Source organism: Armigeres subalbatus, chromosome 3, assembly GCF_024139115.2.
Source record: "Armigeres subalbatus isolate Guangzhou_Male chromosome 3, GZ_Asu_2, whole genome shotgun sequence".
NCBI classification, from domain to species: Eukaryota; Metazoa; Arthropoda; class Insecta; order Diptera; family Culicidae; genus Armigeres; species Armigeres subalbatus.
Window position 1 is genome coordinate 51,626,226 of NC_085141.1, and position 276,855 is coordinate 51,903,080.

At 41.4% G+C, this 276,855-nt stretch overlaps 4 protein-coding genes across 6 annotated transcripts in view; 3 read left to right on the forward strand and 1 right to left on the reverse strand.

Moving 5' to 3' along the window:
• The window catches only part of LOC134227705 (uncharacterized), a 96,180-nt gene extending 52,391 nt beyond the window's left edge, over window positions 1-43,789 (forward strand). Inside the window, exons 5-6 of the mRNA XM_062709357.1 lie at window positions 39,748-40,879; window positions 43,078-43,789. Coding sequence (XP_062565341.1) covers window positions 39,748-40,879; window positions 43,078-43,507 — 1,562 coding nt within the window. The 3' untranslated portion in view covers window positions 43,508-43,789. The remainder of the gene's footprint in view (window positions 1-39,747; window positions 40,880-43,077) is intronic.
• Window positions 43,790-68,503: 24,714 nt separating this feature from the next.
• On the reverse strand, window positions 68,504-109,230 carry LOC134225217 (E3 ubiquitin-protein ligase RNF13). 3 transcript variants are annotated; one of them, XM_062705097.1, is made up of 9 exons: window positions 108,754-109,230; window positions 108,556-108,652; window positions 83,818-84,385; window positions 83,436-83,620; window positions 83,285-83,376; window positions 71,590-71,789; window positions 71,318-71,504; window positions 70,767-71,250; window positions 68,504-70,295 (listed from the first exon to the last, which is right to left on the reverse strand). In XM_062705097.1, exons 3-9 carry the CDS (start codon window positions 83,947-83,949, stop codon window positions 69,854-69,856), a joined length of 1,722 nt encoding a protein of 573 aa, XP_062561081.1. In that variant the 5' UTR covers window positions 83,950-84,385; window positions 108,556-108,652; window positions 108,754-109,230; the 3' UTR covers window positions 68,504-69,853. The 3 variants fall into 3 exon arrangements, with proteins under 3 accessions (XP_062561081.1, XP_062561080.1, XP_062561079.1); XM_062705096.1 differs by having other exon boundaries at window positions 108,556-108,655; XM_062705095.1 differs by having other exon boundaries at window positions 108,556-108,904; window positions 109,070-109,219.
• A 7,974-nt stretch (window positions 109,231-117,204) lies between these two features.
• Window positions 117,205-188,192, forward strand: LOC134225916 (uncharacterized). Its single transcript, XM_062706356.1, has 3 exons — window positions 117,205-118,578; window positions 143,873-144,652; window positions 186,610-188,192. The coding sequence occupies exons 2-3, from the start codon at window positions 143,884-143,886 to the stop codon at window positions 187,767-187,769; spliced, it is 1,929 nt and encodes a 642-aa protein (XP_062562340.1). The 5' UTR covers window positions 117,205-118,578; window positions 143,873-143,883; the 3' UTR covers window positions 187,770-188,192.
• Window positions 188,193-210,834: 22,642 nt separating this feature from the next.
• LOC134224718 (uncharacterized) overlaps window positions 210,835-276,855 on the forward strand; it is a 156,975-nt gene continuing 90,954 nt past the window's right edge. The window contains exon 1 of the mRNA XM_062704245.1: window positions 210,835-211,637. Coding sequence (XP_062560229.1) covers window positions 211,604-211,637 — 34 coding nt within the window. The 5' untranslated portion in view covers window positions 210,835-211,603. The remainder of the gene's footprint in view (window positions 211,638-276,855) is intronic.

A 276,855-nucleotide genomic window follows, 5' to 3' on the forward strand; every position in this document is an offset into this window, starting at 1 on the left:
CAAATATTTCGAAATCTGTAAGATTTAGAAAGCTGCCGTCTTCTACAATCTTGTTCAGAAGTGTAAAACCATACTGTCGCTGATTATATTATTTCGGAACTCGTCCGCTTGGCGGCGCTAGTGTATATGGGAATGCCCGTTGGGTCAAATATTTCGGAGTCTGTAGGATTTGGGAAGCTGCCGTGTTCTACAATCTTGTTCAGGAGTGTAAAACCATACTGTCACAGATCATATTATTTCGGAACTCGTCCGCTTGGCGGCGCTAGTGTATATGAGAAAGATCGCTGGGTCAAATATTTCGAAATCTGTAAGATTTAGAAAGCTGCCGTCTTCTACAATCTTGTTCAGAAGTGTAAAACCATACTGTCGCAGATCATATTATTTCGGAACTCATCCGCTTGGCGGCGCTAGTGTATATGGGAATACTCGATGGGTCAAATATTTCGGAAACTGTAGGATGTGGAAAGCTACCGTCGTCTACAATCTTGTGCAGAAGTGTAGAACCATTCTGTCGCAGATCATATTATTTCGAACTCGTCCGCTTGGCGGCGCTAGTGTATATGAGAAAGATCGCTGGGTCAAATATTTCGGAATACGAAAGATTTAGAAAGCTGACGTCTTCTACAATTTTGTTCAGGAGTGTAAAACCATACTGTCGCAGATCATATTATTTCGGAACTCGTCCGCTTGGCGGCGCTAGTGTATATGACAAAGATCGCTGGGTCAAATATTTCGGAGTCTGTAGGATTTGGGAAGCTGCCATCTTCTACAATCTTGTTCAGGAGTGTAAAACCATACTGTCGCATATCATATTATTTCGGAACTCGTCCGCTTGGCGGCGCTAGTGTATATGAGAATGCCCGTTGGGTCAAATATTTCGGAGTCTGTAGGATTTGGGAAGCTGCCGTCTTCTACAATCTTTTTCAGGAGTGTAAAACCATACTGTCGCAGATCATATTATTTAGGAACTCGTCCGCTTGGCGGCGCTAGTGTATATGACAAAGATCGCTGGGTCAAATATTTCGGAGTCTGTAGGATTTGGGAAGCTGCCGTCTTCTACAATCTTGTTCAGGAGTGTAAAACCATACTGTCGCATATCATATTATTTCGGAACTCGTCCGCTTGGCGGCGCTAGTGTATATGAGAATGCCCGTTGGGTCAAATATTTCGGAGTCTGTAGGATTTGGGAAGCTGCCGTCTTCTACAATCTTGTTCAGGAGTGTAAAACCATACTGTCGCAGATCATATTATTTAGGAACTCGTCCGCTTGGCGGCGCTAGTGTATATGGGGATGCCCGTTGGGTCAAATATTTCGGAATCTGTAAGATTCAGAAAGCTGCCGTCTTTAACAATTAAGTACAGGAGGCCAAAACCATACAGTAGCAGATCATATTATTTCGGACTCATCCGTTTGGCGGCGCTAGTGTATATGGGAATACTCGTTGGGTTAAATATTTCGGAATCCGAAAGATTTAGAAAGCTGACGTCTTCTACAAATTTGTTCAGGAGGTGGAACTCGTCCGCCTGGCGGCAATAGTGTATATGAGAAAGCTCGTTGGGTCAAATTTTTCGGAATCCGAAAGATTTAGAAAGCTGACGTCTTCTACAATTTTGTTCAGGAGTGTAAAACCATACTGTCAAAGATAATATAATTTCGAAACTCTTCCGCTTAGCGGCGCTAGTGTATACGGGAATGCCCGTTGGGTCAAATATTTCGGAATCTGTAGGATTTGGAAAGCTGCCGTGTTCTACAATCTTGTTCAGGAGTGCAGAACCATACTGTCGCAGATCATATTATTTCGAACTCGTCCGCTTGGCGGCGCTAGTGTATATGACAAAGATCGCTGGGTCAAAATTTCGGAGTCTGTAGGATTTGGGAAGCTGCCGTCTTTACAATTTTGTTCAGGAGGCCAATACCATACTGTTGCAGATCATATTATTTTGGAACTCGTCCGCTTGGCGACGCTAGTGTATATGGGAATACTCGTTGGGTTGAATATTTCGGAATTCGTAAGATTTAAAAAGCTGCCTTCTTCTACAATTTTGTTCATGAGCCAAAATCATACTGCCGCAGATCATATTATTTCGTATCTCGTTCGCTTGGCGGCGCTACTGAATATGAGAAAGATCGCTGGGTCAAATATTTCGGAATCCGTAAGATTTAGAAAGCTGTCGTCTTCTACAAATTTGTTCAGGAGACCAAAACCATACTGTTGAAGATCATATTATTTCGGAACTCGTCCGCTTGGTGGCGCTAGTGTATATGAGAATACTCGTTGGGTCAAATATTTCGGAACCCGTAAGATCTAGAAAGCTGACGTCTTCTACAATTAAGTTCAGGTGGCCAAAATCATACTGTTGCAGATCATATTATTTCGGAACTCGTCCGCTTGGCGACGCTAGTGTATATGAGAATACTCGTTGGGTCAAATATTTTGGAATTTGCAAGATTCAAAAAGCTGTCGTCTTTTACAATTTTGTTCAGGAGGCCAAAACCATACTGTCGCACAGGTTATCCTACGCTCAGAAAAAAATTCTGCTCTTTGGTTTTACTCCATCTGAACGATTTTATAGCCATAACTGAGTAAGTTTAACTGATAGAGAGATATTTGAATTTTTAAATGTTATAGCAAACTGTCATTCAACTGGAATTCCTCCAAAAGTTCCTTTAGGAATTCCTCCGGAAGCTCCTCCAGGAATTCATCCGGAAGCTCCTCCAGGAATTCATCCGGAAGTTCCTCCAGGAATTCCTCCGGAAGTTCCTCCAGGAATTCCTCCGGAAGTTCCTCCAGGAATTCCTCCGGAAGTTCCTCCAGGAATTCCTCCGGAAGTTCCTCCAGGAATTCCTCCGGAAGTTCCTCCAGGAATTCCTCCGGAAGTTCCTCCAGGAATTCCTCCGGAAGTTCCTCCAGGAATTCCTCCGGAAGTTCCTCCAGGAATTCCTCCGAAGTTCCTCCAGGAATTCCTCCGAAGTTCCTCCAGGAATTCCTCCGGAAGTTCCTCCAGGAATTCCTCCGGAAGTTCCTCCAGGAATTCCTCCGGAAGTTCCTCCAGGAATTCCTCCGGAAGTTCCTCCAGGAATTCCTCCGGAAGTTCCTCCAGGAATTCCTCCGGAAGTTCCTCCAGGAATTCCTCCGGAAGTTCCTCCAGGAATTCCTCCGAAGTTCCTCCAGGAATTCCTCCGGAAGTTCCTCCAGGAATTCCTCCGAAGTTCCTCCAGGAATTCCTCCAGAAGTTCCTCCAGGAATTTCGCCGGAAGTTCCTCCAGGAATTCCTCCGAAGTTCCTCCAGGAATTTCTCCGGAAGTTCCTTCGTCCTTCATCCAGTAATTCCTCCAAAAGCTCACCCAGGAATTCCTCCAGAAGTTCATCCAGAAATTCCTCTGGAAGTGGCGCGGCAGCTATAGGTCTAGTCCAGTTTTGACCTACTGAACAAATTGAGCAAATTTCAACTTTCTAAGTTTCACGGATCCCAAAATATCAAACCCAATGAGTATTCCCATATACACTAGCTCCGTGTAGCGATGCTGGAGCTTGGACCGATGCAGCTGCCACTGCCAGTCGCTTGTACGGCTGTAGCGGTGGGAGTATTGGAATCGCACGACGGCGAGTCGGGATGGCTAGAAAGTTCACCTCGTTGATTACAGGAACACGGTTCTTCTTCGGAATGGTCCTGGTGGAAGCCTTCTTCCGGATTTCCAGGAACTTGGCTCGCTTTGGGCAGCCCTTTGTGGTGGTCCGATGTTTATCGCCACAGTTGGCGCACTTGAGATCGGCCACCTCCATTTTGTCGCACTCGTCAGCCGGATGGGGTTCGCCACACTTGTTGCAGCGCGGCTTCATGCGGCAGTTCCTGGTGCCGTGCCCGAAATTGAAGCAGTTGGTGCATTGCGTAACATCGCGGTGCACTGGCCGATATCGCTCCCAGTCAACGACGGTGTAATTTATAACGCCAACCAGCTTCAGGTCCTGGATCAGGTAAAGCTGGTAGCGATATCTCCTCGCTTTGTCGTGACGAGCGATCTTGTGCACGGCTACTGGCTTCAGTCCGCAACTTTCAAGCTCTGTTCGGAGCTCTTTCTCCTTCATGTCGTGGAGTCGTCGCAGCAAAGCCTTGAGCGGCTTCGTGCCGGGGTGGTCATGAGTGTAGTACTTATACTTGTGGACCTCGAGGAACTCCACGACGGATTGATGGTCCTTGTTTGCCGGCATCATTTTCACGCCCTCGCTGCAGAGCCGAGTACATTTCAGCCCCTTAGCGATCAGCTGGCGAATTTTTGGGCATAAATCCTGCGGATCACCCTTCACAAATACGGGCGGGCACTTTCCCTTCCGCTCCGGTTGCACCTGCGGCAGCTGCGATTGGTGCTTCTTCTTTTTTTTTTGGCGGATTGTCGGCGTCATCAAGCGGCAACGGCGAGAACACGTTGCTCTGCAAAAGCTGCTTGGAGGGCTTACCCGCGCCTCCAAGAGCAGTGCGCTTAGGCACTTTTCCAGCGACCGAATCGGCCACCGAGTCTCCCATGACGGGTCCGGGAGAAAATAACGCCAACGCGACGAAGCGAAAACGTAAACAGCGAACGAACGAGAAAAAAACACTTGGAAAAATGCGCGAGCAAAAAACACGTTCGTACGTGCTGCTGTCACAAACTGGAATCGATCGGATCCCTTTGTTCTTTGTATCCCAGCGCCTTCTGGTGAAAATGTCGTCTGTGGTTTTAGCCTCCTGAACAAAATTGTAGAAGACGCCAGCTTTCTACATCTTTCGGATTTCAATATATTTGAACGAGTATTCCCATATACACTAGCGCCGCCAAGCGGACGAGTTCCGAAATAATATGATCTGCGACAGTATGGTTCTGCACTCCTGAACAAGATTGTAGAAGATGGCAGCTTTCCAAATCCTACAGATTCCGAAATATTTGACCCAACGGGCATTCCCGTATACACTAGCGCCGCTAAGCGGAAGAGTTTCGAAATTATATTATCATTGACAGTATGGTTTTACACTCCTAAACAAAATTGTAGAAGACGTCAGCTTTCTAAATCTTTCGGATTCCGAAAAATTTGACCCATCGAGCTTTCTCATATACACTAGCGCCGCCAGGCGGACGAGTTCCGCCTCCTGAAAAAAAATGTAGAAGACGGTAGCTTTCCAAATCCTACAGTTTCCGAAATATTTGACCCAACGGGCATTCCCATATACACTAGCGCCGCCAAGCGGACGAGTTCCGAAATAATATGATCTGCGACAGTATGGTTTTACACTCCTGAACAAGTTTGTAGAACACGGCAGTTTCCCAAATCCTACAGACTCCGAAATATTTGACCCAACGGGCATTCCCATATACACTAGCGCCGCCAAGCGGACGAGTTCCAAAATAATATGATATGCGACAGTATGATTTTACACTCCTGAACAAGATTGTAGAAGACGGCAGCTTCCCAAATCCTACAGACTTCGAAATATTTGACCCAGCGATCTTTGTCATATACACTAGCGCCGCCAAGCGGACGAGTTCCGAAATAATATGATCTGCGACAGTATGGTTTTACACTTCTGAACAAGATTGTAGAAGACGGCAGCTTTCTAAATCTTACAGATTCCGAAATATTTGACCCAGCGATCTTTCTCATATACACTAGCGCCGCCAAGCGGACGAGTTCCGAAATAATATAACCAGCGTCAGTATGGCTTTGGCCTCCTGAACAAAATTGTAAAAGACGGCAACTTTCTAAATCTCACGGATTTCGAAATATCTTACTAATATTAGCATGAACATCAAGCTGGTGAGCACCAACCACGCAATTTGTATGAAAATCACGACTTGCTCCGACGTTTTGAGGTCCACAAAGTATTTTTGGTCCGATCGGAGGTCTCAACATCTCAAACAAATCTTGATGGACGGGAAAATTTGTGAGTCCCTAAATTGTTCAAATCGGTTCACTAACGGCTGAGATATAGCGATTTGAAAATAGTGTCTTTCGAGGCATGGTCGTTCGTGTAAGTAAAACCTATCACGGTCGGAGGAGTGTTAAGAAATCTACGAGGGAATCTTGGAGGCTTTTCGAAGAAACTTTTAAAGAAATCTATGGAGAAATATCAAAAGGAATTCTTGGCGGATTTTTTTTTAGATTATTTAAGGAAAAATATCGTGAGGAGTTCTCAAATGATTTTTTGGAGAAGTTTTTGAAGAAATTCCTGGAGGGTGCAGGATAAGGTGGCTCAAATTAGTATGGGAAAAACTTTCTTCATTTTTTATGGCCCGCCCTCTTATTCGGTTCTATTTGTTGCCTTAATGCTCTGGACAAAATTTCAGTCAAATCGGTCAACGTTTGGGCGGTGCTAAACTCGTTGGAAATTTATATGGAAAAATGTATCCTGAAACATCCAAAAACAGTGATTTTCAGTTAAACGGCACAATTTACGAAGAAGAATTGTGATACTCATTCAGTGTATTTAATACAGAATGTTATGCTGAAAACCGCGAAAAGATTAGAGTTTGTCCGGCGAAGTTATTAGCATTTCTCTGAAGAGGGGTTTGAGCAAATTTCGTTTCTTTTACCTTTGAAAAGAAATAAATTCACCCCTACAACACTCCAGTATATTCTAATATCTTTGCCTAAGAAACTCTAATCTTCTCGCCAGTGGCGTAGCCAGAAAATTGGTCTGAGGGGGGGGGGGTTTCTTAAAAAAAATTTTGTTTTTCGAAAAAAAAACTTTCTTCCAAAAATTTTGTCTTTGGGGGGGGTTTTATACCCAAAACCACCCCCGTGGCTACGCCACTGCTTCTCGCGGTTTTCAGCATGACAATCTGTATTCAATTCTACAAGAACTGAATGAGTATCATAGTTCTTGATCGTAAATTGTGTAAACATTTTACCATATAAACTTCCAAGGATTTTAGCTCCGCCCAAACGTTGACCGATTTCGCTGAAATTTTGTCCAGAGCATCAGGGCATCAAATAGAACCGAATAAGAGGGCGGCCCATCAAAAAATTGGAAAAAGTGTTTTTTGAGCCACCCTAGTGTAGGAGTTTCCAAATGAATTTTTGAAGGCATTTTTAAAAGAGAGCCTGAATTAAATTGAAATTCAAAAATAATTTCAGTTGGATCTGCTAAAAAGTTTTTGGAAGTATTTATAAAAGACTTCCCCAAAGAATTCCTAAAGGAATTTTCAGAGAAATCTACGAAAAATGTTTGAGGAGTTCCTTAGGAAATTGTTTCAGAATTCCTCCAAAAACTCTCCTAAAACTCCTACAGAAATTCAATTACGAATTACTTTGGAAATTTCATCAAGTTTTGAAAATTTACTTAGGAATTTCTTCGAAAATTAATTGAGAAATTCCAGCGGAAGTTACTTTTTGGATTTTTTTTTAATTTCCTCTAGGGGTTCCTTAGCATCAAGACATTTTTCCTGAAATTACCTTAGGGATTCTTTCAAATATACCTTAGGCAATTTCTGAAGATTTTTTTCCGGATAATCCTTTCAAAATTCCTCCAGTAAACTCTTTGGTTACTTTAGGAAGCTACCTACAGACACTGACAAAACTACCTCTGTAAAGGGGAAGGGTCGTTTGGCCGAAACCAATTCAGCCGAAAGACATTTGGCCGAATTCCACTTGGCCGAACAAATCATTAGGCCGAAACCAATCTGGCCGAAAGGGTCATTTGGTCGAACGGGTCATTTGGCCGTACTTTTTACAGTGAGAAGTAAGAAATAAGGAATGAGATTTGAGATGATTCTCTTCTCATTCCTAATTTCTCACTTTTCAAATAACCTATTCGGCCAAATGACCTATTAGGCTAAATGTCTTATTCGGCCAAATGTCCTATTCAGCCAAATTACTCCTACGGCTAAACGACGTTTTCGGCCAAATGACCCTTTCGGCCAAATGACCTCATCAGCCAAATGACCCTTTCGGCCTAAAGACCCGTTTGGCCAAATTACCCTTTGACCAAATGACCCTTTCGGCCAAACAACATTTTTGACCAAATTACCTTTTCGGCCGAACGACCCTTTCGGCCAAATTACCATTTCTGCCAAACGACCCTTTCAGCCAATCGATCCTTTCGGTCAAATGACTTTCGGTCTAATGATCTGTTCGGCAAAATGGTATATTCGGCCAAACAACTTTCAGCAAAATGACATTGGCAAAAAGATGCAGTGTTTGAGCAGAAAATACTGGGCGGTGGAGAATAGTAAATGGCGCAGACGAACGAATGAATCACGATTGTACAAAGTTTATAAAAATGCAGACAAAGGCAGGCTGATAAAATATGGCAGATTACAGTGGGCTGAACATGTACTGTGTATGCTGGAAGAGAGACCAGCAAAAAACCTTCCGGGAGTGTGGAAGAGGACGTTGGCTCCGGGGTAGACTCCGGACTCGGTGACTGTGTGCAATCGAAGAAGATGCTCGTGCAGCCGGTGTGCAGGGAAACTAGCGACAGGCGACCCAAGAATGAGCAATCTGGAATAGGAAATTAAATTCGGTTTTCCTCCGGACAACACGGAGTGTACGACCATCATAGGTATAGGTAAATTTAGAATGAAATTTTTGGACATTTTCCTCAGGAATTTCACGACATTCTCCATTTCCTTTGGATTTTTTTAGGATTCCTTCAGATATTCATTCAACGCTCCTTTAAAAATTTATTGGGAAATTTTTTTGAAATTCTGTTAGGACTTTAAAAATATCTGTGACATTACTTCAGGAAATCGTTTGGAAATTCCTTTAGAAAACTCTTTTAGGAATTCCATCGGAAATTAGTTCATTGTTGAATAAATTTCCGAATGACTTCCTGCAGGATTAGCTCTACTAAAGGAATTTCCCAAAGAGAACGTGAATGGATATTAGAAAGAATACCCATACAAATTTCTGTAGGAATTTTCATAGAATTTTACGAAGGAATTCCTTATGAACTTTACTAAGAAATGTATGTAGAAATTTCCTAAAAAAAATCTAGTTTCCTCCGGAAATTCCTTCAGGGACTACACTAAGAACTTTTTTGGCATATTTAACCAAATTTCAGGAAAAAATTTAAATTTGGTTGGTCATCCCCAGTCTTACTCAGCTAGTATTTATTTTTATTTATGTTGATCATAACATTTTAACATAAATAACATTTTGAAATCAGGTATTGATTAGTGTCGCCGACAATTGACTATTTTGAATGTGCTGCTTGATGATCGGCCATAAGGGAAGATCCATTAATTACGTAACGCAAAAATGGACATTTTCGACCCCCCTCTCCCCTATGTCACACTTTTTGTATGAAACATCTAAAAATTTTGTATGGATCGTCACACTTTGCTCAACCCCCCTCCCCCCTCTAAGCGTTACGTAATTTGTGGACGCTCCCCTAAGTAAGAGTAAGCACGGAAATGTCCTCTCCTATGAGCTCCACGACGGTACTTCATAGGTTCCAAAATGGAAAATGTGGTCACTTATTTATTTCGGTATAAAAACGGAAATGTCACCATCTACGGGTTCTCCGTGGGCATCTCATTGGTTCCAAGAGTGGCTAATGTGGTCACTTATCGATTTCAAGCGCATAATAATCTATTCTGTGGAAAATTATGACGAAAGAGCCGCCGCACGGCATATTTTGGTGCTAAAACGGAAATGTCCCCTCCGGCGGGTTCCCTGGGGGCCCCTGTAAGGTTCCAAGAGTGGCCAATGTGGTCACTTATCGATTTCACTTGCATAATCATCTATTTTGTGGAAAATCATGACGAAAGAGCTGCCGCACGACATATGTTGGTGTTAAAACGGAAATGTCCTCTTTTACGGATGCCCCGAGGGCACCTCATAGGCTCCAAGAGTACACCCAACCAGAGAATGCATGATTTTATGACAATCGTGCATGAATTCCATGCACAGATTGCATGAGGCTGAGGCCCATGCACAGATTGCATTAAGTCGATATAGCAAGCCATTGCATTAGGTATCTGGTCACGAGAAAAAGGAACTAGGTTTGTGTTTGTGTCTACATAGAATCTATTTTTAAACTTCCGTCGAGGAACGAATTCTTTACACATACTTCGCCAACCTTATTTGCTTACAAAAAAATTTGACCGAAATCGAGAATTGAACCTATGCCGTCCACCAAGCCTAGCGCTATCCGGCTGACGCGCTTGCCATCTGGGCTATACACTAGCTGAGAGAAGCAGTGATAGAAGACTATTATAATCCTCGTTCTATACTATGTGAATGAAGTAGAAGGGTAATAGAGATAGCAAAGGGCGATGAAAATGGAATTGGCTCTGCGTCCTTGTCCACCATCAAGTTGAACGGTGTCGGGAAGAATGTGTGAGTCGAAGCTATGCTAATGTACACGATGCATATATTTGTTGCTGGAGGAGCTAAAGAGAGTCGTTTAGATGTGTTGGTCGAAACCAAATAAACCGATTTAATGCAATGAGTTGACGTAACAAGTATAACATTCTGTGAGTGGTTTGCATGCGAGATTTGGTACAAAATGACTAATGCAAAGAATGTCACAACTTTTTGTTTTGCGTGTAGGCAATCGTTTTTGAGCTGAATAACCATCTCTTTGATGAGAAAACACACCGCAAGAGTCGCCGCACGGCATATTTCAGTGTCAAACGGAAATATTCCTTTCTACGCGTTCCCCAAGGGCACCTCATAGGTTCAAGAGTGGCCAATGTGGTCACTTATTTATTTCGAGCAAATAAACATCTCTTTGGTGGGAAAATACACCGAAAGAGTCGCCGCTCGGCATGTTTCGGTGCTAAAACGGAAATATCCCGTTCTACGGGTTCCCTGGGGGCCCCTGGTAGACTCCAAGAGCTGCCAATGTGGTCATTTATCGATTTCAAGCGCATAATTATCTATTTTGTGGAAAATCATGACGAAAGAGCTGCCGCACGACATATTTCGGTATTAAAACGGAAATGTCCCATTCTACGGGTTCCCTGGGGGCCCCTCGTAGGTCCCAGGCGTTGCCAATGTGGTCACTTATCGATTTTAAGCGCATATTCATCTATTTTGTGGAAAATCATGACGAAAGAGCCGCCGCACGACATATTTCGGTGTCAAACGGAAATGTCCCTTTCTACGGGTTCCCCAAGGGCACCTCATAGGCTCCAAGAGTGGCCAATGTGGTCACTTTGCGATTTCGAGCGCATTATCATCTATTTTGTGGAAAATCATGACGAATGAGCCACCGCACGGCATATTTTGGAGTTTAAACGGAAATATTCCTTTCTACGGGTTACCCAAGGGCACCTCATAGGTTCCAAGAGTGGCCAATGTGGTCAATTATCGATTTCGAGCACATAATCATCTATTTTGTGGAAAATCATGACGAAAGAGCTGTCGCACGACATATTTTGGTGTTAAAACGGAAATGTCCCCTTTTACGGGTTCCCCGGGGCACCTCATAGGCTCCAAGAGTGGCCAATGTGGTCACTTATCGATTTCGAGCGCATTATCATCTATTTTGTGGAAACTCATGACGACAGGGCCGCCGCACGGCATATTTTGGTGCTCAAACGGAAATGTCCCTTCCTGCGGGTTCCCCGGGGGCACCTTGCATGTACCAGGAGTGGCCAATGTGGTCACTTATCGATTTCAAGCGCATAACCATCTGTTTGGTGGAAAATCATGACGAAAGAGCCGCCGCACGGCATATTTTGATGCTAAAACGGAAATGTCCCCTCCTGCGGGTTCCCCGGGGGCACCTTGCATGTACCAGGAGTGGCCACTTTCGTCGGAAGCCCTCTCATGGACCATACATTACCGTTTTAAGAGAATATATGAAGAATTAGCGATCGAATGGCATATATGGAGCGATTTTTATGGCCATTGTCTCCAGAACCAGCATATCACCACATAGCCACAAAATTGATGAGTTTATCTTTCGAACGGTATATAAACTTTGTAATTCAGTTATAATTTGACTGTTTTATAAGCATTTACATTTCTGGGTCAATATGACCCCAACATCTTATTCGTAAGTTTTTTCTAATATCCGAAGAAGGTTAACAAATGTTTTCAATTGGCATACTTCCCAGATAAATGGAAAAACGCCAAAGTTGTTCCAATTTTGAAGCCGGACAAAAATCCAGCTGAGGCTTCTAGTTATCGCCCAATCAGTTTGCTTTCTTCAATAAGCAAACTGTTTAAAAAAAAAAAAATTAAATAAAATGATGGTTCATATTAATGACAATTCTATTTTTGCTGATGAGCAATTTGGTTTTCGCCATGGGCATTCAACCACTCATCAGTTATTAAGAGTTACGAACTTAATTCGGCTCAACAAATCTGAAGGATATTCGACTGGAGTTGCTCTTCTTGATATAGAGAAAGCATTTGACAGTGTTTGGCATGAAGGTTTGATTGTAAAATTGATAAATTTTAATTTTCCTCTGTACATTATTAAACTGATCCAAAATTATTTATCAGATCGCTCACTGCAGGTAAACTATCAGAATTCTAAATTTGATAGATTTCCTGTAAGAGCTGGTGTCCCCCAAGGCAGCATACTGGGGCCCATATTGTATAACATTTTTACTTCTGACTTACCTGATTTACCACCAGGGTGTCAAAAATCTTTGTTTGCAGATGACACAGGTCTCTCAGCCAAAGGGCGTAGCCTTCGTGTCATTTGTAGTAGATTGCAAACAAGTTTGGATATTTTCTCCACTTACTTGCAAAAATGGAAAATTTCCCCGAATGCTTCCAAAACTCAGCTTATAATTTTCCCACATAAGCCGAGAGCTTCTTATTTGAAACCTTCTAGCAGACATATTGTCACTATGAATGGGGTTCCAATTAATTGGTCTAGCGAAGCTAAATATTTAGGACTTCTGCTAGATCAAAAATTAACTTTTAAAAATCACATTGAAGGCCTTCAAGCCAAATGTAACAAACATATTAAGTGCCTATATCCACTTACAGTATGGTCCATAAAAAAATGCGAAAATATTTTTTAACTTATGTTTTTGTACATTAAAGGGTTATTTCTACTATTCATATATATGTGTGTAAGCAAACGTATCATGAAAAAAAACATTTGTATCTAGTGAATGTATTAATGAAAAAAATTGTTACTATGTAACATAGTCTCTCAATTATAAAACTACGTAACTATAATTTTCATGTTTTCGCATTTTTTTTATGGACCATACTGTATAAACAGAAAATCAAAACTTTGTCTTAAGAACAAACTTTTGATTTACAAACAAATTTTTAGACCTGCCATGTTGTATGCTGTGCCAATATGGACTAGTTGCTGCAATACCAGAAAGAAGGCACTTCAGAGGATTCAAAATAAAATTTTGAAAAGGATTCTGAAGCTGCCTCCGTGGTATAGTACCAATGAACTTCATAGAATTTCTAATATTGAGACATTGCAACAAATGTCCAACAAAATAATTTCCAATTTTAGACAAAAATCGTTGCAATCTTCTATTGCAACGATTAACTCCTTGTACCCTTAGTATAAAATAGGTTAAGATTAGTTTAAGTTGAAAACATTGTAATTCCTACATGGTTCAATTCAACCAGAGGAAAAATTCTAACTGCCAGAGGCAATTGAAATGTATGATTAATAACTTAAACTGTAACATAGCAAATAAGGATGATAGTGTTAAGAAAACACGGAACACCTAGTTTAAGAGATGAATGCATGTAATAGATAATTAGCAAATAAAATTAGTTAAAAAAAAAAGGTTAAAGCTTGCTCAAGGGTTCTGGAAGAATATGCGCCATTGCATTGGCATAAGAATCCAATCAACCATTAAGTAAGACAGACGTCTAACCAAAATCAAATCCGTCTTGTGATACAGTGGATGTTTTGCGTAGAAGGAGCCCAGGTAAAACCCTTGACTAGAATCCTAACTGAAAATTAAACGCTACCCACTTTCCTTAATGTGCTCGCAGGACTCATCTTTTTATTGTGGGTTTACCTTCGGTGTTGGCCGTGATTGTTCCGGTAGTGCCAAGCAAGTGAACGACCAGTAATCATATATTGTTCCGGCCACAAGTTCCAGAATACGCGAGCTATATGGATTGCTGTTCAAGAACACCATAGAGGTTGTTTATATCGTCATGGTTAAAATTCCTCGAAAGCGCCGCAATTTTGCTTCGGCGTGAAGGACAAGGTGACAAGGGACAAGGACATCGTCAAAGAACCAATAGACTGAACCAGATCGGAAAACAAGCGAGAAGAAGTAAAGAAGTTGCTGTAGCGGAACGGTGAAGAAGCCAACAATCGAGCCTACAAGAAGTGTGTAGGAGGTAGGAGGTAGTTGACTTATAAAGAGAGAGAGAAGGTACCTGTTCGCAAAATTAACCCTTAAAGGCGAAAGGCGATTTTTTTAGAAATCGTCGGAAATATTTTTAACACAAATAACCATTGAAATCATCATCATTAAACGTATTTTTGGTTTGTTGTTTTAAAACAACATTGCGCATTTAAGGGTTAAATAAAGTGAGTAAATTTGCTGTACGATGTTCAAGTGAATTCTTGGTCGCGAGAAAGATAACGACCAGGAGAGTCTCATGTGCACCGGAGTGAGGGCTGTCCAAGTCAAAACGAGAGCTAAAGTAGCTGAAAAGGCATTGAAGAGCTCCCAAATACTCACACGGAGAAGCTCGTAGAGCAGAAAACAGCGGCACGAGCAGGAATGTGCCAGCATGCTACAGGAAGGTGTCAAGGACGGTGGTTGGCATACCGTGGAAAGCCAGTGGGAGAAGATGGTGAAGCAGAAGAAGAAGTAGGGTTTTTTTTTATTAAAGTGTTTTTTTTAAAGAAGTTGGAAATGAAAAACTCAAAGGTGCAGCCCAATCGAGTTGTACGCAAAAGTGACGTAGGACTACGTAGCTATACGAAATGGATGGTATTTGTCATCATATTTTGTGTCTCTCTATTAACATTGATATTTCACTCTTCCTAAAATCTCAGTATAAGCTCTTTTTTCTTCATCAAAGATTGGTGCCCCTGATAAGAGCCGTTTGTTTTAGTGGGTGCCACCAATTAACTCTTTCTTTCCATAAAATGATGGTCCTGAGAAGAACCAATTTTCTTTTCCCAATGCCCCTTTCCAAAAACTAACTGCATCCAAACACTTGTCGGCACCTTGCGCTTAAACTGTCCGACCACCACTTGATAATTTTTCGCTAATCCTCCACCATTTCTAATGAATTTTCAGCATTGCCACTGCTGCGCACGCCTTCGTGCTGCTGTGTCCGGTCCCCTGCGTCAAATTTTGTCGAACCGCTTTTTCGAAATCCGATCAAAATGGCTTGCGCGCGCCTGAAAGCAGCTTTCTTATATCTAATGAAGTGGAGAGCACATTCGGAGAATAACAAATTCTAAGAATCTCATGAAATTTTCTCGCAAGAATCTGAATTTGGTTATGAGCTGTTGGTTATCTAAAATGCGTATTGCTGTGAAGAATAACAACAGAAATTTGACTCAAGACGAAGTTTCTCAATTATTTCAAAACATTATCTCTTGGCATCTGCCTGTCCGAGCGACGTTCGCCGATGGATGGTTGCTGTAGATAGTTTCCACTGAGATGGCGTCTTCTCCAAGTTTTTTACAAAAGAAGGTTAATCAGACTATCCGAAATAAACTTTCTTTAAAGTGCAAAACTCTATCGTAACTAGCGAATTTGATAGCGCGTCGGAGGGAGATGATGCAATATATTTGAATGGATGGAATCACGAACAGCAACCAGGCTACCACGCCAAACCCGATGCCACCGAAACAGTCCATTTTCACAATTCTAGATTGCTTTGAGAATAGGTCGTATGTGCAAAAGAGAGGCTCTCTTCGTTCACGCTCTCTTTCGCTTGTACATAAGCTAGTTTTGCATATTTTGCCACATTTTCACTTCAGAACGCTAGACAAAGCTATAATCTTTAGATATCTGCCAAGAAATCTGAAGTAAACTTTATTATAGAACTGTAATAATCGAAAGAGAATATAGGCAAAGAGAGACTCTCTTTTGCACATACGACCTATTCTCAAAGCACTCTAGAATTAACTCTTTCTATCCATAAAATGTTGGTTTCAGCATTGCCTGCCATCGCTACCCACGCCTTCGTGCTGCTGTGTCCGCTCCGCTGCGTCGAATGTCAAACCACGCTTTGTGGAATCCCGATCAAAATGGCTCGCGCGCGCCGGACAGCAGCTTTCTTGTATTCAATAAATTTAGCCCGTTAGCCTCGCCCCTTTGTGATCTGATATGAGTCTAAATATATTGTGCACTCATAACGATTAATGAAGGGGTGGGGCCATGGAATTACTTCATTAGATATAAGAAAGCTGCTTTCCGGCGCGCGCGAGCCATTTTGATCGGGATTCCGCAGACAACGGACCGTTCGGAAAATGTTATTTGCCACTGCCTTGCAAACGGGAGAAAATGCAACAAAAATAAACAAAATATTTTAAAACATTAGGTTTTACGTAAAACAAATTGTAATACGTAAGATGGAAAACGCATCATAAGTGAACAAAATTTTGTTTTGCACTTTTTTTCCCAAGCAATTTCGTCAAAAATCCAAAAACCAAATATACAAGAAAGGCAAAGCATTTTTCACGCTAATCACGCCATAATCTAACACATGAGATTCAAAATAATTATTACCAATGGGAAAAATATCTCTTTGTCGTCATTTTTCAACGAATTATAACTGAAAATCCATCTTCCACTCGAAACTTACGATCTGTTCGTAAAAAAACCGTTCTCAAATTGACATTTCTATTTTTATGGCTCAAATTCATCTGGGGGATTACTAGGTAGTATTCAATAAATTAAGCCCGTAAATTTGAATGGATGGAATCACTAACAGAAACCAAGCTTCCACGCCAAACGCCGATGCCACCGAAACAGTCTATTTTCGCAATTAAACCTTTCTGTTCAGAAAATGCTAGTCCTGAGAAGAACCAATTTTCTTTCCCCAATGCGCCTTTCCAACAACTAACTGACACCACAATTTGTAATAAATGTAATGTAATAAAAGCATCGCCACTGGCGGCACGGGATCGCAACAGTGCTATTTTTGTAGTCAACCCTTTCTTCATATAAAATGCTGGTTCGTTGAGGTTGAAAGATCTGCAGCAACACACCAAGGACCACCACCAATGCGATGGATTTTCGTTGTAAATGTTACCATTGCTGTGTCCGCTCCGCTGCGATCGCTTTGATGCGTCTGATCTGCGTGAAATCTTGTTCAAACTGAGGATTAAATCCAAACAAGCAAGTGATTGATTTTTGATGTCTGTGCTAGTGATGCATGTACGTGATTGGTTGGTTTACCTATTTCTAAACTTTTTATCAATTTTCGATAATAAATTGTCAAAAAATCAGAATTTCCATATAAATACAAAAAAGCGTCGACTCATCCTTGATCGAATGGTCCAAAAAAATTGAAAATCCATCGAAAAACGGTTGAGATATTAAAGTTTAAAGTCTATCATATTTTCGTGACGGTCCCCAATTTTCGCAATCGTAAAGTGTACCCCAATGTAGAAAAGACAGACGTAGTCCTACGTCAAAAGGAACAAAAGAAGAAAGAAAAACGTCAGTCTCTCCGGGGGAGGGTGGGAGAGGACCCGGAGCTAAAGGACTTGGGTGAAAAAGTGGTGAAGACTAGGCGTACCCAGAGGGGGAGTTGCTGTTCGAACTGTAGAAGGATCCCACGATCAAGAGCTCGTAGAGACCTGGACGATAGCACGACGAACTGAGGGATGCACTGGGGTTGCATTGCGCATCTCGATTCGAACGAAACTCTATCGGATCGAGCAAAAAATTATCGTTCGAGGAGGTACAAGAATAGCGAGATGTTTTGGCATTATGGATACTCGATAGCACACTCGAGAACGATTTAAGTCGAATGGAAATCGCTCGTCACCTATATTGCTTTCGAATGTTGTTCGAAAGTTAATTCTTGTTGAGAGTTTAAAACTATATTCGCTATTTTTTTGTACGTGATGAGATGAAGAGAATGAATATTTCATTATTGTATCTCGAATAAAAGATTGCCATTAGTATGCCTTCTTTTAAAGCTTCAATGCAATATGCTGTTTCCAAATTAGTTTTTTTTAAATGGAATTCAAATGTGATGTAATACGAGTAAATCTTCAGTTACCGCCATCGGGAGTTACAATGGGTCTGGGGGGTGAGAATGGGTCATCGCTCTCACTGGCAGTCTGGAGGTCGTAGAGCAAAATCGTTCAAAAAGGTCTCTTATATTTTAGTCTTCTTGCCCTCAGATACATTCAATCTATTCTACAAGCATTCTAAGTGGTTGAAACAGTGACCCATTCTCACCCCATTTGATCCATTGTCACTCTCGACGACTATTGACGTATTCGTTTTATTTGGTTGATTTTAATAAAAAAAAATAAAAATACTGAAGTCGCTGTTTATGTAAGGGATACGGACTGCGTACATTCCAAAATCCACATAAAAATCACGTTAATCCAGAATTTCATTTTAACGTAAATCGTTTTTCGTGATTTTTACATATTTCCGGGCGATTTCGAAAAATCACGTAAGGGTGTAAAACGACCCCAGTGCATTTAAGTAAAACACATTATAGAAACATCAAGGTAATTTATGATTGAACCTAGCTTCAGTTTTAATTTTTTATTTTTTGAATTACTTGATTTAAAATTTATTTTATATTATTTGTCGTAGCAGTAGGGGAGGAGGTTCGGTTGTGGGCACCCTTTTGTGTTTGGTCCATAACTTTGGCCCTGGTTGATCTTATGTCGACATTTGCATAGCAATCGAAAGCTAAACTTTTAACCTTACTACTAGCAAAGAAATTAATATGATTTCATCGATTTAGAAAAAAATATTGACAATTTAGAAAATTTGACATTTTTGGACATTTTCATTTCGTGGTTCGGTTGTGGGCACCCTTGAAAACTTAGCTAAAAATAAAGAAGCATGAATAAAAATCACCCAGATTTAAAGACAAGGAATAGTTTATTCATTCTAAAAGCCAGGAGACGCTAAAAAAACTCAAATCAATTCACCTAGCAGTGATGATGCCTCCCTCGGTGCATTAAGGAGGATGTTGAAAAAAATCAAATAGGAAAGGTCTAAATAGCACTTTAGGTAAATAGGTTATAATTTTTCATTGATTTACGTTTTATTGGTATGCATCACAGTAAAAAAATCCTGATTAATCACCCTAGCGGCAATAGTGCCTTTCTCGTTCAAATGATATATGTTGGCCATAAATTTTGATCCCATAATCCGATCTGACCAATTTTCAATAGGAAACAATGGAAAGCATTCCCCGTCGAATGCAACTTGTTGCAAGCAAATCGGTCAACTTTCCAAAAAGTGTGTGTATAATGACTAGACATGCCCAAAGAACAAAAATATTAAATAAACTCTTTATTTCGAACAATTATGTCAAACTAATTAAAAAACTGCCTTGAAACGTTATTAAAAATAAGTTAAGGGACAAGTAAAACGATATTGAATGATTTATCAATAAAATGAGGGTGCCCATAACCGAACCAATAAAGGTGCCCACAACCGAATTTCGCAGCCTTTTTAGAACGAGAAGAAAAAAAAATTCGCGCTAAAATTTTGATGGCAATCGACATTGGGCCTCGAAATAGATTTACTGTGTAAATACGCATTAGAACTCACTTTTTGAATTAAATCTTTTTATTTATGACACTTTGAAAAAGGCCAAAAAAACTTTCGTGTTGTTTTTCTTGTATGAAAAATTTATTTGTTTCTAGTTCAAAGTAGAGATGCCCATCCGGTTTGATATTGAGCACAAAACATCATGCTATTATAGCAAACAAATGACGGTTGTCAGAATGACAGCATCTCTTATCTGTCAAAAGATACATAGGGGTGCCCACAACCGAACCTCCTCCCCTATTAATTAACAGGCAGCATTCTTCACGCAGATAAAATTATCACGTATTCACGCATTCTCTTTGTTTGCTTACATCGAGATGGTCTCGCGAGCTGACATCATATTAAACACGCAGACAGCTATCTCTTACTCTCTCTGTTTACCTCCCGTTGGACAGAACATACTCGTTGAGCTAGTACGGTACCATTCGAAATCTTGTACTGCAAATGGATGAAGACGAACGACGAACGACAACGTACGAATCGAGATGCGCAATGCCACCCCTGGCCTCATAATGCAAGATGGGTCATGTGCAGATGACGTGCAGTACAAATGGTTGCTCTGCAAACAGGAGGACGGAAACGACCATACGACTGGTGGCTTCCAATGGTCTGCATACAAGAAGATGATGGCGGGTCGGGATTGATGGAGATCATCCAGTAAAATAGCAATCATTGCGACACCGCACAACAACTGTTGTTGTAATCAACAGCAGAAACAATGTGCGACGTGGCAATTACGGATGCTACGGCGATTGCGGCTATCCAATGGGTATTCCCTATCTAAGTTATATATATATATATATATATATATATATATATATATATATATATATATATATATATATATATATATATATATATATATATATATATATATATAAGTTTTCGTAGGGATTACGAAGAAAAGGTTTTTAAAAAAACTAAACTACCAGTTACAAGGCTAACAACAGAATGAATGAATTCTCTTTATTGTTCCGTATTTATTAACTCTAGCACTTCGTTATCACTACTATTCTCCTAACATCATTATCTATGCAGCAAGTCGTTGTCGTCTTGTGCCGGGTAGGCATCCGGTTAGTTGAACTCAGAAGCGTGGGCGTGCACTTCTTATACTTATCTCTTATGCTGTGCACTGGTCCTTTGCCTTCTTGGAAAACATGTTGTCTCGTGTTCTCAACGTTCTTCCGTTGATCGGCTTATCTGCTTATGCTCTGTGAATTGAGGGTGTTGTGATGTTGCGCCTCCTATGCTACCCGTGCTGTAACTCGTTATCTGGATACATCTGGTTATTGGTGCCAAGTGGTGAAAAGGGCAATCTTATTTGTAACTGCTCCTACCCCGAGTTCGAATCGTCCCGATTCGAATGTTCTGGATTCGTAACACTCTTCTTGGTTGGTCTTGACTTGATTTCGTTGCTGTGTATATACCTTACTTGAACCATCCGGTGCTGCTTTGCTTTAACTACGATGTACGTCAACAGCACGCATCCTAGAATGATACTAATAGAGAAAATTCCTGCCAGGGCATATGTCTGGGAAACGTTATCAACTCCAAGCACTGTAAGTTGCTTCCTATTCTCTAGATTGAGTTTGTGAAGTCTCTCCAGGGAGATGACTGGTTCAAAATGTGTTTCGTCTATTTTCAAACCATTGAGGGGTACAATTAATGCGGGTGATGCGTGGTGAAATTCCAGGCTGCTAAATGTTTGATTATCGATTGTGACTGAACAGTTGCTGAAGTGGATTAAGTTTGTTCCGATGAGAGTTCTGCTGGATAGCTGGCAGTTTGTTGAAAAATTCGCTGATGTGGCATTCTTGATAATAACGAGGTTGTCGGTTAACCTCTTGATGCGGTTTTGGTTTACTGTTTCCGTAAAAACGCATTTAGCAGAAAGTCCGTTCAGTAATTTGGAAAAACATTCGTCGTTTGAAACATTGATGAGATCCTTTATGTCGCATATTGTATTTTGTTCTACGACTTGGCATGGCCCTTTGGTGAAGTACGTTGCATCTGAGTTGGTAATCGCTGTTGTCGATGGAAGCTTAATTTCCCTATCTCCTACTGGAAGTGGTTCTAGTAGCAAATTGTCAAATGGTTTAGATTCTATTTGGGGAACGAGTATAATGAAATATATTTTTGCTTGGTTGTATAATGCTCTTATTCCAAGAAATTCATAAGCCTGATCTGCGCTAAGTAAGGTTATGTTCTGTTCTTCTAACCTGTCAATAACGAATTTCAATTCTTGAGGCTCTAAAAAGTTCTTAGATATTACATTTAATCTTGCAAGTTGAATGGTTTCAAAAATATTGTCGAAGTGTGTTTTCATAATTTCCAAATGATGAGAGACTTTGAAGGCTTGTCTGAGAGCAGTAAAATTTTGATTCAATCCTTTTTTATTTAGTACTTCCTGTCGTGCGTAAATGATTTGTTTTTTTATGAGCTCCTGTTGTTCATTAACTACTGTTATAATTTTATTGATTCTATCTTGAAGCTGTCTATTTATTTCTACTTGAACATTATTTTCTCTGATAATTTTGTTGTGCGAATGCCTGAGTTCGTTAATATCTTTATTTATCTGGATTAGATCGTTTTCATCTAAGTTACCTGTAATAAGTTTGATACCTGTGCCTATGAAATTCAACAAGCCTCGTTTTCTCTCTTCTTGGGATACAAATTGTGAAATTGGTTAACAACTGTTAGGTATCTATCTTGGAGTAGGTCTGTCATGTCTTTGAAGTTAGGGAATATTTTAAGTCCGTTGATGATGTTGTGAATTTTGTCTAGTAATGGTGCGTATTTGTCTAGGTCTATTTCGTGATAAACTTTGTGATGTCCTGTTTTTATCAAGCTGTTACCGTTTTGTAACATGAGTAGTCCTGGGTTATGAGTGAGGTCGTGTATTTGTATGTCTGCGTGCGCAATGCATGAAGTGATGATTAGAATTGATAGTGAGGTGAACATTCTGAAAGAAGAGATACAAATTTTTGCTTCGATTACAATTGAGAAATAAACATCCAAAAATTACGTTGACCTTGATTGACCAGAGGGGCAAAGGAAGCTAGTTAAGTTTCCTTTTTCTTTTGATTTTTGATTTATGTATTTTAATGTTTCTATGATCAATAAAGGTTTTACGTCTATCCGATCTAACAGAAACTTTTTTAAATTTAGGTTTTCTTTTATTTTTGATACCTTGGATCCTATTGTAGACTTCTTCATTCTCGGCCATATGTGGTTCCATCTCTCTAAATTTATTTTTAGGTTCTAATGTTTTCTTTTGATGGAGTTCAAGGCGAGTTATGATTTCGTCGAAAATAGTGTTCCGATTATCTAATATTCTATCGAGATTCAAAGGCCTCTCTTCACCTTCTTTTACTCCATAGAATATTTCGATTGGTTTCAGGTTAGTTGCGGAATGTACTGTTGCATTATACATCATAGTGGAAATTTTATAAAGTTCTTTGTTTGACAAATCTTCATATTTATGTTTAATGCAACGGTAGATTTCGCTAAGGGTTGAATGGAATCTTTCGACAATTCCATTCACTTCGCTATGATCGCTTGGTGTGAAATACGTTTCTACGTCTAATCTTTGTAGAATACCACGTATTTCGACGGATTTAAACGCTACTTCGTTGTCGCAAACGATCATTTTCGGCGTTCCATAAGTAGATATAAGTTTTATTAAACCACGTTTGACGTCGGGAATTGAACGAGATTTAATAGGTACTAATATTGCATATCGCGATAACTTGTCGACAGCGGACAGAAAAAGGTTTGGTTGGGAGATAAAAATGTCTATGTGAAGAATATCTAATGGTTTCTTAGGAATTGGGGTGAAATCTAGTTTGATTTTGTAGGGTTTTCTTTCATATTTATTCTCTAGGCAAGGGTTACAAGGATTTATATAGGATGAAACTTTAGACCTCATTTTCGGGAAATAATACTTTTGACCTATAACGTTGTGATTTTCTTCGATTCCTCAGTGTGCTCGGTTATGGGTTTCTTCGATGATGTTGTTTTGTTCCTCCAACGTTTTTAGATCCTGTAATAATTTCTGAGTAATTTTTACCTTGAACTGAGGATTCCTTCCAAAGTAATTCCTGTAAGCAATCTGAAGCGTATTAATAACATTTTCTGGACACATAATGCAATTAATCCGGGTAGGGTGCATGAAATTTTTGAAAATATGTATGGCATGTGGAATACTAAAATGGATTTTGCTTATTGTTCGTCTAAAAACTTTAGGGAAAATTTCTTCGTAAACTTCTTTATCTTCGTTATCAATTTTCAAAATAATTTGATTCCTGAAATAGTTTAAGGGTATCTCAGTCATCGGAATATATTGTCCGTCATCAGTATCGGCTGAATGCATAGTATCATTATCGGAAGAGCTTTCATTGTCGGCATCGTCAATGACATTGATGTCATGGACTATTCGTGACAAACCATCTGCTACTACATTCTGCTTTCCTGGTCTGTATTTCATTTCATAGTCAAACTCTTCAAGTCTTAGTTTGTATCTTATTAGTTTACTATGAGGGTCTTTCAGATTCAGAGCATATGTAAGTGGCTTATGATCTGTGTAGAGAATGAATTTGCGACCAAAGAGATATGGACGAAAATATTTGCAAGCCCAATCAATTGCAAGTAGCTCTTTTTCGATTGTAGAGTAATTTTCTTCACTTACAGTCAATGTACGAGATGCAAAGGCTATTGGTCTATCTGAGCCAATTGGGCCTTGTGATAAGACAGCTCCTACTGCATATTTTGATGCATCTGTAGTCAGGATAAACTGTTTCTCGTAATCAGGGTAAATGAGAATGTTACTGCTGAGTAGAATATTTTGCATTTTTCGAATGCAGCAATAAACTCTTTTGTATGTTGTAGTTTCTCATTTTTCCTTAACTGTTGTGTAAGTGGTTTCGCTATTTTTGCAAAATCACGAATAAATTTTCTGTAGTACCCTAGAACTCCTAAGAATGCTCTAAGTTCTTTTCATTTTAGGTAGGGACCAATTTTTATGGCATCAATTTTGTCAGGATTTGGCTTTATTCCTTCTGGAGTAACTACATGACCTAAAAGGATACTTCTTTTTAAGAAATTCGCTTTTATCCAGCTGAATCTTCATGTTGTAATTCCGAAGTGTTTTGAAAATTTTTGCTAAGTTTTCCGTATGTTCTTGAAGGCTAGTGGAGAATACGATGATATCGTCCATGTATACTAAGCATCTAACTCCAATGTGCTCTCTTAAAATGTTATCCATGACACGCTGAAATGTCGATGGAGCATTCTTCAGACCAAATGGCATTCGAACAAATTCGTAATGTCCATTTTCTACGCTAAAAGCAGTTTTTTCAATGTCTTTTTCGTCAACTTCAATCTGGTGAAATCTAGATGCTAAATCTAACGCTGTAAAATACATGCTGCGACCAAGTTTGTCTAGTATGTCTGTTATGTTTGGGATTGGGTAACGGTCATCTACAGTTTTCTCATTGAGTTTTCTGTAATCGATAACAAGTCTCCATTTCCGCTTGCCAGACGCATCTAGTTTCTTTGGTACAATCCAGATGGGAGAAGACCAAGGGCTAATTGAATGGCGAATTATACCTTGATCTAACATCTTATTAATCTGTTTTTGTACTTCTTCTTTATGGCAATGAGGATATCTATAAGATTTGGTGTAAACCGGAAGATCATCCTTTGTTTTAATTTTATGTTTCACGGCATTTGTGAAACTTAAGTTTTCTCCTTCGATGTAGAAAACGTCTTGATAATTGGAAATCAATTGTAGAAGCTTAGATTTTTCTTCTTTATTCAAATGATCCAATCGTAGTTGATCGAAGAGTAGTCTCTCTGATTTAAATTGAGGAGGTGTACATGCTTCGAAGTTCATCAAGTCAGCGTTCAGTAATTCTGAAACGTTTGTATCAATCGTTTCATCTGAAAGGTTACTAACTACGACTTGAGTAGTGTAGTTTGAAACAGAGTACAATCCGGAGTGTATCAATACATTTGGATGTACTTCAAAATCATTTTCTAAAAAAAAAATCTCCGTCTTCCAAATGAGTTGAGAGGTTGATAGCTTTCGTTTCATTTGCATTTAGTTGAAGTTTAGTGGCTTGTGGGTATTTCCTAAACATTTGCATTGTGGTGGTAGGAAACCTAAGCACGTTTTTTGAAGTAATTATGTCTGCATTTAATTTTTGTAATGATTGATAACCAATCAAACCATCGAAGTATGGGTGAAAATCAAAAACATAGAAAGTTAACTTTTCAGTGTTTGGAATTTTCAAAAACGGATTGAATTCAACAAATTGGTTGATTATGTGAGATCCATGAACGTTGCGTACTGCAGTAGGGGAAGTGAATCTGCATTTATCCAAATTAACATGTTTAGGACTAATGTAATTTTTATTTGATCCTGTATCAATTAAAATTTCAGTTGTCCTTTACTAGTGTTGATCCTAATGAAGGGAATGCAATTGCTTACGTCCCGATAGATTCCTCCGTGCGCTGATGAAAATTTAAATCGTCAGCGACCGCTTGTTCACTATTGCTGCTATCATTGTTTTCTGATATTTCTGTTGTCGGTTGCTTGGAAGAAGATGCTTCCAGGTAATCGGCTTTTGCATCTTGGTAGGAGAACTGTGGATAGTCCTCTGAATAATAATAGTATGGATCATAATGGTATAAACCGTAAGGGTCAATGAAGTTTTGTATGGCGTTCTCATTCATATGGTAATTGATATTGGGGCGAGAATTTCTATTCATATAATTTATGTGTCTGCTTTTTAGAGAATGATCAACTTCCATTGGTACTGGTTTCGGAAAAGGGGGTCTTTGGAAATTGTTAACTTGTTGGAATGAATGAGGTGGTCTTTGTGCAAAAGGATTTGGTTGGAATTGATTCATTTGAAATGGATTAGGCAACGGGGGTCTTTGTAGAGGTTGATTTTGTTGAAATACATTTCTATTTGTTATTTGATTTGAATGTGGAAGGGGTTGGAAAGCAAATCTTTGTGGAAGGGCTTGGAAAGTTGAAATCTGATTATTTCAAGGATTAAATTGTTTTGGTGGAATATTCGGTGGAGTGTTTTGCACTGGTTTAGAAGAAAATTTTGAGTAATTGAAGTTTTGTTCCTCAGTACATAATCTGAGAGCTTCTTTGAGACTATTGGGAGTACGCGCTCTGATCAAAGATCCTAAAGCAGAGATGCATCCTGAACAGAACATGAGCCAAGAGCGCGCCTTTGTGTTCTAAATTTTGAACTCTGAACACAGTTCAGTGAGCACTTGGTTGGTACGCAAGCAAAACGATCATGATAACTAAGTTTCCTTAGATTTAGATCTATGCAAAAACATACGAGCATGCTTGATTTCTATCCGTTAGATGCCCACGTGTTCCATTACTAACCGAAAAATGAGTAGCATGCCGTCGCTTGAGTTTGTTTTCCTAGGATACAAGTTGCTAAGTTAGGTCAGTGCTCTTGAACAGTGTGCAGTGTTCAGAACTTTTTGAACACGAACACGCGTTCTCGTGTTCAGATGCATCTCTGTCCTAACTAAAGGCTCTTTTAAACCTGCTAAAAATACCTTAAGTCCCATTTGCTGATAAAAATCAATTTTAGCTGTTCTCACGGCGGGATTTGCCTCTGTTATATTTAAATTGTTGACTAACAAAGACAAAATGTGAGAAACTCTAGTGTAAAAATCATCTATGTTTCCTAATTGGGTCAATTTAAAGAGATCTCTTGTCAAAGAGACTTCATCTCGTCTATCACTGTAGTGCGTGATGAGGTTATTCTTAATTTCGTCCCAACTAAGATCAGTGCCGTATAATTCTAATACATTATCAGCATCGCCTATGACTTTAGAGCGGATTGCTTGAATCCAAACTCTATAAATACTAGTGCCTTGTGCTTCTTGAAGGACAGGCATCAAATTTTCAATGGCTCTGATAAATTAATTTAATTTTATGGGATTTCCATCAAAGCAAGGGAGATCCCTAATCGATTGCGGTGTTTGCAACGATTTTAAAATACATTCGGTTCTGCTAGGAGCAATACCTTGATTGGAATTATGTTGGGCTGCTAGTTGAGCTGCTTGAGCTACCTGCTCTGCTTGAGCAGCTTGAATTTGGAGTTGAGCGAGCTCTGCATCGCGGTTTGAAAGGTGTTGCGCGAGCTCGTTAATTTGTCTTTGAAGATCATCAATGGGTTGATCTTGAATGTTTCGAGCTGCGTCAAAACGATCCATTTTGTTTAAAGTAGTGTAAAATATATTGGTAAGAAAAGAGAGAAAATAATATAAATTGGATAGAAAGGTTCTCTTTTAGGCAGATATATCTTTACAGAAAAAAAAAATCACTTTTTTCTTTCACTTGAGCACTAGGTCATCAAAAAAAAATTCTTAAGTTTTCACTGTTCTACAAGCACTTGTAAACTATTTCTTACATTTTACTTCTAGTGTGAGGGGTAAGAGCAAATAATAGAAAAAAACTTACATATAGATCAAGCCGTTCTCGATGATCCGTCGATTCCGTCTAGATATGTAGTTCGACTCGGGATCCTGGTCTCGATTTTCCTTCGTTTTCCGTGGATTCCAGGATGCTATTCGGTCCTTGCGTGACTGCTACTGCGGATGCGCCTGCGACTCCTCCGATATACCTTCGTGGATTTGAAGCACAACACTTTCACTGTCACTGCACTACTTTCACATCCGATCCGACTGCGCCAGTTTTCGTAGGGATTACGAAGAAAAGGTTTTTAAAAAAACTAAACTACCAGTTACAAGGCTAACAACAGAATGAATGAATTCTCTTTATTGTTCCGTATTTATTAACTCTAGCACTTCGTTATCACTACTATTCTCCTAACATCATTATCTATGCAGCAAGTCGTTGTCGTCTTGTGCCGGGTAGGCATCCGGTTAGTTGAACTCAGAAGCGTGGGCGTGCACTTCTTATACTTATCTCTTATGCTGTGCACTGGTCCTTTGCCTTCTTGGAAAACATGTTGTCTCGTGTTCTCAACGTTCTTCCGTTGATCGGCTTATCTGCTTATGCTCTGTGAATTGAGGGTGTTGTGATGTTGCGCCTCCTATGCTACCCGTGCTGTAACTCGTTATCTGGATACATCTGGTTATTGGTGCCAAGTGGTGAAAAGGGCAATCTTATTTGTAACTTATATATATATATATATATATATATATATATATATATCATCCCCATAGTTGACTCTGGAGCAGTCAACCGGATGCTGGCCGCACTAACGGAGAAGCTGATCGACCGAAAATCGGTAACCATCGGAGTGAATTTCAATCCTTGGGAATGGGGAAGCAAACTGACTGACGGCAGTTTGTACAGTTTGCTGGAGGCGCTTAGACAGTTAGTACAGTTTGCTGGAGGCGCTTAGAAAACTAGAAATAAGACTGGGCAACGAAGATACCGTAGCACAGTGGTTATCAACCTTTGTCTTGAAAGGTACCATTTCGTTTTTTGTATTCATTGTGGTCCCCTCTATTATAATAAGCGTAACACATAAGATTGTCTTAAACGGATGCTTTCGAACCTATTGAAAAAAGACTTTTGAGCAATTTGAAATGACATTTCTGAACCTTTTCAAAGTTGGGAGGTTCGAAGTCACGTGAAAGGGGTCTTTCGAGCCTCTTAACAGAAGGCATTGATCATCTAGAAATGAAGTGGGTCCCGTAGCGTAGTTGGCTACATGTTCGCCTTACAAGCGAATGGTCATGGGTTCGATTCCCAGCCCCTCCAAAAAATTCTCGCCAATCGCCGGATGCTCAGCCCATGCGGTAGCATATTGGGAGATGCGCTTTATCGTCACGGCTGCCTGATGACGACTGACAACTTGTTATTCTCGGAGGCATTCCTCCAACGTACCCGGACGAATGGCAACCGAACAATGCAACGATCATATTGGATACACGACATGGATAAACGGACATAACGGACTAACGATGAGATGGACTGGCAACGACAACAATGAGCAGCAGAATTCCACAGTAGATCTCAGCACAGTAGCGGTTAAGTAACACAGAGTGCCTAACAAATGAAGAATGAGAAAAAAAAACCTAAAAATGACGTTGCTGAGCCGTTTGAAAGTAGGCTTCAAAGCTTCTTGAAAGAATTTCGAGCCACTCGGAAGAAAATTTACTAGCCATTTGAAAGGGGGCTTACGAGCCTCTTTATGGTGGGCTTCCGAGTCTCTTGAAATGGAGCTTCCAACCCTCTTGAAAAGGGAACTTCCGAGACTCCTGGAACTGGGCTTCCAATTATCTTGAAAATAGGCTTTCCAGCCACTTGGGGGGTCTGGCTGAAACAATTCCGAGCCCCTCGAAAGGGGGCTTCCGAGTCTTTTGAAAAGGGACTAATTGAAAAAAGAATTCCGAGCCCCTTGAAAGAAGGTTTTCAAGCCTCTTGGAAGGAGGCTTTCGAACGGCGTAGAAGAAGGCTTCCAAGAGTTTTTTTTAATTGAAAAGCCTTTATGCCTAAAGGCTTCTGAACCTTCAAATTTAAAATTTTAGTTAAGTATATTCTTAACATATTTCATAATTTTGTTTCGATCAAGTAGATTGCGTTTGAAGATTTTTTTGATCTTTTGTCCCACAGTCCCACTGTGTTGGTCCACCACATGATTCGATATGTTTTGATTTACTGATTTCTATGCCAATGAAAATCGACTTTTCGAATTTCAAAAACGGGTAGTGCTTAAAAGTTTCATCTCCTCGAAAAAAGTCCCTTTGCAAAATTTTAGCTCAATCGGACTTCGTTAAGGGTTTGACGGTCAAACTTTGACTGTTTTGAAACACAAAAATTTCTCATTTTCTAAGTTCCAAAAATATTTGAAGTCTCTAAAAGCCATTTTTTCAAAAAAAATAATTTCGAGGTAACACCAGTTCTCGACGTTTCATGCATTTTTAAGACATTTGGCATAAAAAAACGATTTCGATTTTTTCCGTAGCCACCTCCCCCCCCTTGGGAAATTTTCGTGTTTCAAAACCGACCCGATGACAATAGACATAGACCGCTGTCGTCATTGAAACGCAGTATGAAAAAAAATATAGCCCAGGACATCCTGGCTACGATTTGGCGATGGGCTAAACAATAGGATGTCAGTAGCCTGTTCAAAACAGTCAAACTTTGACCGCTTTGGTCAAACCCTGAACGAAGTCCGATTGAGTTAAAATTTGGCATACGAACTTTTTTTTCGAGGAGATCAAACTTTTGAGCACTACCCGTTTTTGAAATTCGATGGTCAAATTTTTCCCATACATTCCATTGGCACCCTACATGCAAATTATGTTCAATACAAAGTCTTGGAATATAAATTTATACATTTATTAAAAGTTTACCAATAAGTTTTTATTGGAATTGTAATACGTCCACCATTACGCATTTTCGTGGGGTCAGCGAAGGTACCCCAGGTTGAGAACCGCTGCCGTAGTACATTTCGCAGGAAATCCATCATCGACGTTACGTTCTGTAGTTCGTCACTGGTGAGAAAACATGAACTGGAGAGTTTGAGAGGATTACACCCATTATAGCGAAGATGGGAGACGAAGGACTTTGATAAGGATCTTTTTATCGAAGCACTTCAAGCAGTCGGCGGCTCTTCAAAACTTGACGCAGATGAGCTGACGGAAACGCTAGCGAGGGCTTGCGATGTGACGATGCTGAGGAAATTGGAGCCAATGAATAGCCGACGCACGTCCAAATTACGGGTGGAACGAAGGCAACCTTCGTGCTGCGTGTCTCAGAACCAAAAGAGGCTTTCCGGGGGCGAGGTCTGAAGCAATCAGAGAGGAGTGTAAGATAGTTCTGCGTGCTAGAGCGGCTTTCAAACGGGAGATTAAAATCAGCAAGTCCAACTGCTTCAAGGAGTTTTACCGATAAGCTGACACTGATTCCTGGGACAACGCTTATCGGATCGTAACATCGGAGATTAGGGGTCCAACGACGCCGGCGGAAATATGTCCGACCAAGCTAAAGATTATCGTGGACGATCTTCTCCCTTTTCTAAAGTCTCCAAAGACGAACTGTCGAACAGTGGCGAAAGATTTAAAGATTCCGGATTTGTTCAGGATTGTACTGCAAAAGTGTAAAGTAGATGGTTACTTTCCGGAAGATCCAGACCTGGTACTACTGTCGAAACCAGGGAAACTGCAGGAGAAACCAGCATCGTATAGGCCCATATGCCTGCTGGATACACTGGGGACGCTTCTGGATTAAGGATTATCCTCAACAGGCTGAAGCAGTTCGCGGAGGAAAAAAAACAGCTTGTCGGAAAAGCAGTTCGGATTTCGAAAAAGGCAGATCGACTGTGGATGCAATCAGTCAAGTCATTAAAGTTGAAGAGAGGTTGTCCAAGCGAAGAGGTGCGACAATCGGTTATGTTTTTTTTTATCTATTGCGTTTGTTTAACAGGCTCAGGCGTGTATAACACTTAACGGAGCCGAGACTTCATGATATTTACAATCGATATCATCTTATTATCAACAGTTAGTAAAGGGAAAGGGTATAGACCAAGATACTCGTGGCGACTCAAGGTTAGATTGCGTAATTTCAGGACGGACTAGGTTGGGATTTAGGTTTGAGGTATTACAGCTGCTCATCCGGGTATTTGACGTCATTAACGGTATGGCGTAGCGTCGGGCTCGAGTTGTGGTTCGTCAGGGAGCATCTTCCGGATGGCCATAGCTTCGTATTACACAGAACAATGAGACAAAAACAAAACAAAAACGAGAAAGAAAAAAAAGGGGGGAATTAGACTTTTATGTCAGACGAGCAAAGAAAGGCATAGATGGCCTGCATATAAACCACATCGCGATCCCCCAAAACACCTCTTACTTCCCTGTAGGGTTGTTTACCTCGGGCCACAAGGGTATCCATTAGTTGCTCTCTGGAGGCGTCGTTTTCCGAGCAATACCAAACTACGTGATCGATGTCATCGTAACCGGCTCCACACCTACATAGGTTGCTATCGACCAGGTTTATTCTATAGAGGTGTGCGTTTAGTGAATAGTGATTGGACATAAGTCTCGACATCGTGCGAATGAAGCCTCGGCTTAAGTCCTCACCTCTGAACCACGCTCGCGCAGAAACTTTGGGAACTATGGAAAACAGCCACCGTCCAAGTTCATTGTGTGACCAAATCATTTGCCAATTTTGAAGAGTACTCTGACGGACTAATGGAAAAAACTCGTTGTTCGAGATTTGTCTATCATAAACTTCACCTTCCTGTGCGCCCACCTTTGCTAGCGAGTCCGCCTTCTCATTGCCATAGATTAGGCAATGGGATGGGACCCATACAAAGGTAATCTTGAATGATCTTTCGACCAAATCACGCATCTGCTCTCTTACAGTTGTAAGAAAGTAAGATGCGTGCTTAACAGGTTTCATCGACCGGAGTGCCTCGATAGAACTAAGACTATCCGAGAAGATGAAATAATGGTCTACGGGCTGATCGGAAATTATCCCCAAAGCGAAATTAATTGCTGCCAGCTCAGCAACATAAACCGAACACGGTTCTTGAAGTTTTCGGAAGGTGGTTGAATTTACATTGAAAACACCGAAGCCAGTGGATCCGTTGATGCGAGAACCATCAGTGAAGTATCTGTTATTGCAATTGACATGTTCATATTTTTCAGAAAAAATGGAAGGGATAGATATTTGTCGAAGATGATCTGGTATTCCTTGAATAGCATGTTTCATGGACAGATCGTATACAATTGAGGAACTGTCGTTGGTGAAGTGAACTCGAGGTGGATTATAACACGGAAGACAAAGATCTGAAGAAATGTAGTTGAGATAGACTCTAAGGAATCTTGAACGACAAGTCAGTTCAAGCATTTTATCGAAGTTATCTAAGACAAGTGTGATACTTGTTCCACATTTGATCAGTATTCTAAGTGAGAGCTCCCAGTAACGGTGCTTTATAGGAGTGACTCCAGCAAGCACCTCCAGGCTCATATTATGCGTTGAATGCATACAGCCAAGAGCAATACGCAAACAACGATATTGAATTCGTTCCAATTTGATTAGGTGGCACTCAGCTGCTGAGAGGAAGCAGAAAGAGCCATACTCTAAAACAGAGAGAATAGTCGTTTTATATAGTTTGATGAGGTCTTCCGGGTGAGCGCCCCACCAAGTTCCGGAGATAGAACGGAGAAAATGGCATTTATCTAACAAATAATCAATATGTGTTTTCCAGGTACACTTGGAATCAAACCAGACCCCAAGGTATTTAGAAAATAAAGATTGGTTTATGTCATCTTTCAACAGCTTTAGTTTCAGTTGAGCTGGGTACCGCTTCTTAGTAAACACTACCAATTGAGTTTTTTGCGGAGAGAACTCGATCCCTAAATGTCTGGCCCAAACAGTCAGGTTATTTAGGGAATTTTGCAATGGTCTTTGCAGGACTTTTACACATGAACCTCTTAGGGAGATCACGGCATCATCTGCAAGTTGTCTAAGCGTGCATTGTCCTTCCAAACAATTGTCAATATCTTTAATATAGAAATTGTAAAGCAAGGGACTTAAACATGAACCTTGGGGAAGTCCCATGTAGCTATTTCTGGAAGTTGTCAGAGTGCCGAGAGTAAAGTTCATGTGTTTTACTGACAACAAATTGTACAAGAAATTATTTAAAATAACGGGTAATCCACTACTGTGCAGATTTTCTGACAGTACTTCTATGGAAACAGAATCAAAAGCGCCCTTAATATCCAAAAAAACTGAAGCCAGTTGCTCCTTGTGCGCATAGGCCAGCTGTATATCTGAAGAGAGCAACGCTAGACAATCATTTGTTCCTTTACCTTTTCGAAAACCGAATTGAGTATTTGACAGTAATGCATTTTGCTCGACCCAATGGTCAATTCTTGAAAGGATCATTTTCTCCAATAATTTCCTCATGCACGATAGCATGGCAATCGGTCGGTATGAATTGTGATCAGACACTGGTTTCTCAGGCTTTTGAATAGCTATTACTTTGACCTGTCGCCATTCTGGTGATACGATGTTGTACTCCATGAAACAGTTGTACAGGTCAAGTAATCGTCTTTTCGCGATATCTGGGAGGTTTTTTAGAAGATTGAATTTGATATTATCGCATCCCGGAGAAGAATTGTTTGATGAAAGAAGAGACATAGATAGTTCCAGCATTGAGAATGGTCCACCCAAAGAACCGGGATCAATCGTAGATTCTCGAAATAGCGGTTCTGCTGGTACGGAATCTGGACAGACCTTTTTTGCGAAGTTGAATATCCATCGATTGAAGTATTCTTCACTCTCGTTGGTGGAAATGCGGTTCCGCATGTTGCGGGCCGTTTTCCAAAGTGTTGTCATTGAGGTTTCTCGTGATAGTCCCTCGACAAAACGTCGCCAGTAGCTACGTTTTTTAGCCTTGAGAAGATTTTTGAGCTTTCTTTCAAGCCTCAAATACTCTTCGAAAAGCTCAGACCTTCCGTGTTTACGAAAAGCCTTAAAGGCATCAGATTTCTCAGAATACAACTTAGTACATTCATCATCCCATCCAGGAGTGGCTGGTCGTCTTATGACAGATGTACTTGGAACGCGTCGTTTCTGAGCTTCTAGTGCGCTTTTATGAATCAATTCGGTAAGGAATCGATACTCATCCAGTGGAGGAAGAATATCAGTTGATTCAATACCAATGTTTACCGCCGATGCAAATTTTTGCCAGTCAATGTTTTTCGTGAGGTCGAAAGGAACATTAACTGGCACTGATCGTTGATAGCCGCTTTTGATTGTGGTGACTATCGGCATGTGGTCACTACCATGGGGATCTTGGATTACCTTCCACGTGCAATCTAATGATAGTGAATTAGAGCATAAAGACAGATCTATTCGACTTTCCTGACCTTGAGGTCCTATCCGAGTTACTTCGCCTGTGTTCAAAATATTCAAGTTGAAATCGTCGCACAAATCATAGAAAATAGGCGCTCTGCTATCGTCTCTAGTTTCGCCCCATGCAATACCATGTGCATTCATATCACCCAGTATTAAAACTGGGGATGATAAAAGAGAGACTGCGCTCCAAAGATGCCGACGATTAAGTGAGGCATTTGGGGAATATACACTGAAGCTATGCAAAGGTCTTTATTCTTTACATTTACTTGGCAAGCGACGATTTCTAAACCATTAACAGTCGGAATAGAATTCTGTAGAAAGTGTGACATTTTTGATTCCCAAAAGAACGCCACCATAATGATCATTCCGATCTTGGCGAATAATGTTAAAATCGTGGAGGTTTATTTCATCTTCAGAAGAAAGCCATGTTTCACAGAGTGCAAATATATCGCAATCGGAGTTGCGAATTAAAAACTTAAACACGTCCAATTTATGTTTCAGACTATGACAGTTCCACTGCAGCACAGTGATTGTATCTTGTATGGCCGTATTATCCATCGAAAGATACAAGTCCTGCAAGAATAGGCCATGAAACAGTCAATTGCTTCAGATAACTTTCAACTGTTGGAATAAAGAGGTCAATGATTGGCCTCAATGAATTCGGAATATTGAATAAGTTCCTTAAAGGATATCAATCCTCGCTTGGACGAGATTCTTTTCTTAGAAGTGCGAGTAGCAGTTTTCTGCTCAGAGATATTCCTTGACAGATGTTTCTTTGTAACATAAGTTTTAGGCAATGGCGGGAATGTCTTACTGCAACATGGGTCAAAAGGAGCAGTATAGACAGGTTGCTTCGGAATTTTAAATAATCCCCCATTACCATCAGATTTCGGCAAGCTTCTAGGGATAATTTTTGTTTTCTTACGGCGCAATCCCGGGGAAGAGAGTTTCTTCCTCTTTTCGGGTACGTGTACCTCCGCAGAATCATCTATATCGGCTACGTCAGAGTCCGATTCGTCTATGGAAATGACATCATAAAAATCACTTACTTGAACGGCAGCTGAAATAGCAGCTGTTGCGTTGGCAGTTGCGGATGTGTCTTGCGACTTCACCATTTCTGCATACGACTGCTTAGAGCGCTGTACTAATGAACGCTTAACTTTTTGGGTGCGCTTTTTGTACACCGGACATTCTTGCAAACCATGGGGAGGGTCCATGCCACAATAAGCGCACTTTGTAACTTGTTGTTGGCAGGACTCCTCCCTATGCTTTTCAAAACATTTGCCACTCGGCAGTGTGCCCCAACTGTTTGCAGTTGGTACAATTGAAAACTCTGGGTACAAAAAGACGCACCGGAAACAACATATTTTCGATATCTACATATTTTGGGAGTATCGAACCGGCAAACGTTACCCGGAGCGAACCTGACTTCGAATATACTTTTTTTCCATCTACCATGGCTGCTGAATGCAATTCCTTGCAGTCCAGAATGTCCACGGTAGATTGCAGGGCATTCTTTAAACGGCCTTTTCCTGCAAGTACATCCTTGCAAGTCAGGCTCGCTGCGTTAATTACGCCTTCAACCTCGACCTGCCGCGAGGGCACATAAACCAAATATTCCACATTATAGTTCTGGTCTTTTGCGATAGCATTTGCATCCTGGTATGTAGGTGCGGTTACACGTAGTTTGTTCCGATTGATCTGATGAAAATCAGTTTTCGGAAAACGACGCGTCAAATCATGTTTGATTCCTAGGAAATCAATACTTTTCGCTTTCTGCCGACAGTAAACAATCCACGGCCCAGGAGAAGATGCTTGGTAGAAACGCGTGCGGACAACGCTATCTTTTGGAGGCGTTTCGCCTCCGTTTTCTACGTCCATCAAACTCTGATTGAATCAATAATAAATGTAAAAAAAAAAAAATGTGAAAGATAGAGTGAAAAAACTTAAAACTAAACTAATTCAATACTTTAGTGTAAGACAAAACCAAGAAAAAAATATAAGAGAAAAAAAAATTCAGCGCAAAAAAAAAATTGAAAAAAAAACGATCACCCTGTTTTTGTCGCACTCTAAGTCAGCCGACAGTAACTGGCGGGAGACAAACAACAGTTCAACCACTGCTGTGTGGTGAGCACAAAAGGGATGATGAAATAATAGCAAACTGATTTGGGTATACTTATACACGGCCCCGTTCAGTAGGTAGCCGTCGTTGTCGATGTTGTCGATCCTCTTCTCGATGGATAGATGGATGATTTCGGATGGTGGTTAATCACTGATTTACCACTATATTTAATGCACGCACAACCAGGGTAGAAATATTTCACAGTCAATGCACTGAAAAACATGGATCTCAGTATAATCTGCAGTCGCCTTCTTCGCCGCCGTGGTGAGTGCGACTGGGTGCAGCCGAAAAATCATTTCCAACACCGACCTTTTAATTTCGCATTCAGCCACTCACAAGTCACTCTGACATGCTGCTCAGTTCGCTCCTTACCATATGACTGTGAGTGGCCCATTTAAACACGTGGTGAATTTTTTCAATTTGCTGGGTGAATGTGTACATTTTGCTGTGGTAGATTTCATCTTCGCGGCGCAGTGGGTGATGTGAGTTCTGTTGTTTACTTTTCTGCCTCTCCGGGAATGTGAGGTTGATTTCAAAGCAGGAAGAAAATAAAAACATGATATAAAAAAACATCACCTTCATCCAGTGCTGCCGAAAATTTTCAACCCTGCGCACAACCCTTGTCGCACGTGCAGCTTCTTCGCGATCGCGAATCGCCTACGGCAACCACTATATATCCGCAGTGGGATAGCGCGGGATATAAAAAAACTCACTGATTTGAGAAAAAAACTCACTGGGAATAAAGTAATTGCCTGCGATGAGACACGGTCCTTCACAACCGGCTGCTTCGAGCGATCGGCAAAGAATGACAATCGGTTATGTGCGGTAGTAAAGATTGACGTGAAAAACGCGTTTAACAGTGCCAGCTGGGAGCCGTAGACCATTGCCGCAACGCCGCACGAAATGCGGGTCCCTGCCTTCCTGTTAAGGATCGTTAGGAGCTTCTTTCAGAACTGGATTATGGTTTACGATACGAATTCGGGGCCAAGTCTATCAGGGTTACGACGGGTGTTCCACACTCGGCCCAACGCTGTGGAATGTGATGCACAACGGGGTGCTAACGTAAATATTTACGGTTTTGCGAGTGATGTCGTCCTAACGATAGCCGGTGAGTCACTGGAAGAGGCGGAGACAACCGACGCAGTTGAAACCTGAATGAAAGGAGACAAGCTGCAGCTAGCTCAACACAAAACAAAAGTTATGCTGTTGACTATTCCTGCAAAAAGGCGACTAAAATTATCCGTGCGCTAGCAAGGGTCATGTTATACTTCGGTGGTCCGAAAGGCGTATTTTGGAGGCCGTATCTTCCGCGATACTGAGCTACGGGGTTCCAGCCTGAAGAGCTGCGCTCAATACGAAACGTAACCGCAAGAAGTTGAACAGCGTGTTTCGTCGAATGACCATCCGAGTCTCTAGTGCGTATAGAACCATTTTGTCGAAGGCAGTTTGCATTATCGCCGGGATGATTCCAATCTGCATAACCGTAGCAGAGGATATCGAAGGCTACCAAAGGAGAGGAACCAGTAATGCGAGGAAGACGGTACGACTGGTCTCACGTTTTTAGCAGGTCGTCGAGCTGATTTTAATCCTATATAGCACTATGGGTCTCCAAGACTTCTGTAAAAAGTTTGTTTTTGGAGTGTGATGATAGCCTTTCTGTACAACTTTGTTTTAAAAGAAAGGCAAATCATAGCGCTACTAAATAGTGATCTAAAACGTTAATTATTCGTTATTATTAGGGCATGTCTATGATAGAGAACGTCAATGGAAAAATTGTGACATTTTTTGGCTTTTTCAACACTGAAATCTAAAAATTGCGAGCAAGTTGCAGAAAGCGGCAATTTAATATTTTGCCTAATTTTGGAAATATGACGCGCTAAGTGCATTATACCAATTCCTTCGAACAGCATGATGATAAATACTGGGTAGCACTAAAACTGCAAAATGAAGTATACAATATTTTTCCAGACTGCAGACAGTGCTGCGGAATGTTGTTTTATTAAATAAAATTAAAATTATTATAATTAAAAAAAAAAAAAAAATTACACTTCAGCTTTGAAATACATCCATTTTTCCAAATTCCAGGACTTCTGATGCTGATTGGACTGATAATGTTCATCTCCATTCTCAAAGCGGAAATCGGATACAAATTACGTCCCCGGTCATCTCTGCAAGCACCGCTCTTCACATTTCGCTACGGCCAAAGTTTTCTTCTATACGTGTTTGGTTTTATCATCACGGAGCTGTCCGGAATATTTAACGTTCTAATCTATTCAAACCTGCACCAAGCACAGCTCAATCGATCGCAAATCTATCCCACCTACCAAAACCTGAGCGCCAACTACTACAGTATGACTCCTACGATGGATTCGGCAAAGCCTTTATCAAATTCGGTCGATTACGGAATGTCCAACGGGGCACGACCGCGATTCTACATCGAGAATATCGATGACTGCGCCGTACATCGATACCATCGCGATCGTAAAAATTTGGTGAAAAGCTTGAACGAACTCTACACGGAACCGGCGCCCGAAATGAGGAGTACTGCCACCGCAACTTCACCACCTGCGGCGGTGGACATCTCTGCAACTTCCCAAATTGAAATAGCCGTCGATTCGGGTAAGCTCACAAGAAGTATTTCTACCACGACCGACATTTTGTTGATGGATGATCCGAAGAGTGAGAACGATAAGAGTGAGGAGAACTTGAAGAACATATGTGGCATATCCAAGCAGTATCTGACAAGAGAACTTTCCAAGGAGAAATTGTTCAACGAGTTCTGCAAAAAGGTGGGACCGAGACCGAAGCCAAAGAACATCTACTACATAGAAGACAATGCAAAGGATCGTGATGATTCTCAGAACGTATTCGTCATTGAGGGGAACAACAGCGATGATGACAAATTCAAGCGTAGAAGGAGCAATTCGATGATGGTTGGAGCAGGGAGCGTAGATGCATTGGAGAGACGCCAGAGGATAAGGTCGGATAATTCGTTGGACCAGATGTACGTTGGGGAAGGATTGCACGATGGGTACCCAAGGTTAAACTACGACATGAGACAGACATTACCGAGGAATTTTATGAAGAAACATCATTCAACGGCACAGCATACAATTGTTGATGACCGAGGCGGTTTCAATAGTTTGGATGATTTGGTAGATCACAACGGCTCGTGGAATCGCAGAATCTCCGCCAGTGGCATTCTGGAACCTGTGAAGTATAACATATTTAATAACAGGTGGACAGGTTTGCGGTCATTCGGTGCTACTAATTCTACATCATTGCATTAGTTTTTAAAAAGTACCTAATTTAACTACCACTTAGTAGTCATCTGATAACACTGGACGACAAAATCAGAAAAAATATATTCGCGATGCTCATGTGTTGCAATTGTAATTCTCGACCTCTAAAATCGACTGGAGATTGTTTGGTCACAAATTAGGAAGGGGATTTGCTTTAACGGCGTTGAAGTCACTTACATGTTTACATGATTGTAAGCTCAGATAACTTAAAATACTAAATTATTACGATAATCTAAACTATTACGATATCTGAATGTCCCCATGAGTGTTTTTCAGACAAAAATTGGGCTCCCAGGGGAAACGATAGGTAGGGATATTGAAAACTGTTCAGCAGCATATAAGCATAAAAATATATGGAGACGCATGGTACATTTGTGCGATGATTTATCTTGTGACTAAACTTTTCATGCAAATTTGATCTCATCCGTTTTATTAAATAAATGAACAAGTGTGCAAGCATTTGTATGAAACTTGTATTATGGGAAACCTGAATCAGTTATAAGGTTATTATACAGAATTTTAAATCTTGCTTATAAACAGATATCCTATATACTCTGTACGTTTGTACAATTATTTTAGTATTTATTATAAATCATGTCCAGATCACTACAAATTGCATATTGGGAACTAACATGTTTTTGGTTAACATGTCGCCTACTGCGATCAAGAAATCATTAGAATCATGATTTCAAACAGCAGGTTCCCAGGCGTCTTATTCCGGAATTTTCTCAATCAAACAGAAACGCCAGTAACCAGTCGATTTTAGAGGTCGGGAACTAGAAATGCTACACATGAGCACCGCGAATACAAATTTGCTGTCGACCAGCGTAATCGAGATGATTCTTATATCAAAAGCATTAGATGCGACCATCTGCCGCTAATAATAAAGTAGGGGCAGTAGGGGCAATATGAACATACGGGGCAATATGAGCCACCCTCATTTTGAGCTTATTGACATGTTTTATCATAAAAAAGTTATATGATTTTCAAGAGGATGCTCCACATATGCATCAACGTGAAAACCGCATTAAAATTCAATTCAAACATGAAAATATACTTGAAAATGTAAATTTTCACTGCATAGGCAAAATTATTATAAGATTTCAAGTTTATAAATAAGGTTTTGACACAAAACTGATTAAAATACAGGTCAAAAATACACCACAATCAAAAGATATATTAAAATTGAATATTGTGCACACATGTTTATATTGATACAAATCTGAATTTATCATAAAACTTTTTTTTCCCAAAACCAGTCTCTATGGGGCAATATGGGCATATCTGCATAGAACAAGATATCTGGCCTTAAAATGCGAATAAGTTCAAATTTCAGTATTCAAATACAAGAATATTATCATATATGTAAGATTCATTACGGAAAAATTACAATAGCGCATTACTGCGTTAGAAACAGAAAAAATGACCATTGACCAATTGAAATGTGGCTGTTCAAACGGTGAAAAGTGGCAAATCAGTTCAGTCCGCTGTTGTGCAGTTTTTTTCATTTTATTTGGTGTGGAATACTCACAACTGTTGTAGGAATATCATATTCTTCTATATTACGATACTTTTTTCGCCTAAATTAAGGTTTTGGAAGGGTGGCCCATACTGCCCCAAATGGTGGCTCATATTGCCCCGTATAGTCGGGAACACACATTGAAATCAATACATTTTCAAAAGTGCATTTCAACAATTTCCAAGCGCATTTTTCGTCATCCATCGACGTCATATGAAAGGTTACATTCTCTAGTATAAGCCAACTACATTTGAACGATGCTTTTATGAGCTTTTCAGCGCTTTTCGGAACGATTTCCTCAGGTGGCCCATATTGCCCCGATCACCCCTACTTGCTATTCGCTGATTGTCGGATACCTGACTAGTGCTAAAAAATCATACTTTCCCGAGCATTATGATGAAACCAAGTTTTGGCCCGTGCAATTTTTTTTTCTTTTGTTTTTTTTTTGTCGAAAATTTTAAGTTTTATGAAGCAATAATAATATTTCATAAAAATATTATGATTTGTAGGGCCACATGGCCATATGGACACGAATGGTCGCAAGCCTGATTTTTTTTTTAAATTTCAATTGCAGACGTTTGTCTTAATTTGTAGGTGGAATTCATCGCAGAATAACCTGGACACTTCCTCGCCATACCATCATGGATCGAAATGGCCGAAGATTATCCCCAAATCAACTAACGATTTCACGACATTGCAGCAACAATATCTACATCATCCACAATCGCCATCTTACGTGGAGTACAGCGTCAAATCTCCCGCTACCCAAGGTCATCACAGTATAGGAGATTTGAGTTCGTACCAACCACAACAGCCGCCGGCTCAATATGCAACAATTCAACATTCTATCGTTCCACCCCCATTCAATTATATGACACCAGCAACGGCTCCTCCGGCGGTATTTTCGGGAAAATTTTCTCCCATTTTTGATTTGGATAAAATTGAACGAGAACGACGAAAATCGCATTCGCAGTTGTTTCTTAATCAGGCACAATACGATTATGTGAATGGAACAGCTGTTTAAACTTTTTTGATATCTATTTCATGCATATCTTTGTACTGCCACTGCTGTTCCGACTCCCGTGATGCGTCGTATTAAAGTTTTTATACATCCAAAGGAAAGTTAACAAACAAGTGTTATTTAACCTTAAGGCGCAAGTCCTAGTTTGCATATCAATTATTAACAAGGTATGTGAGATATTTAACGTTGAACAGTGCCATAACAATAACATAACAGTCGTCGAAAGCGTCAATACGTGTGTTGTGATTTCCGTAAGTAATGTTGTGTTTAGGTGGAATTAAATAAAAAAACGGAAGCTAAAAAACGCATCTTATTAATTTATTTATCGAGAATTTCACTACCTTCGGATTTTGTAACTTCTATACTAGAGCTACGAGTTAATAATCTTCTTCGTGGCTTTGTGTTTTTGATGAAATTAGCATTCCAATTTTGTGACCGAGAAGAGGATAGGTCACTTAAAGCATGTCGCACGCACAAAAATGTATGAGTAAGAACCCTAAAATTCTATTCAAACCAACTCAACAGGAAACCAAAAGAAAAACAATGAAGTTTCGTCTAACTTTAAAAAAAGTGAATTGTTAAAACTGTGTATATGTAATGGGATTCGCCTTTACAGTCTCAGTTGCTGTTCAAACAATGATGCCCGAGTTTCCCCAGAAGAAGGCTGCCAAACACAACCGAAACGTCGGGCCTTTAAAACATTATTGTTTGCTTGTCATAAGACGAGTTTGTACAGTCCCATTTAATTCCACCACTTAATTGTACCTTGGCAGATACGTATTTCGACCTCAACAGTAAGGTCGTCTTCAGTGTCTCGTACTTGACTCGACTACTGAAGATGACCTTACTGTTGAGGTCGAAATACGTATCTGTCAAGGTACAATTAAGTGGTGGAATTAAATGGGACTGTACAAACTCGTCTTATGACAAGTGAAGACATTCCACTAAAAAGTTCAAAATAATTTTCTTAACATTATTGTTTGACCAGCTGAGACTGTACAGCGGAGTCCCATTACCTAAAAAGAATGCTTCCTAAGCCTTCAAGTAGGGGAAGTGCACCGGTTTTGGCCAACTTAGTGCCGAATTTGGCCAACCCTTAAAAATAAATATTTTTCCCAAATAATCGATCAGTTGAAAGCAGCGTTGAAGCGTGAGGGATATATCTCTTGTTGGAACTAATAAAACCCTTGCGAATTGCTTTATTTGTTGAGTTATTCGCAAAATTGGCCAAATTAGGAACATGGCCAAAACCGGTACAGTTCCCCTATTTCCCATTGAACGATTTATCTTCAGGTTTTTCATATTCAATGAAAACAAGGTGTTGTAAATTCCTTCTGAAGATTTTTTCATACAAATTCATTACAATTATCTTTTCTGCTTATTCAGTAGGCATTAAGCTTTAACCAATTTCATCAATGGTAGATAACTTGGTAGGCTGGTACCGTGCTGTGCCTTTATTTCAATCAGCGCCTAATTCCGTTCACGCAAGACAAAATAATAAATAATGAAAAATGTTTGTAAAAAACTAACAGAAACATATTTTTGTACTTTTATGTAATTATGTATGCATAAAATGAAACAAAAATCAGCGTCATTTTTAGCGACTAAGAGTGAAAATTTCAACAGCATTTGTTGGTCGTCGCTACACTGCCCCTATTCGCATAAGCGTCCCATGTCAGTTTTCTTCAACTTGAGCAAAATGCCGTTAAATTTTTCAAACTCGTTTTACATGGAGAAATACAGAAAAATCTAATAAATTGGTAAAACCTTCAATTTTTCTGAAAATTTGGCATAATATTCTCTATCTGTATACATTGATATGAAACTATTAAATTGACCATAATTATATTTATTTTTTGTGCAAAAGTGTATCAAAATTTGGAATGTGACTGTTATGCGAATAAATAGCAACAAAGCGAATAAATAGCGACAAAACAAGTGGGTTTTGATTTTCAAATTTCTAGAACAAAGCCTATTATTTTATCAGTTTTTCTTAAATACCGTCGTTCGGGGTGACATTGGGCCTAGGGGGTAGGATTGGGCCAAAAACGAAAAAATTTTCAACTCCTAATATCTCAGAAACTGTTACGAATTTTGATGAAAACTTCAAACGGTTCGAAATTATATTCAAATTCACGTCTAGGAAATCACAAAACAAATTCCAAGAAATAATTGTGCTCGTACGATAATGCTTGGAATTTGATTGTAAAACTATTGAGCAAATGAACCCTTATTAAAATAGTGTCAGTAATGTCCCACAAATCTATTACATAACTAGTTTTCAGATCAATGGATACCTGGTTATTATGTTACGATAATCTGTTGTTGTTTTATAGAATTTTATTAATATTTATATAACGGTTCTGGTTTTTCGTAGCAACGAGCAATTGCACGCAAAAAAAGGGATGAGATTGGGCCAAGCTTTCAGTTGATTTGCCATACATAGTTGGTAAGAGCAGTAATGTAGGCAATTATTTTGAATGAACGATTAAATCGTTCCATCGTCACCGCTGAACTATTTCATTTGGCCCAATGTCACCCCCTGTGCGGGGTGAGAATGGGCCAATTTTGAACAACATATAACTTTGAAGAACTTCCATAATTCATTATTTTTTCCCCACACAGCGGTAAATTTATTATTCAAGCTTGTACCAAACTAATAAAAACTAGATTCTAATGTTAACTACTAGAGCTTTGTAACATTTACTTGGAGCATACGACATTTTGGCCCAATGACACCCCCGTTGGCGGTATAAGGTCATTTTAAGCTTATAGCTGGAAGAAAATCAAAATCATCAAAAATCGACATGGGACTCTTATGCGAATCGCGCCAGTACAGGCGTCATTTTGCAGCATAACAAGATATAACAGGTAACATTGCAGTGTATTACCCACTCGTTACCTGTATTTTATCGATATAAAATGCAGAAAAGTGAAACATATCTTGACCGGAATAAGGGTACATCTAAATTAACTCGTTCCTTATTCCGTTCTACGGGTTTAGAGTATAGATTTCGAAAATTCCATTCGTGAGAACATAATTTATGAGTAAGAAAAGGTACATCACACATGAATGAATGATGTACAAAGCCATATGAATGATGAACTTTAGAAATTCTATCCTGCAAGTAGTCAAACCGAAAGGAACTCCGTTTACGACTCTACGCAAAACGGTTATGGGAACGTTTTTCAACTCATGCCGAGAAACGCATTTTTTTCGGTTGATGGTGAATGTGGTTGCTGGACAATGTTAAGAAAGGGTTTTCGAAAAACACGGACAGTTCAAACAGCACAACCGTTCTTTTTCCGGATATTTCTTGGCAAGTTTCGAGTCCACTATCAAAATACTGCCGTCTCTGAGCTACAAAAAAGATGTTTTACCGAAATCCGTGAATACTTTGTAGAAGTAGGGTTTTCCGGTGTTTTAAGGAATACTGAACAAATATTCAATTTGGACGAAACAGCGACACGAACAATTCCAAACAAACAGCGACTTTTTTTTTTTGGGAGATTCAGGTTAAAATTAAAGGCCTAGTATTCAGGCTCAAGTGAAAATTAGGTTGAGGATAAAATGGAAAACGATAGTGAATCGTATCTGTCCTTATTTGTGATACCTAATGGTATTGTGCAGCTAGCATTAATGCTCATGTTGAACTCGAATGGTAAGTGAAACAAACGAAAAAACAGTCAACTTGGCTAAAATAAGGAATCATTCGTTTTATTTTAAATTTGGGAGAAAATAACATTTTAGGTTTTTTATTTGCAATAATAATAAATGAAAAGATGAATTTATGGGAAAAATTATGTCTGATAATAATATCTCCAAAATATCTTTTTTTCGGGTAATTGGAATTAGGAACACGAATGAACGGAATTGAGAACAATGCCATTTCAGTTGATTGGTATTAGGACCACAAAACTGCTCAAGTTTGTTTCCACTATTGGAACCTAAGTTTATGAATGCATCCCAACATATTTTATTTTCAATTGTATGTAGAAAATGACACTATGTGGCGAATTTGCAGCTTCAAAATATTTCACGACTATTTTTTAGAGTTTTTAGACATAGCTCATTGTCTTAGGTGAACGGAATAAGGGCACAGCACGGTATTTCCTGAAAATCAAGACATTAAGACGTGTTCAATAATAAAGGAGAGACTTTCAAAAATTTGGCTCATTTTCGATTATTCAATTTTTTAATCTTTCGAAGTAGGTAAATCTATTTTTTTCAAAATAAGCTCAGAGCGTTAATGAATAAAGCTTCCAATGAATGATTAATTCATTTTTGACAATGATTAACGAGCATGATTATAATGAAACGTTTGAAGTATGATTAACGATTACCGATCGTGATTAAATGTTGACACAATATATGTATGATTAATAATTCAAGACAAAATTTTCAAAACGACTTATCTGCATTTGTAAACAAAGATTCAAACGACGATTTGACGAATCTGATAGCTCTCCCACGCAAACCAACACCACCAATTGATAGGTAAAGGTTTCCGCTACCTGTTGATGGTGTTGGTTTGCGTGAGAGAGCTATCAGATTCGTCAAATCGTCGTTTGAATCTTTGTTTACAAAAGCAGATAAGTCGTTTTGAAAATTTTGTCTTGAATTAATGATTATGAATAATCAAAATGAATGATTTGCATAATGATCAATAACACAGCTCAACAAGATTTTGTCCCTAACACCAAATAATGTGTCCCACGTCGAGATTTTGAGATATACCTCAATAAATGTCGTAAAATCAATGATTTTGAGCATTTTAGAAAAGCCATCGTTAACCCTATAGAAAGAATTACTAGTCAATCAAGGTCCAAAATGGATCCCAAACATCTAATCTTTCGAAATGTGGTGCATTTTGAACAAGTTAAACATAATAAGTGTGATTTATCTACAATTTTAGTAAGTGAAAGTTATTTAAAAATATGTTTTATGCAAGCCTTTTTCGAAAACTTGTGTACAAGCCTGGTAATTATCTGTTAACGGTTTAGAGAGGAAAGTAAAAAGAATTCAATAAGGTACACTGGGGGAAGTGGAAAAGGAAAAATCGATAGTGCATGTTTGAATTAGTGTAAAACCAGTTTAAATGATTTAAATGCGTTCAATCAAAATGGGCTATCAAAAACAGTCAATTTTGCACCAACTGTGTGGTAATTCATACCATTTTGGTCGCTTGAAATTTATGGAAATAGATTTTTAAAATTAGGAGTTGTTTTCCCACTTTCCCTAGTGGGATGGGGTAAGTGGAAAACCCATATTGCCTTGACCTTCAATAGTGATGAGTAGTTGCATATTGTAGGTATTCGTAGTAGGCATTGAATAGGATTAGACAGCAGCAATCAATAAATGTAATGTCAGACAATCTCGAGACACGCAATAAAGAGGACGTCATCAATCCAGCTCTCTGTGTATTGTCTTCAATTCAGAAGTGGGATGATGATCTTACGCGACTTTCCAAGACGAAGAGTTGAAAATGAAAATTCTTCGAGCATTGGAGGGAAACTGAACCAACCTGAAATCGAAGTTACGAACCAAGAGGAAATGAATGATAGCGAAATAGAAATCGAAACGCGTCCCGAAACTGGTACTTGTACGGTTGTTGGTGAACGTGGAGTTAATGCAGTTGAGATGAGCGGTGAAGAGAAGCAGAATGGAAACACAAATAGCTTAAGATCGAATATGTGTGACAGAATGTGTCCACGAAACGTACAGATGTTTTTACACTATGAAGAAATTCAAGGACTTATTCCCGAATTCAATCTGCAGAAGATTACAGTTGAAAAATGGATAAGAAAACTCGACCGTTTGAAAGATGTTTATGGCTGGGACGATCGAGCTGTCCTTCATTATGCGACGATGCGATTAGGAGCAGTTCCAAAAATCTGGTTTGAAGGTGTGGAAGAAACGATAAATGGTTGGAATGAGTTCAAACAAAGAATCACAAGAGCATTTCCAACGCGAATTGATGAAGTAGATGTTCACAGCGCTTTGATGAAACGAGTGAAGGCTTCAAATGAAACTTATGAACACTTTGTGTACGACATTGTAGCAAAAGCAAGGTCAATCAATTTGGGTGATGCAGCTGTAATGAAATATATTATAAATGGAATACCGGATCCCTATTTGAGGCTGACGCTGAGTACCGCAGGGCATACTACAGTAGAGACGTTGTTGGATGCAATTCTACGCCATGAAAATCAATCACAAATGCGGGCGATGGTGGTGAATCGAGGAAATTATTCAAACAGCTATCAAGATCGTATGCGCTGGAATGTTGGTTGCTGCTACAATTGTGGAGAAAGTGGACATTTGGCAAGAATGTGTTATCAAAAAGATGCTCGTTTTCCAAAGAATCCATATCCAAGAGGCGGCGGTGGAAATCCAAGATCAGATACTCGTTACACTGGAGGACGAACCGATGATATTTCAGCTGTGGAGACGAGGTATAGCCGGCTAGGAGCTGAAGCAGTCGATCAACAGCGGTCTCGAGGTAGCGTAGTATTTAGAGAAAAGGTTTATTTAAAAAAATCATTTTTCAATGCATTAGTTAGATTTTCATATTTTTATACAGACTGCACCACACTTTTCGATACAGGTAGTCCAATTTGTTTGATACGCAATAGCATTGTTCCTGATTCAGTTAAAATTGTCAAATATTCAAATCAATCATTTTCTGGCCTAAATCATTCAAAAATTGATATTTTAGGAACATTTGAGACTGAAATTGTTATTAATAATTTTATTTACACTTCACAGTTTAAAATTGTACCAGATTCAACCATGGAACCGATGTGCATTCTTGGGTCAGATTTCATGGTAAGGAATAATTTGTTCGCTGAATGTGATGGTAATTCAATAGTTTTTGGAAAGAAGAATGATATAAATGAAAATCTCTTGAATGTGGCTAAAAACAGAAATGATTTTCGACCAGACATTTATGATGTGGAAATAAGTGCGGAAACTTTCTTGAATAATGATGAAGATAAATTAGATATAGGCGATAGTACTATTCCTTTTGCATATGTTAATAAAATCAAATCTCTTTTCATTGAAGTATATAAAAATGGAGTTCGTCCACTGAAACCGAAACAATTTTATAGTATGAATATTGAATTGTTGGAAAATAAACCATTCAGTTTTTCACCTCGTCGATTATCTAACATTCAAAAATTAGAAATAGAATCACAAATAAAAAAACTTCTAAATGAGGGTGTAATACAAGAAAGTAATTCACCATATGCTAGTAGAATAGTTTTAGTAAAGAAGAAAGATAATTCTTGGAGGATGTGTGTAGACTATAGGGAATTGAACAAAATAACAGTAAAAGATAGGTATCCACTTCCTCATATTGAAGACCACCTAGATAGTTTGAGAAATAAGAACTATTTCAGTACTCTAGATCTCAAAAGTGGATATCATCATCTATTGATCGATAAAAATTGTCAAAAATATACAGCTTTTGTAAGTCATTTGGGACAGTATGAATATACTCGGGTTCCATTTGGTTTGTGCAATGCACCTTCAGCTTTTATGCGATTTATTAATACTATTTTCAAGAATTTAATTGCTGAAGGGGTTATAAGAATATACATAGATGATATTCTAATAGCAACTGAAACAGCTGAGGAACATTTAGTCGTACTAAGAAAAGTTTTCGAAATTTTAATTGAGAATCATTTACAATTACAGCTAACAAAATATACATTTTTAAAAACTAATGTTGAGTATTTAGGATACAATATTGGTTCAGAAGGAATAAAGCCAAGCGGAAAACATGTAGAAAGTATAACAAACTTTCCGATTCCTAAAAATATACATGATGTGCATAAATTTATAGGATTGGCCAGTTACTTCAGGAAATTCATACCAAATTTTTCAATAATTTCTAAACCACTGTATGATGTAGTTAAAAAAGATAAAAAAGATTTTACATTTGGAAAAGATGAAATGAAGGCATTTGAAATTCTTCGAGAAAAACTTGTTGCAGAACCGGTATTGAAAATTTATTCGCCTTCTGCCAGAACAGAACTACATACAGATGCTAGTGCATTAGGGTTTGGAGGAGTTTTATTGCAAGAGCAGTCAGATGGAGTTTTACATCCAGTAATGTATTTTAGTAAGAGAACGGAGTCTCACGAAGCAAAATTGCACTCTTTTGAACTTGAGACATTAGCAGTTGTACATAGCATTAAGAGGTTTCATATATATATTTGCAAGGTATCAAATTCACTATAGTAACTGATTGTATAGCGTTGAAAGAAACTTTGAAGAAAAAAGACATAAATGTGAAAATCGCTAGATGGGAAATATTTCTTTCTGAATACGATTACGAAATTATTCATCGAAATTCTTCTAACATGAAACATGTAGATGCTTTATCTCGTATGCCTATTATATGTGCTTTAGGAAATGAAAATGATAATTTTGAAAGAGCATTATTGGCTAGTCAAATGTTAGATTCAAAAGTTGAAGAAATACGGATTCAGTTGGAGAATAGGGAAAACAAATATTTTGAGTTGCGAGATGGAGTAGTTTATAGAAAAAATAAAGAAAACAAGTTATTATTTTATGTTCCATCAAATATGGTGGACCATATTTTGAAAATGTATCACGATGATTTCGGTCACTTTGGGGTGGAAAAAGTTTACGAACTAATAAACAAATCATATTGGTTTCCAAATATAAAAGAACGAATAAAAAAATACAATGGTAATTGTTTAAGATGCATTGTTTATTCAAAAAAAAAATAATAAAAAGGATGGGTATTTAAACATTATAGATAAAGGAAATATACCTTTTCACACATTACATATTGATCATTATGGACCATTGACACTAAGAAACTGTAATTATAAATATATTTTTGTAATAATAGATGCATTTTCAAAATTTTTAAAGCTTTTTCCCTGCAAAACTACAAATACAAGTGAGGTCATCAAACACTTGAAACATTACTTTAACGCATATTCAATACCTGATCAAATCATTTCTGATGGCCGAGCTGTAGGTATTCGTAGTAGGCATTGAATAGGATTAGACAGCAGCAATCAATAAATGTAATGTCAGACAATCTCGAGACACGCAATAAAGAGGACGTCATCAATCCAGCTCTCTGTGTATTGTCTTCAATATAACTAAAATCAATACGATAATTACTCTGAGTATCTTTTGTGGAATAATTTCATTACCTTAACGGAATAGATCCTCAAGGAATTCTCGTAGTAGCTAGGGGAGGGCTGGTTTTGCCTTCTCGGACACTAAGTGTACGTAAAGTCTATATGTTCGCCCCAAAGATGAACATTTTAAAGGAAAAATGGGACTTACAGGGTTATAAACTAATCATCTTAGTTTAACGAATTGAGATGATGTCTGTATGTGCGTATTTGTATGTATGTGTGTTCGCAAAGCACGTACAAAATTATCAGCTATTCTTAAGCACTTTTCCTTAACCGCTTTGTTCGCAAAAAATTGCATTCAACGGCGAAACTTGTTAGGAATAAAAATTAATGTGAATTATACAATATATTTACCTATCAGTGCTATTTTTATCTTTTTTTATATATTTCTTTCATATGGAAAACATGTGAAAGGCATCAGTACCGATAGGTGGATTAATCAGGCATTATCTCATTTATATGAGTCCAATCCCCACTGGAATCACCATGATGACAAAGAAGGAACATATTAAGATTCACAGCTATCGAAATAAACCCTGGAAGGAAGAAAAAAATTGCGTAATTAGAGCATTATCCACTTCCCCCGCAGTGTTTGATACCTGGGGTAAGTGTAAAATCTTTAAATTATTTGCTTTCTTGGTACAAACCACTACCAATTGAATGGGATTAGTTTAATTGTATTGTAATGGTCACCTGTGACATTAATTTACTTGAAAAAAGAACAATTGGTGCAAATAAGAAATAATTTTATGAATGCAAATATCAATTTTTCGCGAAATCTAAAATTACAGTTCAAGCGTTAACCGTGTTAGTGTATGTGTTGTACAAATTTCAACATAGTATTAGTGTGAGCATCAAAGTATAACATTGCATGATGCTATGATGTGGTAAAAACTGTAAAGTATGTACAATTCCAATTTTTCCAGTCGATTTTTACACTTACCCCCTTTTTCCACTTCCCCCAGTGTACCTTATAATAGTTTGTCCAAGCAAAAAAAAAAAATATGTTTTCATTGAAGTAAGTTCTATTGAATGTAAATATGATGTTATATTTCCTCTGGCGCGATAAATTTTCAATAATTGCTCAAGTGATATGGTGTATTTACTGTCAATTGAAGCTCCTTTATTATGTTCATTCGAATAAAGCAAGTACGAGAACTGTACGCAGTTCTATGTATTTTGATTATTCCTGCTATTTATGATCATTCCAATATTCCTGTGATAGAAATTTTGGCGGAAAATTATCAATTAGCAAAATCAATCAACGAATCGATAAGTTGCATTCGATTGTTCTTGTGTATGATTGCATACAAGCTGAAGCGACGTTGACGGCTACGCAACAGAAACCGGAAAACGCCAACAACCTACTCGTGCGTGGCGGACTTTTTATTTGATTCGCGTTGAAAATGCTGCATGGATGTTGCAATAATCCCAATGCAATTTCTTTTATCTATGGTCAGTTTATAACAGCGAAACGGGAAAAAGTTCACTAGTTTTATCAAGCTTTGTTATGCTTGTTATGTGCTAAGAAAGACGCAAAGTAATGCGCCAGAAAAACAAAAAACACTTGGGCTCCGCTCCACTTGTGTGCTGTTCAACATGTTACAGTTACCCGAGCATATGGTTAAATGATCCGCCAATTCTGCACTCTGATATTTCTTTAGTTTAACAAAACAACGGTATGAATGAGGAAATTTACGATGTAGTTACAAAATGTTTAAGTTTCAACTTTTTTTCCCAGTGCTGGAATGTATTTTATTAGTCAATGTGGGATGTGGCTTGAATGCTCTGGTAGGGGATCTAGTAGAGGATTTGAATTTGTTCAAATTGCAATCCGATCTGTTTCCTTGTTGATTAAAAGAAAGGAACTTTCTGGATCATCATGTTCGCACTATATTCTAGCACAACACAATTGCAACATGATAACGGATTACGTGTGGTTATTGGATGTTGATCGATTGAAAAAAAAAAACAACCAGAAATCGAGCATAATAATATTTTAGGAGGAGGAGAAATGTTGAGCATAAAATGAAAAAAAAAGTATATTTTATTAAAAGTCGAATGAAACATATATTTACAAACTGACTAGTATCTCTATACTTCATTCAACATTTTCATATCCCAGTTCCTCTGGCCGCATGTTGTTGAATTTTTGGTGGCTTCGAACTGGTGCTGATGGCGTTTGCATGCAAGTTTTTGAAACGGACTTGCATGGAATGTTTTTAAATTAAATTCACTGAACCTAAATTCAAGGAAAACCGAATAGAAAACAATTGTAACGTGCAAAGCTGATGGAAATTCATTAGATCAGATGTGCTTTTACCGTTTTGGGAATTGATTGACCTTAAATTATGTTTATATGCTTCATGAAAGTCCTTCGAAAAATGCCAATTTCTTCAAATTAGCGGTATTAATTTAGCTATATCTCAAAATTTGGACGTGTTAGAGCATATTTGAGGACAGATTCGGATTCAGCGAGCCAAAATCTACTGAAGACTCATCAATTGGTTCTGAGGACCAGCAAAAAGTTAAATTTTGTTCCCCTGTGTAATCAACTAACCTTTTTACCAAATTGGGTCATTAAAGGTATAAAAATTAGATGATTATGATTAAAGATTGATGAATAAAAGCGATGTATGCAATGATTAAAACTGATGATTTGTGAAAAAACTCAAAACAATTAAGAATATGATTAGTGATTAACGATTAAATGTAAAATTCGATGATTAACGATTAATGATTAAATAATCTTTTTTGTTGATTTATTAGACTAGTTTACAGATCGGGAAGCTTATCAGCGAATTTCACTCTCATGCGGATTGGCGGGATCTCGCCATGTCAAACCAACCCGACCAAGGGAACCAGCGATCAGGAGTCCCTGGCAAACGATAGGCTGATGACATACTGGGAGCGAAGAGAAGCGAAGCGAAGAGCTTAGAGATAAGCAAAGCGAAGTGAAGCCTGGAAAGCGCAGAAGGAGAAAGCGACACAAGAGAGGGTGAGATGATCTTTGTCCTAAGGAAGAGCCCGTAGCCGGTGGCATCTTATATATGGAGCGCTAGCCCAGGAGCTTCAGGCTAGGGTATAGAAGTGAGGGTTTTACACGATGCAAGCAGCTGAATAAGGTTACGATAGCGGAAGTGATCGCCTCGGCCGATCAGATTAGAGTGGTAACCTACATCTGCTGGAGCAGTTCCGAATTCTTTGTTGGCTTCCAAACCATACAGAGGTCGAGTCCAGTTCCATGGCTTTTCCGAAGCCTCGGAAGTAGCGTATGCAGAAGTAGTTTATAAGAAATCGGTCGACGATGATGGCAACGTGCCGTCCAACTGTTTGCAGTCAAAACTAAGCTAGTACAAGTGAAGCAGACATCCCTACTGAGGCTTGAACTAAACGTAGCCAATACTGCTGTTCGACCTGATGCAAAGATCTTATGTGCTGACACTTTCGCTCGAGCACCTTCAGGTCGATTACCACGCGTGGACAGATTCAACAATCGTGTTGCAGTGGTTGTCTTCGCTTCCACGGCGATGGAAAACATTTGTGGCTAACAGAACATCAGCAATTCAAGAATTCCTGCCAAGAAATCGATGGGGCTACGTATCAACCACAAGTTATGGTGTAAAGGGCCATCATGACTAAGCATAGATAAAACAGTTTGGAAACAATCAAGCGGTACTTTTTCAACTTTCGCTGAACCATTCTGAGTCAACTATGAAGGTTGAAACGTTCATCCTCGTTTTGCCAGGAGCCGGAACGTTATGATGGAGCGGATCTTAACCGCAACGGATTTGTCACTCAACGCAAAGTTTTCGACAACTCGAGTTTCAATAATTTGAAGTAAGGTTTGGAGGTTTCTCAAAAAAGCAGACTGGAGCATTTGTATCCATTCATCAGTGGCAACGGTATTTTGCGAGTTGATGGCAGCCTTTAAAGTCGGAGCTACCCTACGATATGAAGCATCCGATCATCTCGGTACACTATACTTTTATTCGAGAAGGTTCATTTAGGAAATCTTCACTGTGGCACTAGCTTACAGATTGCTGCCTTGAATCAACGCTTTTGGATTTTCGGTTGTCGCTCGGTGATTCAAAACTGTGTCTAAGTAATCCTGCTAATGGGAAATCTTCCATCGGTTCGCACAACACCAGTTCACGCACGTTGGTGTCGACTAAGCAGGACCAAACTTGGTCAAATCAAACAACCTACGTGGACCCAAAACTACTAAGGGGTACATAGCCGTTTTCATATGCCAAACGTCGAAAGTCGTCTACCTTGAAGCCGCAGGAGATCACGTTTCTCAACGCTAGAAAAAGGTGTGTATCACAGCGGGGTTTGTGCTACGAGATGTGATCAGACAATGGCTCGAACTTTGCTCATTCCAGTTCGAGACAGCAGCACGTACGGACGTGTTTTTTTTTGCTCGCGCATTTTTTTCCAAGTGTTTTTTTTTCTCGTTCGTTTGCTGTTTACGTTTTCGCTTCGTCGCGTTGGCGTTATTTTCTCCCGGACCCGTCATGGGAGACTCGGTGGCCGATTCGGTCGCTGGAAAAGTGCCTAAGCGCACTGCTCTTGGAGGCGCGGGTAGCCCCTCCAAGCAGCTTTTGCAGAGCATCGTGTTCTCGCCGTTGCCGCTTGATGACGCCGGCAATCCGCCGAAAAAGAGGAAGAAGCAGCAATCGCAACTGCCGCAGGTGCAACCGGAGCGGAAGGAGAAGTGCCCGCCCGTGTTTGTGAAGGGCGATCCGCCTGATTTACGCCCAAAAATTCGCCAGCTGATCGCTAAGGGGCTGAAATGTACTTTTCGGCTCTGCAGCGAGGGCGTAAAAGTGATGCCGGCAAACAAGGACCATCATCAATCCGTCCACAAGTATGAGTACTACACTCATGACCACCGCGGCTCGAAGCCGCTCAAGGCTTTGCTGTGAGGACTCCACGACATGAAGGAGGAAGAGCTCCAAGCAGAACTTTAAAGTTGCGGACTGAAGCCAGTAGCCGTGCACAAGATCGCTCGCCACGACAAGGCGAGGAGATATCGTGACCAGCTTTACCTGATCCATCTGGAGCACGGCTCCACTACCTGGAAGGACCTGAAGCTGGTTGGCGTTATAAATTACACCGTCGTTGACTGGGAGCGATATCGGCCAGTGCACCGCGATGTCACGCAATGCACCAAATGCTTCAATTTCGGGCACGGCACCAGGAACTGCCGCATGAAGCCGCGCTGCAACAAGTGTGGCGATCCCCATCTGACTGATGAGTGCGACAAAATGGAGGTGGCCGATCCCAAGTGCGCCAACTGTGGCGACAAACATCGGGCCACCACAAAGGGCTGCCCAAAGCGAGCCGAGTTCCTGGAAATCCGGAAGAAGGCTTCCACCAGGACCATTCCGAAGAAGAACCGTGTTCCTGTAATCAACGAGGTGAACTTTCCAGCTATCCCGGCTCCCCGTCGTGTGATTCCAATACTCCCACCGCTACAGCCGCACAAGCGACTGGCAGCGGCAGCTGCATCGGTCCAAGCTCCAACATCGTCGGCACCATCCACCAGCGAATGGCCCCCGCTCCCTCCTTCCATCGGCAGTCGGAGAACGAAGCCGTCCCATCGGAAGAATCTGCTTCGCAACTGATGCCGATCTTCGCGCAGCTCGCCACTCGGCTGCGCGGCTGCAATCGACCAGGTCTCCACTCTTGGCATGTTCATCATTGAAAATGGCTGCTAGGGTGGGCCTGGTCAACTGGAACGCTTGCTCGCTTAACATGTAAAAATTGAACACAAAACAATTATCTTTTCAAAACAAACAAGAAAAAACAAATGAAGATGAAGGGCCAGGTGGCCAAACACTTAAACTGATACAGTGATACACTATTGTATGAACACAAAAAGAAAATGAAAATAAATTGAATTTAAGTCAAGTCAAAGGCTCGAACTTTGTCGGTGCTGATAATCAGCTGAATGCTAATTCTGTTATCGAATACAGCAAGGAATTAAAAAAGGTCCACTAGGTCGCGCATGCCATCAAAAACGTATTGCATAATCTTTTTCTCACTCTCTACTAGACCAGCAAAGAAAAAACAACGAAAATTATAGGCTCATTGTAGAGAAAAGTTTTCTTTAAAACATAACATCTATTCATCGACTGTGATTCCGCATACTACACTATCATCGATCGAAATCAGTTCTGGCAGGTAATGCACGAACGCGGTTAGTCTAGTCTAGTCTAGGCTACTCATACACAGCCAGATCATGAAAGAATCCTGGAAAGTGATAGATTCGACCACATCTATTGTCGGCGTAGCACTAACTTAGAATTCGAAAGTCGGGACTTCCAAAGTTTTATCTGTCAAACTAATTGATGCGTTGTTCAGCGCATCTTTAGGCGAATCCAGCGCACTACTTCCGAAGTTGGGAAATTTGCCTGTATCTGGAGAAAAATCCAACTTCGGTATAAAAAGCGTTCTAACTTTGTTCCGGATAGAATATATCACTTCTCTTGTCAATATTTATGTTTGAAGCACATCATAAATTCAGTTCAAACATAAAAGCGGCCAGGCCTATTTTTTTCCTCTTTATTCAAGTGATTTTAAAATTTTAAAATTAAGTTCACGGTGGCCACCACACTGCCAACTACCGTGGTTGTCCCAGGCGCAAGAACTACATCATGGATCTAGCGAAAATCAGAGAAGCACGTGGGCTACAGCCAGCTCCTGTCCCCCGCCACCCTTCCAAGGTCGGCGCTCCCATTCATCCACAACACCGATGACAAAATCATACGCCCAGGTGATGAACGATGAGGTGAGCAACACACAAGATCTGTTTCCAATGTCAGAATTCCTCACTCTCGCGACAGAAATGTTTGGTCGCCTTGCAAACAGCCGATCAAAACAGGAACAACTTCTAGCTCTTTTTGAGCTTTCGATGAAATACGTTTATAATGTTTAATTAAGATTCGCTTAGTTTTGCCAACTGGAACGGACGTTCTGTTCATGGAAAGAAGTTTTTTGTTATATAACCGAAACATAGCTACAACAAAAACACACATTTTCGCACCCAGATTTCTCTTGCTTTCGCCTCGATCGTATGTCTTGTGAAACTGAAAGAGGAGGTGGTGTTCTGATTGCAGTCCGTAAAAGCATCGATTATTCACAAATCAATATTTCTACAAAATCCATTGAAAGTGTTGGCATCTCAATCAACACTGTCGATACGAAAGTAAATATAATAGCTGCCTATTTTCCTGGAGCAAGGAGGCGATCGATCTGGACTCAGTTTCGTCGAGACATCGAAACCCTAACAAGAAGTGATGAACCTTTTTTCATAGTGGGTGATCTGAGCTCATGCCACGTAACTGGAACTGTTCTAAAGCTAATAAGGCCGGAAAGCTGCTATACCAGCCTGGAGGCAGCTAATCGTAAGTTTTTCATTCACTTCCCTGACTCTCACACGCATCACCCAACCCATATTGAACTTAGTACTTTCAAATAACTTGATTGAAATGACTAAACCGATGACATTAAACGACCTTTAATCAAATCATCTTCCAGTGATCTTTAACATCAGTCTATCAGCTCCTACCATAGAGCCACACCTAAAATACTACGCGCTACGCGCGACTACTCTGCAGGGATTCCAGTCAATACTCGACGACTGATTACTTTACGCAATAAAAGACGCCGCCAGTGGTACAGAAGAAGGGATCCCATTTACCATGACATCGTACTATCGCTGAATCGTCGTATTCGGGAAGAATGTGACCAAGCTAACTTCAGCAGATTCCAACAAACGTTACAGACCTTGAGTGCAGACCGTAACACACTCTGGAGAATCTCTAAAGCATTGCGGAAGTCAACGAAATACAGCCCCTCCTTGCTTCAAGGCAATAATTTCGTCGCTTCCTCTTCCGAGAAGGCTCAACTACTGGCAATAGCAAGGCTCAACTACTGGGGTTTGCGCAGGCACACACTAATCGAAAGCCAGCCGATCTTGAAATTGTTACGGCGATGGATGGATCGGTTGATCTCATTGATCGCACGGATCTGGGAGATGTGCACTCTTGGCTGATCCGCCCGAAGGAAGTTTCTCAATTAATCCGAAATCTGAAAACAAAGAAATCTTTTCCGCTTGTATTCGACTTGGGTACTTCCCAACATGCTGGAAACACGCAGTGGTAATTGCTATCCCAAAGCCGAATAAGGATTCCAGGAATCCATAAAATTATAGGCCGTTAAGTTTATTGGCTACATTCAGCAAACTCCTGGAACGCATAATACCGTGCTGTGCCCTTATTCCGTTCACCTAAGGCAATGCGCTATGTCTAAAAGCTCTAAAAAACAGCCGTTTAGTATTTTGAAGCTGCAATTTTGCTACATAGTGTCATTTTCTATATACAATTGAAAATAAAATATGTTGGGATGCATTCATAGACTTAGGCTCCACTAGTGAAAACAAAATTGACCAATTATGTGGTCCTAATTCCAATCATCTGAAATGGCATTGTTTCTAATTCCGTTCATTCGTGTTCCTAATTCCAATCACCCGAAAAACATTGATTTCTTGGAGATGCTAATACCAGGCATCATTTTTCTCACAAATCCATCTTTTCATTTATTTTAATATTGCAAATAAAAAGCATAAATGTAATTTCCTTCCAAATTTAAAATACAATGAATGATATTTCCTTAGTATAGCCAAGTTGACTCTTTTTTCGTTTGTTTCACTTACCATTCGAGATATATTCAACATGGACATTGATGCTAGCTGCCCAATTGCATTAGGTACCACAGAAAAGGACAGATACGATTCCTTATCGGAGTTTTACACCTTATCCTCAACGTAATTTTGACTAGAGCCTGGATACTAGGTCTTTAATTCTGACCTGAACCTTCCAAAACAATGTCTCTGTTTGTTTGGAATTGTTCGTACCACTGTTTCGTTCAAATTGAATATTCTTCAAAGTTCCGGTTCTTTAAAGTAGGTACCGGATAACCCTACTTCTAGGAAGTATTCACGGATTTTGGTAAAACAGAACCTTTTTTACAGCACAGAGAGGGTAGTGTTTTTTTTATAGAAATTCGGATAAACAAGAACGCCGCAATTATGAATTGTGCTGTTTAAAACTGTTCGTATTCACCGGAAATCCAGCATTCGCTTTATAAATCATCATTAAATCATTAACTGATAAACTGTATTTTCCCGGCACGAGTTGAAAAAGGTCCTATAACCTTTTCGAGTAGAGTCGTTAACGGAATTCCTTTCGGTCTGCCTGCGGGATAGAATTTTAAACGTTCACCATTCATATGGCTTTATGTACGATGTACCTTTTCTTGCTCATAGATTATATTCTCAAACACGGAATTTTCGGAATCCATCCTCCAAACCTCGCTCCAAACCCAATGAACGGAATAAGGAACGAGTAGATTTAGATGTACCCTTATTCCGGTCAAGATATTTTTCACTTTTCAGCATTTTCTATCGGGAAAATACAGGCAACAATTTGGTAATACGCTATAATGTTACCTGTTTTGTCTTATTATGCTGCTGTGTTTGAAATCCAGGGCAAATTTCCACTTAAAAATGCTTAAATATTATGACAAACGTTCTTAGCAAGTGGGTTAATGAAAACAATCAAAATGGCGCTCGTAGTGACGACCAACAAATTTTGATTAAATTTTCACTGTTAATCGCCAAAAATGACGCTGGTTTTCATTTCATTTCATGCATACATAACCATAGAAAAGTACAAGGATATTTTTATGTTGTTTTTATACGAAAACTCTTTATTATTTATCATTTTGTCTTGCGTGAACGGAATTAGGCGCTGATTGGAATAAGGGCACAGCACGGTATTGAAACGCATTGAACAACATCTGGAAAACGCTTGAATATTACCTGATGTGCAATTCGGTTTTAAAAGAGGACACTCTACCAAACACCAACTCGTTCGGCTTGTGCTCGGCATGGTGCTGTTAGACGTTGAGAAGGCATATGATTCTGTGTGGCAGGAAGCAATTCTGCATAAAATGTATCAAGGATATTGTACGAAAACGTCTTTTTCGGACAAGAAGGCAAACACTGGCAAGTTACTGTTAAATGAAAACGCACACTTTATTAACACTTCACTTTACTTGTTACGCGGGGTAAAAATATAACTGAACTACACGCGCAACGCGTGCATATTTATATCTCCACGCTTCATGTTCCAGAAGCACGTGGAATGTTCTGGCACAGCGTAGCTCATTCTAGGCGTGCATGATGTTGATGATAATGATGATGATGATGCCATTGTTGGTGCTGTTTGCAATCGAGGAGCACGAACACTTCGCGTTATCGACGTTGGGCATAAATTCACTCCCTTTCTTTCTGAACATACCGCCGGCCTTGAAGGCTCCCCTTCAACAATCTGATTCTTGACTATTCTTCTCCGTATGTCAGTTCTTGGGAGTACCTTGAAGATGCGTGATGGATACTCTGGATAGTACCCTCTATGTGATACAGAGCTTCTGCTGTTCAACTCTGCTGAATATTCTTGGTGTTTTCCTTTTATCCGCTGAATTGGCTCTGCTCTAAAAGCAGATGAAATCACGCAACACTGACTATGTTGATCATGCACCTGAACTTGCCTGATATCGTTCGACCGATGCAACAAGCTATTATGTCTTCCGTTGCAAGTTTTACAGCCTCTAGAACTACATCTTTCCATTTCATGCTTTGGAGAAAAGCAGTTGCAGCACAACTTCAGCTTTCTAACCTTTCGTTTCTTGGCTGTATAGCTCATCGCGATGAATCTCTTGCATTTCCATATGGGATGATAACGTTTGCTTTTACATACCTTGCAACCCACTGAGATCGTTGACATAAACGACACTTGTAGATTAGAATGCATAGGTCTGTGATGTTCACTTTTCGCTGTCATCAATATTTCCAACATGTGGCATCTTTTAGTGATGAATTGAATGATCTGTTCGTATGTCGGCGAATCGTCGTCCTGGGTCTGGTTTTCCCAATCTTGTCTTGATGCTTTATCAAGCTTGCTGGTGATCATGTATACCAGAATTGTACTCCATTGATCAGTGGGTTCACCAAGTTGCTTCAGTGCATTAACGTTCCGCTGGCACTCAGTTATCAAGACGCAATTCCTTTGACGAATCTTCAGGAACCTGCTTGATTGTGAACAGTGCCTTCAAATGTTTTTGTTTGACTAGTCGTAGATTTTCAAACCTCTCCACAAGTAGGTCCCATGCTATGCGGTAGTTATGATCGGTAATGTCCATAGCATCCAACATGTTCGCTGCCTCACCTTGCAGGGTTGATTTCAGGTAAAGTAGCTTTTGCACGTTTGATAGCTGTCCGTTTTTATCGATGAGCGCATCAAACGTGTCTCGGAATGTCGGCCAATCAGTGTATTCACCGCTGAACGTTGGCAACTCTAATGTGGGCAGTTGCACAGCTGTTTTTTGTGGTTCCACTGCAGGTTGCTGGTATTGAGAATGCCTGCTGCCCGCGATCATTTGTCCTGATCCTTGCAATCTTTCGATGATTGAATGCAATGCAGCTCTTGCATTCATACATCTATCTTCGAAGATTGCGCGTTTCTCTTCTTCTTCTTCCTTGTTTATGTCTTCTTCTGCGTCGATGGCAGTTTGTACTGAGTCATAATCTGTCCAGCATTGGTCGACGACTTCTAATCGCGCACGAACCAATGCTGCTGTAATCCCAGGCTTGGATTCGATGTCTCGGATAAACACCTCGATCCGTGTCAGGCGTCCGAGAATAACCACACGCTGCTGATTTAACTGAACCATGCTAAACGATTTGTGGATTCGTTTTTCTGTCGAAAATTGATGTGCTGTTGCCCGGTGACGTCGTTGAAATAATCAGCTGCTCGTGTCTGAATTAAACTATAATCGACAACTGACGCGCGCCAAAGCACTGTATCGGATACTGTAGCTGCGTTGCTACTGTTAAAACCGAAACCAACAGTCCCCCTAACAGCGACGTACACTGTTACCACGGTCCCGTGACTATCACTTTCGCGCACACTAACCGACCCGCTACGCGATTCTTCACAGTGCGACCGTACACGATTTCGCGAAACTTGCCTTGCCTTCTGGATTGCTGGATTCACGCTATCCGGCTCGAAGGACCAAATGTACGAAAACGTCTTTTTCGGACAAGAAGGCAAACACTGGCAAGTTACTGTTAAATGAAAACGCACACTTTATTAACACTTCACTTTACTTGTTACGCGGGGTAAAAATATAACTGAACTACACGCGCAACGCGTGCATATTTATATCTCCACGCTTCATGTTCCAGAAGCACGTGGAATGTTCTGGCACAGCGTAGCTCATTCTAGGCGTGCATGATGTTGATGATAATGATGATGATGATGCCATTGTTGGTGCTGTTTGCAATCGAGGAGCACGAACACTTCGCGTTATCGACGTTGGGCATAAATTCACTCCCTTTCTTTCTGAACAGATATTTTCCTATGTTCATTTTGAAAATTATCCGCTCTTTTCTGAGGAATCGCTCATGTTCTCGTAAACGGCCAAAGTTCAGATCGGCATGAGGTTCCCTATGGTGTCCAGCAAGGTGCCGTTATGAGTCCAATACTTCCTTTTTGCTGACGACACTGCTTATATAGCATCGGATTCCGACCCCGCTTCTATAGTCTCCAAACTTTAGGCCGCACAGAACGCTATAGAGAATTACCAGAAAAAATGGAAAATTAAGACTAATGCTGATAAATCCGAAGCACTTTTTTCACAAGAAAACGAGGCCCTCGAAAACAACCTAGAAGTGAGATAACTGTTTGCGGGCGCCGAATCACATGGTCAGACGATGTGGGACACCTAGGTTTAACATTGGATTTCCGGCTTGGTACAACTGCGCTGCCACCCATAGAAAGAAACTTCAAGTGAAGTAAAACCGGTTGCTGAAAATGATGCTGAATTTGGACCCATATCATCCAACTGAGGACGTCCACAGGATGGCTCAAATGGAAGAACTCAACGACTGGTTCCATCGAGTTTTAACAAAGTTTTGGAATAGTTGCATAACTTCAGCAAACCCTTTGCTTGAGCACTTAGCTGTTTATCACAGGTTAAACAGAATAAGTCTTTTAGTAATTTCCGAGGGTTTTTTGTAACATTTTCCCTTGTATCGCTCAATATGTGTATTGAAAAGACCAATTATTATTCTTTAAACATTAGGCAGCTGTTGAAAGGTTACCCATATCTCAGCTTTTGATCATAACTGCACTAATGTAATCGTCAAAACGATGAAATAAATTAAATTAAATGAGAAAAAAATAAATTCATCTTTTGGAAACAGTATAGAAAGGTCTGTATTGAGAAATTGAACGACAAGTAATTCTAATTGCTTATGGTCTTGGCCTGAGAGTCTTGGCTATGTTGCACGCTACTTAGGTTAGGTCGTACGAGGTGGTATCATTGAAAAGCACGAACGCGGATTTCCGGAAAAACTGACACGAATGGTCAAGGCGAATATGAATCTTGTAATGTGTGTGGTTTGAGTTTCAGAGAAACTCTCAAGTCCTTTTGGAATGCACAGGAAGTAACGGCAAGATTAATGTCTTTCGTGTCTTCTTTTAAACATTGCTTGGAGGGGGTAATACAGCAAGTGCTGAAACGAGTAGTACGATTTTATTAAGATCGATTTGATATTATTCTTGTTATTCTTGTTATACTCAACGTATCCCCGGGCCGTGGCCAATCTACGTTGTATGACATTAGGCAATACGTTTACACTGCTGGCTTAAATTTTCAACGTGACGATTAATTTATATAACTCATGAAATCAATGTGAACTCGACTCGTGGAAAACTTATTCCAGGTTATCCGAGGCTTGTGATAGACCCTTTATCACAACGGACCTTTCCATCCACTGACTGGTAGGCTCGAGCGTCCGGTCCTCTGCTTCAGACCCATAAGGGGTCCGAAACAGTTCAGTTTCAGGGTAGTAAACTTGTGAGAGAATAGAAGATAGAGGAGGAGAATGTGGAGCGGCTTGTTGACCGCTTCCGGCTCTAGCGACTGCTATGGAACCTATTTATTAGAGAATTGTTTGTAGAGATAGAAACGGTTGTGTTTATGTACATGATAGATGTTCAGACAGTTCGGGATCGCAACGATAGAGTTTGTTATAGCTTAGAAACTTTTCAGATGATTTATACTTATGGTAGAAGGGAAATGATTGAAATCCGTTTTCTGATGATTGTCGAAAAAGCTATGTAGATTGATATGATATAGGTACGTGCAGTTTGGGATTAGCATGATCACGTTGGTTTAAGTTTGGAAACATAAAATAGAAAAGGAGGGAGCAGGAGGGGTGGGGGAACAAATACCTAACCATTTGACGTAGAAAGATTAAAATAATTAAACTGAATTAGAATTAATCAATTAAATTTTACACTTTTGATCGGACTTGAGTTAAAAATGTGTTCCAAGCGTGCCCACCGAATTAAGTATATTACGAGTACTGATAACCTATGCTACTAAATAAAGCTCGTGATTAAAAAATGGAGGTTAACTCATCAAAATATAATATTATTCTAGATATTCTCTTAAGTATGAAAACTGAATCCTAACTATCCCGAAACTGCTTTCACCATGCTGCCGCCCAGAGCACAGCCGCCTCTGCCACTCATAGGCAATGTCCCTCCCACCGCCTTGACAGCCTCCAGAAGTATCTACCAAAATATTTGAGAACTAGAATGAATTATTAACATGTCCCGCCATTACATAAAATGATTTGTTCAAGCAAAGGCGTCATAGATGCGGGAACGACATCGCTATAAACGACACGGGACAACCATGCCCCACACGACAGTGCAACAATGCACCGAATCTGGGACCTCCTAAACTTTTCTATGCAACGCAGAGTTTTACCCTCTCTTGCGTTATGTGATGTTGAAAATAAGCTCCTAATCATTTGATGACAAACATAAAAATAAAATAAAAATAATCAAATAGCTAAATTTTACTATTTTGGTCGAGCATGGGTCAGCCGCCTGACACCCGCGTTGAAAAATATGTTCCATGCGTGCCCCCACATAAAATGATGACGCGTGCTAATCACTAATGATACTAAAAGATTTAAATGGAATTAGGTATTGTTCCCGCTTATCATTTTAGCACCGCCAGGGGGAACTTGGCCGATACCCACTGCACTTTTCTTTCCCTTAGCACAAACAATAAACCATCATTTGTGATATTTAAACGGAATATTATTGGGAATTCTGAAAAGGCAGACAATCAATGCAGTTAGATTGCCAGGTAATACGTGCACATCGTAGCACTGGTGATGCATCACAATCGTATATATACAGGAGTATATGCACTATATGATGACATTGACCGGAAGATTAGATAAGCATTTCCCCCCTATTAAGATCGATTTGATATTATGACACGAAACTTTGAAAAGATGAGAAAACCTATATCAAAGTGAAAAGAGAAGCTAGCCGGATCGGATGTACATGACAATGTTAGCCACCACAAGTTTACTTATCTTTGGACTAGGTGGAGCAAAAAAAAATCGGAGACGTACCTTGACAGGAAGTCGTACTTACTTTGGATTCCACTCGACACTTCGATCAAATTTATAAAACGCTCATTATATTTATTATAGTCTTGCGCAAACCCTGGACAATGCATAACTCCTTTTGTAGTGTTGTTGAAATAGTATGGTTGGTCGAGGAATATTGCTTATAATAGATGATGATTGCATATAAATACCTACCTGATGGCAGTGATATATCACAGATCGAACCAGCACAATTTGGCTTCAGTCAAATTCAGTTTATTCCATTCTGCGTTCCCTTGTTTCTTGTGTTTTGCGAGTTATCCTGCGGGATGCTACGTACCAGAGAACTACTTAGTGCACTAAATACATTATCATTTTACACCTGTCTGCATAAAGATTTTTCCATTTGTTTTTGGATGATTTTTCATGCAAATGTAATAACTCTCAAGTTTTGCTCACCATAGTTTCGCTTATAGGTCGATTATAATGTATTTTACTATTTAGGTACCGTACGCTATGGCAAACAACACGATTTTCCAGCAGCAGACTCGACTGGCAGTAAAGAGTTGTTTCCAAGTTTTAACATTTTTACCGCGATAGGAGATACATTTCGCTTATAAACATGAACTATACCGTCGTGGTTAAACTAGTACAGATGAATCCAAGTTTCTTCTCCCGTTATGTTGTTGTTTTTTTCATCCGAGATACATATGTTATCTTACATTTACTATTATAATAGATGACTAATATTGTACAGCATCTACGAATGCATTATGCGCGGTAATTATCGTTTCGCCATTAATTCAAAGCATGAAACAATTTAGGATATTTCTCCTATGAAGGAGGTGTGATTAATCAAATAGGAATACAACTGAAACTATACGCAGATTACATCTAACACTCAGAATAATTTCGTTGGTAAAAAATAATATAATGTTGTTGATCGATAGCATAGAATACATTATTTAATGTGTGTGTTAGATTCGCTTATCCGACATCACCTAAAAAAACTAATTCAACTGTTCAATTAGAAGGTAGGTCAAATCTAAATTCTAACAACGCAAACATCCACTACCAGAACAAAAATGGATAAATATCTGTCTCCCGCAATATAGCTGTACCACAATTTGGGCTCAACACATTGGAATTTCCTTCATTCGGTTATTTTTTATTATGTTTACTGCTAGTGTTCATAATGAATAAAATATTTAAAAATAAACGACTTTAAAAAATCCGATCACATTCAGGCTTTCTGTTATACAATTTCCGATTGATGTATCTTTATTATCTAAAGATCCCATAGGTGTCTTACAAACAAGTATAAAGTTGATTTCCAATAAAATGACACAAAAATGAATACGAACAAATGTGTTAGGTACTTATGGTACAAAGTAACGAAAGAAGCCCAAGCTGCACTAACCGAACATATATAAATGGAAGTTACATTCGCTGCGTGTCTTGGACTGCTAGACCTAATACGGTGAATTACAATTATCCACTTGCACGTTATCACTTCTCCGATTAGTTTATTCTCGAATTCATTTTTCCTCCCTTAAAAATATGAAGAACAATGGACTTACCTTAGCCGGTTATCCATTTCAACTAGCTATTTACACGGGATAGTGACCGCGGGAGCTGCTAGTACCACCTTCGGGCCGGTTATTACGTCGACCCGGATCGCCCGTATTTCGGCTTGCTCGACCGGGATTAAAGTTAACATTTGGTAGAGCTGCCACCCCGACACGAGCGCCTGAGCTACCCAACGAACCGCTAGCCATTCCACTGGCCAAGGGAAGATTGGGTGCGGATCGGATCAGACGCCGCTTAGCATCGTCGAGGAAGCTAGCGCCCACCATCTCGTCGTCTGTTGTTTCCTCTCCGTGGAACGACCCACTGAGATTGCTGTTCAGGATGTTGTTGCTGGCGGCAGCGGAACTGCGGCTAACGGTGGCGATCGGGTGCGTGTCACCGATGGCTGGCTCGACATCATCGTCGTCTTCGTCCGAAAGGATCTCATGGCTCGGTTCATTGCGACCGAAAAAGCGCATTTTGCTGGAAAACAGTTTCATATTAGAAAAAATAGCAAAAAAAATTACGCTTCAACCGGTTTGATCTTTTATCAACTTCACAATATAGGTATAAGACATATTTTTTAATAACGACGACTAACGATAAATATCTCGAATTTAAATTTAATTTTTCAAGATAATTTTATATGAATCCAACGATACAAAGTAACATCTTGCAACACTCTTAAATACTCCTGGTAAATGATAGTTTTGTAATCATCGCAATGATAGTTTTAACATTATAACCGCAAAAAACTATGAAGATATTAGCGGTGATTTTTGTTTATTGTACAATTTTAGGTCAAATCAATGTGCATAATTGTATTTGCCGTAAATTTAGTAATTATTTGATTCCAAGTTTTTTTTTTATAATTTTACGTTGCTAAGCAGATAAAAAATTAACAAATAGAAACAAGTGTACTTTTTGATACCGAGTTCGGATCTTTATACTCACTTTACAAATCGGGACCATGCGGACGTGGTGGCAGGTTCGTCAACAATGGAACTGTATGGTGATTCGCCTCCCTCTTCGATGCTGGCCGGTTGCGCGGAAGGCTGCGGCACGGTATGACGGTTCGACAAGTGCCGTGCGATTTGCAATGCCCTGGCGTGGAATAAATCGAGCAACTCCTCGTCTTCGGAGGTCATATTGACCACGTGGATGATACTCGCCGTTCTTGAACTAGTGGCACCATCCGCTCCTTCGTTTGATTGATAGTTCGCTGGTTCAGCAACTGTTGAACTCGCCGCAGTCGGTTGGTTATTGACCGGGTTTAGCAGTGGAGTGTGCTCGTCCGGATCGGACGAGGACATGCTATCGCTGGATGAACGGCGCCGCGGCGGCCTGCGTTCCCCACGGGCAAAAACCTTTCGCTTGCAAATCGGACAAACTCGACGGTTTTTCGTTAGCCATGGATCGATACACTTGACGTGATAAGCTGTAAAAAAATTAATAAAAAACAAAATTGAACCACATGTTCGACTAAAAGACCGAAAATGTAGTACCGTGATGACAGGGTAGCACCCGTAGCCGCTCGTTGTCTACGTAGTCATCCAGACAGATTGCACAAGTATCGTAGTGCATCCCCTTGGCAAACTTCACAATCGGAATTCTTTTCAGCATACTGTTGGGCAAACGGTGTCGCAATCTGCGGCGTCGTTCCCGAATGCAACGTATGATCATGAAGCACACCTACAAAATACGCAATTCGACAAGAAAAAAAAACATTGTTAGATTTAGTTCATGATTGGGCTATGCTTTAAGGCAGCCGACTCACCGTTATGAAGAAGCAAAGACCCACAATGATGGCGAATGGGATGATTAGGTTGTTGTTGATGTTGAACGGTATGTCATCGGTTATGATTAGCGCGTAGGGCAACGGGTAAAGGAAACTCTCGATTATGTAGATGCCGTTGCTTTCGCCGATGAAGACTGATGGAATCATGATGTCATCGGCATGGTTAGCCGACATGCGTTCTAGAAAGATAGAAAAGAAATTGATTTATCAAGAAACAGATGGAATCTGTGAGTTGCAAATCTTGCCTAGGGTTTGATATGTTGGGGTTTAACAGTATTATAATAGGAAGGTTTTAGACCGACTTTTGGTAAGCTCAGCGTCCACGAGAACGGCCAGTGACTAATTGATTTCGCCACCTCCAAGAAAATGGACTTTCGCATACTCTAAATCCAGCACAGCCTTTGCACTGGTACGCCCGGAGATCACCACAGAAGATAGAATCACCAATCGACCAGTTTTTGATTGGTGGACAACACTTCTCCGACATTTTCAACGTCAAGACCTATCGTGGCGCTAGCGCCAAGACCTATCGTGGCGATATACGTCATTAACAATGTTTGGTACTGCCTCGGTATGATCCAGAGCAACTGAATGTCGACAATGCGTACGTGCAGCGTCTTGAGGCAAAGTTGTTGGAAGGTGGGAAGATCGATGGCACCCCTCTTGACGAAGCAGCTATGAACAACGCAGCTGAGAGCAACATCGGGTATGTGGGACGGATTCGACGGAACGATTGATGCGTTGACTATTGAAGTAGGCTGCTTCGGTGGCAGGGAGACAGCGAGTTGTATGCAACTGCACGCAGAGCGGGACCGTCGATAGCTACTTCTACGGCTACTGCTACGACCAGTGGAACCACGCTAAGTATGAGGGCAGTGGTAGAGCAGCTCGACGCTATTATTGAGTTCGCGAGTGGCAAAAATAACATCAGCAAAGAACTTGAGCAAAACCTACTGAAAACCGTACAGGTCGCCAATAGGGAACAGATCCTCTTGGTTTGGATGTTTGACAAAAAGGGGAGTGGAAAGGCGACGAAACACGAGAGCCGGGAGTCCTGGCTGTGGAGTGTATCCTGACTGTTGGCAAGCAGGAGCCACTTGAAACACCTTAAGTTACTGATTGTTAACTGAATGTGATTGTCGACACCACGGTATACAGAATCAAGGTGAGCTCCTGTGAGCTCGTAAAGCAAATGACACTTCAAAAGTGACATGATTGCTATCGAAATATGAACGAGTGCAAAAGAAGACCAGATTAAATAGTAAAGCGTTGGCTTGCTTCGTCCAGAGCAGCAATAGTAGTAACGTCAATTGTTTACAATGAAAATTGATGTTTTCATACGAGTCGATAGTGCCTTGTTTTTGTATGCCGTGCTCGATTGCTTTGAAGTGACTTATGTGACTCTCAGTTGTGGTTCGCAATAGCCCTACTTCGATGATTTCAAAGCAATTGAATATGATTTATATAGTAAACCAAACCGATAAATTTTGCCAAATTTTCCCGGTTTTTATTAAACTTTAAAAATTACAGGGTAAAAATTTTTGTACTTCAACTAGGTGTTCTATTTTTTTTTTATTAAACCGGAGGTCAGTTTTGAACCTAATTACAATGGTTTGATTCTATTCTACATAACTTCTGTATTATTTTTTTCTTGGTTGCAAAACTTTCGTGAGTTGCTGACAGAGTTATAAGGAAGGAAGTTATAATTGGTTTTATCAGACTATTTCAAAGAATACCTTCCTGGGCTTCGTAGCCGTGCGGTTAGCGACATCAATCGTCTAGACGCTAGGGAGTGTGGGTTTGATTCCCGCCTAGGTAAGGATGAAACTTTTCGTGGTCGAAAAAATCTCCATTGTCTCATTTATTTATTTCCAGACTAAGGCCGGAGTGGCCTTTGCAATACATAAAAGTCTTCTCCATTCAGCTCGGTTCATGGCAGCATTTCGCCAGCCACGCAGTCTGCGGAGAGTCTGCAAATCGTCCTCCACCTGATCGATCCACCTTGCCCGCTGTGCACCTCGCCTTCTTGTTCCCGTCGGAATCGGATTTTCACCGGATTACTGTACGTGCCCAGCCCACCGCAGTCTTCCGATTTTTGCGGTGTGAACGATGGATGGTTCTCCCAACAGCTGATGCAACTCGTGGTTCATTCGCCTCCTCCACGTACCGTCCGCCGTCTGTACCCCACCATAGATGGTACGCAGCACTTTCCTTTCGAAAACTCCCAGTGCGCCAGTTTCGTCACCACCGATAGAAACTCGTGGTGGGTGGCTTACAATGGCCTCTCTTGAGCCTCTTCCTACCATGTACTTCGTCTTCGACGTGTTGATGACTAGTCCAATCCGTTTAGCTTCGCTTTTCAGTCTGATGTAGGCTTCCTCCATCCTCTCAAAGTTACGTGCCATATCAATGTCGTCAGCGAAACCAAATAACTGGACGGAATTCGTGAAAATCGTACCACTCGTGTCATTCCCTGGCCTTCGTATTACTCCCTCCAAAGCAATGTTGAATAGCAGACACGAAAGACCTTCACCTTGCCGTAACCCTCTGCGCGTTCCCTAGAAACTCAAGAATGCCCCTGAAACTCGAACTACACACATCACCTGATCCATCGTCGCCTTGATCAACCGTATCAGTTTATCCGGAAATCCGTTTTCGTGCATTAGCTGCCATAGCTGGTCCCAGTCGATTGTATCATATGCGGCTTTGAAGTTGATGATGTGTGGGCACGTTGTATTCGCAGCATTTGTGCAATACCTGACGTACGGTGGCGTTCAACAATGTGATTTCGCGGTAGTTGCTAGAATCCAGCTTATCGCCCTTTTTGTAGATGGGACATACGACACCTTCCATCCACTCCTGCGGCGGAACCTCATCCTCCCAAATCTTGGTAATTACCCAGTACAGCGCTCTAGCCAGTGCCTCACCACCGTGTTTACAGCTCTCCTGGTAGTTGGTCAACTCCAGGGGCTTTGTTGTTTTTCAGCCGGCCAATCTGCTCCTGGATTTCCTGGAGATTTGGAGGCGGAAGTCGCATGTCCTGTACGCGTGCTCCTAGGTTCATTACCATACCGTCACCGTTGTCTGCCATATCGCCATTCGATGCTCTTCGTAGTGCTGCCACCGCCTTTGAATCACCTCACGCTCGTTTGTGTCCCGTTTATGTCCTTACACATATCGGGCTGTGGTACGTGGCCCTTACGTGAACGGATTAACTGCTCATAGAACTTTCGTGTGTTATTAGCGCAGTACAGTTCCTCTGTCTCTTCACGGTCTCGATCTTTCTGCTGGCGCTTTTTCCTCCGAAAAATCAAGTTTTGTCTGTTCCGCGTCCGTTTGCATCTGTTAGCCACGAACATAGTAGTCAATGATTACCACCAGTCGCGACCCTAGCGACTAGTTCAGCCATAGCAACTTGATAATCAACAAATGTGAAAATTGATTACTGTGTACCCCATCATCCTAGAATAATTAAATATTAATATATTAAAGTACAACATTTTGGCGACGAGGATTTTTTTCAAGAATTCAATGCTTTGGAGGAAGAGTTGCAGTTCTCAAGATGTCTGGATCCGGCGACTTTCAAGTAATCTACCAGCAAATCCTGCGGCAGAATCAAGCGATGGCGGAGCAAAACACCCGGCTGATGGAGATGATGGAACGTTTCGGCAATCAAGAAAACGTTTCCAATCGATCGGCGGGCAGCCCGGAGTTCATCATCGAATCTCTGGCCTCCAACATCCGGGAGTTCGTCTACGATCCAGACAACGGGCTCGTTTTCGACCGGTGGTACCGAAAGTACGAAGACCTTTTCCTCAAGGACGGAGCGAAGTTGGACGATGCGACGAAAGTGCGGTTGCTGTTGAGAAGCTTCAACGTGACGGTGCACGACAAGTACGTCAACTTCGTGCTCCCAAAGCACCCCCGTGAGTACTCGTTCGATGAGACGGTGAAGAAGCTGACAGATCTGATCAGCGTCCGAATCTCCTTGTTCAGCAAGCGGTACCAGTGCTTCCAGCTAACGAAGCACGACGCGGACGACTTTCTAACGTACGCTGGGACGGTGAACCGATGCTGTGAAGACTTCGAGCTCAGCAAGATCACGGCGGACCAATTCAAGAGCCTGATTTTCACCTGTGGGCTGCGATCGTCGAAGGACGCAGACATCCGAACGAGACTCCTATCCAAGCTTGAGGCTAACGCGGCGGATGAATGCACTCTGGAATCACTCATCACGGAGTGCCAACGTCTGCAAAACCTTAAGCATGACACGGCCATGGTAGAACACAAGAAATCGGTGAGTACAATCTGCGCAGTCAAACAAAACAAGCCTCTACCGATGACACCGAGTTCCAAAGAGAAGAAGAAGACGAAGTCCGAAGGTCCAAAAACACCCTGCTGGCAGTGTGGCGGAATGCACTACGTCCGGGACTGCACCTACACGAAGCATGTTTGTCGGAACTGCAAGCAAACCGGCCACAAAGAAGGGTATTGTGGCAGCTACACACCGAAGGCGGCACTCAAGAAGAAGAAGCACGTGAACGGAATTTTCTCCATCAACTAGCTCAGCTGCACTTCTAGACGGAAGTTCCTAACGGTGGATATCAACGGGTCTCAAGTCACTCTGCAGTTGGACACCGCGTCCGACATCAGCATCGTTTTGAAGAAGCAGTGGAAGAAGACTCCCACAACACGGACTGCGTCGGGTGACGCTTTTCATCTACTTGGTGAACTCCGATACCCAATCAAACTCGGAGGTGTCACCAAAACCGCAACTTTCTACGTGACCAACAACAGCATCAACCTAATCGGTCTGGACTGGATCGAGCTGTTCAAGCTGTGGGACACCCCGCTATCTGCAATATGCAACCAGGTCCACGTTGCCGATGGTCAAGTCAATCAAATCCAAGTGTACAAAGCTGCGTATCCCGGAGTGTTCAAGAACGGCCTCGGACACTGCAAGAAGATGAAGGTCCGACTCTATCTCAAGCCCGATCAACCGTCTAAGACGAATTAAGTACTGCCCATTTAATTCCACCAGTTAATTTTCGTTATCTTTGCAGATACGTATTTCGACCACAACTGTGTGGTCGTCTTCAGTGTCGAAATATGTATCTGCAAAGATAACGAAAATTAACTGGTGGAATTAAATGGACAGTACTTAATTCGTCTTAGACGGTTGAATACATTCCACTAAAAGAGCTTTATATATTTTTCTCAAGCCCGATGCTAAACCCGTTTTCAAGTCGAAGCGCCCAGTTCCTTTCACGTCCATGGAGAAGATCGATGCGGAACTGGACCGACTTCAATCGCTGGGCATCATCACGCCAGTCGATTTCTCGCAGTGGGCGGCTCCGATCGTCGTAGTGAAGAAGCTCGGAGGAAAAGTACTAATCTGTGCCGATTACTCAACTGGACTGAACGCTGCCCTGGAGCCCAACCATTACCCGCTACCGGTCCCTGATGACATCTTTACCAAGCTCAATGGGTGCCGGTATTTCAGCGTCATCGACCTGAGTGACGCCTTTCTTCAAGTGGAAGTTGACGACGATTCGAAGCAGCTGCTCACAATCAAAACGCATCGAGGTCTCTTCCGCTTCAACCGGCACGCACCAGGAGTAAAATCCGCTCCAGGGGCCTTCCAGCAGTTGATGAACAGCAAGGTTGACGATCTCGAAGGAGTGGACACGTTTCTGGACGACATCTTCGTGGCCAGCAAAACCGAAAAGGAGTGCAACATTCTGCAGCCGGAGGTAAAGTATTTGGCGCACATCGTAGACGAGAACGGTCTCCGTCCAGACCCATCCAAGGTGGAAGCCATTGTCAAGATGCCACCGCCCAATGATGTCACAACTCTACGCTCGTTCCTTGGTGCGATGAATTTTTACGCGAAGTTTGTCCCGGAGATGCACCAACTGCGGCGGCCACTCGACGCGCTGCTGAAGAAGGATGCCAAATTCGTTTGGAACAGCGAGTGCCAGAAATCGTTCAGGCGCTTCAAGGAAGTACTCCAGTCGGATTTGCTTCTGACACACTACGATCCTTCACTAGACATCATAGTTGCTGCCGACGCCTCGCAGTCCGGAATCGGTGCCTGCCTTCTACACAGGTTCCCCGATGGCTCATTCAAAGCTGTTGCACACGCTTCCCGCTCACTCACCCCCGCGGAGGCAAATTACGGACAGATTGAGAAGGAAGGTCTTGCACTGGTGTTTGCCGTAACGAAATTCCATCGGATGCTGCTCGGACGCAAGTTCACCCTTCAGACGGATGATCAGCCACTCCTGCGGATATTCGGACAGAAGAAGGGTATTCCGGTTCACACGGCCAACCGCCTTCAACGTTGGGCCCTGACGCTTCTGTGCTACAACTTCGACATCGAGTACGTGTCCACCACGCAGTTTGGATATGCCGACGTACTGTCCCGCCTCATCAACGGTTACGTCAAACCAGAGGAGAACTTCATCATCGCATCGATTCAACTGGAAGACGACATCGAGATTCCACTCCAGGAAACCATCAGTTCGCTGCCAGTTACGTTAAAATCGGTGCGCGGCGCTACTCTCCAGTGCCCGGTTCTCCAACAAGTGATCCAGTACAACCAGCGTGAATGGCCCTCCAAAATCGATGACATCGCTAACCCTGAAGTTCGCCCTTTCTTCGCTCATCGAGACGCTCTATCGGTAGTGAACTGCCGTAATCTGAAAAAGTGACGTATACGCCATTTTCCAAAAATGGTGTTAACGAGTACTACAGGGTTGTTATGACTACGCGGATTTCGCGATTTTCGCGGATTTGGCGCGGATTTGCATAACGATTTTAGGGTTTCGCGCGGATTTGGCGCGGATTTAGTTTTAGGTGGAAATTTAATAAATAAAATGCTAAATCTAAGGAAGTTTATTTGAAAATTAGTTTGATGCCTATCTATAGATGGGCTTTATTTTCATTAGCAAATGTTGTTGAGAACAAATTTACGTTTCAAGGTTATTAACATTATTTTTCGGATATATCCAAGTCCTTATTTAATGGCATGCATTACACTCTCAAGCATTATTAAAACAAATGTTATGAGGAGAGATACGCCACTTATTGTCATTTTTAATCCATTCTAAAACACGACGCACACAAACCATGTCTATTGAAGGACATGAACACCCATTTTCATCTTGTCAATTTCTTTGTAATTTCAAGATATTTGTCAGTTTCTGATTGGTTGTTTCTTTTACGATGAGCTACTCAGCATGATATATTATATCATTTTTCAAAAGTCGTCAGGAATTCTTTCATAATATTGGAACATTTTATATTTCCTTTATAACATTCATCTAGAACGAATAAGGGTTTATACAACAATGAATCATATACAGTGGCTAATTTCCTACCCGCCGCTGTCTTATCCATGCGCTATCGTATATGTAAAATAACACTATGGGTCTCCGGGCCTTCTATCAAAAATTATTTTTTGAAGCAATCATATAGCCTTTCGGTACAACTTTGTTGTACGAGAAAGGCAAAACTTTGTTGTACGAGAAAGGCAAAAAGAACGTGAAGAGAAGACGCTCAATAAATTGTTATACAAAAATTTATATTTAACGTGTATTTGCTTAGAATTTTGATCTGGATCACGCGGATTTGGCGCGGAATGGATTTCATGTCGCGCGGAAATGGCGCGGATTTGATTTCAGTCGGCGCGGATTTGGCGCGGAAAATATTTCAGGATCTCCGTAACAACCCTGGACTACTCATCGAGCTCTTTAACAGAAAAATGGAAAACATGCATGTTGTAAAATGGCTGTTACGTCACTTTTCCAGATTACGGCAGTAAAGGGGTGCGTCATGATGTCCAACCGTTTGGTGATTCCGGACAGTTTTCGGCAGCAGATTCTCAAATAACTCCAACGAGGACATCCGGGATTGGAGCGGATGAAAGCTATCGCACGTAGTCACGTGTACTGGCCGAGGATCGATGACCACATTGCTGATTTTGTGAAGAGATGTGAAAGCTGTGTCACACATTCGAAGACACCGTCTAGGGTTCCGCTACAGTCGTGGCCACTCGCTCAATCTCCCTGGGAGCGTATCCACATCGACTTCGCCGGCCCAATCAACGGTCTGCACTTCCTCATAGTGGTGGACGCCTTCACCAAGTGACCGGAAATTCGCATCGTTCGATCCCCGACAAACATCAGCAGTGACCGAGTTCCTCGACGAGCTGTTTGCCCGTTTTGGCGTTCCCAACGTCATAGTCTCCGACAATTGAACGCAGTTCACGTCAGAACAGTTCGCGGTTTTGTGCAGGAAGAACGGCATTCAACATTTCCGGACATCGCCACATTTCGGACATTTCCACCCACAGTCCAATGGCCAGGCAGAGAGATTTGTGGACACCTTCAAGAGGTCATTGCGCAAAATCAACGAGGGGTAAAGTATCTCGGAATCGCTTCAGACGTTCCTCCAGGTCTACCGAACCACTCCCAGTCGTGTTCTGAATGGCAGAACTCCTTCGCAGCTGATGCTTGGTCGAAACATCAAGACGGTTATCGATCTCCTGCATCACCAACAACCGAAGTCAGTGGTTCTCAATCAACGCCAAGACGAAAAGTTCAACCGGAAGCATGGCGCAACTACGTCAAGGTCTACCGCAGCAACAACAAGTGGCAGTAGGCATCCGGCGTAATCATCGAGGTCATCGGTCAATCACAACGTGCTACTGGACGATTGGCATGGACGGAAGAAGCTCATCAGATCGCACTCCAACCAGCTCAAGCATCGTTCTAGTTAAGCAACAACCGGCGCAGCAGATTCCACACCACTGTCTATCCTGGTGGACATGTTTGGAATTCAATCTCCTGGACCAGCAGTACAGCCCGCTCAACAAGGTCAAGTCGAGCAGGAACCATCAACTTCCTGTTCCATCAACCTCCAACGTCCGATCCCAGGTCCAGCCACGAACCAAGGTGCAAGTAGTGCCAGCGGTTTCCAACCAAGAAGTCGAAGCAGGTTCCAGTCAACTCGATGATATTCCCGAACGCGGTCGCATCCAGACCGACCAACCAGAACCGGAGCATGAAGAAGATAACCAGCCACCTATAGATCCCATTCCAGAACCACCATCGGTCCGGCCACAGAGAGTGATCCGGATGCCGTCCAGATTCGAGCCGTACCTGTTCTGGAAATAAGAAGGGAGGAATGTTAGCCACGAACATAGTAGTCAATGATTACCACCAGTCGCGACCCTAGCGACTAGTTCAGCCATAGCAACTTGATAATCAACAAATGTGAAAATTGATTACTTTGTACCCAACCATCCTAGAGTAAAGTCGTATATTAAAGTACAACAGTATCGTGCCTCGTTCGCCCTCGTGCGGTGCGGTGTGCGGTGCAATCTCGCCCATGCTGCATTCTTCTCCTCAACTAACTGCTCACATTCGCCGTCATACCAGTCGTTTCTCTGATCCGGGGCCACCGTGTCTAGTGTAGCGATTGTGGTGCTCCCAAAGGCGGATCGAATATCTTTCGAGCCATCTTCAAGAGATGCTGCGCGTAGTCTTGGGCTAGTCTACCGTCTTGTAGCCGCCCAATGTTTAGCCGCAGCGGACGACTCCAACGCATGTTGTACACCGTTGAGAGTTTTGAGCGCAGACATACTGCAACGAGGTAGTGGTCGGATTCAATATCGCACTGCACTGCCTCGTAAGTGCGTACGTTCGTGATGTCGGAGAAGAATTTACCGTCGTATAGAACGAGGTCGATTTGGTTTTCCGTTACTTGATTAGTTGATTTCCATGTGGCCTTGTGGATATTCTTGCGGGGGGAGAAAGTGCTTCGGACTACCATTCGCTTTGTTGCTTTGGTATGGGGATGACGATAACGAGATTGGCGGGACTAGCTCTCTTGAGCTTGAGCTAGCTTCTGTTCACCGTCAAGCAACCCGCGATCTTATGTTGCCCATCACATTTCGAAGCAACCGTCGCGGTGCGGCCGCTGACGCCCTTAGGGGCAAGCCAGAGTAAACGCGACGTGCGATGCGACAGTGCAATTTGACAGCCTGTTGATAATGATTGTTATTCTTTTACGTGAGTCGCGTCGCGTCCCATCGCTCGTCGCGTTTACTCTGGCTGGCTCTGGCCTTAGTCGACAATACACCAAGTTTCCTAACCTGGTCAACTGACCATCGGCGGCTATTCCGCTACAAGCTTGAGGAACATTCGCCCACCGTCAAACCCACGCTAAACATCAGCGGCCGTTCGGAGCAACTCGTTGTTCGTTGTGATAGTGGAAGCCGCAAAGTCGTCGCCACCGTGACGTTACCGGCCCCCTCCGGAAGCTTTTCTTTGGAGGTCACCTGTTCTACGACGCTAATTTCGCTGAGGCCCTTCGATTGATTAATCGGCCACCGGTAGAACAACAACCCCCAACGCCACTAGACTAGCAACGCCATCGCTAGATTAGCAACCCCATCTGTATAATCGAATGTGAGTAAAATTTGCTTACAGACTATCTCCCAAATCTGCTTTAACAAGGTCCGAAAACCTACCCACCTCTTGTAAAACGACTCTGGGACTCGAGGACCAAAAGCCCACATCGTTGGCTGCCGTTGGTTAGACCAGCAGCCTGAGGCTTTTAACGATTCCTCTTCTGGGTTTCGAATGACATTCCTCAAAGGCTAAGAGAATACGTACCAGGAAACGGTATCAAGAATTCGAAATGTGTGAAAAAGTTTGTTTCGGCATTTAATTAGAATAACCATCCTTTAATAACTAGCACATTTGTCAAACCGTCAACCAAGACGAACCACTGCCATGGAACCTTTAACCTCCAGATTCCAATAAAATTCATGAACTCGTGGCTAGTGCAGATGTGTTCTCGGTTTGCAGTGCACGAGTGATTACATGGTCAATTTTTTCATACCCGATAGACTTGAGAACGTGGCCAGCGCCGTTGCCGACCATTTAAAAAAAATCTAGAGCTCCTGGACTGTGCAATGAGGTTGAAGAGAAAATTCTCTATGCTTCCTTCCATTGGTTCCCTGTGCAATGAATCACATACAGTGACTGATTTCATACCCGCCGCTGCCAACATCCAGGCGCTAACGTATATGCAAAAATAGCCAGCATGAGTTAACCACTTGAAGTTTGTATGACGAAAGACATCTAACACGGGTTTTCGCAACAGTAGGAACCTTTCATGAAAAACTAGTTTGGCACCAGTTATGAAGACAGGTGTCTGCTAATAGGCCTATCACTTATTTTCGAGATTATAAACCCTAGATGCTTTTTGCCATACTGATTTCCGAAAGTTAACTCCTGGTGTGCCGCTGTAAACACGCTCAAAGTAGTCGGGACCTCCTTAGCCGTGCGATAAGGTCCGCGGCTACAAAGCAAGACCATGCTGAGGGTGACCTGGAAAGTCGATTCCCTGTGAGGTCCAGAAAATTTTTGGGTTGGAAATTGTCTCGACTTCCCTGGGCATAAAAGTATCATCGTGTTAGCCTTATGATATACGAATGCAGAAATGGTAACTTGGCTTTGGAACCTCGTGATTAATAACTGTGGAAGTGATTAATGCACATTTGCACAAGTTGCGAGGCGACAATGTCCCAGCGAGGGATGTAATTCCAATGAAGAAGAAGGAGATTTAGAAAACTAGCGAATACTTATCCTTTATAACTTACCCAAATCGTTGCTTCCAACGTTGTGTACAATCACGGCAGCGTACCCGGCATTCTGCGCATTGCGAACCTTCACCTCGAACGAGCAATTGTACCTTAAATTACAAATCGTCTGATTTGGATCAAAATCATTGACGTGAGAATGCACTCTTACCTCGCTACAATGACGACAAACCGCGTCGGAACACCAATGGTCCCCATAGAGGTGACATTCTCCGGTGGGCCCACCATGGTCGAGCAACCATCGTACGGTTCCGCCCGGACGGCCCGTACCTTAATGCCACTCTCCGGAATATCCGTTCCAAAGGTGGCCGGGAAGTCACGAAATTCCTCCAACAACTAGAAGTAGGTGAAACAGGTTGATAGGAAACGTTATCAGTGTTATTTAACAGTCAATAACTGTTATTAGTGATAGTAAAACTAAAAGTCGCTGTCGTAGGCATGCAAAAGTAAACACATTAAACGTATACAACAGATGGGAGACACACAGCTGGGAGATTTACATAAGTGGATAGTGGTTTCTATGTGGAACAAACCTGATCTTGCTGATAGACAAGGATGTCCCCCTTGGCACTTTTCGTCAGTAGGAAGACTGAGAGCAGCAGGACTAAATGGTAGTTGGTCAGAAGGCTTCTAATTAAGAAGCAGCTCACCATCGACATGGCCATCCTATCGGTTGCCACTATCACAGAAAACCCCAGTGTTTTGTTTTGGACGCAGCACTATTGCTAGACTTTGTCTAAGCTGCATCAAATCATGTCACTTTATTTCTCGATAATCGTATACGAGTCCCTTCGAACGGAAATAATTGTAGCACTTTAAGCCTTGCGTAAGGACTCTTTTCACACACTTTGCTTCAGTAGGTACTAATCAATGTACAAACAGCTGATACGGCCTGTAGCGTAAGGCGATGCGATGGATGGTAATGTCAGCTCGATTAAATTAGCAGCGTTGATGTCGTGTCGGCAGCCGACGTTGATGACGACGTTCACCATTCAGTGAAATGGCGAATGAATGGCAAAAGCGGTGCTGCAGCGGGGCGCTGATGCGTTCTAGCATGATAGTGGACCTTTGTCTGCTGCAGTGGAGTCCGGTTCTGGCATACTGGAAATAGATAGAATGACACATAGTTTCTATTAGTTCGTGTGCAGTCATTTTATTACGAAATTAATTTCATATTAGTTAAGATGCGACTGGGTACAAACTTCTACGGCTGTTTGTTTCGTCTATGACTGCCGCTACAAATCTGATAGGAGTCTAAATTGTTTATGTAGGCAGATTTTGGCAGAGGCGTAATCTGGGAGGTCTCTCACCGCATCGCATGTTTCTTGCAGAGTCAACAGATATTCCTAACAGAAATTTCCTTCGAACATCAAGCGCAACAAAGAACGCTCAGAAGAGGGAACATATTCAAAACAATGATAAGGTCTCGTGTCGCTGCGAAGGTATACGTGCATAAAGCTGTCCGATAGTGGAGCTCTTTTGCAAAGCCGATTGATGGTATAAATATAAAATATAGGAAATCATTCGGTGATTTTTCGCGCATGGTGTGTTTGAACTCATTCTCAGGTCTATAACATTCAATTTTGCTTTTGTTGCGAATTGCAGCTTGACCAACCAAATTGAAACTCAGTGATTTATTTTTTTTAAATGGCCAGTCCAGAAGCGCTTTATTCTATTCGAAATACATGAATAGTAGGGGAAGGTGGGGAGACTTGATCACCCCCTGTTTTATCGAGAACTAAAGTAGTTTTGTTCTAGCGTATTTTTTAGTATAGGTCCTCTAGACAAATGACTTTTATGTGGTGAGCTATTTTTCGGATTGACAACCTTATTTATTCGGCAGGGCGGTATGTAACTTTTGCCCTTCCCAAAGGTTTTTTTATTGGCCTCACAAAATTTGACCAACTTTTTATAACAATTACCAAACGCTTTCGTTTTTTTCACAGCACAAAGCCATTAATATGCTAAATGATCTGTACTGATGAAAATGTCAACATTCCATCAAAGTTTTAAGGATAATTGGATTTGAAGTTATTGCCTCAACACTTGATCCCCCATTAGTCACCCATACAAAAATTTGGCGAAAAAACTTCAAAAAATATTAATCTGTTCTCAGGCTTCTATTTTTTGTAGATTTGACAGATTTGATGAAGGGTTGGCAGAAAGGGGATCAAGTCTCCCCAAATTTCAAAATTGCATGTGCTGCCGAATTCAATAACAAAAATCGTTCATGTATGCGCACAGCAATTCGAAAATTCCACGTACATTTTAAAGGAAAAATATTTTAAAAATCTGAGGGCACCACTCTACTTTTATCAAAGCAAGTTCTTGGAGAGAGATCAATTCCCTCCGAATATTTTAAAAGTAACAGCAATAATTTAAGGAATGTTTCACATCAGTAAAGTTGAATACTATATTTCTTAGAGAGTCTGTGTGGAAATCGCGTATGTTTATTTATTTTTGGCTGTGATACAACGGAAATCAGAAAATGGGATCAAGTCTGCCAAGTCTCCCCTATAGTATTAAGTATGAAATGCAACTGAGTAACAAAAGCCTGGGCAGTAATAAAAGCCGAACTGTGCAGCAAAATAATAGAACTTACGTCACTTTGGATTATTGCGAACAGTAATCAATAATGTTATCATCATTTATATTTTGCTGAAAAAAAATGCAGTGGAAAATCGCAATGGTTAATCATCGAGTGACGCAAGGTTATCAAACGCGTAAATCAGGGTCAATCGAGATTTGCTCGGATAAAACTTGAAATGATGATGCTAAAATCTTTTGAAGCTTGTCTAGCTAAGGAAAAACGTATGACGTAAAACTATTCAAATCCACAATCAAAAACCCTGATTAATCCATCTAGCAGTGTTGGTGCCTTTTTCGTGTTAAAACATGAGTGAGTGCTTTTTAGCGTGTTTTGCGCATATAAAATAGTATTTTGGCCATAACTTCTGATCCCATAGTCCAATATGGCCAATTTTTTCAATAGCAAACAATGGGACAGGATTCCCCGTCGAATGGAACTTGCGAGTAATTCGGCCCATACACACATACACACACACACACATAAATACATACACACAAACAGACATCACCTTAATTCGTCGAGCTGAGTCGATTGGTATATAACACTATGGGTCTCTGAGCCTTCTATCAAAAGTTTGGTTTTGGAGTGATCATATAGCCTTTACGTATACACAGGATTTTGTTTTTACACGATTTTTTTTCGCTCGTATTTTTGATCGTGTGACTTCAATTTGCCACCAAACTCTTCCAAACATGTTTCAAAAAATCCTGAATAAATCGAAGAAAAATCACATGATAATTAATATACGTTAAACATTTAGGATGAGGGGAAAATTGAGAAAATGTAAATCGTGTAAAAACAGAATCCAGTCTACTTAGTATACGAGAAAGGCAAAAAGGCGTAGGATTTGAAGGAATATTTTCAAACACGTATTTGTTATTTGTATTTATTGAGTTTATTGTTTCCCTTTCTCGTACAACTAAGATGTACCGAAACGCTATAGGATCACTCCAAAAACGAACTTTTTGTATGACCCATAGTGTTATATACCGTTCGACTTATGTCGTTTTCGGTTTTAAACCTGGGTCAGGTCCGACCCCGACTCAGAATATCCTAACGAAAACTAATCGGGGTCGAGTCAGTATGATGGTGTTAGTGAGAACTCAATCCCTATCATCTGTTTTGTTTTCATTTTGCACTTTTATCAGCTGGCAGAAACAGACATATTTTATTATCTATTAAATTTTGTTATTAGTGTATCTTTTCTTGTTTTTTTGAATTATGGGAGTCAGATTTTTTTTCTGTTATTTGTGTAATTTTAAAAATGACAATTAATCCATCAATAAATTTATGTGATAAGGAGCTTGTAGGAATTTTTGCGCTCCGGAACATTTCTAGACCTACATTTGAAAAGGGCGTAACAGCCAAAATTTATTCCTTCTGATTCTTCGTCTACATATAAAGCTCTATATGTGGACGAAGAATCAGAAGGAATACATTTTGGCTGTTACGCCCTTTTCAAATGCTGGTCTAGATTTCTGGTAATTATGCCAATCCGTGTTTTCCGATAAACTTTTTTGCTGGTTCTTTGTGGCGTTCTGGGTAACAGTGATTGTGTTACAGTAGATTTTAATTATCAATTATGGCATTCAAATGGAACAGAACAAGAAAATATGAAAACAAGAAAATTTATTGAGATTTGGGGCCTTTTATTTCAAACGAAACATCAAATCCCACAAGAGTTGACTAGCATCCTTTTTTAATTTCTGCATTTTTTTTTGCTATTTTCCCCCAAGAGGGGACCCTTTGGGATGACCCGCGATTACGTCAAAACTACAAAAATCAAATATACAAGAAAAGCAAATAATTTTTCACTATTTATATAATCTAAACAAAAGATTCAACATAATGAAAAATATCAGTAGGATAGAATATGTCTTTGTCGGTTTTTAAAGAATTACAACTAAAAATCTTTCTTTCACTCAAACATTATATTCAAATCGTATAAAAACTGTTCATAAATTGACATTTGAATTTATTTTCTGACGAAGTATCATATGGAGTGTTACTAGGTAGCAAATATACCCTCTGCAGGGTAAATAATTGGTAAATCTATTGTAAATAATCAGAAAAACGTATCATTTATTGGTTATATTCTTCAAATCCGTAACCTTAAACAAATTATTCACAGAACTGCAATAATCAATAAAATAATGGTATGGACATTTTGGTAAAAATAATTTCATAGCAGCAGATACTCCGGTACGCTATTCTCCCATTGAGAGAGCAAATATACCTAAATTATATCTTCGAATACACAACGTAATAGTGAATAAATAGCAGCTACCTTCTCGTCACTGCATTTATCGATCAAATTTTCAACAAAGATTTCAACACTCATTTTGTTTATAATGGAGCTACCGTCTGAGGTTATCAGCGAAAAATATTTCGGTATCTGAATCCGATTCACCATCAGAGAAACTTGAATACAGCACACAATTAAAATAACCCATTTTTGCGTGGAAGAAAGCAACAAAATTGATAAATTTAACAAATGAAACAGAAACGATTCAAAATCAAATACCCATCCTTGTCCTTTACGTTTTCATTTTCTTTTAGGCAAACATAAACACAGTTTGACAGTGTGTGTTCGACTGTGTTGGTGAACCTAGGTTGGATCTCGATAAATCGGCAGAGCGAACCTCATTCATTTTGGGTCGGATCTGGTGCGGATCGCGATCCAACCTGAACGAATAACCGAACGTTTTGACAGCTGTTAGAGCGGATCCGGTACAGAACTAGGTTCGACCCAGCAATAACCGAAAACGACATTAGTTCGACGAACTGAGGTGATGTCTGTATGTGTGTGCTAGTGAATGTGTACACATTTTGTAGACACACTTTTTGGAACTTAGCACTGACTGATTCACTAGCAATAAGTTGCCATTGTTTGCTATTTAAAATTGACCAGATCGGACGCATTTCGGTATTGTTAAAAAATCTTTGTTTATTGCCAAGGGTCCTCCCTTGAAAAGTGACGCGCGCGTTTGTGTGTGTATCTGTACAATTTTGTAGAAATGGGTTTTTAAATACATTTCAGAATGCACGAGAAAGCCATCATTACCGCTAGGTGGATTAATCTGAGTTTTTTCTTCTAATTATTATGAATTTTTAAATTATAAGTTTCACTCAAAAGTGGCTCTAGAATTGATTGAAACCATCGTATTGCTAAATGTGATGAAAAGCGTCGTAGAACCAAGCATAAATCCAAGAAGAATATCGTTATTATCTAGCGCTTTAGCGAAAACATCTGCTAATTGCTTGTTGGATGAAAAAAGGTTCGATCTTGATATTCCCTTCGATCACATGGTCTCGCAAGAAGTGGTGCTTGACATCGATGTGTTTAGCTCTCTAATATGCAAGATTCTTTGTCATTGAGATACATCCGTGATTATCTTCATAGAATATAGATGGTAAACGATTCATTCATCGAGATTGTCTTCAAATCTGTAAGGATTCACTTCAACCATATGCCTTCTGAAACAGCCAAATTAAAAGCACCTCATTCCGCTTCACTTGAAGATAAGGCCACTACTGTTTGTTGTTTTCTGTTCGCCCAAGATATAGGATTTCTGAATACTTGAGAAACGTATACACTAACTGACTTTCTGTGAGGTGGACTGATAAGGTGTAATATGATTTAAGGATTACTCGCACTCTTCCAAACTTCCGACACTTACCAAAGGGATTGACGTAACCGTGCTGTCCAAAACGAGACAAATTTCCAACTCGAACAGACTTTTTTTCTTTACATAAGAATACCGGCGGAAGAAAAACGAACCGAACCGTTACGGGTTTTACCAAAAACTAACTTTATTTGCTTTTTACTTCCTGTTCTCTTGCTTGACAATGAACATCATATTAAAATTATATTGCAGTATTTATTATTTGTCGTACCTTTCAATACAATGTTTCATCCTTGGTTTCGTTTGTGTTGCCATGCCAACTTCGTCCACTTTTTCACACGTGTATTTTGTACAGTGTTCGTCTTTCTTCTCATTGCTTATTAGACCAGGGGGGGAGTAAGCCTGTCATCCACGAACAAATCTAGCCTACCTAAGATGTATTATCCGGGCCTCGCCGCTTGGGAAAGGCGGGCCACCCTGGGCCACCCCGCTTGGCAAGTGTAACATTTTTCGAACTGGATTCTTGTAGGATATTGGTTAACCTACACTACTGCTGACTAACGAAAAAATTGTGGGATTGTTTATTTACATTTGCTTCATACTACATGCAGAGGAGGCGCGATGCACCGCATATTACCCCCCTGTATTAGACGTAATGAGGCTGCATTTTTTGGATATAATAGGGCACTGCACGAACGAATCTCTTTCTCTTTTGTTCTTCAGGGAATTTGACGTTTACTGGCCTTGTTGTTTTCAAATTTCTTTGCAGCGAGAAAGAGACAAAGCAGTCCGTGCAGTGCCCTATAGGTAGGGGTACTGTTCTGTTTTCCATCTCACTGAACATATCACAAACAAAAAAATACAGCATCAAATTCGTTGCATCTTTTTGCTAACAAACGAGCTCACTCCTGATAAAAATCACAAAAATGGAAAACGACAAAAAAACAAATGTCATTTATTATTGTTGATGTGTTTGCTATTGTCCAAAGATGGTCTAGTAGCCGAAAAATTTGAACACATCGACATGAGGAGAGTGAATCCTGAACAAAATATGGTCAGAACTCATCGAGATAGAGAGATATCGAGATAGGGAGGTTATCGAGATGTAGAAAGACAAAATGTATGTAGATTGAAGGGACCGAGGAAACCATTGACATAAGGAGAGATATCGAGATATAAAACATCGAGATGTAGAGAGTCGACTGTATTTTTTTTCTTCTTTCATCTTTCTTGTGCCTTCACTCTTCTTCATTTCTTTAAATCACTCTGTGCATTCACTTAGTAAAATACTACTCGTTTCCTGAAACACCCTTTCCCTCTTTAACCAATAACATCCCTACTCCCTATAATCGTCTACTTAGAATTCAAGAGGTTCCCATCACACCTGCCTTCTTTTCGTCTACACCTGCCATCTACTACTCAGGATAAAAAATATGTGTACCAAATTTAGTTGAAGTCGGTCCAGGGGTTCCAGATCACCCTCCCATATAATCGTTTCCTCTTAGTGAATATGTGTACACTATACAGTTACACTGAATTGTTCGTTTTCTAAACATTTAATTTTTTTATAGTTTTGAGTGTTTTTTTTAGAGTGCCGACAATTGACCATCTTTATCAAAATGGCATAAAATTAACACTTAACAAAATTATTATTAAAAATATTCCAATACATGGAATCAATCAAATCTCTTTACCAGTTATTAACTTGTGCCAGGCTTCCATTTGTATGCAAATATCACCACTTTGTTCAATTGAACCAAAGTTATGAACCAAAAACAAAAGGGTGGCGACAACCGACCACATTCCCCTACATTCTTTGAGAACTGGTTTAGCACCAACTCCCAAAGCCAAGCCTTCTATTCGGCTTCAAATTGTGCTACTGATAATACAAATTATCACCCTACGATGCAAGTATCATTTTCGTTCAAGTTCAAGTTCATTTTTGCTTCACCTGATAAGATCCGAAATCGTGTTAATGTACTGACTTGATAGCATTGCATTCAATTATACATGTTGGCATAATGATTGTTCAACGCGAATCCTGAATCCCAGAGATATCTGTAGCAGACTCTGTAATCGACCCTCAATATTGAATTAATTATAGAAGAAAAAAATGCCGTTACATTGGCTTTTACGCATAAGCATTCTTCTTCTTCTTTTTCTTCAATGGCTCTACATTCCAACTGGATACCTCAGTTATTGATTGAAAGCTTTTCTATGCCCGCCATTGCATAAGTATGTATCTCGTGTGGCAAGTACAATGGATTTATGCCCAGGGTGAGCATGAGCATGAGCATGAGCATGATGACCGTGCATTTCGTAGTTGCTACTCCGTGATCGACCAGAACAATCGCAATTGCACAAGGAACCAATGGATGGAAGCATGGGATTTGCTCTCCAACCTCAATGTGCACAGTCCGAGAGCTCTAGTATTTTGGATAGTCGATAACGGCGCTGGCCACGTCCTCACGATCATCGGGGATGGGAAGGAATTGATGATGCAGTCACTCGCCCACTGCAAGCCGAGAACACCTCTGCACTCGCCACGAGTTCCTGCGGATTTTTTTTGGAATCTTGGGGTTAAGGTTTTATGGCAGAGGTTCGTCTTGGTTAACGGGTTGCCAATGTGATAGTTATGAAAGGGTTGTGTAGTATTCTAATTGGATGCCGAAACAAACTTTTTCGCTCATTTCGAATTCTAACAGTAACCTGCTAGAACTAATCAAGTTGTAGGTATAGGGATAGAAGATGGAAACGGTATGAAAGCCCATTCCCAGTTCTAGCGATTGCTGGAATATGAGAAATATATGAAAAGATACAAAGTAGGAGGAATGGAACGGGCCTGGGATTGAACCCACGACCTCCTGCGTATGAAGCAGAAGCGGTAGCCATATGACCACCAAGCCCGTTAGTACAATGGTTATATGCCCAGGGTGTCGAGAAAGTTTCCAACCCGAAAATATCCGGGACGAAAAGAACGGACCGAGAATCGAACTCGCCATCTCCGGATTGACAATCCTATGCCTTTGCTCGCAAGGCTACAGGAGAGCATAAGTATTATCAAAACGGTTAAAATTAGATTCGAGTTCGTAATACAGCCTTTCGGGAGATGGTACTTAGCATACGTTGTATAAATACTATCTTATCGACAAACAGCCCATATTTTATAATAATACTTTTTCAGCACATACACATTTTTTTTAATACGGTTCTAATTGAAATCCCGAATATGACTCATATTCCGAACACTCGCTGTTAATTGTCTATTTCAATTTGTTTTACGTAATTCTTCCCATAGGATTCGAATTTCGCAATCTTGGTCCTCGGCATATGAGTCATGTTCGAGATTCGAGTAGGTAGGTATGGGACGCTTTGATTAGTTGATAACGTATCTTTATCAAAACTACGCGCTCTACCATTTAACCATCAAGCCATTTCATTATCAAGTTGTTCATGTTTATGTTTGATGTTACTAATTTTGTAGCTATCAGAACTAAAATTTGTTTCTCATGATGCACTGTATTGAATACAAAAAATTAGGGCTTACAGAAAAAGTACTAGGAAGGTGGTGGAATCTTCTTCTTCCATATACATAACTACTCGTCGTGAATTTGTAAGCATGGCTGGCAGGGGTTTTTGAGGACGGGGAGAATTCTTATGATGGTTTGAGTCTGGAGATATGAATTTGTACATAACTCAAGAACTAATCAAGCAAATGGAACCAAATTTAGCATGTGTAGGTTTTTGAAGACAAAAAAATGATTCTATTGTGGGGTTAAAAGACTATTATTCTTCCATTTACTTCCACTATTAACTTTTTTATGTATCAACAAGCAGATACGTATTTCGTTTCCTACTTGGAAACTTCTTCAGTGTTTGTTATCCACGTCGATAACAAACACTGAAGAAGTTTCCAAGTAGGAAACGAAATACGTATCTGCTTGTTGATACATAAAAAAGTTAATAGTGGAAGTAAATGGAAGAATAATAGCCTTTTAACCTTGTAGCATTTCCCCTAAGACGCTCTAAAATAATTAATCATAATCATGATTCTATTGTGGTTCGACACCCCTCACCTTTCCTCACCTCCGCATATGATACAATCGATCGGGACCAACTATGGCAGCTAATGCACGAAAACGGATTTCCGGATAAACTGATACGATTGATCAAGGCGACGATGGATCGGGTGACGTGCGTAGTTCGAGTTTCAGGGGCATTCTCGAGTCCCTCAGAAACGCGTAGAGGGTTACGGCAAGATCGTGTCTGCTATTCAACATCGCTTTGGAGGGAGTGATACGAAGGGCAGGGATTGACACGAGTGGTACGATTTTCACGAAGTCCGTCCAGTTATTTGGTTTCGCCGACGACATTGATATCATGGCACGTAACTTTGAGAGGATGGAGGAAGCCTACATCAGACTGAAAAGCGAAGCGAAACGGATTGGAGTAGTCATCAACACGTCGAAGACGAAGTACATGATAGGAAGAGGCTCAAGAGAGGTCAATGTAAGCCACCCACCACGAGTTTCTATCGGTGGTGACGAAATCGAGGTGGTTGAAGAATTCGTGTACTTGGGCTCACTGGTGATCGCCGATAACGATACCAGTAGAGAAATTCGGAGGCGCATAGTGGCTGGAAATCGTACGTAAGACGCAAGACGCTCCGATCGAATAGAGTTCGCCGCCGTACCAAACTGACTATCTACAAAACGGTTATAAGACCGGTAGTTCTCTACGGACACGAGACCTGGACGATGCTCGTGGAGGACCAACGCGCACTGGGAGTTTTCGAAAGGAAAGTGTTGCATAGCATCTATGGTAAGGTGCAGATGGCGGACGGTACGTAGAGGAGGCGAATGAACCACGAGTTGCATTAGCTGTTGGGAGAACCATCCATCGCTCACACCGCGAAAATTAAGAGACTGCGGTGGGCCGGGCACGTAGCCAGAATGTCGGACAGTAATCCGGTGAAACGACAACGAACCGACTGGAAAAAGAAGGCGAGGTGCACAGCGGGCAAGGTGGATCGATCAGGTGGAGGACGATTTGCGGACCCTCCGCAGACTGCGTGGTTGGCGAAGTGCAGCCATGGACTGAGCTGAATGGAAAAGACTTTTATGTGCAGCACAGGCCACTTCGGCCTTAGTCTGGTAATAAATAAAAAAAAACCCTGATTAATCCAGCTAGCGGTGTTAGTGCCTTTCTCGTGCAAAAATAATACTAAAAAATATGAGTGAGTGTCACATAGAAAATAGTATTTTGGCCATAACTTCTGATCCCATAGTCCAATCTGGCCAATTTTCAATAGCAAATAATGGGACAGGATTCTCAGTCGAATGGAACCTGTTGCGAGTAATTCGGCCAATGCTAAGTTCCAAAAAGTGTGTCTACAAAATTTTGTACACATACACACATACATACATACACACAGACAGACATCACCACAATTCGTCGAGCTGAGTCGATTGGTATATAACACTGTGGGTCTCCGAGCCTTCTATCAAAAGTTTGGTTTTGGAGTGATCACATAGCCTTTACGTATACACTGACCCCACAATCATGGGTCACACACTAATATGGGTCATTTCCATTTGATCAACATGCAAAATGGAGTGACTAACAATTGTTACAAAGTGACCCATATATGTGGGATCAGTGTACTTAGTATACGAGAAAGGCAAAAATGAACTCATTAACGCTTGATAGACAATTAAATGAAAAAAATAATTATAGAAAAAGTCTATAAACAGAAGGTACAAGAGATAACACATTTTTAGCTGGGTCAGGGTTGCACAAAATTTTGATAATAATTTCAAGATTTTTTAATTTTTCCATTTATTCCCACTATGTTTGTATCAGTGTTTTTCTTCATCCGATAACAAAGAACTGGAGAGCTTGTCAAGTACAAAACGAAATACATAGGTATCGTTGATACAAACAAGTTTAACATAGTGGAAGTAAATGCAAGAATTGTAAAATCTTATAATAATAAATAAACATGATAAAGAATGTCTTGATGTCAAAGTTCACTCATCTTATTTTCATTTCATTTCTCATGGTCAACACGTGCAGCACGAAACGTTGTTGCTTGGACAATCCAGAGCACACCTCATTCATGACTGCGTCTGGCATCCAATCGAGAGGTATATTGTAGTACATATTATAAGGCAGCTAATCTAATCAAACGACACTATTCTGTAGAATGTCTTTATGTGAAATTGCTTTATGATAACTAGGACTGCCGTACCTAAGAAAACACACACTGGCTAGACATTTCGGTGACAACAGAAGTTACACATGAGTCATAATCTAATTAAACGGTAATCATCGATTGAAATTCGAAAGAATGCTTCCTTAGCCGACTGCATGCTACCATTGCAAATGATGGTGAAAGTTATTTTGTTATTCCAATGTTTGCCATCGTGAAGTCGTGCGTACTACAATCGCATTCGCCACAGTTTCTTCAACCGACAATTGTTAACCTCGCCCACGTGATTGACGACATACTAATTCCATTTACCCCGTGCTGAGCTGGAAGTTGATTAAGACGTTGTTGAACCAGGCCCAGCAGCATCCCAGCTGTGTGTTACGTTCTACGAGCGTTTGCCCGCATTCGCACACAGCAACAGATACGGCAATCAATATTTGCGCCCGCGTGTAGTATTTGTAGTTTTTAGTGTTTTGTTAACCCCGTCACAGCCAGCGCTATTGCTGATCGTCACCTCTGCCGACAGAACCAGTCAGGTTCAGTATGCGCGCTTTAGCCCTATAAATGTATCGACGCAGTATGGCAGCCACATTTTTACTATCCCGAGGTGCTATATACATACTACAAAGAGGGCGCTATACCATCTCAAGGTTACTACAGCAGCAGCAACCATGCCGGCTGTTTACTGCTGAGCATGATAGTGTAATATCGAACAGTAACAATAATGTAGTCAGCATGAATCGGAAGCGGAGGCTGTGATGGATCGGAACGAACTATGATTACACGGTATTACACGGATTATAAAATTCCGAAATAATCTAAATCTGTAGTAGAGGTATAAGAACACCAGAGAACAGGAACATCTCTGAGCGTTCCATGCAGATCTCTATTACATTGCTTCCACGGGTCGAGCGATGCCAAATTACCGATATTGGCTCGAGCAACAGCCTGTTATATGTATATGTGCTAAGATCTTTTTTCCATTCTAAGAGAATACGCAGATACACCATAAAAAGGTTCGGGACTTATCAACTGTCAACATGAACCAAGTCTTACCTTGTCAGCATATCTCCTTTTCGGTTTCCTTCAATGCCACAACGGCAACATTCCCAAATGAGATTAGACGTGCTGCTAATTTCGAAGCATTCAATGCTGCTTGACTGTCAGAGATTATGCAACCATTTGAGTGCCTGTAATTTCGACGAGGGCACAAAATGGAGCATGTCGGCATAGTCTGAACGTTAGCTTAGAGCAGCGATTCTAAACCTGGGGTACATGTATCCTGGGGGTACCTTCGCCGGGCCCAGGGGGTGCTTCGGACAAAAATGCATAATGGCGGATATGTTACAATTTTAATCAAACTTATTGATAAAGTTTTGATATATGTATGCATATTTATTTTTTATTTCAAGAAGCTCGGAAGCCTCCTTTCAAGGGGGCCGGAAGTTTCAATTTAAGAGGCCCAGAAGCCTCCTTTCAAGAGGCCCGGAAGCCTTCATTCAAAAGGCCCGAAAGCCTTCATTCAAGAGCCCCGGAAGCTTCCATTCAAGAGGCCCGGGAGCCTCCATTCAAGAGGCCCGGAAGCCTCCATTTAGGAGGCCCGCAAGTCTCCTTTCAAGAGGCCCGGAAGCCTCCTTTCAAGAGGCTCGAAAGCCTACTTTCAAGAGGCCCGGAAGTCTACCTTCAAGAGGCCCGGAAGCCTCCTTTTAAGAGGCCTGGAAACCTCTTTTCAAGAGGCCGGAAAGCCTCCTTTCAAAAGGCCCGGAAGCCTCCTTTCAATAGGCCTGGAAGCATCCTTTCAAGAGGCCCGGAAGCCTCCTGTCAAGAGGCCCGGAAGCCTCCTTTCAAGAGGCCCGGAAGCCTCCTTTCAAGAGGCCCGGAAGCCTCCTTTCAAAAGGCTCGGAAGCCTCCTCTCAGCGGCTTAACATTGAGCGGCTACAAGACGGTAGACTAGCCCAAGACTACGCGCAGCAGCTGGAAGTTGCACTCCCAACGGAAGAGCAGCTAGGCGCAGCATCTCTTGAAGATGGCTGGAGAGATATTCGATCCGCCATTGGAAGCACCGCAACCGCTGCACTAGGCACGGTGGCTCCGGATCAGAGAAACGACTGGTATGACGGCGAATGTGACCGGAAGCCTCCTTTCAAGAGGCCCGGAAGCCTCCTTTCAAGAGGCCCGGAAGCCTCCTTTCAGGAGGCCTGGAAACTTTCCTTCAAGAGGTCCGGAAGCCTCGTTTCAAGAGGCACTTAAGACTCCTTTCAGAAGGCCCGGAAGCCTCCTTTCAAGAGGCCCAGGAAGCCTCCTTTCAAGAGGCCCAGAAGCCTCCTTTCAAGAGGCCCGAAGCCTCCTTTCAAGAGGCCCAGAAGCCTCCCTTCAAGAGGCCCGGAAGCCTCCTTTCAAGAGGCCCGGAAGCCTCCTTTCAAGAGGCCCGGAAGCCTCCTTTCAAGAGGCCCGGAAGCCTCCTTTCAAGAGGCCCGGAAGCCTCCTTTCAAGAGGCCCGGAACCCTCCTTCCAACAGCCCCAGAACCCTCCCTTCAAGAGGCCCCGAAGCCCCCCTTCAACAGGCCCAGAAGCCTCCTTTCAAGAGGCCCGGAAGCCTCCTTTCAAGAGGCCCCGAAGCCTCCTTTCAAGAGGCCCGAAGCCTCCTTTCAAGAGGCTCGAAATCTCCTTTCAAGAGGCCCGGAAGCCTCCTTTCAAGAGGCCCGGAAACCTCCTTTCAAGAGGCCTGGAAGCCTCCTTTCAAGAGGCCCGGAAGCCTCCTTTCAAGAGGCCCGGAAGCCTCCTTTCAAGAGGCCCGGAAGCCTCCTTTCAAGAGGCCCAGGAGCCTCCTTTCAAGAGGCCCGGAAGCCTCCTTTCAAGAGGCCCGGAAGCCTCCTTTCAAGAGGCCCGGAAGCCTCCTTTCAAGAGGCCCGGAAGCCTCCTTTCAAGAGGCCCGGAAGCCTCCTTTCAAGAGGCCCGGAAGCCTCCTTTCAAGAGGCCCAGGCCTCCTTTCAAGAGGCCCGGAAGCCTCCTTTCAAGAGGCCGGAAGCCTCCTTTCAAGAGGCCCAGCCTCCTTTCAAGAGGCCAGAAGCCTCCTTTCAAGAGGCCTCGGAAGCCTCCTTTCAAGATGCCCAGAAGCCTCCTTTCACAAGCCCCGAAAGCCATCTCTCAAGTGTCTCGGAAGCCTCCTTTTAAGAGGCCTGGAAGCCTCCTTTTAAGAGGCCTGGAAGCCTCCTTTCAAGAGCCCCGGAAGCGTCCTTACAAAAGCCCCGGAAGCCTCCTTTCAAGAAGCCCGGAAGCCTCCTTTCAAGAGGCCCTGGAAGCCTCCTTTCAAGAGGCCGGAAGCCTCCTTTCAAGAGGCCCGGAAGCCTCCTTTCAAGAGGCCCGAAGCCTCCTTTCAAGAGGCCCGAAGCCTCCTTTCAAGAGGCCCGGAAGCCTCCTTTCAAGAGGCCCGGAAGCCTCCTTTCAAGAGGCCCAGGCCTCCTTTCAAGAGGCCCAGAAGCCTCCTTTCAAGAGGCCCAGAAGCCTCCTTTCAAGAGGCCCAGAAGCCTCCTTTAAAGAGGCCCAGAAGCCTCCTTTAAAGAGGCCCAGAAGCCTCCTTTAAAGAGGCCCAGAAGCCTCCTTTCAAGAGGCCCGGAAGCTTCCATTCAAGAGGCCCGGAAGCCTCCTTTCAAGAGGCCCGGAAGCCTCCATTCAAGAGGCCCGGAAGCCTCCTTTCAAGAGGCCCGGAAGCCTTCTTTCAAGAGGCCCGGAAGCCTCCTTTCAAGAGGCCCGGAACCTCCTTTCAAGAGGCCCGGAAGCCTCCTTTTAAGAGGCCTGGAAACCTCTTTTCAAGAGGCCGGAAAGCCTCCTTTCAAAAGGCCCGGAAGCCTCCTTTCAATAGGCCTGGAAGCATCCTTTCAAGAGGCCCGGAAGCCTCCTGTCAAGAGGCCCGGAAGCCTCCTTTCAAGAGGCCCGGAAGCCTCCTTTCAAGAGGCCCGGAAGCCTCCTTTCAAAAGGCTCGGAAGCCTCCTCTCAGCGGCTTAACATTGAGCGGCTACAAGACGGTAGACTAGCCCAAGACTACGCGCAGCAGCTGGAAGTTGCACTCCCAACGGAAGAGCAGCTAGGCGCAGCATCTCTTGAAGATGGCTGGAGAGATATTCGATCCGCCATTGGAAGCACCGCAACCGCTGCACTAGGCACGGTGGCTCCGGATCAGAGAAACGACTGGTATGACGGCGAATGTGACCGGAAGCCTCCTTTCAAGAGGCCCGGAAGCCTCCTTTCAAGAGGCCCGGAAGCCTCCTTTCAAGAGGCCCGGAAGCCTCCTTTCAAGAGGCCCGGAAGCCTCCTTTCAAGAGGTCCGGAAGCCTCGTTTCAAGAGGCACTTAAGCCTCCTTTCAAGAGGCCCGGAAGCCTCCTTTCAAGAGGCCCGGAACCCTCCTTTCAAGAGGCCCGGAAGCCTCCTTTCAAGAGGCCCGGAAGCCTCCTTTCAAGAGGCCCGGAAGCCTCCTTTCAAGAGGCCCAAGCCTCCTTTCAAGAGGCCAGAAGCCTCCTGTCATGAGGCGAGGAAGCCTCCTTTCAAGAGGCCCGGAAGCCTCCTTTCAAGAGGCCCGGAAGCCTCCTTTCAAGAGGCCTGAAACCTCCTTTCAAGAGGCCCGGAAGCCTCCTTTCAAGAGGCCCAAGCCTCCTTTCAAGAGGCCCGGAAGCCTCCTTTCAAGAGGCCCGAAGCCTCCTTTCAAGAGGCCCGAAGCCTCCTTTCAAGAGGCCCGGAAGCCTCCTTTCAAGAGGCCCGGAAGCCTCCTTTCAAGAGGCCTGGAAGCCTCCTTTCAAGAGGCCCGAAGCCTCCTTTCAAGAGGCCCGGAAGTCTCCTTTCAAGAGGCCAGGACGCCTCATTTCAAGAGGTCCGGACGCCTCCTTTCAAGAGGCCTGGAAGCCTCCTTTCAAGAGGCCCGGACACCTCCTTTCAAGAGGCTCCGAAGCCTCCTTTCAAGATGATCCGAAGCCTCCTTTCAAGAGGCATGGAAGCCTCCTTTCAAAAGGCTCGGAAGCCTCCTTTCAAGAGGCCCGGCAGCTTCCTTTCAAGAGGCCCGGAAGCCTCCTTTCAAGAGGCCCGGAAGCCTCCTTTCAAGAGGCCCGGAAGCCTCCTTTCAAGAGGCCCAGAAGCCTCCTTTCAAGAGGCCCGGAAGCCTCTTTCAAGAGGCCCAAAACCTTCTTCCAAGAGGCCCGGAAACCTCCTTTCAAGAGGCCCGGAAGCCTCCTTTCAAGAGGCCCGGAAGCCTCCTTTCAAGAGGCCCGGAAGCCTCCTTTCAAGAGGCCCGGAAGCCTCCTTTCAAGAGGCCCTGAAGCCTCCTTTCAAGAGTCCCCGAAGCCTCCTTTCAAGAGGCCCGGAAGCCTCCTTTCAAGAGGCCCGGAAGCCTCCTTTCAAGAGGCCCGGAAGCCTCCTTTCAAGAGGCCCGGAAGCCTCCTTTCAAGAGGCCCGGAAGCCTCCTTTCAAGAGGCCCGGAAGCCTCCTTTCAAGAGGCCCGGAAGCCTCCTTTCAAGAGGCCCGGAAGCCTCCTTTCAAGACGCCCGCCAGCCTCCTTTCAAGAGGCCCGGAAGCCTCCTTTCAAGAGGCCCGGAAGCCTCCTTTCAAGAGGCCCGGAAGCCTCCTTTCAAGAGGCCCGGAAGCCTCCTTTCAAGAGGCCCGGAAGCCTCCTTTCAAGAGGCCCGGAAGCCTCCTTTCAAGAGGCCCGGAAGCCTCCTTTCAAGAGGCCCGGAAGCCTCCTTTCAAGAGGCCCGGAAGCCTCCTTTCAAGAGGCCTGGAAGCCTCCTTTTAAGAGGCCTGGAAGCCTCCTTTTAAGAGGCCTGGAAGCCTCCTTTCAAGAGGCCCGGAAGCCTCCTTTCAAAAGGCCCGGAAGCCTCCTTTCAAGAAGCCCGGAAGCCTCCTTTCAAGAGGCCCGGAAGCCTCCTTTCAAGAGGCCCGGAAGCCTCCTTTCAAGAGGCCCGGAAGCCTCCTTTCAAGAGGCCCGGAAGCCTCCTTTCAAGAGGCCCGGAAGCCTCCTTTCAAGAGGCCCGGAAGCCTCCTTTCAAGAGGCCCGGAAGCCTCCTTTCAAGAGGCCCGGAAGCCTCCTTTCAAGAGGCCCGGAAGCCTCCTTTCAAGAGGCCCGGAAGCCTCCTTTCAAGAGGCCCGGAAGCCTCCTTTCAAGAGGCCCGGAAGCCTCCTTTCAAGAGGCCCGGAAGCCTCCTTTCAAGAGGCCCGGAAGCCTCCTTTCAAGAGGCCCAGAAGCCTCCTTTCAAGAGGCCCAGAAGCCTCCTTTCAAGAGGCCCGGAAGCCTCCTTTCAAGAGGCCCGGAAGCCTCCTTTCAAGAGGCCTGGAAGCCTCCTTTTAAGAGGCCTGGAAGCCTCCTTTCAAGAGGCCCGGAAGCGTCCTTTCAAAAGGCCCGGAAGCCTCCTTTCAAGTGGCCCGGAAGCCTCCTTTCAAGAGGCCCGGAAGCCTCCTTTCAAGAGGCCCGGAAGCCTCCTTTCAAAAGGCTCGGAAGCCTCCTCTCAGCGGCTTAACATTGAGCTACTACAAGACGGTAGACTAGCCCAAAACTACGCGCAGCAGCTGGAAGTGGCACTCCCAACGGAAGAGCAGCTAGGCGCAGCATCTCTTGAAGATGGCTGGAGAGATATTCGATCCGCCATTGGAAGCACCGCAACCGCTGCACTAGGCACGGTGGCTCCGGATCAGAGAAACGACTGGTATGACGGCGAATGTGACCGGAAGCCTCCTTTCAAGAGGCCCGGAAGCCTCCTTTCAAGAGGCAAGGAAGCCTCCTTTCAAGAGGTCCGGAAGCCTCCTTTCAAGAGGCCCGGAAGCCTCCTTTCAAGAGGCCCGGAAGCCTCCTTTCAAGAGGCCCGGAAGCCTCCTTTCAAGAGGCCCGGAAGCCTCCTTTCAAGAGGCCCGGAAGCCTCCTTTCAAGAGGCCCGGAAGCCTCCTTTCAAGAGGCCCGGAAGCCTCCTTTCAAGAGGCCCGGAAGCCTCCTTTCAAGAGGCCCGGAAGCCTCCTTTCAAGAGGCCCGGAAGCCTCCTTTCAAGAAGCCCGGAAGCCTCCTTTCAAGAAGCCCGGAAGCCTCCTTTCAAGAGGCCCGGAAGCCTCCTTTCAAGAGGCCCGGAAGCCTCCTTTCAAGAGGCCCGGAAGCCTCCTTTCACGAGGCCGGGCAGCCCCCTTTCCCGAGGCGCGGAAGCCCCGTTTTAAGAGGCCCGGAAGCCTCCTTTCAAGAGGCCCAGGCCTCCTTTCAAGAGGCCTGAAGCCTCCTTTCAAGAGGCCCGGAAGCCTCCTTTCAAGAGGCCCGAAGCCCCCTTTCAAGCGGCCCGGAAGCCTCCTTTCAAGAGGCCCGGAAGCCTCCTTTCAAGCGGCCCGGCAGCCTCCTTCCGAGAGGCCCGGAAGCCTCCTTTCAAGAGGCCCGGAAGCCTCCTTTCAAGAGGCCCGGAAGCCTCCTTTCAAGAGGCCCGGAAGCCTCCTTTCAAGAGGCCCGGAAGCCTCCTTTCAAGAGGCCCGGAAGCCTCCTTTCAAGAGGCCCGGAAGCCTCCTTTCAAGGGGCGCGGGAGCCTCCTTTCAAGAGGCCCGGAAGCCTCCTTTCAAGAGGCCCGGAAGCCTCCTTTCAAGAGGCCCGGAAGCCTCCTTTCAAGAGGCCCGGAAGCCTCCTTTCAAGAGGCCCGGAAGCCTCCTTTCAAGAGGCCCGGAAGCCTCCTTTCAAGAGGCCCGGAAGCCTCCTTTCAAGAGGCCCGGAAGCCTCCTTTCAAAAGGCCCAGAAGCGTCCTTACAAGGGGCCTGGAAGCCTCCTTACAAGGGGCCTGGAAGCCTCCTTTCAAGGGGCCTGGAAGTCTCCTTTCAAGAAACCCGGAAGCCTCCTTTAAAGAGACCCGGAAGCCTCCTTTCAACAGGCCCGGAAGCCTCCTTTAAAGAGGCCCGGAAGCCTCCTTTCAAGAGGCCCAAGCCTCCTTTCAAGAGGCTCGGAAGCCTCCTTTCAAGAGGCCTGGAAGCCTCCTTTCAAGAGGCCCGGAAGCCTCCTTTCAAGAGGCCCGGAAGCCTCCTTTCAAGAGACCCGGAAGCCTCCTTTCAAGAGGCCCGGAAGCCTCCTTTCAAGAGGCCCGGAAGCCTCCTTTCAAGATGCCCGGAAGCCTCCTTTCAAGAGGCCCGGAAGCCTCCTTTCAGAAGGCTCGGAAGCCTCCTTTCAGAAGGCTCGGAAGCGTCCTTTCAGAAAGCTCAGAAGCCTCCTTTCAAGAGGCCCGGAAGCCTCCTTTCAAGAGGCCCGGAAGCCTCCTTTCAGAAGGCTCGGAAGCCTCCTTTCAGAAGGCTCGGAAGCGTCCTTTCAGAAGGCTCGAAAGCGTCCTTTCAAGAGGCCCGGAAGCCTCCTTTCAAGAGGCCCGGAAGCCTCCTTTCAAGAGGCCCGGAAGCCTCCTTTCAAGAGGCCCGGAAGCCTCCTTTCAAGAGGCCCGGAAGCCTCCTTTCAAGAGGCCCGGAAGCCTCCTTTCAAGAGGTCCCGGAGCATCCTATCACGAGCCCCGGAAGCCTCCTTTCAAGAGGCCTCCTTTCAAGAGGCCCGGAAGCCTCCTTTCAAGAGGCCCGGAAGCCTCCTTTCAAGAGGCCCGGAAGCCTCCTTACAAGAGGCCCGGAAGCCTCCTTACAAGAGGCCCGGAAGCCTCCTTACAAGAGGCCCGGAAGCATCCTTTCAAGGGGACCAGGAAGCCTCCTTTCAAGAGGCCCAGGCCTCCTTTCAAAGGCCCTGAAGCCTCCTTTCATGAGGCCCTGAAGCCTCCTTGAAAGAGGGTCTGAAGCCTCCTTTCAAGAGGCCCGGAAGCCTCCTTTCAAGAGGCCCGGAAGCCTCCTTTCAAGAGGCCCGGAAGCCTCCTTCAAGAGGCCCGGAAGCCTCCTTTCAAGAGGCCCGGAAGCCTCCTTTCAAGAGGCCCGGAAGCCTCCTTTCAAGAGGCCCGGAAGCCTCCTTTCAAAGGCCTGGAAGCCTCCTTTCAGAAGGCTCGGAAGCCTCCTTTCAGAAGGCTCGGAAGCCTCCTTTCAAGAGGCCCGGAAGCCTCCTTTCAAGAGGCCCGGAAGTCTCCTTTCAGAAGGCTCGGAAGCCTCCTTTCAGAAGGCTCGGAAGCCTCCTTTCAGAAGGCTCGGAAGCCTCCTTTCAGAAGGCTCAGAAGCTTCCTTTCAAGAGGCCCGGAAGCCTCCTTTCAAGAGGCTCGGCAGCCTCATTTCAAGAGGCCTGGAAGCCTCCTTTCAAGAGGCCCGGAAGCCTCCTTTCAAGAGGCCCGGAATCCTCTTTTCAAGAGGCCCGGAAGCATCCTTTCAAGAGGCCCGGAAGCCTCCTTTCAAGAGGCCCGGAAGCTTCCTTTCAAGATGCCCGGAAGCCTCCTTTCAAGAGGCCGGAAGCCTCCTTTCAAGAGGCCCGGGAGCCTCCTTTCAAGAGGCCCGGGAGCCTCCTTTCAAGAGGCCCGGGAGCCTCCTTTCAAGAGGCCCGGGAGCCTCCTTTCAAGAGGCCCGGAAGCCTCCTTTCAAGTGGCCCGGAAGCTTCCTTTCAAGAGGCCCGGGAGCCTCCTTTCAAGTGGCCCGGAAGCTTCCTTTCAAGAGGCCTGAAAACCTCCTTTCAAGGGGCCTGGAAGCCTCCTTTCAAGAGGCCTGGAAGCTTCCTTTCAAGAGGCTTGGAAGCCTCCTTTCAAGAGGCCCGGAAGCCTCATTTCTAGAGGCCCGGAAGCCTCTTTTCAAGAGGCCCGGAAGCCTCCTTTCAAGAGGGCCGGAAGCCTGTTTTCAAGAGGGCCGGAAGCCTCCTTTCAAGAGGCCCGGAAGCCTCCTTTCAAGAAGCCCGGAAGCCTCCTTTCAAGAGGTCTGGAAGCCTCCTTTCAAGAGGCCCGGAAGCCTCCTTTCAAGAGGCCTGGAAACCTCCTTTCAAGGGGCCTGGAAGCCTCCTTTCAAGGGGCCTGGAAGCCTCCTTTCAAGAGGCCTGGAAGCTTCCTTTCAAGAGGCCTGGAAGCCTCCTTTCAAGAGGCCTGGAAGCCTCCTTTCAAGAGGCCCGGAAGCCTCCTTTCAAGAGGCCCGGAAGCCTCCTTTCAAAAGGCGCGAAAGCCTCCTTTCAAGAGGCCCGGAAGCCTCCTTTCAAGAGGCCCGGAAGCCTCCTTTCAAGAGGCCCGGAAGCCTCCTTTCGAGGAAGCCTCCTTTCATGAGGCCCGGAAGCCTCCTTTCAAGAGGCCCGGAAGCGTCCTTTCAAGGGGCCTGGAAGCCTCCTTTAAATAGGCCCGGCAGCCTCCTTTTAAAAGGTTCGGAAACCTCCTTTCAAGAGGCCCGGAAGCCTCCTTTCAAGAGGCCCGGAAGCCTCCTTTCAAGAGGCCCGGAAGCCTCCTTTCAAGAGGCCTGGAAGCCTCCTTTCAAGAGGCCCGGAAGCCTCCTTTCAAGAGGCCCGGAAGCCTCCTTTCAAGAGGCCCGGAAGCCTCCTTTCAACAGGCCCCGAAGCCTCCTTTCAAGAGGCCCGGAGGCCTCCTTTCAAGAGGCCCGGAGGCCTCCTTTCAAGAGGCCCGGAGGCCTCCTTTCAAGAGGCCCGGAGGCCTCCTTTCAAGAGGCCCGGAGGCCTCCTTTCAAGAGGCCCGGAGGCCTCCTTTCAAGAGGCCCGGAGGCCTCCTTTCAAGAGGCCCGGAAGCCTCCTTTCAAGAGGCCCGGAAGCCTCCTTTCAAGAGGCCCGGAAGCCTCCTTTCAAGAGGCCCGAAGCCTCCTTTCAAGAGGCCCGAAGCCTCCTTTCAAGAGGCCCGAAGCCTCCTTTCAAGAGGCCCGGAAGCCTCCTTTCAAGAGGCTCGGAAGCCTCTTTTCAAGAGGGCTGGAAGCCTCTTTTCAAGAGGGCTGGAAGCCTCCTTTCAAGAGGCCTGCAAGCCTTCTTTCAAGAGGCCTGCAAGCCTTCTTTCAAGAGGCCTGGAAACCTCCTTTCAAGAGGCCTGGAAGCCTCCTTTCAAGAGGTCTGGAAGCCTCTTTTCAAGAGGCCTGGAAGCCTCTTTTCAATAGGCCTGGAAACCTCCTTTCAAGAGGCCTGGAAACCTCCTTTCAAGAGGCCTGAAAACCTCCTTTCAAGAGGCCTGGAAGCTTCCTTTCAAGAGGCCTGGAAGCCTCCTTTCAACATGCCTGGAAGCCTCCTTTAGAAACAGGAACGGAACATCGATTGAGAGGGAGTGTTATCTTAATAGCAATCGGCTGCAAGCGTTTCCTTGATACGGAACGTAGTAACACCCTTGGTAACCAGTTTGTTACAGTGAAAAGCTTTAGTTAGTCGAGTTTGTACAATTCCATTTAATTCCACTACTTTATTGTACCTTTGACAGATACGTTTTTCGACCTCAACAGTAAGGCCGTCTTCAATGTCTCGTACTTGACTCGACTTGAAGAAAATGATCGCAGCTTACACTATTTATACTAGGCGTAGGTACATTAACTTATTTTACTACGGTGCTTACTTCTACTCGCTTGTAGCTCCAGCTGTGCGTAGAACGCTTCTTCCTCGTCGTCGGGTCTCCCTTCGTGTAAGCGCAGTGCACGTTGATGATGCTATAGTTGAAGAAACGGCCTTGTATCTTCAGCTTACACATCCTTGCGTTGATTGGCTGCCACCCAATCATGCGTTGGCACATCTTGTCCAGCACTATGAAGCCGGTTCCCAGCTCGTTGGTGGTGCCACAGTCTAGAGAATAGAAGATAGCCGCTCGATGCCCGCTTTTCCACACAGAATCTTGTCGCAACCAGCGAAGCCTAGCGACTTGCAGTCCCATGTTCCAAGCTTCTAATCGTAATCCTTTATTCGTCGCCTAGGTCTTTGGCGAATACATCGAGTCGTATTATCTCTTATATTGCTCGTAATTATTGGTTTTCCAGGCGACATATTGGGCCTGCGCAAACCTCCTGTCTCGTCGGAGGGCCGTCGTGTCAGGTCTGTTTTGTGTCCCACCTGACACCAGGACTTGGGCTTGTGCGCTTTGGGTGGCACACGGTCGGCCATTGGTGAGACCTACTTGCGGATAGATGCAGCTTTTTATAGGAGTTCAACAGGGCCCACTGTCAAACGCCACCACATCCTAGGCAAGCCCCACAATTCGCAGATGGCCAGGGGAGGGATCGTCAAGCCCTTGGATATAGTCCATACTGTCCAGAAAACGAAATACGCATCTGTTGATACAAAAGTGAATATAGCGGAAGTAAATGGAAGAGTGAAGTATTTTAACCTAACTTCGGAGAAAGTTCGCAAACCTTTTTCTAAAACGGTTTTAAAATTCAATGGCTTTTCAATAGTTTCTTCCACTTACTAATTTTATTCCGTGTTTGCTAGACTAGGGTGTTAAGCAAAAGGACCTATGAATGAAAAATAGGTTTTTATGGTAACTAATTTGAACCTTGAATTTTGCACGGGGTGTATCATCACAGCTAATAAATAGGATAACAATATACTATTCCGGAAACCATCTGAGAAGTTATTGTAATCTACGTAACAATAATAATATTTCAACAGAAACCATTTGAACACGATGCATCGGATACTAATTTAACTGGCCTAAATAATTTATTGTTCTATTGATTTTATAAGTCGTGTATAGAAATATTTACATAAATATGATGCTGCTGAATTTTCGAATCTGTAACAACAATTAGTATCAATTACACTTCTAAATTACTCGTCAGCCCCATTACTAACATCAGTCTGTAGGAAATCAACGTTACAACAAAAACAGATGAAGTGATTTCGTAACAGGAGAAACAAACATTTTTCAATCTTGACAGTTGATGCAAAAGTAGTATCTTGACATTTTTAACTATTATCGATATTTCGAAGCTAAAATTAGGTATACTGTATAATCAATAAATTATAGAAATTATTAAACTTCTTACCTTGGTAGTGAATTGATGACAGGAATATTCCAATTCAAAACTTTATTCTGAAAACGAACCCAATCGATTTTTTTGTTCAAACAAAAACAACAGTTTGCTGCTGAGAAGACACAAAATGCAAAAAAAAAACACACTTTGATTGCCACCGAAGTGTTTTCCACTAAATTTTACAGACTTTTACTGTTTTATTTTTCCAACCTCCATTGAAAAATCACTCCAACGAAAAACCATTTCCGCATACGCTATCGAAATTTCCTTCAACACCTTGAAAACACTTCCATTCCCCGATGAAATAAAAATATTATTCACTTTTCCACAGCGACGAAGACGACAGTCGCCATTGTATTTTCTGCGAACGAAACGAAAACAAAATTGTCCCAATCACAAAGTAATGGCCCTTGGTTCCGATCCAAGGCACCCGTCGCGACGATGAGCCGTGCGCGCTATACTTCCTGTTCGTCCCGTAATCCGTTTTAATTTCCGAAGTAGGTTCACATTTCCGCGTTTCCGCTACCTTTTGTCCCACCACGGGACAACCAAAATGGAATCGAATCGAATTTTTGCGGACTGATGATTAAACTTTTGTTCGGTCACTAGATATTCGTTTCGTCGTTTCAGCAAACTGCGCCGCACGCTAAGAACCGTATCGAACGACTGTCGTTCACGTAGTGACGGGAGGAAGATTGCTCATCCCCAGCCATCGACATAAGTGGAAAAGGGATGGATAGTTTTTCTCTTCGTTGTTTGATTCTTTTGAAAATTTGGAGCAAAACAAAAAAGAATAGTTTGACATTGACATTTAAAATGTCTATTTTCAGTAACCGCGGTAACGCGTTGTAACGTGCACTGTGGCACCAAAACATTCTTTAATGTGTTAAAAAGTTCTCATACACAGCAAAAAGAATTGTAAAATGCATCGATGTAACACATACGATATAACAAACCGAGGAAAAAACTAAGTAAACGTTGAAACTTCTCTTCTTCTTATTGGCATTACATCCCCACACTGGGACAGAGCCGCCTCGCAGCTTAGTGTTCATTAAGCACTTCCACAGTTATTAACTGCGAGATTTCTAAGCCACACTGAGCTTAATTACCATCTAAATTTTATGTGCAACGCACATATATTTTTGCAATGAAGCTTTGCAAATAAGTTTTATGAATCATGCACATAAAACTTGAGAATTTGATGGCTCTTTAATTTTATGTGCAACGCACATATAAAATAAATGCACTTCTAATATAATTTATTTGGCTTTTCCAATATACTCTAAATGCAACTGCAAATGTTATTCCAAACGCATTCTGTTTAGTTTCTTGTTGGTTATAAAAAAGAATATACAAAAACACAAGGCATTTGAATGACTTTTTTTATTTTATGCTAAAATAATGTCGATGATGATTACAATCAAAGCTTCCCAGTAGCAACACAATTGCCATTGTGGTCAATGCAAAGCATCTGTTGCAGGATCATTATTTGAGTGCGGATATGGGTAATGCTGTCATGGCTGAGAGGGAATCGGCCCTGAAGGAGAGGGTATTGGGTAGAGTAATTGGGTGGCGGCTGCGTTGTAGGTGACCCTTGATGTAAAACATAGATGGGAACGGTGCCGTAATCTTCAACGTGGATGATCCGTGGTTTTGTGTTTTGATTTCGGATTTGTTACTTTTTGACTTGGTTGAAGAACCGATGTTTTCGGTGGGGGATTATATATATCCGGCGATCTTTTTTCCGAACCCGAGGAAATGTTGACGCGTTTAATCAGTAGCGATGATTTGCTCAGAGGCCGTGAAAGACTGGTGGTGATTCGGCTTTTGGTTGCTAGAAAAGATTCAGCACCTGGTGACAAATTTCCTCCAGAATTTCTATTGGCACTTCCTGAACAAACATCACCTCATCGGCCAGAAAAATCAACCGGTCGCATACTGGGGGAAGGTTTCGAAGTCGTTTCATTCCGGCTTGAAGGCGTATACCTGAAGTCCTTTCTCTCGAAGTATTGAAAATGGCAGCTATCTTTTTCACCGGCAAAATAAGAAAGCGGAAAGCGAACTGGCTGCTGTTAAAATTGTCAAATTGTCAATCCATGGTCCAAGGCATCCACAATCCACACAAGTCCAAGGCAAGCATTTCAACTAAACTGGAAATAAAAACTTATTACTAGATATTTATTCTATGCGTAAAACAGAATTAGCTTACACTTTCCCGCCATCAGAGAAAAAAACAAGCGACCAAATGATCGAGTGACCAACATTCCACCACAAAAATGTTTATTAGTTCGCTATTGAGTTTTATGTGCAGGTGTTGATAATTTTCAACTATCAACCCTTGCACATAAAATTCACTAGCAGGTCTAATCGTATGTAAATAGATTAAAGTTGAAATTCATATATTTGCATATTAAATATTGCAAATTTTGCGCCGTGTTCGACTCCCATGCAAAAAATATTGTCCCACCAAAATATGTTCCCACCAGTTTCTCCATATATGGATGACGACTCCACTGCAAGAAAAAGCTATTTGGGGTGTGAGATAAGGTGCAAGAATGATGTTTTGGATTGTGCTTTCGCTAATTTCTATAGAATTGGACGTGTGAGCATTTGTTTTGGTACTTCGACAAATTTGCACGGGAGTCTATTCTTCGGTGAGAAAAGCAATATCGTTGTTGATAAATAAATTTCAAATGCTGCACATGAATACGTGATAACGCTAGTCGATTCCTTTTTATATGATCCTCGCACATACAATTTAATGGAGATCAGACCTGCAGGTTACCATTTTCGCATTCGTATATCATGAGGCTAGCACGATGATACTTTTATGCCCAGGGAAGTCGAGACATTAAACATTGAAAAAAGATGTAATATAGCGTTTATTTCCATGTATTATTACATCGCTTATAAATTACACAAACGAAAAATCGCCAGTGAGAATTTACATTGCATTTGTGTAATAATAATATTAAATGCTAATTGCATTAGATCATTAGAATTAGAGGCCTGAATAAGAGAAACGCGGATAGGTATGTGCCGCCAATCGAACCGTCAAAAAACTGCAGCCAATCGAGCAGGAGACCTGTCAAGCAGCCAAAATGTAGGCTCAAATACTGAAAACGGCCAAATTCGATTTTATTTCATTTTTCAATAAACTAAATTGAATGTATTTACATTAGTTTGCAATAATATATGCTAGTCATTAATAGATTATGAAATGAAATTCCATTGTTTATTAGATTCTATTGTTATATGATGTGGACACATAAAATAGCGGATTGTGAGATTTTATCTACATAAACCATTTCTTTCTTTTCATGTGTTGTTCTTTGATGAAGAAGATTGAATGCAGTGTTGGCAGAGTCATATTTTCTATCCGCGTTTCTTTTATTCAGGCCTCTAATTAGAACGATGTATTTAAAGATGCATTTATTCATTGACTGTCAAGCAACGATACATTATTTCATCACGGCGGAAATACTTCGGAATTGTAATTGTAATTTATAAACTATACGTGAATCCACGTATTTACAACGGAAATCCTTTCAGAATCGCGACGAGAATCCTTGAGAGATCGCGACGGGAATACTTTCGGAATCACGTCGGAAATCCTCCGGGATCACAACGAAAATCGCGACGGAAATTCTGTCTTTTTCGACAGGAATACTTTCAGAATCCCGACTACAATAGTGATAGGAATCTTTCTGGAATCGCGACGGAGATACTTTCAGGATTGCATCGAGAATTTTTTCGTGATAGCAATGGGAATCCATTCGGGAACGCGAAGGGAATTATTTTGGGATAGCGACGGGAATATTTTTAGTATCACGATAAGAATCCTTTCGGGATCCGAACGGGAATCCTTTCAGGAGCACGACGAGAGTCCTTTCGGGATATAAATGAGAATAATTATGGGATCGGGAATCCATTTGGGAGCACGACGGAATATTTTTCGGAATCGCGACGGGAATCTTTTTGGAATCATGCCTGGAATACTTTCGGAATCGTGATGGGAATCCTTCCGCGATTGCGACGGGACTCCTGAGATCGCGACGCGAATCCTTTCAGGAGCGCGACGAGAGTTCTTTCGAGATCTTGAAGGGAATTCTTTCGGGATCGCGACGAGAATCTTTGTGGGAGCACGACGAAAATCCTTTCGGAAACTCGATGGAAATCCATTCGGGATCGTGACGCGAATCTATTCGGGTTATCGATGGGAATCCATTTAAGATCGCGATGGGAATACTTTCGGAATCTTGATGGGAATCCATTCGGAAGCGTGATGGGAATTATTTCGGGATCTCGATGGCAATTCTTTTAAAATCACAACGGGAATCCTTTCGGAATCACGACTGGGAATCCATTCAGGAGCGAAACGCGCATCTTCTCGGGATCTCGAATCCTTTCAAGATCGCGACGAGAATTTCTTCTGGAGCACGATGGAAATCTGTACGCGAACGATCTTGGGATTGCAAAGAGAATTATGAAGTGAATCATCTCTAAATTCCAGAGATTCTTCTTGGGTTTCCTAAGTAATTTCTCTTGGTATTGCGAATTTTATTTTCTTGGGATTCCTCTTGGAGGTTTTCTCGGATATAGGAAGAAATCATTCAGGGTTTCAGATCTTTTTAAATTAAAAGAAAACCTTCAACATTATGGAAGAATTCGTTTAGGAAAGGTTCCCTTTCGGAATTCCACATGAATTCCTCTTTGGAATTCCAGACGATGCATTCAACGGGTTGCATCGATTTCGATGTAATCAAGACAAAATTTTCAAAACGACTTATCTGCTTTTGTAAACAAAGATTCAAACGACGATTTGACGAATCTGATAGCTCTCCCACGCAAACCAACACCATCAACAGGTAGCGGAAACCTTCAACTACCTATTGGTGGTGTTGGTTTGCGTGGGAGAGCTCTCAGATTCGTCAAATCGTCGTTTAAATCTTTGTTTACAAAAGCAGATAAGTCGTTTTGAAAATTTTGTCTTGTAATATTCTTTTTTTGCTGTGTAGAGCACTGCAAGGAAAATTATCTTTCTCTTTCGTTTTTCATAAATTTTGACATTTACTGGCCTTATTTTCTAATTTCTTTGCATCGAGAAATAGACAGTGCAGTGCCCTATGAACTAAATCACGATGACGACACGTACCGATTTTCTGTAATAGGGTGAAGCCAGAGTAGACGCGACGCAGTGCAATTTGTCAGTTTATTTATAATATTTTTTGTTTCTTCGCGTGAGTCGCCGCGCGTCTACTCTGGCGGGACCGAAGAAGAAAATATCCCCTGCGGGTAATGTTTACAAAAAATGAACCTCGGCATTAAGAGCAGCTTACCTAACTGTCAGAGGTTGAGTCAGAAGTGCTCTGTAGTGATTTGCTATTGCGTTTGAATCATATTATTCCGTACGTCAAACAAGACCGAAAATGTTGAGGAACCTTTTTCATCTATTTTTAAATTTCAAATTAAACAATGATAAGAAAATTATTTTGAGCTTTTTAGTGGAATGTCTTCACTTGTCATAAGACGAGTTAATACAATCCCATTGAATTCCACCACTTAATTGTATCTTGACAGATACGTATTTCGAGCTCAAATGTAAGGCCGTCCTCAGTGTCTCGTACTTGACTCTCTCGACTTGAGTCGAGTCAAGTACGAGACACTGAGGACGGCCTTACATTTGAGGTCGAAATACGTATCTGTCAAGATACAATTAAGTGGTGGAATTCAATGGGATTGTATTAACTCGTCTTATGACAAGTGAATTAAACAATGTTCCTTTCGACTTTTGAGTCGGAAGAAAAACTTAGGCGTTCATCGTTCCCTAAAAGAAAATCGATTATCGAATTTTAGAGCTAGATTACCGGGCGTATTAATACTATTGTCTATGCGAGTCATCGCTAGAACATCGCTGGACCGTCGCTCAACCAGCGATCGCTTTTCAGTTTGGTGCTGCAGCGATGCATTGAATTTGCCTGCGTCGCTGGAGCACTTTCTGGAAAGGATCGCCAGCGACCAGCGACGTTTCAGTCGAGCGACGTAGTTGAGACAAGTTCATACATATTCTTGATTTTATCTGCATCGACAACATTAGCCGTTTGGCAGCGCAGTATCATTACTTGACACTTTACCGGTCGCGACTGACAGGTGACCAAATTTGGTACTAAACTACTCACTATTGAGTAGAAAAAAAAGAGCGTGTTTATCTATCGTTTATCTTCGCAGTCGAGCCTGCGAGACCGCTGCAGCCTCGACTGCAGCATTCTAAAAAAAGATAAGCTCCCCGGATAAAAATTTTCAGTAACTTGTATGACATAACCCATTGAAATACAATAGATTGTGTGGAAAACAATACAAACTATTGTATGCTTTTTGTAAAATGTTCACGGTTGTAAAAGATCTTTATTGTACGTACATTAAAATAACAATATATTTAAATGTTTCCGATATATTCTATTATATTTTTATTGTTCGCTTATGTTTAGTATAGCTCATCCAAAAACTAAACAAATTTTAAAAGTATTCGGTTTGGATGATCTGGAAATCCGTCTAATGTTATTGAATTAATATATTTTGGAATATTTCATGGATTTATTATATTGATGAAATAACAATAGAAAGCAATAAAATTACAATAGCTTTTGTTAAATAAATAAAAATGTTATACCAATTCTCAAGTATATATTTTCATATTGCAGGTCTTGTTGCAGGTCTAGAAATGTTATGCAATACAAATTTGATTTAAAAAAAAAATGAAAGGGAACAAAAACTTTTGCTTTTCATTTTACTCGGAGAATGGCTGGATTCATTTGACCGTGTACAGTTTGTTTATAATTAGTGAAGAGATGAAAATAATGAAACTGTATGGTGCAGAAAGTGTCTTTTTCATTACAGTTTCTGCTGCTGGGCAAGCGGTAGATCACTATGGCTTCTGTACCGTGGTAAGTATCTGAAGTGTTGAAGCGCGTTAGAGCATACTGTACTGTCATTTTAGATTAGTCACTCTTTTTCGCATCGGTCACTATTTTCGGTATTTTCGGTTATCATTTTGGTGGCTGCATTCCGTATCGGTGACGTTCGACGTTTGATAGTTCATCAAATAGTAGCGCTGTTATTTGGTCAATTTGGTCACCTGTTAGCTGCGCTACTGTTTTAGCAGCGCGTTTAGTAGCGATCGGTGAAGTGTCAAGTAATGATACTGCGCTGACAAACGGTTTATACTCACCACTGGTAATCGTAATCTTATACAGAAGCCGTTCGATAACTGCAAAATGTTTACTTTTCAGTTAACGAATGCAGTTCGATAACTGCAACGCATTCTAGACGTCAAACGGTTGTCAATCGACGTCAGATGCAATAGAAGAGCATCTAAATGTGCAGCGCAATGCAGCTGTCATTGAGTCTGACACCAGTTTGAAGTTTAGCGATCCGATAACTGCAAAACTGTTGCAACTATCGAATTGCAGTTAAATGACTTGCAGTTACCGAACGTCTACTGTATTACAAAAGTTCAATGTATGTAATGTACGCAGTGGTTCATCCCGATCAAAAAATAAATGAAAATTTTATCACCATACTACCTGATGACATGCCTGGTAACATGTGTACTTGTTTCTTTACAGAAATGAAGCTTATGATAAATAAAATACTGCTGCTTGCTGGTCACTGATTCAAGATCGTTCAGTGGCTACCATTGGTCAATCTCACCAACGGGATATAATAAGAACTGATGCAGGTATTTTTTTCTTTTCTTCTCGACGTATTTTTTCTAATAAAACTGACATTCTTCTATAATTTACATTTTTCACAGGTCTATTGTATATTGTCTATTCGGAACAAAGTTAGTATGCTTTTTAAATCGATGTTGGATTTTTCTCCATATACAGGCAACCCACTCAACTGGAAGTAGTGCGCTGGATTCGTCTAAAGATATGCTAAACAACCGAAGGAAAATAAAATAATTTGTGAAACAATTAATTGTATTGTATTTTTATTGTAATATTGTAGTATAATGTATTCTAAATCCTGTTGTATTTCTATTGTAAAACAATAGAAACAGTAATTGAAAACATTTAAAACACAATGTTTTCTATTGTTTTGTCGCTCGAAAACATCCCATTGAAGAACCGTAAAATCAATTGTTTTGCTCCGAATTTTGTATGGAAAATTTTCGATTTTTTTATTGTAAAGATACATATCAACCCCCCTTTTTAATTGTAAAAGTCCCATTTACCATTCATTTTATAGTGGAAAACCATTATTTCTCATGTGATTTTATTGTCAAAATTCCATTATATTCAATGGTAAAAATTATGCTTTAAATGGTGTTGTAACAATAAAATTTATGGTATTTTAATGATATTTTTTATCCGGGTCGACAATAATATGACAGTGCTGCGTGGGTGATTAAAACTCTCGCGCGACGACCGATGATGATGCTCTTAGGACCTCAAACTGGGTTGTTTTATAGGTTAGCGTGCAAGGCAAGAATGAGCGTGTTGCGTTACGAGCGTTACCATTTTCAACACCCTGCACATTTTTACATTTTTTATTTTGATCTTCCTTTCGGTTCTTGTAAATGTTTTTCTCTTTCTTTCTCAAAGGGGTTTTGAATCCCTCGCATCGCCACACAGCTTGCTGTGCTCGTCGGTAGTTTTCTTCACTCATTCGTGTCGGAGCTGTCAAAAGCGGTAGTCGATTTTCGTGGATTTTTGGCTCGTTGGTCCGTGTGGCGAGCCTTTTCGGAGAATAGTTTGAAAAAGTGGATTTTGCTTTGAAAAAAGTGAGGTTTTTAATCTTTGAATAGGTAGTTATAGAATGGATTATAATTGAACTGGTAAACTGTGAAATAAAGAAGTTAAGGGCGAGGATTCGGAAAATTTAGATTTAAAAGAAGGCGCGTGGTTGATGTGCTGGAGAATAAAAAACAGTAAAAGTGCGGTTTTGATAACGATCTCCGAATTGTTTACAACTGCTTATCAGTAGAAGTGTAAAAAATCAACTTTCAAACCGTACATGTACGTGCAACTTCGAAGTGTGTTACGTCGACGTTCTGGCCCGTGAGGAAAAAATGTGAACAAGATCACTCGCTGGCCGCAGCAGGAATCGCGTTTTTCGTCTCTCACCCTCCGTCATCGTCATCTTCCGTCGTCAGTGGCGGTAGAGCACTGCTTTGTCGTTCAGTCAGTGTGGTGGCCACCAACAGCAGTAGAAACAAGGGCCCCAAAACGAAAGTGAGCAACACACACAGGGATTCAGAGGCACCAGCACAGCCAGAGCGACGAAGACAACGGAACTGTGTGTGCGCGCGCGGTGCAGAGGCCTTGGCTTCCGTCATCATCATCATCAACATCATCACCCACCGCCATCGCCGTAGTCATTGAAGCGGTAGGCGCTCCGCTCGGATGGTCGGTCGCGTTACGAGACCAGCAGCAGCAGCAGCAGTAGCAACAGCTTTTGCCTTACCTTGCCTCGTTGCCGCCAGTTAGTTTCGGTCCGAGTTTTAGTCCGCAGAGTAGCCTATCCCGAGAACCTTCGTGTGTGCGTCCGTCCGTCCGTCTGTACATCCGTCGTCGTCGTGTCATCGCCGAGGGGTGCCATTCGAAGACGGTTCTGCCCATGGTGGCGTTCGAGAACTGGACGGACACATTTGCGCTGCTGCTTCAAGTGTTGGACAGGGAGAAAAAAGTGTGTGGCTGTTTTCTGAGGGTAGACGATAGCCACGACGGTCTTGATTTGAATTTTTAAAAGTCTGCTCGAGGCACGTTTGCACTTCTATACAACACGAAACACAAAACAACAAAACAAAGTGAAGTGCGGTGGTGTTTTGTTGTTTAGGAAGAAAGGAGGAAGCATAGTTAGCAAAATTTGTGCGTTCCTGTAGTGAGAGAGCGTTTAATCAGAAAAGGGATTTAAAAGTGTGGTGGCTGAACTTTGTACGGACGCAAGTGGATTAGGAATAGGAGTAAACTTATTGCACATTGGCTGTTGCAAGCAGTGGGTGAGAAATACAAGTGATTTACGACCTCAAAGGTAAGTCTCTTTATTGCAGTTTTTTTTAATTTTTGCTTTATAAAAATATCATAATATTTATGCATGGTTAATTTAATTAATTATTATGGTTTAATCTTATATAATCGAATAATATACAATCAGGATTTTTACACTAAGGTTATATCATTTGACGATTTAATTCAGTTGAATTTAAATATGTCAAGATTTTTTTGTTTTCCAAAAAGACGTTTTCATGAGCATGATGACCGTGATGACATTTCGCAGTTGCTACTCCGTGATTGACCAGACCAATCGCAATTGCACAAGGAACCAATCTCAATGTGAACAATCCGAGAGCTCTAGTATTTTTAAATGGTCGAAAACGGCGCTGGCCACGTCCTCACGGTCTATCGGGGATGAAAAGGAATTGATGATGCAATCACTCGCCCACTGCCAACCGAGAACACTTCTGCACTCGCCACGAGTTCATGAGTAATTTTATTGGAATCTGGGAGTTACGTTCTATGGCAGAGGTTCGTCTTGGTTAACGGGTTGCCAATGTGATAGTAATGAAAGGGTGGAGGCACAAAAAGTATTCTAATTGGATGACGGAACGAGCCTTCTCGCTCATTTCTAATTCAAACAGTTGCTAGAACTATTCAAGTTGTAGGTATAGGATAGAAGATGGAAACGGTATGAAAGGCTATTTCCAGTTCTAGCGATTGCTAGAACATGAGAAATATATAGAAAAATTCAAAGTAGGAGCAATGGAACGGGCCTGGGATTGCGCTCATGACCTCCTGCACATGAGGCAGAAGTGGTAGCCATTTGACCAAGCCAACCAAGCCGATTATTTGCTTTCCGAAAAGACGCTTTCGGCCAATTTCTGTAACTGCAATAATAGTTATCAAGTTGAGTTATTTGTATTTTTAAACTATCACGTTTAAACGCCAAAATTTTGATAATAACGTAACTGTGTTTTACTCATTGAGGTCTGGAATGGAATGCCCAAATGAATTTTCCGTGGAGATTCGCAGAAATAAATTTACAGAGTCACCGGGTTTACCGGTTTACCGAGAGGCTTCCGAGCCTCTTGAAAGGAAGCGTCCGAGCCTCTTGAAAGGAAGCTTCCGAGCCTCTTGAAAGGAGGCTTTCGAGCCTCTTAAAAAGAAGGCTTCCGAGCCTCTTGAGAGGAGGCGTCCGAGCCTCTTGAAAGGAGGCGTCCGAGCCTCTTGAAAGGAAGCGTCCGAGCCTCTTGAAAGGAAGCTTCCGAGCCTCTTGAAAGGAGATTTCCAAGCCTCGTGAAAGGAGGCGTCCAAGCCTTTCAAAAGTAGCCTTCCGAAGAAGCCTCTTGAAAGGAGGCTTCCAAGCCTATCGAAAGGAGGCTTCTAAGCCTCTTGAAAGGAGGCTTCTGAGCCTCTTGAGAGAAGACTTCCGAGCCTTTTGAAAGGAGGCGTCCGAGCCTCTTAAAAAGAGGCTCCCGAACCTCTTGAAAGGAGGCTTCCGAGCTTCTTGGAAGGAGGCTTTCGAGCCTCTTGAAAGAAGGCTTCCGAGCCTCTTGAAAGGAGGCTTCCGAGCCTCTTGAAAGGAGGCTTCCGAGCCTCTTGAAAGGAGGCTTCCGAGCCTCTTGAAAGGAGGCTTCCGAGCCTCTTGAAAGGAGGCTTCCGAGCCTCTTGAAAGGAGGCTTCCAGGCCTCTTGAGCGGAGGCTTCGGACCCTCTTGAAAGGAGGCTTCCGAGCCTCTTGAAAGGAGGCTTCCGAGCCTCTTGAAAGGAGGCTTCCGAGCCTCTTGAAAGGAGGCTTGCGAGCCTCTTGAAAGGAGGCTTCCGAGCCTTTTGAAAGGAGGCTTCCGAGCCTCTTGAAAGAAGGCTCCCGAGCCTCATGAAAGGAGACTTCCAAGTCTACTGAAAGGAGGATTCCGAGCCTCTTGAAAGGAGGCTTCCGAGCCTTTTGAAAGGAGGCTTCCGAGCCTCTTGAAAGGAGGCTTCCGAGCCTCTTGAAAGAAGGCTCCCGAGCCTTATGAAAGGAGACTTCCAAGTCTACTGAAAGGAGATTTCCAAGCCTTTTGAAAGGAGGATTCCGAGCCTCTTGAAAGGAGGCTTTTGAGCCTCTTGAAAGCACGCTTTTGAGCCTCTTGAAAGGAGGCTTCTGAGCTTCATGAAGGAGGCTTCCGGGCTTCCGAACCTCTTGAAGGCAATCGTCCGAGCCTCTTAAAATGGGGCTTTCAAGCCACTTAGAAGTCACTGATCATCTTTTATGCACACCTCTAAGCCTCTTGAGAGTAGTCTTCCAAGCCTCTTTAAATATGAATTCTGAGCCATTTGAGAGGAAGCTTTCGGCCAGAGGTCGTACAGACTGAAAACTTAGCACCTAGTAGACCAGCATTTCGGAAGGAGGCTTTTGAGAAGTATAGAAGGATGCTTCTTATTCAATTGCAACGAAGCAACTAAGCGTTTCGGAAAAAAGCCTTTATGTTTCTCAAATGGAGGGTCCGTAACCTTAAGGGTCTAGATTTTAGTTCAGACGCATATTCTTAACAAATTATTTAACATTTTGTTTCGAATAGGAAGATTGCAATGAGGATTTTTTAAATTTGTTCATTAGACTTTTTGATCGCACAGCTCTTCATACACTCTTCTGGTTGCAGAGGGCAGGCCTCAAGGCTTTGATTCAATGATCGCCGTGCATATTATGTACAAGTTAATTTTTTAAATAAAAGAATTACACGATTATCAACACTTTATTAATAAGTTTTGATTGAGTTTGTAACTTTGTCCGAGGTATAGGCTGATCAGATCATTTCGGTGAAAAAACGGGGCAAATACGCATGCAAAACGGGACATGTCAAAAAACCTTCTAATAAAATTCAAGAGCCATGGAAATTTTAAAATGTATGGGCCTAATTGCCATTTCCGTGTAAGAGAAATATTCTAGAGTGAAACATTTACCATCATAACCTCTAATCTAATCTAATCTAATCGAACACAAACGCAGCCAGTACAAAGAAAGCATCCTGGAAAATTATTGAGTTAGATGACGCCCAATAATTTTTCTTGTCAATATTGAGGCTCACAGCATACCAGTGGTATGACATAAACTTCAAAGCGGCCAGGCCCACTGCGTTGTGTTTGCCGCAGAGATGATTCTTCGAGATGTATCGTGTTCAATAGTCACTTCAACATGATACATATCACGAATCTACAGGGGTTGAAGGATGCGTGGACATACCGTACCATACGCACCGCGCTCTTTTTAAGTTCTTATTTTGGTAGTTGTATATAAATAAATATGTAGTGAAATGAATAACATTATAAGAAATTATATCAAATACAACGTCAACTAGGAGCCGAAGTTGACTCGGGATGTACATCTCTTGTAGAAGAAGCTGGAAATTGTAAAGAATTTATTTATTATTTAGAATGTTATATATCAGATAGCAGTTTATGTGCCAGGAAGTCGTCTACATAAAGGTTACATGGCAGGTTGTGAAGCTTTCCTTCCTGGGATGTTTTGTAGTGGGCTATGAAAATGTTAAATCAGTATTAAGGTACATAATACAATAATATAAATATATAAAAGCATAAAAATATGATTTTTTTAAATATGAAAATAAGAAACATAAAATATAGTGTAATAATAGAATAAAAATTGCTATATGAAAACTAAAAAAATATGAAAACATGAAACTAAAAAATGAAGATACACAAATATGAGTACATAAAAACATGAGAATATGATAATATTGCAAATGTAAAAATATAAAATGTGATATTAAAGTATTAAATTTTGAGATCTAAAAATGAGATAATATAAAAATATTAAAACACAAAAATATAGAAGATGGAAATATGAAAGTATAAAAAAAATATAATAAAAATATAAAAATACAAAAATATGAAAACGGAAACATGAAAATATAGAAATATGTAAATATGCTAATTAAATTATAACAACATGAAAGTATGAAAATATAAGAAAGGCAAAAAAATTAAAATATGAAAATTAAATATTTCAAATTACTACAACATCAAAATATGATATGAAAAAATACAAATATATGAAAATACAAAAGTATAAAAATATGAACATATGCAAGTATAAAAATGTGAAAGCATAAAAAAAGGCATCATAATGTGTATATGAGTATAAAAATAGGAAAAATATAAGAGTAAGGAAAATATGATAATATAAAAATATTATAATATGAAGGTGTAATAACATGAAATTATATAAATATGAAAATACAAAAATATAAAATATAAAATATGAAAAATATTAAAACATAATATATCAAATTTGAAAGTGGAATGTTAAATTTAAAGAAATAAGAAAATATGATAATATTATAACATCATAATATGAAAATTTTAAGACACAAAATAATAAAATGTTAAATATGAAATTATAAAAATATAGAAATTAAAAAAAATAAAATGTAAAAATATGAAAAATAAATATAATGAAATATGAAAAATAAGTATAATAAAATATGGAAAATAAATTTATTACGAATATATAAAAACACGAAAGCATGGCATTGCTCCGGTATATTTCGTGGACTGGAAACTAGTGATACTCATGTTTCCTTTGAAATCTCTGTTCAGATTGCTATCAGAAATCAAGATGGGTGTAATCCTTAATTTCAATCTGTGACAAAAATGACAAAAGCATTAGAATTACTATTCCTGGCCACGCTTCTCTGTACCGTTACTAGGGAGAGAAGGAATAAGTACCACGGAGATGGATATTGGGAAGGTATTCGTTGGGTCAGGATGTGCCTGTAGCTGGCACTGTGACCATGGTAGAACTTACCCCGTAACACACCACGAAGAGGTATCTACCCAGCATTACGGGTAACATTTACCATCATAACCTCTATTGTATTAACTTGTGGAATAATACTTAACTACAAATATTTCACTCTTCAAAAGGACGAGGACAAAAACATGAAGTAACAGAAAATTACGCATCTTCCAATATTTAAAAAAAATTGGGAATTTTGAAATTTTATTTTAATCTAGTCTTAGACATGCATCAAGGATTTTATTATTGACCAATATCAAAAACTTCTTCGATTGTGAACAATTGAAAATAACAATCAATAGTCAAAGTACCCTGCCTAAGGCCGGTTTTGAGCTTTTAGATGGCTAATAAAAATAGTTTTAGGAAAAATATCAAAAGACAAATGTGAAAAGAGCAGTAGGGTGAGATTATTGATTTCTCGCTTAACTTTTCAAAAGGACCTAAGTAACATTTTTTTCATGAATTAATTTGAATAGCCCAATCAACAGAACAACATGAAAGCTATTGATTGCACTATTCAAATTAATTCATGAAAAAAATGTTACTTAGGACCTTTTGAAAAATTAAGCGAGATTTCCTGTGGGATTATTGATTTCATAGTCTCTTTTGAGCGAAACTGATTTGAATGATGCTAAAAGTAACCTCACGTCTTGGGAATCTTGTCCATTGATTTTGTTCCCATGTGCTCCCAAAAACAGGACTCACGTAATTTCGTCGCGAAAAGTAAAACAAAATCCTGGCCAATTTACAGACTGGTTTACAGTTCGAACTCTGGGAAATTTCCACCGGATTGTATTTTAAATCGGACCGAATTTATATTTTTTCATAATGGAGTCCCATAAATCCCGTTCACGCATATGGTAGCGAAATTTGCGGATAAGCTCCTGATGTGTACCCTAGTCATAAAGTACGTGAGGATCTTAAATATAGCCTTTAATCCGACCAAACTATCGGTTTGAAATTACTTTTTCATGGCGTAGTTTTTTTTTACAGTGGATGATTTCGAAAAATTCAGACTTATTCAGAAAGACTTTGAATGATTTTTAATGTTTCGAAAAGAATCAAATGATTGAAAAATATTTGGCAAAGCAGATTTGAAAAAATCTAATTGTTGTATACAAGACTCGACCGCTCGACGTAAACTACGTAAAGGTAGCCTCACACCTCGGGAATTTGGTCCGCGGATTTTTTCCCCATGTATTTTTGCATATGCGATGTTTTCGGAATTTGGGCACGGAAAATAAAAATCCTGCCCTCACACGGGGACCAAATTCCGGCGGAAAATTTTCCCGAGGTGTAAGGCAGCCTTAAAACCAAATATAGTACACTTAATCAATCAATCCGCTCTGTATAGAAGACAAGGAACCATCCCACCGACACTACTTCTCAGCTATAGCAGCTCCTACCACCACCCCTTTCATACAGAGCACAATAATTGATAATACCATAAAAGTAGGCAATTACCAACGATTGCAACACACTTTATAGGGGATGCATGATGCATGAAAGAACTCAAATTTTCGTTCGCGTTGATAATCAAAAGTTTCAATACTACTGGCAAATTGGTAGAGAGTTTGCGAATCGATTGATATACAAATCTTTAAAATCCATTGAAAGATAAAGGACCTTTTAATGTTACAAATCTTACATGATTTCGTGACGGTCCCCAATTTTGAAATTTTCATTTTACACCCTGTATCCGAGTCTTCCCCTTAGACGTAGTTTACGTCAAAAAAAATGAGTTACCTACTAAGAATAATCTAGAATGAGCTTAATCTGAAAATTAGAATGTCTGTCATTGCGCTTCATTTTATTCACAGGAAATACTTAGCTACCAAGTTCTTAATTCAGTTCAATCAACTGATGAAATTGGCTTAAAAACAACACTAATAACATTAAATCTCAAACTTTTTTAGTGGGTTTCGTCCACTTTCTTTGTCGAAAGATGAGCCAGCCGAGGGCTGTAGATCTCTTTAATAGACACAAATAAAACATTTTCTCAGTATTTGTTTTTGAATAATATTTTGGAGCTCTTCGGAAAAATCAATGGAAAAACGGGACGAATTGATGATTTTTAAGATTACGACGGGACAGCACAATAAGGTCTAAAAAGCGGGACTGTCCCGTTAAATACGGGACGTATGGTCAGCCTACCGAGGTACCCCCTACCTAAGACCAGCGAAGGTACCCCAGGTTGAGAACTGCTGCTCTACAATATCTTAAAACAATATTTCTCAACGTACCTCTACTTTTTTTTGCTTGCTCGTAAATGAATCGAATTTGTTTATCCGTTTTTTCGGGAATTTTGTATGTAGTAGAAGTTTAGTTTTGAATAAGTATAAAAATAACTTATACCTACGCATAGTATAAATAGTGTAAACTGCGATCATTTTCTTCAAGTCGAGTCAAGTACGAGACACTGAGGACGACCTTACTGTTGAGGTCGAAATACGTATCTGTCAAGGTACAATTAAGTGGTGGAATTAAATGGGATTGTACAAGCTCGTCTTATCTTCTTCTCTTATATATAAAAATGAAATGGTCTGTGTTCGTATCCGCATAACTCAAAAACGGCTGGATGGATTTTTTTCATTTATTCAGCAGAAACATTCGTTATAGTTTCCGACGGGTTTACCGTGTACGCACCATACTTTGCGCAGTTAAGGAAATGCAAAATTGAATCAACTCGTACAACTTACAGAAAGTAGCTATTTGCCTGAAATAGTTTTCATGCTGTAGTATTATTATCATATTATTGTTTGAGAATTAAATTTGATACAAAAATTTAAAATAAATAGTAAATTGAACTTCAAAGCAGACCCCTTATTATATGCCTAACTTTGCGCACATAACTTGGAAAATTTCTAACACGAAGTAAGCGTCTATTATACAATTTTTCATCTAAATTTTGTTTTTTCAGCTAATACTTCTATAACAATTCATGTTCATTCCATTTGTAGGCATATTTGAGCGTATTTGAGAATATGAGGATGCCCAGCATTATTTTCTTATGATTCGACATACTTAGTATGTTTTTACGTCTGTTGATGTATGTACAGCCTCATTTATGTACATTGGCCACAGCAAACAAAAGTTCTTTTTTGCGTAAACCCTATTCCGACGAGGTATATCATAAATGTTGAAAATATCGAAGAAACGCGAGTTGTGCGCAAAATTAGGTACACTGTATTGAAAAATTGTTCCTAACATTGCGCATCATATATTTTAACAAAAAATGTAAATAACAAACCAAATTCATGTGAGATGGCTTCAACAATATTATAATTATTGGGTCCATGTGTAATCAGTTGTCAGCAAATGTAAAAAAATACAAGAAATGCAGTTTTTCGGTTTGACCGTCACTTGTCATTCGTGCTAAGAACACGCCATTTTGGTCATTTTCACTGTTTTCAGTACAAGTTTCGACTATTAAAATGAAAAATGTGTCATTTAACAACGAAAAAATGCATGCACTGTTATGATAACATGTATATTGTGCTGACAAGTTATAATTTTATTTCGAAATTCAATTTAAACGCATTCTATTACAAAAATAACCGCAAAATGCGCAAAGTTAGGAGCTGCGCAAAGTTGGGTGCGTGCACGGTATATGATATTTCCTAATGCGAAAATTACGAGTAAAGTTGCGCAAACCGTGAATAACTAAAATTATGATTCCTATGCGAATTTTGCATAGGCCGTTCGGAACGCACCTTCTTGCCTACTGTGCAGGACAACGTCTGCCGGGTCAACTAGTGACAAATAAATTTGAGGTACCTCCAGGAATACCTCCAGAAAACCCAGCAGGTAACGATCCTCCAGGTATTCTTCCAGAGGTTCCTTCAATAATGCTCTCGGAAGTTCCTTCAGGAATTTCTCGGAGGATTTCTTGAGAGAGCCTCGGTAGAAAAAAAAACGGGAAAAGCGAGAAAAACGGGAATTGGACTCGACAGGGAAAAACCGGGAAAAGTGCGTGAAAAAAACAATCGGGAAATTGAACTACCGATCAAATCAAAAACATTTAATTACCAAATTTATGAACGATTTTTTTATTGTAATGCCTTAAATAACTTTCATTTGAAAATAATATTTCTGGCAATAGTGTGAGTCACACAAAAAAAATCGCCTACCGGTAATAATTACACAAAATGTGTAAAACATAGTTTCCCAAAATGGTTGGTCGCGACCTCCTAGCCTGTTTAAATCTTGTGGAAGGTGGTCGCGATCTCTCAACTTTGGATAGCTGTGGTATAAAAAGTATAGGGTTTATTTAAGCATCGTGATTTTTTTTTTGGTTTTTAAAGTTGTTACTGTCACGATTCATTGCTTTTCATTACTATGTTAGTTATATTTGAAATCTCTTCTCTTCAATCGAAATCCGCATTGCATTTCTGATCTGAATAATTATAAGGCTATGCCTTTTTGTTTTTACAAATTAAGCTCAAAATAATAGTTATTGCTAAAAAGGAAGTACGAATAGTCTTCCTGACCTGTACGGTTAGACGTATGTTGGACGGACATCTCTTTGCGTCTGTAGATTTATTAAAAAAAGATTATTAAACTACCGAATTTTAAGAAGTATTTTTTGTAAATCATGTCGATGTTTTATGATTTGATTAGGTGGATTATATTGCTCTAACATCTATTTTATTTTCCTGAGCTGTTTGTCGTCAATGTTTGAACACTAAAATTCACTACTTATATACAAGTCAATCACACCATAAATTGAAAGATCTTCATCCTGTGTCTTAACCAGCTGCTAGAAATGAATGAGGGAACTTGAAGAGCAATGTATTCTTAAGAGTTTCTAATGGGACTTATTGATGAAAATCATCAAAAGATTCAAATATTGTTTAATAATTTCAGATGATTTTTTTCATGGAAACCTGAGAGGAATAAGAAGGATTCTCGAGAAGTCCTTGGGTAAAATTGAACAGCTTTTAAACCATTTTTGAGTTTCAAACTTTAAATGTGGTAATGATGGCATGAATCATCATAAATATAATAGCCCTGTTTGTCTGTCCGGTGACTAGCCAACCAGACGCAGCACGCGGGGAAATTCTCACAAAAAAATAAAATATTTGACACTTCAATTCTTTTTTACTATCAGATGCAGAAAACAAAACCAGTGACAACCTTAGACAACAGGCATAGCAATTGATGAAAAAATCACAGACAACAGACGTTGAAAATTTTGATTTCCTGAAAAAAAAAACACTAGGTAAGATCGATTTAACAAAGTGTTTTTGAGCGGTGAAAACAAAAATTTGGACCTAAGAGGGTTAAAGATTCCTGTGTTGAGGAGCTCAGAGGAAAATTTAAGAGTAAGTCTCTTAAAAAAAAAGTTTCTGCTTTTTCTGTTCTATTGAAAGTTATTTAGAAATGTTTTGAATTACACAGGATTTTGTTTTTACACGATTTTTTTTCGCTCGTGTTTTTGATCGTGTGACTTCAATTTACCTCCAAAATCTTCGCAACATGTTTCAAAAAATCCAGAATAATTCAAAGAAAAATCACATGATAATTAATATACGTTAAACATTTAGGATGAGTGGGAAATTGAGAAAATGTAAATCGTGTAAAAACAGAATCCAGTGTAATTGTTTGGCTTTCTTTATTAAAGAGATTTGCAGCCCTAGGCTGACTCATCTGTGAAAATTCTCTGTTCTAGAATTAGAATCCACAATAAATTATTTTAGATTGTAATTCCTTCCATTCCGCATGTGACAAAACTGGGATTGATTCATATTGAATGGGTCTAAGAGATTCCTAGTTCTCCATCTAATAAAACAAACATAAAAAAAGTTATTTTCTTGCTTAGATCCGCTATTATGATATTTTAGTATAAGTTCCTCCAACCGGGAATCTGAAAATCGATTTTGAATGTACACCCTGGAATGAGCTTCCGGAAGAATTCCAGAGGTAGCTTCTGAAGAAAGAAACTCCTCAAGGAACTTCTGGAGGAATTCTTCAAGGAACCTTCGGAGGAGTTTCTCAAGAAACCTTCCGAGGAATTCATCAAAGAGCTTCCGGGGGAATTCCTAGAGTAACTTCTGAAATACTTCCTTAAGAAATTGCAGGATGATTTTCTGAAGGAACTTTCGAAGGAATTCCCGAACGAACTTTTGGAGGAAATCCTTCAGCAGTTGCTAAACAGCATCACTTATGTTTTGTGGTGAGCAAGCCGCAGCTTAACTCCATTCATCCAGTTTTCAACTGCGTTGCTCGTTTCTGCCATCAGCATTTCTACTTCTTCCAGCGACTCTCCGGTTATTGTATGGAACACGAATCCGAAGATCTTAATGCCTTTGGGCAACTTCAGTTTTAGAACTCCGTTGCACATAACGTTCCACAGCATTGGGCCTAGTATGGAGCCTTGCGGAACAGTCGCCGTAACCCTAATAGACCAGAATCCGGTTCTGGAAGTACTCTTATGGATTCTACACAAGTAGTCAGGGACCCGCATACCGTGGAGCGCCACGGCGGTGACTTCCAAGCTGGCACTGTTAAAAGCGTTTTTGACGTCAATCGTTAACTACAGTGCAGAATCGATTGCCGCTCCTCTTCTTCCTGGACGCCCTCTCTGCAACTTCAATGACTGTCCTTTATATGTAATTAACATGTAAATTCATGTACATTATCTATATAAATATCTATATACATAAAAATGAATTTCTGTCTGTCTGACACTTATAGACTCGGAAACTACTGAACCGTTCGCCGTGAAAATTTTTATGCGGGTCTTGAAATGGTTCGCGATCCTTCCCCTATTTGGGAAGGGGGGCTCCCATAGAAATGAAACAGAAATTTCTGCATCGAGAACTAATCCGAGAATCAATTTCAGACGAAACGAAGTTCGCCGGGTCTGCTAGTAGATAATTAAAGTTGGTTTGGAAACGATTAAGCTACTTGTTAGAACATAATAATAGTCTTAGACTTCCTTAACAAATAAATGACAATAAAATAGACTAAATGCACGAACAGTTTCCACTTTTTACAAGACATAACTTACATTCAGTTTGATAGTACTGACACAGAACAAAAACCATGTAGAACCAATAATTTAGACAAACAAAGTAATTCAACGAAGGCATACCACATACCTTCTGACCATAATGACAAAAATGACATCATACAGATCAATATATATGATTAAAAATAAGAAAGGAAAAAAATATCTATCAAAATCTTCTTCTTCTTCTTCTTCTTCTATATACATAAAAATGAATTTCTGTCTGTCTGACCCTTATAGACTCGGAAACTACTGAACCGATTGGCGTGAAAATTTGCATGTAGAGGTTTTTGGGGCCGGGTAAGGTTCTTAAGATGGTTCGAGGTCCCTCCCTACTTTGGAAAGGGGGGCACCCATACAAATGAATCATGAATTCCTGCATAACTCGAGACCTAAACAGAGAATAAATCAATTTTAAGCGAAACGAAGTTCGTCGGGTCTGCTAGTTATAAATATAATGTCTTTTGAGCCAGGTCAACGGTGCACGCTGGAATAATATTTTTTTGTATCTTTATTAAGGAGGCTTTCAGCCCTTGGCTGGCTCACCTCCGGAGAGAAAATGGAATAATATGAATTAAATCATAGTCATGCTGACCCAAATTCAGTTACTTAACTTGTTTGATAATTATTCATCAGTTGGGGGTCTAATGCTTGACATTTAATGATCTTGGTTGGCGTGACGCGATACTCGCGTCGCGTGGAATAATTGGGGCCCTATTCAAAAATGTTCAATAATCAAATAACATTCTTATTTACCCTTCATCACGTGTGCGGTCCTGAAACGCCCGTGCAGGCTCGCTCGTATTAGGTTTTTTTTGTAAGTGTTGTACACTAGTGGTTTAAAAGGTGGGGCGCTAGCACGGTTTGCTTCCAAAGACAACGTTCTTGCACCAAGTTGTGCCCTGCCAAATAGCTATACTGGCGCCACCAGTGACCATCGGAAAATATCTTTATAAAACTCACTTTTCGTTGTTGGCCGTTAGCAAGGGAAAAGCATCATGCAACCCTTTGATAACGAATAAGTTTTCATTGAAAAAGTGAGGTTATGCAGATCATTACAACTATATTTGAGCCACATACATATTAAACAAGATACAATTTTGTTTGCAGAATATTAGTAAAACAATGTTCCACATGCAGAGACTTCCTCGAAATGCATGAACTTGAACAAACAATATTGAAATAGAAGAGCAGTGCTAGTGACAACTCGGCCACGTAATAGGGACACGGCAGGTATTTTCGTCTGTTCGTCATAGTCTCGAAAACCAATAAAAGAGACGCTTTTTTAAAAAACTCATACGTACCAAATCGTAAGCTCAGGAGAAACGTTCTGCTACAGTGGAGTTCTAGCAAATGTACGTTGCTTTCGTTGGTTTTAGCCCCTACGACGATGGACGGAAATACCTGCCGTGTCCCTATGCTGAAGACAATTTAATTAACTACGTTCAAATAACTATGCTGAACCAAGCTGCTCCCCACAAACTAAGTCAAATATGCAGGGCTGACAATAGTCATTCTCGTCGCATGAAGAAAGCGAAAAAAAATTAGTCTTCGTCATAACGACGCACGACGCAACACCTATTCGTTTTCTTCGCGCCGCATGCGTACCACGACGATAGTCGCGCAGCCAAAAGTTATGACGATTTTCGTCGTCACTTCTTCACACAATTGATTGCACGTCATTATAGACGGACTGGTTAAAAACATAATAGCGTCTCAAATAAACAAATAGTAGGAACTTTGGTAACATAAATGTATCGATAACATCCATAACGCTTTCAAACGTTGCTTCAAATTCATTATTACAAAGGATTAGTAAAAATCTTCGCATGGCAGCTGCCGCTTGAAGAATAACGGTATGAAGACTTCGTTCTTCGATGTCGTCATGACGATTTGGTTACACGACGAAAGCTAACGTCGTGCGCGTCATTGACGATGTGTAGAGTAGCAATGAAGACACTGCAACTCGTCGCTACTGTGGCATTTCGTGCTATGACGATGACGATTGTCAGCCCTGCAAATATGTACTGTTGTAACTACTAACATCCGTATCATGTATAGTTTTGTATTCCGCGCATTCCATATAAGTTGAAGCGACAGAAGAATATGTCTTTTGCTCGTTCAAATTTGAAGTTGAAAGAGTTGCAACGAAATGTGAGGAGGCGTTGATATTATGCTCGCAGTGTGTTGCAGCGGTTTGCTCCCAACAAACAGACGAACAGAGAGAAAATTTTCCTCAAAATTCTCTCTCATATTTTTTTCTTCGTTCACGTCGTAAACTTGAACGAACTGTGAAGCTGTTTCGTTGCAAGGTTTGTTGCATCGCTTCGTTTTCTACAAGTAGGCGGGCATAGACAAAAAAGCACGTGTTTTCATGCAATAGTGTCTTTTTGTGCATTGGAATGAACACAAGATCAAAATATAATCTTCATTAGTTAGCCTACCTGTGCAATGAACAGGTTGAACAGGCCGACCAGACGCCACTCGCGATGATGTTTTTACAACATTGCAATCCGTCGCAAAAAATAGTAAAAACGCTAACAAAACAAACAAAAGAGAAGTACAAAAACTCTTACCCTGATTTTTTTGCCTTTCTCGTACACTAAGTATACGTAAAGGCTATACGTTCGCTCCATAAACAAACTTTTTATAGGAGGCTCGGAGACCCATAGTGTTATATACCGATCGACTTAGTACTACGAATTGAGGTGATGTCTGTGTGTATGTGTGTGTGTGTTTTTTTCTAAGCAATGGAGGGGAAATCTGCTCAACAGACTTTCAGGGTTGGACGTCCAGGAAGTGTGGGTTTAGGAAAAAAAACGTTTCCATTGCCGCCAAGCCCTCGAGATTAGCTGCGTGTCCTTATGTCTTGCGTGTCCTTGTCCTGCGCCCTATGTCTTCGGAAGGTAGGAAGGGTCGACTTCGTCCCTGCTTCCCTCTGCACAGCTGGTATCAAGAATGATGATGCCGCGTGCACCCCAAATTGACTTCTCTGCGATAGGGTCTATTCGCCAACACACGCCTGCCCCAGCCTTGACGAGGAACCCGCCCGGTTGACCGACGCCGCGAAAGCGACGATACCATGTTGTTCTTCGCGCGGCCCCTTGTTCGATAAAAGGGTCGAGTTTGGCACCGGTATGACCCATGAAGCCGACTCCGAACCCTTTGACCACCTCTTATTTGCGCCTGAACTAGCCATTCCTCGAGTCCACGCGCCACATTCTGTGTTGCTCCGAGACGATTTGGACGATAGCCGATAAAACGGCGTTCCAGCCAACTTCATCTTTACACGTCCTCCCCCGGACTAGGTTGTTCGGGGTAGTGTCCAGACCAGAGTGTGGCAAGCATGTGGTCACGCATTGTGCGAAAACGTGGGTACACGAACAACACGTGTTCCGCCGTTCCCTTTAAACCTGCGCACACCGGACACTCGGGCGAGGCCACTCCTCCACAATCACGATCGAATGGGCTGCAGTCAACTCCACCTCTTCGATCGATTCGTCGTAAACCTCCACGCCACGCCTCCGTGTCGTATACCAGTACTCGATTCTAGAAGTAGCTTCCGAGAATCTTGTACAGGTACTCGGGAATTCCAAGACGTAGAAGCGCATCTGCAATAGCTGCTCAACTGGCACTATTGAATGCATTCCTCACGTCGAGAGTCACTCACTACTGCACAATAACCCTCCTCTTACGCTGGATAGCTATCTCAGCGGCAAGGTAATCGACAAGATAGCGTCTACGTCGACTTACCCTTTCTGAAGCCAAACTGGTTACTCGATAGACCATCCGCAACCTCCATGCGTATAAACAACCTGTTGAGGATGATCTTCTCGAGCACCTTCCCCGCCGTATCAAGCAGGCATATTGGTCTATATGCCGACGGATCCTCCGGTGGTTTTCCCGCCTTTGGCAATAGGACCAAGCTCTGCCTTTTCCATGCTTCAGGGAAGACTCCCTCGTCCAGGCATCTCTGCATGACAGATCTGAACATCTCGGGAGCCTCAGCAATGGCCGCTTTGATGGCCAGGTTCGGAAAACCATCCGGTCCTGCAGACCTGGTAGCGGGTCACTTTTTAGTGACTTGGTCGCTTTTTTCGGAACAGTCACTAAAAAGTCTCTTTTTTCGACCTCAAGTCACTAAAGTCACTTTTTCTCGCAAATAGTCACTATTTTCAACTATTTTGGAAATATTAACCAAGATTTTTTTATAAAGCATATCGGATGATGCTTTGTTCATGGCGGAAATGAAATTACGGATCATGGAAAAATGATCGCTCTGAAACTTCGCCAGCCATTTAACTCGCTGCTCTTATTGGCATTTCACCAGTAGCTAATTGAAGGTGTTATTTCTGTGGACCTGTCGATTTAAAGTTTTTTTTTCAAACTCAATCTTTATACAATAGGGGAAAGTGGGGATACTTGACCTCTTGGGAGACATGATTCTCCCCTATTTTACTAAAAACTAAAATAGTATTGTTATATTGACGAATTTCGCGCCAACGGGCAACGGGCAATCTTGCCGAAACGAAACTGAAGTGATATTAAATTGTAATAGTGGAAAAGAAGATGTTGTTTTTCAGCAAAGGCTAACCACTGAACGGTGTAATTTAGAAACCGTTATAAAGCCTGTAGATGATTTTGTATCGTATTTTATTGAAAAAATGGATAAACTTATAACTTATGGCATTGTTTGCAAACAGCAATACACTTGTACAGCTAGATTTCTCTGAAAATTATTCATTCATTATCCAAAATGCTGCTCAAGGTTGGAATAATTCCCAGGCAACAATTCATCCATTCGAAGTTTACTTTAATAGAAACGGTTAATTAGAAAACGTTAACTTTTTTAATCAGAAGTAATGACCCATAACACAAAAGCTGTTCACTTATTAATTTCAAAATTAATTAACTTTTTGAAATAGTCGATCGATTTTACAAAAATTACTTTTGTGTCTGGGTGAGCTGCAGCACATTATAAAAATAAAAGGAACTTTGCAAGTCTGTGTAATTTAAATTCAAAACATGGCTTAGAAGCATAATGGCACTTTTTTACAACATCGCATGGAAAAGGCCCTTGTGAAGCTATTGGTGGCACTCTCAAACGAATGGCAAAACGAGCAACTCTTGCCAAAGATTAGGAAATACTATCAAGACTCCTCGGGAGTTGTACGAATGGGCGAATGGGCACGTTTTCAAACAAACAAAAATATCACTAAATTATATTTATGTTATATCACGTATGAGTAATACCGCCATCGGGGGTGGCAATGGGGCTGGGGGTGAGAATGGGTCATCGCTCTCACCGCGAGCATGGAGGGCGTAGAGCAAAATTGTTTAAAAAGGTCTCTTATATTTTTGTCTTCTTGTCCTCAGATACATCCATTCTACAAGCATTCTAAGTAGTTGAAACAGTGACCCATTCTCACCCCAATTTGACCCATTGTCACCCCCGACGACGGTACTCAACAAGAGTTTGATGATTTCAAAAAAGCAAAAACTATAATTGGCACAAAAAAGCTTCATTCTTTTATACCAATCGCTCATAATAAAATCCTGGCTAAAAATATTCCAACTCAGATGAAGACCCAAAAGTCTTTGAATTGTTCGACTAAGTTTACAAATTAATAAGTATTCAAGTAGAAATAGGAATTAAATGTAGTAACAAATAAAATTGAAGAAAAAATTTAAAAAATGCGGAAAATTTATTATTCTTTAAATGTGCGTTTACCGGAAATCCCCCTAATGAAATTGCCTACCGAGCTTCATCGTTTGGAATCAAAATGTTTATCTGACTTCCAATTTTTTTTTGCTTAACCAATTTTAATCTTTACATTCATTAATTTATTTTCTCGGTGAACGAAACGCTCTTTTATGTTTCAGACTTCATAGTTCAGACAAATTTACAATAGTCCATCAAACATCACAATTTGGATATCTGGTCATTTGTGTGTAACATTGATATAAGCAATCTAGGAAAATATACGCCCTTTCCAAATGTTGGTCCACATTAATGTTAGATTATGCTAAATTGCTTCCTAAACAAATTTGTATACTTCCAAAATGTGTCTTTGGTTGATGATAGGCTGCTGAACCTATAATTGGCGCTGTAGGCATAAAACACGCTGATAAATTTTCACTCAATATTGACATGAAAAAAGTTTTTGTTAGAAAAACTTTTTTTCCTTAAATATGTCACAGGAACATTATTCCCAGAAAAGTTAGATAATTAAAATACCTATCTGCAGAAAAAATTTCATCGATTTCTGAGATGAGGTTTTTTTGTAATATCGATTTTAATTTTTAAAACTAATTTTTTTCAGTGTAGAAATCGGTATTTTATTTTTTGGATATTTTTCCAAAAAACTTCTAGGAATTTCACGACAGTCCGCCATACAACACTTTTTTGTAGGTCTTGTCATTTTAGAGTTACATCGATTTATAAAAAAATCATGAAAAAAAAATTAGGCCCTCATCAAATGTTACTCTTGACAATTTTTGAAAAACTAAGTATGCCATATGCCATATAGAAATACCATATCTTTATGCCCACCAAGTTTCATTCGATTCTGAGATGGTGCTGCCAACCGCTGGTCGAGTTGGCGCGAAATTCGTCATTGTTATAGCGTATTTTTATAATAGATCCTCTAGACAAATGATCGTTATTGATTGATAACCTTATTTACTCTATTATTTTCTGTGTTTTGTTCCTCCTAAAGATGTTTTTAGTGACCACGCAAAATTCGAACAACTTCTCCCAATAATGACCAAATGTTATCATTTTTTCACAGCACAAATCCATAAATAAACTTAATGATCTTCATTGATAAAAATGTTTAAACATTCCACTACAATTTCAGGATTTTTGGATTTTGAGTTGTTAACTCAATTTGAGGAAAATTGACTCCTCATTAGTAATCCATATAAAAAAAATTCTAAAAAATTCAAGAAAATATATTTTTTTCTTATTTTTTTGTAATTGGAAGGATGTAATGATGGGTTTGCTCTAAAAAAATATTAAGTAGAGATTATAGAAAGGAGATCAAGTCTCCCCAATTTTGAAGTTTGCATGCACTGTCAAATTCCATAGCAAAAATGAATACGCACTCGGCACTGCAAGTCGGAAAATCTGCGTATTTTTGAGAAAAAATATTCAAAAGTTCACAGCGCATGGTCCTCATTACAAGCAGGAGGTCGAGCGTTCAATCCGGGACTCCACTATGGGGAATTCTCATACAAATGGGCGGCCAAAAATATTTTTTCAATGAAAACTGTTTCTATGCAACATATTTTATGGGCAGGAATATTTAGGAACCTTTTTTAACCCTTTAAGGGCCATCGTTAACCTTTCAAAAAATGTCACACGCGAAAAAAAAAATTAATTTTTTTTTGTTTTTTTTTCCAATACAGCATGCATAAAATAGCAAATAACCATATTTTTAGTAATAATGTTGTTCATTTGTTGTTCTAATCATAACGAGGTATAGAGAATAAAAACTATAATTTACAAGAAAACTTTGATCGCAGCGTTCTCGTGTACGCGCAAATATGCGCAAGCAAATCACTCACTAGAAGGTGGAACTAGGGTTATATTTCAATCCCCCATTCACAGATCAGGGGACATTTGGGGGCATTAGGTTTGCAGGACCATTTTATAGCAAAGAATTATGATAATTAGAGTTTTTCTTCTACAACTTTTTGATATTAAACTTCGCGTACAAAACAAACCAATCTATCGGAAAGCTAAAGTTTTAAGCTTTGAAATAGTACATAAAACATTATATTTGGAGAAAAAATGACTTCATAACATACAAATCAAAGTTAGTAATGATTTTTTATTTTTATGAGCTTTTTTCACTTCACCAGCCCATATCTTTTGACTGAATAAACACAGCGCTTCAATATTTTCCGATTCTCTTATCTAGGGTATATACTTTCTAATGAAATATAAACTAGACAAATTGGAGATAGTAAATTTTCCGATTAATGGCCACCCTTTTCCCCATAGTGGGCTCGTTGTACTTTTTAAGTTTCGTTTCGTTTTCTACCAAAACGATCCGTACTGTTGTTCCTGTCGCACTAAAAACTCCAAAAACTTCCGTGGCACCAGCGACAAATCGTAGAATTCTCTGCAACTTTCTAAAGTAGAGTCCAATGATCGCAGATCGCCGAGAAATCATTTTCGGGAAAGAAAAACAGGTGTTATGAGTGATAACCATATTTCGCTCACTTCCAGTGGCGTAAAAATTTGATTTGCTTGCAAGACTACTCATTTTTTTTCCTGTTCGGAGGTGCCACTGCGACCAGATCTATTGTAGCGTTACCCGTATCCTTAGTGTTTAAGTGCATGTCGAATAGGGTGTCTCAAAATTGGACCAAGTCTGGGATTTTGGGGGCCCAACCTTCAAATGAAAGCTTAGGGTATAACAAAAGAAAAATTGTTCTACGACAACTCTGGGAAATGACGTTTAGGGGTGGCCCCGACGCGTTTTATGAAAAAAGTGCATTTTTTATAGGTAACATCGAAAATACCGGTATATCGGAAAGAAATTCGATGAAACCCATCCATTTTATATTTTTTACATTTAATTTAGGGTCTATACTTTATGGTAAAACTTTGATACCGCATGTTTTAGCTCTATATATTTTTCACTGATGCTTTAAATGCCCAAAAATGATGAATTTTTCTTAATATTTTTTTATTAATGCATCCAAAACGGGTATCCATCATAATGCTTTCGAAACTAGATATACATAGAAAGGTGGGGAATTTTATAACGAATATTTTGCTAAAAATAGCAACCTCCTATCTCTATCCGTTTAAAAGTTATTCACGATTTACTGCAGCTTGGAAAAAGACTTTTTGAAATTTCGGATCATAATACCTGGATCATGTTTAAGTAAAGAAACGCCAACTTTTCCATACCAACCAAATGAGTGCTTTAATAATCAATATAGCATTCATATGAGTTGCATAAAATTGATTTTAATACTTATTTGAGTGTTATAATGGAAACCCAACGATGGACCAGCAGTAACATGACTGACTACAAATTGTTCAGTTAGTCTGGGTGAGTACTCAAATAGATTGATGAATATGGTTTCAAAACTACCCATAGGTAGGTTCAGCTATCGTTTCATGGTTTGGTGAGCTGTGCAATGTTTCACGATAACATGGAAATTAATTGTTTTCTGACCAACTTGATTTTTTAACCAGCACTATCATGTGAAGTTAATCCGGCTGGATCATTTTGGTCCCGATTTATCGATGCAATCAATTTATCATTATATTCAGTATTGGTAGGCAAAATAGTTCGTAATTAGTGTAGATTGTTCTTATTTCCAGAGATTCCGTAGATGGTAGATGCCAAATATTTCAATATGCATTATAAAATAATAATGATAATAGTAATTTGTGTAACTAGTTGCAAAAAGATGATTTAATCAGCATGGTTGTACGTTTATCCAACGAGGCTGGCCGAATGAGATAAATACTACGAGTGCTGATAAAAACGAGTTTTGCAATTAGTTGCACACACTATTTTTGAAATGGCGTAAAATGAGCTTCAATATGGCGTAAAATATCGATATCAAAATGATCTAGTTGGATTTGCTTCACATGATCGTTCTTGCAAAAAATCAAGATGGTCACAAAACAACTAATTTCCATGTTATCGAGAAACATTGCACAGCTCGACAAACCATGACACGAAAACTGAACCTACCTATGGGTAGTTTTGGAACCATATTCATCAATCTATTTGAGCACTCACCCAGACTAACTGAACAATTTGTAGTCAGTCATGTTACTGCTGGTCCATCGTTGGGTTTCCATTATAACACTCAAATAAGTATTAAAATCAATTTTATGCAACTCATATGAATACTATATTGGTTATTAAAGCGCTCATTTGGTTGGTATGGAAAAGTAGGCGTTTTTTACTTAAACATGATCCAGGTATTATGATCTGAAATTTCAAAAAGTCTTTTTCCGAGCTGCAGTAAATCGTGAATAACTTTTAAACGGTTAGAGATAGAAGGTTGCTATTTTTAGCAAAATATTCGTTATAAAATTCCCCATCTTTCTATGTATATCTAGTTTTGAAAGCATTATGATGGATGCCCGTTTTAGATGCATTAATAAAAAAATATTAAGAAAAATTCATCATTTTTGGGCATTTGAAGCATCAGTGAAAAATATATAGATCTAAAACATGCCGTATCAATGTTTTACCATGAAGTAAAGATCCTAAGTTAAATGTAAAAAATATAAAATGAATGGGTTTCATGGAATTTCTTTCCGATATACCGGTATTTTCGATGTTACCTATAAAAAATGCACTTTTTTCATAAAACGCGTCGGGGCCACCCCTAAACGTCATTTCCCAGAGTTGTCGTAGAACAATTTTTCTTTTGTTTTACCCTAAGCTTTCATTTGAAGGTTGAGCCCCCAAAATCCCAGACTTTGTCCAATTTTGGGACACCCTAATGTCGAATTACTACAGTGCTATTGAAAAGCAATGCTGTATCGGTTTCGATACAGTTGTTTTTTTTTTGTTTTCGAAAGACCACCATGACAAGGTCCCGCTATTTAGACCCTTCATAGAGAGCAATCCCATTGAAGGCGCGCTACTTATCAATAGGAAATCAATCCTTTCTTGAATCCTTGAATCCTTGAGTAATACTGTTTTTGGCCATGCAGCGTAGCCTGTTTGGCAGATCTTACACCGCAACACACTACGTCAAAGTGATCTACCGTGTTACGGGAGAGACTACTCATAGTTTTGAGTAGTCCTGCTTTTGACTTATATTGAGTAGAATAACCTGTGGTTAAAAGAGAGGGCAATACATTTTTATTTAGTCACTGATTAGAAAAAGATAGCGTGTACGATTTCGTTTCTCTTCTGAGTTTCTTTTTGAATGAAAGATGTTTTCCGCCACAATTTACGGAAAAAATATTTTCCTTCGACCAAAAAAACGCTTGATTTCGTCTCATCGAACTTGCAACTGAAATTGGAAGTCACTATTTGGTCACTTTTCCTGCAACTGAAAGTCACTTTTTGGTCCCTTTTTTCGTCAGCTTTGGTCACTAAAGTCACTTATTTTAGTGGCTTCGGTCGCTACCAGCCCTGGCGTCCTGGAGCCTTACCTACACTAAGGGACTGTGCAACCCCGCAAGTTCCGCCACGGTTACTCTTCCCTCGTCGGCCACCATTGACCCTGGAAGCTCCACAAGAGCCCCGCGATGAACCTCTCCAGCATCTCTGGAGACCGCTCTGTAGGGGACATCGCCCCACGTGTCTTGGCCATTACGACCCTATAGGCGTCACCCCATGGATTCGCGTTGGCACTTTGACACAGGCCCTCGATGCAGGGATCTAATCTCAGTCTTCAGAGCGGCTCTAGCAGCCACGAACGCCACCCGTCGTTCAACACGCTCCTCTTCTGTGTGTGCTCGCTGCATCCGCCTCCTTGCCGCAGGTTCGCAATTGCTTGAGTCCACCAGTAAGCCGGTGGCCTCCCATTCCTAGGGTGGACTTTCCTAGGCATGGTGGCATCGCATGCACGCGAGAGTACTGTTACCAGCTGCTCCCCGCTCAGATCGAGAGTATAGTGCTCGCGGCGGAGCGCTTCCTCAAACACCTCGTCGTCGAAGTACGATGTCTTCCACATACGAGGGCTAGGCCTATTTTGCCACATTTTTTGTACAGAATTTTATACTTAGAAATAAAACTGATAACAGCTAATGATTTTCATCGTCTGTTGCCAGAGCCGTAGCGTGGCCTTCCTGCGCCCTTGGCGAAACTTTTTCTGGCGCCCCTATCTTGCAGATGTTCAAAACAAAGAGTGCGTTAAAATCAGGGAGATTTTAGATCAAGTGTAGAATTTTCTTCATGAATTCCTCAAGCTTCAATAGTCTTATAGAGGTCGGAAGAAGGCATTACTTTTCCTTAATAAAATTCCTAGAAATCCGTTGAAATTTTTACGAATTTTTGAATTCAATAAATCAACGTAAATAAAAATAACTTGAACTAGTAGTTCGCGGATTCTCGACAGAACATTCCGAACTTCCTTTTTGTGAATTCACGCACTGGTGGATCTAGTTAAGCCAATAAAATATGTGCTGGTTGGATCTTGAAGCTATATTGGACCTAGACAAATAAAAAATCCTTTTTTGAAGTGGATTGAATAACCTTCAGAACCTCCATCTTGATGATCAAATCAACTAGTTGTTTGGTCGGTGGTTTTAAGGAACTACAGGACTTTCAATTAACTTCAACTACGTAGTGAATTGGTAGATGGTCGGAATAAGGATTGGGCATAGTCGTATCAAGGAAAACCTGCAGATTCTTTGTATTCAGTAGCTGTTAGATAAGTAATGTCACTCCAAATATTCATCCTCGTTTAACCGCTTAACCAGTTTGTATAGAAACAAGAGGAAAAATCAAACTCATATTATCAATACTCATCGAATATTCAACGTTTTCGATTTGTCTTTTTACCATTGAAATCATACAAGTTTCTGGTTTGATGAAATCGGAAATATCACTTGATCAAATGCGATCGTTTTCGACCTTAAATAGTTTGTCTGCGTAAAATGAGTAAATTTATCTCAAATTCACAGAAATTCTCTATCATTTCTTCCGTGTATACGTTTTTTACAGTCTACTCTGTGTTTCGGCTTTAGCGTATTGAAAAGCCCCCTTCGAGGGCTTCCTCCTCAGAAGCCTGCTCCATGCTCTTTTCCATTTGCAGTTCCTGTGCTTATAATTTTGTTTTTACTTCCTTATCCGTCAAATAAATGATGAAAAAGACAGTTAAGGCGATGGCACAAATCTACTAAATTGAGGGAAATGTGCCCCTGAGCCGCCGTTCCGATACCTGTATCCCAGTTATATACGGGAAAGGGCTCTCCAAATACTAATCAAACGGTTGATTACAGAATCTTTGATTATCGAGGAAATCATCTAATCGCTTGAAGATGAATTACTTTGAACCAGAGAATTTGAGAATAATTTGTGACCATTACCCATAGAGAAATCTTTGATTTCGGCGCCCCCGTAAGGCCTGGCGCCCTTGGCGGGGGCCAACCTGGCCAACCACACGCTACGGCGCTGTCTGTTGCTAATAATGAATTATTTCAAAAATTTGGAAGCTAAAAAAGAAAAATAAGAATTATTCCAAATGTTTTAGAAATTTATATGACAGTCAAAACCATTATATACTTTATATTTGTATTGCTTTGACCTCTCTAAAGAACTTTCCTCGATACATTTTATAATGAGCCAGCCATCGCCGCTAGGTGAATTAATCTGGGTTTTTCAAGTTAACACTGGTGGGTGCCCTAGTTTTAAATGAAAAAAAAAAACGAAAATAAAAACCAAAAAAAATTAACAAAATTTTTCGGGAAAAGCGGGAAAAACCGGGAATTTAAAAATTGAATTCAGTGGCCACCCTGTTTATGATTTCGAATACTTCACATTAATAATTTATTATGTTATTTCCTTCATCTCTCCAGCTTCCGTCAAAATGACTGACTCATCATACGCGATGGAAGACGGTTCCGACCAGGAACATACCCAGCACCAACAGCAAGAATCTAACGGCAGTCTCCACGTTGGCAGCAACCGACTTCCGAACGGTATCGTACCGGTCCTGAGCGATAGCAACGATGTAACCGTCCTGCGAGACGAGAACAGTCGTCTCTTGACCACTCTACTGGAGTACAAAAATATGCTGGATGCCAATAAAATACGCTACGGCACTATGAAGCGAGAGTTCTACGCAGCAAAAAAGCGCATGAAACGGTTATCCGATAAATTGCAAGCTGCTACTTCCGGTGCTGCTTCAACATCGACTCCTTTGGTTGATGGCAGTAACAGTGGTGGCAGCACCCCACAGCAGCAACCACCGCAGCCAAATGTGGGCACCGTTGCAGATGAAGATATTCGCAAAAAGTGGAAGGAACCGAACCTTAAGGCGGCAATAAAGTTGAAGGCCGCCATTGGGGTCCAAGCGTATCAATCGTTGATCCGCGATGGAGAACTACAGCTGCCCAGTTTGCGTACAATTTCGCGCTACGTGGATGCGCTAAAAAAGGCCGGGCTGAAGCCGAATTATGATTTCAATGTCCGCGATTCGGACACCGTGGGGAACGTGTTCGTTGAGGAGGAGGAGGACAGCGGCGACGTTGACCACAATAGTAATCAGCAGGGAAAGACATTATTGCAGCAGCAGCTGCAACGGCCACAGTTATCGCGAGACGTTTCCGACACGGAGGATCCCGTTAATTGCACTGGTAAGTCGATTTTACTTTGTACGTGGGGTTTTGGGTGAAGGGGTTCGAGCGATGTCCTTTCTACTTTCGAAAGTCGGTTTGGTTGGATCAAGTAAATGGTTGATCTGCCATTAAGGACAAGTTTTTCGTAATACTAGGAGAGTAATTTGGGCTCCATCAAGAATGAGATTGAATAATTTATTATCGTTTACGAGCTGCACCCACATGGTTGGTCAGCCAGCGGTTAAGTCGTCAACCAAGCGAGGCTCAAAATGGCCACGGTTTCGCTTACATAATTCACGCGGTCCCTCTCACCGAAAATCGATAAAATTCCAGTCTCGGGCAGCCACCGCAGCACCGTCGCTGTTGCGTCGTGGGTTGGTAGCGGTGTGCCCTGGTTTCAGGTCCGACCCAACGGACAAAGGAAAAGTTTCCTCACAGCGAGAGTCCCATCATCATCATCATCGCGTAATCATTGACACCGTCATTGGCAGCAGCATTACATCAGTTGTTGCCGTGGCGTTCTATGCTGTGCCTGGGAAGGCCCCGGCCCGGATAATTTCCGTTGACCCTCGTTGCTATTTTTTGCGCAGTTGCCATCGCATCTCCGGCGAACTGGGTTTGGGCCTCGACATCACCCGGGGCTGGGGAAGGAAAAGCGATTTCTCGACGTTCTGAGAAACCCTCCTTTGAAACCTGTACCCGGGCACAACCACACAGCCATCACCGCCGCCGCGTCATTGCCTTCGCTTGCGGCCAACAGCAGCAGCAGGCAGCTGAAACGCTCAAGTCAAGGGGACCGACCGTCCGTGTACCCGAGTAGTCAAAGTCTTCTTCGCAGTGCACTGCTGCTGCTGTTGTTGTTGTTGCTCTTGTTGGCGAACCCCCCGCACCGCTCCACGTCCATCCCCTACTGCTGCCATTCCGGTTTGGGATGGCCTCGGCTCTGCAGCTTGAGCTGCTGCAGGCCCCGGCACGGCACGGCACGGCACAGTCGACAACGATGGCAACGGTGCGGTGTGCGGCCATCCGGTTCGGAGCATTTTTTTCCCTTTCGCTTGTTTGAGAGCGCTTAGGCGGTGGCGGACGATGACGCACACGGACACGGCGACGGCACCGCACAAAATTCGTACCTACACTTACTTATGGCACAGCGGAAGGTGGTAATGGTGACGAAGGGGGAGACGGTAAAGGGACCGTCAGGGTGAACGTGCGGTCAAATTTCGTTCTCCGCTTCTTATGAGCTGCTCGCCTCCGCTGCTGGCCTCGGTGCCGTATTGATGATGCTGGGTCGAGCTTCTTTGGGCGGATGAAGAAAGGAAACCCATAAGCTCAATGATAGTGTCCTTTTGCGATTTCGACCTTTATACCTGAAGCGCAGTGTAAAACACATCGATTAAATGATGTTTATTATGGCAATTTGGAATTGATCGATGGTCATAACTTCTATGACCCATTCAACGAAGAGGCTAGCTTCTGATTGGTACTTGATTAGCGTAGGTGGACCCGTCAACGTATATTCTGGACTGTTTATATCTTTTTTTTGCAAACATCACTCGTAATTACCGATGAGCGTGATGTACGTTTAAAAACAATCTTTATCAACAACCTTATGCTGTGCGTAAGCTTAAAAAGTTGGGTTTGTAGATTGTTATGGAGATTATGATATATTGACTGATTGATAGGGATACGAATTGGCCATCCTTTCAGTCCCACGAAATTTCGAGTTTTCATCAGTTTGGATAACCAAGCATGATCCCAAACAAAGATGAGATATTCTAGGTGTAAATTGCGAATCTTTCATTATGTAATTTGACTCTTAATCAAAATTTAATGTATGTTTCCGACGATGTCAAATTTTCGAGTATTTTCCAGGTTAACTTCTACTGTGGAAGTATCCACCACAGTAAGTCTTCCTCGAAGCAAGAAAAACAAAATAATTTCATAGACTCTCTAGCAAGGGAACCTTGGCCAATTCTTTGAACCGACTCAAACTCGGCCACCCTGCTGCGATGGTCTCCCCAAGAAGTCCCCAGACAACGACCCTTTTTTCCCTCGCACAAAATAACGGCCCTCGCACTATGCCCGGCGAAGGTACACACGAAAATGTGCCATCTGTTATATAGGTACGGCTGCTGGTGCTGGTGCTGCTGCTGCGAGGACGAAGACGAGGACAAGTGGTCCCCTTCGTCTGCTGTTGCCGCGCCGCACCGCGTGTCATGCTGCCAGCTGAAAGCCTACGCTTCAGTTTCTTCTCATTTCCTTCGGTTCGTTTCTCGTCCTGCCTCATGCTTTGGTGGATTCACGCACACACCCCCTCATCGTCCACCGGAGTGTGCCAGTGCAGACGTCCCCCATCATCATCAGCGTCATCATCATCATCACCAACCGTCATCATCATCCCGAGCGCAGGCAGGCATCGCTTCGAAGACAAGAAGCGGGCTCATGGGAAAAAGGCCACGGTCGATAGATGGCAAAAGGAAGCGCGCAAAAGAACCCTGCCTGCGAGCCCCGAGTTGTGTTCCCTCTGGAAGTGCGTCGTCGTTGGGTTCCGCTGCTGCTGCTGGGCTGTTCGTTTCACTGTGTGCGAGTCTCTGGCTGGCGGAACGATTTTTTTTCTTTCGGTCTCGATTTATTTTCGGGTGTGTGGGATTTCAGGGAAGGGCTAACCAGAGCGAGTGCTCTGAACTGCTAAACCCTGCCATCGAGTCCCCGTGCACAGTGGCCCGTTGCTCGCCGGAGTGGATTTTTCCCTTGTTCTGCATGGACGATGATGCCGGTATGGTGGCGTGGGTGGCAAAATGGTCTTTATTTCGACATCGAAGCTTTCGGTATTAATCGGTTTTCCCGGAAGGATAACCTGGACAGAAGGGGTGAGGAATTCTTTCAAAGGATTCAAAACCATACTTTTGCAACACGAGGAAAAACATGACTCATATGAACTATAAGAAGCGATAAGATAAATTTTCTGTGCACATGGCTTAAGAACTTCACAGGAATCGTGTTGATTTTGCTACTGAAAGAAATTTTTTGCAAACAACATTGGCCATATCGAAAAAAGCCTGAAAAGGTACTTGGAAACCTAACACATTTATGGCTCTTTAAAAGCTGAAACTCTTCAAACAATTCCACTTTAGAACACTGGTTTTCTTTACATTTGTTTCACAAATATGAATCAGTTTATGTCTTGAGAAAAACGTGAACGGAACCCATAGTTTCTTGTCGAAAAGGCTTACACAATATTTAACAGGAACTCAGAAATGATTAATAATAAACCATAGGCAGTGAAAATTACTTCATGAAGATCATTGTTTTTTTTGCATTATTATTTAAGTTACAAAAAAAAACTATAATTTTCAATTTTTTTTTGGGCTGACAAAATTGGGTCGAAAACGTTATAAAATAGGGTGCAGACAATAATCGGGGGTAGACAAAATCGGGGAGTGACAAAATCGGCTCGATACTGTATATGGGAAAAATTTGAAAAAATATCACATAAAAATGTTAAAACATTGTTGAAAACAAATTAGGGGCTGTTTATATACCACGTGGACATGTTTTGATCAGTTATAAAACATTTCCCTTAGGGTGCCAATGGAATATATGGGAAAAAAATTGTCATCAAATTTTAAAAAAACGACATTGCTCACTAGTTTCTTTACCCCAAAATATGACCCCATGCAAAATTTGAGTTCAATCGGACATGATTTATAAGTGCCTAAAATTTATCAAAGTTTTGAAATTTTTACCCATGAAAATTTTCCCAAGGGGGGAAAGGGAAGGTCGAAAATAGAATTTTTGTTTTTGATGCCAAATCACTTAAAAATGCATGAAACGTTGAGATCTGATGCTATTTAAAAAAAAATCGATTTTTTCTTTTAGAACATTTTTGGGACTTAGAGATGTTTTCAGATGATGAATATTTTTTTCATCGAATTTATGCACAGGACGATACGCAAACGTTTTCGTAGCCAAAAATATCCCCCTATGCTAAATTTGAGCTAAATCGGACATGATTTGGGGTTGCTCAAAAATTTTCTCACAAGGGGAAAATTTTTTTTTGTTTTTTTTTGTGCATGAAACTTTGAGAATTATTTTTTTGATAAAAATCGACAGTTTTGGGACTTTGAAAAAAATTCTTATGGCGAAAACAATTTTTCATCGAATTTAAAAACCGGACATTATGCAAACATTTCCTAAGCCCTAAACATGCCCCTATGAAAAATTTGAGTTCCATCGGAGATAATTTAGGGGTGCTTGCTATTGAAATTTTGAATTTTTTATAGGGGGAGAGGCTAAGCTCCCCAGTAACATTTTGGTTTTATAAAGATTTTAATGCAATCTTGAAGAGTAAATAATGGTCTTCAAGAGCGTTATAAAACTAAAAATGTTACTTGGGGCAGTTCTTTAGATTTTTTTGGTGGAATAATTGCCTAAAGGAAAGTGCACACATTTTGATTAGCTCAGAAATCTATCTTGCTACGAATCAAACTTTATGATTTTGAATATCTAAACAAGATGAACTTTTGAGAGCTTTCAGACACATTGACCACATCCGACTATTTTTTTCTTCTTCTCCATGGCTCTACATTCCAACTGGAACTTGGTCTAGCTTTTTTAACTTAGTATTCTATTAGCATTTCCTCAGTTATTAAAGCTTTTCTATGCCCAGGGTGTTGAGAATGTTTCAAACCCGAAAACATTTTAGACCGGACCGAGAATCGAACTCGCCATTTCCGGATTGCCAATCCTACGCCTTTGTTAGCAAGGCTACTGGAGACCCCTATAAGTTTGCTGAGCTTGTCTTTCGTAATTATGTAATTTATTATTTCGTAAAATGGGTTTCGAGGCAACTATAAATTTGTCCACTATACTGATGGATTCGGGTCTCCAGTTGAGTTAGCTTTGCGAGAAAAGGCGTAGGATTCTCAATTCGGAGATGGTGATTTCGATTCTTGGTCCGGTGAAGAGGCTCCTTTCAAGAGGCTTGGAAGCCTCCTTTCAAGAGGCTTGGAAGCCTCCTTTCAAGAGGCTCGGAAGCCTCCTTTCAAGAGGCTTGGAAGCCTCCTTTCAAGAGGCTCGGAAGCCTTCTTTCAAGAGGCTCGGAAGCCTTCTTTCAAGAGGCTCGGAAGCCTCCTTTCAAGAGACTCGGAAGCCTCCTTTCAAGAGGCTCGGAAGCCTCCTTTCAAGAGGCTCGGAAGCGTCTTTTCAAGAGGCTCGGAAGCCTCCTTTCAAGAGGCTCGGAAGCCTTCTTTCAAGAGGCTTGGAAGCCTCCTTTCAAGAGGCTTGAAAGCCTCCTTTCAAGAGGCTCGGAAGCCTCCTTTCAAGAGGCTCGAAATCCTCGTTTAAAAAGGCTCGGAAGCCTACTTTCAAGAGGCTTGGAAGCCTCCATTCATGAGGCTCTGAAGCCTCCTTTCAATAGGCCTAGAAGCCTCCTTTCATGAGGCTCAGAAGCCTCCTTTCAAGAGGCCTCAGCCTCCTTCAAGAGGCTCAGAAGCCTCCTTCAAGAGGCCTCAGGCCTCCTTTCAAGAGGCTCAGAGCCTCTTTTCAAGAGGCCTCGAAGCCTCCTTCAAGAGGCTCGGAAGCCTCCTTTCAATAGGCCTAGAAGCTCCTTTAATGAGGCTCAGAATCCTCCTTTCAAGAGGCTCAGAGCCTCCTTTCAAGAGGCCTCAGCCTCCTTCAAGAGGCTCAGAAGCCTCCTTCAAGAGGCTTGAAGCCTCCTTTCAAGAGGCTGGAAGCTCCTTCAAGAGGCTGCCTCCTTCAAGAGGCCAGCCTCCTTTCAAGAGGCTTGGAAGCCTCCTTTCAAGAGGCCCTGAAGCCTCCTTCAAGAGGCCCAGCCTCCTTCAAGAGGCTCAGAAGCCTCCTTTCAAGAGGCCTGGAAGCCTCCTTTCAAGAGGCTCAGAAGCCTCCTTCAAGAGGCCTCAAGCCTCCTTCAAGAGGCCTGGAAGCCTCCTTCAAGAGGCTCAGAAGCCTCCTTTCAAGAGGCTCAGATCCTCCTTTCAAGAGGCTCGGAAGCCTCCTTTCAAGAGGCTCGGAAGCCTCCTTCAAAAGGCCCGGAAGCCTCCTTTCAAGAGGCCCGGAGACATCCTTCCAAGAGACCCGGAAGCCTCCTTTCAAGAGGCCTCAGAGCCTCCTTTCAAGAGGCCTGGAAGCCTCCTTTCAAGAGGCCTGGAAGCCTCCTTTCAAGAGGCTCAGAAGCCTCCTTTCAAGAGGCCTGGAAGCCTCCCCTTTCAAGAGGCTCAGGAAGCCTCCTTCAAGAGGCTCAGAGCCTCCCTTTCAAGAGGCCTCAGAAGCCTCCTTTCAAGAGGCTCAGAGCCTCCTTTCAAGAGGCCTGGAAGCCTCCTTTCAAGAGGCTCGGAAGCCTCCTTTCAAGAGGCCTGGAAGCCTCCTTTCAAGAGGCTCAGAAGCCTCCTTTCAAGAGGCCTCAGGAAGCCTCCTTTCAAGAGGCCTCCAAGCCTCCTTCAAGAGGCCTCAGAAGCCTCCTTTCAAGAGGCCTGGAAGCCTCCTTCAAGAGGCCTGGAAGCCTCCTTCAAGAGGCCGGAAGCCTCCTTTCAAGAGGCCCAGAGCCTCCTTTCAAGAGGCCCCGGAAGCCTCCTTTCAAGAGGCTCAGGCCTCCTTTCAAGAGGCCTGGAAGCCTCCTTTCAAGAGGCTCAGCCTCCTTTCAAGAGGCTCAGAAGCCTCCCTTTCAAGAGGCCTCAGCCTCCTTTCAAGAGGCCTCAGAAGCCTCCTTTCAAGAGGCTCAGAAGCCTCCTTCAAGAGGCTCAGAGCCTCCTTCAAGAGGCCTGGAAGCCTCCTTTCAAGAGGCCCGGGCCTCCTTTCAAGAGGCTCAGAGCCTCCTTTCAAGAGGCCTGGAAGCCTCCTTCAAGAGGCCCGAGCCTCCTTTCAAGAGGCCTGGAAGCCTCCTTTCAAGAGGCCTGGAAGCCTCCTTTGAAGAGGCCTCAAGCCTCCTTTCAAGAGGCCTGGAAGCCTCCTTTCAAGAGGCTCAAGCCTCCTTTCAAGAGGCCTGGAAGCCTCCTTTCAAGAGGCTCAGAAGCCTCCTTTCAAGAGGCCTCGGCCTCCTTTCAAGAGGCTCAGAAGCCTCCTTTCAAGAGGCCTGGAAGCCTCCTTTCAAGAGGCTCCAAGCCTCCTTTCAAGAGGCCTGGAAGCCTCCTTTCAAGAGGCCTGGAAGCCTCCTTTCAAGAGGCTCGGAAGCCTCCTTTCAAGAGGCCTCAGCCTCCTTCAAGAGGCCTGGAAGCCTCCTTTCAAGAGGCCTGGAAGCCTCCTTCAAGAGGCCTCGGAAGCCTCCTTTCAAGAGGCTCAGCCTCCTTCAAGAGGCTCAGAAGCCTCCTTTCAAGAGGCTCAGAAGCCTCCTTTCAAGAGGCTCAGAAGCCTCCCTTTCAAGAGGCTCGGAAGCCTCCTTTCAAGAGGCTCGGAAGCCTCCTTTCAAGAGGCTCGGAAGCCTCCTTTCAAGAGGCTCGGAAGCCTCCTTTCAAGAGGCTCGGAAGCCTCCTTTCAAGAGGCTCGGAAGCCTCCTTTCAAGAGGCTCGGAAGCCTCCTTTCAACGCAGCGCTCACCATTCTGGCTGGGCCATTACTTAAAGAATTCCTTTGGAATTTATTTCTGGAAGTTCCTAAGGAATTTCTGAATACAATTCCAACGCAATTCTAGAAAGATTTTTTAGAAATTACCTCGAAAATTCGTCCAGAAATTTATTAAATTAGCCAAAATCAGTTTTTGTAGAAATTTTAGCGTGAAACGTCGTCGGCTGTGCCAATGGGTTTAATGGGGGTGAGAATGTGACCAGTGACCAACAGTACTGAATGGGTCACATATAATACTTGTAATATAGATTTAATGTATCTGAGGATAAGAAAACTGAATTATAAGAGACCTTTTTGAACGATTTTGTTATCCGACCTCCAGACTGTCGACAGACCCATCGTCACTCCGGACGACGGTATTTTTAAATTTAAGGAAAACGGTGCTCCATTCGTTCAACTCCTGCATATTCAGGTTCAACAGACAGGCATAAACTGTTTTTTCTTCAGTTGTGAGGAAAATTGTGGACATCCAAGACATCAAGAGACATCAAATTATTTCGAATATGTATATCAAAATCAATTCATCCATTAGACATCAGCGAAACTCATAGAAAAAGGTATATTTTTCCAAAATTTCGCAAGAATTCAATAAAACTTGCAAACATTCCATTTTTAAAATGTGACTGATTGGTCTTTATAGTCTGGGGTCGTATCAAGTGATGGTACCAGGGATTGAATCCTAAAGAGAAAGCACAAGTCTCTCACTTATCATCTCTGTATACATATACGATATGTAGCATACCACGAGAAACTTTTTTCGCAAGCTGTCATGATAAAGAACTGATTCGGGATGCTATACCCCATGATAAATTTCTTTTAGAAAGCTCCAAATGCGGGGAGCACTGGCTCTGATGATGCATTTCAACTTGTTCTACACAGCCGTGCAGTAACCAACACGAAAGGAGCGAAAACAAAGCGAGAATCATCATTTTTCTGTGGGGCTGCCTATCCGATTCTGTTTTTTCGCACTTGTATACAAGTTTGATAAATTTGTTATCATGGCTTGTTATGATTCGGAACAGTTTTTGCCTCTCTTTTGTCGTTGTCCTTTATCTATTGAGAGCGATTTCTGCAAACCCTGGATGGTACTAATGAGGGTTCATAAAATTTAAGGCATAACAATAAAATATGTGAGAGTTAATATGTTAGTGGTTGGTTATGGGTCCTGTGCACTCCGAATGATGGAAAGGGTCGACTTGGTTGATGGAGATTTTTTTTTGCAGGATGATGGAACAGGTGTACCAAAAGTCCACGAAACGCCCTTGTTTTTGTCCTTTTTGACCTTTTGATTCTTTCGACCTTTCGTCCTTTCAACCTTTTGTCATTTCGACCTTTTTTTCTTTTTGATCTTTTATCCTTTCGACCTTTTGTCCATTTTCGAGTTTCGACCTCCTGTTCATTTCGGCTTTTTCTCTTTTCGACCTTTTGTCTTCTTGGCCTTCTGTTATAGATTTCATAAGACGCATATTCTTTTTTTCCTTTCTCGTACAACTAAGTTGTACCGAAAAGCTATCATTTCACTCCAAATTCGAACTTTTGATAGAAGTCCCGGAGACCCATAGTGTTATATACCATTCGACTCAGCTCGATGAGCTGAACAAATGTCTGTCTGTCCGTGTGTGCGTGTGTGTGTGTATGTGTGTGTGTGCACAAAATGCCATAAAAAACATTAGCCAAATTTTCACATAGAAACTCTGAACCGATTTTCTCGCAACAAGTTGCATCCGACAGAGACTGAAACGCTGTTGATCACTATTGAATTTCATAATAATTGCGAATTGCAAAAAATAGATAATATTAAAATAGTGATGAGACATAATCACATAGAATAATAATGTGTTATGAAAAATGCCTTGCATCTATGAATATTTTGAAAGTTTATCCGTGGCTTGCTCCCATTACGAGTTTCATCGAACTATAAAGATGCTCGTGTTGCGCGTATTTAGGCGTAAGTATGCTCTTCGTTCAGTTTCATAGTACTATGAAATTGTCCGAAAGTCAAAATTCGAACAAAGGAAATTCGAGAAACTTTTGGAAGCGCCATCTGTCGTCTACTAGTGTAAATATTCTATCATAACATTAGACGGTGTAACTGTTTTGCCTTTCTTGTACATCATCGAGGTGTAAGCGTAAAGACTACATTTATTACCTTTTTGCGCGAGAAAGGCACCATCACCGCTAGGTGGATTAATCTGGGTTTTGTTTTAATTTATCATATTGCATAGTTAATATCTATTAGCTATTTCTAAATATTTTAGGATTAAAGCCAATATCGGGTAGCAGTGTTGTTAAAATCATTCAAAGATTTTAATCATCATTTTTGATTTTAAAGGAAAACTTTTTTTCCTAAAAGCGTTTAAAACTAATCGGGTTGCAATTTTTTTTGCGATTTGGGTTTTGAGTTTTGAAATTTTGAGTTTTTCACAACAAAAAAGAAGAAAAATGTTGCCAAAAACGTATGTTGCCAAAATCAGAAACGGACTGTATTAAGATTAAATCTCAAAGGAAATCAAAACCAACTGAAATTAATTTATTCTCCCATCGAAACTTCTGAAAACTTTAATTTTATTCATTAATGTTTCAGCGCGAAATCGGACGATTGCGATGGGCTGGGCACGTAGCCAAAATGTCGGACAGTAATCCGGTGAAAATGGTTCTCGATAGCGAGTCTACGGGCACAAAAAGGCGAGGCGCGCAGCGCGCAAGGTGGATCAATCAGGTTGAAGACGATTTGCGAACCGTAGATTGTGTGGTTGGCGACGTCCAGCCATGGACCGCGCTGAATGGAGAAGACTTGTATGCAATTCTCGCTTAACTTTTCAAAAGGACCTAAGTAACATTTTTTTCATGAATTAATGTGAGTACTGCAATCAAAAGCTTTCATGTTTTTCTGTTGATTGCGCTATTCAAATTAATTCGCGGAAAAAATGTTACTTAGGTCCTTTTGAAAAGTTAAGCGAGAATTCACAGACCACTCAGGCCTTAGTTTGCGAAAATAAATAATAATACCTTGTTAAACGGGATGCGTTTGACCGTGTTTTCGACTAGCACGCGGAACGATTGCGCGATTATCCGGAAGATTTTGTTCTGCGATCGATTAGCAAAATAATTAGTGCGCGTTCGAAGATTTTTAAACTTACACATGGCATGCCGTTTACCAAAATGAACCAAAACCCCACCGACTGTATCCTACATCCCACCCAGTGTTGGGGAATGTACGTTAAAACACTCTGATTATGTGAATATTCACATTTTATCCAGTCAAATTTCATGCACCAAACAAGCCGAAACAGTTTGCCAAAAGAATGTACGCGACATCGTGACATTTTTTTTGCCGATGAAGCAAACTGTTTGTTTGCTGCTACGTTAGAGTCGTGCCGGCGTGCGGTCAGTTAATTATCTGTGGCGCAAAGCCTAGAAGGAGTGCTATCCGTAGGTACTGATTTATTCGTTCTTATCTCTAAAATGAGCAAGGAGTAATGAAATGAATTTTCCCATTAAAAACGGTTATACGTTGTGAAATTATTGTACGAAAACATTAATCGTGGGGAGAGAAAATAGAAAAAAAGCATGTGCTGACTGTCATCTGCTTGGCGTGGCTGCTTCTGCGGCTGCCGTGGTTTTGTTTTTATTTTTTGCATGGAAGAATGAATGGTAGAAAGAAATGTCAACCATTCCCGTCCCTGATCCCACCGATATATCATAGAAGTTCGAATGATTTCGTTGGCTTCCATCAAAGCGTGTATCACGTAACCATTTTACACACGGCCGGCGCTGGTATTGCTTAAACCTTGCGTTTTTACGCATAGTTCTAAACATCATTTGGTGATTCTCCGTGCAATTACAGCTGACCTGGGAATAATAGAATAGTATCCGTGGACGGCTATTTTGCTCATTTTTTACTTGAATGGGAAGGATGGCTTTGCAGTTTATGATACTCTGATTCGGTTGGTGTACATTTTGTGAACCAATCGTTTCACCATTATTTTATCGTGGTGCGCAAGATTGTGTCGTGCATACACCACACAACATCTATCTAGATCTTATCGAATTTGCCGAATATAATTTGCTGCAACATGATTATTGGTCTGACATTCACGAAGCTTCATCAGGAAACTTTTCAATGGTGACCTTTTGTTGCGCGGCACCTCGCTAATACCGCACCATGCCATGCCAATGGATAAACTCTGACCAGAAACGCTGGTTATTGTGTCGCCGCTGCCGACGTGGTCACCCGCCGCCGTCAGCATATTTAGCATCTTATAGAAAAGAGTTGCATCTTGAGGCGCGCTGCTAGCGCGGCTGATGCAGGTGCGCACTTCCTCAATTCGCTCGACTTGACTTTTGAGGTTCGCTTCAAACCCGGGCAACGCTGTTAGGGGTGTCCCCAAAATAGCCAAAATGTATCTTCAGTGTAATGATGGATTGGTAAAACAATAATTTCTCATATTGATATGCCTCCAGCCAGGTACATAATTACCTTGTTCACCAGCGTAACAATATGCAATATGAACACCTCTACGATGGGCAAAAATAGACCCGCACTCGACAAGGTGACGGTGCGGTCGGCCGCTGACCGTATCCGTAAACACTTTAACATCAGTGCGAATCGGTGCTGGGCAATCGAGGTGGACGGGGAAGCAAGACAACGGGCGACGAATCGATAGTGAGTGGCACCTTTTTTTCCTCGAACCGTCAAGCTTGTCTGAAACGCACCACCTAGGCTACTTCGGGAGGCAAATGATGCAACCCACCCATGGCATAACTGTCCAGTAAGCGATGTCGATAAGAAACTATCGATATGGGAGGTTGGAACTGATTCTGATTCGATGCTACACGGAAGTCGAGGGCTACTATCAGTAGGAGCTGCCACGAGGAAAGAACGAACGTGGTCTATCACCGCCACTAATGGACCAAGGCTAGCTGGGGATTCGTCACCGATTCCATCCATTCCCTTGAAGACGAAAGTCACGTCAAGTTGGTTGCGGTTCCTCGCAAATGCAATATGTACACACTTTGAAGGAGATAACACCCTCGCGCGGGTTTGTTCGTATGCTAAGATAGGGTGTGTAGAGTAGAAGAATTCAGAAAATAATTAAATACATTTTGTGAACAACATTTGTTCAAATTAGTTCGAAACAGGTTTTACAACAATATTGTTTTAGGAGTTAAATTACATTCGAAACACATGATTTTTTGGTCACCCTATGGTGTGATTCCTTATGGTACAACAAAGCGCGCAACGTGTAGGTATAGCCAATCATTCGCTACTGTGGTCAAAGTGGCATTTTGAGTCGTTTGTTGCCGCCCCGTCGTATACGTGAACAGGCCGCGGCCACGACCGGCCAGCAAATCTTTGCGACAAAATCATTCGCTCACCGGCCAGTGGCAACGACGAGAATCGCGAACTGTGACGGCGAGGTGGCCGAGGGGGTGCGTCACGTTCATCTGCAGTGGCGTCAGTGGTGGTCGATGGCTATTGGTACCATCATCGTTATCATTATCGTCATCATCATCATCATCATCGTCACCATCATCATCATTATCATCATCTTTACCATTTCGCTACTGGTGGTGGTGGTGGTCGGCCACTCTTCGAGCTGTTCATGGTCAGCTACTGCTCCACTTCTTAGAGATAAGCCTATTTGAAATTCTAATAATTTATTCGGTTCTTCTTATCCACCTGTTACACTTTTAGGAATTCATAAATTTCGTTCTTTAGCTATGCGGTGATTTTTTTTTATGTTTTGTATTTATGCTTGAATATACTATGTCCAACTGGCGAAATGTTGTCTTATAACTATTGATTGTCAAATCAAGATTTGAGACAAGATATTTTCTTTATCAACGGTTCTACACTCAAACTTTAACTTGGCCTGCGTTTCGACTTAATGCTTTTGGCATTACGACAGTTGTTGTAATTTAAAGCTTTTCTTAGACTGCAACTTGGAAGTTGATCTTGAGTAGTAAGCACATTGCATACAATATGCCCAGAGAGTTGGAAATTCCCTGTCCATGGATAAGGGGCTTGACGTTGATATTTCAAGTGTCTTAAAAAGATTTTTATTTTATTTTTATTTTTGTTGTTTAATAGAGTGCTTTTTTCAAACAAAGGTTAAGTTCAACACTAAATTAAAAAATTAAGATATTTTTCCATTTTTTATATCTCCTTCACAAGAATATCGTTATTTTAATGGTAGTGGTTTGAAAATAAGCTCCGTAGAGAAACTTTATCACATCTTACTTAAATAAGGTCAACAGTTATACCAAACACTTGAAGTACCATGCCTCCAAGTTAACTAATGGTTAGTGTCGCACGATCTAACAACAACTGCCTATTGGTAAATTTGGAGGTGCCGGCAGGGCTCAGTAGGGGTCTAACTAACCTAACTCTAATACTAACAAGACCCTGAAACAAACGCTTATCCAAATAGCATACATCTATTTATACTTGTAGTAGTAGCTAACAATAATTCATTTTGTACCCGTATAGCTGTAGTAGAATTTTAGTAGTGAAAAGTAGAATTTGTAGATTTACTAATTTGGCATTGGAGATAGTGAATGTATCTATTATATCTTCTCGATAATCTTTTTATTTTAGTCTCTCTAGCTGCATGGATCAACGCAAAAAAACTGTTTCTCTCTTCCTTCTATTAGGTTAGTTAGAAAAATTAGCGGATATATAAAGGACATGACATAGTGTTTCTCGTATTAAGACAAATTCGCTGACCTTTACCTTATAATAAAATAAATGACCAATAGTAAAATAAATGACTGAAATTTAATGATATCAAATAAATAATAAAAAACGAAAATAAATACATGACCATCGGTGGACAGAAAGACAAGAGACAGAGTTAGAATAGTTAATTGAGACCATTGCACTCACAAGATAGAGAATAACTAGTACCACTATTATTGCTACAAGACTAATAACTTGACCACTTACGGAAATGAGGATAGACCATATGATGCGTTCATCCACTATTATATTGAATATTGTATACCCTGAATCTGAATAACTGAATTTTAGACCTCATTATTTTAATAAATAATAAAGGTTTGAATATTAGAAAAGGGAATAGAACTTGACCAAAAAAAACAATTACGGAACAACTGGACAGAAATTTTGTATAATGATCACTATTAGACTACTGAAACTTTAACATATGACATTACTGTGACTGAAAGGATACAATTAACTCGACGACGTATTGACAAACATCCGATACTCAACCGTGTTAAAATAAGGGAAGCTCTTCAATGTGTCCATTTATTACAATAGTACTTAAATTAATCTATTTTGAAACTACCCTACCAGAATGATATCATTACATCTTTATTCGAAATTGTTACTTGGAAATGGCAACAGTACCACCCGTTGTCAACATAGACTACTATTAGGTATTGAATGTCGGCTCCAAGTAACTAATAATTAAATTTACATGTTAACTACTTATTCAGAAAACATCTATGTACATGTTGAGCTTCCATTATTTGTTCGGTTTATAATTGACAGACTGTAGATAGAAAGAATAATGTATCGGTATGATCACAATACAAACCCAGGCCGCAGTGACCTAGTGAGCAACATAGCTTGAGTCGTCTGCTAGTATTGTGTATCACATGGAGAGCCCAGCCGAGATACCAGTCTATTAAGACTACAACTGGTCAACTCTCGAAAAAAAAAAAAAAAAAATATGCCCAGAGAGTTGGAAATTATTCCCACCTGAAATCGCCCTAGACCGGACCGAAAATGAAACCATCTGAGGATTGGAAATACTTCGCCTTTGCTTGCAAATAACTATTATTCAAGATTTGTATGGAATTTGCACTCGAAACCTTTTTTTTGTATCTTCTGATAGAACATTTTTATTTACCCATAACACGAAAGAGGAGAGTTTACACTTTCGTGCAGTGGGTATTCCAAAGGTACTGATTTTTATGAAATAATGTTTTCTATTAACGACACTGTGAAAATATTCGGGTTGATAGAATTCAGCTGTTCGAGTCTTAGGCTCTGTCTCATTTGGAGAATTAAACTTAAAAGTGACAGTTCGAAAATTAGCAAATAACCCAATCATAAAAATGGCTGGTGCTACCCAGCAATTCCAATAAGACATCGATGCAAAATGATTCGATATCTGTCAAAAGTAATCTTGCTCTGCGAGCAGGGTTATTCGATGATTATTGAAATGTCACTTTTAAGTTTAATTTCAGTTTAATTCTCCAAATGAGACAGACCCTTAGTGTGGGGTGGGACTCTAAACAGATCAGGCGCAGAGCTCCACTTGCGGGAAGTTTTCTGAAAGTCTGTTCACCAAGGAGGTGGAGCTCAAATAGCATCCGTACGGGCATCCAGTGGCTGAATACGAAATATTCTTCCCGAAAGCTATATTAAACTAAGATGGCAGATATGGATCTTAGACCAATACCTAGAAATCATCAGAAAAAGATCACAAATTTTAGCATAAAGAACATAAATTGAAACATGAAATGTTTTAATGTTAACTCAGCCGGCAGAGCAAGGTAAGCTAGAACAACTAGCCAGCAGGGCGTGGTGCATGAAGCTCTTAATCCTGAGGGAAGTTCATTGTCCAAACTTTGAAGAACACATACTACCGTTGAGATAGCAATTGTTATCTTCCGGTATTCGAAGGGAATTAAAATCTGGCATCCTAAGGTTGGCCGTAATTTTTATAAGGAAAATTTTCCAAAATTCATAGGAAATCGGATTTTCACTGTAACCTGGTACACCACTATCACTGATCTACCCAGTAAACTAATGGTGGGATGAGTTTCTCCCAGAAGTTCTGACGAATTCTATTCAGGAATTCAGATATTCGTCTGAAACAGAGATTAATTACTTTTAGAAGCTCAGTCGAATTCTTCCCAAGAAGTCGTTCACTTTTACTATTTTAGATACCGTTTTGCATCGAATTGCCGGGCGCTTCGAAAGCCGGACACTTCAATTGTTATTTGACTTTATTTACCATCCCAACAAGTATTTCTTGGGTTATCAGTGCAGGGAACGATTCTTAGACTTGAAACCATTTTAACAAATGTAAGTAATCCGTGATCTGTGGTAAAAACTTGAAAATTAGAGGTAAAAGTTGAAGGCATGTAATAATCAACGGTGAATTTCGTTTTTCTTAGAATGCAGCTTAAGACTCAACAATAAAAAACTAAGCTCATATGTTCTATATTCTATCATTTGCAAGGGGTATTAGTAATTTATTAACATAGTATGATAGCACTCTTTGTCATGAATTAGAGAAATTGCTTGAGAATTCATAGCTGTATAATTTTTATTACATTGTCTGTATGTCCGGACTTCGAGGCAAGTTTTTACAATTGCTTCGATTTCCGGACATGCTGAAATGATGTTAAATAACTGTTTATCAGTTAAATTGAAAAATCAAATAATTCGTAATGAGCAAGCATAGTAACAATTTCATTAGATTTGAGTTGCTACACCCCAAAAGGAACATTGCTTGCTCTCAGCTTATACACATATTGTAAATGGTATCACTTTATGAATTGCACACAAGTAGCAAAACTTGCTTTCAGTTTCTAGTGAAAGGTTGTCTTCAAAGGTATTTTTTAACCATTCACATTTTTGTATAAAAAAAAAACTAGCTTTTTTAACAGAATTGTAAAAAAGACACGCTGTGAACGACACCAGTCAAATAAAAAATCTCAACATTTCTCGGACACACCCGGATTTATCAATCCACATGAATTAATTTTTTCAATCGCTCCTTTCAATCCTTGATTTCTAATAGCAAACTGAAACGGATTTCGAAAGACACATAAATACTACTAATGTCTATATTTCTTAACAATGATAAGATAATGCATAATTTTAATTCTCCGATGTTCGTCCTATCAAAAATAAAAAAAATAAAAGGAATTTTTGTGATTTTTTCCGCAGTGACCACGCAGGTTGATAAAAAGAATCGACGAGTTTGGTGCCATATTTCTTTGTTTCGCGATGAGATGTATATATATCCAGTGAAATGGAAATCGGCAAAGTTTCCCCTATCATATTTATTTCTGGTATTTTTTATTAGAAAAGAATTTTGGTCATCTAATGATTCTCATGATCTATTGCAGCTTATCCACGTTGAAATTGAGAGGTAGTTTTGAAGAAAATATTTCATTACCCACAGACCGTCAAATATAAAAAAAGCGTTCTACCTTGAAAAATGAAAGGAGGGGGATGGTGGGGGAGATTGTATGAAATTATTAGATTCCTAATGTTGTATATTGCAGTTAAATGCTCCCGCTTGGTTTCAAATGCTGTTTTTTTGGTAGTCCTGGTCAATATCGGAGCAGAAACTTCGGATGGTACACACAACCGGGGGATGCCAGATTTCCATACAAATGTGTATAGAAACCATACCTTACGGATATATATTAATCGAGAAATATGAATGATATATCCTAGTTGTCTTTGAACGGATTAAATTGGCTATTTGAGAATCAATATAGCCAAACTCGAAGTGTCCGGAAATTCGAAGCAAAATTGTCCGGTATTTGAAGCATCCCTTATACTATGTCCGGATTTCGAAGCAAGCGATGTTCAATGTTTTCGATTATATTAGCTATTTCGTGCATACAAAATGTAATTTTCAGTACACTACAGCAAATTTGATAAGTTAATCTTGACAGGATGTGCTATCACTAAGTGCCAATTACTTAATTCCGTTTGAAATATTCAACTGAAAATTCAGCAGTGCTTAGGCGTCCGGACTTCGAGTCAAAACGGTATTTTACTCCATGAAATAGTAGAATTTCCTTCTAGAAAATTGTACAGTGAAAATAGTTTTTTTGCGATTTTTGTTTGAAAAAAGCTTCTCATTCAGCATAACGAAAAGGCTATACAAATCAATAAACAAAATTTAGACAGGAGACCCGCAGACCAAGAGTACAGACCCTATTCGATTTGGGCAACACGCTTAGTACTATCAGGGGCGGAAATCTTCGTTTTACTATCACTTGCATCGACACTCAGTAGACAACTGCCGTCATTGACTCTTGCTTGTTTTGATCAGACGCTCGGCAATGCAGATACGAATATTTCGCAGCATGCAGTTAAACTTCTAAACCAAATTTGCCGCCTGATCCTCAATAGCCGATTGATAATCAAGCGTAAAAAATGAATATCTACCGCGGCTGAACAAATATTTTGAATTGCTGTTGATTTGCACGGATAAATGATGAGTATTTTATTTTATATACTATATTTTTATATCTTTTAGAAATCTGACTTCAAAACGTTAAATCCAAGCACTGCAGTATGGAATGATATTTTGAGATTTCAAATTGAATAGCTGAAGAATTATTTTGACACACAAAACAATGCTGATACCGACAAGCCGTCTCATTCATTCGCACATTCAAGTTTGTAAAGGGCTGTGTTGGATGTCAACAGTTTGAGTGTAGTTGAAGTGACTTTTTCTGTCCCTGAGTACAATCATGTATTTTCAAAATCGAATTGTTTTTGTTATTTATGATACAACCTTCACATTTCTTTACTTACTGTGACACTGGACACACTGTGATACTTTTTTTTACGCGGATTTTGAAATCATAGCAATTTTGTAAAAAAAATCTTTTTATGCAATTTATGCAATATTTGAGCAAATCCGTCTAGCCGGAAAAAGTTTTGCGTGGTTTATAAACATTTTCAAAAATAAATAAAATAATTAAATAAAATGCTGCCAAAAACGTATGTTGCCAAAACTGATTGTTGTAAAAATCGAATGGAGTCTGTATACCAATTGACTTGGCTCGACGAATTGAGGTGATATTTGCCTTTGTGTAAATTCTCGCTCATTTAAGAAGAAGACAGAATCATCGCCTTCGACTTAATACTTAACACATAGCACAATACAACGGACTATGGTATTTACAAAACACACGTGATGATCTTATAAAACATAAAAAATTACGATAATAAAATTAAAAAAATCGCGGAGCACGCAGGGATTTATCCATAGGCGTCTTGGTAGGGTTACAATCCACCATATTGTAGCGCACCAACAGTTTTTCGATGTTCGCTTCTTGGCAAAGGCTCATTGATTTTTTTATCCGGTCGTACTCCAGCTTCATACCCAAGAAACGATTGACTTCTCCGCAGTCTGTCATGGAAAACGTCGAACTTAATGCTTTCTTCAGTTTCTTTATCGCTTCCAGCTTTTTCCCAGCTATTAGCAAATCGCCCACATAGAGTATGATGTAGACTTCATCTCCTGGTTGTATACGTACGTAGAGGCAGTAATCATGTTGTGCTCGCTGGAATCCCAAATTCAATAGACGGTCGTTTTGTTCCAGCACCTGAGAGATTGCTTCAATCCATACAGTGATTTGAACAAACGGCACACTGTATTGGGACGCCGACGCCCCGACGCCATCCGGAATCACCATATATAGTTCTTCTTTCAGCTCTCCATGCAGGAACGCTGTCTTGACGTTCATTTGATGGAAATGGAATCCTTGCTGAACACCAGCTGCGAGTACAGTCCTGAAAGTGGCAAGTCTTGCAACTGGAGCAAACGTTTCCTTGTAGTCATCGCCAGCCTTCTGCAAAAATCCTTTAACGACCAGCCTTGCTTTATACTTCGCTGTATTTCCGGTCGCATTGTCTTTCGGCCGGAACACCCATTTTGTCTTCAGAGGTTTCACTCCCTTGGGACAACTTGAACATCTCCTCCATTGGAACGTAACTCATCTCGTACGGCTGCCATCCATTTGGTCCGGTCAGGTCGTTCAGTTAGCTCATCATATGATTCGGGCACATCTGCGAATATCAATTCACCGAAAACAGCTCTATAACCGATAAAGTAATCGTATAACTTACCGGGGAGCCTGTGCTTCCATCCGCTATGCCTCGACAACTATTCACTGGGAATTTCGTGTCTTTCTGTGGGCGAAGGGAGCGCGTTTTCTGGTCCATCAACAACATCAATTTACTCTTCATTTTGACTGATTTCAGATTTATTTTGGGCTTGATCATCCTGGGGGGCTAATTCATCGACGGCGTTCTCGTTTTCGAAGCTTGGCTGGTTGTATTCCCCCTCTTGCTCGAGGGAAAGATGAACAGTCAAAGGCACATCTTCTTCCTGCTTCACCTTGATTCATCGAGCTTGACGTCTCGAGCAATTGTAGGTTTTCGAATCACGGGGTCCAACACACGGTGTCCATTGGGAGCATACCCAATGTCTTTTCTGCTTCAAGATCCAAACGAAACTCGTACAGCCGAACCCACGAATTTTCTCCAGATCCGGTGTACGACCGAACCACATCTCAGCAGGGGTGACAACAGAAGGCAGCGCGCTTGTTGGACTTCGGTTCATTAAGTAAACGCACACCAGAGCTTCTTCTGACCACAAACGCTTCGGTGCCTTCGATTGAATGAGCACGGAGCGAACTTTCTCAATCAAGGTTCGGTTGAACCTCTCCGCTACACCATTTTGTTGGGGACTATAAGCAACCGTTGCCTCCAGTTGGATCCCTTTTTGCTTGTTGTACACCATTTGATTTGCAGAACAGTACTTCGTTCCTTGATCACAGTCATCATCGAAATGGACTTCCCGAACATGGCCGTAACACTCGCTTCGAATTCTTTAAATTTCTCGAACACGCCAGACTTTATTTTCAACAAGTAAATCATGGAGAAATGAGTGTAGTCATCGATGAAACTCACAAAGTATCGAGAACCATCCCATGCTGGTGGATCAATGGGTCCGCACCGCATACATCCGAGTGGATACGCTCCAACGGCCGGTTGGCCCTAATTCTCGTTTCATTAAACGGTTCTCGGCATTGCTTAGCTTGTACGCAGGTGTTACAAAAATCGATCTTACTTGATTTTTCATTCATGCCTTTCAGCATACCTTTCCTGGCCAAGATGTCCAATCCATGTTGGCCAATATGCCCGGTGCCATAAGTTTTCCTTTTCCAATTCCTACCTCACTATGGTTTGCTTGGACTTCTTGAAACGACAGCTCGAGTTCATATAAATTACCACGGAGGTGTCTAGTTTCCAACAGTTTTCCGTCCTTCTTCAACACTGCTACGTTCTCGGAAAAAAGCACATCTATACCTGCATTTGTCATTTTCTTGACCGACATGAGATTTTCACGTAATTCAGGGACGTAAAGCCGGTTTTGATGTTGAACGGTACGCCTTTGTTGCTGATTGCGTTAATTTCACCAATTTGATCAGCGATCATTGCTTCTCCTTCCTTGGCAACCTTGATCTCCACAGGATTTGGAAAATTTTTCAGACTAGTGAATACGGTCCTGTCGCATACCAAGTGGTCACTGCACCCGGAATCGAGCTTGAATACGATGCGTCAAGGCCTCTTCTCCGCAACATTGGCATTGGCCAAGAAACGCACGGCACTCTTCTTCGCTGTATTGGCTTCCCGTTGGCGGCAATCTTTCTTCATATGTCCCCGGCGACCACATCGATGGCACTTTCCGAGGAATTTTGAGAACTTCTTCTTCGAGTCAATGGTAAAAGCTGCAGACTTGTCTTCAACGGAATCACCTTGCCGATCGGATCGTTTGCTTTCCTCGGCCAACAGATGTTGCTTGACGAGATCCAAGTTTAATACTTCTTCCGCTACATTCTCCAAGGCCGTGACTAGAGGGTTAAAAGAGCCTGGCAACGTTAAAAATAGTTGCGATACCAGATCACTTGCAGCCAACGTCGGCCCGGGGTTTTCAATCTTCTTACCAGTCCATCAATTTCCAACAGCTGTGTCCTCATATCGGCGCCTTCCTCTATCCTTAAACGAGCCAACTGCTTCCGAATGATTGTTTGGTTTGCCACGGATTTCTTTGCATATGTCGTCTCTAAGCTGGCCCACATATCCTTAGTGGCCGTCTTCTCTCGAATGATTTCGAGGCAGTCGTCCGATAGACACCCCACCAGCAACGCTTTTGCAATCCGGTCTTTCTCCTCGAACTTGGCCGTAGCCACTCCGGTCAAAACATTCGCAATGCCTTTCGCTTCGAGGTATACCTTCACTCGATAGCTCCAGTTCTGGACATCTGTTCCACTTCCTCGTAATAACGAGATGTTGCAGGTCACGTCTTTCGCGGTGGTTCCCATAACCTCTTGAGAGACGAGTCGGAACTCCGAATGAAGTCAGGATTTTTAACGGAATAAAAGTTTATTAAGCGAAACGTTCTTAACAGTACGGTGTTCAATGTAGGAATGAGCGTGGAAATTATTTTTCTTAACAAGCTTCTTGTGTTGCTTTGTAGCTCCCATAACAACACAAAAAATCGATTTTCGATAAAGTTTCTAACACGCGGTTTTTGGAATTTACGATTCCAGTGTACTTCGAGTTTTCGTCTTATTAGTGCGGAACCCACACTCCACTCCAAAGCACATGTGTCTAGACGATCGTGCACTTAACCTCAACCGATTTTCTCTCAAATCTCAACTGGTTGCATTCGTCAGGGAATTTTCATTGTATCCCATTAAAACTTGCATTCTGGGCGGTCAAAGCATTTTAAAGCTATACCAAAAATACGAATTTCATAATACGCGGTAAAACTTATTCTCTTGCACTCAGGCCGATGACATACGGACGCGTGGGCGTGCGCAAACGCGTCAAAGACAAAAAAAAATCTCTTGTTGATATCCGCATCGCGACGCGTCAGCATGTCATCGGCCTTACACTGGAGTCGCTTATACGCGGATTTGTACCGACTAGTTTTACGTAGATTTTGGGATTTACGCCAGTTTTTTATCGAGCTTTTTTTTAACGCAAAACGGCAAAACAGATTTTCTATGGACTCGTTTCTTGCGCGGTTTTTGGGATTTACGCGGAACATATGCCTCGAGTTAAAACTGATTTGTGTATTCTGATCCAGTAAAAAATATGATGTTGCAATTTATTTCTTATTTCGATTCAGGAGGAACTGCGTCCTTTCATAACTCACTGTAACAAATTCATCTAATCTCGAAACAGAGGTTTGCCCGACACGAGTAAAGTAATTGATTTATAACGGTGTTAGGTCATTAGGCCCAATAACCATCAGATCGAACGGTCATTAGGACGAATGAAAAGTAAAATATGGGAAATGAGATAAGAAAGTCATTTCTTAATTTTTCCCTCTTTCCTTTCATCTTTCTTAGTTCTTTTATCGAATTGTGGTTAGAAAATAGTTTTTGTTTCCAATATTTTTGACAATGGTTCCCATGAATGTTGTTGTGAAAATCGCGGACTATTATTTAATTTTACGATCAACACTGTCTATTTTGTTCTCCAGGGGTGTTATCGTCCGGATTAAACGCATTGAAATTTGCTTCTTAGACCATCGGAACTGAGCTGACGTCGCACGTAGGTATGCTGGTTGTTATCAACTCTTACCACTCGGTTCAACGATGGATAGGCTCTTCATCTTTCCGCTCTGTTACTTCTCCAGGCTATTCGTTCCAACTATTCGCTATCTAGTCCTTTGAACTGCCATAGATCAATTTTCGCCGTAAATTAGTTAACTACACAGATAAAAATATTTTAAAATTTTTGAAATATTTTCATGCACGTATTTGGAGCGTGCAAATTAACGAAATATTTTACTGACTGTTATTTTTAGTTGAAATAAATTCCGATCGTGCTAGCTTGTTAAATTTAATCAAATTTAATTAAATATTGAATGCACATTCGTTTGTTGAGAATAGCTGCGTTGTTACATTTTTTTGTTTTGATTTTCAATACCTTTTACTATCTATTTTTTTTGACTCGCGTCGTTTCTGCCATTTGGCGATCCAAAATTTCTCGTTTCTTCGTTTGTTCGTGCCTGAGCCTATAACAGAAATTAAGACTCCACTCCGTTCAAAGGGAGCAGAATCGTGTAACTCCTGTATTCTCCTCTGCTACAATATTAGCTGCGAGACAATAATAAAACCATTCATAATTTTGTGTTTAGCACACCATATTGACTAATATATTAAACAATCCGCAGACCTTTCTGTCCGTTTCTGCATCTATTTGTTCAAAAATTATTCAAGCTTCATTGGGTTGGATTTTAGGACCTCTCTGGTGAACCAGTCTAGAAAAATCGAGTTTCTAACCTTCCGGGACCCGCACCATTGTAAAAAGTACAACACCTTCGAAAAAGCACGCTAAAAGCAGCGAGACTGCATGAGTGGTCCAGGAGCATCCGAGTCCAGAAATATTAAGGAATCTGGTCCTATGCCCTCCATAGCCGTGCGGCTACACAGCAAGACCATGCTGAGGGTGGCTGGGTTCGATTCCCGGTGCCGGTCTAGGCAATTTTCGACAATTGTCGAAATAGTCTCGACTCCCCTGGGCATAAAAGTATTATCGCGTTAGCCTCATGATATACGAATACAAAAATGGTAACATGGCTTAGAAACCTCACAGTTAATAACTGTGGAAGTACTTAATGAACACTAAGCTGCGAGGCGGCTCTTTTCCCAGTGTGGAGATGTAATGCCAAGAAGAAGAAGAAAATCCTCTGGGTTTCTAAATAGCCTACAGAGTTTATATTTTTGCTCTTCAAGATTATCTTCAACGCCATCTGAACAATATTTTTAGAACACATCACATCGATGTCACTTCAAGTGTATAGAATTAAAGGGGAAGGTCTCCCACTTTGGTTTCAGACTACGTGTTTTATCATTTGGTAAAATAATGTAGGCTAGATGTACCAGTTGTGGCTATAGCACCAGTTGTCGCACTAGTGCTTTATATGCCAAATGGCCGATCAAATCACCGCAAACCAAGTTCATATCGATAAAGCATATTCATATGATACGATAACACCTTTGATCTCTTCCAAAACAAGCAAAGCATAATTGTTAAAATTGATTTTGCTTAATTTTTGACATCCTTTGCACCAGTTGTCGCACTAGTGGTCCCTATTTGGCCAGTCTCATAAGAAAACAATGGGATTTGCCAAATAAGGAACCAAAATTAAGAATAGTGCCACAACTGGTGCATGCGTTCCTATTATGGATTAATTAATGTTGAGGCTAATAACAAATTTTATTGTGGTTTTCACAGCTGTTCTAAGAAGCAGGAAGCAAAACCTTTCCCTTGATGTATAAAGTTCATCCACATGCCTCTTACTTATTTTTTAAAAAATAGTTGTTCTTAAGTATGGCGACAATTGGTACACCCACCCTATTTAAATGCAAAACGTAATGTAATGAATTTCCAGTAAAACTGAAATATATGAACTTTGACATCAACACACTACATATCTAGTGATAAAGCCTGTAGATTGACTAGACTGTTAGTAATGAATGCAGCACATTGTACCACATTATTTTTTCATTTTCTTTATTTTTTTCTATTGATCAATTCATCATTGGATTAAAAACGAAAGTGTTGATTTTTTTCATAGAAATGTTCTACTAAGGCCATTGTTTTTGTTTGTCACGGTTTTGCTTTTGCAGTCGCGGGTTTCATTTTGTTAGTCGGGGATTTCACGGATTAGAATTTCCTCAGTTTGTAACAGCCATGCATTTCTCATTTCTCTCACATAACACTTTTCCTATTTCCTATTCTTCCTTTGACATTTCTTACTACATACTACTCACTTCTCACGTTTTACTTCTCATCACTTAATACTCATTTCTTACTTCACACTTCTCACGTTTTAATTGTCACAGTTCACTTTTCACTCTGCACTTCTCTCTTCTTAATCCTCACTTCTCATTTCTCACTTTTCACTTTTAACTTCTTACTATTCACAACTCATTTCGCACCTCTCACTACTTATTACTCAATTCTCATTTCACACTGCTCACGTGTTACTTGTTACATTTTACTTCTCACATCTCACTTTATAATTCTCACTCTTCACTTCTCTTTTGTCACACCTCACTTCTCATTTCCCACTTCTCACTTGTAACTCATCACTCACTACTCATTTCTTGCTTTTTACGTTTTATTTCTCACTTCTCACTATGTACTCACTTCTCACTTCTCACAACTCACTACTCATTTTTCACTCATCACTACTTACTACTCATTTCTCACTCCACACTTCTCACTCTTCACTTCTTTCTTGTCATTCATCATTTTTCATTTCTCACTTCTCACCACTCACTAGTCATTTCTCGCTTCTCACTTCTCACGTTTTACTTCTCACGTTTTACATCTCACATCTCACTACCCACTTCTCACATCTCACTTTATAATTCTCGTTTCCCATTTCTCACTTCTCGTTTCTCAATTTTCACTTCTCACATCTCACTTCTCTCTTATCAATTCTTATTTCTCATTTCTTATTTTTCACTTCTCACTGCTTATTTCTTACTTGTCATTCGGCGTAATGATCTTCGGTCTGGCGTCATTTATAACAGATAGTGTTATTATGTAATATGTTTTGTCTTTCTCGTACTCTAAGTACAAGTAAAGGCTATATATTCGCTCCAAAAACAAACTTTTTATCGGAAGCCCGGAGACCCATAGTGTTATATATCAATCGACTCAGTTCGACGAATTGAGGTGATGTCTGTGTGTATGTATGTGTGTGTGCGCAAAAAGTCTAGCTCATTTTTTTGTACTTACCCTTAACCGATTTCCTCGCAACAGGTTGCATTCGACGGGGAAACTTGTCCCATTGTTTCCTATTGAAAATTGGCCGGATCGGACTATGGGCTTGGAAGTTATGGCCAAAATACTATTTATTGTAGAAAAAGCGTGCAAAAAAGTCTAGCTCTCTTTTCATGCACTTACCCTTAACCGACTTACTCGCAACAGGTTGCATTCGACGCAGAATTCTGTCCCATTGTTTCCTATTGAAAATTGGCCGGATCGGACTATGGGCTTAGAAGTTATGGCCAATTTTTATAACACTCGAAAAAGGCTCCATCACCACTAGGAGGATTAATCTTTTTTTTACGCAAAGGGGCGTAAGCGACAAAAACCTAGTTTTGAGAAAAATGGGTGCAAATTTTCATACAAATTATATGAACGTTAAAAAAAATTGCTAATTCTCTATGATTTTTCACATTTGTTCTAAACATCGTACAAGCTACATATATCAGCATATTGCCGCAAAGCTCTAGAACCAAAGCATTTTTTGCTGTAGTCAACTCAATTTTAACCAAAATGTCACTTACACCCCTCTGTTTCTAATCCCCTCAAATTTAATATTTAATCAAAATTAATGACAGTAACTAAATGATATCAACAGTTGTTATTCATATCTGACGTTCAGAGTTGTGCTACACTTTTGGCAAAAATCTGCCCTACTCTATCCACTGTTAACGATTATATGTAAAATTCATTCAGTGAGTCAAAGCGTAATTGTCGATGTAAAACGCAAGTAACAAGCAGAAAAATAGAATAGCGCTTGCGTAGCTCCGGCGTGCACTTACTGAACGAATTTTATATTCAGTAATATCCCAACTTTATAGTGCTGATAACCATTTATGGTGGGGTGCAGTTGGCGGCAGTGGTGGAAATCTGCGAATCTTACTCACAAAACAAGAAGTAGGCAATGCAAAAGACTCGCGAACATTTGTTTTGCCTTTTTCTTGCCTACCTACTACTCGCAAAGAAAACAAAAAAACGTACCCCGAAAAATGTTCGTGAAGCTTCGCGAGTCATTCGGGTTAATTTGCTAAAAGTCATAAAACAACCTCGGAACTTATTTCTCACTGATGTTCGAGCAAGAACACAATTGTTTATTGTTATTGTGTTAATCCGTCTAAGACGAATTAAGTACTGTCCATTTAATTCCACTAGTTAATTTTCGTTATCTTTGCAGATACGTATTTCGACCACAACTGTGTGGTCGTCTTCAGTGTCTTGTACTCGACTCGACTGTACCCGAGTACAAGACACTGAAGACGACCACACAGTTGTGGTCGAAATACGTATCTGCAAAGATAACGAAAATTAACTAGTGGAATTAAATGGACAGTACTTAATTCGTCTTAGACGGTTTAATACATTCCACTAAAAGAGCTTAATATATTTTTCTGATTGTGTTAATGTCAAGTCAAATCTATCCATTGTATTCGAAGTAATCACAAAAACTCGCGACCGTGTTTTTACTCCCGAGCAAAATACAGCCCGGATTTTTGTTTTTGCTCTGCCCGTACTCGCGAACAAAGCAAGCGCCAGAAAAATGCAGGCAGTAGGTTCGCGCGAGTATGGCTTTTTTGGTAGGCCCAATTACACTCTTTTCTTACTCGTGAAGCGAGTATTTCCACCACTGGTTGGCGGAGGGTACGTGGAGGAGGCGAATGAACCACGAGTTGCTTCAGCTGTTGGGAGAGCCATCCATCGTTCACACCAAAACGGAAGACTGCAGTGGGCCGGGCACATAGCCAGAATGTTGGACAGTAATCCGGTAAAAATGGTTCTCGACAATGATCCGATGGGAACAAGAAGGCGAGGTGCACAGCGAGCAAAGTTAATTGATTAGGTGGAGGACGATTTGCGGACCCTCCGCAGACTGCGTGATTGGCGACGTGCAGCTATGGACCGAGCTGCACAGGCCGCTCCGGCCTTAGTCTGCTAATCTATATAATAAAAATCCCGATTTTATCAACACCCTGATGAATTTTCTAGTAATAAAATCGGGACGTGATAAAATGGGGTCAGATACTGTAATAGTTAAAAATGGAGGAAAATAAAAGGGAAGTTGCCAAAAGTGTAGAACAACTCTGGTAGCGTTGTTGTAAGTTTGTTTTAATTTGTTTTGTCGTCCTGGTCGGGAAATCACCAAGCTCATCCGTTCTGAAAAGCAGCATTTTTTAAAGGATAAATATGAGCACAATGAGATTGAAAACCTGAACAGTTAATCATATTTAGGAATTGGAAAAATCAGCAAAAGTTTCTATTTTAGTTTTTTTTTACTTGTTTCAAAGACAATATGGTCAAATTTTTAATATTCAAATATGTTTGAAAAACATTAAACAAATCTTATATAATCTTGTAAAAATCATTCTTTGTTTTCTTGAATGAAAAGTATTAAAAGTCTTTTCCAAGGCCACCGCACCGTCATAAAATTCCAAGTAGGAATAGAATATGCAAAACAAACTAAAAGAAGAGAATGGAAAAACCTAAGGCCGTATAAGACAAATACTTTTTCCAAAATATATTTTTCCGAATTCGTAAATGAAGCAGTGGAATTGATTTGAAGAGTCGAGAATTTCGCTATTTGATTTCGAGAATAGTCGCTGTTTGATTTCTTTTGATCAAAATAGTTTGAAATCCTTTCTCAGATTATTGATGATCAAGATATCAAGATTCGACCATGTGAATTCTTTCGCGCTGGTGGCCATTTTAGATTTGAAACGGCGCCTCGTTCGCGACAACATTGACTGTCCCAGCCAGCCAGCCAGTTCGTATCTTTGGCGCTGCGGTGGCCCTGAGGGAGCGCAACCAGTCAGTGCCTCGGACTCAGTGCTTCCACATGCGCGCGCTCGATGGCAGCTTCTGTATATGAGCTTCGACTGGCGGCTGTTGTTGGCCTAAGTTGAGAGGGCAGACGCGCGGTGAGGGTCACCCGCACCGTTTGCTCAGCCACGAGGGCCGGCTGGTCGGTTCGGATAATGATGATGGCAGCAGCCTCGAGCGCGGTCGATGGATGCGCTAGAGAGCGTAACGCGAAGTGCGGTGTGCTGGCTGGTGGCCGCCGCGAGGGGGAACGAGGCTCTCGCGGGGAATACCACTCGGCGGAACAGCGACAAGGTAACCACAGGCGGGTGACTGATGGTGGGAGCGGGGGTGCAACAAGCTCCGAGCGATAACGTGGCCGCTTTTTGTGCCGCATGCTGCTCTACTCTATATCAGTTCACGGACAAAGGCAATCGTGTGCGAGTTCCGCCTTTGTCGTGTAAAACTGCGGACAGGCCTCTCCCCGATTGTATCCCGTGGTGATTCAACTGCCCCCGGTTTGTCCTCGAGTAACTGGGCTAGTCCAGCTCCAGTATCCTGCCTTTCAGCAACAGGACTGCACCCTTACCCCCAAATGAACCATTTCATCATTCCCCGGTGCGTGTGGCAACGAAAATCGATCGAATTGAGCCCCAGCAGCGGCAGCATTGGATTTGGAAACCTTTTCCTCTCGTTGCCCCGATCAAGGTCCACACATGGCCGAATCCAATGGTGATGATGATGATGACGATGATGACGATGGCTGTTCTGCGCTAAATAGTAATATTGTTTACAGCTGGAACCATGGGCCACGTCGCCCTCGTCATCATCGCCAGCGTCGCACAATGATACAATTTGTTGGGAGAGGGATCCAGCATATTGTTTGTAATATTTGATGGCTTATTTTAACCTGGACTCCAGTAGGGTTCGTACAGTTTATAATCTTATAAATAATAAAATTATATGCACACAGTGTACAAATACAAATTAGGGTGTGTGTAGGTAGCAAGGATGTTATCGATCATTTAGTCATTTGCGTTCGTTCATTTAGTAGTTTTTCAATAACTCATTCCAAAAGCTGAATTTTGAAATGTGCAATGGTGTTACTTCTAGTGCGAAGATTTTTCTACAACTCTGCCTAATTATTCTTTGATAGAATTTAACTAATAACGTTATAGCGCTAGTTGAAGTAGCTTGAACTCAATGATTGGAATCTTGTTATCATTTAGCTTAAGTTGTGCAGAGTTGTAGATAAATCTTCGCACTAGAAGTCCACCATACAACACATTTTGAAATTCAGCTTTTGTAATGAGTTATTGACAAACTACTAAATGATCGAGCCCAAATTACTTAATGGTTGATAACAACCTTGGTAGGTAGGCTTATTTTGTAAACGAACATAAAACGGTCCGCATTTGTGTTGTCGTTTGTGACCACAATCAATACATTAAGACAGAAGATATGACTTTTCTTATAATTATGGCCCATGGATGGTCCACAGTGCGTCAGAGGCGTCCACCCGTGTGTTTGTGTCACGCTGTATGGCATCACCTCGACGGCGGGCGGCGACGTCGTTGTCGGTGGCAGCAGCTGAGTGTACAAACTTCAGGCCCACAACCTCTCGTGATGTGTAGCGTGTAGGCAGCTAGTAGCTTGCCAGCTAGCGGGTTTATGTCCTTCAACCATATCGCTCGGACGCTAAACTGGCTGCCGCAACGGAGCACAGCAGCATGGTGTAAAGGCCACGAATTGATTAGGAAAAAATGACATCTTCTGGAAACCGGGTGGTGAACTGTGAAGATGGCATTTTTCGGAATCGACATAGGTAGTTGCGGGTGACGGATCCTATGGTTGTAGGTGTTCCTATACGGGGTTGCTGTTTCTGAGCTCAAGCTCACGGAATCAGGCAAATGGTTGAATAGATTTTAAATGTAACATGAGGCATCATGAGTATGGCAGCCTTCACTTTTGCCTTAGCAAATCTCTGTACCTATGATTTGGGTTGAATTGTATTAGGTATGGCTGGATATGTTACATTTTTGGTCCAAATGAGCTTTTTGTATATTCTGAATCCTCATAATCGAAACGTATTCTGGCAAAAATACGAATATTTTTTTTCGGTTGATTTTGTTTGAGAAACTACATATGTACACGTAGTTTGAAGAGTCATCCCGAATAGAAGCTGTGATATTGACAACAAAATATGATACCCTAGTAATATTTTGGTTTTATTCTGGTTTTATCATACTTTTGTAGATTAAATTATGGTTTTGTCAAAAACTGTTGATCTGTTCAAAAAAAGTTTTTTGTTGTTTTCTCAGAATAGCGTGAAATGGATATATGCAGTTTCCCATACAAATGATACCATACCGTTTTGCAAGATTTTCTTACAATATCTGTGTAAGAAGCTATCGTTTTTTTGTATAAGAATCTGATAATTTTGCATATGCCCAATTTTTTTACAGGTTCGTTAGAAAATCTGACATCCACTGGTTGGGTGTAGTAAACTTGTAGGTCTATGTTTTTTCTGTGTCCAGTTAAGTACGATACGCTGTCTATTTTACAGTTAATGACAAACTTTGGTATCTACCAAGATTAAATTTAAATAGTGCAGTGGTTCTGTTCCTTGTTCATGCGTGGTATTGTAGTAGTAGTTTTTTGGCTGGAAGTTACGGCGACTGTTTTGATAAATAATAGTGCATAGATAATCAAATTAAGTGCTACTTCAATACCGGCGCGCGTAGACCTACCCCGAGCATCGTCCTGGTCTCGTGTCCTACTACCTGTATAATGCGCATTTTATAGAAAACCATTTTGGTACTACGGGGAACTCTGTTCGATCGGAGCGTTTTGCTGAGTTCAAAGTACATACGATTTCCAGCCACGATGCGTTCGATTCGCTTTGCTCTCTTCTTCAGTCTGATGTAGGCTTCTTCCATCTTCCCAAAGTTACATACGTGCCATAATATCAATCGGCGAAATCAAACAACTGATCCGACTTCGTAAAAATCGTACCACTCGTGCCAATGCCTGCCCTTCGTATTACTCCCTCTAACGGGATGTTAAGTAGGAGGCACGGACGACCACCACCTTGCTGTAACCCTTAGCGCGAAATACAGCACCAATCTCTTTTCTTCTTTTTGCTATCATACGTGCTCACTGCTTAAAAAATCACAAAAATTAAAAACAAACCGAATTTCTTTTCATTGCTTTGTTTTTTATGGGATGGTAATGGGAGCTATGAGATGAAGTGCCGAACGGTTCCCCTTTATGTATATGTGATTCTTTCCAGCATTCCATATCAATCAGCTTCACTTAACTAGAAGATCTCCATTCGTGCATCCAGAGTGAGTACCTGCAACTTCTTCCGGAATAATCAAATCTTCCAGATCATCGATCTCAATCCTCTGGCGCGACAGCAAGTTCTTCTTCTGTTCTTCTGCAAACAATCCTTTTCGGAAGATGTTTTTCATCGTGGTTGTTGATTTGTGTATTTGACAATGTGCTTTCTAAATCACATTCGAAGCAAAGTACAACTTGCATGTCTTGCACGCTCCTTAATTATTTTCGGTACAGATGAGCAATAAGTATCGAACACAATGTTGTCGAAATGAATTGTGTTTGGAAGAACTTTGCTTAGATCCATTCAATTGATGACAAACAAAGATTGTTTCCCAGATTTCCCGAACTTGGAGCTTTCAATCCAAAATCTGTTTGGGACAAAGGAATCAGTGATGGGATGAAGCGATTAGGCAAAACGGTCAGAAGACTGCTGCACTTTTCGTTAAGTCACTTGATAACTTGTAGAAAGTTATCAAGTGCCATATTGAAACGTATTTCTATACTTTGTTCATATGTTATTTAATGCAATACACATATTTCTCAAACAGATTCGTCACACTTCATCACAAAATCGCACATACCTCCCCACCTGGAAAGCTACGTCATTTGTGGACGCTTCCTAACTACCCAGTGCAGCGCTCTAGCCAGTGCATCACCACCGTATTTAAATAATTCTTCTGGTATCCCATGTTTGGACACTACTGTGTGGCAGTCTGTGCCTATAGCAGCGGTTGCGGTGCTTCCAATGATCATCTTCAAGAGAAACTGTGACTAGCTGCTCTTCTGTTGGAAGTGCCACTTCCAGTTGCTGCGCATGGGCCTAGCCAGGATTTTGAGAAGGGGGGGGGCAACTTTTTTGGTCTCCTAAATCGTAGTTTTATAGTAGTTTTATAAAAACACATGAAACCAAATCCAAACCAAATCGAAACGATAATGATTAAAACAATAATGGATTTGAAAATGCGTGATTTATTGCTCATCAGATATTTTTTAAATAAAGTGAGAAAAATATTAACAAACTTAGTATTCAAAAAGAATATAAAATCGGCCATAACAATTATTATAAAAATCCTGCATTCTTCCATAAGTTTAAGAAAACTAAAACCATACATCTGAATTTCAAAACAAATCCTCTCTGAAATAATATTTATTATAAAATAGGCAGAAAAATCAATATGCAAGCTTTCTCCAGGAATTCCTTCGACAATTGCTCCTGGCATTCTATCCGAAATTCTATCAGGGATTCATTGGGAATGCCTCCAGCAACTTCTTCGGCAGTGTCTTCAGGAATTCCACCATAAATTTAGCCGGGAATTGATCTGAAAATTCCACCATTATTTACTCCATGAAAATCTTCACAAACTTCTTTATAAGTTCTGCAGAATTCCCTGCAATAATTCAAATAATTTCGTGCTTTTTCCAATAATTTTTAAAAATAACAATATTCCGTGGAAATTCCGCAGAATTGCCAGTAAACATTCCTGAGAATTTCACGAAAAATCTTCGAATCTCTTGTGTAAATTCCATAAAATTTTCATGAATTGTTTCAAATAATTTCTTGTGAAAATTTCAAAGAATTTCTCCAGGAATTCCACCGGAAATGTATACAGAAATTATACCGAAAATGAAATCAACAATGGAATTTTCGGAGGAGTTCCTAGATTATTTCGCAATGAAATCCTGAAACAATTCCGGTGGAAACTTCAAGATTTCCACTGGGAGATCCTCCAGGAGTTTCTCCGAAAATTCCTCCTGGAATTCTTCCAGGAGTTCTACCGGCATTTCCACCAAGAATTTCTCTAGGATTTCCTTCGAGAATTATTCCGGTAGTTCTATCGGCAGTTCTTCTGAAAATTCTTCCGGGAATTTCGGCAGAATGAATCGCCTGATTTGAGCGTAATTACAGCGGCACACTAGGAGTTAACTTTCTGAAATCAGTATGGCGAAAGGCATCTAAGGTTCGATTTCTTAAAATTAAGCAGCTTGATCGAAAAAATATTTGGTAGGCGTAGTAGCGGTCATCTTCCTACACTACTGGTACCTAATATTTTTTCGTGAAAAGTTCCTACTTTTGAGAAATCCTGCTTTAGATGCCATACACATTTTTGGCGGTTAACTCATGCTGGCTATTTTGCGCATATACTATAGCGCATGGATGTGGAAGCGGCGAGTAGAAAATCAGCCACTGCCAATAATTCATTGGAATTTATTTAGGCTTCTTCAGGAATTTATATAGATTTTCCACCAGAAGCTCCTCCGAGAATTTCTCTGCGAGCTCCTCAGGGAATTCTCCGAGAGGTCCTCTGATGATGATGATGGTCCAGCTACAAACCCCAACATAGGTTTCAGCTAGACGAGATTTGTCTATAAGATGAATTCTCTTGTTTCCGAGAATGCTTCTGGTAGTTTCTCCGGGGTTCCTTTGAGAATTCTCCCGGGAGTTTCTTCAGAAATTCTTCCAGAAAGATCCTTCGAGAGTTCCTTTCTTCAGAAATTAAGCTGGAAATTCCTCCCGAAGTTCTTCCGATAGTTTCTCTGGGAGCTCATCCGGAAGGTCCTCTAGGAATTCTTCTAGGAGTTCCTCCTGAAATTCGTCCGGGAGTTCTTACGGGAGCTCCTCCGGCAGTTCCTTCGGGAATTCCTCCGGGAGATTCACCAGCAGTTTCTACGAGAATCCCTCCGAGAGTTTCACCGGCAGTTTATCCGGGTGTTTCTCTGAAAAGGAACTCTCGGAGGAACTCCCAGAGTAATTTCCGGAGGATTTTCTATAGGAATTCTCGGAGAAATTATCAGAGGAATTCTCAGAGGAACTGCCGGTGGAACTTCTGGAGGAATTTATTGAAGAACTACAGGAAGAATTTCCGGAGGAAATCCTGGACGAACTCTCGTAAGAATTCTATGATGAACTCCCAAAGGAACTTCCGTAAGAATTCCAGGAGGAACTCCTGGAGGAATTCTTAAAAGAACCTCCAGGAGAAATTCCCGTAAGAACTCCCAGAGAAATTCTCCGAGGAACTTCTGGAGGAATTTGTAGATAAATGCCTAAAGAAATGCTAAATGAATTCCTGGAAGAAAGCCTGACTGAATACCCTAGAGGAAGAGAAAACAATATTTCTGAAGGAACTTCCGAAATCCCATTTCCCGTGAAATTCCTGCCAAATATCGTCCAGGAGTTCCCTGTGAAGTTCCTGGAGGTATTACCGGAGAATTTCTTGGAAAAACTTCTGGAAGAACTCCCGGAGGAACTCCCTCATGGAAGTCCTGAAATAATTCTTAGAGAAGTTCCTACAGGAATTTCCGAAAAAAATATCTGAAGGAATTCCCAGAAATTTACCAGGAGGAATTAATGCAGAAATTCCCAGATGAAATACTGAAAGTATTCCCAGATGAATTGCTGAAGAAAATCCCTGCGGATTGTTCCGGAGAAATTCCTGGAGAAGTACCTGAAGAAACTCCCGAAAAAATACCTGTAAGAATTTCTGGGGAAACACTTGGACGAATTCCAGGAGAAATTCATGAAGATATTTCTAGAGGATTTCTTGAAGGATATTCTGAAGTAATTGCGAAAAGAATTCCAGATTGGAATGCTAGATGATATCGCTATTGCATGTTTGGAGGTTTTCCCAGAAAATTTCCTGGAAGTAATCCCGGAGGAACTAAAGGAAGAGTTCCGATAGGAATGCCCGGAGAACTTCCTAGAAGAATTTCCGAAGGAATTTCTTATAGATTTACAAGTGACATTATGGAGCTAAATCGGAGGATTTCCGTCATAAATTTTTGAAGAAACTTCTGGTAAAATTTTGGGAAGAAATTCCGTATGTATTCCTGACGGAACTCTCGAATGCTTGCCTGAAGGAAATGCCGGATTCTTCCTGAAGAGAGAGTAGCCGAAGAAATATCTAGAAGTAAATCTTGGAGAAAAGAAAAGAAATCTTCAAGGAATTTCCTCGTGAATTTCCTAAAAAAAATTAGTGGGGGGTTTCTAGATAAGGAGGAATTACAATTACATGAGAAGGATTTTCGAACGATTTTCAAAGGAATTTGTGGATAACTTTCCGGAGGAATTCAGAAGTTCCCAGAGGAGCTTCTAGAAGGATTTCAAGGAGAATTTTTGAGCCCGGAATGTTTCGAGTTGTTTCGAACTTTCATATATTATGTATCCTGGATACCCTAATAAGTTTTGGGAATCTTTCGAATTTCAACCACCTATTTCTGTATATTGTATATTGGATCGTAAAGTGCACATGTTTGAGGGAATTCATTTCAGTACCCGTTCAATCTTTCCACAATTTAGGGGGAGCGACGGCCACACCCCTGCCCCCCCTTGGCTACGCCCTTGCTGCTGCGCGTAGTCTTGGGCTAGTCTACCGTCTTGTTCGACTTCGAGAGTTTTTAGTGCAGGCATACTGCAACGAGGTAGTGGTCGGATTCAATTTTCCCACTGCGGTAAGTGCGGACGTTCGTGATATCGGTGTAGCATTAGGCGTCGATTAGCTAGAACGTGGCCGATTCGGTTTTCCTTTTATTTATTAGGTGATCTCCATGTGGCCTTGTGAATATTCTTACGGAGGAGAAAGTGTTTCGGACAACCTTTCCTATGAAGGCTGCGAAGTTTATGCATCGTTAGCCATTGTCATTTGATACGATTGCTCCCTTTCTTCCTGAGCGTTCATGTCGACTATGACGATTTTGACGTCCAGCAGAGACCACCAAATGTCAACACAAGATGTGCTTATTTCTCGTCGTCGCGGCACACTTCGTGTGAGCAGTGCACGTTGATGATGCTGTAATAGTTGAAAAAAAAAACGGCTTTTGATCCTCAGCTTGTACGTCCTTGCGGCGTTGATTGGCTCCGTCCAATCACGGGTTGGCGCATTTTGCCCAGCACTATGAAGCCGGTTCACAGCTCGTTGGTGGTTCAGCACCGCACTCTAGTTCAATTTCCGTGCGTTTGTTTTGCTTTCGTCAACTGCTGTCCCAAAATTGTATTCTAATGTTTTTTTTATACATTTCTCCTTTTAATTCACCAACTTTTTGTATATGCAAACCTTGCGGATCCCAAAATGATTCGATTAGGAAAAAAATCTTGCAAATCGGTCATCCCGTTCGTGAGTAAAATCATCAGGAAGGAAATCTGAATTCAAAGACTGGCGAAAGGCACCCAGCTTTGCCCGGGTGAACACAATGAGCTATTTGCAGCACCGCACTCTAGATCAAATTCCGTGCGATCATTTTGTTTTCCTCAACACTTACTTACTTATGGATCTTGTACACCTCCGGTGGTGCAAAGGGCCGACTTGAAAGATCTCCATCCTGAGCGTTGTTGTCCGGCTATCGCTTTAACCTGTTGCCAGGTTAGATTTCGGTCGACTTCTTTTATTTCTTTATTGAGGCTTCGCCGCCATGGGTCTGCATCTGCTGCGATGTCCCGCTGAATTCCAGTCTTGTTTCGTATCCGCTCCTACGTAGAGTGTGGCCGACCCAGCGCCACTTCCGATCCCGAATTTATGTTGCTTTCGGCCTCTGGTAACAACGATGATGGCACTCGTTGTTTGAGATCCAATTGTGAGGCCACCAGGCCCGAATTATATACCGCAGGCATCTGTCATTGAACACATGCAGCTGTTGAGTGTTCTCCACTGATACACACCATGTTTCGCTAGCGTATAACAGCACAGATTCACGTTAGAGTTGAGAATTCGAATTTTGGTGCGTTCACTTATCTGCCTGTTGTTTCCTGTTTCTTAAACTCGCAAAGGCAGCCCTTGCTTTCTTGATCCGTGCGCCTATGTCGATACTGGTACCGCCGTCTGACGCCATTTGGCTACCAAGATATTGGAAGCTTTCAACATTCTCCACTGGTTGCTCGGCTACTGTGAAACTGGAAGGGGTCACCGTGTTTACATCCAACGATTTGGTTTTGTTGACGTTGATTACTAAACCTGCCGAAGAGAAGCGCTTGGCAAGGTCGTTGAGCTTACTCTGCATATAAGAGCGCCGTTGAGCGAGGAATGCAACGTCATCATCCAATTTGAAGTCGTTTCGGTGCTCCATGGTTATAGGCTGCCATAACAGCCCGCGGTTTGGTTCACGGTCAAACGCACCTACCAGAATTTCGTCGATTACGATGAGGAACAGTAACGGTGATAGAATACATCCTTGCCACACACCAGCTACGACCCGGATAGGGTCGGACAACACCCCATTGTGCTACACTCTACATGTAAAGGCATCGTACTGTGCCTCGATGAGGCCGATGATTTTCTCAGGAACCCCCTTGCGTCTCACGGTGCCCCACATATACTCGTGTTTGAGACGGTCGAAAGCTTTTTCGTAGTCGATGAATACCAAGTAAAGGGACTCTTGGAATTCGTTGACCTGCTCCAGAATGATGCGGAGCGTGATAATATGGTCCACATAGGATCTTCCGGCACGGAATCCGGCCTGCTGTCGCCGGAGAGTCGCATCGATCTTCCCCTGAATCCGGGCTAGGATAATTTTGCATAAAACTTTGAGAACGGTACACACACAGCAACGAAATGCCTCGCCAGTTATCGCATACAGTCAGGTCACCCTTTTCGGGTACCTTCACTAAGAAACCTTGCATCCAGTCGACCGGGAAAGTTGCGGTGTCCCAGATATTACGAAATAAACGATGCAGTAGTTGAGCGGATGTCATGGGGTCAGCTTTGAGCATCTCGGCTGATATGCGATCGATCCCTGGGGCTTTATTTGATTTCATGATTTGAATGGCTGTTTGAATCTCTAGCAGTGATGGAGCTTCGGTATTGACGCGTGTTATACGTCGGATCCTAGGCAGATCATGCCGAGGTGGTGGTGGTATGGCTGGCACTTGAAAAAGTTGTTCGAAGTATCGTAGAGGAGGCGAATGTCTCCGGTTGCTGCGGCTCTCTCTCCTCCGTCGGCCAGAGAGTCTGTCCACGCTCGCTTGTCCCGTCGACTTGAGCGTTTTACTTCCTTCTCGAGAGCCGAGTATCGACGGCATTGAGTTGGCTGTAGAAGTTCTCTTTGTCTTGCCGATCGGCAGCATCGGTTGGCGCATAACATTAGATTATAGTAAGGTTTCGGACCCGTGTTTCTATCCACCGGTATAGCTTCCAGAGAATAGCATTTCATACTCAGCCGCTGGATGCCAGAACAGACGCTGTTGGAGCAGCACCTCCTTGGTGAACAGACGCTCGATCAGTCGGGTCAATTTTTCTTTGAAGTCCCATCCAACACCAGTACTAGGCTAGTGCGCTTTGAGCGGCATACGGTCGCTTTGATAGGGCCTGCTTGGGGACACATGTAGCTTTTTATAGAAGTTCAACCGGAGACCCCACAGGACGCACCCGCTCACTCTAGCTGATGTCACTGTTTTCCTCAACAGCTGACCTAAAATTGTATTATTCTATGGATTTTGTACCCAACACCAGCATCCGGCTTCTGGCAACGTTCTTCTCGTGTGTCACTCTCTGACACTCCTCATCGAACCAACCTGACCTGGGTATAGGGAGTGAGTGCTAGTAATGGACCCCGTGCGTATAATGGACCCCCTGAACAAAAACCGAGAGCTTACGCTTGAATCTACAATTTTCTGCAAACTTCCATAGGATAATATTGCTTCACTTATCAGGGTAGTAGTTCCATACAATTTTTTTGCACTGGGAAACTGAAATTTAGTTATATTAACTAATTTATTAATGTAAACGCGCTAGAGGGTGCATTACTAGCACAGAAGGGGGGGTCCATAATAGGCAACAGGAACATGTGGAAATGGAACATGTAAATCAAATGGGGGGACCATAATACGTATGTAAACAAACTCGATGTTGCGTATTATGGACCCGGGGGTGGCCATAATAGGCAACCTGACTACATAATTTTGAAATACATATTTTAGTAGTAAAAATGTATGTTTTACCAAGTGTTATGTACGAAACGCGATGCTGATACCTGTTGCTTGTCATCTAGTGCTGCAGCAATTTGTCATGAGTCTTACTCTAGCGAAGCGATTGAAGTAAGTTTCCGTCGTTAAGGGGTCCATTACTAGCACTCACTCCCTAAGAATAACAAGAATACTGTTATTCAAAAAAACTGGAATAAGGTAATGGTAGATGTGATTCCTTCTTGAGAAGTAGGCGTTTGTCCGTAATTATCGGATTCTCGAGCAAATTGCGTTATCTTTTTTGAATGTAGGCGTTCGACCGAACATTTTTTCTTACAACGAGTTTAATTCAATGAATTCAAAGGTATCGAACTGCCTGAGGTAGTTTGGAATGAAATTGAGGCTTATTTTATGACGGCATCTGGGGCATCTGTAGAGCCATTTGTACGTAAATTCCAACCCGATTCATATCTGACACCATTTTCATTTGAGGAACTATTCGGCCTTGTCAGGAAATGCAATTAAACCCAGAATGCTTGAATGTAAAGGCTCTAGCTCTGCTCGGTGTGTTGACGGATGCGGGAGGTTTCTGAGACCATGGATTGGATATCTCCGAGCAAACGCTTGTAGCATTTCTGCGGCCCTCGGTTCGATTTTGGTGGCCCGCGGCGTGTAAAACGCTTGTGCCATTTCTGCTTTTTTAAAACTGTTATTAAATTTTGATAGATTTTACTGATTGTAATCCTAATTTTTCTTCTTCTTCTCCTTATTCCAGCCATCCCGGACATCAGCTACTTCAGCGGAAAAATGGAACAGGATGACCTGGACGATGACTTCGATGATGATCAACCGTCCGATCTGTACCTCAATGGTGGCAGCCTTACAAACGGAGATATCTACCACCGGCATCCCAATCAGCACACCTATCAGCATCAAACCCTGACTGCGGCGCACATCGAGTTTCTCAAGTCAATGACCGGATTCCGGAAGAAGTGGACCCCCTTCGAGTTGCGTACTTGCATGGATATCCGACGTATCATCGGCAGTAAGGAGTATGACTCTTTGCGCAAAAACGACGGCATGCCACTGCCCAGTGCTAAGACACTACGAAAGTACAAACACACGGCCCATCTGGATGGGGTGGATGTGATGAGCCGCAAGAGAAGCTACCGCGAGATGGTTGAAGGTCTAGTCGCGAATGGTCACGATCCCGCCACTTTGAATGGAGGCATGTCCAACTATGGCGACGACGTGGACGACATCATGAACGCAGAAGAACCAGACGGTTATTTTGATATCAACAACCTCTCCGAAGAGCAAATTGATTTCCTGCAGTCGTTATCGGGCAACACGAAGGGTTTCTCGGACTACGAGCTCCAAAAAACCCTCGAACTCAAGAACGAGCTTGGCGGCAGCAACTACGAAATCCTCAGGAAACAAGAATGCCTCCACGTTCCAACGCTGGCGATGCTCAAAAAGTACGAACACGACAACGGTCTGGAAGACCTGTCAGCAATGGTAGGCGCGGAGGACGTCGACGATGACGACGACCAGGAACCGGAACAGGAACCAGAGCAGGACTACGACAACGAACTGGTAATGATGGAGCGATTCGGAGCGGACCTGAACGGTACTGGGGACGATTCTCACATGGGAGTCTTCGAGCATCATTCCATCTTCGACAAGGACGCTGCGGCATTCGATATGAGCAAGCTCTCGCAGCTACATGTCGAGTTCCTGAATACACTGCCCGAGAACCCGAAACGGTGGACGCAGCACATGATAAATTCTGCGCTCAGTATCAAGAACCAAATCGGCACCCGTGATTACGAGTTGTTGCGAAGGCAGGGTATCCCGCTGCCGGCGGCGCGAACGCTCCGAAGGCACAAAGACATCAAGAGTCGGATGAAGGAAGAATTTCCAGACATGGCGTAAGATTAGGCTGTAGGATTGTTTTCTTTTTATTTTATTTTCTAGTGAGGTACCTGTATTATAGCGTTAGTTACAAGTTAGTTGTGTGTGAATAGTAGGATGTTGTTTGTAAATAGGTCGACGCGAAGTCAGTTTAATATCGAGGAAATATATGTATGGCGCCAAAAATTATGCGAGAGCACAGTCAAAACTACACTAGAAGTTTTATCGGAATATTCGTTGTTTTGTAGAGTATGAAAAACTTTTCGAAAGAGGATCAGGAAATCCTGTCACGAATTCCATTTGAATAGCACAATGTGCGGTTTCTTTTTATTAACTACTTTACAAGTTCTCGAGAATCATGTACATTTTTTTGCTTATGCTAAGTAACATGAGATGTAAATATAATCACGTGCAAATGAAATAAACTAATCTATTTGAAAACTATTGGTCTGAAGCGTTTGTTGTTTGGGATAGAGCATGGGGATGATTGATTACTACTGGGTAACATTTGGGAGAACTTTCTTCGGAGGAGTGGAGGACTGTTGTCTTGTATCCCAACTACAAATAAGGGTGTAATACTAGATTAGCAACTTCCGCGCGACAACACTGCTGAACGCCGCGTACAAAATACTGTACCTAATTTTATGTTGTCGACCAACACCGTGGGGTAGTACCAAGCAGGGTTCATAGGTGAACGCTCTATTACGGGTGGTCGCGGTACTCAAAATATTGCAAAAATATGCAAAGGTTTACGGTAAGGTTTTGGTCTTTCCTGTTATTTGCCATCGCAGGGATTGTCACGATTGCCACAATTCTCTCAAGGTCCGTCCAGCTATTTTGATATTATAGCACTTAGCCCTGGAAAAACCTGGATCAACCTGGAGGATCGGACTAGCCATCAACACAAAAAATACGAAATACATGATAGGAAGTAGGGGGAATGACGGCTTTGGCAGGTTTTGTTCTATTATTGGCAGGGGTTTTTTTATGACTGATTATGCTCAAATTTGGCACAAACATTCTTTGCATATCAAAGAATATTGTGGCCAAATTTCATAAAATTTTGTCGACAAAAACCCCCCTGCCAATAATTGAACAAAACCTGCCAAAGCCGTCTTTCCCCCTAGCTCAAAAGAAAACAAGTAGTGACGAAGTCGAGCTAGTTTATGGCAGTCACTGGTGAGCCTCGAAAAAAAAAACCAGCAGAGAAAACCAGAGAAGCATCGTTGCAGGAATTACGTACTTTGACCTCCGCAAGACACTTCGATCTAATAAAAGTTCACCGTCGTACCCAAATTGATCATCTGCAAAACGCTTATTAGACTGATATTCCTCTATCTCTATGAATACGAAAACTGGAATATACTCGTGAGTAGGGTGACCATATGAAATTTTTCCAAAGGAGGACAATTCACCCAAATCGTAGCGAAAAAGGAGGACATTTGGTTAAAAAGGAGGACATAAAAACATCGATAGATTTTTGGTTTTAAATATTATTAAAAATATTATACTTGTTAGAGTTTTGCACACTAATGTTTATTGGAAGAAGTTTTTGTAAGAACCAGCAAGTAATCCCATCAGACAAGAGATCGTATATCAATGCGAATAAGTTCACAAAGTGGAGGCCACATACGTACACTTTGCATGAACTCAAATAGAAGCATGTGCCTATATCGCCTCCACCTTACACTTATTCGCTAGCACATGCAACTTTGTTTTAGCTGGGAGATACGACAACTTCTTCTACTTTAATAATACTTTATCTCCAGATGAAATATTTATTTTATAATGGTAATACATTAGCTTCAATTAATTTTAAAATCAACAGTGAACAAAATTTTAGCAAGAACAGCTCATCGCATACAATTCTGATTTATTGAATTATTGGCAGTGGCTGATTTTCTACTCGCCGCAGCCACATCCAGGCGCTATAGTATATGCACAAAATAGCCAGCAAGAGTTAACCGCCAGAAATTTGTATGGCGAAAGACATCTAACGCTGGTTTTCTCAAAATTAGGAACTTTTCATGAAAAACTATTTGGTATCGGTTATGAGGGATGGTGTCCGCTACTACGCCTACCAAATATTTTTTCGATTAAAGTGCATAATTTTGAGAAATCGAACCTTAGATGCCTTTCGCCATACTGATTACAGGAAGTTAACTCCTAGTGTGCCGCTGTAAGCACGCTCAAAGCAGTCGATTCATTGATCCGTCGTTAAGGAGCTTTAAGCTTTAAGCTTTAAGGAACCTGCCGTGGAGTGATCAGGTTAGGCTTCCTCCATATGAACACCGGTGCAAGTTGATTGGACTCAGTACCTTGATATGTTACCTAGGTACCTCAGTACCTAGGCATGGCATAGCGGCTGCTCTTTGCCGCACATATTGAAGAAACGTACCATGCGATGCGGTCCAAAGGCAATTCGATGGGTGTTTACTCGTAGAAAATTTTGAGAAGCATTCGCATTTTTCCTAATCCATTTTTTCCAATTCCGATTCTTCTGTTATCTTCAACACCTGTGTTACTGTAACTCAAGCATTGAACTTCCGATATTAACATTTATTTTAAAGAAAAATATTTCATGTTAAAACCAAAAAAATACAAAATATGTGCAACGTCTAATTTGCGTTGCAGTATTGTTTATTAAACTAGAATGACTACAGAAAAAAGTTATAAATTCAACTATTTTTGGACACATCTAAAAAGGAGGACATTTTAGCGCAAAAGGAGGACATCTGAATTTTAATGAAAAAGGAGGACATGTCCTCCTTTAGGATACCATATGGTCACCCTACTCGTGGGGGACCAACGCGCTCTCGGCTGTTGTGAATCAATAACAATAAACTATCGGACGATAACCAACTTTATTTGGGTCCCTACACAATTTGGACCCTCCTGGCACCATTTTCTTGATTAGGGCTTCCCCTACCTGTCTGTGGTGATGTTTTGCGTGGGAGTGCTATCAAATTGGACAAATCGACGTTTGAATCTTTATTTACAAAATCACATACGTCCTTTTGAATAAGTACCCGAGAAATGTACGGTGAGATGCGTTCAAAAGGCAATTGTAGAAAGCATAGTTTTACCCAATCCATTTTTCATAATTCCGATTCTTCTGATATCTATATATATGGCACCTATTACAGTAACTCATGCATTTAATTTTTGATATTTACGTTGATTCTATTCGTAAACCTAAATAAAATATTTTAGATTAGAAAGCAAAAAATCGCAATTGTGCACAACGTTTTATTAGTACACTGTTTATTAAACTAAAATATTTTCACAAAAAATATTCATGCAACTTTTTTCTCAAAATATGCAAAAGGAGGACATTTTAGCGCAAAAGGAGGACATTTGATTTTTAAAGAAAAATGAGGACATGTCCTCCTTTAGGATACCATATGGTCACCCTGAATACGACAAACAAATTTATTTTAAACAAGAAAGAACAATCTCACAATATTCATAGTGAGATAAACAAGTTTTAACCAATTTTAATCATGGTAAATAAAAAGACCAGCATTCCACAGAATTTTAGCAAAAAAACTTATACATAATTATATATTACTTAAGACAACTAGTAGAGTTGCGGAGATTATTCCTTGAATGCCAACAAGGTCATGGCTAACAGTATGACCGCGCGGCTTTCAATAATTGTTTGTAGAAATTCATAAATGTTTTAAGGTAACATAAATGTTGAGATTTTCATGGCGACTTTGAAGCTTGATGGGGTGTTATTTCCAGATGATTATAAAATGACGAATACAAGAAAGATTACAATTATGTTTTCTTTAAAAGAATCAATATAATTTTGGAACTTTTTGGTTGATTGAAGAATATTGTTGAGTATGGAACCGCTCCTACTCAGTTGAATCAGAAGATGCTATAAACACTTTACTAGTATAACAGTGATAGTCCTATAACAGTTTATAGCATTCGTTCGAGTCAACGCTAACTTTTATTTACTTTCCTTACTAAATAAAGTTGGTGAGTCACATGAGACTAAGCCATATTTATAACACATTCAATTCATCTATCCATCTAGTGGTGAATAGCGGAAACATTCCATTGATTAAACTTGGTAAAGCACACTGATATCAGGTGGGTGGCACGACGCCATGTTTTTGCAGCCAACATCTCTGTGTAAAATTCATGATGGTATGTGTTTTGTTTACAAACATCACATTTGATTCTCGTTAGGATACAGAACTGTCAGTGGGATACGGTCGCGCAATGTTGGCTGCAAAACAAACCTATTGTATGAGATAGGGATGCCACCGGGCTGACTGATATCAAGCGGATATTTTTCTTCTTATTGGCATTGGCATGGCGGATATTCTATAAATGGAAAATCATAAAACTAATTTACAAAAAAAAAACAGACTAATTCATCTAGCAGTGATTATGTCTTTCTCGATATAATCGTTACACTTCGTCTTAGTGTGATACATACCTTAACCCGTATCAGCCTGAGTAAAGGAAAAAAAATCAAATTGCTGCCATTTCGTCATTTTATGTCATCGGCCTGGTTTTATCACTGTTCTGCTCGTACGGATCTCAGAATTCAGAATACATGTTGGGACTTGTGATGTGGTCCTCATATTCGGAGTTATTCCGTTGGGTCACTGGGTCAGATGCAGTGAATTTGACCACAACTGACCATATCCGGATGTCATAATCCCACTTGTCTTGCAAAATGCGGAAGTTTGATACCCATATTGCTAATATGGAGCGAAAATATTGAACTGGCCATTTTGGGGCCGGTTCCCAAAGGGTCACTTCAAACAAACCTGTTGTTGGCCATTTCTGGAACATGTGTCATCTCCTTTTTTATGTTCTGATATACACCCTTAAGGCTCGCCCAGACCTAAGCGATTTCATCGCCGCGACGGCGACAACTAGTCGCCGTGATTCTATCGTTGGGTCGCCGCAGGCAATGTTCTATTTACGCTCCCATACCAGCGGCGACAGAATCGCTATCGCCAAACGATAGAATCGCGTCGCAACTGTCGCATCGCGTGTATTTGGGGGAACCTTTATTCTTGTTTACGTACGACCGCGCTTTTGAACGAAAGCTGATGCGCATTCTCGTTTACGCCAGCCAAATCAAATGGAGAAACGATTCCAACGAACTGCATTCGTTCGTGATAATCCCTATATACAAATCTACCGGAGTGGTATAAATAGGGACGATATAAATGTCATTTTATTGGACTTATATCGACAAAAATGGAAGTTGTAGTTAAATTTACTGCATCTGACCCTATGATCCACTAGAAAAACTCCGGATAGGAAGCTCACATCACAAGTCCCAACATGTATTCTGAATTCTGAGATGCGTACGAGCAGAACAGTAATAAAATCAGGCTAATACGACATAAAATGATGAAATGGCAGCAATTTGATTTTTTCCTTCGCTCAGGCTGATAGGGGAAGAGGCCCCAAAACGCAACCCTCCCTCTCCCCCGCTCGCGCGTGATCAAAACGCCTTTTGGGAATTCCATCATATTTATCGTATTTGGCATGGCCGTAACGAAACTAGACCTGAAATTATGTAGGTGAGGCAAAAAAAAGTGTCAATATTGTAGCAGTCAGGAATTTTGTTAATATTTTTTGTACATAAATACCTGTAAATAGTTCTCATAAGATAGGTTGTAAGAAAGGCAATCTATAAATCGCCAATAGTTTAGGATAACAGATCCCTTAACATAGGCAAGCGGGCATTTATCAATTAGCCAGGCTCTCTAAGGTCGAGGCCATTTGTTTTCTGGATAAGGTTGGAGAGGGAAAGCAGCACAACTTTCGTGTCAGATTATCCATCGTGCCACGGTTATACACGAAGGGAGTCGGGAAATGATGTATTTCCGGTTGTGTCCGAACCCACCTTCCATAATCTGAGGATTCACGAACTCAATCATTTCGTCCGTGATCAGCCAATGAGTTGGAAGTGTCCGCGTTTGCTAATTTGATTTTCAATCGTCTGAAGTATGTTTGTTATAGTGGCGTTAGATGTAATTATCTAATTAATTTATTGTTCGTTCTCCAATAGTTAGATTTCAAAAGTGTGCGTGAATATTTGTGTGCGGTATGTTGGCAAATGCCACCATCTAGATAGGTAAAATGTGCTCTAAATGTGACATGATGTGCTTGTGCTCAAGTATTTTGTTTCGCCAGATTGGCTAGATATTTCCCACCCGCAGCAAATTATCGCACCCAAGCGCGACGCAAACCCCCCCCCCATACGGACGGAATATTCCTGCCTGGCGTTCATCACCTGCCAGAAGCGGACCGATCCGTTACCATATCGGTCTGGAAAGGCACGGGGACTTCCACGTGGACGAAGCCCACTAGCCGGTCCGTCAAACCGCCGGCAAGCAATCGCCATCGCGCCGCGTCGGCTTCATTGAGAAGCAATCACCAGCGTCAACAAGCCGGGAGCGTCGACCCCACCGGCAGGTCATCGACTGGGTCAGTAAGCCAAAACAAACCGGTGAGTCACCAAACGCTTTTTTTTATTGGAGTGCGGCGTCCGAGGAGGGCGCCGCGGAGAAACGTATTTTGTGCCAGTCTTAGACTGAAGAGCCATCTAATGTGCTAATAGAAGCCGAAACAATCTTTCGCGAAAGTCGGAGTCGCAATCCACCGACGACCGCTTGGGTCCGCCATCACGGACCCGTGAAAACATGCGTGCGTGAGCCGTTTTCGCCACCACCAAAATCCCATCGAGTAGTAGGAGCGCAGACTAGTCAGCAGCTGCGCTGCGTGGAAGAGTGACGTCACATTAATACAGCACAGAGCACAAACGAAAGAGAGAGCTAGGGAAGAGAAACCGCACACAATATAGGAAACAGAAATTATGAACGAACACAAACACTAAAACGAACAAACCACAAACCCCGAACCAATATGTGCCCCTGTTAGTATTAAGTTAATAAATATGCTATGTGTTTGCCTCAATAAAATGTTTCTATGTAGTCCCCCTAGCCATTTGATTGAGTAATTGTGTTTAACGTCACAGCGCGATATTGTTTATTAGTTTTCGAGTCCCGTCCTCCAAATGTTGAGTTTGACTGTGGGTTGTTTATGTTTCTTCCAGCTTATTAATGGTTGTTGGTGAGAGGAGAGAGTCTGCCGATGATGAGAGGCGCACTCTCCCTTAGAGTGTATTAGGTTCTGGTGGGCTCTCACCGACTCTTTGAGTGTATGGTGTGGCTGTACGGTATAGAGGGAAGATAGGGTGGACCCGATTTGGCACTTTTCGTTGTTGCTGGCTGGACCGATCCATAAATCCTTATCGGGAAAATTTAAATGGACTCGCCTTGAGAGAGTCTCATCCGGGCAAAATAAATTGGGCCGTGGTCTCCTTAATGGAGTGGCGCTTAAGCCACGTGCTTTTAAGGACGGATCGCTCCGTGCCGGCTACAAAATGGCGCCCAACTGCAGGTTTTCGGTAATTGATTGATGAATTTTTGATGAATTTCTTATGTAAAATATGTTTTTAGATTTAATGTAGATTTATGGAATATTTTTAGGTCATTGTATTAAGTTTTCGGTATGTAGATATCAATTCTGCCGATATTGATAGTTTTGTGGAAAGTCTTTGAGTGTAATTCTGTTTTGTTGAATATTTGGGAATTTTGAGGAAGATATTAAGTTTGGGAAAATATTGAATTAATGCAGTGTGGAAATTGTTAAGTTTGTGGATACGTATTTATGGTTCGTCAGCTTTGGTATTTGTTACGGAAATACGGAAATTTTGGGATATTGTTTGATAGTATGGAACGTGTATTTATTGTAGTATTGCGTAATAAGTCGTTTAGTGGTGATTCGGTGTAGATTATTGAATGAAAATGACGGAAATAGTAAGAGGGAATGAGATGGAAGAAGAAGACGAACAGAGTAAAGCAAGAATTAGTGTTCTGGAAGCCAAGGTAGAAGAACTCAAATTCCAGATACAAGTTGTGGAGAGATGGAGAAGATTAAAACTATACGAGGAAAAATTGCCAACGTGTTGGTATTGCGAGAGTTTTGATCACGTTATTAGAGATTGTATCCAGTTTTCCGCGAGCGGTAATGGCCGCCAGCTTGCTTGCGGTTCAGTCTCTGATTTGACGTGTCTGGAGGTCAACTGCACCCACCGCTCCGAGCATTCTGACCAATGTTGCATATAAGAAGGTGCTGATGCAGTGAATTCAAGCCTTCTTATATACCACATTGATCAAAATGCTCGAATGGTGGGTGCAGTTGACCTCCAGAAACGTCAAATCAGAGACTGAACCGCAAGCAAGCGGGCGGCCATTACCGCTCGCGGAAAACTGGATAGGATGGTTGCGTAGAATGGAAAACGAAAAGAAAGACGAAGAATCGAAGAAAAAGAAAAACGAAGTAGAGGAGGTTAAAGAAAAGTACCAGGCTCATATAGCTTGGCAGCTGGGAACTTATTCGATGAATTCTACTATTCCGTCTCTGTATCAGGGTTCCACCCAGCTCGAGGTTGCAGGAAAAGAAAAAGATAGCGAGGAAGTTAAAATTTCTGTTGGAACCGATAAGAAATTATCGATTCCAGACGGCGTGAAAAACATTGAGGGTGACGACCCAAAGTATGCTGGGCACCCTAGGGAAATTAAGGCGACCTACAAGTCTGGTAGGAGCTTTAGAAAGAAAGCGAAATCTCTCGGCACAATAAGGAACCGAAAGAAAGGGAGGAGAAGGAAGGACAGGAAGAAAACGAAAAAGAAAGTAAGGAGGATAAAAACTACGAGGAATGTTGATGATGGATGGCTGAGGGAATGGGCAGTAACTTTTGAGAGATGGAGGATTTGGATTTTGAAAATCTTATCCATCAGTAGTCTCCAACTCTCTTCTTAATACTTTCTGTTGTTCAGCTATGTACCTGTCTCAGGCAGCGACAATGAGCCAGTGCTAGCCCTGGTCTCACAAAATTAAAGTAACCCTCTCCAGCTATGATACTCTTGGGTGGCACCCAAGAGTTACTATTACTCCGTTGAAGCTGTGCTCCGGATAAAGAAATATTTGTCTGCCATTGCAAGGTCTAGCACTGACCTTCGGGTCAGTTGCGGCCCCTACAAAACCTTCTACTTACTAGGGGCATCCTTGGACTGCCATTCAGTCCAAGAAGAGGCTTTGCAATGCGCTGGAGAAAGAATTGGTTCTTTAAGAAAAGAATTGTTTAAGAAGATGTTGTTCTTTTTCGTGTTCCCCTCGACCGGAAGTAAGAGAGAGCCCTGGAATAGTTCCCGGGTGATGATCTTTTAGCAGAAGCTCAGAGCCGTAGCGTGATGACGAGCAGTACCCGTAAGGGGAAGTTTAATTCGTGAGTCTGCCAATGGGGAAAAGCAGACGCTGATCGAACGTCGTATATATATATATATATAATATAAAAGATACGAAGGTTGGGAAAACCAAAATTTTCCACATTTTGATGAAACATCTAATATTTCGGCGAGGCAAAACGCCTTAGGCAGACTAACCTACAATAATGTACTATGCGTCTCCACGCACTATCCATACCTGAATGCTGATTCTCAAAGAGCAGCCAGCTTGAAGGCGTTTTGCCTCATGAGTTTTCCGGCAACGAAATATCACCATTTTTTGAAATGAGAATATTGTCAATTTTTTTATTCCTTTATTTATTTGATAGGCACTGTGCGGATATCTACTGTGGTATTCTGCTGTACAGAATCCACACAGAATCTATTTTTAGATTTTCCATTACTCATTTATAGGACGAGACCAGTGGCATTCTAGCTAAAAATCCGCTGGAGGCCCTTTCAAATCTTTTCAACAACACTAGTACACCTGCTGGTATAAATTGCGATATTGACACTATCAGGCGAGAGGTGGCGATGCTGCGTATTTATATCAATGTGATTTTGCATATACAGCAGTAACAACTGTCATTGAATGGCGTAAGTTATGAATGTTACTTTTGTACACTCTAGGTGGAGAGCAGTCATAAAGAAATTTGTAGTAAATCGCTCGAGTTTAGTATGGAGCTGTAATCAGATCTCATTTATTGTTTAAAGTTGCAAAATGCAATGAGGGTATAAAAAATCAGAAAAATATTTGTAGCTTTTCTACCTAGGTCACATATCACTGTGATGCGTAGTTAGTGAGAACGGGTGATTTGTCCATACAAGAAAATTAATTTTACTACAAATGTTGTGGCGCCATCTCTTTCAACCAGCACCTTTGGCCCTGTCCTATTGTTGTCGTTGCCAGTCCATCTCATCGTGAGTCCATTGTGTCCGTTTGTCCATGTCGTGTATCCAATGATCGTTGCATTGTTCGGTTGCCATTTATCCGGGTAACGTTGGAGGAATGCCTCCGAGAAGAACAAGTTGTCAGTCGTCATCAGGCAGCCGTGACAGTAAGGCGCGTACCCCAAAACGCCACCGTATGGGCTGCGGATCCGGCGACTGACGAGGGTTTGGTGGAGGGGCTGGGAATCGAACCCATGATCATCCACTTGTAAGACGAACGTGTAGCCAACTACGCTAAGGGACCCCCCAATATTGTCAATCTGATTGAGATTTTCTACAATTTTTGAATGGCATCAGCTAGATACATTGTTTAACTGTTACATGAGTTAAAATTACCCAGGAAATTTGTTACAGCTAAGACATTGAAGCAGTCTTTGCTTAGCTAGGGCATATTGCCCCTCGTTCCTTACGGGTTAAGGCGTTTACAAACTCTTTATAGACGTAACTAAGTAGAAAAATTACCATTTTTTTTCATATCTTTTCAAATAAGTGATCGGTTTTTAGGCTAGGCTTTGTCCCCAGTTGAATGCAACTTGTTGCGAGAAAATCGGTTAAGGATTACTATATGAAAAGTTGGCAATATTTTTCTTATCTCTTGTGCACACACACTTATAGACAGACATTTGCTCAGCTCGTCGAGCTGATTTTGTATTTTACTGTATTTAACACTATGAGTCTCCGAGCCTTTTATTAAAAGTTCGTTTTTGGAGTGAAATGATAGCTGTTCGGTACAACTTTGTTTTGTACGGGAAAGGCAACGAAAAAGTACTCGTGGGATCAACTGATTGTTTGATTGAAGCTGAAAGTTTTAACATAACCGACTAAAGCCAAACCGTGTAAAAAACCTGGACGTACTTTTTGTTGACAGAATTAGATGCGAACGTATCAGAAGTGTAAATTGATCTATTGCGAAGGTATTCGTTGGGTCAGGATTTGCCTGTGGCTGGCAATGTGATCTTGGTAGAGGTGGTAGATCTTACCACGAGGTGTCTACCCAGCGTAAGGCAAAATGAAGGTGTCAGATTTTCTCATGAACTCATTGTTATAATTTGAGCACCGTCACTGATTTTCCGGTTGTTTCAGTGATACTCAAGGATCACGGTAATTTGCATGAAATACCGTTCGAATTACTGGGGGAAACGATACCTTATATTCCCTATTGCAATACTGCATTCCCCAACTTCAACGGAACCGTGAGTTTTTCGGTTCCCCAAATCTAACACTATTGTGTAAGAATCAAGAGTGAATCCACAGCTTTTACATATACTTAGTATTGCACGAGAAAGGCAAAACATTGCAAACTGTTCATTACGAAAATTGACACCCGCCCGCAATGCTTCGTGTGAAGCGCGCTAGCGCAAACAATCGTTCCAGCATAATGCGATCAACACCAAGATACTATGGGCCACGTGAGGAAAGATGAAATGAAAATGTTTGAAAGAAAATTATGTTAAGCTTGTTTCGTGGAATGTTTTCACTGGCCATTAGACATTAGTTTGGAGGCTAAACATTTCAAATGAATCTGGGGCTGTTTTCCAATCCTCTTCTACAGTTTTTTTTCTTTTTTTTTTAACTCATTTTATTTGCTAATTATCTAATACATGCATTCGTCTCTTAAACTAGGTGTTCCGTGTTTTCTTAACACTATCATCCTTTTGGTATGTTACATTTTCAGTTATTATAAATACATTTCAATTGCCTCTGGCAGTTAGGATTTTTCATCTGCTTTAATTGAACCATGTAGGAATTACAATGTTTTCAACTTAACCTAAACTTAACCTAACTTATACTAAGAGTACAAGGAGCTAATCGATGGAATAGAAGATTGTAACGATTTTTGTCTAAAATTGGAAATTATTTTGTTGGACATTTCTTGCAATGTCTCAATATTAGAAATTCTATGGAGTTCATTGGTACAATCATTTTCAAAATTTTATTTTGAATCCTCTGCCTTGTCTAAGAATTTGTTTGTAAATCAAATATTTGTTCTTAAGACAAAGTTTTGATTTTCTGTTTATAAGTGGATATAGACACTTAATATATTTGTTACATTTGGCTTGAAGGCCTTCAATGTGATTTTTAAAAGTTAATTTTTGGTCCAGCAGAAGTCCAAAATATTTGGCTTCGCTAGACCAATTAATTGGAACCCCATTCATAGTGACAATATGTCTGCTATGGCACGTAACTTTGAGAAGATGGAGGAAGCCTACATCAGACTGAAGAGGGAAGCTAAGCGGATCGGACTAGTCATCAACACGTCGAAGACGAAGTACATGATAGGCAGAGGTTCAAGAGAAGACAATGTGAGCCACCCACCGCGAGTTTGCATCGGTGGTGACGAAATCGAGGTGGTAGAAGAATTTGTGTACTTGGGCTCACTGGTGACTGCCGAAAATGACACCAGCAGAGAAATTCGGAGACGCATAGTGGCTGGAAATCGTACGTACTTTGGACTCCGCAAGACGCTCCGATCGAATAGAGTTCGCCGCCGTACCAAACTGACAATCTACAAAACGCTAATTAGACCGGTAGTCCTCTACGGACACGAGACCTGGACGATGCTCGTGGAGGACCAACGCGCACTTGGAGTTTTCGAAAGGAAAGTGCTGCGTACCATCTATGGTGGGGTGCAGATGGCGGACGGTACGTGGAGGAGGCGAATGAACCACGAATTGCATCAGCTGTTGGGAGAACCATCCATCGTTCACACCGCGAAAATCGGACGACTGCGATGGGCCGGGCACGTAGCCAGAATGTCGGACAGTAACCCGGTGAAAATGGTTCTCGACAACGATCCGACGGGCACAAGAAGGCGAGGTGCGCAGCGGGCAAGGTGGATCGATCAGGTGGAAGATGACTTGCGGCCCCTCCGTAGACTGCGTGGTTGGCGACGTGTAGCCATGGACCGAGCCGAATGGAGAAGACTCTTATATACCGCACAGGCCACTTCGGCCTTAGTCTGAATAAATAAATAATATGTCTGCTAGAAGGTTTCAAATAAGAAGTTCTCGGCTTATGTGGGAAAATTATAAGTTGAGTTTTGGAAGCATTCGGAGAAATTTTCCATTTTTGCATGTAGGGTTTTTTACCCCATTCCCGGCCTAACATGCGTACGACTGCATTATTTAATTGATATTTATGACAGGAAGCAACTTTTTCTGAAATTTGTGGGCTGTATAATACTGCATTGGGGTTCACTTCTGCTTAAACAATAGCTATTCGTGCTAAATATCTTTCAAAGAAGCTTTTATTTGATTTAAATTAACGAGGTGCAGCACTCATTTCAGTCATAGCGATTCCGAATCCGGCATACAAAAAACCAGTTCCCGGCCTAAGCAAAATTTCACTCAATCTCTCAACATTTTACTCTCATTCTCTCTCGGGACGGTAAAAAAGCGATGTAAACAAAAATATGCACGTTCCACGACAACAAGATGCCAGATGGTATTATTCATAATCATTTTTATTTGGTTGAGAAGATATATAAACTCATCCAAATTTCTTCCAAATACTTTAAAACAATATTTATTTCACCTTTTAAAATCGAGAGAACTATAAATAACATGATAACGTCAACATATTAGACAATTTTCCTATTAACCTATTAACTATTATTTTATAATCCTGGCCTTTTGGCAGCACGGTGCGGCTAGAAGTTCTTGGGCCGAGGTGAATTTTTGTTCGGTTTGTGAATACATTTTAAAATGTATTCTAGTATGTTTAAATAAGATCTAGTGAAACGAACAAATAAGAACAATTGAAGTGCGGGTGTTTAGAATTATGGTGTGGTGATTAACAGCTTCATGCAATGGTTGTATCGAGCACTGTGACGATTTTCAGGTAGGTGTTTATTCGATAATACCGTTTTGTAAAAGTGGAAAGAATCACTCCGGCTCAGTGGTGTGGCATCGGAGAGTGAAATTTTGAATTCTACATTTTTATTTTCTACAATTGAATCAAGTAGGAGTAAAACAAGTGATAGAAAAATATTGAGTGTTGGGATAAATAAATGGGAGATTTTTTTAAAATTATCAACCATAAACCTACGACTTCCAAACAGTTTAAATCATTAGTTTTCTGTGCAGTGAGCCGGGAACCGGGTCCATAGGCCCAAGTAGTGATTTACCCTAAGTAGAGAAAATATCCAAACTTTTTTGCAATCTACTACAAATGACACGAAGCCTTTGCCCTTTGGCTGAGAGACCCGTGTCATCTGCAAACAAAGATTTTTGACACCCTGGTGGTAAATCAGGTATGTCTTCTTCTTCTTCTTCTTCTTCTTCTTCAATGGCTCTACATTCCAACTGGAACTTGGCCTGCTTTCCAACTTAGTATTCTATTAGCGTTTCCTCAGTTATTAATTGAAAGCTTTTCTGTGCCCGCCATTGCATGAGTATGTATCTTGTGTGGCAAGTACAATGGATACATTATGCCTAGGGTGTCGAGAATGTTTCCCACCCGAAAACACCCTGACCGGACCGAAAATCGAACTCGCCATCTCCGGATTGGCATTCCTACGCCTTTGCTCGCAAGGCTACTGGAGACTTATCAGGTATGTCAGAAGTAAAAATGTTATACAATATGGGCCCCAGTATGCTGCCTTGGGGAACACCAGCTCTTATAGGTAATCTATCAGATTTAGAATTCTGATAGTTCACCTGCAGCGAGCGATCTGATAAATAATTTTGGATCAGGTTAATAATGTATAGAGGAAAATTAAAATTCAACAATTTTACAACCAAGCATTAATGCCAAACACTGTCAAATGCTTTTTCTATATCAAGAAGAGTAACTCCAGTCGAATATCTTTCAGATTTGTTGAGCCGAAATAAATTCGTAACTCTTAATAACTAATGAGTGGTTGAATGCCCATGGCGAAAACCAAATTGCTCATCAGCAAAAATAGAATTTTCATTAATATGAACCATCATTCTATTCAAAATAATCTTTTCGAACAGTTTGCTTATTGAAGAAAGCAAACTGATTGGGCGATAACTAGAAGCCTCAGCTGGATTTTTGTCCGGCTTCAAAATTGGCATTTTTCCATTTATATGGAAAGTATGTCAATTGAATCTCAGGAAGTTTTTTGATAAGTATGTAGAAAATACCATCATCACCCGGGACTTTCATATTTTTAAATTTTCTAGTAATAGATCTCACTTCATTTAAATTAGTTCCCAACGAAGGGTCAAACACATTCTCTTGATTGAGAATGTCTTCGAGTACTTCCACAATTATTAATTGGAAGGACCAGTGTCTATCATAATCACTACAGAAGCTTTTTTATACATGCCAGTTGCATGAATAATGTATGTATGTATGTATGTTGCGGACAGAGATTGGGTCCCACGATTTATGGGTATGATTGGCTTGACGACGACGAAAACACTGATGTAGTTTAAATTCAAATTTACTTCATTGCCACATCAATTATAGAACATCAATCCTGCATTATAATCAGAAAAGCATCAACAGCATTCTCCGCAACTAATAGTTTACATGTTCTAACTCTTTAGAGTTGATATTCTTCGCAACTCATGATCTACATTTTCTCACTCTTTACTCCTAGTAACCACTGATCTTTGTCATGGTTTCATGGATAGAGCTTACCACGCTCCAGAATATCAATCCTGCATCAAAATCAGAAAAGCATCAAAAATATTCTTCGCAACTCGTAGATTACATCTTATAACTCTTTACTCCAAGCAACTACTGATCTTGGTCATGCAATCATGAATAGAGCTTACCAGGCTCCAGAACATCAATCCTGTATCAAAATCAGTCAAAAACTGCGGGTCCCTTTGTTATCGTTCGTTATCGTTGGGTACCTATCTGTCAAATCGTACTGATTTTTCCTTCGTTGACATTTAGTGTCCTATCTTCGCCAGCAAAAGATGTTTCGCCAGTGATGACAGCGTCAATCTTCCTCTATAGTTTATTACATCTATTGTAAGGCATCAAGAATGTTCTTCGCATTCCGGAAAACTGTTCATTTTCGTTTTAAACTCTAATGCCTGGATAAATTTCAACATCATCATTCTCTCAAGTATTACGAGGTGGTGGAATTAAATGGAATTGTACTTACTTCGTCTTATGACAGGATTAAAGATCGTTTGTAAACACAAAACTTTATTACTACAACAGGGAGGAAGAAATATTATGCGTGCGATATTCAATTAAGTTTTGTGTATGTTTTTCGGACAGTGTAATTCGGAGGATTGACAAGAGTTCGGTGCGTGTTTTCTCTAGTTCCGGACAGCAGAACGATCTGCATTGTGCGGCCGGAAATAAAGTTAATCAGTGTAGTGTCCTGGGCCCTCGTCGTCATCCTGCCGGCCCGCAACTTGGCAACCGCCATGAATCCGGATTCTTCTACATCTCTTCACTCCTCCTGTCCGTACGTCCGTTCCCAAAAAAACCCTCTCACATGATAAATTTTCTCTCAACAAAATTTTGATATCCAATGAACTCCTTATATACCCGATAACTTATATCGATTTTTGACGTAAACTACGTCTAAGGGGAAGACTCGGATACAGGGTGTAAAATGAGAATTTCAAAATTGGAGACCGTCACGAAATCATGTAAGATTTGTAACATTAAAAGGTCCTTTATCTCCATATATATTCGAAAACTCTCCACCAATTATCCAATAGTATTGAAACTTTTGAGTATCAACGGGAAACTATTGAAAATTTCTTTCATGTATCATGCATCTCCTATGCAGCGCGTTCCATTCTTTGGTAATTGCCTACTTTTATGGTATTATCAATTGTTGAACTGCAATTAGTGTTTTTCCAACAAGAAAGTACAAAATTCATCTATCGACACTGATTCTCAACTAGTCAATAAACTGAAATCAATTTACAATCGATTGTCAGTAGTTTGATAACACTTGGTCACTTTTCAACCTCAGCCAAAACCAAGCGGTTGTAATATCGTACACAAACCTCATGCAATTTGCTCAGATATGTAATGCATCTAACACTTCATGTAATCATCCATTCCCTCTTGAGTGGACTAGAAACAACAACACATCAACATATCCAATGATTTTCAAATAGGCATGCGCCGTAGATTTCCTGATAGAAATCCATATCGCCGTTTCAAAAATTGTCCTATGCAAATCCAGTCCGCTCCCAAATGGTTTGCAACGTTTACCTATCATTCGCTGACTCTCAGAGTTTGGGAATCGAAACACAAACACCAGTCAATTCCCAAATCGATTCTTTATCAATTCCATATTGAATCATAATCAATATACTGTCAACTCTCTACTTGTCTAATGTCGATGCTCTGTATATCTTTCGCTATCTTGATGATTTTCTCAGTCTCTTCACATACTCTTTTGCCTTCTACATCTCGATATCTTCTTTATTTAAATACACCTTCTATGACGATTGATTTAAATTATTATGCTAATTGAAGTCTAACAATCGCGTCGAGAATAAGGTAGGATTTTTTAGGAATAGGTAGGAATTAAACGAACAATCCTTCTCTATCTCAATGAATTAATGAATACCGAGACGTAAAACCTCGATTGACTCATTTTTCTATTGATTCTCAAATCAGCAAGTCTCAGTCGATTCCCAAACTCTTATTCAATTTACTCAGCCTTTCCACTGATTCCCAAATCAGCAAATATTCAATTCCCAGATCGACTTGTGATCACTCTATTCACATTTCTATTAATTCCCAAATCAGTAAAAATCACTCGATTCCAGAATCGACTCACTACTTCCACTGATTCCCAAATTTATTCGAGAATCCGATAATGAAAGAATATGGACTGATTTTACGGCGACGACTCTTAGCGCGAAACAACGGACACGAATAGGAACATGGAACGTTTTAACCCTAGCCCAGCAGGGTAAATTGGCACAATTTGCCAATGAGGCACGCCGCATGAAGCTTGAGATCCTGGGACTGAGTGAAGTCCGTTGGCCAAACTTTGGAGAACACAGAACGCCGTCGGGGCAAGTTCTGCTATACTCTGGTTTACGAGGTGAACACGCTTCCCGGCATCGCGGAGTTGGCTTCCTAGTAAGCGCTCAGGCACACTCTGCGCTTATGAAGTGGGAACCTTTAAGTGAAAGGATAATCGTTACCAGATTTAGAACACGGGTCCGAAACCTTACTGTAATCCAATGTTATGCGCCAACCGATGCTGCCGATCTGCAAGACAAAGAGAACTTCTACAGTCAACTCAATGCCGTCGTAGATAGAATTCCGTAGGGTGATATTAAGATCTGTTTGGGCGACTTCAATGCGGAGATCGGATCCGACAAGTCGAACCATGAGCGCATTATGGGACGCCATGGTCTCGGCGAAATGAGCGAAAACGGAGAGCTGTTCGCAGAATTTTGTGGTAATAACGACATGGTGATCGGGGGATCGCTCTTTCCTCATCGACCGGTTCACAAGGTCACGTGGGTCTCCCGTGACGGCTTTACAGAAAATCAAATCGACCACATCTGCATCAGCCGAAAATGGAAACGGAGCCTTCTTGATGTACGGAATAAACGTAGTGCCGATATCGCGTCTGATCATCACCTCCTCATCGGCGAAATACGCCTGCGCATTGCGCGGATTCGTCGGTAGGAGGAAAAAGTTGGACGACGATTCAACACACGCCGACTGGAAGATGCCACGGTGAAACGGTCCTTTGTTGAAGAACTGGAGACGCGTGCTGCAGATATTCCGGAAGGCAGCGTGGAAGACCAATGGACCACCATCAAGAATGCCTTCATCGCCACCAGCGAGAACAATCTGGGCGAACTACGCACCCAGAGAAAACAATGGATCACCGATGAGACCTGGAGGAAGATAGAGGAGCGAAGAGAAGCCAAAGCCGCGATAGAGCGATCGAAAACCAGAGGAGCCAAAGTCTTAGCCCGTCAACGATATGCGGCTCTTGAGAAGGAAGTAAAACGCTCATGTCGACGGGACAAGCGAGCGTGGGCAGACTCTCTGGCCGACGAAGGAGAGAGAGCCGCCGCAACCGGGGACATTCGCCTCTTCTACGATATCTCATGACGCTCAAGCGGGGCGAAGATGAATGCAACGATGCCTGTGAAAGACGCGAATGATCAGTTATTGACCGACCCAACTGACCAGCTGAAACGCTGGTTCGAGCACTTCGAACAACTCTTTCAAGTGCCAGCCAGGCCATCACCACATCGGCATGATCTGGCTAGGATCCGACGTACAACACGCGTCAATACCGAAGCTCCATCACTGCTAGAGATTCAAACAGCCATCCAAAGCATGAAATCGAATAAAGCCCCAGGGGTCGACCGCATATCAGCCGAGATGCTCAAAGCTGACCCCATGACAGCCGCTCAACTACTGCATCGTTTATTTCGTAGTATCTGGGACACCGCAACTTTCTCGGTCGACTGGATGCAAGGTATCTTAGTGAAGGTGCCCAAAAAGGGTAACCTGACTGTATGCGATAACTGGCGAGGCATTATGTTGCTGTGTACCGTTCTCCTAGCCTGGATTAAGGAGAAGATCGATGCGACTCTCCGGCGGCAGCAAGCTGGAATCCGTGCCGGAAGATCCTATGTGGACCATATTGTCACGCTCCGCATTATTCTGGAGCAGGTCAACGAATTCCAAGAGTCCCTTTACTTGGTATTCATTGACTACGAAAAAGCTTTCGACCGTCTCAATCACGAGAATATGTGGGGCACCTTGAGACGCAAGGGGGTTCCTGAGAAAATCATCGGCCTCATCGAAGCACAGTACGAGGCCTTTTCGTGTAGAGTGCTGCACAATGGGGTCCTGTCCGACCCTATCCGGGTCGTAGCTGGTGTGAGGCAAGGATGTATTCTATCACCGTTACTGTTCCTCATCGTAATCGATGAGATTCTGGTAGATGCGATTGACCGTGATCCAAACCGTAGGATGTTATGGCAGCCTATAACCATGGAGCACCTAAACGACTTCGAATTGGCTGATGACTTTGCACTCCTCGCGCAATGGCGCTCTGATATGCAGAGTAAGCTCAACGACTTTGCCGAGCGCTCCTCCTCGGCAGGTTTAGTCATCAACGTCAACAAAACCAAATCGTTGGATGTAAACACGGTGACTCCTTCCAGTTTCACAGTAGCCGGGCAACCAGTGGAGAATGTTGAAAGCTTCCAATATCTTGGTAGCCAAATGGCGTCAGACGGCGGTACCAAGATCGACATAGGCGCACGGATCAAGAAAGCAAGGGCTGCCTTTGCGAGTTTAAGAAATATCTGGAAAAACAGGCAGATAAGTGAACGCACCAAAATTTGAATTCTCAACTCTAACGTGAAATCTGTGCTGTTATACGCTAGCGAAACATAGTGTGCATCAGTGGAGAACACTCAACGGCTGCAGGTGTTCATTAACAGATGCCTGCGATATATTTCGGTCCTGGTGGCCTCACAACTGGATCTCAAACAACGTACTCCATCGACGTTGTCACCAGAGGCCGATAGCAACAGAAATTCGGGATCGGAAATGGGGCTGGGTCGGCCACACTCTACGTAGAGGCGGCTCTACGTAATCTGTAAACAAGCATTAGACTGGAACCCAGCGGGACATCGCAGCAGGGGCAGACCCAGAGGCTCATGGCGGCGAAGCCTCAATAAAGAAATAAAAGAAGTTGACCGAAATCTAACCTGGCAACAGGTTAAAGCGATAGCCGGGCAGCGCTCAGGATGGAGATCTTTCAAGTCGGCCCTTTGCACCACCGGAGGTGTACAAGTTCCATAAGTAAGTAAGTAAACTGATTCCCAAATCGACTTTCGGTCACTCTATTCAGATCTCCACTGATTCCCAAATCAGTCAACATCAGTCGATTCCCAAATCGACTCACTTCTTCTACTGATTCCCAAATCAGCACATATTCGATTCCCAAATCGTTTTTGCCTTTCTCGTACAACTAAGTTGTACCGAAAGGCTATCATTTCACTCCGAAAACGAACTTTTTATAGAAGCCTCTGAGACCCATAGTATTATATACCAATCGACTCAGCTTGACGAGCTGAGCACATGTCTGTCTGTCCGTGTGTATGTATGTGTGTATGTGTGTGTGTATGTGTGTGCACAAAAGCTATAAAAAAGATTAGCCAACTTTTCGTATAGTAATCCTTAACCGATTTTCTCGCAACAAGTTTCATTCGACAGGGGACAAAGCCTTGTTGATCACTATTGAATTTTATAACGATCGGTCACTGCGCTAAAAAGTTATGAAGAAAATGGTACATCGGACCATAACAACCCCATTTAAGGTTGGTGTCTTAACTAAATGCGAGAGAGGCACCACCAACGCTAGGTGGATTAATCTGGTTTTTCATCACAATATTCACATCTGTGCTGTTTCCTCAAATCAGTGAACATCAGTCGATTCCCAAATCGACTCTTCCTCACCGATTTACCACCTCCACTGATTCCCAAATCAGCCAAGCATCAGTCGATTCCCGAATCGACCCCTATTCATGTATTTGTTGAAATGATTCCCAAATCAATTAAACACTATTGATCAAATCAATTAAACACTAAATCAGCTAGCATCAATCGACTTTCAGATCAGCAATCATTTCTCAACCTCTCAATCAGCCCTTTATCATATGTGCACCAATCAACAGTTTTACTGATTCCCAAATTAGAAATCTACTCAACCAACTGATTTTCAAATCAGTCCAAAAAAATTACTAAATATACAGTGGTCGTTCGCTAATTGGGTAACGACCTCACCCCAACTAGCGAATGCCGTTCGCTAATTGGGGCGCTTTGACAAGCATCAATTGGCATCATTGCATCATTGGTACAGTCAATCAAGCTAAGCTAAGCTAAGCAGTGTAATTCAGAGGATCGACAAGTATAGTCACCACGTCCGTGGTTATGAATAGGAAAAAAAAAATTTGTATCGGTCGGAAGTTTAAACCGCAACTATGCCTTCCTCATACACGACGATTAGATACTACACTACGACACTCCTATATCAGCACAAGCAGATCACTCACTGTTCTGCCGAAGCAGTCCACGCGCTACCCTACCAAAGTAGGGACAATCCCCACGCACCTCGTGTTTTTGTTTATAAAAATCGTATTTTGGTCATAATTTTTTATCCCATATGGTCCGATCTTGTCAATTTTCAATAGGATACAATGAGATAGAATTCCCGATCGAATGCAACTTGTCATTTGCTAAGTGTATCGGCTGGACAAAAACTACTAAGAGCATATATTATATCAAGTAGACCAATAGATCTTCGGTTGCGCATGTACCTAGATTCTAGACCCTGAATCCTTCATTTAAGGAAGATCTTGAAAGATTTAGAATAATTGATAATAGTCATCCAATTTATTTCTGTCGATTGCTATGATTATGTATGAATAGTGTGCATAATCAAAGAGTGAGCGAAAAACAGAAATGAAATTCTTTAAAGAAAACATTTTTATTCAATCTAACACTTTGCTTCAGAAATATTATTTATCCTTAGAACGATTTTGTAGTATTCCAATAAATATTGTTTTCGCTTTTCCGTCGTATTTCATCCAGTAGCCCACAGCGCAAGCCGGGTGGGGGAGTTGCATTTTACTTTATGCGATTACTTCATCGGCTTACCCTCATCCGCCTGCAGCACTCAGCTGTACAGAGCGGAGAAGAGCAGAGAGGCTTCGATCGCGTCACGGACGATGCCAGACTTAGGCACACTTCATGCTTTCCTCTAATGACGAACCTACTTCCATTCCAAGTTTAGGACTGCAACTCGGCGCAGTCCTTGGCGCTTTTCTTCGAATCATCTCTCCTACCACATGCGATCGATCGTCGTCGTCGTCGTCGTTGTTGACGTTTGGATGGTGATCGCCATCGTGGCTTTGGTTTTTATTTTTCGGGGTGGAGGGTTCGACTTTGAGTTGAGCTTGGAGTCCGTTTTGGGTCGGGCGCAGTTTCACGTTGGTGGTTAACCAAGACGGTCGGGTTCGTCGCTTCCAGTCGCGTTCAAGTCTCCCTGGAGTAGGAATCCCAACCCCCGTAACGATCGTGTGCTCTCGAATTCCGTTTCTTACGCTGTCGTAAGGCCGCCCATGTGGTTGAAGTGCGAAAGGGTGTACCGCATGGTTAGTGCTCAACGATCGTTGCCAGTTGCAAATAGTTAGGAGGTGAAGTAATTTGTCAACTGTGCGAGCGCGTGGAGCAAAATTACCCAAGTGGTCGGTTGTGTAATATGGTTTTTGAAGAAAATAGCAAGTGACGAATGGAAATAAAACCACTTTGCTTGGCTGACGTCGAGACACAGAAGATCGAGAAATTGAAAATCCGGAGCAGTTTCACATAGGATTTGCGGTTTTTAGGCCACTTAAAGCTTAAAATAGATTGTTTAATTTCTTTGTCGTTCGAGTCGTGTTTGAATTTGAATTAAGTGCAATCCGTTGACCGACCACCGGTTCATCCATTTTGGGGGATATTTGTGAATCGGGAAGGCAGTTACGTAAGGAGCAGCAGCGTAAGAAGCAGACTCGGATTGAACACCCGAAACACAAGAGGACACTCACAAAGCAGCCAGACACACAACGAGGAAGAAAAATGAGACCAAACTGGATTAACGTTTCAATAACTGGTAAGTAGGGTTTAAAAATAGCCACAAAACGCAACCCCCGGTGGTTGTGCACTCATTTGGACACGGAACAACCGTGCGTACGAAGAGAGGCCAAGAAGCCAAAAGTTTGCGCAAGTCCTGAATAATTCTGCGTTACATGATATTGCTGTTTGGGTAGTTCGGCCCACCAGACGTTTCTCACATCGTGCGTACTCCCACATCGCGAATCAGCTGCTTGACGTACGGAGTGTTGTTGAGGTTTAGTTTGACACGGTCGCGGTCGTAATATTTGCGGGAATGTTTGTTCGGTTATGGTTATGTGTTCGGTCAATTTTATTTGTTGACTCTTGCAATCATTCACTAACGGTGGTTTTGTCTGTTATAAGATAAGACTAGTTTAGTACTATTCCATTTAATTCGACTTTTCGACTTGTATAATCAAGTACGAGACACTGAAGACGGTCTTACAGTTGAGGTCGAAATACGTATCTGTAAATATTACAACTTGGTGGAATTAAATGAAATAGTACTAAACTCGTCCACTAAAAGAGCTTAATAATTTTCGATGGCTTTGTATGAAGTCGTATTATAATCGAGCTTATATTTTGCTATCCTAATTTATTTTGCCAGTTTTACCATAATGTCGAAAGAAAGGTGAAACTCGGTCACAGAACTTTTTTTTTCAATTAGCTAATCAGAAGTCAATGTTTGTTAAATGAGGATATATTTGTTTTCCTTTAGTTTGAAGGTTTTATGTAAATTATTTAATTTTCATAAAAGCGAAAATAATGATGTTTGATCGCTTGTGCTTATTAAAAGGATTCTATGAATATAATATTAGGTGAAAAATAATGTGGATATTTAGAGGAATTTCCTAGGTTTTATTCAACTGGAAGTGAAAGTGTTTTCCTTGTATAAGTTGTAGCCTCGAACTAAGGTAAAGGTCTTTTTGGTACATATAACTACGTGTTAATAACGAAACAGTTACCGGTAGATAGCAAGGACGTAAACTTCACGTAATTCGAGTTTATTTTTCGTAAGGGCAGATATTTCCGTTCATAGTCTAATTCCCATCATAGGCTCTAAAACCAATGAAAGTATTATTATTAGGCTATGTTTGTTGCTTTATGGTGAATTTGAATCACTACATCGATTTGTTTTTCGGTATCTTGCGAAGGTTGGGGTCTGCTGAGTTGTCGTGTATCGATCCTCCATAATCTAGCTTGCTACTGATGAGTGCGTTTCCAATCTTTATCAAGGTTTTTGGATTTCAGTTACTCTGACTTCCTAATGAAAATAAGAAGAAGATAACTGATGGTCCCACGGCATAGCATAGGAAAACCATTTTTAATATATTTATTTGCTCAGACGACCACGAACTCTCGACCACCTCAATTTCGTCATCCCCGATACAAACTCTTGGTGGGTGGATCACGTTATCTTCTCTTGAACCTCTTCCTATCATGTACTTCGTCTTCGACGTGTTGATGACTAATCCAAACCGGTTAGTTTCGCTCTTCAGTCTGATGTACGCTTCCTCTATCTTCTCAAAGTTACATGTTATCTATGTCGTTCGCGAAACCAAATAACGGGACGGACTTAATGAAAATCGTGTCACTCTTTTCGATCCCTGCCTTCCAAAGCGATATTGAACAGCAGATACGAAAGACCATCACCTTGCCGTAACCCTCTGCGCGTTTCGAAGGGACTCGAGAATGCCCATGAAACTTGAACTACGCACATCACCCGATCCATCGTCGCCTTAATCAACCGTATCAGTTTATTCGGAAATCCGTTCTCGTGTGTCTTATACGGCTTTGAAGTCGATAAATAGATGAGGGTACCATCGTCTGGGTGACAATGGGTCACTGTTTCAACTACTTAGAATGCTTGTAGAATAGATAGAATGCATCTTAGGGCAAGAAGACTAAAATATAAAAGACCTTTGGAAAAGATTTTGCTCTACGATGGCGATGGCGGTACGTTGTATTCGCTGCATTTCTGCAATATGCGGCGTATGTCGAACACATGGTCCGTTATAGAGCGTTCGCCCATGAATCCCGCCTGGTACTGCCGCAAGAACTCTCTTGCAAGTGGTGTTATTCGACGGCATACAATTGGAGAGAGTACCTTGTAGGCGGCGTTCAGCAATGTGCTTGCACGGTAGTTGCTACAATCCAGCTTATCGCCCTTTTGTAAATGGGACACGCAACACCTTCCATCCAGTCCAGCGGCAGAACCTCATCCTCCCAAACCTTGGCAATTACCCAGTGTAGCACTCTAGCCAGTTCCTTACCACCGTGTTTAAACAGCTCTTCTGGTAGTTGCTTAACCCCAGAGGCTTTGTTGTTTTTCAGTTGGCCAAACTCTTTCTGGATTTCCTGGAGATTCGGAGCGGGAAAACGTATGTCCTGTGTGCATGCTCCCAGGCTCGTCATCATATCGCCATGATTATCTGCTACATCGCCATTCAGGTGCTCTTCGTAGTGCTGCCGCCTCAGTGGTTCACCTCACGCTCGTTCGTAAGAATTCGCCAGAAGAATGTTCCGCGCCCGTTAGTATCGTGCTTCGTTCGCCCTACACTATACGAACTGCAACGTCTAGTTGGATCAATAAAATCCAACTTTGTTATGGGTCGCTTGATGCTTGGTATCGTTATAGGGCCAATTCGGATCAAGAAAAATCCAATTCTGGAGTGGGTCTGACGATGGTTTGAATGGTTAAAGGTTCCCCCAAACACACGCGACGCGACAGTCGTGATGCGATTCTATCGCTTGGCGACGGCGATTCTGTCGCCGTAGGTATGGAAGCGTAAATAGGATATTGCCTGCAGCGACCCAACGATAGAATCGCGGCGACTAGTTGTCGCCGTCGCGGCGATGAAATCGCTTAGGTTTGGGGGAGCCTTAATAAGGTTCCACTCTGGGGTGGTCAGAATTGCTATCGAATCTAGTCGAATGTGGGAAAATAATATTTTGGAGTGGGTTGGTTGATGGCCGGAATTGTCGTTGGACTTATTGAATTAAACTCTGAAGTGGATGTTTCGATGGGTTGGACCACTGAACCTAGTTGGATCAAGTAAAATCAAACTCAAAGTCGGTTGGTTGGTCGATCGATTTATCGATGATAAATTTAGAAACGGCTATTTAGTTTAAAATACATTGAACTAAAATAAAAGTAATAGATTTTCCCGGTAGTTAAAAGTCATGATCAAGCAATAGCATTAGTATGGTGCCTTAAATGGTTTTGATTCCAAATATTTTTGTGTCGGGTGAATTCGTTGATAGTTCTGCTCCAGCTTCCTAGAACACTGTTACCATTAAAAACGTTCACCGATTCATCTGCAGTCATAGTACCCACTTACCCCGTATTCTCACTTGCCCCGGGGTACCTTATAAGAAATAAAAACCACGAAAAACCCATACAACTACTTCCACTTTTAAATTTGGTCAATCGGTTTATTATGGATGTAATCCTTTGAAAAAATCCGCTTGAAAAAGAGCTAAATAAATTTAAACCAATGATTTTGAGTGTAAATTATCCTCATTGCTATTAAACATCACGGTTCCGGAAGTCCCTTGATGGCCCTAATGATGGATAACATTTGAAATAATCCACGAAATGTGGGTATCAAAGTCCAAGATTTTGAAATAAGTACCCTGTTGTAACCGGTTTCGGAAGTCTCGGAATACCAGTCAGAACTAAAACCAATCCATAAAACATATTGATGTGGAAATGAAGCCATATTTTTTGCTTGCACTAGATTATTCAACATATTTCTATCGTTGGACCAACACATAGTCAGTTAATAAAATTTCCATGAAGAATTAGAAAGCGTTCATGGAAAATTTTATCAATTTTATTGCTTTTTTTTAAATATATTTCTTTATTCGACCGTACCAAGGGGCCGTGAGAGCTTTAATGGTTTCACTTTCTTGAACACATTTTCATGGTATAATTATATAATCTCTTCTGTACAAATATATATTGGTTTACTCAGAATAAGAAGATTTGGAAAAAGAGTTTATTTTCTGTAGTAATTTGCAGTGTTGGTAAAATCGCTCATAAATCTCAATCAACGAGCGCTCCCGTGCGAACGAAATCGTCTGCGATTTTAAAGGAATGCATCACGCTTGAATTTTTCATGCTAAAACGCATCATTTCACTCATTTGCCAAAAAATCATTTTGGTTTAAAAACGCATTTGAAATTAATTTGGGGGCAATTTATTGCTTATACATAAAAGAGTGTCTAATATTTTATGCGACAAACGTCAATTCACTGTTTTTAACGAAGGAGAACAAAAGAAAACCTACGATGATTCAAATGAATGATTCAACTCATCTATGAGTTTTTAGGTGTTGAGTTGGGTGCGTTTCAACTCACGCTTGATTTGAATCATCCATGAGTTTTGAGATTTTGAGTTTTTACCAACACTGGTAATTTGACAACTATATCCAAAATCACACGACTGAGTGTAAGTGAAAATGCGTAATTTTTTGTTTCTTCGTGTTTTTGTTCTCGCCCCTTTGAACAGTGAAATATTTGTTGTTCAGCATTTTCCACAACTAACCTAATACAATAGAAAGCTATGGTGGTGAATAATTCACTCTAAAAATTTTATCCAACTTCTAACACGAAAAATGAAAATTAAGCCCATAAATTTTGAATTTTCACTGCTCTTGAATATTGTCACAAGTTTTTTGACTCCCGTTGTGCAAACGCGTTTGTCCAATTTTTTCACCGAAATGATCTGGTCAGCCTATCTAATCTTAAATTGACTGTAAGGGCGTGACCGGCTCATACTGTCCATAGCTGCTGTTTCTTGCACTCAATTGAAGTCGGTTGAGGATGAAAATTTGACAACGATTTTTGCATGCCTCATATGCACAAACACATACAAGGACAAACAGAAAATAGCTTGGTTCGCCGAGTTGGTTGTACATAAGTCTCCGGTCTCCGAGCCTCCTTGAAAAAGGTTGAATTTGGAAGGAAATTATATCCTTTATTTACATGCTTTTGCATGAAAAAGGAAAAAATATTTGTTCATACCTGGCAAACTGCAGTCGTACAAACTTTGCGATCATATTTCTGAAACACAATCTGAAAGACATATTTTTGTGCATTTTGGAAAGGTGCAGAAGAATTGTCTAGTGAGCAAATGCATGTTAATAACATTTCTCTATCTGCGTATACTTTCTTCGTATATTCTGGTTTTGATTTAGCTCAATGCCATAAAACCACGCTGATAAATGAATATGAAGTATGCTTCAGCATAATCACATTAGTCTTAAATAAAATAAGGTTTTAAATAGAATTTGAATTAGAATACAAAATGAACGATGAATTCCTTTTAAAGTGGAACTAAGGCTGGGGTATTGCCTTATCGTCAATGGACTGTCACAGACTGCTTCTTCTGTGACTATAATTCTATTGGTCGCAAAGCAGTTAGTTGACCTTTAGAAAATGAATTCAGAATTGCGTACATAATGTACATAATGTAATAAAAGTTCCGCGAAAAAAAAATCAAATTTCGAATTAAATGGACGTTGATTTCGTATCGTTTTGAAGTCTCGAAAGTAAATATATATTTCGTTTCGTCTCGTTTCGAATCAACACAAACATTTTAAACTTCGTTTCGTTTCGTTTCGTTAGGAAAAAATGTCTTATCGCATACCCTTGCCGCCACCTTTGGACCACCTCACGCTCGTTTGTAAGAAGGTTCCCGTTTATGTCCTTACACATATCGGGCTGTGGCACGTGGCCCTTACGTGAACGGTTCAACTTCTCATAGAACTTTCGTGCGTTATTAGCGCGGTACAGTTCCTCCGTCTCTTCACGGTCTCGATCTTCCAGCTTGCGCATTTTCCTCTGGAAAATCGAGTTTTGTCTGTTCCGCGTCCGTTTGTATCGTGCCTTGTTTGCCCTCGTGCGGTGTTGCAGCAATCTCGCCCATGCTGCATTCTTCTCCTCAACTAACTGCTCACATTCGCCGTCATACCAGTCGTTTCTCTGATCCGGGGGCACCGTGCCAAGTACAGCGGTTGCGGTGCTTCCAATGGCGGATCGAATATCTCTCCAGCCATCTTCAAGAGGCGCTGCCTAGCTGCTCTTCCGTTGGGAGTGCCACTTCCAGCTGCTGTGCGTAGTCTTGGGCTAGTCTACCGTCTTGTAGCCTCCCAATATTTAGCCGCGGCAGACGACTCCGACGCGTGTTGTACACCGTCGAGAGTTTTGAGCGCAGACATACTGCTTCGAGGTAGTGGTCAGATTCAATATTCGCACTGCGGTAAGTGCGTACGTTTGTGATGTCGGAGAAACCGTCGATTAGAACGTGGTCGATTTGGTTTTCTGTTACTTGATTAGGTGATTTCCATGTGGCCTTGTGGATATTCTTGCGGGGGAAGAAAGTGCTTCGGACTACCATTCCGCGGGAGGCTGCAAAGTTTATGCATCGTTGGCCGTTGTCGTTCGATACGGTATGCAGACTATCCGGTCCGATGACCGGTCTATACATTTCCTCCCTTCCTACCTAAGCGTTTATGTCACCGATGACGATTTTGACGTCCCGCAGTGGACATCCATCGTATGTCAGCTCCAGCTGTGCATAGAACGCTTCTTTCTCGTCGTCGGATCTCCCTTCGTGTGGGCTGTGCACGTTGATGATGCTATAGTTGAAGAATAGGCCTTTTCTCCTCAGCTTGCACATCCTTGCGTTGATTGGCTGCCACCCAATCACACGTTGGCTTACCTTTCCCATCACTATGAAGCCGGCTCCTACCTCGTTGGTGGTGCCACAGCTTTGATAGAAGGTAGCCGCTCGATGCCCGCTTTTCCACACTTTCTGTCCTGTCCAGCAGATTTCCTGCAGCGCTACGACGTCGAAGTTGTGGGGATGTAATTCATCGTAGATTATCCTGTCGCAACCTGCGAAGCCTAGCGACTGATAGTTCCATGTTCCAAGCTTCCAATCGTGATCCTTTATTCGAAGCCTAGGTGATTATATCGAGTCGTATATGTACATGTGTATGTGTCTGTGCGCAAAATATGTCACTCATTTTTCAGGTACATATCCTCAACCGATTTGCTCGCACAAGTTGCATTCGACGCAGAATCCTGTCCCATTGTTTCCTATTGAAAATTGGCCAGACCGATTTGCTCGTGACAGATTGCATTCGACGCGGAATCCTTTCCCATTGTTTGAAATCCTATTGAAATCCTATATTAAATCCTATTCGCTATATCGGACTATTGGCCTGAAAGTTATGGCCAAAATACTATTTTTATAATACACGAGAAAGGCTCCATCACCGCTAAGTGGATTAATACGTTTTTTTTTTATAAATATCTTGGCTGTGCATATTAGAGTGCCAATGAAAATGACATTTTCGAATTTCATAAAACAACATTGCAACAACATACAAAATTTGAGCTCAATAGGACATGATTTAGGGGCGCTTAAAATTCATCAAAGTTTTGAAATTTTTACCCATTTTTAATTATTACCCATTTGAAAATTTAACCCAAGGAAAAGTCGAAAATCGAATTTTTGTTTTTGATGCCAAATGGCTTAAAAATGCATGAAACGTCGAGATCTGATGTTTCTTCAAAATATTTTTTTTGGGAGAAATCTGTTTTTTTTTTCTTAGAACAATTTTAGGCTTAGGACTTTTTAGGAAATTTTTTTCATCGAATTTTGACACCGGACGATACGCAAACGTTTTCGTAGCCAAAAATATCCCCCTATGCAAAATTTAACCCTTAAAGTCGCAAAGCGATTTTTTAGAAACTGTCTGAAATATTTTTAACATAACATCCATCAGAATCATCAACATTAAACGTATTTCCGGTTTGTTGTTTCAAAACAACATTGCGCTTTTAAGGGTTAAGCTCAATCGGACATGGTTTAGGGGTGCCTAAAATTCATCAAAGTTTTGAAATTTTTACCCATGAAAATTTTCCCAAGGGGGGACCAAAGGAAAAGTCGAAAATCGAATTTTTGTTTTTGATGCCAAATGACTTTTTTTGAGAAAAATCTATTTTTTCTCTTAGAACATTTTTGGGAATTTTTTTTTCATACGATGAAAATTTTTTCCATCGAATTTTAACACCGGATGATACGCAAACGTTTTCGTAGCCAAAAATATCCCCCTATGCAAAATTTTAGCTCAATCGGACATGATTTAGGGGTGCCTAAAATTCATCAAAGTTTTGACATTTGTACCCAAGCAAGAAGTGTAAACCGAAGAACAAGTTGGAGTCCTTTAGCATCGAAAAACAAAAGAAAAAATTTCCCCCTTGTCAGAAAAAAAACTGGTTTAATTTTGAGCACTCCCAAATCATGTCCGATATAAATTTTTGCATAGGGGAATATTTTTGGCTACGAAAACGTTTGCGTATCGTCCGATGTTAAATTTCGATGATAAAAATTTTCGTCATTTGAACAAATTTCCAATTCCCCGAAATGTTCTAAGAGAAAAAACGATTAAAAAAAATGTTTTGTAATAACATCACATCTCGACGTTTCACGCATTTTTAAGTCTTTTGGCATAAAAAATCGATTTTTGGCGTTTCCTTGGGTCCCTTCTTGAGAAAATGTTAATGGGTAAAAATTTCAAAACTTTGATGAATTTTAGGCACCCCTAAATCATGTCCGATTGAGCTCAAATTTTGCATGGGTTCATATTTTGGGGTAATGAAACTTGTGAGCAATGTCGTTTTTTGAAATTCGATGACAATTTTTTTCCCATACTACCCTAGTGCATATGCACAGCACATGTTTCAAAATGGACAAATTGATATGAAATTTGCGAAAAAGAATCCACGTGTCTTGGAGGGACTCGAACCCTCAATCTCCTACTGGTTAAAATAATAAAATGTATAGCAGAGAAAGCCTACTGTGACATGAAATCGAAAACTACTCCTGCTATCGATGAGAGCAAATCGAAAACTAAATTTGATATTGGTTCCGATAACAAAATAAGTACACAGTTTGATGTCAGATTATACAATTTAGAAATCTACACCAAAAGGAGATCAAAAAATGTAATCAATCATGATGATTCGTATTTGAAAACAAATCATGATTTCCATTTGATGTCAAAGTCAAAATATTTTTTCTATATTCTCTCATTATGTTTTCAGACATTGCTCGGGTTGGTTGATGGCTGGAATTGCCATTGGACTTATTCTGATTCAACTCTGGAGTGGATTTTTTTTATGGTTTAGACCACTGAACCTAGTTGGGTCAAGAAAAATTTAACTCAAAGTTGGTTGGTTGATCGATGTTCAAAATCGCTATCGGATGAATCAATAAAACCAAAATCTGTAGTGGCCGAAATCGCCAAAGGATATTCTCGGATCAGGAAAATTCAACTCTTGACAGAGTCAATCGCTGTTCACCACATGACGAATCTAGATTTGATTATAGTTATAAGAAAAATAAACAATAGGATGTCAGTGGCCTGTTTTTTCGCACTTGTCTACAAATTTGATAAATTTGTTATCATGGCTTATTATGAATCGGAACAGTTTTTGCCTTTTCGTTTATCTCTGTTCGTTATCTATCGAGAGCAATTTCAGCAAACCCTGGGTATGACCGGACACTTTTGTGGTTTAAGGTTTCTCTAGTGTTGAAGTGGAACTGATGGTGGTCCTATTAGATGTCGTCTCCTTTTGATCAATCGTCTTTTCCTTGATTATCCACGTAAAATCATCTTCTACATTGTTCATGTTTAAATAGCATCGGTGTCAACGTACATAACTGTGGAAGCCCCTGGTTTAATTTTTTTTTGATATTTCGCCTTTCTGTATCTTCAAGATAAGCCTCCCGATTGTTATGAATCCGCGAGATGATTCTCTCCGGAACCCTTTGTGCAGCCATGGTTCGTAGTAGAAGATCTGCTTTAACCGTGTCGAAGGTTTTCGATGCGTCCATGAACAACATTAGGCACTCTACACGCTTAGAAAAAAGTACCTAACATTAGGTACTTTTCACTCAAATCGGAGGTTCAGTGTGGGAAGCCAAAATTAAGTAATTTTTTCTTGAAATTAAGTAAAATTCACTAAATATTAAGTAAAATATACTTAATTTTAAATAGAAACTAACCAAAAGTTAGGTAAATTTCACTCAACTTTTGTAAACATGAGATTACTTAACGTTGGGTTCCCACACTTTACTGCCCTTGTTGAATGGTTTTGCTCTTCATTTTATGACAACAAAGGGAAGAGGGAGGGAGATGCAAGAGAAAAAAAGTACCTAAAATTGGGTCCATTTTTCTAACCGTGTAGGTTTCAATTTGTGTTGCTTTTGTGGTTCATGCATGTCAGTGTCGAGCAGTCACTTTTCAATCCGAGGCACTCAGAGGAAATAATGCATTTCCTGAATAAACGCGTTTGCCCGTTATATGTAAGGCAGACAGAGGAGATGATACCTTCTTTAAATGAACGTGCTTATACCGGGATAAGGCACACAGAGGAAATAATGCCTTTTTAAAAGTAACGCGTCTGCCCGACACTTGAGAGAGACGAGCGCTCACTAACTCACTCTTACTTACTCACTGATTTTACTCATGCATCCCCTGTTGCACACTTACTCACTTTTACTAACTCACTTACTCTAACTCACTCCTTCCTTTTACTCATTTCTTCTTTCTTACTTACCCACTCACTCTTACTCACTCACTCACTCTTGCTCACTGGCTTACTCCTACGCTCATTCATACCACTCACTCACTCTTACTCGCTCATTCTATCTTACTTATTCACTCAATTTTACTCATGCACTCACTTTTACTCATTGATTCACTCACTATCTCGTACTCACTCACTCTTACTAACTCACTCACTTACTTTTACTCACTTATTCACTCTTATTCATTCACTCACTCACTTTTACTCACTCATACATTCTCTATTACTCATTCACTTACTGTTACTCACTCATTAACTCTTATTCACTCACTCTTACTCACTCATTCACCCACTCGTCGATTCTGAGATTTAGACCACGCTTCTTCTAGAATCCCTTGCTTTTACTACAGCGACCAAGGAACAACTTCAAGCTTGTTGTCCTTGTAGCCATGCTGACGTGGACCGCAATTGTCTCCAACTCTCTACATTGTGCATGAGAAAGTGCTGCATAATCTCCCTCTACCCTTCAGGACTCTTGAAGGGTGCCATACGAAGTGACACGGGATATTATGGAGTGAGAATATTTAGTTCTATACTGCATTGAAACAGTTCCAGTTCGAACTATTGTTCATTCATATGAATTATGAATAAACTTTTATTGAGTATCATTTTTTTCATTGAAATGAAGTATAAACTTGAAATAATGATTAATTCGGGGTAGTGTCCCATTAAGGGCAATGGCATTCGGGGTTGTGGCGTTCGGGGTAGTGGCCTTCGGGGTTATGGAATTATGAGTAGTGTCATAGAGTCGCTTAAGCCTGTATAGCTATTTTACAGATTTCCAATCTATGAAATAATCCTCCGGACCAAAAGTTCTATACAATCATACTTTGGCCTCTCTAACTACAATATTAATTGATAAAATTTTGTTTCTGACAAAAAGGGAACAGTCCAAGCAGAACAGGCTGGAGTTTTAGTAAAAAGATATCCAGAACGAAGAAAGAAGAATATATCTTTGGTGAACGAAGAAAACTTGCGGTGCCTAATTCATCCAGATTTAGTCTGTCTCAAATCATCAAGAATAATTTAAATTTGATTTAGTTCTCTACTATTCTATTTCATTCTAGTATTTGTAGAGTTTTAACTTATCCTAATTCATGGTAGTGACTGATAGTAGCTCCCAATTTTGGAAACTTATAATCTAAAACCGTATAAAAAATATTCAAAAATTATTTGGTACATTTAAATTTAAAACATGTCCCTCTGTAAACTAGGGATCTCAATCAATGCTTGTGTTCAGACTACTCGAAATGCTCAGAATTGTATTGAGTGTAGGAAAACAAGACAGTCTCTTCTGGTATCTGACTTACAAACCATGATTTAATTTTAGGTTATTTTGTATGCAGATTTTAATCAATAAACCCTTCCCATTTCCACAATGCGGCTCTGCCAGGATCTAAAGAAGATGGATCTCTGGATTACGGTATTGTGAATGGATTTTGGACCATTAGAGACGGAAACGACTATTTTGTGGATGCATGTCAAGTCTGGTGTTTTAGTCTACACCTCCGTCGAATTAAGTCAGCTATCATCCATGGATTTCAGAGGTCGAATCCGCAGAGTAGTGTTCAACCCATTCCTATGATTCTCCACTTGTATCGATGCATTGACGAGAGTACTTTGATGTGTCTGTAAGTTGTAGGAGTTTCTACTTCTAAGGCTAGAGGTAGGTGGTAGGTGGTTTCATTTTCCAATTATATTTATTTTATTGATCATTAGTGGATTACCAACATGTTGATGCTAGGATATAGCATACCGTGAAAATTAATTGATCCTCAGGGAGCATCAAAACGAGACACGTTTGTATTGTAGCGAGATTCATGTGATAGTAGGTTTGTTTTATTTCCTCATTACACGTCTGGTGAGTTATGACGTATGACGAATATAAAGTTGGCGATCGTCTAGACCTTTTGTATAAGAGCATACCTCTAAAATCGCCTGGTTACCGGCGTTGTTGATTGATTGGAAAATTTCGAGATTATTTGCTCAAAATTGGAGACGGTTCGTCGCTTTAATGGCGTTGAAGTCATTTTTATGTTTACATGATTGCATATTCATTGTTAAAATACAAAGTTAAAACGATAATCTAAGTTATTACAATATCTGTCCCATGTCCTGTCCCCATAATTGTTTTTCAAGCAAAATGGGCCTCCAGAAACGGTAGGTAGCGATGTTGAAAACTGTTCGGCAGCAGCATAACAACAACATATGGAGACGCATGGTACTTCTGTGCAATGATTTGTCTTGAGACTGATTTTCTATGCATATTACCTAATCCGTTTAATTAAAAATGTACAAGTGTGCATTGATTTGTATCCAACTTGTATTAGGGAAACTTGAATCTGATTACTTGTTAGAAGTACATGTTCTTGGTTAACATGTCGAATAGTGCGATAAGAAATCATGGAATCATGATTTCAGACATCTGATTCGGTCGTCTTCTAACGATTCTCACAATCGTTTCAAGGGTGTCTTATCCAACTCATCTGGTTTTCTGTAGGTTCTAGTTTGTTATGTTCCTAGCGATGCTCATTTTATTTTGCTGGATCGGATGAAACAGGATGTAGAAAAATTTGGAGAACCTAGAACTGGAGTACCATGCATTCCCATATGCGTTATGCTTATATGCTGCTGAACAGTCGCTTAGTATTTTAACTTCTATGAATATGCAATCATGCAAAAATAAAATGGTTCAACACCATTCAAGCGACGAACCTTCCAATTTTGTGATCAAATAATCTCGAATTTTCCAATCAATCAATCAACGCCGGTGACCAGTCGATTCTAGAGGTCGAAAACTACAAATGTGACACATAAGCGTCGCGAATACAAATGTACTATAGACCAGTGTTAGAGCAACGTAGGAATAGAAAAACGAAAACTAATTGAATCATGCTTTTGAAGAGCTCGTCGAGCATCGTCTGAGGTGAACAGCCTAGGGCCAAAAACCTCATTAATAAATAGAATGCTTCCTGAATTACCTGAATTACTCCTCAATTTCAAATATAAGTATCTCGAGCAATACATTTTCAAAAAATTTCATTTATTTTCAACATCATTTATGGTACGGCTATTGATAATTTTTCTGAACTATGAATTCACATGAATCCGCACCGCAATAATGCAGATGTTTTCCGGTCAATTAATTTTCTTAAATTTGCATATTTTCTACCATACGCAAGAGCTTCTTCACCCATTGCTTTAGACATAAATTTCTCCTATATTGGGTTATCCAGCTGCGGCTGATTAACATAAGCTCAGCAAATTAATCATCATAAATCCTGAAACGAGGTAACGGTGGGTTTGTGGTTTTTATTTCCAGTATGCTTGTCACACAACGGCGCGTAGAAGCTATGCGAGAAACTAACAATGAGCTTTAGTCAATTCAATTTATTAAAATTTATGACAACAATATTTCTACATGTAAGTAGCCTTTATCTATCTATCTATCATCTATCTATCTATGCATTAAGACGAAGAAATCGAATGATTAAAACCCATTTTTCAAATGTTAGGCTAGATTGATTTATTTTCAGATTTTTCGGTAGAAAGTCTTAACTAACGTGACAAACTAGTACAATTCCATTTGAATAAAATTTGATTCAACTCGAATGCTTTAGTTTTAATTACTCTTAGAAAGTTTTGAGTCTAATATTGACGAATTTAGTCGAATTTAATTGCATTTGTGGTAGATAGAAATGGTAGCGGCATTTGAAAAGTTGAGAAACGAAAACCATTTCATGAGGGATTCTTAATAAATTTATAATAACCTTCGGAAAACCCATTCGAGAGTCATGTTGTTGACCTTTCGAAACTATTACGGATCGAGCGAGTGGACATGCTTTCACACATACGCTCAATTAATATGTTAATTATTTGGGATAGGTCATATAAGGTTACTACGCCCATTTTGCTTCTTAGACGCGGAGAAACAGGAGAGATACATTAGATGTGATAACAGGTATTACCATCGCTACCGTGTGAGATGCACGAATACCCATTCGGATCCAATGCAGGTTGCAAAACATCGGTAGCGAAGAGCATAAAAGAGTAAGATGATAGAGATCTCACCAGACTGTTCGACTGTGCGGCAAGTTCGGCATGCGCAGGAAACAGGTTAAAGTATGAAAGCATAAAAGTCTACATATGTAATGCAACAATCTAGCGATCGACGATCGAGACCAACGGCAGAGCGGATGGATGCCGCCACTTAGGTATTACAAAATTTGTACCGGCCGAGTCCAATGAAAGCGAAACCACCGGCCTGGATGTGGAACCATGAGTAAGCGAAGTTGGATGGATTTGAAGATGAAGTAGTGTCGGGTACATGGAGCAAAAGCGGATGTCGCTCACGCCTACACGCTCTATCGTGATCGCGATCGCGTTCGCGAAAGGAAGTTGTTTGGTTGCATGGCGAGCAGCAGCTAGGCAGGAGCAAACCAAAGAAGGTGACTCGGTGAGGTAATGCGAGATTTAATTGCAAAATGTGGGTCACTTTTGTCAGTGGTGTGGGCTCGGATGGTGGAGTTCGTTTTATACTTCTTTCCAGGTGAAGCAAGAGACGCACATAGGGAATTAAGCTTTACAGTCACTAATTGATGGCTTTCTATGGCTTAATTTAATGAATTTGTATCGTTTGTGTTCGTCTTGTGTCACGCGGAAACAAAAGCATTCTACTCTATTCATCGAATTATGCAATTAGTCTTCTATGAATATTTCTTATTTCATGATAGTTGATAGTTGATAGTTGATAGTTGGCACAGTTGGAGATACTCGAAGGAAGCACGAAGAAATATGAAATTCGACCAAAAACAATTGAAAACTCATGTTTAAAAATTACGAATAAAACGTGTAGTGATTAATTATTGAGAATTATGAGGAACTGTTTCTTCACAAGAAAACAATTCCATCTATGATTCAATGTAAACAAAAATAGGAATAAATCACGTGGTCGTTTATTTCCGTCAGCTCAAGTGATGGATTGAAATATGTTAGTAAAGCACTTTTACAGTTGGTTGCACGCGATGCGCGCGCGCGGTGTGGAAAATGTTTGTAGGCAGCCGATGTGCTGCCATTCGTTGGAAAATAAGGAACCTCCTTCAAGTTGCATAGGTCTATTCGAATTGGTCCAGTTTGCTATGGGATACCAACAATATACCATCACACAGTGGATGGAAGCCAAGCAATTCTAGTTGTTTGATTCGTTTTGCGTTTCATTTTTCAAGTTTCATATTCACATCTTTTTATTACAAGAATCTGCCAGAAATCCTTGTAACACTTTAAGACACACTGTAACACTTTAAAATATAAAATAAATGAAAGCCTTGTCCTTCATGGTGAAGTTTTTCCACAGCTTTTGTTGTAGTAACACCTCGACAACGTGAGCAAAGCCCGAACTGCGCCGGCAATCAGGATTATAATCAAATGATCAAATGATAATATCTTTCCAGAGAACTCCTTGAAAAGGGATAATATTTTTACACAAGCGAAGATAATATCCTGTGTTTAAATGATATTGCAGTGCCAGAACAATTATGAACTCAGCACAACCATAAAAATCATTTTAATATTTAGTTCATTGAAAAAAGGAACAATTACACTATTCAACAAAATTGAACTTTTCTTCGCTCCCTCCAATCATTTTCAATGTACTCAATAGATTTTTTGTTGGGTTGTTGAATTTTATTTGGCACGTTCATTTGTTGTGAAAAACTAGATTTAATTAACTAAAGTACGTATTTTCATAGAAATTTGGTTTATCTCCTCTGCGAAGCTGAATTTCAGCTCTTCACTTTGAGAATAAAGTTTGAATTTTGTAGAATGGGTATTGTACAATGCATGTGGATTGTTGGATTTTATTTGAAACGTTCATTTGTTGTGAAACACGGAATTTCATTACAAAAGTACGTGTTTTCATAGAAATTTGGTTTCTTTGCTCTGTATAGTTGACTTTCGGCTCCTCAGTTTGAAAATAAATTTTGAATATCGTACAATAGGGTTTGTTGTTGGATTTTATTTGGAACGTTCATTTGTTGTGGAAAGCGGAATATAATTAACAAAAGTACGCATTTTCATAGAACTTTGGTTTCTCTGCTCTGCAAAGCTGAATTTCGGCTCCTCACTTTGAGAATAAAGTTTGAATTTTGTAGAATGGGTCTTGTAGAATGCATGTGGATTGTTGAATTTTATTTGAAACACCAATCCAAATCCAATCCAAATTCAATCCAAATCCAATCCAAATCCAATCCAAATCCAATCCAAATCCAATCCAAATCCAATCCAAATCCAATCCAAATCCAATCCAAATCCAATCCAAATCAATCCAAATCCGATCCAATTCATATCCAATCCAATCAAATCCAATCAAATCAATCCAAATCCAATCCAAATCAATCCAAATCCAATCAAATCAATCCAATCCAATCCAAATCCAATCAAATCAATCCAAATCAATCCAAATCAATCCAATCCAATCAATCAAACCAATCCAAATCAATCCAAATCCAATCCAAATCCAATCCAAATCAATCCAAATCAATCAATCCAAATCAGATCAGTCCAGATCCAATCAGATCCAGTCCAAATCAATCCAGGTCAATCCAAATCCAGTCCAGATCCAGTCAGATCCAGTCAGGTCAGTCCAGATCCAGTCAAGTCAGTCCAGATCAGTCAAGTCAGTCCAGATCAGTCCAGGTCAGTCAGATCCAGTCCAGATCCAGTCCAGATCAGTCAGTCAGATCCAGTCAAGATCCAGTCCAGTCAGTCCAGGTCAGTCAGATCCAGTCCAGATCAGTCCAGATCCAGTCCAGATCAGTCCAGATCAGTCCAGGTCAGTCCAGATCAGTCCAGATCCAGTCAGATCCAGTCCAGATCCAGTCCAGATCCAGTCAGGTCAGTCAGATCCAGTCAGATCAGTCCAGGTCAGTCCAGTCCAGTCCAGGTCCAGTCCAGATCCAGTCAGATCCAGTCCAGGTCGGTCCAGATCGGTCAGTCCAGTCCAGTCAGTCCAGATCCAGTCAGGTCAGTCAGGTCAGTCGAGTCAGTCAGGTCAGTCCAGATCCAGTCCAGGTCAGTCCAGGTCGGTCAGATCCGGTCAGTCCAGATCCAGTCCAGATCCAGTCAAGTCAGTCCAGGTCGGTCAGTCCAGATCCAGGTCCAGTCAGGTCAGTCCAGATCAGTCAGATCAGTCCAGGTCAGTCAGATCCAGTCAGTCCAGGTCAGTCCAGTCAGATCCAGTCCAGATCCAGTCAGATCCAGTCAGGTCCAGATCGATCCAGATCCAGTCCAGATCCAGTCAGGTCCAGTCCAGATCCAGTCCAGATCCAGTCAGGTCAGTCCAGGTCAGTCCAGATCCGGTCCAGATCGATCCAGTCAGTCCAGATCCAGTCCAGGTCAGTCAGATCCAGTCCAGATCCAGTCCAGATCCAGTCAGGTCAGTCCAGATCCAGTCCAGATCCAGTCCAGGTCCAGTCAGTCAGGTCCAGTCCAGATCCAGTCCAGATCAGTCCAGATCCAGTCCAGGTCAGTCCAGATCCAGTCCGAGGTCAGTCAGATCCGGTCAAGTCAGTCCAGTCAGTCCAGGTCGATCCAGTCGATCCAGTCCAAGTCAGATCCAGTCCAGGTCAGTCCAGGTCAGTCAGAGTCGGTCAGGTCAGTCAGGTCGGTCAGATTCAGTCCAGGTCAGTCCAGATCCAGTCAGGTCAGTCCAGTCAGTCCAGATCCAGTCCAGATCCAGTCAGGTCCAGTCAGGTCAGTCCAGTCAGTCAGATCCAGTCAGGTCGATCCAGATCCAGTCCAGATCCAGTCAGGTCAGTCCAGGTCAGTCCAGATCAGTCCAGGTCCAGTCCAGTCAGTCCAGATCGGTCCAGGTCAGTCAGATCGGTCAGGTCAGTCCAGATCCAGTCCAGGTCAGGTCAGGTCGGTCAGGTCGGTCCAGGTCAGTCCAGATCCAGTCCAGATCGGTCCAGTCAGTCAGGTCAGTCCAGATCCAGTCCAGATCCAGTCCAGGTCCAGTCCAGGTCAGTCCAGATCGGTCAGTCCAGATCCAGAGTCCAGTCCAGATCAGTCCAGGTCGGTCAGGTCAGTCCAGATCGGTCAGGTCAGTCAGATCCAGTCAGATCAGTCCAGGTCAGTCCAGGTCGGTCAGATCAGTCAGATCAGTCCAGATCCAGTCCAGATCCAGTCAGGTCAGTCCAGATCCAGTCCAGGTCAGTCCAGATCCAGTCCAGATCCAGTCCAGGTCAGTCCAGGTCAGATCAGTCGGTCAGTCCAGATCCAGGTCAAGTCCAGTCCAGGTCAGTCAGGTCAGTCCAGATCAGTCCAGATCCAGTCCAGATCGGTCAGATCAGTCCCAGATCCAGTCCAGATCCAGTCCAGATCCAGTCCAGATCCAGTCCAGGTCAGTCCAGGTCGGTCAGATCAGTCCAGATCCAGTCAGATCCAGTCCAGATCGGTCAGATCCAGTCCAGGTCAGTCCAGATCCAGTCAGATCCAGTCCAGGTCAGTCAGATCCAGTCGATCCAGGTCAGTCAGATCAGTCCAGATCCAGTCCAGATCCAGTCAGGTCCAGATCAGTCAGATCCAGTCCAGATCGATCCAGATCCAGTCCAGATCGATCCAGATCCAGGTCAGGTCAGATCCAGATCCAGTCCAGTCAGATCCAGTCCAGATCAGTCCAGATCCAGTCAAAGGTCAGTCCAGATCCAGTCCAGGTCAGTCCAGGTCAGTCCAGATCCAGTCCAGATCGATCCAAGTCAGTCAGGTCAGTCCAGTCCAGTCCAGGTCAGTCCAGATCAGTCCAGATCAGTCAGTCAGTCCAGTCAGGTCAGTCCAGTCAGATCCAGTCCAGATCAGTCAGATCAGTCCAGGTCAGTCCAGATCCAGTCCAGGTCAGTCCAGATCGGTCAGTCCAGATCCAGTCCAGATCAGTCCAGATCCAGTCAGATCCAGTCAGGTCAGTCCAGATCAGTCCAGATCCAGTCCAGGTCAGTCCAGGTCAGTCAGATCGAGTCCAGATCAGTCCAGATCGATCCAGATCAGTCAAAGTCAGTCCAGATCCAGTCCAGGTCAGTCAATCCAGTCAGATCCAGTCCAGTCAGTCAGATCCGGTCCAGATCCAGTCAGGTCAGTCCAGATCCAGTCCAGATCCAGTCCAGGTCGGTCCAGATCCAGTCCAGATCCAGTCAAGATCCGGTCAGATCAGGTCAGTCAGGTCAGTCCAGATCCAGTCAGGTCAGTCCAAGGTCAGTCCAGTCAGATCCAGTCCAAGTCGGTCCAGGTCAGTCAGATCCGATCAGGTCCAGTCCAGATCCAGTCCAGATCCAGTCCAGGTCAGTCCAGGTCGGTCCAGTCCAGTCCAGTCAGATCAGTCCAGATCCAGTCCAGATCCAGTCCAGATCGGTCCAGATCCAGTCCAGATCCAGTCAGGTCCAGTCCAGGTCAGTCAGATCCAGTCCAGGTCAGTCCAGATCCAGTCAGTCGGTCAGATCCAGGTCAGTCCAGGTCAGTCCAGTCCAGTCAGTCCAGATCCAGTCCAGTCGATCCAGTCAGTCAGGTCAGTCCAGATCCAGTCCAGATCCAGTCCAGATCGGTCCAGATCCAGTCCAGGTCAGTCCAGGTCAGTCAGATCCAGTCCAGGTCAGTCCAGGTCCAGTCGATCGATCAGGTCAGTCCAGATCCAGTCCAGTCCAGTCAGTCAGATCCAGTCCAGGTCAGTCAGATCCAGTCCAGATCCAGTCAGGTCAGTCCAGGTCCAGTCCAGGTCCAGTCCAAGTCCAGTCCAGATCAGTCCAGTCAGTCCAGATCCAGTCCAGGTCAGTCCAGTCAGATCCAGTCCAGATCAGTCAGGTCAGTCCAGATCCAGTCCAGATCAGTCCAGGTCAGTCCAGATCCAGTCCAGATCCAGTCAGGTCGGTCCAGATCCAGTCCAGATCCAGTCAGATCCAGTCCAAGAGTCGGTCAGATCCAGTCCAAGTCAGTCCAGATCCAGTCCAGGTCAGTCCAAGTCGGTCCAGGTCAGTCCAGATCCCGGTCAGTCAGTCCAGATCAGTCCAGATCCAGTCCAGGTCCAGTCCAGATCAGTCCAGGTCAGTCAAGTCAGTCCAGATCCAGTCCAGGTCGGTCCAGATCCAGTCCAAGATCCAGTCCAGGTCAGTCCAGGTCGGTCCAGGTCAGTCCAGATCGGTCAAGATCCAGTCCAGATCCATCAGGTCCAGATCCAGTCAGATCAGTCAGTCCAGTCCAGTCAGTCAGGTCAGTCCAGTCAGGTCAGTCAGGTCAGTCCAGATCCAGTCCAGATCGGTCAGGTCAGTCCAGATCAGTCCAGGTCAGTCCAGTCAGTCGAGTCCAGTCAGTCCAGATCCAGGTCCAGTCAAGTCCAGTCAGATCAGTCAGGTCAGTCAGATCAGTCAGAGTCAGTCAGATCCAGTCAGATCAGTCAAGTCAGTCAGTCAGATCCAGTCCAGATCAGTCCAGGTCAGTCCAGGTCCAGTCCAGATCCAGTCCAGATCCAGTCCAGGTCAGTCCAGATCCAGTCCAGATCCAGTCCAGGTCAGTCCAGGTCGATCGTCCAGATCCAGTCCAGATCCAGTCCAAGATCCAGTCAGGTCAGTCCAGATCCAGTCAGATCAGTCAGATCCAGTCCAGATCCAGTCCAGATCAGTCCAGGATCCAGTCAGATCCAGTCCAGATCCAGTCAAGTCAGTCCAGATCCAGTCCAGGTCAGTCCAGGTCAGTCAGATCCAGTCAGATCCAGTCAGATCCAGTCAGTCAGGTCAGTCCAGATCCGGTCAGGTCAGTCCAGATCAGTCCAGGTCAGTCAGATCGGTCAAGTCAGTCCAGTCAGTCCAGGTCAGTCCAGTCCAGTCAGATCCAGTCAGTCCAGTCCAGGTCAGTCCAGATCCAGTCAGGATCAGTCCAGATCCGGTCAGGTCAGTCAGTCAGTCAGGTCAGTCCAGATCCAGTCCAGATCAGTCCAGGTCGGTCAGATCCAGTCAGGTCAGTCCAGATCAGTCCAGGTCAGTCCAGGTCAGTCCAGATCAGTCAGATCCAGTCAAGTCGATCCAGTCAGTCAGATCCAGTCCAGATCCAGTCCAGATCCAGTCCAGGTCAGTCAGGTCAGTCCAGATCCAGTCCAGGTCAGTCCAGATCGATCCAAGTCAGGTCAGTCAGTCCAGATCCAGTCAGTCCAGATCCAGTCAGGTCAGTCCAGATCCAGTCAGATCCAGTCCAGATCCAGTCCAGGTCCAGTCCAGATCCAGTCCAGATCCAGTCCAGATCAGTCCAGGTCGGTCAGATCCAGTCCAGATCAGTCCAGTCCAGTCAGGTCAGTCCAGATCCAGTCAGTCCAGTCGGTCCAGTCAGTCCAGTCCAAGTCGGTCCAGATCAGTCAGGTCAGATCCAGTCCAGGTCAGTCCAGGTCAGTCAGGTCCAGTCCAGATCCAGTCCAGATCCAGTCCAGGTCGGTCAAGATCCAGTCCAGATCCAGTCCAGATCAGTCAGATCGGTCAGTCAGTCAGGTCAGTCAGTCCAGTCGGTCAGATCCAGTCCAGGTCAGTCCAGGTCAGTCCAGATCCAGTCCAGGTCAGTCCAGGTCGGTCAATTCAGTCAGGTCAGTCCAGGTCAGTCCAGGTCAAGGTCAGGTCCAGTCCAGATCAGTCCAGGTCAGTCCAAGTCAGTCAGGTCAGTCCAGATCCAGTCCAGATCAGTCAAGATCGATCCAGTCAGTCCAAGATCGAGTCCAGGTCGAGTCCAAGATCAGTCAGGTCGGTCAGGTCAGTCCAAGATCCAGTCCAGTCAGTCCAGATCCAGTCAGATCCAGTCCAGATCCAGTCCAGATCGGTCAGATCCAGTCCAGGTCAGTCAGATCCAGTCCAGATCCAGTCAGATCAGTCCAGGTCAGTCCAGATCCAGTCAGGTCAGTCCAAGTCAGTCCAGATCCAGTCCAGATCCAGTCCAGGTCAGTCCAGGTCAGTCCAGGTCAGTCCAGATCCAGTCAGGTCAGTCAGATCCAGTCAGGTCAGTCCAGGTCAGTCCAGGTCCAGTCCAGGTCAGTCCAGGTCAGTCCAGATCCAGTCCAGATCCAGTCAGGTCAGTCCAGATCCAGTCCAGATCCAGTCCAGATCCAGTCCAAGTCAGTCCAGATCCAGTCCAGATCGGTCAGTCCAGATCCAGTCAGTCAGTCCAGTCGGTCAGGTCAGTCAGATCCAGTCCAGATCAGGTCAGTCCAGATCGGTCCAGGTCAGTCCAGGTCCAGTCCAGATCCAGTCCAGATCCAGTCCAGATCCAGTCCAGATCCAGTCCAGGTCAGTCAGATCCAGTCCAGATCCAGTCAGGTCAGTCCAGATCCAGTCCAGTCGATCCAGATCCAGTCCAGTCAGGTCAGTCCAGATCCAGTCCAGGTCAGTCAGATCCAGTCCAGATCCAGTCCAGGTCCAGTCCAGGTCAGTCCAGGTCAGTCCAGATCCAGTCCAGATCCAGTCCAGATCCAGTCCAGGTCAGTCAGATCAGTCCAGATCCAGTCAGGTCAGTCCAGATCCAGTCCAAGATCAGTCCAGGTCAGTCCAGATCCAGTCCAGATCCGGTCCAGATCAGTCCAGATCCAGTCCAGATCCAGTCCAGATCAGTCAGGTCAGTCCAGATCCGGTCCAGATCCAGTCCAGTCAGGTCAGTCCAGATCCAAGTCAGGTCAGATCCCAGTCAAGTCAGTCAAGATCCAGTCCAGAGTCGGTCGTCAGTCCAGATCAGTCAGGTCCAGTCCAGGTCCAGTCCAGATCCAGTCCAAGTCCAGTCAGATCGGTCCAGATCCAGTCAGGTCGGTCCAGGTCAGTCCAGGTCAGTCAGGTCAGTCCAGATCCAGTCAGGTCAGTCCAGGTCCAGTCCAGATCCAGTCCAGATCCGGTCCAGATCCAGTCCAGGTCAGTCCAGATCGGTCCAGGTCAGTCAGATCCAGTCCAAGTCAGTCCAGGTCAGTCCAGATCCAGTCAGTCAGTCAGGTCAGTCAGTCCAGATCCAGTCAGGTCAGTCAGATCCAGTCAGTCAGTCCAGATCCAGTCCAGATCCAGTCCAAGGTCAGTCCAGATCCAGTCAGTCAGTCAAGTCAGTCAGTCCAAATCCAGGTCAAGGTCAGTCCAAGTCCAGTCAATCCTCAAATCCAGTCAGGTCAATCCAAATCAGTCAAATCCAGTCAGTCAATCCAGTCCAGTCCAGGTCAGGTCAGGTTCGGATTCTGAAAACATGTAATAATAAACTCTGCAAGTGGTCCCAAAAATCCGTAACGAATCATGGAATTAATTAACTAAGTTTTATGTCCATCATTTCTTCATTATAGCCAATAGTGCAAAAAAATACGTACATTTTCTGCTACAACATATCATAAAATAAAAAACAATCAAAAAAATCTTTTTCGAGAAAATCGATTTCTAAGTTTCATTTGAATGATTTAGCTTTTTTCACACTGTATATTTTTTTCATATAGCCCAATTGATCACCTAAAACACCGAAGACACCAAAACGATCGGACGGCTTTTCAAGTTATATTTGCTTATATCAAGTTTTTGCATGGGCCCGTGTCAAAAGTTTTGCTTGAGTCAAAATGGTAAACCAATAATGATGCAAATTATGTTTTATTCATCATAAGCAATGTATGCACCAGAGTGTATGTAATTAAGAGTGACGACATGTGCCGCATTTGACAGGTCCCCTGCTCGTTTGGAACACGGTTTTGTAAGGGAATGACAGATTAATTCTGTTCCAATTCTGACAGTGTCGCCACTCTTAATTACATACACTCTGGTATGCACCTATATGAAAAAATTCAGGTAATTTAAAAAATTCAAAACTAACATCTAGAAAAAAAATCACGGTTTTAACGAGAACAGCTCAGGTGAAAGCTTATTCTGTAAGATACATACCGTGTTGTCTCATGAAATTTTTCTTCAGTAGGAATTCGCCTTACAGTGTTTGTCCACAAAATAAGTTACACTCAAATCGCACTTCGGTCCCCTATATGCAAAACTGATCAAATTCGTGGAAGCACCAACTTTCATCCATATTTTTACCGAACGTCCGCCTCTATTCACAAATGCGATCAGCTGCATTGCGCTGTGGTAAGAAAAGTAAAGCAGGAAACAATATCTACCACAGCTCTGCATTGTCGCCGAGTCAATCTCCATCATCCATATGGTTACCATAGCCGGAGGGTTGAGATGACAGTCAGCACGAGTCAACTCAATGGAACAAGCCTACTCATAACTACTAGCGGCAGATCGGATTGAATAATAACGAACTCAAGACAGGGTAGGGGATTTTTACTTTCTTCCGCGATCTAAAGAGCACAAACTGAACGAACTACCTGTAGAGTGGAGTGTAGATGCAAGTCAGGGTACGCTTCACTGAATGCATAAACTGCCAGTATGGAGGGCTATTTTTTCCACTCTTCGTTCCATGTGGCTTGTCAGCGTGGAAGATTATATTTTTATGACATTTCTGTTTAATTTTCATTTCCCGGTTAGTGCGCCGGTCTAACTGCATGTCGACGACAGGTGAATATTTTGACGGGCCTGTCCACTGAATGACTTGACCATCATCTAAGGTGGCGCCGGCTGTCAAATCACTGTCAGTTTAACCACGCGCTACTCGAAGGCACTTGTTAGTGCCCGCAACGTGCCGCAACGTTAGCGCTACTCGGCCGTCTGGGATGGATTTAGCAATTATACCTCCCTTTACGATATTGATCAATTAACTCAGGTTGAATATGAAATAAAATTAAGCAAACGGCGAGATTAAATTATTTAATGTTTAGAAAGTTGGCAAGCACTTTGATTCATCACAGTTGCAATCTGATAAATTACTTACGAAAAAGAGGTTTGCGTAATCCATCAAGCTCACCTCGTTTGAATAATATACAAAGACGTATCACATTACGTCCAGATTCTTTTGGATGCATGGTTGAACTCTTTCATTGTTTATTGTTTCCGTCCAAAACCGCATTTTTCGCCTCCAAATAAATATATGCAGAAATGTACCGCACTTTTCTTCTCCAGCCAGCGTCACTCAATCTCGGTTAACCTCGGCGCGGTTTGCAAAACCTTTCAGCGGCTTTTAACGGCTGGAGCCACATTGAGAGTAAACTTCACTTTCTTCCCCAGCTTGCGTGACATCAAGTCAGCCCGGAAGAGTCAAACAGATGGCGTTGGCGATCCATAATTTAAATGGCAAGTCGCTTAATTCAAATCGCAACCAAAACTTTCGCTCTCTCTTGGGGGTTCCCTGAAGCGCATCGATGGGAAACGAGACAATATCTTCTTTGTCCGTGGCGCGTGGAGTTCTTTGCACAGCCGAGCTTTTTTTTACGAGCAAAGGCAGCGAATTTACGTTAACTAACATTTGGGGCCCTTCTTAGCCTAGCGGTAAGACGCGCAAGACCATGCTGAGGGTGGCTGGATTCGATTCCCGGTGCCGGTCTAGGCAATTTTCGGAACGGAAATTGTCTCGATTTCCCTGGTTATAAAAGTATCATCGTGTTAGCCTCATGATATACGAATGCAGAAACTTGGCTTAGAAACCTCGCAGTTAATAACTGTGGAAGTGCTTAATGAACACTAAGCTGCGAGGTGGCAATGTTCCAGTGGGGGGATATATTTATGTGCGTTTGGATCGCAAATGATCGACATATTGCATCCAACTGATGAACTCAGTCGCACCAGGCTAATTTATTCCAATACATTAAAAAAAACAAAAACCTGGGGAGTGGGAGTTCAAAATGAGTTGTAGCTAGCCTTATGAACAGGATTTCAACTATTCGTTTCGATGAGACCAAAGCAAGCGTTTTTCGGGTCCAGGAAGAATCTGTTTTCGTTGTTTGTGGTAGAGAACATCATTCACCAATTGATATTTTATCTAGATAGCTAGTTGATGCCATTCAAAAATTGTCAAAAAATCTCCATCATATTGATAATATTCACATTTCAAAAAAGTGGTGATATTCTGTTGCCGGAAAACTCATGAGGCAAAACGCCTTTTAGCTGGCAGCTCCTAGAGAACAAAGTACCACGCGTCGGCGAATCAGCATTCTAGTATGGATAGTCCGTGGAGACGCAAGTACTTTGTAGGTTATTGCCACTAGGGCGTTTTGCCTCGCCAAAATGTTAGATGTTTCTTCAAAATGTGGAAATTTTCGGTTTGTCCGACCTTCCCATGCACTTCTTCGCCTATCCTACATAATTTTAGATCTAGTTTTGTTACGGACATCTTAATGACGGTAAATATAAGGGAAACCACAAAAGGCGTTTTGCATCGGGGGGCGTTTTGGGGCCTCTTCCCCTATACATTAACATTAAAGTAAGCGTGAGCAGTGTTGTCCCACACTCAGTGCAGAATATTCTGCTCTTTGATTTGACTCCATCTAAACGATTTTAAAGTATTAACTAATTAAGTGCAACTAATAGAGGGATATTTGAATTTTCTAAACGTCATGTCAAACTATTGAAAAAATGTACACCAGAGTCACAGGAGCGCGCGCGCTGAAAATATACTGGAGTGTATTTTCAGCGCGCGCGCTCCTGTGGCGTGCATTTTTTCAATAGTTTGACATAACATTTAGAAAATTCAAATATCCCTCTATTAGTTGCACTTACTTAGTTAAGACTATAAAATCGTTTAGATGGAGTAAAATCAAAGAGCAGAATATTCTGCACTGAGTGTGGGACAACACTGAGCGTGAGTATTTACACTCCAGGTCATGAGTTTGGCTTTACCCTTTAAAAAATAAGACAAAGGGTTTTACACATATTTCTTTAGTCTTATGTCCGATTTGTGATCTTCACGGCTCATTTGGAAGATAATGGGCAGATGGGCGAACGCTCAAGAGCCGCTAACGAGTTTGAACTAGTTGGTATGAAAAAGCGTTCAAACCACAGCTCTCTAAAATTTAAAAGCGTCTCTCAAATGAATTGTTGTTCAAATAACAAACACTGTATCAGTCAATCAGCCACTTAATTTTGACATTTGCTGTTTCCTTTGCCATAAAACGAGTTTGTACAATCCCATTGAATTCCACCACTTAATTGTATCTTGACAGATACATATTTCGACCTCAATAGTAAGGCCGTCTTCAGTGTGTCGTACTTGAAGTCGAGTTAAGTACGAGACACTGAAGACGGCCTTACTATTGAGGTCGAAATACGTTTCTGCCAAGATACAATTAAGTGGTGGAATTCAATGGTATTGTACAAACTCGTCTTATGACAAGTGAAGACATTTCACACGGTGTCAGGCCATTAGGCCGAAGGTCATTAGACCGAATGGTCATTAGGCCGAACGGTCATTAGGCCGATCGGCCATTAGGCCGAATTAGCAAAAAGAAGCAAAAAGTGAAAAATGAGAAGTTGTTTCTTCACCTTACCCCTTTTTCCTTCTCCCTTCTTGTATCTTCCTTCTTCCTTCTTCTATCTTCCTTCTTCCTTTTTCCTTCTTCTTCTTTTTTTCTTTCTTCTTCCTTCTTTCTTCTTTCTTCTACTTTCTTCCTTCTTTCTTCTTCCTTTCTCCTTCTTCTTTCTTCCTTCTTATTTCTTCCTTCTTCTTTCTTCCTCCTTCCTTCTTCCATCTTCATTCTTCATTCTTCATTCTTCATTCTTCATTCTTCATTCTTCATTCTTCATTCTTCCTTCTTCCTTCTTCCTTCTTCCTTCTTCCTTCTTCCTTCTTCCTTCTTCCTTCTTCCTTCTTCCTTCTTCCTTCTTCCTTCTTCCTTCTTCCTTCTTCCTTCTTCCTTCTTCCTTCTTCCTTCTTCCTTCTTCCTTCTTCCTTCTTCCTTCTTCCTTCTTCCTTCTTGCTTCTTCCTTCTTCCTTCTTCCTTCTTCCTTCTTCCTTCTTCCTTCTTCCTTCTTCCTTCTCTTCCTTTTTCCTTCTTCCTTCTTCTTTCTTCCTTCTCCCTTCTCCCTTCTTCTTTCTTCCTTCTTTCTTCTTTCTTCTTCCTTTTTCCTTCTTCCTTCTTCCTTCTTCCTTCCTCCTCCTTCCTTCTTTTTCTACTTTCTTCCTTCTTCTTTCTTCCTTCTTTCTTTTTTCTTCACCCTTCTTCCTTCTTCCTTTTTCCTTCTTCTTGCTTCTTCCTCTTTGCCTCATTCTTCTTCCGTCTTCCTTTTTCCCTCTTCTTCTTTCTTCCTTTTTCCTTCTTCTTCCTTCTTCCTCTTTCTCTCATTCTCCTTTCTTCTTCCGTCTTCCTTCTTACTTCTTCCGTCTTCCTTCTTCCCTCCTCCTTCTTCCTTTTTTCTTCTTCCTTCTTTCTTTTTCCTTCTTGCTTCTCCCTTCTTCCTTCTTCTTTCTTCTGTTTTCTTCCATCTTTCTCCCGTCTTCCTTCTTTCTTCTTCCTTTTTCATTCTTCCTTCTTTTTTCTTCTGTTTTCTTCCTTCATTTTTTCTGTTTTCTTTTTCCTTCTTCTTTATTCCTTCTTTACTTCCTTCGTCCTTCTTCTTTCTTCTAACTTCTTTCTTCCTTCTTGCTTCTTCCTTCTTTTTTCTTTATTCTTACTTCTTCTTCATTCCTCCTTTTTCCTTGTTTCTTCTTCCTTCTTCTTTCTAACTTCTTCCTCCTTTTTCTTTTTTCTTCTTCCGTTCTACTTCTTCCTCACTTCGCATTAGTCACTTCTCACTCCCCAGTTCTTATTCGGCCTAACGACCATTCGGCCTAACGACCATTCGGCCTAACGACCATTCGGCCTAATGACCATTCGGCCTAATGGTCTTCGGCCAATGACCCAGCATCATTTCACACATACTCCTTAGCATTTTCTGGCTTTGAAATGAACTAACTGTTAGCGCATTCGATATTTCTGGATCCTCGATTTAAAAAACAGGGATTTGGAGATGACAACAAATAACAGCAAGCATATCAATTGATAATTGACCTTTCCGGTAAAAATTGAATCTTATTTTATTGTTACAGTCAATTTTTATACTATTCTAAGGCCAACTTTCCTAGCGAACTCTTTTTAAAAATCTCTATAGAGTTATTTAAAAAATAGAAAACAAAAACTGAAAAAGTGCTGCATGTTCGAACCGACCTGAAGATTGACGAAAAATCGGGCGCATGTTATGCCAATCAATACTTTTTTTATATAGATTCTTCGGGAAAGATGTCAATGTCAATTCAAAAACAGGTTCTGTCGAAGCTAGGGTGACCATGTGCATTTTTTCTAAAGGAAGACAATTCACCCGAATCGTAGCGAAAAAGGAGGACATTTGATTGAAAAAAGGATGACATAAAAACATCGATCGATTTCTAGTTTTTAATATGATTGAGAATATTATATTTGACGGAATTTTGCACACTAAATTCTGCTGACTGAAAGAAGTATTTTCAAGTCGAGGCAAATACGACATCTTCTTCTACTTTGTGAACATAACAGATTACATTATTAACATTTTCTAGTCTCATTGTAGTCTATATAAAGAACTTTCTAGTTGTAAATTATCAGCATCATCTTTATAATGGAAAGATTTTAGCTTCTTCTAATTAAAATCAGCAGAGAGCAAATGTTGCAATAGATAACTGACCGAACATAAGGTTCTATTATGTAGGACCGAACACAAGATGCTTGTCATTGAGAATCACAATTTTAAGAATGTGAAAGAGAATGATACCGTTAACTGTATAACCACAAAGTTCTCAACTAAAGAACTTAAAACTGTTCAAATTAGTTTCAAACATTTCTTTTCCATTCTAGGCATGGCATAGTGGCTGCTCTTTGCCTCACAAAAGTTTTAAGTTTTAAGACTACTAAGCAAAAGATGAAAAATTATACAAATAAATAAAAAAATAAATAAATAGAATACATATTCAAGAAACATACCGTTCGATGCGTTCAAAAGACAGCTCGACAGATGTTAACTCGTAGAAAATTGTCAGAAGCATTTGCATTTTTTCCCCTATTTCTTACAATTCTTCGAGGCTACATATACGATTGATAAATTTTTCCCACGAAAAAAGTCACATCCAATGACCGAAACGTCGGGCAGAATAAAACGTAAACCGTTTTATGGTTTTTATGACTGAGATAGCCGTAATTCCTACATGAAAACTATTTACAGTCGTCTTCAATACCATACTAAATTATGCAGGAAAATATTCCAGATTAGAAAGCAGAAATGCAAACGTGCGGCTACAAAGCAATAAAAAAAAAAACCCAGATTAATCCACCTCGCGGTGATGGTGCCTTTCTCGTTTGTTTCGAGTGAGTAATTTCTACGCCCTCCTTAGCCGTGCGGTAAGATGCGCGGCTACAAAGCAAGACCATGCTAAGGGTGGCTGGGTTCGATTCCCGGTGCCGGTCTAGGCCATTTTCGGATTGGAAATTGTCTCGACTTCCCTGGGCATAAAAGTATCATCGTGTTAGCCTCATGATATACGAATGCAAAAATGGTAACTTGACTTAGAAACCTCGAAGTTAATAACTGTGGAAGTGCTTAATGAACAGTAAGCTGCGAGGCGGCTCTGTCCCAGTGTTGGAGTGTAATGCCAATAAGAAGAAGAAGATTTTTTACGCACTTTTGGTACAAAAAAAAGTATTTTGGCCATAACTTCTGAGCCCATAGTCCGATCCGGCCAATTTTCAATAGGAAACCATGGGACAGGTTTCTGCGTCGAATGCAACAGCGCGCAAGTCGGCTGAGGGTAAATGCCTAAAAATGAGTGAGGTTTTTTTTTTGTAAAAAAATGTATTTTGGCCATAACTTCGAATCCCATAGTCCGATTCCGTCAATTTTCAATACGAAACAATGGGACAAGATTCTGCGTCGAATAAAACTTTCTGCGACTAAATCAGCTACGAGTAAGTGCTTATAAAGTGACTGAGAATTTTTCTTATAAAAAATATATTTTGGCCATAACTCCGAACATCACCTCAATTCGTCGAGCTGAGTCGATCGGTACATAACACTACGGGTCTCCGGGACTCCTATAAAAAGTTCGTTTTTGGAGCAAACATATAGCCTTTACGTATACTTTGTATACGAGAAAGGCAAAAAGGGCGACATGTCCTCCTTTAGAATACCAGATGATCACCCTGCCCTAGTCGAAGCTCAATTGAATGTATGGGAGGAGTTTAACAAACAGGTCAGTGCGCTTCGAGATCATATTATGATACATCAGTTGCTGCACCCAAAAACAAATCTGACAATTATTGTATAAAATCTTGGCATATACAATTCTGTAAGCTGTTTTATACAGATATTGTATTAAAATAATACAAATTTGTAATATGTATTTCAGTGCAATAATTGCATTAAAATCTTTCAAAATTGTATGTGTCAAATGATTATACAATTTCATTAAAGCTCTTAGGCAGAACTGTATTAAAATCTGCCATCCGCAGGTTGGGTGTGCCATAAACGAAGGCGATAAGTACACCACTAAACATCACCTACCAAAAGTTAGCGATCCCTTGTTATGGTAGGAGCAGAGAAAAACAATTTATACTTGCATTGAATATGATCCATGCTGTATATAAGCATTTGGAAAACCTAGCTGTTCTAAATAAGCATTTTTAAAGCAATCATGAGAGGCATAGTCTTATAATAGCATTTTGAATGCATAGTGTAGTTTTTTTTGTGAAAAGCAATAAAACAGCTACATCAGTGCCACTTTAAAGCCTGTAGTGTTCATACATCGAACATTTTCCCATATGGAACCATAGGGCGGGGACTATTTGTCCAATGAACTTACAGTTGAGAATAATAATCGGTACGTGCACAATCCTTTTTTCCATTCCGACCACTGACAGGAGTACTTGTCGTTAAACTAATCCCTACATAGTTTATCTACATTTTATTTTTCCATTGCAATATATTCGATGGATGCTTTAAAGCGGCACTACTATAGATGTTTCATTACACCTGACGTTTGTGATGATTGCATTGTGAGATGAGTTTGATTAAGTTTCAATGTTCCTGAAGGGGCGTAATGTTTATGTTGGGCAGTATTATTCCCACTACCATCTCTCTCTCTTATGGGCCAGCTGGTAAGGGCGATGATATCTACAGCGTCGGGTGGCAAGAACGCGAGTTTCGAATCACGCTCAAAGAGAGTAAAAAATTGTGTGTTCTATTTGAATATGAAAATACAATAACGCCATAATATGAAAAAAAGTATGTGAAATAGAATTATAATAGAATTACAATGAAAAAAAAAACTTTTTTTTTCTTGTTTTTAAAATTAAGCATTTATTCAACATTTCGGATGCTGAATAAATGCTACTCAGCAAAAGTTCTACTTTATCCAAATATTGGGCCAAAATAGCATAAAAGGTGGCTATAGGACTTATTAGCATTTAATGTTTTGCCGTAAATGTGCATATAATGCCACTTAAATGCTTTATTTAATGCTTACTGGTTACCTGGGAGGTTATATCAGTTTGTCTTGAAAAGACTTTGTGTAACGGGCAGTGTTGATAGAATCATACTCAAATCTCAATCATCAATGCTTCATGCACGAGCTAACTGCGATTCTGTAGGGAAATGATTTCGCTCTAAAAAGCGTCATTATACAATCGAGGCGTATATTTGACGTATATTAGCTTGGGCATATGAGGCCATCCAACCAACCGGTAGGCAGTTCTTCATCATCTCATATTTTCTTGATAATGTGGTAGGGGAACTGTTCCGATCTCCATCTCACTGTACATATATCCATCTCATCGATAAACACAGAAATACGGCACCAAATTCGTCGCTTCTTTTTGTCAACATGCGTGCTCACTGCTGAAAAAAATTGCAAAAATAATAAACAAACCAAATTCTATTCCATTCCTTTGTTTTTGATGGGATGGAAATAGGAGCTATGAGATGAAGTGGCGAACCGTTCCCCTATATCGATTGTCCCGTAAAGCTGGTTGATCACGTTTACGTAGTGTTTTTCGGTGTAAGATCTACCAAACCGAGCCCTAGCGTAATCCATGTTTCAAGCTAGGGCAATAAGTTGTGGTATTTCAAGGTTTTATCGTATTTAGTCCTCTCTACCAATTCCAGTTTTTGAATTACATATAACAAAATTAATTTTATCCTGCACATGGTTGAAAGATTCAAATTCCTCCTCCTCAAAAGCGGTAACAGCTTTTCTAGCAATTAGTTATAAAACCAGGGCCCATCGACCTAGGCTGAACTAACTGCTGGAAAAAGTTCGAGTTAGGGTTCTATGGATGTACTAACTCTTCATGAATTGGTAAACAATGGAAGTTCGAGGAACACACGGAAATTCTTGTTACTGAACAACTTCTCTAGATTGAAGTGGTCTTGTAGATAGATGTAAATCCCGGGTTTGTAGCTTTACTGATATTCTAGAAGCAAGACAAGGATGTGGCTCCGATGCATGGCCAATTAACAGTATTATTGTTCTGTTTTCTCAAGGAAAGATTTGATAAGGGGCGCACCTTCAATGAGATTGCTCTCTGTGAAGGGTCTAAATAGCGGGACCGTGTCATGTACTCTTGAGAAAACAAAACAAGAACTGTATCGAAACCGATACTTTATTGCTTCTCAATAGTAAGGGAGTAATTCGACATGCCCTTAAACACTAAGGATTCGGGGGATGCTACAATAGATCTAAGAAATAGAAAGTTTAGCCGAGGCAAATTTTGCTCAAAGTGCAAATAATAATTGTTTGGCGACAGCAGAAGGTTGCCATTGGCAGCAGAAGCACAAGCGCGCATCTTTGGGAGACGATTTAAACCAGGGCTGCCCAACGTACGGCCCGCGGGCCGGATGCGGCCCTCGGCTCAATGTTATGTGGCCCGCGTACCGTGGCCGAAAATACTTTATAACCGGCCCACAAGCTTCTCTATTTTTTATTATGTGGCTCGAAAAGCTTCTTTTATTTATTTTTTGTTAGGTATTAAATACTGGTTTAAATTAAAATTAGTCTGTTAATCGAGTCCATCACTTTCATTGTGTTCCAATAATTCCTTTTATTTGGATTTGTAACAAAAAACAATATTTTACAAACATATTTTGAAATGGCTGCATTGAGTGACCCGAGTGACGCACGAAACGAAAGGTTGATGTGGAACATCGCGTTTTCACATTGATCAAAGGAAAGCCTCATTTGCTCAGAATGTGTTTCTGTGTTGTAGGAATATGATCTGGAATGACATTACGAAACCCAGCATTCTATGAAATACGATATTTACAGTAAACCAGGAAGAAAACAACAGTGGATTCACTTGTCCTAAGACGAGTTTATACCATCCCATTGAATTCCACCACTTAATTGTATCTTGACAGATACGTATTTCGACCTCAACAGTAAGGCCGTCTTCAGTGTCTCGTACTTGAACTCGTCTTAGGACAAGTGAAGACATTCCACTAAAAAGCTCAAAATAATTTTCTTATCAACAGTGGATTATTGAAGCAACAAAAACTTTTTCCTCTGCTTCAGATACTACTCTCTCGCAATCGATGATAATACTGATATTGAAAACATGGTGCAAGTAACTGTCTTCATAAGGAGAGTTGATGATCTTTTAATTACAGAGGATTTTTTTCTTTATTAGAGTGAATTTTGATTTAGTCCTACACTTCACAGAGGAATTGGCAGTTTAGATCCCAATGAGTGGAACGACTACGAAAACGAACAATATTCCTGAAGAACTGACGCTCGTCATTAACCCAATAAACTTTATCATCGCAAGGGATCCACAAACACCAATTCTAAATGATGTTGACAGAAATGGAAGCAGAATAAGGAGATATGCTGTATTATTGCAAAGTTCATTGACTAAGTCGTGATACCAGTCTGGAGAGACTTTATTCTCTTCGCAACGAAATCGCACTATTTTTGCAAGATAAAGAACAACCAATGCCCGAACTGAATGATTCCAAATGGGCAAATGACTTGGGTATTCTGGCAGATATTACCAAAATTCTCAATGACGTGAACATGCTGAGATTATCGACCTGCAATACAACGACGAGCTCAGATCTAAATTTCAGAAACAAAACATATCTCATCTCAGCACTTTTCAAGAATAAAAGCAGTGAAAAACTTGGAATCTTGTTTGCGAATTTTGGTCAACGATTGTGTATGTATAAATTCATGTTTCTCATTAAATTTCCGACCAAAAGACCAGTTACGTAAAAAACTGAATTTTTTAACGCAATTCAATAGTGTTTAGTTTTTCTCTGAATTATTTTTTAGCTATTCTGAAAAAAAGAAAAGAAATACCTAACATTGATTATTTCGAAAATACATTAAAAAAATATTGCCGAATATTTGCTGGCCCGCCAGCAAGTGTTAATTCTGAAAATTGGCCCGTGGCTCGAAAAGGTTGGGCAGGCCTGGTTTAAACATTTATTCGCATGGATGGCATCAGTAGCAGCTAAGTGAAGATTTTGGCTTAGTCGCTCTCAAGTTCGAACCCAATTCAGCGGAAACGGCAAGATTTGACAGATAATATAAGGGTTGATTGTCAAATCCTGCCATTTCTGTCGCTGTTTTGCTGCATTGTGTAATTTATAATGAAATTTATAATAAAAATTCTTCCAGTAATTCCTCAACAATTTCTTTTGAAACTCTAGGAAGATATTTTTGGTATTCTCTCGAAATTTCCCTCTGGAATTTATTTAGAACTTTCACCAGGAATTCTTTCCAAATTTTCTATAGGAATTCCTTCGGACATTCCTCCTGAAATTCCTTTACCAACTTTTCCAGAAATTCTTGTAGATCTCCAAAAATTTAAAATACCTGTAAGAATTCTTTCGGGAATCTCTTCTGAAATTCTTTTGGAAAATCTTCGAAAATTTTGTTAGTAAATTCATAAATTTTTTTAAATTGTGTTTTTTTTTTTTTAAATTGAAAATAAGTTTAACACTTAAATTCTCTCAAAAGTTTCTTTTAAAAATTCCTTTAAAAATTCCTCCATCATAATTCGTAATTCGTTCGGGAGTTATTCCTGCAGAAATTTTGTATAGTTTACTGAAGGAATTTTCTAAGGACTTCCTTGTGAAAGTTCCAAAGGGGTTTCTGAAAAATAAATAAAAGGCCTTTCCGGAAGGTTTTTTGAAGGAATCCCAGGATGAATGTCTAAATTAGTTTCTGTAGCTTTTCTAAAGAGATTTCCGAAGAAATTTCTGGAGGAACTTCCGACTCTATTCTTGAAGGAATTAGAAGGAATTACCAAAAGAGAACCTGAAAAGGTTTTTGGACAGAATTTTAAATAAAGGATTTTTTAGTGAATGTTCCAAGTGAATTGCTATTGGAATTTCAATAGAAATTCTTATATTTCTCTAAGAATTTCTACGAAAATCTGGACAGTAATGAAACAAACTCAGTTTTGACTCTAGAATCAAGACTACATGCCAAGAAAAACTCCCAAAATATCGATATTGCGGATATTCGGATATTCTCAAGAATTCTTTGGGAATTTACTGCAGGAGTTCCTTCGAAAAATTTTACAGATTTTTTCGTAAATACCTTAAATAATTCCCTAGAAAATATATTCAGGAATTAATTCGGTAAGACATCAAGAAACTCATTCTAGTATATCTTCAAAAATTCTGTCAGGAATTCCATCGGGAATTTCTCCAGGAATTCCTTCAAAAACGTCTACAAATGAAACCAGCTTTTTCTTTGAAATTTCCCTTAGGAATTGCTTCGGGACTTCTTAGGACCTTAGGAAATATCTTAAGAAATTCTTCTGGAAATTCTTATAAAAAATCTTCTAAGATTGATTTTGACAATTCCAATTCAAAGAAGCCACCCGTCGAAAAGCTCAAAAAGGATTGCGAATCTATCTATTAGTCTGTTGGATTACACTGTTGAAAGGAGATCCCGCAGGCTTCGCGTAAGTGTCTCTGCTTACGGGTCTACCGTCTCCGTTTTTTTGCCCTTCATACAGCAGTGCATTGAAAGCAGAATGGTATTTAAATTCGACTGTAATATTGGGTGGAGCCGTATGCAGAGCAAGACTCAAGCCAGAATGATGGATAACTGTACATACTTTACTGATTACTGTACTGATGGATACACATACTTTTGAAAAATTCTTTCGGAAATTATTTTAACAATTCCTCTGAAACTTTTCTAGGTATTCCATAAGACATTCCATTTCCTCGGAAATTCATCTAGTATTTTTTCAGAGTTTCCTCCGCCATTTCCTTCCAAAATTCTAAGACGAATTTTCAGATATCAGATATAATTTTCAAAGGCATTACCGACATTCTTAAATTCCTTTAAGATTTTTTTGGACATTCCTTCAAGAGTTCCTTCAGAATTTTTTCCAGGGATTCCTTCAGAAAATCCTCAAAAAATACTACGATGATAGATCCAGAAATTACTCAAGACTCTAAACAATTTCTTCAAGTTCATTCCTTCAGAACTTTCTCCAGGACTTCCTTCGGAAAGTATTTCAAGAAAACCCAGAAGTTTATTTGGGTATTGTTTATCAAAATAAAGTATTGCGTATTTATTTATTAGTCTTTTGGATTACACTGTTGAAAGGAGAATCCCTCTATCCCGCGGGCTTCGCGTAAGTGTCTCTACTCTGCCTCGGATATTCATCTAGTATTTCCTTCGGAGTTTTCTCCGACATTTGCTTCCAAAATTCTAGGACGAAATTTCGGGTATCTCCGTACGAATTCCTAGAGCAATTTCCAAGAGAACTCCTAAAGAAATTGCCGACATTCTTAAATTTATTTAAGAATTTTGTTGGACATTCCTCCAAGAATTTTCTCCAGGGAATCCATCAGAAAATTATCCAGAAATTACTACGGGGATAAATCCAAAAATTCCTCAAAACTCTAAGAATTTTCTTCAATTATTCCTTCCGAACTTCCTCCAGGATGTCCTTCGGACATTATTTCAGGAAAACCAAGAAATTTCTTTGGGATTTTTTTTATCAAGGAGGAGTGAAAGAAATTTTCAATTTGAAGGGTCACGTGTTCTATCATGCTCCAGCTCCAGAAGCCAAGTTACCATTTTTGCATTCGCATATCACGAGGCTATCACAATGATACTCCATGCTCAGGAAAGTTTTAAAAAATCCTACCAGACTGGGAATCCAAATCCAACTTTCATAGTGTTGACTTGTAGCCGCGAATATAAGCACTAGACCAATTAAGATATGTAACATTCAAACCTTTAAAAAAGATGATGAACCACCCAATGCGAGCAGAATGAGGTTATTCCACATGAAGTTACATATAAGATTAAAAGTGCATCGCTACGCTCATTGATTTGTAGGTCTGCTGCCAAGAAGTTCTTGCATGACCTAGCATTTAACGCGCCAATGCTGGTAAATGTGACAGAGATAAAAACAAATATGCTAAAGGTATAACAGCTATTTAATCAATGCCTGGTAGGTTGCCTTGGTCCGGTAGATGCAAACGCACTACATAGTGTGATTTTTCATCGTGATCATCGGCGTGAAATACGAAATTCGGCGGCGTGGAGCCAATCGGCGTATGGCGCGCCGCTGACACCTTGATCGGCGTCTGCATACGTCAATAAACGTCGGCGGCGGCGCACAGGTTTATACCTACATCGCGTTGTAGGGGCTACCTTCTCGATGCATGATACATGATGCAGAACTGTTTGTACAGTTTTGTTTAGAGTCACTCGCTGGAACTCGGACGATGATCAGCCGCCCCTAACATGGGGAACAGTTGCTGTTATGTGCCGCTCCAAACGGAGAACAGACGCTCGATCATATTTGCACCTCCGAAGAGGAGCAAACCTCCCTCTTCCCTGTCAGCATACTACCACAGTTTTCTCCGGGGCTGATTTCTCGATCTTCCCTAAGGTTGCTCGTATCCCGGTCAGAACCACGGGGAGGTAGCGATAGAATTTGCGGAGTAAAAGACTAAGGACCGCAAAATGGGGTCTATTTTACTACTTCAGGTTCGCATTACCCAGCATTTGCCATGCCGGATCAAATGTTTAGCCTGAAACACATCCTGGATGAATTTCATATTGCAAACACATCATCTGTTTATTGATTTCCAAGCGGCGTACGATTCAGTGAAATTAAATGAATTATAACAAATTGAGCTAGAATATGCTTTTCCGACTAATCATATATAGATGGATTTTGAAGCAGGGTGATGCACTCTCGAGCTTACTGTTCAATATAGCGCTCAAGAGAGCGATTAGGAAAGCCGATGTCCAAAGAAGCAGTACCAATATCACAAAGTCGCATATGTTCCTAGGCTTTGCGGACGATATAGATATTATCGGGATTGCCGTGCCGTGTAAGAGCCTTTTGTGCCTTTTAAGAGGAAGGGAGGGGGCCCTTCTTAACCGTAAGGTAAGACGCGCGGCTACAATGCAAGACCATGCTGGGGTGGCTGGGTTCGATTCCCGGTGCCGGTTTAGGCAATTTTCGGATTCTCGGATATCTCGACTTCCCTGGCCATAAAAGTATCATCGTGTTAGCCTTATGATATACGAATGCAAAAATGGTAACCTGGCTTAGAAACCTCGCAGTTAATAACTGTGGAGGTGCTTAATGAACAATAAGCTGCGAAGCGGCTCTGTTCCAGTGTGAAGATGTAATGCCAATATGAAGATAAGAAGAAAAGAGGGAGACAGCGAAGATTGCACCCATGATCAATACCGACACAACGAAGTTCCTAGTCGCTGGCAATCATCATGTGTTCACTAGTAGTGGTGGTAGTGAAGTGGTGCTGGATGGTGAAAAATTGAACGTTGTAGAAGAATTTGTGTACCTTGGAACTCTATCGACGTGCGTTAATGATATTTCCCGCGAGGTGAAAAGGCATACTTTAGCTGCGAGTAGGGCTTTTCAAGAACTTCGTAATCAACTTAAGTTCCGTAGTCTACGAACCAAGACAAAATTTATGCTGTATACTACTCTGATTCTTCTGGTGGCGTAATACGGCCATGGCTGTTAACGAGGGCATATCGGGAAGCTTTCAGTATTTTTGAGCGTAATATGCTACGGATAATACTCGGCGGTAAACAGGAGAACGGCACCTGACGGCGTCGCATAAGTCATGAGTTGTGCCAGGTGTATAGAGGCTGAACATTGTTGCTTGTACAACACGGCAGACTACGATGGGCTGGACACGTTGATCGTATGCCAAAATAGCGTTAAGCGAAGTTATCCAGAAGATAATTAGAAGCGAACTCGGAAGAGGCCGTAGGCTTCGTGAAACGTATGCGATGGCTTTTCGCAGTTGAAGAGGACCTGATGTAATTTTCTCACGTGCTCGCTTTTTTCGCAGTACGCATCTTCCGCGTAAAAACATTTATCCGTGTTTTTTTGTCAGAATACGTATTTTCGACATTTACGACACTACGACATTTTGGCAAAAAATGTCACATATGCGGCTTTTCAAAAACAACAAAAAACGGTTCTAAAGTTGAATATGCGACAATTCGAAAATAAACGGCGATCTCCAGAATAAAACACCTTGAGCGAATACTCGTGTCACTGCCCGTCACTTCATCTGGAAAATCCCGATTGAAATGATAAAAACATTGTCTCTTCGCACATGGAGCCAAGGTCCACCACCCCATCACAGTTAACCCATTCCGCAAGACCAGATGAATAATACGTACGGCAGCATACGACGTGACAGTGGTGAATAATCGCAACCTCGGTCTGCTGGTTGTTGACTGTATTACTTACTCAACCGTCCATGTTACATAATACTCACTAAACGATCTGACGACGACGGTTCGTATATGTAAACACAAGTTGGGCTTGCGCCGCGCTATGGTATACAAGACATTTATTATTTAGAAAAGTCGAGCCAAGGTAATTTATGGATTACGCACCCCAACTGTACTGCTGTTGCACCGATTGAGAATGGATCGGAAGGTGAGTGTGACCTAGATGCGGGTCAACGTCGGCGAACAACGCGAGCGCAAGTCCGCTTCGACAATCGTGGTCGGCCTTCGACGCCCGGTTTACTCACCTCCATCTATCAGCACATTATTACGTAAGAGGGAAATCCTATTTTTGAAACTGTTGACGTTTTGCCTGCAAGCTGCCTCTGAGCGGTTCCCAATGAGCGCTCATCGTTATTTCGCCACTAATTGCAGCAATAAACAAATGAGTTTATTAAAAGCCTTCAGGCCCGATTAACCCGTCGATCATTAAGTTGGCGCCCAATTAGTAAAAAGGCTTTCTTCGCAGTCAACAGGTTTCCTGTTCAGATCATTTATCACCAACATCAACCGATTTGATCTCGTCAACTGTGGCGACTTTATGTCGTCCAAATCGGCTCACGTTTTCGAAATATCCTACCTTGAAACTATGCTAAACGGTCGGCGTATCCGCAACATCGTAGAAGGCCGTTTGGTTTTGCGTTGGTAAACATGGTAACCCCGCATCGATGACGACTACTCTGTTGGGGGTATTTAGCCGCATAGAGTGAAAGATCGATGCGACTATACAGTGGCGATTAGCAGTTGTTATTTTTGTTGGTTTATCTTCGTCTTTTTTGTGTCGTCCGCCGATCGAACACCGTGGCCGACGGCACTCGGTGTGGGTTGAATTGAACTCGCCTTCGAAGCTGTTACCTTGACACGGAACTTTACTTTTGCTTTCTTTGGCTCACCACCGTAGTTTCACATATCTCATATCTCAGGCTGGTTGCACATGGCAGACCTTCGGTTCTTCTTTCTTTCACTCTGCTCTGTCTGCTGGAGGGGTTTTTACCACTATAAGATTGCTTGGGATCTGATCTTAGACGAATGTGTGCGGACGGGGATCATGGATGGAAATAAAACTGTTGATGATATCATGATTGTGATAGATTATCATGACGTTGCACATAAGCTCTCGTTTTCATTACTAGAATGAGTGATGGATGATGTAAAAGCCACCTTCTTTGATATTTGAAGGTCATTGACACCTTCCATTCTTATTGCTCTGTGAGAAACGTAACGGGATATTTTGACATACCGGGTTAAGATGTTCTGCTGGTTTTGCTTGGTGTTCAAAAACAGAAAGGAGAAGCACAAGTCATTACAAAGGAAACTAGAAAAATGCATGTCTAGGGGGGGCTAGCTGTTGGTTTGCGTTTTGGGGCCTCTTCCCTCCTCAAATAGGGGGAATGACGGCTTTGGCAGGTTTTGTTCTATTATTGTCAGGGTGTTATTCATGATATGATTATGATTATGATGTGCATATCAAAGAATATTGTGGCCAAATTTCATAAAATTTGGTCGACAAAAACCCCCCTGACAATAATAGAACAAAACCTGCCAAAGTCGTCTTTCCCCCTAGGCGTAAATTAATTTTGACCCTGCATTTTGGAACGGCCCTTTTGCTCATTAGCTACACAGTACACATATTGTCAAGTAGGTTAAGAGCCGTATCGTTGGGTAGACACCTTTGCGTAATGTGTTACGGTGTAAGATTTACCACGGTCACATTTTCAGCTACAGACAAATCCTGAACGCAATGAATACCTTTCCCAATATCGAACTCCGTGGTACTTATGAGAGTGTCTCTGAGTCAGGGGCCTCTCATTAAGTAACATCAACACTTCCTTTTCCTCCCAAGTTACGGTAAAGATGGGCCTGGCCAGAAGTATTAATCCTCATGCCTTTGTGATTTTTATCCTAGATTGATCTGAATAAGGATTTCAAAAGAAAAACATAAGTATCACTAGCGTCCAATCTACGAAGTACACCGTAACTACACTCAAAATAATTTCCATTTAATTCCACTATAAAAAGTCATGTAGACTTTAAAATTGGAAACTATCATCGCCCTTACTTGAATCAAGTAAAACTAACTCAAATAGCAAATACTTTTTAATAAGAAATGAAGTGAAATTCACTATAAAATGAAGAAATTAATATCTATATACTCTTCTAGGGAATTCTGCTCGAAAATAATGTATGAAAAATATTTGAGTGGGGTTCTCAGAATGAGATGTATGTTTATCAACTATTTCTAATGAGACATTTCGCAAATGCATTATGAGAACAATTTGTGAAACAACATGTTTGAGTGTGAATTAGTTTTCTACTCCATTTTTTGACCTCGTCCGCTTCTAGTGGACGGGACATCACTAGCATAGGGATACCATATAGAGAAGATTTTATTAAAGTTTCACTTAACATTTATGTACATTGACAAACATAAAATTCACTTCAATTTAATTAATTTTTCTAGTAAATAAAGAATATTGAGTGCCTTCGCTAATGACTCATTTCACTTTCACATACGAAACTAGATGGAAAATATCTATGTATGTTTTCAAGTACGTTTTAAGTGGAAATTATTTTAAGTGTGTGCTATGCTATGCTAGTATGGCAAAGATGCATCTGAATACGAGAACGCGTGTTCGTGTTCAACACGTTCTGAGCACTGCACACTGTTCAAGAGCACTAACCAAACTAAGCAACTTGTATCCTACTTAGGAAAACTAATTCAAGCGACGGCATGCTACACATTTTTTCGCGTGGTGATTTTTTGTCATTTGCTGGGTGAATGTATACATTTTACTGTAATGAATTTCATATTCGTGGCGCACTGGGTGATGAGAGTTCTGTTGTTTACTACTCTCCCTCTTAGGGAATGTGATATCGATTTCAAGGAAGGGAGAAAATAAAAAATCAAAAAACATCACCTTCATCCAGTGCTGCCGAATATTTACAAGCCTGGCTGGAACAGACATGCGATGAATGCCCACTGCGGGAGGAAGGGAGGAAATGTATAGACCGGTCATCGGGCCGGATAGTCTGCATACTGTATCGAACGACAACGGCCAACGATGCATAAACTTTGCAGCCTCCCGCGGAATGGTAGTCCGAAGCACTTTCTTCCCCCGCAAGGCCACATGGAAAGCCACATGGAAATCTCCTAATCAAGTAACAAAAACCCAAATCGACCACGTTCTAATCGACGGTAAATTCTTCTCTGATATCACGAACGTACGCACTTACCGCAGTGCGAATATTTAATCCGACCACTACCTTGCAGTATGTCTGCGCTCAAAACTCTCGACGGAGTCGTCCGCCGCGGCTAAACATTGGGCGGCTACAAGACGGAAGACTAGCCCAAGACTATGTACAGCAGCTGGAAGTGGCACTCCCAACGGAAGAGCATCTATGCGCAGCGTCTCTTGAAGATGGCTGGAGAGATATTCGATCCGCCATTGGAAGCACCGCAACCGCTGCACTAGGCACGGTGGCTCCGGATCAGAGAAACGACTGGTATGATGACGTATGTGAGCAGTTAGTTTAGGAGAAGAATGCAACATGGGCGAGTTTGCTATAACACCGCATGAGGGCGAACGAGGCACGTTACAAACGGGCGCCGAACAGACAAAATTTTTCGGAGGAAAAAGCGTCAGCAGGAAGATCGAGACCTTGAAGAGACGGAGGAACTGTACCGCGCTAATAACGCACCCTAGCAGCACACAAATTTCATATAGGTTACTGCAACTCATATGTGACCGGATTTAGTCACAATCAAGTTGCTGCAACCAGTTTTGTCTAGGTTGTGCTGCTCGGGCACTGGCTAGAGCGCTGCACTGGGTGATTACCAAGGTTTGGGAGGATGAGTTTCTGCCGCAGGAGTAGATGGAAGGTGTCGTGTGTCCCATCTACAAAAGGGCGATAAGCTGATTGTAGCAACTACCGCGCAATCACATTGCTGAACGCCGCCTACAAGGTACTCTCCCAAATTTTATGCCGTCGACCAACACCAATTGCAAGAGAGTTCGTGGGCAGTACCAGGCGGGATTTATGGGTGAACACTCTACCACAGACCAGGTGTTCGCCATACGTCAGGTATTGCAGAAATGCCGCGAATACAACGTGCCCACACATCATCTATTTATCGACTTCAAAGCCGCATATGATAAAATCGATCGGGACCAGCTATGGCAGCTAATGCACGAAAACGGATTTCCGGATAAACTGAAACGGTTGATCAAGGCGACGATGGATCGGGTCAGTGGCCTTGTTTTTGAAATTTTACAAAAGTCGGCTGACTGACAGATGGATTAATCAAAAGTTGAATATCTAAACAAGGATATAGCTCAGCTTAACTTAGCTAAGACTAACTGTACTTGTCAAGGGTTGCTTTTCTGGTCAAAACTGATGTGAATTGCGCTGCTATCCAAGTGCACAAATGTTGATGTTTACTATCTACAGCTCCAGTCAGCTGGGGAAGTAAAGAAATGTTGGTGTGTAGTTATTGTTGCTACTAGAGACCGAGAACACCTCTGCATCCCCACAATACCTCAGAAAAGAAATTTCGTTAACTCGGTAAGGTATGAATAGAAGTATAGATCGATTATTCACTTCGAAAAGTGATGATAGACTATACATTATGTAATTTAGTCTTTGCCAGACATCCTCTCTATAAGGCACCGCTTCTGCCGATAAGTCACTAGACTGCCGAACTCATATCCAAAAGTTGAGAAACTAAACAAGGACAGTAGAGAGAACAAACGCAGAAATATGAAGCAGTATTTAATGATGGTAGCACATCCGGATGTCTGCCTATGAGAAAAATAATTCTGAAAGTTTTTTATTGGAATCTGCAGAAATCACAAATATACCTACGTTTGCATGAAATCTTATAAGTTAGAAGGAAAAAAGTTTGAGATTTGGAGTAACATTATTCTTGAGATTTCTAAAATCCAATAGGATCTCCGGAAAGTCTATTCCATAGATTTGAAAATCCAGTTTTTGTCCTACCCACGTCTGGGAAAGTGACTGCGCCTCTGGATCGGGTGATGTGCGTAGTTCGAGTTTCAGAGGCATTCTCGAGTCCCTTCGAAACGCGTAGAGGGTTACGGCAAGGTGATAGTCTTTCGTGTCTTCAAAATAAATCAACATCGCTTTGGAGAGAGTAATACGAAAGGCAAGGACTGACACGAGTGGTACGATTTTCACGAAGTCCGTCCAGTTATTCGGTTTCGCCGACGACGATATCAATCATGGCACGTAACTTTGAGAGGATGAAGGAAGCCTACATCAGACTGAAAAGCGAAGCTAAACGGATTGGACTAGTCATCAACACGTCGAAGACGAAGTACATGATAGGAAGAGGCTCAAGAGAGGTCAATGTAAGCCACCCACCACGAGTTTCTATCGGTGGTGACGTAATCGAGGTTGTTGAAGAATTCATGTACTTGGGCTCACTGGTGACCGCCGATAACGATACCAGCAGAGAAATTCGGAGACGCATAGTGGCTGGAAATCGTACGTACTTTGGACTCCGCAAGACGTTCCTATCGAATAGAGTTCGCCGCCGTACCAAACTGACTATCTACAAAACGCTTATTAGACCGGTAGTTCTCTATGGACACGAGACCTGGACGATGCTCGTGGAGGACCAACGCGCACTTGGAGTTTTCGAAAGGAACCATCTATGGTGGGGTGCAGATGGCGGACGGTACGTGGAGGAGGCGAATGAACCACGAGTTGCATCAGCTGTTGGGAGAACCATCCATCGTTCACACCGCGAAAATCGGAAGACTGCGGTGGACCGGACACGGGCCCAGAATGTCGGACAGTATCCCAGTAAAAAAGGTTCTCGACAACGATCCGACGGGAACAAGAAGGCGAGGTGCACAGCGGGCAAGGTGGATCGATCAGGTGAAGGACGATTTTCGGACCCTCCGTAGACTGCGTGGTTGGCGAAGTGCAGCCATGGACCGAGCTGAATGGAGAAGACTTTTATATGCAGCACAGGCCACTCCGTCCTTAGTCTGGTAATAAATAAATAAAAGTGTGCTTGTAATTTTTGGAAATGTCTATAACACATTTTCAAAATCCAATAAGTTCTTCAGAAATGTTTACCGATTGATTGCTATTAATTTATTTTAATATTTTTCTGTTTTTCGCTGAACATTTTCTGAAAATAATTGAAATGCGGGACGTTTCGCGGGACAAAAAGTGAAAATGCGGGACTGTCGTCTAGTCACTTCAACTATCGTTTTATGACCGAGCTTGGTTTGTCCCGTGTAACGATAGCAGTGTCGAATTTTCATGTTTACGTACGTATCGATAGTGCCTTTCTCTGTATGCCGTGCATTAGTCATATTGTATTAGTTATTTTGTTTTCAAAAGTTTCCTTTGAGTAATCCTTTCTAAGAAAACCATTAATTTGCTTTAACCGTGTAAAGAGAGTTTTAACGAGCGACACACGCTGTATCGGTGAATAAAATGTACTCGGTATAATCAAGTATACTATTAGATCCGTAGAAAGCTCCAAGATAGCAAAGAAACAGAAACAAGTTCTGCAACACGGTTTCATACAAGCGACCAGAAAAACCTTTGTGTCAGTCAGATGTGTGGAAGATTCATCGTATTGAAGCGAATCGTATTGTAGATAAATTTGATACTGTGTTCAACGGCTATGGAAAGATCGAAGGTGAAGTTCTACTAGAAGTCGATTCTACAGTACCCCCATTGATCCAGCAACCTCGCCGAATTCCTATCGCACTTCGGAAGCAGCTGAGAGAAGAACATTCTTTTGGTCAAAAAGTCGTCAGGTGATTCGTTCCGTATATGCCATTATCCCGTCCCTGAATAAGGCCCTGAAGCGTCCTAATTTGCAATTATTGACCCTGGATGAAGTTTTACCCGAGCTTTCTAAAGCCAAAGTCTCCTCAACGGTCGATGCCAAGAAGGGATTTTGGCAGGTAGTTTTGGAGGAGAGTAGCAGTAAACTCACGACATTCTGGACACCCTTTGGGCGATATCGTTGGGTCCGTTTGCCGTTTGGTTTTTCCTCCGCACCTGAGATCTTTCAAATGCAGCTGAGAGAAATACTTGATGGTTTGGATGGAATTGAATGCCTTGCTGACGATATTTTGATATATGGTCGGGGAGAGACCATTGAAGAAGCCATGGAGGATCACAACCGCTGTCTCCGAGCGTTGTTCGAACGACTGCGTCAACACAATATCAAACTCAATCGGTCAAAACTCATGCTTTGTCAGCCGGCAGTAAAATTTTTCGGTCATTTTCTGACTGATAAAGGACTACAAGCAGATGATACGAAGTTGTTAGTGATTAGAAACTATCCATCGCCAAAAGATAAAAAGGAACTACAGCGTTTTCTGGGTATGTTGGACTACCTGAGTTGGTTCATACCCAATCTAAGTTCGAACTTCCACTATCTTCGCAAAATGTTGTCCTCAAAAAACGCTTAGGATTGGAATTCAGAATGTCAAAGAGAATTTGACAAGGTTAAATCACAAGCATCAGACATTGGACACTTGCAATACTACATCGTATCCAAGGCGCTTTGGATTGAGTGCGATGCCAGTTCTCATGCTCTTGGTGTGGCCGTGTACCAGGATGCTGGTGTTATTGGATTCGCGTCACGAGTGTTAACGTTAACAGAGCAAAACTACGCACAAATCGAGAAAGAACTGTTGGCAGTGCTGTTCGCGTGTGTGCGTTTTGACCAACTCATCATTGGAAACCAACAAACTGTAGTTAAAACGGATCATAAGCCTTTGGTCCACATTTCCCAGAAACCACTGTTGAAAGCACCAAAACGACTCCAGCATATGCTTCTGAGTTTGCAACGATATAATATTTAGTTGCAATTTGTCTCTGGGAAAGAAAACGTATTAGCCGATGCAATCTCCCGTGCCCCAGTAGATTCCAAGCCAGAGTCGGAATTCCACAAGCTCCATATCTACCGTGTGTTTGGTGAAGTTGAAAGTATTAATATTAGAAGCTTCTTGAACATCTCTGACGATCGAATAAGCAATATCTTGGATGGTACTTATGAGGACAGCATACACGTTTTCCCAAAAAAATGTTTTGAAGTAACATCAGATCTCGACGTTTCATGCATTTTATGTCATTTGGCATCAAAAACAAAAATTCGGTTTCGACTTTTCCTTGGGTTAAATTTTCAAATGGGTAAAAATTTCAAAACTTTGATGAATTTTAAGCGCCCCTAAATCATGTCCGATTGAGCTCAAATTTTGGATGGGGTCATATTTTGGAGTAATGAAACTTGTGAGCAATTTTGTTTTATGAAATTCGAAAATGTCATTTTCATTGGCACTCTAATATGCACAGCCAAGATATTTATAAAAAACGTATTAAGCCACTTAGCGGTGATGGAGCCTTTCTCGTGTATTATAAAAATAGTATTTTGGCCATAACTTTCAGGCCAATAGTCCGATAAAGGAATAGGATTTCAATAGGATTTCAAACAATGGGAAAGGATTCCGCGTCGAATGCAATCTATCACACAAATCGGTCTGGCCAATTTCAATAGGAAACAATGGGACAAGATTCTGCGTCGAATGCAACTTGTGCGACAAATCGGAGGATATGTACCTGAAAATGAGTGACATATTTTGCGCACGAACACATACACTGTACATATACGACTCGATATATCACCTAGGCTTCGAATAAAGGATCACGATTGGAAGCTTGGAACATGGAACTATCAGTCGCTAGGCTTCGCAGGTTGCGACAGGATAATCTACGATGAATTACATCCCCACAACTTCGACGTCGGCGCTGCAGAAATCTGCTGGACAGGACAGAAAGTGTGGAAAAGCGGGCATCGAGCGGCTACCTTCTATCAAAGCTGTGGCACCACCAACGGGTAGGAGCCGGCTTCATAGTGATGGGAAAGGTAAGCCAACGTGTGATTGGGTGGCAGCCAATCAACGCAGATGTGCAAGCTGAGGAGAAAAGGCCTATTCTTCAACTATAGCATCATCAGTACACAGCCCACGAAGGAGATCCGACGATGAGAAAGAAGCGTTCTATGCACAGCTGGAGCTGACGCGATGGATGTCCACTGCGGGACGTCAAAATCGTCATCGGTGACATAAACGCTTAGAGTGGAAGGGGAAATGTATAGAGCGTCATCGGACCGGATAGTCTGCATACCATACGAACGACAACGGCCAACATGCATAAACTTTGCGGCCTCCGCGGATGGTGTCCGAAGCACTTTCCCCCCGCAGTCCACAAGGCCACATGGAAATCCCTAATAAGTAACAAAACCAAATCGCCACGTTCTAATCGACGGTAAATTCTCCGAATCACAAACGCGCACTTACTGCAGTGCGAATATTAATCGACCACTACCTTGCAGTATGTCTGCGCTCAAAACTCTCGACGGAGCATCGTCGTCGCCGCGGCTAAAATTGGGGCTACAAGACGGAGACTAGCGAACTACGCCAGCAGCTGGAAGTGCACTCAACGGAAGAGCACTGGGCGAGTGCTCTGAAGATGGCTGGAGAGATATTCGATCCGCCATTGGAAGCACCGCAACCGCTGACTGGCACGTGCCCGATCAGAGAAACGACTGGTATGAGGAATGTGAGCAGTTAGTTGAGGAGAAGAATGCACATGGGCGGATTGCTGCAACACCGCAGAGGGCAAACAAGGCACGATACAAACGGAGGAACAGACAAACTCGATTTTCGAGGAAAATGCGCAACTGGAAGATCGAGACCTGAAGAGACGGAGGAACTGTACCGCGCTAATAACGCACGAAAGTTCTGAGAAGTTGAACCGTTCACGTAAGGGCCACGTGCCACAGCCCGATATGTGTAAGGACATAAACGGAACCTTCTTACAAACGAGCGTGAGGTGGTCAAAGGTGGCAGCAAGGGTATGCGATAAGACATTTTCCTAACGAAACGAAACAGAAACTTTAAAATGTTTGTGTTGATTCGAAACGAGACGAAACGAAATTTATATTTACTTTCAAGACTTCGAAACGATACGAAATCAACGTCCATTTAATTCGAAATTTGATTTTTTCTGGAACTTTTATTACATTATGTACTATGTACGCTATTCTGAATTCATTTTCTAAAGGTCAAATAACTGCTTTGCGACCAATAGAATTATAGTCACAGAAGACAGTCTGTGACAGTCCATTGACGATAAGGCAATACCCCAGCCTTTGAGCCACTTTAAAGGAATTCATCGTTCATTTGTATTCTGATTCAAATTCTATTTAAAACCTTATTTCATTTAAGACTAATGTGATTATGCTGAAGCATACTTCATATTCATTTATCAGCGTGGTTTTATGGCATTGAGCTAAATCAAAACCAGAATATACGAAAAAAGTATACGCAGATAGAAATGTTATTAACATGCATTTGCTCACTAGACAATTCTTCTGCACCTTTCAAAATGCACAAAATATGTCTTTCAGATTGTGTTTCAGAAATGCGATCCAAAGTTTGTACGACTGCAGTTTGCCAGGTATGAACAAATATTTTTCCTTTTCATGCAAAAGCATGTAAATAAAGGATATAATTTCCTTCAAATTCAACCTTTTTGCAGAGGCTCGGAGATCGGAGACTTATGTACAACCAACTCAGCGAACAAGCTATTTTCTGTTTGTCCTTGATGTGTATGTGCATATGAGGCATGCAAAATCGTTGTCAAATTTTCATCCTCAACCGACTTCAATTGGTGCAAGAAACAGCGCTATGGACAGTATGAGCCGGTCACGCCCTTACAGTCAATTTAAGATTAGATAGGCTGACCAGATCATTTCGGTGAAAAAATTGGACGAACGCGTTTGCACAAGGAGTCAAAAACTTGTGACAATATTCAAGAGCAGTGAAAATTCAAAATTTATGGCTAATTTTCATTTTCGTGTTGAAGTTGGATAAAATTTTAAGTGAATTATTCACCACCATAGCTTTCTATTGTATTAGGTTAGTTGTGGAAAATGCTGAACAACAAATATTTCACTGTTCAAAAGGCGAGAACAAAAACACGAAGAACAAAAATTACATTTTCACTTACACTCAGTCGTGTGATTTTGGATATAGTTGTCAAATTACCAGTGTTGGTAAAACTCAAAATCTCAAAACTCATGGATGATTCAAATCAAGCGTGGTTGAAACGCACCAACTCAACACCTAAAACTCATAGATAGAGTTGAATCATTCATTTGAATCATCGGGTTTCTTTTGTTCTCCTTCGTTAAAAACAGTGAATTGACTTTTGTCGCATAAAATATTAGACACTCTTTTATGTATAAGCAATAAATTGCCCCCAAATTAATTTCAAAGTTTTTAAACCAAAATGATTTTTTCAAATGGTGAAATGATGCGTTTAGCATGAAAAATTCAAGCGTGCATTCCTTTAAAATCGAACGATTTCGTTCCGGGAGCGCTCTTTGATTGAGATTTATGAGCGATTTTACCAACACTGCAAATTACTACAGAAAATAAACTCTTTTTCCAAATCTACTTATTCTAGTAAACCAATATATATTTGTCCAGAAGAGATTATATAATTATACCATGAAAATGTGTTCAAGAAAGTGAAACCATTAAAGCTCTCACGGCCCTTGGTACGGTCGAATAAAAGATATATTTATAAAAAGCAATAAAATTGATAAATTTTCCATGAACGCTTTCTAATTTCATGGAAATTTTATTAACTGACTATGTTGGTCCAACGATAGAAATATTTGAATAATCTAGTGCAAGCAAAAATATGGCTTCATTTCCACATCAATATGTTTTATGGATTGTTTTAGTTCTGACTGGTATTCGAGACTTCCAGAAACCGGTTACAACAGGGTACTTATTTCAAAATCTTGGACTTTGATACCCACATTTCGTGGGTTATTTCAAATATTATCATCATTAGGGCCATCAAGAACTTCCGGAACCGTGATGTTTAATAGTAATGAGGATAATTTACCTCAAAATCATTGGTTTAAATTTATTTAGCTCTTTTTCAAGCGGATTTTTCAAAGGATTTCATCCATAATAAACCGATTGACCAAATTTAAAAGTGGATTGTATATGGGTTTTCGTGGTTTTATTTCTTATAAGGTCCCCAGGGCAAGTGAGAATCAGGGTAAGTGGGTACTATGACTGCAGATGAATCTGAACGTTTTAATGGTAACAGTGTTCTAGGAAGCTGGAGCAGAACTATCAACGAATTCCCGACACAAAAATATTTGGAATCAAAACCATTTAAGGCACCATACTAATGCTATTGCTTGATCATGACTTTTAACTACCGGGAAAATCTATTACTTTTATTTTAGTTCAATGTATTTTAAACTAAATAGCCGTTTCTAAATTTATCATCGATAAATCGATCGACCAACCAACCGACTTTGAGTTTGATTTTACTTGATCCAACTGGTTCAGTGGTCAACCCATCAAACATCCACTTCAGTTTAATTCAATAAGTCAACGACAATTCGGCCATCAACAACCCATCCAAAATATTTTTCCCACATTCGACTAGATTCGATAGGCAATTCACCACCCCAGAGTGGAACCTTATTAAGGCTCCCCCAAACCTAAGCGATTTCATCGCCGCAACAGCGACAACTAGTCGCCGATTCTATCGTTGGGTCGCTGCAGGCAATATCCTATTACGCTTCCATACCTACGGCGACAGAATCGCCGTGCGCGATAGAATCGCATCACGACTGTCGCGTCGCGTGTGTTTGGGGAACCTTTAACCATTCAAACCATCGTCAGACCCACCAGAATTGGATTTTCTTGATCCGAATTGGCCTATAACGATACCAAGCATCAAGCGACCCATAGCAAAGTTGGATTTATTGATCCAACTAGACGTTGCAGTTCGTATAGTGTAGGGCGAACAAGCACGATACTAACGGGCGGAACATTCTTCTGGCGAATTCTTACGAACGGGCGTGAGGTGAACCACTGAGGCGGCAGCACTACGAGAGCACCTGAATGGCGATGTAGCAGATAATCATGGCGATATGATGACGAGCCTGGAAGCATACCAAACAGGACGTTTTCCCGCTCGAATCTCCAGGAAATCCAGAAGAGTTTGGCCAACTGAAAACAACAAAGCCTCTGGGGTTAAGCAACTACCGAAGAGCTGTTTAAACACGGTGGTAAGGAACTGGCTAGAGTGCTACACTGGGTAATTCAAGGTTTGGGAGGATGAGTTCTGCCGCTGGACTGGATGGAAGGTGTTGCTTCCCATTTACAAAAGGCGATAAGCTGGATTGTAGCAACTACCGTGCGAACACATTGCTGAACGCCGCCTACAAGGTACTCTCTCCAATTGTATGCCGTCGAATAACACCACTTGCAAGAGTTCTTGCGGCAGTACCAGGCAGGATTCATGGGCGAACGCTCTATCACGGACCATGTGTTCGACCGCCATATTGCAGAAATGCAGCGAATACAACGTACCGCCATCGCCATCGTAGAGAAAATCTTTTCAAGGTCTCTTATATTTAGTCTTCTTGCCTAAGATGCATTCTATCTATTCTACAAAGCATTCTAAGTAGTTGAAACGGGACCTATTGTCACCCAGACGATGGTACCCTCATCATCTATTTATCGACTTCAAAGCCGCATAAGACACGAGAACGGATTTCCGAATGAACTGATACGAGTTGATTAAAGGCGACGATGGATCGGGTGATGTGCGTAGTTCAAGTTTCATGGGCATTCTCGAATCCTTCGAAACGCGCAGAGGTTACAAGTGATGGTCTTTCGTATCTTGTTCAAATCGCTTTGGAGCGAGGAAATACGGGGATCGAAAAAGTGACACGATTTCATAAGTCCGTCCGTTATTTGGTTTCGCGAACGACATAGATAACACGTAACTTTGAGAAGATAGAGGAAGCGTACATCAGACTGAAGAGCAAAACTAACCGGTTTGAATTAGTCATCAACACGTCGCAGACGAATTACATGATAGGAGAGGTTCAAGATAAGATAATGATTCCCACCAGAGTCTGTATCGGGGTGACGAAATTGAGGTGGTCGAAAGGTCCGTGGTCGTCTGAGCAAAAAATATATTTAAAATGGTTTCCTATGCTCTGCCGTGGGACCTATCAAAGGCTACATCAGTTATCTTCTTCTTATTTTCACTAGGAAGTCAGATATAAAAATCAAAAATCTTGATAAAGATTGAAACGCACTCATCAGTAGCAAGCTAGTTATGGAGGATCGATACCGACAACTCAACAGACCCCAACCTTCGCAAGATACCGAAAACAAATCGATGTAGTGATTCAAATTCACCATAAAAACAACAAACATAGCCTAATAAATACTTTCATTGGTTTTAGAGCCTATGATGAATTAGACTATGAACGGAAATATCTGCCCTTACGAAAAATAAACTAAATTACTTGAAGTTTACGGTCTTGCTATCTACCGGTAACTGTTTCAGTTATTAACACGTAGTCATATGTACCAAAAGACCATTACCTTAGTTCGAGGCTACAACTTATACGGGAAACGCTTTCCTTCCAGTTGAATAAAACCTAGAAATTCCTCTAAATATCCACATTATTTTCACCTAATATTATATTCAAGAATCTCTTTAAAAGCACGTGATCTTAACATCATTATTTTCGCTTTTATGAAAATTAAATAATTTACATAAAACCTTCAAACTAAAGGAAAACAAATATATCCTCATTTAACAAACATTGACTTCTGATTAGCTATAATTGAAAAAAAAAAAGTTCGGTGACCGAAAAAATAGAGAGACGAGTTTCACTTTTCTTTCGACATTATGGTAAAACTGGCAAAATAAATTAGGATAGCAAAATATAAGCTCGATTATAATACGACTTCATACAAGCAATCGAAATTTATTAAGCTCTTTTAGTGGACGAGCACTATTTCATTTAATTCCCAAGTTGTAATATTTACAGATTATTTCGACCTCAACTGTAAGACCGTCTTACTGTCTCATACTTGATTCTACAAGTCGAAAAGTCGAATTAAATGCAATAGTACTAAACTAGTCTCATCTTATAACAGACAAAACCACCGTTAGTGAATGATTAGAGTCAACAAATAAAATTGACCGAACACATAACCATAACCGAGCAAACATTCCCAAATATACGACCGCGACCGTGTCAAACTAAACCTCAACAACATCCGTACGTCAAGCAGCTGATTCGCGATGTGGGAGTACGCACGATGTGAAGATAACTCTGGCCGAACTACCCAAACAGCAATATCATGTAACGCAGAATTATTCAGGACTTGCGCAAAACTTTTGGCTTCGGCCTCTTTTCGTACGCAGGTTGTTCCGTGTCCAAATAGGTAGCACAACCACCAGGGGTTTGCGTTTGTGCTATTTTAAACCCTACTTACCAGTTATTGAAACGTTAATCCAGTTTGGTCTCATTTTTCTTCCTCGTTGTGTCTGGCTGCTTTGTGAGTGTCCTCTTGTGTTTCGGGTGTTCAATCCGGTCTGCTTCTTACGCTGCTGCTCTTACAGCTGCTTCTGATTCACAAATATCCCCAAAATGGATGAACCGGTGGTCGGTCAACGGATTGCATAATTCAAATTCAAACACGACTCGAACGACAAGGAAATTAAACAATCTATTTTAAGCTTTAAGTGGTCTAAAAACCGCAAATCTATTGAAACTGCTCCGGATTTTCAATTTCTCGATCTTCTGTGTCTCGACGTCAGCCAAGCAAAGTGGTTTATTTCCATCCGTCACTTGCTATTTTCTTCAAAACCATAACACACCGACCACTTGGGTAATTTTGCTCACGCGCTCGCACAGTTGACAAATTACTTCACCTCCTAACTATTTGCAACTGGCAACGATCGTCGAGCACTAACCATGCGAGTACACCCTTTCGCCTTCAACCACATGGGCGGCCTTACGACAGCGTAAGACAGGAATTCGAGCACACGATCGTTACGGGGTTGGATTCCTACTCCAGGGAGACTTGGACGCGACTGGAAGCGACGAACCCGACCGTCTTGGTTAACCACCAACGTGAAACTGCGCCCGACCCAAAACGGACTCCAAGCTCACTCAAGTCGAACCCTCCACCCGAAAATAAAAACCAAAGCCACGATGGCGATCACCATCAAACGTCAACAACGACGACGACGACGACGATCGATCGCATGTGGTAGGAGATGATTCGAAGAAAAGCGCCAGAGACTGCAGCCGAGTTGCAGTCCCTAAACTTGGAATGAAGATGGGTTCGTCATTAGAGAAGCATGAAGTGTGCCTAAGTCTGGCATCGTCCGTGACGCGATCGGACCTCTCTGCTCTTCTCCGCTCTGTACAGCTGAGTGCTGCGGCGGATGAGGAAGCCGATGAAGTAATCGCATAAAGTAAAATACAACTCCCCACCCGGCTTGCGCTGTGGCTACTGGATAAATACGTCGGAAAAGCGAAAACAATATTTATAGGAATGCAACCAAGTCATTCAAGAATAAATTATTTCTGAACAAAAGTGTAGATTATTAATTGTTTTCTCAAAAGAAATTCATTTCTGTTTTCTCTCATTCTTTGATTTATGCACACTATTCATGCATAATTATAGCAATCGACAGAAATAAATTGGATGACTATTATCAATTATTCTAAATCTTTTAAATTCTTCCTTAAATGAAGGATTTAAGGTCTAGAATCTAGGTACATGCGCAACCGAAGATCTATTGGTCTACTTGATATAATATATGCTCTTAGTAGTTTTTGTCAGCCGATACACTTAGCAAATGACAAGTTGCATTCGATCAGAATTCTATCTCATTGTATCCTATTGAAAATTGACAAGATCGGACCATATGGGATAAAAATTATGACAAATACGATTTTTATAAACAAAAACACGAGGTGCGTGGGGATTGTCCCTACTTTGGTAGGGTGGCGCGTGGACTGCTTCAGCAGAACGGTGAGTGATCTGCTTGTGCTGATATGGAGTGTCGTAGTGTAGTATCTAATCGTCGTGTATGAGGAAGGCATGGTTGCGGTTTAAACTTCCGACGATGCAATTTTTTCCTATTCATAACCACGGACGTGGTGACTAATACTTACCGATCCTCTGAATTACACTGCTTAGACACGATGTTAGCAGCTTGATTGCTGTACCAATGATGCAATGATGCCAATTGATGCTTGTCAAAGCGCAATTACGAACGGCATTCGCTAGTTAGGGTGAGTCGATACCAATTGGAACGACCACTGTATATTTAGTAATTTTGGACTGATTTGAAAATCAGTTGGTTGAGTGAATTTCTAATTTGGGAATCAGTAAAACTGTTGATTGTTGCACATATGATAAAGGGCTGATTGAGAGGTTGAAATGATTGCTGATCTGAAAGTCGATTGATGCTAGCTGATTTAGTGTTTAATTGATTTGATCAATAGTGTTTAATTGATTTGAGATCATTTCCAAATACATGAAAGGGGTCGATTCGGGAGATCGACTGATCTTAGACTGATTTGGGAATCAGTGGAGTGGTAAATCAGTGAACAGAGTCGATTTGGAATCGACTGATGTTCACTGATTTGAAAACAACACAGATGTGAATATTGTGATGAAAACCGATTATTCCACCTAGCGTTGGTGGTGCCTCTCGCATTTAGTTAAGACACCACCTTAAATGGGGTTGTTATGGTCCGATGTACCATTTCTTCATAACTTTTGGCGCAGTGACCGATCGTTATAAAATTCAATAGTGATCAACAAGGCTTTGTCCCCTGTCAGAGATGAAACTTGTTGCGAGAAAATCAGTTAAGGATTACTATACGAAAAGTTTCTAATCTTTTTATAGCTTTTGTGCACACTACACACACATACACACATACATACACACGGACAGACGAACATGTGCTCAGCTCGTCAAGCTGATCGATTGGTATAATACTACTATGGGACTCAGGGCTTCAATAAAAAGTTCGTTTTCGGAGTGAAATGATAGCCTTTCGGTAAACTTAGTTGTACGAGAAAGGCAAAAACATTAGAATCTATATGTGCCGATTTGGAAACCAGTAGAAGAAGTGGAGTCGATTTGGAATCGACTGATGTTGACTGATTTGGGAATCAGTTGATAACTGAATAGAGTGACCGAAAGTCGATTTGAGGATCAGTTTACTTGCACTTATGGATCTTGTGACACCTCCGGGTGGTGCAAGGGCCGACTTGAAAGATCTCATCCTGAGCGCTGCCAGCTATCCTTTAACCTGTTGCCAGGTTGAATTTGCACTGTGCTTTATTTCTATTGGGGCTTCCCGCCATGAGCCTCTAGGTCTGCCTGCTGCATGTCCCTGCGGTTTCAGTCTAATGCTTGTACAGATTCGTAGAGCCGCCTCTCGTAGAGTGTAACGACAGCTTTCCGATCCAATTTCTGTTGCTATCGGCCTCTGACAACGTCAATGGAGTACGTTGTTTGAGATCCAGTTGTGAGGCCTGGACCGAAATATATACCAGGCATCTGTTAATGAACACCTGCAGCTGTTGAGTGTTCTCACTGATCACACTATGTTCGCTAGCGTATAACAGCACAGATTTCACGTTAAGTTGAGAATTCAGATTTTGGTGCGTTCATTATCTGCCTGTTTTCAGATATTTCTTAAACTCGCAAAGGCAGCCTTGCTTTCTTGATCTGCGCTATGTCGATCTTGGTACACGCCGTCTGACGCCATTTTGGCTCCAAGATATTGGAAGCTTCAACATTCTCCACTGGTTGCCCGGCTACTGTGAAACTGGAAGGAGTCACCGTGTTTACATCCAACGTGTTGGTTTTGTTGACGTTGTGACTAAACCTGCCGGAGGAGCGCTCAGGCAAAGTCGTTGAGCTTCTCGCATATCAGAGCGCCATTGCGAGGAGTGCAAAGTCATCAGCAATTCGAAGTCGTTTGGTGCTCCATGGTTAGGCTGCCGAACATCCTACGGTTTGGATCACGTCAATTGCATCTACCAGAATCTCATCGATTACGATGAGGAACAATGGTGTTGATAGAAGTACATCCTTGCCTCACCAGCTACGACCGGATAGGGTCGGACGGACCATTGTGCAGCACTCTACGAAAAGGCTCGTACTGTGCTTCGATGGGGCGATGATTTTCTCAGGAACCTTGCGTCTCAAATTGCCCATATTCTCGTGATTGAGACGGTCAAGCTTTTTCGTAGTCAATGAATACCAGTAAAGGGACTCTTGGAATTCGTTGACCTGCTCAAGAATATGCGGGCGTGACAATATGGTCCCTGGATCTTCCGGCACGTTCCAGCTTGCTGCCGCCGAAGTCGCATCGATCTTCTCCTTAATCCAGGCTAGGACAGAACTTTGAGAACGGTACTGAGCACTAATGCCTCGCGATTATCGCGCGATCAGAGTTACCCTTTTGGGCACTTCACTAAGATACCATCCAGTCGACCGAAAAGTTGCAGGTGTCCCAGAGCTCAAAATAAACGATGCAGTAGGTTGACGGCTGTCATGGGGTCAGCTTTGAGCATCTCGGCTGATATGCGGTCGACCCCTGGGGCTTTATTCGATTTCATCGCTTTGGATGGCTGTTTGAATCTCTAGCAGTGATGGGCTTCGGTATTGACGCGTGTTTGCGTCGGATCCTGCCAGATCATGCCGATGTGTGATAGGCTGGCTGGCGGAAAGTTGTTCGAAGTGCTCGAACAGCGTTTCAGCTAGTCAGTTGGGTCGTCAATAACTGATCATTCGCGTCTTTCACGGCATCGTTGCATTCATCTTCGCCCCTTGAGCGTCGTGAGATATCGTAGAAGGCGAATGTCGTTTGCGGCGGCTCTCTCTCCTTCGTCGGCCAGAGAGTCTGCCCACGCTCCTTGTCCGTCGACGAGCGTTTACTTCCTTCTCAGAGCCGCATATCGTTGACAGGCTAAGACTTTGGCTCCTCTGGTTTCGATCCTCTATCCGGCTTTGGCTTCTCTTCCTCCTCTATCTTCCTCCAGGTCTCATCGGTGATCCATTGTTTTCTCTGGGTGCGTAGTTGCGATTGTTCTCCTGGTGGCGATGAAGGCATTCTTGATGGTGGTCCATTGGTCTTCCACGCTGCCTTCCGGAATATCCCTCAGCACGCGTCTCAGTTCTTCAACAAAGGACCGTTTCACCGTGGCATCTTCAGTCGGCGTGTGTTGATCGTCGTCCAACTTTCCTCCTACCGACGAATCCGCGCATGCGCAGGCGTATTTCGCCGATGAGGAGGTGATGATCAACGCGATATCGGCACTACGTTTATTCCGTACATCAAGAAAGGCTCCGTTTCCATTTCGGCTGATGCAGATGTGGTCGATTTGATTTTCTGTAAAAGCCGTCACGGGAGACCCACGTGACCTTTGAACAGTCGATGAGGAAGAGCGATCCCCGATCACCATGTCGTTATTACACACAATTCTGCGAACAGCTCTCCGTTTTCGCTCATTTCGCCGAGACCATGGCGTCCCATAATGCGCTCATGGTTCGACTTGTCGATCCGATCTCCGCATTGAAGTCGCCCTAAACAGATCTTAATATCACCCTAGAATTCTATCTACGACGGCATTGAGTTGACTGTAGAAGTTCTCTTTGTCTTGCAGATCGGCAGCATCAGTTGGCCATAACGATTGGATTACAGTAAGGTTTCGGACCGTGTTCTAAATCTGGTAACGATTATCCTTTCATAAAGGTTCCCACTTCATAAGCGCAAGTGTGCCTGAGCGCTTACTAGGAAGCCAACTCCGCATGCGGGAAGCGTGTTCACCTCGTAAACAGAGTATGGCAGAACTTGCCCCGACGGCGTTCTGTGTTCTCAAAGTTTGGCCACGGACTTCACTCAGTCAGGATCTCAAGCTTCGCGGCGTGCCTCATTGGCAAATTGTGCCAATTTACCCTGCTGGGCTAGGGTTAAAACGTTCCATGTTCCTATTCGTGTCCGTTGTTTCGCGCTAAAGTCGTCGCCGTAAAATCAGTCCATATTCTTTCATTATCGGATTCTCGAACAAATTTGGAATCAGTGGAGTAGTGATTCGACTTCGGAATCAGTGATTTTTTACTTATTTGGGTAATAAATGTAGTCGGTGATCACAAGTCGATCTGGGAATTGAATATTTGCTGATTTGTGAATCAGTGGAAAATGATAAATTGAATAAGAGTTTGGGAATCGACTGAGACTTGCTGATTTGAGAATCAATGAAAATGAGTCAATCAAGTTTACGTCTCGGTATTCATTAATTCATTGAGATGGAAGGATTGTTCGTTTAATTCCTACCTATTCCTAAAAATCCTACCTTTATTCTCGACGCGATTGTTAGACTTCAATTAGCATAATAATTTAAATGAATCGTTATAGAAAGTGTATTTAAATAAAGAAGATATCGAGATCTGAAAGGCAAAGGTTTTTGAAGATTGAGAAAACCATTGAGATGGAAAGATATACAGAACATCGACATTAGACAAGTAGAGAGTTGACAGATATATTGATTATGATTCAATATGGAATTGATAAAAGAATCGATTTAGGAATTGACTGGTGTTTGTGTTTCGATTCCCAAACTCTGAGAGTCAGCGAATGATAGGTAAACGTTGCAAACCATTTGGGAGCGGACTGGTTGCATAGGGACAATTTTGAAACAGCGATATGGATTTCTATGAAATCTACGGCGCATGCCTATTTGAAAATCATTGGATATGTTGATGTGTTGTTGTTTCTAGTCCACTCAAGAGGAATGGATGGATTACATAGAAGTTATGAATGCATTACATATCGAGCAAATTGCATGGAGTTTGTGGCGATATTACAACCGCTTGGTTTTGGCTGAGGTTGAAAAGTGACCAGAGTGTTATCGAGACCAATCGGGCAAATCAGCTGTAAATTGATTCAGTTTATTGACAGTTGAGAATCGGTGCGATAGATGAATTTGTACTTTCTTGTTGGAAAACACTAATTGCAGTTCAACAATTGATAATACCGTAAAAGTAGGCAATTACTGCCAAGTAGAAGACACTGCATAGGAGGATGCATGATTAATGAAAGAAATTTCAATAGTTTCCGTTGATACTCAAAAGTTTCAATACTATTGGATAATTGGTGGAGAGTTTTCGAATATATATGGAGATAAGAGGACCTTTAATGTTACAAATCTTACATAGATTTCGTGACGGTCTCAATTTGAAATTCTCATTTTACACCTGTATCCGAGTCTTCCCCTTAGACGTGTTTACGTCAAAATCGATAGAAGTTATCGGGTATATAAAGGATTCATTGGATATCAAAATTTTGTTGAGAGAAATTTATCATGTGAGAGGGTTTTTTGGGGAACGGACGTATCGACAGGAGGAGTGAAGAGTGTAGAAGATCCCGGATTCATGGCGGTTGCGAAGTTGCGGAGCCCGGCAAGGATGACGACGAGACCCAGGACACTACACTGATTAACTTTATTGTTCCGTACTGATACAGATCGATTCTGCTGTCCGGAACTCGAAAGCACACCGAACTGCATGTATTATCGAATTACTGCATCCGAAAAACATACACAAAACTTAATTGAATATCGCACGCATAATATTTGCTTCTCCCTGTTGCTAAATACAGGTTTGTGTTTACAAACGATCTTCAATCCTGTCAACAGACGAAGTAAGTACAAATTCCATTTAATTCCACCAGCCTCAGCAATACTTGAGAAATGATGATGTTGTTTATCCAGGCATTAGAGTTTAAAACGAAATGACGTTTTCGGAATGCGAAAGTAATTCTGATGCCTTACTAGATGTAATAAACTATAGAGAGATTGGCCTTGTCATCACTGGCGAAACATCTTTTGCTGCGAAGATAGGACACTAAATGTCAACGAAGGAAAATCAGAATTACGATTTGACGATGGTACCCAACGATAACGAACGATAACAAAAGGACCACCAGTTTTGATGATTTGATGCAAGGATTGATGTTCTGGACCTGGTAAGCTCTATTCATGATGCATGACCAAAGATCATGCTGCTTGGGTAAAAGAGTTATAAAGATATAATCTACGAGTTCGAAGAATATTTTAGTATGCTTTTCCAGATTTTGATGCAGGATTGATATTCTGGAGCGTGGTAGCTCTATCCAGTGAAACCATGACAAAGATCAGTGGTTACTGGGAGTAAGAGTGAAAAATGTAGATCCATGGTTGCAGAATATCAACTCTAAGAGAGTTAGAACATGTAAACTATTAGTTGCGAGAATCGTGATGCTTTTCTGGTTATAATGCAGGATTGATGTTCTATGAATTGATAAGTAGCAATGAAGTAAATTTGAATTTAAACTACATCAGTGTTTTCGTCGTCGTCAAATGCCAATGCAACCCATATCGTGGGACCAATCTCTATCCAACATACTACGCATACATACATTATTCTGACAACTGGCATATATAAAAAAAGCTTCTGTGGTGATTATGATAGACACTGGTCCTTCCAATTAATAATTGTGGAAATTACTCGAAGACATTCTCAATCAGAGAATGTGTTTGACCTTCGTTGGGAACTAATTTAGGATGAAGTGAGATCTATTACTAGAAAATTAAAATATAGAGCGGGTAGATGATGGTATTTTCTACATACTTATCAAAAAACTTCCTGAGAGTCTTTATCCTTTTGTTAATTTATTTACAAATACTTTTCCATATAATATGGAAAAAATCGCCAAATTTGAAGCCAGGACAAAATCACTAGAGGCTTCTGGTTATCCTTAATCAGTTTGCTTTCTTCAATAAGCAAACTGTTAGGTATTTTAAATAGAATGATGGTTCATATTAATGAAAATTCTATTTGCTGATGGAATTTGGTTTTCATCATGGGCATTCAACCAATGCAATAACTTCTAG

Bases quoted from the DNA above. Each gene is read 5' to 3' on its own strand.
- LOC134225217 (XM_062705097.1), bottom strand. From the start codon at position 83,949: ATGGCCATGTCGATGGTGAGCTGCTTCTTAATTAGAAGCCTTCTGACC. The intron at 83,377-83,435 runs GTAAGAGTGCAT...TTGTAATTTAAG, and splicing joins TTTGTCGTCATTGTAGCGAG to GTACAATTGCTCGTTCGAGG. The intron at 71,790-83,284 runs GTAAGTTATAAA...CTATCTTTCTAG, and splicing joins CGTTGGAAGCAACGATTTGG to AACGCATGTCGGCTAACCAT.
- LOC134225916 (XM_062706356.1), top strand. From the start codon at position 143,884: ATGACTGACTCATCATACGCGATGGAAGACGGTTCCGACCAGGAACAT. The intron at 144,653-186,609 runs GTAAGTCGATTT...TCCTTATTCCAG, and splicing joins GGATCCCGTTAATTGCACTG to CCATCCCGGACATCAGCTAC.